Source organism: Phascolarctos cinereus, unplaced genomic scaffold (genome assembly GCF_003287225.1).
Source record: "Phascolarctos cinereus isolate Bilbo 61053 unplaced genomic scaffold, phaCin_HiC Scaffold_1;HRSCAF=81, whole genome shotgun sequence".
NCBI lineage: Eukaryota > Metazoa > Chordata > Mammalia > Diprotodontia > Phascolarctidae > Phascolarctos > Phascolarctos cinereus.
In genome coordinates this window covers 151218654-151507011 of record NW_027555514.1, presented here as the reverse complement: position 1 = coordinate 151507011, position 288358 = coordinate 151218654, and the positions used below count along the sequence as shown (strand labels likewise).

The 288358-nt window shown below is 35.7% G+C and overlaps 1 protein-coding gene across 1 annotated transcript; it reads left to right on the top strand.

Annotated features, from left to right (window-relative positions):
* Window positions 1-125636: 125636 nt before the first annotated feature.
* LOC110206901 (cadherin-related family member 4-like) lies at window positions 125637-251920 on the top strand. The gene is made up of 19 exons (XM_078150012.1): window positions 125637-125670; window positions 126785-126952; window positions 127879-128049; window positions 133667-133761; window positions 136580-136702; window positions 141295-141398; window positions 143420-143565; window positions 158227-158409; window positions 164842-164933; window positions 174544-174656; window positions 175104-175249; window positions 176649-176829; window positions 178703-178856; window positions 182899-183004; window positions 188427-188648; window positions 189359-189504; window positions 227239-227380; window positions 227548-227804; window positions 251786-251920. Exons 1-19 carry the CDS (start codon window positions 125637-125639, stop codon window positions 251918-251920), a joined length of 2718 nt encoding a protein of 905 aa, XP_078006138.1.
* Window positions 251921-288358: the final 36438 nt, after the last annotated feature.

The following is a 288358-nucleotide window of genomic DNA, read 5'->3' as shown; positions in this document are numbered from 1 at the left end:
ATAAGGCATCTAAGATTTGCTATATATACCATTAGAGGCACTACCTATAATGACTCTCATGCATCCTACAAGCCTTTGTTAAACTTCTATTTTGTACAAGAAAAAAAATGAAACAGTTCTTGCCCTCATGGAGTTTACATTCTCTTCATGGAAATATCATTAACACAGATAAATAAGTTCAAAACATATACAAAGTAAACACTCTAGGAAGAAGGGTGAAGGGGGAATTGAACATTAGCAATGGTAGGATCTGGAGGGGTCTCATGTAGGAACTGGCATCTCTGAACTAAGCCTTCAAGAATGCTTGGGATTCCATGAGACAGAAGTGACAGGTGAAAGCATCCCAGTCATGGGTTACAATGTGTCCAAAGGCCCAGAAACAGAACACAGAATGTCATGGCTATGGAACAGCGGCAAATAGACCAGTCTGGCTGTAACATAAAGTTCAGGAAGGAGATTCAGGTGTAATAAACCCATGTCATGCTCTGGGTTCTTCCCTGGACCCTCCACTCATTTCTCTATGCCTAATCTCTCAGTGATCTCATTGGTTCCCATGGACTCAGTTATCATATATCTACCCTAGTTTCTCTCCTGAGCTCCAGGTCCATATCATCAATGGCTTATTGGACATTTCCCACTCCATATCCTCAAGGCACCTGAAACTCAACATATATAAGACAAAAAAATCATTATATTTCTCCCATATTCCATCCCTCTTTCTAATTTCCCTATTTCTTTTGAGGATACCACCATCCTTCCAGTTACCCAGGTTTGCAACCTCAGAGTTATCCTTGAATCTTTCCTTTCCTCATCTCCCCTATCCAAACAGTTTCCAAGTCTTGTAATCTCTACCTCCAAAATATGTCTTTCAGCTGACTCTTTTATCTATTTATATGATCACCATTCTAGTTCAGGCCTTGTTACGTCTTTCCTGGACCATTGCAATAGTCTTCTAATTGTTACCTTTGTCTCACATCTCTCCCTTCTCCACTCCAATATCTATGTAGCTGCCAAAATGTTATTCTTCAAGTATAGGTCTCACTATGTCACTCCTTTGATCAAGAAGCCTGGTAGCTACTTATTGCCTTTAGCATAAAATAAAAGATCTGCTGTTGGGCAATTAAAATCCTTTGTGCTCTGGCTCTAGCCTATCTTTGAAAGCAGATGACACATTTTTCCACAGTATTAAAATTTTGTTCTGGTCCCCCCCTTCTAGTCAGTATAACAAAAAGTTTATGAGTTGTCAGTATAAATGGGCAACAGCAAGAAATAAGGTTGCAAAGGGCAACTGGCAAGTCATATACAAACCATTTAAAAAACAAAGGAATACAATTTACAAATTGTATCATATATTCACCAAAATTCATATTCTGGTAATATGTGCTGAATATGCAGAAGCCATCTAATCACTGCTGTCAGGGTTCTGGTTCTATGATACATAAATTACAGGAAAATTCCAAACATCCACAGTTTCAGACAAGTAGAAGATCAAACAGGTGCTGAAACTTTAGAATTTTACCAATAATTTTACAATGATGTGAATATGTTAATGAACAAATCCCATAGTGGCACAGATAAGAGTTAATTTATTACCCAAAAAGCCTTATAAAAATGAAATCTCAAACTCCTTGCCCCTGAGCACTCTTACATCTGGTCAATGCTGCCTGCTGCTCCCAACTCAAATCCATGGTTGTGAGTGATACTCTCTGCCTGTCCCTCTCACCATTCTCTTCCCCATACTACCTGTTTCCTTTCACGATCTCATTCTCCTGTCTGCTTCTGTACCCCTTTTGCTACTTGTCTTTATACCCTCTATGCCCTATTTACTGGATCCTCCTGTGTTGTCTAGAAATATGCCTAGTTCTCCTCCCAAGTGTGATTGCCACTTCATTTCCCACTGCCAACCATAGTCTTTCCCAGTGAGTATCCAAAGAACCAGGCATGCCTGTCCCCATTTCACACTTTCATAAATTATCAATTTAGCTACCTTATGGATTCTATGTTCCAGTCAAACTCACACACTTGCTGTTGCATAAGTATAATATTCTATCTCTCACCTCCATGTCTTTGCATATGTTGTCCCCCTTGCTTGGAAAGTATTTCTTTTTCAATTCTACCTCTTAGAGCCACTGGTTCATCTTCATAGCTCAGGTCAAAAGGCAGCCAACTCCCGCATGAGCCTGTTTTGGATACTCTTAGATGCCAGTGACCTCCCGAAACTAATATGTATTCATTTTGTATATCTTTATGTTTAATTCTTTGTATATGTATTGGTTTCCATGATGGAAAGTGAAATATTTGAGGGTGGGTAATGTTTTGTTTCATGGTTTTTTTTGTTATTTTTGTTTTTAATATTCATAGCAGATTGTCAGTTTCATGGACAATCTTTTTTATCGTACATTATAGAAACACTAGTTATATTCCATAAATTAAAAATAAAATAAAAATAAATAAATAAATGTTGTAGATTGATTTATAGATTTATCCTAGAGGACATGGGAGGCCATTGCAGCTTCCTGGGCAAGACAATGGCATGATCATACAAGTGTCTTAGGAATATCAATTTGACAACTTTGAAAATGACAAACTATAGAAGGCAGGAGCTAGAAGCAGAAAGATCAGATAGAGTGCTAGTTTAATAGTGCGGGTAAGAGGTGATGAGGGCATGAACATAGGTGATGTGAAAAATGAAAAGTAGACCTATAAGCGAGATGTCAAGGAGGAAGATTGAACAACACTAGGCAAATATCTATATCTTGGTGGGTAAGGGGAAAGGAAAACTCAAGGGTGACTTTAAGGTTATAAGCCTAAGCTACAGGAAGTCTAGTGTTACTTTCAAAAGAAAGAGAGAAGTTAAGAAGAAGGGAGTGTTAGGGAAAAAAAAGATTTTTATTTCTGAGATATTGACTTAGATATGCACAAAGGATATCTAGTTTGAAATGTAGAATTGTCAGTTGGTGATGAAATGGAACTCAGGAGAGAAACTATGACTAGACATACATATACACACACACGTGTGTGTGTGTGTGTGTGTGTGTGTGTGTGTGTGTGTACTTGGCCTTTCAATGCAAACACTGTCAGTCCCAGAATCCACTAGCAACATACATTTTGGTATGATGTGACGCCTAGGAAGTTTTGTGTAAAGGTGTTTGGGATTGTTTACAGAGAGTTCTGGGAGAAATCTGCCAAAAGAGATGGAGTGAGGAGTCAGAATTTAGAAGGCTGAGGGTACATCTTCTATCTTGGGATCATGAGGGATATAAACCCAGGATTACACCACAGTCCCTACTACCCACAAGCTCTTTCCTTCAAAGTGACTAAAATCAATTGTCACACTGTTGCAACAGAGGCTACTGAGGCTTTTACTCCATGCAGTGGATGCCAGGTCGGAAGATAGGGACTAAGTCCACATTGGTCATTGGCTGCTATTACGACAGAAGATGATAAGGCACGACTGTGCTTAATGGTTCAAATTTGGTGAAACTTCTCCTTGGAGACATCTCCCTTCTCTCAGAATGTGTTAATCGACTCTTTCTCTTTTGGTCTTGTCAGGGAAAGTCTTTTATTGTCCTTGTACTCAGAGACATTTAATGGTTTCCTTCCCTCCCCCCTTCTACACTTTCTGCTGTTTCTTGCTCTTTGTTGTCACTGCTAATTTTTATTTTAAAAGATATCAAAGATATTTTTTAAAAAGATATTTAAAGGATATTAGAACAAGCTTGTTCTTGGATGTTTCTCATAGTGGTAAAGAATGGTATTGAGTAGAGAATAGGAAAAGTGCCAGCTGGGGAAAGGGGTACATGTATCCCTTCCCTAATGGAAGATTGAAGAATAGAGTGAAAACTAGGCTTTTCCCTGGGGGGTCATTCATCCATTGGTGCTGTATGGGATATTTTTTTCTTAACCTGTGGTGATTAGCAAGAGAAACAAAAAGCAAGGACAGATTAGGAATACATGAGCGTTAAAAGAATTTCTCATAAGAGAAATTATAAAATAAATAAGAGACTAAATATTTTGAGAGCTACAGGACTGTCATTTTGGAAATCCTTTAGTGGTGCACTCCTGGGTTCCCTCACTTAGCATTTTCCTTCTTTATTGTCTAACCAATCCATAAACATTTATTAAATATTTACCACATGCCAGGCAATGTGTTAAGTGCATATTGCACGTTACAGGTCATGTGTCTATTAATCAACTATACACAAGATGGCTGAGTAGAGATAGCTCTCAGCTGATATTTCCCAACATTCTCCCCTTAAACAACTTTAAAATAATAACTCAAATAAAATTCTGGAGTGGCTGAGTCAAAAAAAAAATGTCAATGTGAGACATTCTTCCAGACCAAGAAAACTCAGTAGATTGTAAGGAGAGATCTGTGACATGAAGGTGGAGGCTGGCCGAGAGCCCACCTAAATAAAATACCAACAGATGAACTAGGTGGTGGCAATACAAGCAGAAGTAGCATCAGGAGCTCTCAAGCAATGGTAAGGGAACCTGGTAACCAGTGAGAAAGAGGTTACGGGAACCCCTGTGGTAGCAGTGGATGCAGTACTGGATACTGTTTGAAAACTCCTATTTCTGGGGCACAGTTCGAGGATGGAGAGGTGAGAAGCAGTATCACTTTCAGTCAAAATGGAGCAGGGACCCTGAGGAGCAGGATCCATTGCAATCCCAAAGGATAAGGGTAAAGATCACAGAGCAGACCAGGAGAGCAGTAACCACACCTCTTCCCAGATTACACCACCTTGGAGTCACGAAAAACCCATGCCACAGAACAGGCTCTGAAAATAGCAGTGAGAAAAACCTGAGGCTTGGGGCAGTACCCATCCCTGCTCTGACACTAAAAACAAGGCCCAACATTAATATCGAAATCAAGAAATAGGGTGGAAAATGAGCAAACAACAACAACAACAAAATGAATCTGAAAATAAAAAGCTACCATGGTGACAAAGATCAAGGGAAAATATCAGCAGAGAATGAAGTCAAAGCAGCTAAAAATAAAAAAAAATCCCTGTGAATTGGACACAAGCCCAAGATTTCCCAGAAAAGCTAAAAATCAAGTAAGAGTGGTGGAGAAAAAAATTAGATAAAGAAATGAAAGTGAAGGAAGAAAATTTTGTAAAGATAATTAAGAGCTTATTTATTTAAAAAGGCACAAAAATATTGAAAAAATAATACCTTACAAAAGAGAGGTGGCCAAAAGTTAGGAGGAAGGAATAACTCTTTAAAAAACAAAATTAGCTAAATACAAAAAGAGGTACAAAAACTCACCAAAGAAAATCATCCATTAAATATTAGAACTGGGCAAATGAAGGCTAATAATTTCATTAAAGAGAATGACAAACATGAGACAACATTCCAAAATTTGTGGGATGCAGCCGTACACGGGTGAAATTTTATATATCTGAATGTGTTCATCAATACAGGAGAGAAAGAACAGATCAATGAAGAGATATAGTTAAAAGAGATATCAAGAAAAATAAAATGAAGGCAAAAGAATGAAAAAATATGAAAAAATATGAAATATATAATCAGAAAAACAACTGACCTGGAAAAGAGAATAAGGACAGATAATTTAGGAATTATTCTACTACCTGAAAACCAAGATCAAAGAGTCTTGACATTATATTTCAAGAAAATATCAACGAAAACTGCCTGAATATGCTAGAACCAAATGATAAAATAGAAATTGAAAGAATCCATGAATCATCATCTGAAAGAGAACCCAAAATGAAAACATCCTGGAATGTTACACCAAGTTCCAGAACTCCCAGGTCAAAGAGAAAATACTTTAAACATCCAGAAAGAAATCATTCAAATATCATGGAACTACAGTGAGGATTACACAAGATTTAGAAGCTGCCACATTAAAGGATCAGTGGGCTTAGAATATGATATTCCTGAAAGCAAAGGAGCTAGGATTACAACCAAGAATAATTGACCCTGCACAACTGAGTATAATCATTCATGGGGGAAAATGTACATTTAATGAAATAGAGGGTAGTCAATTCTTCAACCTCTCTCTTATCTAAATTGATTCAAGGAAGGAATAAAATATCTAACCCAACAGGGAAGTAGAAAGGGAAGGAGATAAGAGAAAGGAGGAGTAATAAAAGGGAGGGTGCATAAAGAAAGGCAGTGGTAAGAAACAGAACACACTTTAGAGGATGGATAGGACAAAAAGAGAGAAAGATTAATAGAAGAAAATAGCACAGAGGGAAATGCAGAGTTAGTTAGTAATCATAACTGTCAATGTAAATGGGATGAACTCACTCATAAAACAGAAATTGATATGAGAATGGATTAGAAACCAGAATCCAACAATATGTTGTTTAAGAAACAAAGTCAAAACAGACACACAGAGAGTTAAAATAAGGAGCTGGCACAGAAATATATTATCCTTTAGGAGATATAAAAAAGGCAGGAGTAGTAATCATGATTTCAGACCAAAGCAAAAGAAAAAGAGATATAGTTAAAAGAGATAAGAATGGAAATTACATCTTGCTAAAGGTTACCATAGATAATGATGTAATATCATCACTAAATATGTATGCACCAAATTACATAGCATGTGAATTCTTAAAGGAAATACTAAATGCATTATAGGAGGAAACACAGTAAAACTATATTAGTGGAGGACTTTCCCCTTTCAGAGGTAGATACATCTAATCATAAAACAAATAAGAAAGAGGTTAAAGAGATGAGTAGACTCTTAGAAAAGTTACATATAGTAGACCTCTGGAAAGAATTGAAAGGGAATAGAAAGGAGTATACTTTTTTTCAGCTCTATGTGTCACCTTCACAAAAATCAACAATGTATCAGAGCATTTAAAACCACATAAACAAATACAGAAAAGCAGAAATATTAAATGTACACTTTTCAGATCATAATGCAAAAAAATCACATTTAATAAAGTTATGTGGAAGCACAGATTAAAAATTAATTAGAAACTAATCTAATGCTAAAAAATAAACCAAAGAACAAATTATAGAAACAATCAATTATTTCATTAAAGAGAATGACAAACATGAGACAACATTCCAAAATTTGTGGGATGCAACCAAAGCAGTACACAGGTGAAATTTTATATATCTTAATGTGTTCATCAATAAAGGAGAGAAAGAGCAGATCAATGAATGGGGCATGCAACTTAAAAAAAAAATCCAAGGCTATTATTCAAAGTGAAAGTGAAATAGGACATTGAGCTAACAAATAGAACTAAGAGCTTGATTTATGATACAACCAATAAAATGAATAAACTACTGGTTAATTTGATTTAAAAAAGAAACAAGAAAACCAAATTATCTGTATCAAAATGAAAATGGTGAATGCATCACCAATGAAGATGAAATTAAAGCAATTATTCAGTATTATTTTGTCAAATTATATGCCAGTAAAACTGACAAGCCATGTGAAATGAATTAATATTTAAAAAATATAAACTATCCAGATTAACAGGAGAGGAAATAGACTATTTAGATAACCCTATCATAGAAAAATAATTGAATAAGCCATAAATGAACTCCCAAAGAAAAAAATTCCCAGGACCAGATGGATTTATAAGTGCATACTGCCAAACATATAAAGAACAATGAATTCCAATACTATATAAATTATTTGGAAAAAATAGTTTATGAACGTCTTACAAATTCCTTTTATGAAACAAACATGTTTTTGATACCTAAAGCAGGAAAAGCAAAAACAGAGAAAGAAAACTATAGATCAATTTCCCTCATGAATATTGATAAAAAATTTAAAATAAAATATGAGCAAGGAGATTACAGCAATATATAACAAAGTTCATATACTATGACCAGGTAGGATTTATACAAGAATGAAGGGCTGATTCAATATTGGAAAAACTATAAGCAAAACTGACCATATCAATATCAAAAACAACAAAAATGATATGATTATAACAACAGATGAAGAAAAAGCTTTTGACCAAATATAACACCTTTACCAATTAAAAAGAAAAACACTAGAAAGCACAGGAATCAATGAAGCTCTCCTTAAATGATAAATAGTGACTATCTAAAACCAAGGGCAAGCATTATGTATAATGGGGATAAATTAAAAGCCTTCTCAATAAGATGAAGAGTGAAGCAAGTTTGTCTATCATCATCTATATTATTCAATATTGTATCAGAAATGTTAGCTATAGCAAAAATTTAGCAGACTAAAAACAGGCAATGAGGAAACAAAGTATTGTTCCTTGCTGATGATAGAGAACCATAGAGAATCAACTCAAAAACTAGTTGAAACAATTAATAATTTGAGGAAAGTTGAAGGATATAATATAAATCCACATAAATCATTGGAATTTCTACATACTACCAACAAAACCCAGCAGAAAGAGATAGAAAGATAAATTCCAATTAAAATAAATGTAAATAATATAAAATATTTTGGTGTCTACCTGCCAAGACAAACCCAGAGACTACACTTTTCACACAAATAAAAATCTAAACAATTGGGAAAATATTCATTGCACATAGAAGATAATATTTTACAAATGACAATTCTACATAAGTTAATTTACTTATTCAGTGCCATACCAATCAAAGTATCTAAGAATTATTTTATAGAGTGAGAAAAAAAACCCCACAAGATTCATCTGAAAGAATAAAAGGTCAAGAATATAAAGGGAATCAATACAAAACGAAGGCAGTCTCACAGTACTAGATGTCAAAACTATATTAAAAAGTGGTAATCATGAAAACAAGACAGCTGGTGGTTCATTGGAAAGAACACTATGCTCAGAATACAGAAGATCTGGGTCCAAATCTGACCTCAGGCACTTCCTAGCTATGTGACCCTAGGTAAGTCACTTAACCTCTGATTGCCTAACAAAAGGATCCACTGAATTCCTTGGAGAAGGAAATAGCAAATCACTCCAGTGTCTTTGTCAAGAAAATTCCACGGACAGTTAGTTCCATGGGGTCACAAAGAGTAAGACATGAGTAAACAACAATAACAACTATAATCATCAAAATAATCTGGTGATTGTTATTCTTCATTCTCAAAGAGGATCAAAATGATGTCACTATGCTAGAGTCAAGTTTCAGTGTGTCTGATTGTGGCTGATCAGACCAATACGAGCTTGGAATGTTCTATCACAGGTACTTGCTAAGAAACAGAGTGGTGGATAGGTAGAATAATTAAGTATACAATACATAATAATAGATGACTACACTAATATAGTGTTTGATAAATTCAGAGGTCTAAGCTATTGGGGTAAAAACTCAACATCTGACAAAAATTGCTAGGAAAATTGTAAAGTGGTTGTGCAGAAACCAGGCATAAACTATCATTTCACAATGTTTACCAAGATAAGGTGAAAGTGGACAAATGATTTAGCCATAAAGGGTGACAGCATAAGTATATTAGGGAAGCATGGACAAAATGGACCTATCATATCTATGGATAAGGGAAGAATTTATGGACAAATGAGAGATAGAGAAGATCACAGGAAGTAAAATGTATAATTTTGATTACATGAAATTAAAAAGTTTTTTCAAACAAACTAATGCAGCCAAAATTAGAAAGAAAACAGGAAACTGAAGGAAAATTATAGAATATTTTTCTGATAAATATTTAGGTAACAAACAAACCTCAAACCATTCCCCAATTGATAAATGGTCAAAGGCTATAAACAGGCAGTTTAATGAAAAACAAAATCAAAGCTATCCAGAGTCACGTGAAAAAATACTCTAAATCACTACTGATTAGAGAAATGTGAATTAAACAACTCTGAGGTACCACCCGGTACCTATCAGATTGGTTAACATGACAGAAAATGAAAACGACAAATGCTAGTAGGTATGTGGAAAAATTGAGACACTAATGTACTGTTGGTGGAGATGTGAACTAACCCAACCATTCTGGAGAATAATTTGTTAATACATCCAAATGGCTATAAAACTGTGCTTACCTCTCAACTCATCAATATCATTCCCATGTCTGTAGGATCAAAGAAAAGTGTCAAAGACCTATTTGTATAAAAATATTTACAGCAGCTATTTTTGCAGTGGCAAAAAATTAAAAATTAAGGGGATGTCCATCAATTGAGGAAAGATTGAACAAGGTGTGGAATATGATTGTTACAGAATATTATTGTGTTATAAGAAATGAGCAGGGTTGGTTTAGAAAAACTTGGGAAGACTTATGTACACTGATGCAAAGTGAAGTGAGCAGAACCAGGAGAACATTATACCAGTAACAGCAATATTGTAAGGATGGCCAGTTGTGAAAGAGTTAGACACTCTGATTAAAGCAATGATTTAAGACAATTCCAAAGGATCCATGATAAAAAATACTATCTACCTCTAAAGAGGGAACTGATGAACTCTTAGTGCAAATTGAAACAGACTTAAACTTTATTTTTCTTGGCTTTTTATTTGTTTTTCTTTTGCAAAATGGTTATTATGAAAATATTTTTTGCATGAAAAAATTACCACAAAGTAAAAGAAAGGCTCAGCTCTAGGGCCAGCTTCTGAAAAATGGTTTCCTGTTCTCAACACCTGCAAATGGCTTCCCCTCAAAAAGAAAAAAAAAAGCCAGCTATACTGCCTATTATTTAAACACGCTAATATATTCATGAATTCATAGATTTAGGACTTCAAAGAACCTCAGACATCTTTTAGTATAAAATCTTTCAGTTTATAGATAAGGAAACTGAGACCCAGAGATGTAATAATTTGTCAGAGATCACACATGTGTTAAGCATAAGAAGTAGGATATAAACCCAGGTTTCTGACTTCAGAGCCTGGGCTCTATCCATTGTACCACACAATATCTGATAATCATTGGCATAAATATGCTAATTGATTACCTGGGAGCTTTTGAGATCAACAGTGAAACAATTAAATTAATTTACTATGTTCTAGCCATTGTCATAGGTGCTGAGTATTCAATTAGAAAAAAAAGAAATAACCCTCGATCAAGGGAAAACATCGTTTACACAGGTAAGTATAACAAAATATGTTTTCCAAGAGTTTTAGAGTATACCAATAGTTATGGCAATATGGAAGATGGTCCATCAAAAAGAATGAAAAGAAAGTCAGATGAGAAGAGAACCACAAGAAAGCACTCTCATGGATTCCAGACAGGAAAGATTATCCAAGAGGAAAGAGTAACAACAAGGTCAAATGCTGCAGCATGGTAAAGAATGATGAGGACTAAATATAGGCCATCAGATATGGAAATTGAAAGATTACTGGTAACCTCAGTTTCTTCACCTATAAAATGAGAGGCTTAGATTAGATACTGTCTAAGGTCCCCATTTAGGACTAATTCTCTGGTTGCATAGTGGGCAGTATTGGGCCTAGATTCAGGAAGACCAAAGCACAAATTCACCTTCAGATACTTCTTTGCTGTGTTAACCCTGGACAAGTCATTTAACTTGTTTGCCTCAGTTCCCCCTTTTGTAAAAAGAGGATACTAATGGCACCTATTTTCCAGGGTAAGGAAACACCTTTTGCCAATGTGGGAGGGCACCTTCTCTGCAACATAAGAGTCTTTGAGAGTTTCCTAGAGCATTAAGAAGTTGCGGCTGGCCTATAATCAACGTGTCAAAAGTCCATGTGTGAAAGGAACTTAAAAAGAGGTCTTATCTTTAAGGCTAACTTTCTATCCACTATGCCATGATGTATCTCTATCAAAGTACACTGCACCATTTTTTTCCTGTAATTCTCATGGTACATTTGTCCTGTTGCCATCTGGAACTGAAAAGAGTATGTTGTGACCTTGTACTAATGCTAGTCAAAGTTAAGAAACCTTTTTCTGATTCTTCAATGTCTCTCCTTTTCCCTTATATGCATTTTTTGGTCATATATGGTTATAATTTAAATTTTTTTTGAAAAGCACTTGTTTACATTTTCATGAAAATCTTTCATAGTTCTGTCCTCCTAATCTTGATTTTTCTAACAGTATAACAGAAATGAAAAGTATTTTGTAAAATTTAAATTTAAAGAATAAAATGTTACCCATTTTAAGTAGTTTAAAATATATAAAGTAAAGGACAAAGAACACAACACTTCACATATTTTGTCTTTCCTTTACACAGCATGAACTCATCTGCAACAAATTTTATAATTAATATTTAAACCTTTAAAAATAAAGTTTTAATCAAGTTGATTTCATAAATTATATTTATCTATATAAACAAAAGTAAAAATATTATTATTATTATGATGGGTTTTTTTTGTTTAGGCAGTGGGGTTAAGTGACTTGCCCAGGGTCACACAGCTAGTGAGTGTTATGTGTCTGAGGTCAGATTTGAACTCAGGTCCTCCTGAATCCAGGGCCGGTACTCTATGCACTGCACCACCCAGCTGCCCCTTATTATTATGTATTGACATTAGTTACAAGAGGTTTAATTCTTAAAACAATTTATACTAACCAATGCTAGAAATGCATGCCTTTGCTAATATATGTTTGGATTTTTGCAAGGACGTAAGTTTTTTTTTCTTTTGTAGAAATATCCATTAGATATTGTATGTTTTTTTAAAGAAATTACAGTCTGAGCTAATTAAAGGCACATTAAATTAATTTCAAGCATCTAGGAACAGGCTTTGTATGAAAAACACAAAGATTAATAATCAATTAACAGATAGAATAAAGAAAAAAGAAAGGGAAAATAAAGAATGAAAGATAAAAAGGGTGGAAGAAGGAAGGAAGGAAAAGGATCGCTAACTTTATGGAGTTCTCTAAGGAAAGCAATATGTACACATATAAGTAGATGTAAATATACAAAAAGTAAATATAAGGTAATTTGAAGTATTGTACATTACCAGCTGGTGGAAAATAACACCTCACGTAGGGAATGTCACTGAGTTGAGTTTTGAAAAGAGCTAGAGCTTCTAAGATATGGAATTGGAGGTATCTTGTAGAGACTGTGCAAAATAAGCAACATATGGTCCCTGTTCTTGAGGAGCTTATAACACAAAAGAGAGTATAAAACATGTATACAGCTAATGTGATAACTCTTGTACATATTGTAAGTGGCAGGTGTCACAATCTGAAAAGATTTTAGAGGTTGAGAATGGCAAGCAAAACTGGAAGGAATTTAAGTATCACTCTTCTAGTTCTCCACCTCATTTAGGAATAGGGGAGTGAAGTAGATTCTTTTCAGCCCAAGGTATCACCTTCCCTTGATATAAGCACAGGAGAAGAAGCTTATCTAGGTCAATCCACTCTGCTTAGAGACTGAAGCTTCGCTGAGTTGTCTGCTTTATAAATTACATCTGAATCTGGTATACTTTAACCAAGAGTACACTAGTCTCAAAGTCAGCTATTTCAGAGCTTAATAAAAGTTAGTAATTAAAAAAAAGACAAAATTTCTCCAAAACAGGAAACAGAAATAGCTTAGAGAAATAGAGAAAACAATATGGAAAGTTGGGGGGAGTTCAACCTTTTACACCTCTCAAATGGATGGTCAAAGCCAGCAGGCTTAGTACATTCTAGACATCCTACAGAAATATTTTCTCATGAATGAAGGCTGGAAACTGAAGTTTAGTGTGAAATATCCATTTTCTACTCACACAATTCACAGATTCCCCAAAAGATTTCTCTACGTTATTACCATCCTTGTTCTACTTACCACTATTCCAAACTCCTCCCTGCTTGGCCACCATTAGTTCCCCTTTTCTTTGTTTCAGTCTCAGTTAAAAAACTCCCAAAGTGCTGGGGAAAAACAATAAAACAGAACAAAACAAACAACAAAAACCAAATAAACTCACAGTGGCCAAAGCTCTTCAAGTTTCAATCCCTTTCTTGGCAGAAAGAAAACACTGTCTGTAGAACCATAATTTTCAGAGTTCACAATTAGGTCTCAGAATATCTTCACCATACTTAGAGAAATCAGTCTAACTGGTCATATGCCAATAGCACATAAACATTTAGCCCAGTGTTATATTCAAAATCGGAACCTTGCTACTGCATATTAACTTAAAAAATCAGAAATTAACATTATCAATATTTTATAGTATTGCTATTTATTTTGTTAAATATTTTTCAGTTACATTTTAATCTAGTTCATGTTACACTGGGGAGTTGTGTATTTGACACCTCTTCTTCAGACAAACCAATATTTGTTATATGGCTAGTATGTGCAATTCACAGTACTGGGAATTGGAGGATACAGAGACAAAAACAAATAAACGTCCCCCAAAACAAAGAAAGACTAGTATCTTTAAGGCGTTTATATTTTCCTGTTAGAGGTGTGGGATACAAGCACAAAAATAAGTAAAGAGAAGATAATATGAGGTGGAAGAGAACATAATATCTAGGGGGAACGGAGCATTTTCCCTTAAGAGACAATATCATTTGAACTGTGGCTAAGAATTCTATGAGAAAGAGTTAGGAAGGAAGGAATTCCTAGCACATGGGTTAATTTTTTTTCAAAGGCAGAGAGATAGGACATAGTGTGCTGATATCAGGGAACAGCAGAAAGACTGATTTGACTGGAACCTAGAATATTCTAAACATAGAGACACAATGCAAAATTTCTTAAAAGGTAGACTACAGCCATGTTATGAAAGATTTTAAATCTTTATCTTATTTTATTCTAGAGGCAACAGGGAGCTATCACAGATTCTTGAAAATGGGAAGAAGGTCCATTTTGTATTTTAAGAAGAATATTTTTTACCTCTTTTACCATTTGGCCAATTCTACTTTTTAAGGAATTATCCACAGTGTCTGACACATAGTAGGCACTTTAAAATGTTTATTGATTTTTAAATTGATTTCTTCAGTATTTTTTGCATCTTTTACCAAGTTAATTCTTTTTTTCATAATTTTCTTGCATTGTTCTCATTCCTTTCCTGATTTTTTTCCTTTACCATTTTTATTTGATTTTTAAAACATTTGCTTGTTCTTTAAAAAATCTCTTTCTTTAGTGCATCTAGGAATTCTTTTTAGGCTTATATCCAATATGCATTTTTCTTTGAGGCTTTGCTTATAGAAGTTTTCAAGCCATTGTCTTCTAAGTTTTTGTCTTATTCTTCATTGTCACTACAGCAGCTTTTTTTATGGTCAGGGTTTTTTTTGTTGTTGTTGTTTGTTTATTTTTTACAGCTTATTTCTTGAACTTGGTCTTTATGTTAGAGTTGGAATCTGCTCACTTCTATGGATATGGGTTAAAAAAGAGTATTTTAGCAGTTGTTTAATGGATGGTTAGAGGAGAGACAGATTGGAAATAAGGAGGTCATTTGAGAGGTTACTGATGTAGTCCAGTGGAGATATAATGAAGGTGTGAATCAGTGTGGTGGCTATGTGAGCCGAGAGAAGTAGATGGATAAGAGCGTTTCACAGGGGTAGAACTGATAAGCCTGTAATTAATTGGATATGGACAATGAAAAATGGATATGGACCATAGGCAAGAGGGAAGATGTAAGTAGGACTCTGAGGATGCAAATCTTAGTGGCTGGAAAGATGATGGTGCTCTAAGTGGGAAAAAAAGAAGTTTGTAGGAGGGATATGGCATATGATAAATTATGTTTTCTTTTGCAGCTTGGCATAGTCACAGTTCATGTTTTGCAGCAAACAGTGCTCTTGATTGTTAGGTAACATGTAGAAAAATACCTTTAGGGATTGTATTCCTCACACAAATTAGGTTGCCAATGGCTGACCCACAAGTTCATCTGCCTGCTAGGGAAGATTATAAAAAGGACTTTGAAACCACTGAGTGCCAGCACACCAGGATCATGGGTCTAGGATTTCAGGGCCTCAGGGAAAATAAGACTGAGCCAGGCAACATGTGCTTTGCTTTCTCTCACTTCCCCAGAACAGAACCAGGGTTATTTTCCTCAGTTCAGGAAAGAAACAGGGCCTACCAAATCTGCTTGCTCATGAAAGGCTGTAATGGTATTAATATAACAGGAGCAGACCTCCCCCTCCAAGGCCAGTAAGAGAGAACTGGACATCAGAGCAGAGAGCTAGATTAGTGCAGGCATCAAAGGAGGTATGGTTAGTTGAATGGTGCCCATTGTTAGAGGCTTGCTTTGGCCTAAGCCTAATTGCCAACATATACTGATGTAGTAGGATTGAAGTAGGGTAACTTTGGAGCTCATTGTAGAGGTCCTTAAAACAGTCTCAGGAACAAGAGAGGACCAAATAGAGTGAGGAAGAAGCAAAGTGGGGTGCAAATGTGCCTCCAACTTCTCTCATCATCAAGATCATATTCACTGGGTCCTAAGGACAGCACAAGGAACCAGAGCATAAAAATCCAGTCTCAGACAAGACACTTGACACTTACTAGCTGTGTGACCTTGGGCAAGTCACTTAATGCCAATTGCCTCACCCCCTTTCCCCCAAATGGACAATGACCTTAGGGGTACACAGAAAACAGCCATTATGATCTAGATTAGGTAATAAATTTTGATGGAATGAACTCCAAAAAAATAAGAAATTACTTTAGTTAGAAAAGATTTGATTTGCCAGGAAGAGAGAAATGGCAGCCAAAGGCAACATCTGTTTAGAATATATGTTCACTTGTAAAAGATGATGGAAGATTATGAGCAGTATCACCACATAAATCAGAAAGAAGCAGTGTAGGGTAAAATCATCTTGAAAAGTGGGCAAGAGATCCAACTGATTAGTGAAATCTCTAGGGCTTTAAGGACAAAAATAAAAGGAGAACAAATAGAAGAAAAATGGGAAAAGATCTGTAAATGTTACTATAAGAGACTATTTTTACCATCAGCAATATTGGAACCCCCCCATTTGTACCCAAACTTTATAGTCTACAGTGTTCTTTTAGGGAGGTAGAAATGACACTAAAGAATACAGAGAGAGAAAAAGCAGTCGGGACTAGAATGGAAGTTTTCCAGAATTGATCTTTTGATTGTGTTCTATTGTATTTGGTTTGAGGTAGAGAGGAACTTCTCAGGAAATTCCTCTTCTTTGTTACACTTACCCTGAAGAGGAGGTTCCTGGTATTGCCTTCTTTTCTCTAGACCAGGAATTCACACCCTTTCGTAACCAGACCCCTCCAACAGTCTGGTGAAGCCTACCGACTTTTGAGAATACTTGGAATATATTTTTTTTAACAATTTATGCTAAATTTCAATAAGAGGCTAGTGAATTAAAGATATCTCTTTATCATTTATCTCTCTATCCATCCATCCATTTATGTTTTTTTTTCCCTTTTCAATTTCAATGGCCCCTTTAACCTCATATCCAGGAGTTTTACAAAAAGTACAATTTCACTTGCCAGTACACTGTGGGGAGTAGCTTCTGCAGTTACGTAAAACATTTCATCTATATCTACCCAGGCTAAATTGTCATTTGTCTGTTGATATCAGTTTAGAATACAGATTATGTTCTCTATACAGCAAATTTCCAAATAGTGATTGCAGCATAAAACTCAAATACTAGAAACTGATATCTTTGGTCTTGACGTGGAAACACCTCCAGTCTTTACTGTATTGCTGCTTTTGTCTAGAACATCCTACGTGACAACTTATTGTGGTTGTAAACATTTAGCAAAATAACTCACATTTCTATTGATTCTTAATTCCACACTTAATCTTTTCCCTATCAAAAATAAAATGTTGCTCTGTTAAAAATTGACCTATTGAAGATGTGTGTTAATTAACAAGAAAAAAGAAAAATAGGGCACAGTCCTTAAGGCCAGATTATGAACCTGTGCTCAAGGCAATCATACTTGGTCTAGAGGCTCACTGTTATCTTTCTTTTTGATGTGATTTATCACTCCCTAGGGTAATGATATTATCCCAGAATGGGGGTGGGGGAGGAGGGAGTGGGGAGTGATGGTAGAACTGAGATAGGCATCTGGAGACAAAAGAAAAATACATTCCTATTTGATGCTGAGTGGCAATGGAAAGATCACTCACTGGGATATAGAGTCAGACAATTTTTTTTGGAATCCAACTCTGCTGACTACCACCTATGTCACCTTGGGCAAGTGTTAACATATGGTGTGCATGCTAATCACACACACACACACACACACACACACACACACCCCAGTGTATACAATCAAACTTTATTCAACAAAGCCTATAAACAATATTCTCACCAGCCTAAATCTTAGAGGTACCAATAAGTTTCTTTCATACCAAACTCAAAGCAAGGTTTCCAATTTGCCCAGCCTGAGACTTTGTGTCTTCCTCTGAGGTAGTCATCTGGAAAGTCTCCATCAATCAGCACTGCCCTCAAGCGAACAAGTGGCTTCTTGAATCTCAGATGTGGGGAACACAAAAGCCAGCCCTAAATCTGTCCTAGGAACAGGATGTTGGATGGGCTCTTGGATGGGTTTTTACTTTTAGCTATGGGTATTCCTACACTGCTTATCACTTAATTTGACTATTAGTTTGCTTATAATATTTTTTCACAGGTGGTCTGTCTTGTCAGATGGTCCATATATGTTTATCAATTGTTTAGGAATAAAAACATATAGTTTACTACATGATATCATACTGATGTTTATCTTATTATTGAAAAATAACTTGCTTAGAACAACTCAATCAAAAATGGAGGCTTAAAACAAAATGGAGTTAGTTATGCTAACTTGACAAACTATCTTATTAAGGTAATAAAATTTATTCTCACTTCTTTATCAGTTATGCTAAACTGATAAATGTATTGCTGCTATCTCATTCATATATTAAAACTTATTCTCACTACCTTAATATGCTAAGCTTATTCTTAACATCTTATTAAGATATTTAAACTTATTCTCAGTACAGCAAGTCACTTAACTTCCATAAGCCATGTTTTCTTTCTCTACAAAATGAGTGGATTAGAGTAGTTGATCTCTGGATCCCTTTTTGCTCTAAATCTACCATCCTATGGTCCTAGTCAAACAATCCTAGAGATGTTGGAGTAGAGAGGCTTTAAGGGCATTGATTAGGGGTGGTAGGATGGTTCCAGTATCTTTACTGATAATGTGGTATTGCAAACTTACATGTTTATAGCTCAGTTCCTGAGGCTGCAATTTCACTCCTCCACCCTGCTTCAGTAGGGTGAGCACTGAGCTTCTTAGTTCAGTGTTTAATGGCACCACTAGGATGAGTTAAACAATATTGGCTAAGGTACATAAAGAATAGAACTTGAGGACTCACCAAAGCTTTATTAAGTCAAAAAGACCTCAACTTAATGTTCCAGTATGAATTCACAGTACCCCTGCTATTTATGCAAGGTCAGGATTTTCTGCACCCAAGAGAAGCTAAATAATACTTTTAAATACAATTTCTGGCACTCATTTCATTTGGAAGCAAACATATTTATATTCTTGTGATAAAGAAGGCAGTCTTTAAGGGAGGAAAATATCCCAAACTAATTCTCCAAGGGACTTTGCCTTTCTTTGATGGATTATACAGGTTTATGGAATGTCAGATTTTCTTTGCAAAGGGCAGATTCTTTTGGTTTAGCATTTGTTCATAGTGGATTCCTGTCTTGCATGACTTCTACCTCTTAGTCATTAGGTAGAATCCACTTTTACATAAATTTTGCAAATAAATTATCTGTTGAGTCATTTACCGATCCTATAAAGTTGAGTTGTTCTATCAAAAATTTAAAGTATATTTGGAATAGCAGCTTCTTTTTAATATAGTGGATGAGAAGGAAACCATTTTAACAAATATTCATATATTATTAATATATGTTCACTAGTTTACTACTTTGTGAAGAATTACTGTAAACAGGCAGCAGATGAGCAAGATGGGGCTACTGGAGAGAATTATGGTAACCATTAGAAGCAGGAAGTCAATGAAAGATAGAATCTTGTGCTGTGAGAAATGTTCTAGATATATTTTTGAGGGTTATACATTTAGATGAACATACAAATGTTATTATATAAGAAATGTTTCATATGAGACCCTAACTTAATCATATTGAGTGAGTAATGAAACAACCACTGTGTGAGAACTATTTCCTGTAGTTTAATGTATAATAGTACATTAATGTTTAATTCACCAATTGTCTCCATTTTTGTCATACCACTGGACTTCAATGATTCTGGAGAGAGTGAAGAATGAGTTTGATGACTTTGTGCAGCTCTGTCTCACTTACATTCAGTTCACGTGCAAGTCAAGACATCACTCTCATGATTGGTCCTCTTTGAGAATGAAAGATGAGCAGCAACAATGTGGTAACCTAAGTGCTCAGAAAAATTAACATGTCTCCAAGAAGTTAATTTTATACTCTACTCAGTTATTGCATCATCTCCAATTTCTCTCAAAACTTGTGGAATTTCTTAAAATGTGTAGTCATGAAAAGTCCATGAATGTTGAGATTTTATTTTACTGCTTTCTCATTTCCCTACTCCCTCCCAGATTTGGCATTATCACGGCATCATCTGGCAGGTATATGGCTCAGTCGATAGAATGCTGGTCCTGGAGTCAAGAAGACCTGAGTTCAAATCCAGCCTCAGATCTATACTAGTTGTGTGACCTTCATTAAGTCGCTTGACTTCTGTTTGCCTTAATCTACTGGAGAAGGAAATGGCAAACCAGTCTACTCTCTTTGCCAAGAAAACCTCATGGACAGTCTTGCTATGCTATGGTTCACCAGGTCATGAAGAGTCAGATTGAACAATGACGACAATAGAACTGAAGATCTTAGAAGTGGAAAGGACTTGCATACCATCTAACCTCTTCATTTCATAGATGAGAAAACTGAATACTAGAAAGTGTTTAAGTGATTTGCACAGCAAGAACAGTAGGACTAGAAGAATACAGGTCTCCTGGCTCCAATTCCAGTGCTTTTTCCATTACATCACATTGCCTCTTAGATGGGAACATGTGTCAACTGGGGAATGGCTGAGCCAAAGTTGTAATATGTGATTGTGATGGAATACTATTGTGCTATAAGAAATGATGAGCTCAACGATCTGAGAAAAACACGGACAGACTTGCACAAAATACTGAAGAGTGAAATAAGCAGAACCAGGAGAACATTCTATATGGTAATAGAAATATTATTTTAAGAAAAACTTTGAGTGACTAAGTCATTTTGACTATTATAAATACCCAAATTAACTACAAAGATCTATGAAAGAAGATGCTATTTGTGTCCAGAAAAAGAACTGATAAACAGATGTATAGAATAATTTTACATATCTATATATATGTGTGTGTGTATATATATACATATATACATATATATACACACACACACATATATACATGTGTGTATATATATATATATATATACTTATTGGTGTTTAATGGTAGCCATCTCTAGGGTGGGTGGGGGAGGGAAGAAAAAAAAGAAAACAAGAGAAAAATTAAGGAACAAAAAAAGTCTCAACAACCAGGCACATACTCATTTTTGCTAAAGGATATAAAGCAGAAAATCAGAGTTCTTTACAGGGAGAAGAAATTGCTTTCCTATTTTTGCATCCAATACTTTTAGCAACACAGAATAAAGTATACTCAATTAGAGCTCATCTCAAACTTTCGAGTACAAATACAACTCAGTTTTGCCATCATAAATTGAAGTAAACTTTTCAAAATCAACTTGAAGCACTGAAAAGCTGTTCTGTGCCATAGTGGACTCCACATGCTGAGTCTGAATTCTCTTCAATTCACCAACTGTGTCAGTGAATCTCTATTCTTCTATCAGCACTAGAGAAGAAAGAGGGATTTATCATTGTTTACTTAGTCTTAAGTATCTCAAACTGTCTCTGACTGTCCAGGGCCAATAGCAGTTTTGATAGTCAATAATACTAACTGACCTGAAGCACACCTCTGAGCATCTCTTCAATTACACTCTTCTGGACTCTTTCAATGTCACCTTTATCTTCATTAAGATGAAATCACCAGCTCCCCTTATGCAGCTGTGGTAATGCACTTTGTCTCTGTTTAAATGGACTTGGTGATTTTGTCCCTTAACAATGTCCTTTGTATTTTATGCCTGCTTAAATGGAGCTCACTAAAAGCCCTATTCTGTTTTGTAATGCTTGCTTGGGAATTTTTTGGAGCCATTTTCCACTCATACTTGAAATTGTTCTAAACTTTGCTTGCAGACCTAGATATCATTGGATGATCAGAAATGTACAAGGCTTTTTGTGCATATGGGTAGATATTGCTTTTATTTTCTTTCTGTTTTTTTGCACAATACTGCCAAAGCTTTTAGGGAAGATAGAATGGCTTTCAAAGTATTTAGCACTGTGCCTGGCACATAGTGAACAGTACATAAATGCTTATGTTATTATTTTTATCCTTATCATCATCATTTTTTTTGTGGCTACAAAGGAAAGAACTGAGGTATTTTTCACATAAACTTATCAATCAATCGATGAATCAAGCAAGCAAGCATTTATTATCATCTATAATGTGTGGTGCATTGTGCTAAGGACAAATAAAAAAGAAAAAAGTTAAACAGTTCCTGCCCCAGAGAGTTTATATTCTAACAATAACAATAACAATAACAACAACAACAACAACAATTATAACCTCACAGCAACCCTGGGAGGTAAGGCGCTATTATTATTCCCATTTTACAGATGAGGAAACTGAGACAAATAGAGGTGTGACTTTCCAAGGTCACAGAGACTAGTATATGAGACTGAATTTGAATTGAGGTCTTCCTGATTTTGGGCCTTTCTCTTACTCCTCTGAATATCCTCAGCTGAGGTCTGTATAACTTGAGTCATTTCTAGCTATGCTGGGAGAGGATTCCTGAAAGTTCTGCCTCTAGTTTTACTCCTCAGTAAATGTCATAGTGCAGCTAGATGGCTCAGTGGATAGAAAGTTGGGCCTAGACTCAAGAATACTCATCTTACTGAGCTCAAATCTGGCCTCAGACACTTACTAGCTGTGTGACCTGGGCAAGTCACTTCACCCTGTCTGTCTCAGTTTCCTCATCTGTAAAATGGACAGGAGAAAGAGATGGCAAACCACTCCAGTATCCTTTGACAAGAAAACCTCAAATGGGGACACAGAGAGTTGGACACAACTGCAAACAACTGAACAACAACAAAACCCTGGGCAAGTCACTTATCCTCTCTCTGTCTCAGTTTCCTCATCTATAAAATGAAAATAATAACATCTATCTCCCACAAAAGTTGTAAGGATCAAATGAGATAATAATAGTAAAGAGTTTAGCACAGTGCCTGGCACGTAGTGAGCACTGCATAAATGCTAGCTATTATTAGTAATTATTATTATTACGCCTAAGGTTCACACCTGTCATTCCTTTCTCCAGGGAGCCAGTTCTCCATCGCCATTTATCCAGAAACACAGAAAAACTTCTTCACAGTTTCTGTCATGTCAAAATATATTAAACATCACTTTAGAGGAGTGGGCATCTCCTCTAGGCCTTCCCTTGCAATATGACTTCCTGAGGCCTATAGCTTCACAAGAGAATTATCTTATTCCTCCTTCCCAACTTCTGTCTTTCTCTCCAATATACTGTTGGGCTGTCATAATTTTAAAAAGGCCCCCATTTCAAGGAGTGTACATTCTAATAAATATATCTAGGGAACCCATCAAATATACACAGAGGTATATGAAGGTAATGTGAAATGGGAAGTCATTATTAGTAGCTGGGGTACCAAAAAAGACCTCCAATACAAGGTGGCATTTGAGTTGAGTTCTGAATTTATGATTGATCATGGAGACTTTTTTTACTAGCTTGACTAATGAATACTGCATAAAATTACATGTTATTTTTGTGATAATAATTTTCGTCTTAAATTACAATACACATTTACCCAAATTTGTGAATTTAAACCCAAATTCATATTTTGCTCCCGATTGCCTCTTAATTTTGTCATATATTCTAAACTTGAGAAAATATAAATTTTTAAAACTTAATATCCTCTAACTATAATGGAACATGAATGAATGTTTCTGGGGGTTTTTTTTATTTGTCTTTTTCCACTAAAGACCTGAAGACAAAAAAACAAAACAAAACAAAAGCAAGCACTTGTAAGTAAACAATCAATAAATGCTACACTTAAGTTCCTTTGGGCACTTCCCCAAAACAATGAAATCACAGGTAAAGTCCAAAAAATATGACAAAACATCTGACTTTATATATCACTTTAAGTTCTGCAAAGAACGTTATACGTATTGTTTCATTTTCTATTCACAATAACCCTACGAGGTAGTCTGAGTTTTATTGTTATTACCATTTTACAGATGAGAAAACTGGAGATCAGGAACTTAATGAGGAGATTAAGTAACTTATCCATGGTCATATAACTAATAAGTACTTGAGCCAGGAATTAAAGTCAGGGCTCATCTGGCTCCAAGTTCAGCCATAATTCTACCAGGTCACATAGACAACCTCCTATCTAGAATGTTAAGAGAAAGAGATAAGAAGTGTATTTATTTATTAATATAATTTCTGTGTACTTGTATTAAAATCCATGCACTTAAAGTACTTTGTATGCATTATTTTATTTAATCATCAACAACTCAATGATATAGGTTGTATATGTATTGTTATCTCTGGTTTACAAATTAGGAAAGTGAGGTTCGTGCTGAATAAGAGATTTGCTCAAATCCACATCCAATCCAATCCAATCCAGTAAGTATCAACTCTATGCATTTAAAACACAACCTTAGCCAGTCAGTGAAGTAGAAACTGACCAATATGAATATTCAATCAATCAACAATTATTTATTAGGTACCTATTATATTCTAGGCAGTGTTCTAGGGGGATACAAGTACAAAGAATGAAACAATTCTTACTCGCAAGGGGCTTACATTCTAACTAATACATGGATAAAGGATAAGAAGGACCAATCTATGGTCATTAAAATCCCTGCCTTGAATTTCTTGTATGTTCTCCATCCTATAAGAAAGTCTCTCCAGTGAAAATGGACATTTTAATAAATATTTTAAATTGACATTAAAGTAATGCACAGCTAAATTTTCCTTTGCCTCCCTTTCCAGTTGAAAGTAAGCTATGTGATATAACCTATAATAACTAGTCTAGTGAACCTAAGCAGGTAGTTAGGTTGACCCTGGAGTGATCTTCTAACATACAGCTAAGAAGATAAAAAATCCACATACCTAATTGCCTAGACTTAAATCAAATTTGGTTGTCCTTAATCCGGCATCTTCTCTTATTCAGGAATCCACTAGTGACTTAGACCTGAGAAGATAAGGACAAGGGGGCAACAATGGGCAAATGATGCTTCTCTCTCTGGAGTAATCCAATTCTGCCCACACATACTATTATGGTTTAACTAGAGTAGTAGTATCTCATGGGCTCTTAAACCTGTTTTTATTGTTGACATCAGGGAGAGAACTTAGGAAAGACTCTTCTGCTGCCATCTAATATATCTTCTTTTTTCTTTTAACTAATAAAGGTATTTGTATTACAATGAAACCCATGCCTTCTGCATCTATAATCTTCTGGGTTTACTGGTAAAATCAACATCGGAATGTAATTCTAGTGTCCTTTTTATAGGATTTTCAGGCACTCAAGCTTTTGGCTCATTTTTTATAAGCACCCTCAAATTTTTCTTTTAGAAATATACTGTATTTCCAGTGGGAGATATAACAAATGCATTTTATATATCTGCCTAAATTTGGGGTTTTCTTCCATGTTATGAGCTACTCTACTAGTTGGATGCATATTTATATTGTCATAAAATTCTTTTCAAATGAGGTATTGATTTCCAAAAACTGAAACTCAATCTTTTTTAAAAACCATATTAAAACTGCATTTAAGTCAGAGTACCCTAAGAAAAATGGTCATTAACTGTATTGTGGTGTTTTAAACTTCCTACCTTAAACTATTCTGTAAGTTACTGGGAAACAGCTGTTGCATTTCAATGTAGAATTGGCCATATTTCAACAATGGATGAAGTGATGCATACATCATGGTAGTGCAGGGTGGCCCTTTTGAAAAAGAAATCCTATGAAAACAATCTGACCTCAACTAGAGTTGCTTGTAAGAAGGCCACTGCCGTCAATTTTCAATTATTCTGGAGTAGATCATCCATTGTGATGTGGAGTCTCATTGGTGCAGACATAAGTCCTTGACAGCCAATAATGAAGCTAAACTAGAAGCTGGTGTCAAAACTGGGCAAAAATGGAATGAATGGATGAATGTGTGAGTGTGTGTGTGCGTGTGCACGCTCATACACATGCAGCTAGTGTATACCTGCCTTCCTAAGAAAAATATCAATGCTTTCCTATCTGATGTTTAAAATCAGATAATTTCTTCTCCTTGTCATGAAATTAGACAAGCGTACATATATGTGTTGTTAGTCAGTGAAAAATTAATGTATATTCTTTATATAGATAATGGTATAATTCCATTTGTCTAAAGCACTTAGGATCTATTATGATGGGAAAAAATACTATTAAAATGCAAGGCAGTCCAATTATACAACCCATAACTTCTAAAATATTCACAATGCCTTCTGTATATCCTTAAAATATATGTTTCATAGCCAAAGTCGAACTCACCAACTTAATCCTTAAAAAGTCCTGGTGTAAATTATTCTCTCCTCTTATACAAAATGGCACTACTATCTTTTGAAATGAAATATCCTAAGCCTCCTCCTTGGACAAATTCAAATGTATTCTCTTTATAAACTCAGATTGAAGCATTTTCACTTTGTTCTGTAAAACAACAAGCTAATGATAAATGAGGAGAGTCTACAGTTACATTTACTCTTATCTCTTTTGAAGCAGAATCTGGCAGCATCTTATCTGGACTTTAACAAGTGGAGATAAACCTTGATAGAAAAATGTCTCTGGGCTGCCATAGCTTTTAGTAACAGTAAACTATTTAAACTAAAAGCAGCTGTTGGATTAAAAAAAGTCAATCTGAAAGTAAGGTTTTCTCTAAAGACAGACACACTATTCAATGTGGGTTTCATTCAACTGAGAAAGCAACAATAAAAGAGAACTATAAACTATATGTTACACATGTAAAGTCATTTAAATGAATTTCTTTTGGCTGGGGTAGGTAGAGGCTGAAATAATGACCAGTCCATGTAATGGGATGTGATTAAGGACAATGCCGCATGCATTGGTACACAACTTAGCTCATCATCATTATCATCATTTTTTTGTTCTAGTTTTGTGACAACTCAGGATGAAGTGACCTGGCATCTCAGTTTCCCCAGAATAACCCTATTTTTCACCTTCACATCTCAGCTGCCTGTGAGTTCTCATAGAAGACCTACAAAGGGTCTTGGCTCCTATCTAAGAGAGCACAATTTAGGAAAGGCCTCCCTCCTCCCAGAAGAATGTGAAAGGAAGGGAAAAAATGAAGTTCACAGGATGTTAGAAAAAAAAGAGGAGGAAACTTTAGAGGCAGAGACAACCAGCAAACAGGTGTTTACTCTATATAAATGTAAATTGACATTTTAAGATTTTAATAGACTTCAGCCAGAGCTGAGATCCACATTTATCAGGTAAACCTGCTTCCGAGCCCTGCTAGCCTTACTTTACAGCAATTGTGTATGAACTTGTGTGTGTCTCTCAGATTGCATCCAAACTCACATCTATCCCCCTGGGTTGTGACACAGTCTACATTATGGTAGAACCAAGAGAATGCTGAGTCTGGAGTGAGATGACCTCACCTTTACTACTTGTTACCCCTGTGTGACCTGGGGAAGTTCATTCATCAGCCTGGGCTGCAGTTTCTTCATCTGTGATACAGGAAGATTGCCTTAGCTGATCTCTAAAGTCATTTCCAGATCTAAAACCTATGATCCCCGAAGGTCTGTCTTGTCTGTGCGTTCCTGGAAAAGCAGAGTGAGGGACTTTGCTGGTCTAGACATAGCCGCAGGTAATGGGAGTGACCATGGAAATATCCTGAGTTGGTCAGATTGCTACGACACACAACTGTTCATGAATCTTACCCCTTAGACCAGGCTATTGAAGCTCTTGTCTGAGCCTGTGTCTCTGAGGATGTCCCATCTTCACATTCAAGGAACAAGATTTGGGGAAGAAAGATAGAGTCTGACAATACTGACCTACTTATGAGGAGAGTAAACTTAGCTAGTTGGACAAAGTTCAAAAATTCCTATTCCTAATTTAATATCAATAGGAAATGGGAAGCACTGTGTAGGAGGAATTTATAACAATTTCATGTTTGTTCACAACGATCCTATTTGCAAAACAGTTTTGTGGTACTGGGATGGGAGGGATAGTTTGAGACACTTGGCAGAACAACAATGTGATTGGTATGCCTGGTTTCTCAGGTGGAGCTGGGAAAATAATTATTTTTGGTGACTTCCTGGGAAGGTAGTCTACTATTGAGGAAAGAACTCTGGATCTAGGATCAGAGGCTCTGGTTTCAAATCCTACCTCTAAGCTTACTCCTTAGGTAGCCCTGGGAACATTACTTAATGTCCTTAGGGTGCACTTTTCTCATCTGTAAAATGAGTAGGTGAGAATAGAGAGCCTTTAAAGTTTCTTCCAATTCTAAATCTATGATCACATTATCATAAGTATTGCCTCCAATATAAAGCACAAGTTTTTCAGCATGGTAATTCCCTCTGTAATTAGGCCTCGATTTACCTTTAGAATTACATTTCCTATTTCTGTACTTTGGGAATGCTATATTCAAGGCAAATGTATCTAATAGCTGTTATCTGAATTCTCTCTATTTCCCATTTCCCTGCCTTTGCACAAGCTAGCTCCTATTCCTGGAATTTACTCCTTCCTCACTGAAGGCTCTTTGAATTCCTAGCTTCCTCAAAGTTTTGCCTAGGTGGTCCTTTCTGTGGGAAACCATTCCTCATACTCCCAGTTGTTAATATTGTCTTATGCTAGAAATTATTTTGTATTTCAATTCAAATCAACAAAGCTTTTCTTTTTTTGCTTAGGCAATCGGGGTTAAGTGACTTGCCCAAGGTCACACAGCTAGTAAGAGTCAACTGTCTGAGGCTGAATTTGAACTCAGGTCCTCCTGATTCCAAGGCCAGAGCTCTATCCACTGTGGCACCTAGCTGCCCTCAACAAAGTTTTTAAGTGCCTACTATGGGTTGGTGCAAAGGCACTGGGGATACAAACACAAAAATGAAACAACCCTTGCCCTCAAGGAGTTTTTATTCTACTGGGAAGTGGGAAGCAATATTTATAAAGATAAGTATATACAAAATACATATGTAACAGTGACTACTCTGGCCCCCACAACCTGAAGCCAGGCATGTTACATTTTATCCTTCTCCCCTAGGTTCACCAGTATTCTTAAGGGTATGAAGGTTTCTAGTCTACGCAATATTGACTCAAGTTCCCACTGTTGTTGGTTCCCTAATTTCAGGGGTCATTTGTACCCAGTTCCACTTAATTGCTTAACAGTCTGAGTAGTTTTAAAAGGTAATATTTATTTCAAAGGTGTAGCAAGAACAAACATGCAAATACCCCTCAGTCTCTGGGGATGAAAGGGATTAGGTTCACAGCTTAACTCAATGCCTATATAGCATAGTTCTTCAAGTTCCAAATCCCAAGCCTCCTTGGGCTCAAGTTTCAGCACCCTGGCTTCTCAGAGCTTCCCTACCAGGCTGTTATCCACAATGAACCTGAATCTTGCCTCCTCTTGCTACTATGGCTGGAACTACCAAGTCTGGTGGGACTTGCACCCAGAACTGAAAAGGACCAACCAACCCAACCAAAACTCCAAACCCAATTGCTGGAACCACTGGGCCTAAAAGGAGGAGGAGAGAAAGACAGCTCTTTCCCTTACCTACTGTAATTGAGGGGAGAGTGGGAAAGAAAAGGAGAGGGGAGACAAGGGGTGGAGAAGAAGAATTGAGTGGGAGGGAGTGGGAAAGAGAAGAGAAGAGATCAGAGGAGAGAAGAGAGGGGAAGAGAGGGAAAAAGAGGGGAAGAGAGAGGAAGATTGACCCACCTCTGACAGTTCACATCCCTTTCAGCTATGCAAGAGTCTGCTCCCCTCCGTGGGCTAGGGGAACACAGGCTATCTTCTTTCAGAACCAGGTCGTTGCGATTTTCCCTATGGGTGCCTCCATCTTTGATGATTTGAGCATGCTCTAGATTTGGGTTACATATATAGTGATTCATTGTTGAGGGAAGAGCTAAAAATTAGGAAGATCAGGAAAGTCTTTGGGCAGAAGGTAATATTTAACTTAATCTTAAAGGGAATTAACCATTCAAAGAAGTAAAGGTGAGGGAGAGATTAGCAGGCATGTGGCACAAGTTGTGCAAAGGCATGGAGTATGAAGGAAAATGTGATGTATGAGGAAATAGCAAGTAATCTTGTTTGACTACAACATAGTGTACAGGGAATGAGGAATGGGGAATGTGAAATAAATATGAAAAGATGGGTTGAAGCCAAATTGTAAAGGGTATTAGATGATAAGTTCATATTTTATCCCAGAAACAATAGGGGACATTTCCTTAATAGAGTATAGTCATCATCAAACTTGAGCTTCAGGAATGCCTATTTGGCTACGTGTGTGGGTAGATTAGACAGAAGAGAGAGTAGAGGCGGAGAGACTAATAAGTAGCCTATTTCAATAGTCTAGGCTATAGGTCAAAGATTTTTGCAGTAGGATGCTGGCTTTGTGAATGGAGAGAAATGGAGGGCTATGAGAGATGGTGTCAAAGTAGACTTGAGGAAATTGGCAACTGATAAAATATGGGTATGAGGGGAAGAAAAGAATGGAGGATGATTAAAAGTACAAATATATGTGACTATAAAGATAGTGGTAGCTTTGATATAAATAATAAGACAGGAAAAGAGGTGAGATAATGAGTTTTGTTTTGAATATGAGTTTAGGATGAGTATGGGACATTTAGGTCAAAGTGAGCATCAGTCAGTAGAGAGGTATGACTGGAACTCAATAGAGAGCTTAGGGCTAGATATGTAGATTTGGGAGTCATGTGCATAGAGATAATAACTGAACCCTTGGGAGATAATGAGATCACTTGGGAGGTATAGGGAAGAAAAGAGGGTCGGAGGTTGAGTCCTGGAGTTTGCCCCCCAAAAAGGGGAGTGGGACATGCCCAATGATAATTTAGGAAAGGAGAATTGGAATGCAAACTCCTTGTAAGTAGAGTTAGTGTCATTCTTTGTACTTGCATCCTCAGTGCCTGGCATATAGCTGGTCCTTAATAAATGCATGTTGATTGACTGACTTAGTGGTCAAATAGGTAGAAGGAGAACTAGGAGAGGGCAATACCAGGAAAACTCGGGGAAGAAAAAATACCCAGGATGGCAGAAACTGTTTGGGATATTGTTTCTCAGAATCTACCCTAGTGCTTAGTACATAGTGGGTACCTAATAAGTATTGAATGATTTGAATTTCATATAAAAATGAAAATAATAGCAAAAACATTGCTGAGAAAACATGTGGTAGTCTCAGATAAACTGCTTCAAACTCTGGGAGATACTTGGACCTGAGCTACAGGGAATCTGTGTTCACAGACCTTTCAAATTCTGAGGAACTCTCCAAAAAATTGATTTCAAAATGCTTGTAGTCTGTTTGAATTCTTCCAATATTGGCTCAATGACAATTCTTCTTTTAGCTTCAATTAACTTCAAAGCTTATTTTTTGAACAAAACATTTGTTTTTTCTGTTGATTTTTAGTTCTGCAGTTTTATGCTTTGTCTATGAAGCAATGAATATGGACTTTCAGGAATTTATTTTGGAACCCTGAAAGAAAGTCAACTCATATGCCAATTCCTTGGATGTGATAGGTTCTATTAATATTCAAATGCTGCCAATTTTCTTTATCTGTGCTCTTTATGAGAGACGGCTGGTTGGCTGGGGGTTTGTCTACTTTCATCAAGTTTGGTTGTACGAGGTGTCATTATAAAATAATGAGTCTGATTTTCCACTGTGGATTGTGGAATGTCTCAGTATTATATAGTCAAAATTCATCTACATGGAACATTAAAAAAAAAGCTTGGGTAAGGTTTTCCACGTTTTTTGCTACTTTTGAATTCTTATAGATTCCTGTTGGCACCATAATTTATTTTATTGCATTGAATCCTTTTTTAGAAAAATGTGTTTTATTGATGCATTTTTATACCAGTGTCTGTTGACAATGATCTAATTCCTACCTCCATATTCTTTTGGGCCAAAGAAGTATAATTAGGCAAAAAACCCCAACATGTTGACCATATCTGACAATGTGTCTCATTCCACACTTACAGTCCAATACCTCTCTGCCAAGAGGAGGTATGCTACACTACCTGTAAAGTTAAGATTGGCCACTGTATTTCTCAGTATTCTGAATATCTTTCTTTAAAATTAAATTTTAAAGATTCATTTTTTTAAAATTTTGAGTTCTGAAATCTCTCCCTCCCTCCAGTCCCTTCCCTACTTATAAAGAAGGCAACAATATGATTTTGTTTTTAATACTGTTTTCCTTACATTATTTCAGTCATTGTGTATGTCTTTTCTGCTCATTTCACTCATATAATAAGCTCCTATAAATAATGAGTTAAATCCTTTTAAAAAAAAACTGTGGTAGCAGCAGTGAAAATCAGGAAGAGGAATCATTAGCCTTCTAAAACAGGAAGACAAGGGCAAAGATCAAAAGGGGCATAAAATATTAAAACTAGAAAGGTCCTTAGAAGGTCTTCAAGTTCAACCCTCTCATTTTACATATGAGGAAAGTAGGACCCACAGAGGATAAGTGACTTGTCTATATGAACACAGATAACAAGTAGTGCTGGTGGAATTCAACCCAGGTTGTCTGACCACAACTGAGCACTCTTTGCGCTGTACTATCCTGCCACTCTGGCAAGGGGTGTGATAAAATGTTCAGGAGACAGAATTTTAGCACTGGAAAAGACTTTCAAGACCATTTAGTCACAGGTTTTAGAATTAGAAGACTTGTGTTTAGAAACATCTAATACAGCACAGGGATTCTTAAACTATAGTATATGGATTCCTAAAGAGAGTAACAAGGGTATCTGTGAACTTGAATGGGGGAATGGTGGGAAGCACAGCTTTTATCCTTTGTAATCTTATGTATTTCATTTTTGTGTTTAAAAACCTGATTCTGTGGAGTGGCCCATAGGCATTAGTGGATTGTCAAAGGGGTTGATCTCCCTCTCTCTCTCTCTCTCTCTCTCTCTCTCTCTCTCACACACACACACACACACACACACACACACACACACACACACAATCCCTCCTCTAATTAAACTCACTTTACAGATGAAGAAACTGAGGCATACATTGGTGAGATGACTTGTTAATCATCATAGCAAAAATACTGTGCTTATTAGTGGTTTCCATAGTTAATGTGACCTAATTAGGGATGGATTCCAAGGACGCTGGCTCAAAATCCAGTGCATTTCCTACCAAACCAAGATCCATAAACTGCGTTACAGCTGCCATTGCTCTCACCGTACACAAAATCAAAGGGATTCTGCTCTTTAAATTGTGGTCTTGAGCAAAAGGCTCAGCCTCAGCAAGTGCTCTGCCTCCATAGTGAGTTTGAACATGTTAAACCAGACATTTCAGGTACAAGAAATTTCTTGACTACAGCATCAAGTATCTTAAGATACAAACTATATAGAGAAGCTGAAATGCAGGTCCAAAAGACAACTACACACAGAGTTAATCTTTGTCCAGCTTAATAGATAAATCACTTCTCCACTTGCTTCTAAATGAAGACCTGCTAGTTTGTAGAGGAAAGAATATTTTACTTGATACCAGATGCCCTGGTTTCATATCCTGGCTCTGAGAAATATTAGCTATGTGTCCACACCAAATCACACTCTATCTCAGCCTCAGTTTCCTCATCTACAAAATGTAAATAATCATATTTGTATAGCTGTATCTTTGGGCTGGGCAGAGATGAGTTTGATCCAGCATACTCTGCTTCTCCATACCCTCTGCATGCTGTATTTTGAGAGAGGCAGCATTATATAGCAGATACAGAGTGAACTTCAAATCAACCAGGTCTGGAATTAAATGCTACCTCAGACACTTGCTATGTGGCCTTGAACAAGTCTTTAAGCCTCTTTTGACCTCCGTTCTTCATCTGCAAAATGAGGAAGTTAGACTTCATGACCTCTTCTGTAACCTATATACTGTGTTTTGGAAATCTTATGGTAAGGTGTGCTATTGTTAGCTCCTAGACTCTTAGTTCTGGATGAAAGAAGTGCCTTTCTAAAAGAGTATCTATACACAAATCCAGGTTCAGACATCTGATATTTTGGAAGCCTCTCCCTCTTCCCCCAACACACTGACCTAGCTTCTTACTCTATCCTCCTTGGGTCTGAAATCTAGAAAATGCTTTTATTAGTTTCCCTGGGCATCCAGTCTACACCAGATCTTCTAAGCATCTCTTTGTGTCCCCTGCTCTTCATTTTCTCAGTTCCTTTTCCTTCTTATTTACAGCTCTTTCCCTTTTTCCTTTTATCTCTTTTTTTAAAAGTCATTTTTCTTTCACACCTATTGCTCAATCATATCAGTACCCAAGGAGTCTATTTAACCTTTGTTCTCTCTCTTTACTTTCAGTCTCTGGGCTAACATCCTGAGCATCACAAGTATCCCTATTTGCATTCATAAAAGTTCTTGTCTACATGAAAAAAGAAGGGGCTACTCATAATGAATACTAAGGCCAGGAAGGGGATTATTCATCTCTGTGGAGAATTTGGCTTTGGACTAGAGAAGTTAGTGGTGTCAGGTGTAAAGACTCATGAGTCTTAATGAGAAACATTAAGAAATCTGAGTACTAGAAAGGGAAATTATGTATTCAACAACCAAAGCCTGGGTCCTAGCTGAATGGCCAGAAGGAACTTCCTACTCACCTCTTCCTTTCTATCTTAATGCCCACCCCTTCCCTTTCCTTTTCTTTCTCTATCTAAATTAATTTACTTACTAAATGCTATACTAATCAACCCACCAAAGGATTAATTTAAAGAGCTAGAAAAAATTATAACCAGATTCATATGGAGGCCCAAAAGGTCAAGAATCACAAGGGAAATCATAAAAAGAAGGGGAACAAAGGAATCCTAGTAGTGCCAGATCTCAAACTATACAACAAAGTTCAATTCTCAAAACAATTTGGTCCTATTTGAAAAAAAAAGATTGATTAATGGAACATTAGCTAAAAAACCAACATAGAAATAAAGGTATCTGTTTTTCCAGTATTTCATAACACAAAGACCCCCAACTAGTAGGATAACTACACAAACGTGCAAGCACACGCGCGTGCACGCGCGCACGCACACACACACACAGAACTGCTGGGAAAATTGTACAGCAGGATGTTAAGAAATTAGATTCAGATGAAAACCTCACATCTTATGCCAAGGTAAACTCCAAATAGATATGTGACCTAGATGCAAAAGGTCACATTTTAGAGAAACAAAGGAAAATCACCTATCAGTTTAATGATTGGGAAAAAAATTCCTCCCTAAACAAGACTTAGAAAGGATCATAGTCAATTACAGGGATAATTTTAATTATATAAAACTTCAAAAAATGTTAGACAATGCTAAGTTTAAATTAACTGGGAAAATAACAATTGGCTGGAAAAAAATCTTTGCAGTAGGTTTTAATAATAAAAGTCTAATTTCTAAGATACATAAGAAACTGATTCAAATTAATAATAATAAAATTTCCCAATTGATAAATGATCTAAGGATACAAACAGGCAGTTTTCAAAGAAAGAAACACAGGCTATCAATAGCCATAAGTAAAAATAAAAAGCTCCAAATTTGAGAAACACATATTAAAGCAATTCTGTGATTCTACCTCATATCTATCCAATTGATAAAGATAGCAAAAAAGGAAAATGGTAATTGTTGGAGTGACTATGGAAAAACAGGCACATCAATTAACTTTTAGTAGATTTATGAAAGGGTATAACCATTCTGGAAAATCATTTGGAATTATCCACAAAAAATTTACTAACCAGTGAGTGCCATTTGATGTATATATACACAGATAGCACTATATCCCAAAAAGATCAAGCAAAAGGGAAAAGGTCCTTCATCTAGCTATATATATATATATATATACACACACACATACATATACATACATATATATATACATACATATACATACATATATATTATGTGTGTGTGTGTGTGTGTGTGTGTGTGGTGTGTACATATACACATATATTCCTCCCCCAAAAGGCTAAAATTAAGCATGGATATCATGCATACCCACGTATACACATATGTACATAAATATCTATAAAATACATACATATACATATGCATTCAAATGCCTATAAATAAGACCGTATTATGCTTATTTCCACTTGTCATCTGTTTCTCTGTAGGTGGACAGCCACCTTCCATCATAAGTCTTAGTCTTTCCATATTTTTTCAAAATCCACCAGCTCATCATTTCCTACACCAAAACAATATTCCAACCCAATCACATTCTATTTGGGAGTTTGTCTATGAGAATTTCCCCCCTAATTTTTGTACACTCCCTCTACTCTTGACTACATAGGTTTTATTTATACAGAAAAATTTTAATTTAAAATAACCCAAATTATCCATTTTATACTTCAATGCTGCTATCAACTTATAATATAGTTTAAAGTCTGATACTACTAAATCCAGTTCCTTCACAATCTTTTCTCCCTGGTTTCCTTGAAGTTCCTGACACTTTGTTTTTCCAAATGAACCCTGTTATTTTTTTTTCTGACTCAGTAAAATAATTTTCTAGTAATTTAATTGGGATGGTATTATGTAAATAGATTAGTTAGGTAAAATTGTCATTCTTTTATTATATTAGCTTTATGTACCCATGCACAATACATATTACTTCAATTATTTAGACCTAACTGTTTATATAAAAGGTATTTCATGTTTATATATATAGTTTCTGTGTCTGTTTTGACAGGTATACTTTCATAGTTTGTATACTGTCTAGTTATTTTATTTGATTCATCTACATATTTTTAAAAAGCAACTCTTTTTTCTTATCAAAAGAAAAAAAACCTGGTAGCTAAAGGAATGACTGAATAAGTTACGGGATATGAATATGATGAAATACTACTGTACTGTAAGAAATGAGAAAATAAATTATTTCAAAAAGACGTGGAAAGCCTTATATGAATTGAGACAGGATAAAGTAAGAGAACCAGAAGAAAAATTCAAACAATAACCAGAATATTGCAAAAACAATCAATTTTGAAAGCTATTAAGAATTATGATCATGACAATGACCATATATAATTTAAAAGGTTAGATGATGAAACATACTACTCATATTCTGGCAGGGAGATGACAGATTTTAGGGTGCAGAATAAGACATAGATATAGACAAAGACAGATATAAACAGTACATATATATATGCATTAAATATATGCAGATATTATACATTTAATGAGGGAATTTGTTTTGTTTGATCATGCATATCTGTTATAAAAATTTGCTTTTCTTTTCTCTTTTTTCCCTAATGAGATAAGTGAGGGAGATAAAGAGAAAAAAAGATTTCTCTTAATTAATATTTTTAAAAATAAAAATGGGTAGGTGGTACAGATTCGAATGCTGCCCTGAAGTTTCAGGTAAGGTCACTATATTTTTAACTTTGCTCAAGCATTTTACTTTGTTACAACTCTCTTAGAGTGGAGGATTCTGTAAATCTTTATAAAGTAAAAATAAAACATCAATAAAACTTAAACATAAATATTTCCTGAATCACTGATTTTGCCTTTCCATTTCTCTGAACTACATCAGCATTAAACTGCTAGGATTCTATCTATTTTTTGTTTTTATAGAACAAGTATTACATAGGTAGTATTTGGTACAATGAAATACCATTTTAACAAGTTTTTATTTGCATTGTAATTCACTGATTTTAAATACATATATAAACATAATCTCATTTCATTCACATAACCTATTTAATTAATTAGACAGAGATTCATAGATGTGAGTAGGGTATAATATAAAATAATATAACATGATGTGATATGATATATTATATCTATCTATATGTGTGTGTATATGTATCTATATGTGTGTATATACATATACACACATACTACATATGAGTATATATACATATTCATTCATGTCAACATTCACATCAAAACAACTTTAAAATAATGCCTCAATTCAAATTCTAGAGTGGCACAGGAAATAAAAGATCAGGGTAAGACATTTTTCCAGACCAAAACAATTTCAGAGATCAGAAGGAGAGATATGTGACACTGGGCTAGGGACTGGCCCAGAGCACACAGAGTGACAATACCAGCTGTGAGCCTTGGAAGCATCTGCAATGGTGACAGCAGCTGCTTTGGGAGTTCTCAGCATAGAGATAACAGTAAGAAGAACATACAACTGGTCAAAAAGAGTTTATAGGAAATGCCTGTGCTAGCACTGGTGCAAAATCTGGTGCTATTTGGCAACTCCCTCGGCCATACCCACTTCAAGGTCTCAAGTCATGGGTGGGGAGAAGCACTAGAGCTTGTAGGCACAGGGCATCAAGGGCTCTGAGAAGCAATAATGCTTGGGGTCACAAAGGAGCACAGGCACTGAGGAACAATTGCCCCTTGGGAAACAGTGCTTGTAGCTATAAGGGAGAAGGGGTCCTTTCCTTGGTAAGGACCAGAGCTCAGACCAGCAGAGCAGTGACCAAACCTTTCCCAAGATAACTCTACCCTGAAACACAAAAAACTTAACACTCCCCAGAACTGGCTGTAAAAATAGCAGATAACCTTTCCTGTCCCAGAGCTAGCTATAAAAATAGCAGAGCTAACCTTCCCTGTCCAGAGATTAAGACAATGCTTTCCTCCCCCTAATGCCCTCCTGCCCCTAAGGTGAGCAGAGCACCACATACAATTCAAAGTCAAGAAATATGCTAGAAAAATGAGCAAAAATAAAAAAAAAGAACCTGACCATAAAAAATATGGTGACAGAGAAGTTCAAGACACAAACTCAGAAGACAACAATGAGAAAATAGCTATAAGTAAAGCATCAAAGAAAAAATGCAAATTGGACACAAACCCAACAAGAATTCCTAAAACAGCTAAAGAAAGAGCAAAAAATAATTTGAAAAATTAAACAAGAGTGAAAGAGGGAAAAAATTTGGAGGTGGTATGAGAACAATGCATGAAAACTATGAAAAGAGAATGAACATCTCTGTAAAAGAGACACAAAAAATACTGAAGAAAATAATACCTCAAAACACAGGATAGGAGAATTGGTTTAAAAAAAGTAAAAAAAAACTTACTGAAGAAAAGAACTTCTTGGTAAAGTGATGGACAAAACTACACTAATGAAAATAATTCCTTAAAACAAAGAAATGGCCAAATGGAAAAACAAATACAAAACCTTATCAAAGAAAATAATTCCTCAAAAATTAGAATTGGGAAGTGAAAGCTAATGACTCCATGAGATATCATGAAACATTAAAACAAAGTCAAAGGAATAACAAATTGAAGAAAATGTGAACTACTTCATCAGAAAAAAAAAAAAAAAAACAACTGACCAGGAAAATAGATCAAAGAAAGATAATTTAGGAATTACTGGACTGACTGAAAGCCATTATCAGAGAAAGAGCCTAGATATCCTATTTCAAGAAATTATTTTTAAAAACCTGCCCAAAAGAACCAGAGGGTAAAGCAAAAATTGAAAGAATATACCAATTGCCTTCTAAAAGAGATTCCAAAATGAAAACTCCCAGAAATACTATTGCTAAACTCTGGAGCTCTCAGGTCAAGGAGAGAATATTGTAAACATCTAAAAAGAAATCATTGAAATACTACAGAGTTAAAGTCAAGATACACAACAGTTAGCAGCCACTATGTTAAAGGAGTGGAGGGCTTGGAATATAATATTCCAGAAAGAAAGGAGCTAGGTTCACAACCGGAATATTATCCTTCAAGGGAAAAAATGGATAGAGAACTTTTAAGCATTCCAGATGAAAAGACCAGAGCTGAACACAAAATTTGACATCAAAACACAAGACTCAAAAGAAACAGAAAAAGATAACCATGAAAGAGAAATCATAAGTGATTCAATAAGTTCAATTGTTTACATAAGATGTATATGTAATTCCTAAGAACTTTTAGGACAATTATAATAAATCTACAAAGGCAGAAGGCAAGGTGCCAGTTGATTTTGTTAAATGATCTCAAAAAATGGCGGATAAGAAATAGGAATGCAGTGGGTGAATGGGTAAGGAAGAAGAGGAATAAGGAAAATTATCTCACATAAAAGAGGTATGGAGGTATGCAAGGAAGAACTTTTACAGTGAAGAAACAAATTTAAAAAATCCACGTTTAAACCTCACTTTCATCTGACTTGATTCATAGAGGAAAGAAAAAACATATATGTGTGTGTGTATATATATATATATATATATATATATATATATATATATATACACACACACACACACATAAACTCAGATGGGTATAGAAATCTATGTTACCCAACAGGGAAGTAGGAAGGGAAGAGAAAGGGAGAGTGGTGATACACAGGAAGGGGCATTAAGGGAGGCAGTGGTCAGAAGCAAAGTAGACATTTGAGGAAGGACAAGTTAAAAAAAAAAAGAAGGATAAATAGAAAAAATAGGATGGAGGAAAACACAATCATAACGGTGAATGTGATGAGATCTATTCCTCTCAGAATAGATCCACAAAATAGAAGCAAATATTGGAATGCATAAGAATCAATACTCATCCCTACTAAAAACATCATAAAGCACAGAAATAAGTGGAGCCTTTATTAAAACAATGAATGGTATGTCTCTAAAACCAGGAGAAAGCATTATCTGTAATGGGGATGAACTAGAAACCATCCCAATAAAATCAAGAGTGAAGTAGTGATGTCCACTAGCATCATGATTATTCAATATTGTGCTAGACATGCTAGCTTATATCAATAAAACAAGAAAAAGAAAGAATAAAAATAGGCAATAAGGAAACAAAACTATCTCTTTTTGCAGAATATGGTGGCATACTTAGAGAAGCCTATAGAGAATCAACTAAAAAACTAGTTGAAACAATTAACTCCAGCAAAGTTGTAGTATATATAATAAATCCTCATAAATCACATGCATTTTATATATACTACCAACAAAACTCAGCAGCAACAGATAGGAGAGATTCCATTCAGAATAACTGCAGTAAAGTACCTGGGAGTCTACCTGCCACAATAAACCCAGGTATCATATGAACACAATTGCAAAATACTTTTCTTACAAATAAAGACAGATCTAAACAAATGGAGAAATATTCATTGGTCATCAGTAGGCCTAGCCAGAATAATAAAAACAAAAATTCTAAGTTAATTTAATTATTCAGTGACATACCAATCAAATTGTCAAGAAGAGGGCTTTGCAATACCAGATTTCAAATTATATCACAAAGTGGTAATCATCAAAACAATCTGGTACTGGCTAAGAAATAGAGTGTTGGATGAGTGGAAGAGATTAGATGCAAAATACATAATTGTAAAAGACCACAGTAATCTAGTGTTTGATAAACCCAAAGATTCAAGCATTGGGGGTAAGAATTTAAAATCTGACAAAAATTGCTGGAAATACTGGAAAGCAGTTTGGCAGAAACTTTATTTGTTGTACAGTCATTCAGTCATATCCAACTCTTTGCGACCCCATGGATCATAGCACACCAGATCCTTCTATTCTCAACTATCTCTCAAAGTCTGTCTAAGTTAATGTTTGTTGTTTCCATGACACTGTCTATCCATCTCATCCTCTACTGTCTCCTTTTCCTTTTGCCTTTGATCTTTCCCAATATCAGGGTCTCTCCCCATGAGTCCTGTCTGGTCATTATGTGGCCAAAGTATTTAAGTTTCAGTGTTAGTATTTGACTTTCCAGTGAATAGCATGAATTAAGTTATTTAAGTATTGACTGATTTGATTTCCTAGCTCTCCAAAGGACTCTCAAAAGTCTTCTCCACCATTACAATTCTAAAGTGTTGAGTCTGTGGCACTTAGATTTCATTATAGTACAACTCTCATGGCCATATAATGCTACTGAAAAATCATAGCTTTCACTCCTTGGACCTTTGTCAGCAAGATGATATTTCAGCTTTGTAATATTCTATCCAGATTTGGAATAGCTTTCCTTCCAAGGAATATTTTTTTTTTATTTTCATGGCCATAGTCACTATCTACAGTGATCTTTGAGCCCAAGAATATAAAATCTGACATTGTCTCCATTTCTTCTCTTTCTGTTTGCCAGGAAGTGATAGGACCAGGAACTAGACACAGACCAACATTTCACATCATACACCAAGATAAAGTCAAAATGGATAAATGATTTGATATAAGTGGTGACATAATAATTAAGGGAGCATGGGAAAAAGCACCCGTCAGATCCATGGATAAAGGAAGAGTTTATAACCTAACAAGAGATAGAGAGGCTCATGGGAAGTAAAATGTCTAATTTTGGTTACATGAAATTAAAAAGCTTTTGCACAAACAAAATTAATGCAGCCAAAATTAGAATGAAAAATGGAAACCAGGAAAAAAATTTACAAGTTTCTCTGATAAAAGTCTCAATTCTCAAATATATAGGGAACTGAGACAAATTTATAAAAAATAAGAGCTAGTCCACAGCTGATAGATGGCCAAAAGATATCAATAGGTAGTTTTCAGAAGAAGAAATCAAATCTGTCAAGAGTCATGTGAAAAAATACTCTAAATCAATACTGATTAGAGATATACAAATCAAAATAAGTCTGAGATGCCACCTCACTCCTATCAGATTGGCTAACATAACAGAAAAGAAAAATGAAAAATTCAATAAGCATTGTGGAAAAATTGGAACAGTAATGCACTGTTGTTAGAGTTATGAACTAGTCCAACCACTCTGGAGAACAATACCCAAAAAGCTACAAAATGTGCATGACCTTTGATACAACAATACCACTAGCAGGTCTGTATCCCAAAGAGATCAAATGAAAAGGAAAAGTATGTACAACAATATTTATTTATTTATGTATTTCAATTATTTTTTGGGTGAGGAAATGGAGTTAAGTGACTTGCCCAGGGTCACACAGCTAGTAAGTGTCAACTTTCTGAGGCCGGATTTGAACTCAGCTCCTCCTGACTCCAAGGCTAGAGCTCCATTCACTGAGCCACCTAGCTGCCCTGAAAATATATTTATAGTACCTCCTTTTGTGGTAGCAAAGTATTGGGAATTGAGGAGGTGCTCAGTAATAGGAGAATGGCTGAAAAAGTTGTGGTATATGATTGTGATGGAATACTATTCTGCTATAAAAATGATGAACAGTATGGTTTTGGAAAAACCTGGGAATACTTACATGAACTAATGCAAAATTAAATGAGCAGAACTAAGAGAAAATTGTACAAAGTAAGAGCAATAATGTAAGGATGAACGACTTAGCTATTCAAATCAGTACAATGAGCCAAAACATTTCCAAAGGACTCACAAAGAAAAATGCTATCTATATCCAGGGAGAGAGAACTGATGAATTCTGATGGCAGACTGAAACATGCTTTTTTCATTTACTTTATTTTCTTGCTTTTTTCATTTTTTTTACAAAGTGGTTAATGGAAATGTTTTGCATGACTTCATATATATATATATATATATATATATATATACACACACACACACACACACATATATATGTGTATATATATGTAACAGATATCATACTGCTTGCCTTATCAATAAGTGGGGGGAGGGACAGGAAGGAGGGAAGGAATTGGGAAGTCAACATACTTTTTTTTTCAGTTAAAGACAAGTTTTATTAAAGATCCGCTGTATTGTCCAGACTCTTAAGAAATCTGAGCATCTATGAGCTCTTGGCTACATTGTAAAAATCTGAGCAGTGGCTAGATTATAAGAATCTGAGCACCTTAATAGAGACAAGATGGATGTTATATACAGAAAGAGGGAGGGATCTAGAAGTGGCCAAATAGTTTGGGGTGACTGGAGGAGGGGTCTAAGGAGGATCTGGATGGGAGTGGCCAGTAAGCTGGGGTGAATAGAACACCTGTGACCTGAACCAGGGCCAAGGGAAAATGGAGCCTAGCTAGGATTAAGGGTAGAAAGAGGCCAGGGGCCGTAGGAAGGTAAAACAGTGGGGGGCTAGTGTAGGTTAAGGGTAACAGAGAAAAGGGAGATTGGGCATAGGGACAATGAAACGCCAATTGATGGGATTATAGCCTCAGGCGAAAACCAGAGATCTGGCCAGGTGGGAAAGTCCAGGGTTTTTCCTTTTTGGGGTCTAGATCCCAACCTCATCATCCCCGCCTCAAACAAATGGAACCTAAATTCTTTTGGGCTGGGGCGAAGGTCTTGGCTTCTGAAACTGCTTCCTGCTGACAAGTAGAGCTGTCCTTATCTCTAGGGATTCCCAAAGAGGAGGTTGACTGGAACTGAGCACAGGCCGCATGCAGGGAATGATCTGGGATATTGGGTGGTACCTGCGGTTTGCTATCAACTGTAAGTGAATGCCTGTAGTCTGGAAGACACAAATCTGACAGAAAAGACTGCAGGGTCCAGATAGGACAGGATAAAACATCCTTAGTTCTGTTTGGATTCAGATAATTCAGTTTTCCAACCATGCAGTATCAAATCCACCTCATAGCCAGACTCAGGAATAGCCAGGTGGGTAGCATTCCTTTTCAAAGGAACATAATAGGGAAAAGGAGCCAGAAGGATCCCATTTTAGACTGAGGCTAAAATTGTCCTCTCAGCTTTTCCCGTTGCTGACTTTCCCACCAGTATCACATCTTCTGAGTAGCTTGTGGCATTTCTCTCAGATGGTGGATTATTGATTATCGATGGATTATTATGACCATCAGACAACTCAAAATAAAATCCTATGAGCTTTTACCTCAAACATCAAGTTTCACTAATCACAGTTTAGGAAAAACTTCTCCAGGATTTACATCTCAAATTTAAATTTGTCCTGGAGTAAAAAGCCAATTGTTAGAGATTGTTTCTATATACTTGCAAATTCTCAGAAAAACCAAACCCAAATAAGCTTTTTTTGGCAAGTTTACACATTAAAACAATAACCAACAATAGCAAAATTATTTTAGCGGTAACCAAGTTATGAAAAGTTGCTTGACATAGCTGATACAAAAAGTTCACCAATTTGAAACTTGAAACAAACCCATTATTAATCAGGTGACTTCAGTTTTGTTAAATGCATTTCCAAATGACTTTACACAGAGAATCAACACCTTACCATTAACAGTTAAAACTACAACTTTATAGCCTATATCAGATTGTGTGCCATCTTGGGGGTGTGGTAGGGGGAGAAAAATGTTAAACTCATAAGCAAATGGAAGTGATTGTTGATAAATCAAAATAAATAAATTAAAACAACAACAACAAAAAAAAACCCTACAACTTTAAAAGAGCGTGCTTACTCAAGTTCAGAGACTAGCTTCTTTACCTTGAGCAAGATATGCTGAACCTGGGTGATGCTTCCAGGCAAAAGTTGCCCTAAGGCCCAAGGCCATTGCCAGTGGGGCCCACGCTGTAGATGCTGCTCCTCCCCCCTCCTTTCTTTCACCAGGTGTGGGGGGGTGATGGAGTGATGGGGTAGGGTAAAACTCTCTTCTCCTATGGGAAGAATTAACAGATACCCTCTTGACTCAAAGGAAGGGAGTGGGAGAAGGAAGTGACCAGGGTTGTAAGGTGTTTAAAATTCCTTAATGATTGATCACAAAACTTCCAGAATCTGCTAAGATGTTTTCAGTTATTCTAACATTTCCCTGTAACCTCCATGAAGGAGTATACAGGGGTTTAGAGGGAAGGGAGTAAGCAAGCCTCAGGCGACCAAAAAGCACCTGTAGTTTTTCCAATTCTCTAGTGCCGAGAGAATTGACAGAATTGGGCATATGCTTCTGGATAGGGTGTCCATCCTAGTTCTCTATGCTGCAGAAGGTATACCCAGGTCCATGGCCTCAAACCAGTGGACTGACAGCCTGAGAGCATCAGGCTGAGTTCGAGATAGCCTCATAACTGTCTTCCTGAAAAGCACCTACAAGTGTTGCTGCTTGGAGAATGGCCCGAACTGCAGGGCAAAAAAGGGATTGGGGAAGAGGGGAGACTAAAGTACCTTCCAGTCTTGGCTGGTGAAGAGCTTGGTATTAGGCAGTTTTTTCTCTGGTGCAGGGAACCATATGATGAGGTTTAGAGGTCTAGGGGTGCTGGAACCCCAAAATCACAACATGTGGGTCCTGTCCGAAGAATTTGACCCAAGCCTTCTTTCAACCAAAGATAAGGTTTATTAAAGATCTGCCATATTGGCCAGACTCAAGGAATCTGAGCACCTCTGAGCTATTGACTAGATTGCAAAATTCTGAGCAGTGGTTACATTATAACAATCTGAGCTGAAGTCAATATTTTTTTAAATGATTGTCAAATAAAGTATTATTATTTTTTAAATTCAACTCAAAATGTTGAAGATAAGAATATTTGGCTAGATAGCAGTTTATCCGAAAAAAGATCTAGGGGTTTTAGATTTATATGAGTTAAAAGGCTATTTTAACCAAAAAATCAAATGCAATCTCAGGCTGCATGACAAAAAAAACCAAACACACACACACACACACACACACACACACATACATACAAACACAAAACTTATGTCTAGTACTAGGAAGAAAATACAACCTACTCCACCCTGATTGGGCAACTACGTAGTGTAGTGGATAGAACACTGGACCTGGCTAGAGTCAGGAAGCCCTGAGTTCAAATCTCGCCTTGGGCATTTACAAGCTATTTGAAACTGAGCAAATCACTTAACCCTGCTTGTGTCAGTTTCTTCATCTGTAAAATGAGCTGGAGAAGGAAATGGCAAACCAATCTATTATCTGCCAAGAAAACCCCAAATGGGATCACAAGGAGTTGGACAAAACTGAAACAACTAAACAATAATCACCATGGTTAGATCATAACTATAGTATGTGGTCATTTGTGTGTGCCACACAAATTGCTTATTGCTAAGCTGGGTATGGTCCAGAAAGGGGTAACCAAGATGGTAAAATGCCTCAAGATAATGCCATAAGAAAACCTGTTGAAGGAACTAACGGTGAGAGAAGAGATTAAGAGGACATGTGATAACTCTTCAGATATTTGAAGTACTGATATACAACAGATTAATTATATACTTGTTCTGCTTGCCTCTAGTGGGGAAAACTAGGAGCAGTGGATAGAAAATGAAAAGAGGGATATGTAGATTTTATGTAAAGAAAAAACTCAGTAATTTAGTATTCTGACACAGTGAAACTGCTTTAGGAGGTATTGGGTTCCTTCTCACTAAAGGTCTCCTAACCAAGATTAGTTGACCACTTAATTATGGATGAGATTGCTTTTTAAATTGGGTTTGAACTAGATAGTTTAATGAAGTCCCTTTCAACTCTGAAATGTTATGATTATGTGATTAACTTTTTGATGGCGATAACATACTGCTTACTCATATCAAGCTTACAATCCATATTGTCCAGCATCTGACAGACTTCTTTATAGAGAGACCTGCTCCACTGTATTTGTGAAGTTGAACCTAAATGTAAGACTTTAAATATATCCCTTGCAAACATTTTCTTATTAATTTGGTCCAATATTCTGGAACCTGATTCTATCATCCCACATATTTTCTGTCATACCCTTGTTTTATCTGCAAATTTGATAACCATACTATCTATGCCTTTATCATTGTAAAAATTTTAAAAAGCACAGACATATTCCTGAATCTTGCTATTAGAGTCCTCTCTCCAAGTTGATATTAGACTATTGATAATTTGCTTTTAGAGCTGGTCATTCAATCAATTCTGAATCCATTTATCTGCCCTTTAGCTAGCCCACAAATCTGCATCTTGGTCTCAAGAACAGCATAAGATTGCTAAAATCAATGTAAACTATTACCTGAGCTTCCAGCCTAGCAATGCTGTAAGATAAGAGAAAAGAAATTAGTCTGGCATGACTTTGTTAAAACCATGTTGGTTCTTCGTAATTACTGTTTCTTTCCATTGATGTTCATAAGGTCTCCCATTAATAGAATCACATAATTATCATAGTTCAGAGATGGAAGGAACCTCAAAAGCTACCTAGTACAACCTATAACAGATAAAGAATCCTGGTATGTTGTAGTTAGTGTACCCTCTACTCAAAGACCTTTAGTGAGGGAACACCTTCCTTTTTCCAAGGCCTCTCATTCCACTTTTGGATAGCTCCTATTGTTAGTGAGTTCTTCCTTATATCAAGCCTAAATTGTCCTCTTTTGTAACTTCTACCCAATGATCCTGGTCCTGACCTCTGGTCCCAAACAAAACGCACACACACACACACACACACACACACACACACACACACACACACATACACACAAACACATACATATGTGTGTATTATATATGTATGTATGTATCAGATGAATTAATATCAATTGATTCCTACCCCATCTTATATTTTGAATTTATTTCTTGCACCCATATTTGAGTTTATTTACATTTATCCTCTTTTAAATTTCATTTTCTTAGATTCTCCACAAATTACTCTCACACATTTGGTAAAAATCTTTTCAGATCTTTAATCTATCACTGAATGTGTTAGTTATCCCTCTCATTTTACAGAGGAAAGAAATGGGGCTTGGTGAGCATGACTTTTATCCATAGGCACATGGCTACTGTTAGAGGTAGAATTTGACACAGGAATTCCTAACTCCAATCAAATAACCTACCCACTAGGCTATGCATTTTCCTATCCCACATGTCTGGTTGGCCAAGATTACTCCTCTACATTGTATCTCAATGTCTAGAGTTAAGTGAACAAATTCTGGTTTCCTGGTTAATGGTAGCAATAAATAAAACCTATTATAAACTCATCCTTCATCATTACTGCTTCAGTATAGTTACCAGTCACAGAGAACTAAGAGGAGCTCATTTCAGCAATCAGAAGGCAACATCAGCAGGCTACTTCTCTCAGGTCTACCATAGCTTCCAAATGGCATCATATAGTTATTGATTAGATCATCCCTTGAAACTATTTTGAAAATACCACTTTCATAATATTTTCCACTGTCTCCTGTAACCACAGATATCAAGTCTTCAAATATTAATGAACTCATGGCATTCTGCTGAGCTTTCAATTTCTTCATGATCTCCAGAGTAAAATCATTCAGAGTATCTACATGAGTCTTGAGTATACAGATGTTGGGAGTGGCTGCTAGCTATAATAGCTGTTTGGCCTTTGTATTATCAGCAGAAAGTCACAAGATGGTCTGTTTCTTTTTGCATAAGCTTGAGGTGTCTTTTTTTCCCCACAAATGAATAGATTCCACACAGCTAGGCATGAACATCAAAGTTAAGTTCTTTGTAAATCTCCTTTGCAGATACAGAACCATCATTTCTCATGAGATACAGAGACATTTTTCCAAATAGATTTATTCACTTTTCCAACCAAGGCTGTGTTTTATTTTATTTTTGCCACCCAAGTACCCACAGAAGAGATAGTGCCATACTTAGAGTCAGGATAACCTGACCAGGGACAGCTAGGTGATGCAGTAGATAGAGCACCAGGCCTGGAGCCAGAAAGACCTGAGTTCAAATATGGCCTCAGACACTTATTAGCTATATGTGACTTTGGGTAATTCACATAATCCCTGTTTACCTCAGTTTTCTCATCTGTAAAATGTGGAAAATAATAGCACCTGTCACACAAGGTTGTTGTTGGGATGAAATAAGATAAAAATTGTAATGCTTAGCACAGTACCTGGCACATAGTAAGTGCTATAAAATGGTAGCTATTATTAATGTTATCTTAACTGTAAATCCTGCCTCTGACACTAGTTGTGTGACCCTGGGCAAGTCACTTATCCTCACAGGCTCAGTTTCCTCATGTGCAAAAAAGGATTTGGACTTGATGGCCTCTAAGGTCTTTTCCAGCTCTTTCTAACCCTATGAATCTCCAAAAACTGTGACAATAAGCAAACTGAATATACCATTGAATACCGTACCTCCACTTTGCCAGATCACAAATACTACAATGCTGCTGAATAGAGAATTTTGAACCTTTCTTTTGTAGGACCTAAACATTAGACTCACCGATAACTACCTCCCCAGTGGTTAAACAGATTTATCTGCCCTAATAGTTCTTTCCACTACAAATCTGGAACAATATTCTTGCTGTCTGAAATATGGCTGAGCCTCGTAACTAAGAAAAAATATAAATCAGAATCACTTTCTGGCCCAAGCCGTAAATCAACAGAACATTTGAACAGTGTGTGTAATTCACTAGCTCATGCTCTCATTGCCCAATTTTTCAATTCAGGCTGATTAATTTCATTTTGGCTGAGAAGACTCTTTCTTCTGTCTTTCTTATCTGTTTCAAGCTAATCTTTACCAGAGTACCACAGAAGCATGACAAATGCTATAACATTTTTTATCAATAATTATTTTGGTCATTTATTGCTCTTATTGTTATTATCAAGCCTGGCTCTCCCAACCTCATAAAAAATTATATAGTGGTAGTCTTGTATTTTGATATGTAAAAGAGTTCCAACAAAGCATTAATTGGTTCATATACCTCATCATCTACCCTTGGAGACCATGACTTTCTTAAACATCACTTTTGTTGTTACTCAGTTGTGTCTAACTCTTCACGACCCCATTTAGGGTTTTCTTCTTAGAAGCATTGGAGTAGTTTGCCATTTCCTTCTCCAGGTCATTTTACAGATGAGGAAACTGAGTCAAACAGGGTTAAGTGACTTGTCCAGGGTCACACACCTAATATGTGTCTGAGGACAGATTTGAACTCACTAAGATGAGTCTTTCTGACTCCAGTCCTGGCTCTTTATCTACTGTGCCATGTAGCTGCCCTCAACACTACTTGTTATTGTAAAGACCAGGCTTTGTTCTCTCTATCACTTACTCCAGGAACAAAATTACTTCTAATAGACTATGGGTGCAGAACTTTTACTTGGCTGCTTGAGAGCAAGCAATGTGATTTAGTCTCTCATGTAACGTAAGCTAAACTTGGACAGGAGCTGGACCTTTAATCATAATAAGCAAAAACAATTTGCCCCTTGCAATAGTACTTCCTGTTTGAGACAAAAATGCAGCAGTGTTTAACAAAGCTTTATAAGAGAAATGTGGGGAGAAATGATGAGGTGGGAAAAGTCCTTCAGAAAATACCTTTTTACCCCATATTTTAAGAGATAGCTGTATTGTAGTGTATTATAATTTTATTATCCTTTTTATGGGGGGGGGACCAGAAAAGATACCAAAAATATGTTTGAAGCAACCAACAGAAAGACATTCTTAGTTTGGGATGGGTGGCAGACACTTCCCTGAGGAATGAGACTGAGACTCTGGATACCCCCTGGCTATTACTGAAGAACACATTCTAAGGTGAGAGGAACAGCGCAGCACATAGCTTTCTAGGCTAACTATTTATTTTTGATACTTAGTATTATCGTCTGTTGTTCCTTCACAGCTGGCATTTAAGAAGTCTGATTTCTGGGAGTGAGGGTTAGAGAGGCAGCCTGTCCTCAAAGCCAGAAAGACATGGTCTCAAGCACTTCTTTGACAATCACTAGCTGTGTGACTCTGGGCAAGTCACTTAAATTCTCAATGAGCTAGGTCACTCTCTAAGAATCATAAGATGCAAAAAAGTTTCCAATTTGCAATGGTAGAAGGAGTTTACTCATCTAGGTAGTTCCCTATACCAATGAAATCACAGGTCCAGTTCCTATGATTATAGTTGCTGGATTCTTCACATTTGGCATCCAAAAAGTCTGATTATTAGTGGAAAAGTTCCTTGAGTCTTCTTCCTGTTGGGCTCTGGGCCCTCAAGCCATTTGGCTTCCCTACGTCATAGGGAAGGTATCAGAGAAGGAAATGTTTGGGGCTTCCCAGGCATCTCCAGTTAAGCCCTCAGAGAATCTATTAAATTATGAAGTTAAATGACTTGCCCAGCGTCACACAGTCAATATGTGTCAGAGGTGAGACTTTAACCCAAGTCTTCCTGACTCTGAGGCCAGTGCTCTAAACTTATAAACCTACCATATTATGTGGTCATTTGTAGCATTACCATTTATTTACATCTTTATAAATTATTGGTAATTTATAAAAAATATAACTGGTAATGCTATAAATTAGTATATTATGTAATATCACATATACTACATATGACTGTACAATATTACAAATCAATATATTATATGTTATATAATATATTGATCTGTAGCATTACCACACACCAATATATAAATAAATGATAATATTATAAATCAATGTATACCATATTATATTAATTATATTATACAGGGTATTCCAAAACTCTTAGTGCAGCTTCAAGCTTTAACAAATTAAAACTGAACTAAGACTTTTTGATACCCTGTATTGTATCATAATATACCACACTGAATTACACTGCATTAGACTTCATTACACTAGACTACAGTTATCCTTTCTACATTGCAGGGGGTTGATCTGGAAAATCCCTGTAAAATTTTTTTGCCCTCCCTTCATACCAGAGAAGAAGTCTGAATTATTATGGTATGAAATGATAAAATATTATTGATAATATATTATATAATACTATGCATATAAAATATAAGAAACTAATACATGTAATATAATATCAATATGTTATTATATTAGCCTTATCATGTGTAATATATTCTATAACTTCTTATAAAAATAAAATGTAAGATACCAATACAGTATTATATATGATAATAAATTATATTACATGGAGCAACAGGATATATTTCTTATAATAAACTATGATATAATTAATAATACAGCATCATAATACCATTAATCAATCATATTGATATATTGTTTTATAATATTATCATTATATATTATATATATAATAAATGCTTATAACACTATAAATCAATACATTAATATGGCATCCTATGAGCACACAATTATTTGTATAGTAATTTGTACAGTAATAAGCTTCTTTATTTTTGTTTCAATGATACCTAAGCCAAGAAGGTTCATAACTTATTCATAAAAGATACTTTATTATGAGGGTTGGTTTGGGAAGCTTATGGTGTCATTGAGATGTCTGAGCTTCCTGGAAGCTTCACCTGAATCATGCCTCATTACCTGTTGAAGAAGTACGTTGATGGGAGGGCCACTGATGTGAGCAAAAGAGCTAGAGCCCTGGGGCTGTCTCCCTGCAATTCTCAGTGTGAGGTTCTCAGACTTTAACTTGGCCTTTCTGCAAGTGATGCTTCTGGAAGAACACAAACTTCAGTGGCCTCAAAGAGCCCCAAGAACAATTCTAGAATTCTCTCTGGAGCATGTGCAATGGCATTAATCTTTCAAGTTGCTTGGCACTGAGTTGATTCATCTTACTACAAACAATTTTTGTCTTTTTTTCAAACTTTAAGAGTAAATAAACTTGCCATTTTAGATCCAGATAGTTCATGATTCTCCTCTGATGGAGGCCAATAATCCTACACATTAAAATGGTTCCTAGGAATCCAGTGGGGTTTCATTAAGCCCAGTGCCAAAGATAACTCAGGAGAGCTGCTTCCTCATAACCAAAGTCATCCTGTCCGTATTTAAAGACATCTGAGAATTAAAAACAGCAATGACCAATTTACGTAATCTCTGGACAGCATCCAACCATTCCAATAAGTGTAATCTGAAGACTGAGAAGGAAGTGAGTCATACCTAAGGAAAGCCCCACCACGCAATTCCTCCTCCAATCAAATTTAAGTTTAAATCTAAAGACCTAAATCTCTATTTAAGGCTCTTTGGGGCCAGGCACAATGAAGGATTTTTCTTAAGTTCCTTACTAGAAGTCCTCTTATACTGGTTTCTTAGTGTCAGTTATTCATTCATTACAAAAACAAAACAAAGCAAAAACCAAAACTATTTAAGCATCTATTACTCCTCAGCTACTCTGTGACAAAGTCAGAAATGAAAGTCTCTGCCACTTATGTAGGATGAAATTGGAGGGGTGGGGTGGGATGGGGAAGGATACACACAAAAGTACATACAGCTATACACACATACACATACACACTCAGAATATTTTTTCACAGGATGGAGGAGAGGACACTAAAACTAATGGGATCAGGGAAGGCCTTCAAAGTTAACATTTGCTTTGGGCCTTGAAGGTTTCTGTGAGATGGAGGGGAAAATGGAGTGTATTCTAGGCATGAGGGAAAGTCTGAGCAAAGACAGAGACCAGAGACCTACTCTTCCCCATGCAGGGAAAAGTAAACAGATATGTCTGGCTGAAATATAGAGTGTCATGTCAACAAGTATTTATTAAGTACCTACTATGTGTCAGGTACCATACCCAGTGCTAGAAAGATAAAAGTAAGCAAAAATAGCTGCTGCCCTCACTGAGGTCAAAGTCTAATGGGAGAGACAACATGCAAACAACCATGTACAAATAAGACATACACAGAACAAATTGAGATAAAATCTTAGGAGGAAGGCACTAGTTTAATTAAAGGGAACAGGGAAATGGGACTGCTTTTTGCAGAAACAGGGGCACTGGCTACCAAAAGTGTGTGAAGGAGAGCAATGCAAAACCTTGGAAAGTTAGGCTGGTGCCAGATAGTGAAGGGCTTCACATATCAGACATGTAAAGGAGTCTGCACTTTCTCTTCAGAGTCTAGAATGAGGCCCTGGACTGTTTTGTGTATAGCAGTGACTTAGACTTGTGCTTTAGGAATATCAATTTGGTAGCAATAGGGAGGATAGATAGCCAAGAGGATGAATTGTAGGTAGGGACACCATTCAGAAGGTTAATGAAATATAGTTTAGACAACAAAGACAAGAACTGAGATAGATAATGGCCGTGTGAGTGGGGGAAAAAAAGGATGATGGGAAAGAGTCTATGAATGTAGAATCAAAAATCTTGTTAACTGTACATATGCCTACAGGTAGAGCAAAAAGACAAGGAGCTAAGGGGAACATATGAACTCAAAGGTTACATAAACTAGTACTGTAAGCAAAACCAGGTTCCATTTAACAGCCCTGTAACCATTACCCAGTTCCAACTTACAGATTCAGCATGGAGAGGAGTGTTTGCAAGTGAGCATCAGGGGCTAACTGATTACAGAGCAGAGAATGAAATCCAGAAACTTAGCTGTGTGGCTGTGAGCTTTTGAGCAAAACAGATACTCAGTTCTAATCTTTAACCCAATATAGACTGCAGTGGAATAACCAGAGCAGGGGACCAAGATTAAAGAGAATTCAGTAGATCAGTCACTCTGAACCTACTGAAGTGCCCAACAGGCTGACACTGACTGAGTTCAGCCACAGTATAAAGAAATTCAACCACACATAAGAATTAACTTTCAGAGCACAGAACAGGAGGGCAGTGAGCATACTTCTCCTTGGATGACACCATTTTAGAACGCATTTTGAACCCTTTTGAAAACTCATAGGCCCCCAGACTAAGTTGTAAAAGAAGCAGAAGGACATAAAAGGACAGCATCTCAGGCCAGAAATCCCATTCCTTCCCTTACCCCACAAAAGATCAAAGCCTGACACTAACATGAAGTAGGCTGGAAGAATGAGCAGACAAAAAAAAGAACCTGAAGAACTCGAATATAAAGAGCTACTCTGGTGATAAAGAAGCTCAAGGCAAACACACAAGAAGACAAAAACTTGAAAACATCTACAAGCAAAGCCTCAAAGAAAAAAAATGCACATTTGACACAAACCCAATAAGAATTCCTAGAAGAGTTCAAGAAAGATCTCAAGAAGGAGCCAAAAATGACTTTAAAACCAGATGTGAGGTATGGAGAAAAGATATGAAAAGATAATTAATAGCTCCTTAAAGAGGTACAAAACTTTATTGAGAACTAAAGAAAAACAAAAGCCATTAAAATATGCATAATTTTTAAAAATTCCACACTGACCACATCCAAATAAATATTTGTTTCATTCTGCACTGAGTCACTTGTCTATCAGAAGATGGGTAGCTTGTTTTATCATTACTTCTCTGGAATTGTGGTTGGTCATTAAGCTAATAAGGCCTAATTCTGTGAAAATATGTTTAATAGGAATGTTTCTGTAGAGCCTGTATCAGATTGCATGCTGTCTTGGGGAGAGAGGTAGGAAGGGAGGGGGAGAAAATTTAAACTTCAAAAGCTTATGGAAGTTAATATTGAAAAGTATGCCACCTGGGTCACTGGAGCCAGCAGGCTCAGACTTTATCCTATTTATATATAATATTGGTCCCACTTAATTCACTTTAAATGGCATGATGACGGATTGGCAGCAAACGTGGCAGTATCTGACTCCTGAAACTCAAGTGACTTAATCTACTGATCTTTCTAAGATCACAGTCTCTGATCTCCATCTCCAGTCTTCTTCACCAAAAGAAAGAAAGAAACAAACAAGCAACCAAGGCAAAGAACTAAGACCCTACTCACTGGGGATATGTCAGCCTCGGCTGGGGAAGGCCCAAGGCCTCTTCCCTTATAACACTATCCCTCTTTCCTCACCAAAATGCCAGTTGCAGGAAGCTTCTCCATGACACTTCCACTTCATGTCACCATGACTTTCCTAGAGATAGGCTCCCCAGCCTCCTCCACATGGGGAAGTCCATCAGAGATAGTCTTCTGCTTATAAGACCTGGGCTCTTTGATCAATCTTTTCTTTGTTTATAGTTATATATTGATAGACATTCAAGTATATTTACATATACCCCCCAGATGCCCTAATTTATAATAGTCCTTACTCCACCCCCTAATTGCTCGCACCTTGCCTGCAAGATTACCTCATATCTGTTTTGTATATGCTTATATAAGCGCAGGTTGTCTCCTCTGTTAGTATAAACACTCTTTGAGAGGCAGTTTTCCTTTCTCCTTTCACAGAGTCTATTGTATCTAATACACAGCTGGTGCTTAATAAATGCTTTTTGATACTTCAGTGACTTAGGGAGAAGGGAAGGGAATACGAATTCATATAGTGCTTATTATATGCCAGACACTGTGCTGAACTGTATACGTTAAGTTTCAAATAGCCTCATTTAACAAGTTACTTCATTGAATTATTTAGGGACTCATTTTTGGAGTTAACTAATTCTGTAAGAATCATCAGTACTTGCTTCTTAAAACTGGATCATCAATAGAAACAAAAAAAAATCAGTTATTAACAAAGTGTTCACATTAAAATTGTCTCTTCCATGTTATCTTGCACAGAACACTGAGGCCCTGATTTAGCTATGTAGCACTTGTAAAAGTACATGAAAAGATAAAAAAGTTCTTTTCCCTACTTGCAGGAAATCATGCTGCTTCTATCGGTACTGTGTTTTGGTGTTATGACTGAGCGAAACTGAAAATTTAAGTCTTATACTTCCATCCATAGTAGAATAGCCATTCCACCTACCCATAATCTGGTATTTAAAGAATCTAAACTACAATAAATAATATCTACACTGAAGCTATCTGTTATAGAAAAGATGTATAAATTGACTGAAATCTAGCAACTTCCAAAACACTACTTCAGATACCTGATATCTTGGTTCACTAATTTTTATTTCTAATAAGTAAAATGATCAGAAAGCAAAGAGAACATATTATTTCAGTGCCCTACAGAAATGTTTTCACTTAGTCATCATTTAATGTTAAACTCTCTGAATTTAAGGGAAGTTGCTTCAAATATTATTGTTCATCTAAATGGATTAATTCCTGTGTTCATTCTTTTTTATTTTGCAAAGAAAAAATTGGTTTTAGTGCATGAATTTGTAAAATCTCTTTTGTAAAAAATGAATACTACTTCATTTCCCTTAGATGTTAAGAAACTCTTAGCTAAATTTGGTGCCCAACTGTAGTAACCAGCTTACCTCAGGTACCTATTCACTTTGGGTCATGTTATTCAGTTATATCTGACTCTTTGTGACCCCATTTGGGGTTTTCTTGGTGAAGATACTACAATGGTTTGCCAGTTCCTTCTCCAGCTCATTTCATAGATGAGGAAACTGAAGCAAATAGGATTAAGTGACTTTCCCACATCATACAGCTACTAAGCATCTGAAGCTGGATTTGAACTCAGGAAGATGAGTCTTCCTGACTCCAGGGCCAGTCTCTATCTACTGCACCATCTAGCTGCCCACAGATGGTCTTAGTTCTGTTTTTACTTATAATGTTTATATTTCACTTAATGTTCAACATGGAAGACATGTAAAATCCTCTTGGAAAATGGTAGAGCAGAATTACCACATGAATGAATAAATAAATTTTGCAATAAAAATTAATATATTGCTACAACAATAAAATATAAGTCAAATAACATATAAGTCAAAGCCTTATAACTTTTAATAATAACTATGATAAAAAAAATTCCCAGGCCTGGGAATCTTTTTTTTTCCAGTGGGGGAAACTTGCTATTTCTTAAAAACTGTTAAGTGAATCCTGGCATATGGAGCATAGTGGATAAAGTCCTGAGCCTAGATTCAGAAAGATTTGGGTTCAGAACTCACTTTTGAGTCTTACAAGTTGTATGACCCTGCATAAACCACTTAGTCTCTATTTGTTTATGGCAACTCCAAAGGATTTATCTACTTAGTCATAGACAAGTTAAAAGCGCTCTCACAGAGCATCCCTGTGCTGATAAAAGCATAGATCCTTACTGCTTATTCACATATATTACAATTGACAAAAGTGGTAAGAGGGCTGCTCTTAGCAGGGCTCTTGATTCAGGCCAGATTGTTTAGAATCAATAATGGTACTCATAATCATGAATTTTTATTTGTTCCAGTCTGAGAAAACTAGGCAATCCTCAATTACTTTAGGGAAACTAAGACTCAGGGACATAGCTTTTGGAGAATGATAATTATGTGTTACTTACGTTAGTCCTTATCAAATATGATAAGTATATTATATACATAATAAACATATACATATATTTAAAAGAAACCCACAATTCCATTTAAATACATATATGTGCATATATGTGTATCTATATCTGCTACTGACAATCTACAACTCATACACACCATCTGCCTGTTTCTTAACATACTGGGTGTCAGAAAAGAATGTGAAAAAAGACACGACAAAGAAAACAAAAATGTAAACTCCTAGCAAACACATTAAAATAACGTATGCATAGCAAAACAATGTATACCCCACAGGAAAAAAAAATCTGGAACACATATGGAATAAGAAATAAGCTGTTAGCTTAGACAGATTTATTAGATCTCCATTTTATTCCTCAAATATTATCAGAGCTTGCTAAGAATGATTAATATGGATGACATAAAAATCATGTGTCTTTATATAAAGAAACAGATTGTGAACATAATGTTTGAATTACTTCCAAAGTGTAAATTTGAAATGTTATTTCAGGCAAAAACAAAAAATGTTTTAAATGATGCCAAAATGCTAGTAGTGAATAAACAGTGGTTCAGGCTAAGCTTGTGATGCTTAAAAAACAAAACAAAAAACTTGTTAATATCTTCTAAGTGAAGCTTTACATTAATTCACTATCAGAATTGGCTAATAAGCATCAGCAAAGTAAAAACTGAATTTAAAAATGGAATAAAGAGCATAAGGATTATAGTTGTAGAGTTAGCAGAACATTAGAGACTAGCTAGCCAAATGGCTTCTATTTAGTAGCAAATGAACCTGTTAGAGGTTCACACTGATGGTTTGAGGGGTTCAGGTTAAAAATTCTTACTGGCACAACAATCAGTAAATATTAGCCCAATGTTGTTACAAATGCTTTTTTCCTCTGTAACAAGTATGTGAATGTTTGAAGCATTAAAGCCTTATTTATACAGTGATTTAAAACCATCATTATTATGTATATAAGTTTACATATGAATAAAAAATTCCAAATTGTAACTTATATAATTAAAAATATTATTTAGACAGACTTGTGGGGGTAAAGCCAAGATGTTGGAGTACAGAAAACACTCAACTGAGCTTTCTCAAAATTTCCTCCACACACAACTTTAATATAACCCCTCACATCAAATTCTGGAATGACAGAACCAATAAAAAGTCAGACATTCTTTCAGCTGATGACAACTTAGAAGATTGGAAGAAGAGATTTGTGACATAGAGGCAGAAGCTGACCAAAGCCCATGTGGATGAAACAGCAATAGTGGGACCAGGTGATGGTGAGAGAAGCAACAGCAGATTTGGGAGCTTTCAAGTCAAAGATGGTAAGAGACCAGGCAATTCATTAGAAAGACACTACAGGACCCCCTTGTGCTAGCATTAGATGCAGGACCAGATGTTACTTGGTACTATATTTACTTCTGGGTCATTGTTCAAGGGCTGAGAGGAGCACTTTCAGTCAAGGAGGAGCAGAAACACTGAGAAGCAGTAAAGCTTTTGGTGACAAGGGATCAGAGACCATGAAGAACAGTATCACTTATAGTACCAAGGAGTAAAGGCTAGAAAAGCAACATCATTTGCAGTCTCAAGGGATCAAGGGCCCTTCCTGGATAAGGACCAGAGTGAAGATCAGGAAAGCATTTCCTCAGACAACACCACCTTGGAAGTACCAAAAACTTCAAAATGCCCAGAACTACCTCTGAAAACAGCAGTGTGAAAAAACCTGAAGTCTGAGACAGCATTGGTATTCCTCCATGCCAGGAAGAGAGCCCACTTTAACATAAAGTACAAAATCAAGAAATAGTGTGAAAAAATGAGCAAACAATAAAAAATGAACCTGACCATAAAAAGCTACTATGTTGACAAGGAAGTTCAAGACACAAACGCAGAAGACAATGAAGTAAAAACTGCTACAAGCAAAGTCTTAAAGAGAAAGCTGTGAATTTGACACAAGCCCAACAAGATTTCCTGAAAGATCTAAAAATGATTTTCAAAATCAAGTAAGACTGGTGGAGGAAAAAAATCAGGGAAAGAAATGAAAGCAAAGGAAGAAAATTATGAAAAGACAATTAACAACCTACTAAAAGAGGCAAATAAACCTGAAAAAAAAATCTTAAAAAACAAAATTGGAAAAATAGAAAAAAGAGGAATAAAAATTCACTGATGAAAAGAACTCCATAAAAAGGAGAATTCATCAGATGGAAAAAGAGGTACAAGAGCTCACTGCAAAAAAATAACTTATTAAAAGTGAGAATTGGGAAAGTGGAAGCTAATGACTCTGTCAGACATCAAAAAACAACAAAGAAGTCAAAAAATGAAAAGACAGAAGAAAATATGAAATATCTCATTAAAAAAACTGATCTGGAAAATAGATTGAGGAAAGATAATTTAAGAATTATTAGACTACCTTAAAGCCATGAATCATAAAATGAACCAAGATATCTTATTATTTCAAGAAATTAATAAGGAAAACTGCCCTGATATCCTAGAGCCAGAGGGTAAAATAAAAATTAAAAGAATTCACCAATCACCACCTGAAAAAGATCCCAAAATGTAAACTCACAGGAATCTTACATGCAAAGTCCAGAGCTCCCAGGTTAAAGGAAAAAATACCTTAAGGAGACAGAAAGAAAACATTCAGATACTATGGAGCTATAGTCAGAATCACACAAGAATTATCAGCTGCCACATTAAAGGATCAGAGGGCTTGGAATATGACATTCTAGAAGGCACAAGAGCTAGGATTATAACCAAGAATAACCTACCCAACAAAACTGAGTATAAACCTTTAGGGGGGAAGTGGATATTTAATGAAATAGAAGACTTTTAAACATTCCTGATGAAAAGACCAGAACTAAATAGAAAATCTGATTTTCAAATACAAAACTTAACAGAAGCATAAAAAGGTAAACATGAAAGAAAAATCATAAGAGATTCAATAAAGTCAAACTATTAACATTCCTATATGGGGAGATGATACCTATAACTCTGAAGAACTTTGTCATTAGGGTAACTAGAAAGAGTATGCATAGAAAGGGCATGAGGGTAAGTTGACTGGATTGATTTCAATTTGGATTGGATGACTGAATGATTTCAATGGGAGGATGGGGAAGGGAGAGGAGAAAGAGGGAAAATTATCTCAAAAGAGATGTTCAATGAGATCTTTTACAATGGAGGAGAAAATGATAGAGGGTGAACAATGCTTGAACCTCACTCACATCTAAATAAGTTCAAAGAAGGAAAATTTGGTTGGATGGTTGTTGTCCTTCATTTTTGAAGAGGATCAAAATGACATCACTATATTGGGGTCAAAGTACAGTGTCTCCAACTGTGGCAGACCAGTATAAGTGCAGATGGCTCTGTCTACCACAGGTTGGGCACAAATAGTCTATATGAACATTTGGAGTAAAGATGTCTCTAAATTTGTGCATCTCATATATCTTTTGAGCTACTGCAATTCTGCTTTGCTCATAAATCACAGACGCTTCTTTGATGTGGGCACTATGCTGTATGGTCTTGTGTCAATGTCTCTCATGTCTCACAAAGTTCTTCAGAGAGACCTTTACAGTGTCCTTGTATTGCTTCTTCTGACCTCCATATGAGTGCTTACCCTCTGTGAGTTCTCTGTAAAATAGTCTTTCAGGCAGATTAACATTTGGCATTTGAACAAGATGGACAGCTCCTGGCAGTTGTGCTCTTCTGCAGTGGAGTTTTTCTGCTCATCAGTTCAGCTTGAAAAAGGACCTCTGTGTCCAGGGTACCTTATCCTGCCATGGGATCTTCAGAATCTTTCTAAGACAATTAAAATGGAAGTGGTTCAGTTTCCTGGTGTGCTACTCTATAGACTGTATAGGTTTCACAAGCACACAACAATAAGGTCAGCACAATTATATCTTCAGTTTAGTAGGCAGTCTAATACCTCTTCTCTCCCACTTTTCTTCAGAGTCTCCCAAAAACTAAGCTAATTTTGTTTGGGTTTTTTTTAACATAAATTTATTTATTTGTAGTTTTCAACATTCATTTCTACAAGTTTTTGAGTTCCAAATTTTCACCCCTCACCCTCCCCCCACCCCAAGATGGCATGCATTCTGAATACCCTTCCCCTAGTCTGTCCTCTTTTCTTTCTCCCCCTTCTCTTATCCCCTTCCCCTTCTATTTTCCTGTAGGGCAGGATAGACTTCTGTACCCATTTCCTGTATTTCTTATTTTCCTGGTAGCATGTGAAAACATTTTTTTAAACATATGTTTTTAAAACTTTAGGTTTCAAATTTTCTCTCTTCCTCCCTCCCCACCCACCCTCATTGAAAAGGCAAGCAACTCAATATAGGTTGTACATGTGCAGTTATGCAAAACACTTCCATAGTAGACATGTTGTGAAAAACTAACTCTATTTCCCTTAATCCTATCCTGCCCTCCCATTTATTCTATTCTTTCTTTTGACCCTGTCCTCCTCAGAAGTATTTACTTCTGATTACCCCTTTCCCAATCTGCCCTCCTATCATCCCCTGCTCTCTTGTCCCCTTCTCCCCCTATTTTCCTGTAGGGTAAGACAGATTTCCATACCCAATTGAATGTGTATGTTATTCCCTCCTTAAGCCAAATCCTATGAGAATAAGATTCACTCATTCCCTCTCACCTTCCCCTGTTCCCCTCCACTGTAAGAGACTTTTCTTTTCTGTTTTTTTTTGTGAGATAATTTACCCCATTCTACCTCTCCCTTTCTTCTTCTCTGAGTATAATCCTCCTCATCCCTTAATTTTATTCTCCAGATATGACCCCTTAATCTTCAACTCACCCTGTGCCCTCTATCTATCTATCTATCTATCTATCTATCTATCTATCTATCTATCTATCTATCTATCATCATATACATACATAATTTTTTTCCTCCAACTACCCTAATACTGACAAAGGTCTCATGAGTTATAAATATCATCTTTCCATGCAGGAATGTAAACAGTTCAATCTTAATAAGTCTCTTATGATTTCTCTTTCCTGTTTACCTCTTCATGTTCCACTTGAGTCTGTATTTGAAAGTCAAATTTTCTATTCAGCTCTGGTCTTTTCATCAGAATGCTTGAAAGTCCTCTATTTCACTGAATGACCATTTTTTCCCCTGAAGGATTATACTCAGTTTTGCTGGGTAGGTGATTCTTGGTTGTAATCCTATCTCCTTTGCCCTCGGAATATTATATTCCATGCCCTGTGGTCCTTTAATGTAGAAGCTGCTAAATCTTGTGTTATCCTGATTGTGTTTCCACAGTACTTGAATTGTTTCCTTCTGGCAGCTTGTAATATTTTCTCCTTGACCTGGGAACTCTGGAATTTGGCTACAATATTCCTAGGAGTTTTCCTTTGGGGATCTCTTTCAGGAGGAGATCTGGATTCTTTCAATTTCTATTTTGCCCTCTGGTTCTACTATATCAGGGCAGTTTTCCTTGATAATTTCTTGAAAGATGATGTCTAGGCTCTTTTTTTGATCATGGCTTTCAGATAGTCCAATAATTTTTAAATTCTCTCTCCTGGATCTATTTTCCAGGTCAGTTGTTTTTCCAATGAGATATTTCACATTGTTTTCTAATTTTTCATTCTTTTGGATTTGTTTTACAGTGTCTTGATTTCTCATAAAGTCACTAGCTTCCAATTGCTCTATTCTAATTTTTAAGGAAGTATTTTCTTCAGTAATCTTTGGGATTTCCTTTTCCATTTGGCCAATTTTTCTTTTTAGGGCATTTTTCTCCTCATTGGCTTTTTGGACCTCTTTTGCCATTTGGGTTAGGCTATTTTTTAAGGTGTTATTTTCTTCAGTATTTTTTTGGGTCTCCTTTAGCAAGCTGTTGACTTGTTTTTCATGATTTTCTTGCATCACTTTCATTTCTCTTCCAGTTTTTCCTCTGATTCCCTTACTTGCTTCTGAAAATCCCTTTTGAGCTCTTCCAAGGCCTGGGACTGATTCATATTTTTCTTGGAGGCTTTGGATGTAGGAGCTTTGACTTTGTTGTCTTCTTCTGGTTGTATATTTTGATCTTCTTTGTCACCAAAGTAAGATAATATAGTCTGACTCTTTTTGCTGCTTGCTCATGATCCTCGCCAATTACTTGAGTTTTAAACTCTTTGTTAAGGTAAGAGTCTGCTTCCAATGTGGAGAATGTACTGTCCCAAGCTTCAGGGGTTTGTACAGCTGTTTTCAGAGATACTTGTAGGGACCTGTAAATTTTCAGTTCTCACAAGGTGGTATGATAAGGGGTGAGGTGTTTACTCCTTTCCTGGCCTGTGCCGTGGTCTATTAGTGATCACAAGCACTCCTTTCTGTCCTGGAACTGTCCTCTCCACAGCCACTACAAGCTCCACCACACCAGCAGTCCTCCTCGCCCCAGGGCCACCACCTAGAACTGTGACCCAGATCCAAGCATGGGCAAAGCAATAGATTCCTGCCTCAGCACTGGCAAATAGATCCCTGCAACCCCCCTGTGATCAGCCACTGGATTCCCCCCTCAGTCTGTGGGCCAGAAGCTCAGGATGCAGCCACTGCCCTGATGCCTGTGCTCTGGAGCTGGCTCTGACCTAGCTACTCTCTCACCAAAGAAACAGACTTTTCAGTTCTCACAAGGTGGTATGATAAGGGGCGAGGTGTCTACTACTTTCCTGGCCTGTGACCACAAGTATTCCTTTCTATCCTGTAACTGTGAGGAGGGGTTTCTCTACACAGCCACAACAAGCTCCACCACGCCAGCATTCCTCCTCACTCCAGTACCACCACCCAGAACTGTGACCCAGATCCACACACAGGCAAAGCAAGAGATTCCTGCCTCAGCACTGGCAAAGAGATTCCTGCAATCCCTCTCTGATCAGCCACTGGATTCCCCCTCAGTCTGTGGGCCGGAAGCTCGGGAAGCATCTGCGCCCCCCCGCCCCCCCACCACGCTCGGGAATGAAGCTGAGACCCCGCCTTCCTTTCTCAGCACCGACAAAAACAGACTTTTCCCACTGACCTTCTAAGTTGTCTTTGGCATTAGTGGGTTGAGGAGTCTGGAAACCTCCACAGCTGCCTGTGATTCACTCCTCTAAGGCCTGCTCCAGGTTTTCTGAGGCCTGCGTGCCCACACCATGCTGCCCTGCACTTCCAGCCCTGTGCGATACAACTTTCTGATCAATCATCCAGGTTGTCTTGGGCTGGAAATTCGTTTCACTCTGTCTTTTTGTGGGTTCTGCTGCTTCAGAATTTGTTTAGAGCCATTTTTATGAGTATTTGGAGGGGTTTGGGGGAGAGCTTAAGGAAGTCACTGCTTTCACTCCGCCATCTTGGCTCTGGCCCTTAAAGTAAGCTAATTTTGGTAATGCATGAGTCAACCTCATCATCTATATGTACATACCTGGAAAGTATACTGTGAAATGAACTTATCCACAGCATTCAAAATTTCTCCATTTGCTGTAACCTATGATTTCACGTATGGATGGTATAGTGCTGGCTGCTAGGGAACCTCTGTCTTCTTGGTGTTGTCAGGCCAAAATTAGCATGAGCAGCAGAAAATTAATTCATATTTTATTGCATCTCAGTTTCAGAGGCTGCATTGTGTGCACAATAATCTGTGAACAAAAAGTTATACACCAACTTTCCTTCCTCTTTAGTCTTGAATTGTAGCTGTTTCAGGATAAATAATTTACCATCATTGAGGAAGCTGAACTTGATGCCATTTTCATCCTTATCGAAGGCATCTGACATTGCTGAAAACATCATAGTAAAAAGTATGGGAGCAAACACATAGCCCTGATTCACTCAATTGGTGATTAGGAAAGTGTAAGAGCATTGTCCATTATCCAGAACCCATGCAAGCATGCCTTCATGAAACTGACATACAATACTGATGAAATTCTCTGAGCAATCAAATTTTGCCATGATTTTCCACAAGCCCTCAAAACCAACAGTATCAAAAGCCTTAGTAAGATCAATGAATGTTGGGTACAGACCTCTGTTGTGGTCCTGGCATTTATCCTGGAGTTATTGGGCGGTAAATACCATATTGACTATTCCTCGGCTCTTTCTGAAGCCACACTAGCTCTCAGGTAGATGACCATCTTCTAGGTGAAGGATCAGCCTGTTAAGGAGGACTCTGTCAAGAATCTTGCCATCAATGACTAAGAGAGAGACTCTTCCACCCACATCCTATGACTACCATAGGACAAAATATTTCCTTCACCTTTACAGAAATGGCTAATGGAGGCATTCTTGAACTCCTGAGGGATAACCTCCTCTTGCCATAAAATCTGGAAAATTTCAATCAGCTTTTGTATGAGCAATATAGGTCCCCAACCCTGTAAATCTCAGCTGGAATACAATCAGCATCAGATGCTTTGCCACAGGAAAGAAGCTTTATGGCATTCAAAACCTCTTTTCAGCTGAAAATTTGGCTAGATAGGGATTTACTTCAACCTTACAGTGCCTTCTTTTGACTTGTGAATATATCTGATTTAAGTAAGGCAAGATTGCGTGAATTGTTGGCCTCAATCTCTCTTCCAAAGTAATCAATCCAGGGGCAAAACAAAAGTCAAGATGATTAGCAATGCCTCAGGATGCAATGGACGATCTTTGTGTTTTCAATGTGTGACCAAGTTCTAAGTGCTCCACAGTGTCTGCTTCCACCACCTTCATGACAATTGGAAGGAATTTTCATCATCTACTCATTCCACTAGGAGAAGTCTACACATGCTTGGGCTAGAAACCCCCCTAATTCAATAACAGGTTGAGGAACCCTTGATTACCCTCAACTTGGCTTAGTACATCTGCTGAAACAGTTTGCTGGGGTGTGGCCACTGTGCATGATATAGCTTCTTGGAGCCACAGGTGAAAGTTGGTTGGCAGGTAGACAGCAAAGGTAGAAAGCAGGCCTAAAAAGTGCTTGTCAGCCCTCACACCAAAGGTACTAGTCTTCATTGAACACTTCAATAAATATTCAATCAGTAACAGAAATCTGTCTTACTCAACAGGAATATAGGTGAGGAAGGGGAAAAAGAAAGGATATGTAATGAAAGAAAGGGTGGATAAAAGAAGGCAGTGGTTAGAAGCAAAACAGACTTTAGAGGATGGACAGGATAAAAAGAGAGAGAGAAGGTTAAAGAGAAGAAAATAACATAAGGGAAATGCACAGTTAGTGATGATAACTGTGAATATGAATGGGATAAAGTCAATCATAAAAGAGAAGTGGACAGCAGAATGGATTAGAAACCAGAATCTAGCAATATGTTGTTTACAAGAAATACACTTGAAACAGAGAGACATCCACAGAGTTAAAATAAGAGTCTAGAGCAGAATCTATTATGCTTCACTTGAAGTAAAAAAGGCAGGGGTAGAAATTATGACCTCAAATAAAGCAAAAGCAAAAATACAGCTCATTTAAAAGGTTAAGCAGAGAAACTGCAGCTTGCTAAAATGCACCATAAACAATAAAGTAGTATCAATACTAGACATATATGCACAAAATGGCAGAGCATCCAAATTCTTAAAGGAAAAGTTAAATGAATTAAAGGAGGAAATAGAGAGTAAAACTATACAAGTGGGGGGACCTCAACTTTCCCCTCTTAGAGCTGGATAAATCAAACCATAAAATAAATAAGAAAGAAGTCAAGGAGAAGAATAGAATCTTGACAAGTTAGAAATGATAAACCCATGGGGAAAAATGAATGGGTATAGAAAGGAGTATGCCTTTTTCTCAGCTGCACATAGCATCTTCACAAAAATAATTTCATCAAAGAAAATGAGAACAATTAGAAAACACTCCAAAATTTGTGGAATGTAGCCAAATCAATATATAGAGGTAAATTTATATAGCTAAATATGTCCATCAATAAGAGAGAAAGAGTAGATCAATGAATGGGGTATGCAACTGGAAAAACTAGAAAAAGAACACATTTTAAAAGCCAATTAAATATCAAAATGGAAATCCTGATAATCAAAGGAGAGATTAATAAAATTGAAAGTAAAAAAAATTGAACTAATAAATAAAGCTATGTCCTGATTGCATGGAAAAAAAATAGATAAACCACTGGTTAATTTGATTTTAAAAAAGCAAGTAGAAAATCAAATTGCCAGTACAAAAAAACTGAAAAGGGTAAATGTACCACCAATAAAGATGAAATCAAAGCAATTTTTAGGAGTTATGTGGCCCAATTATATGCCAGTGAAACTGACAGTCTAAGTAAATTGATGAATATTTACAAAAATATAAACTTCAGATGAATAGAACAGATAATACAATACTTAAATATTGCCATCTTGGAAAAAAATAAATTGAACAAGCTATTAATGATTCCCTAAGATAAATTCCATGGTACCAGAGGGATTTACAAGTGAATTCTACTAACCATTTGAGGAAAAATTAATCCCAATATGATAGACACTATTGAATAAAAAAAGAGAAGTTAAATGATTCATACCAAATTCATACTTATTATGACACAAATATGGTTTTGATTCCTAAATTATGGAGAGGAAAAACAAAGACAGAAAACTATAGGTCAATTTTCTTAATGAATGTCGATAAAAAATTTTTTTAAATAAAATGCTAGCAAGGGGATTAAAGCAATATATAACAAAAATTATACATTATGACAAGGTGAGATTTGTATCACAAATACAGGGATGGTTTAACATTAGGAAATCTATTGACCTAACTTACCATATCAGTAACAAAAACAAGGAAAATCATAAGAGTATAACAACAGATACAGAAAAAGCTTTTGGCAAAATACAGCATTATTATAAACAATAAGAAGTAGAAGAATAAGTGGAACCTTTCTTTTTTATTTTTAAATTTAAAAAATTCAAAAGTATTTTCCCCAATTATATGTTGATAGTTTTATCATTCATTTCTACAAGATTTGAGCTTCAAATTTTTCTTCCTCCCTTCTTTCTTCCCTCCTCTCCTCTCTTCCTAAAATGGTAGGCAGTTTGATATAGGTTATACATGTGATATCATGTAAAACATATTTCCAAATTAGTTACAGTTGTGAAAGAAACAATAGATGAAAAGAAAACAAGAAAAAGAATAAGGTAAGTGAAAAAGTATGCTTCAATCTGTATTCAAAGTTCATCAGTTTTTTCTCTGGATGTGGATAGCATTTTTCTTGTGAGTCTTTGTACTTGCCTTGGATCATTTTGTTGCTGAGAAGAGCTGTCATTCATGGTCATCATACAATGTTGCTGATAGTATGTACAATATTTCCCTGGTTCTGCTCATTTCACTTTGCATCAGTTTGTACAAGTCTTTCCAGATTTTCCTGAAATCTGCCTGCTCATCATTTCTTATTGCACAATAGTATTCCATTGCATTCATATACCACAGCCAATTGATGGGAATCCTCTCAGTTTCCATTATTTCTCCACTACAAAAATGTCTGTTACAAATATTTTTGCATATGCAGGTCCTTTCTCCCTTTTTTATGATCTCTTTGCAATACAGACCTAGTATTGTAGGATCAAATGGTATGGACTATTTGGTTCCCCTTTGGGTATAATTCCAAATTGCTCTCCTGACTGGTTGGATTAGTTCACAATTCCACCAACAGTATTTAGTGTTCCAGTTTTCCCACATCTTCTCCAACACATCATTTTCCTTTTTTTTTTTGTCATATTAGTCAATCTGATAGGTGAGTTGTTTTAATTTGCATTTCTCTAATCAAAAGTGATTTAGAGCACTTCCTCATATCCCTATAGATAGCTTTGATTTCTTTATCTGAAAACTGCCTGTTGATAACCTTTGACCATTTATCAGCTGGGGAAGGGCTTTTATTTTTATAAATTTGACTCAGTTTTCTATATATTTGAGAACTTTATCAGAGCCACTTTCTATAAAGACTGTTTCCCAGATTTCTATTTTCCTTCTAATCTTAGCTGCACTGGTTTTGTTTGTGCAAAAGCTTTTAAATTTAATGTAATCACAATTATCTATTTTACTTTTTGAAAAAATGTTCTCTATTTCTTGTTTGGTCATGAACCTGTAACTCATTAAACTTCTCCTTTAAGAACTTGAATGCCATACCATTTGGTGCATATATATTTAGTATTGATGTTACTTCATTGCCTAAGGTACTTTTTAGCAAGATGTAGTTTCCTTCCTCATCTCTTTTAATTTGGTCTATTGTTGTTTTTGCTTTGTCTGAGATCAGGATTGCTACCCCTACTTTTTTTAACTTCAGCTGAAGCATAACAGATTCTGTTCCACTCTCTGCTTCAACAACACATTGTAGAATTCTGGTTTTTGATCCACTCTATTATCCACTTCTGTTTTATGGGAGAAATTCATCCCATACACATTCACAGTTATGATGACTAACTGTGCTTTTCCCTCCATCCTATTTTTCTTCTACTTTTCCTCTTTCTCCTTTCACCCTTTCCTACCCTGACAGTGTTTTGCTTTTGTGTACTACCTCCCCAGTCTGGCCTCTCTTTATGTCATTCTTCCACACCCCACTTTTACTTAATCTCCTCCCCTCCTACTCTCCTATTGTGTAAGATAGATTTCTATATTCAACTGGTTGTGTACATTATTCCCTCTTTAAGCCAATATTGATGAGAATAAGCTTCAAGTGATGCTCATCACCCGCCCTACCATTTTTCCCTCCACTCTAAGGATTTTTGTACCTCTAAATGTGAAATTATTCACCCCATTCCACCTCTTCCTTCCATCTACACCCAGTATACTCTTCTTTCTCATTCCTTGGTTATTTTTTATGTCATTCCCTCCAATTCACCTGGTGTTGGCATTTGCCTGCCCCACCACACTGGTGCTCAGGATCTCCCACTGATTTGCTGAGGTGGGACTTGCTGCTGGTTTGCTGGGATGCTTCTTGTCCTGGACTGTACTTCTCTTTTACCTGAGTGAGACAGACCTGTCTTGCCAATCTTCCAAGTTTCTTGGGCTAAAGAATTGTTTTGCACAAATTTTTGCTGGTTCTGCTGTTCCAGAATTTGTTTCTGGGGAGCTATTTTATGGTTGTTGGGAGGTGAATATGTGAGGGTTATGGAGATTCACTGCTTATTCTGCCATCTTGGCTGAATGGAGTCTTCCTCATTCTTGTTATTTGTCCTTCATTCTCAAAGAAGATCAGTGATGATCAGTAACAAGGGTTTTGTCTTAACTTGTACGTAAATTGGGTATGAGTGGGGTAGAGCTGCACAAAGTCACCAGCCTCACTTTATCCTCCAGAATCACTTTATTCCAGCAACAAGAAAAAGATCAAGACAATTGGCAATGACCCAGGATGTCAGAGCCTTTCTTAAAATGATAAGTAAGCATTATCGATGATGGAGACAAACTTGAAGCCTTCCCAATAAGATAAGAGGTGAAGTAAGGATGTTGATTATTAGTACTATTATTCAACATTGTACTAGAAATGCTAGCTGTGGCAATAAAACAAGAACCCTAGAGAATCAACTAAAATTGTGGAAACAATTCACAACTTCAGCAAAGTTGCAGGGTATAAAATAAACCCACATAAATTATCAATATTTCTTTATACTACCAACAAAACCTAGCAACAAGAGATAGAAAGAGAAACTGAATTTAAAATAACTGGAGAAAATGTAAAATATTTCAGAGTCTACATTCCAAGACAAACCCATTGATTATATTAATACAATTACAAAATACTTTTCACACAAATAAAGACAAACAATTGGAGAACTATTCCTTGTTCATACATAGACCAAACCAGCATAATAAAAATGACGATTCTACCTAATTTAATGTATTTATTCTGTGAAATACTGACCAAACTATCAAAATTATTTTATAAAGCTGGAAAAATAACAAAAGCCATTTAAAAGAACAAAAGGTCAAGAAGAATCAATCATAAAAAAAAGTGAAGTTACCAAGCAGTTTCATATTTCAAACTATATTCCAAAGCAATCACCAAAATAATCTGCTACTAGCTAAGAAATAAAATAGTTGGTCACTGGAATAGATTAGGTACACAATACACAATATAAATCACCACAGTAATCTAGTATCATATAAACCCAAAGATGTAAACTTTTGGTGGGGTAAGAACTAAACACCTGACAAAAAGTGCTAGGAAAACTGGAAAGCAGTTTGGCAAAAACTATGTCTAGACCAATATCTTACACCACATACCAAGACATGGTCAAAATGAACACACAATTTAGACACAAATGATAATAAGCATAAGTAAATCGGAGGAACATGGAAAAATGTACCTGTCATATCTATGGCTAATTGAAGAATTTATAACCAAACAAAAGATGAAGAGTATCAAGGGGAGTAAAAGAGATAATTTTGATTACTAAATTTAAAACACTTTTGCACAAACAAAACTAATGCAGCCAAAATTAGAAGGAAAACTGGAAACACAGAGGGGGGAATTTACATCAAATATTTCTAATGAAGGCCTCAATTCTCAAATACAGAGGGAAATAAGCCTAGTTTATAAAAATAAGAGCCATTCCCCAGCTGATAAAAAGCCAAATATAATGAACAGGCAGTTTTCAGAAGAAGAAATCAAAACTATCAATAGTCACTTGAAAAAGTGCTCCAAATTATTTTTGATTAGAGAAATGCAAATTAAAAGAAACTCTGAAGTACCACTTCACACCTATCAGACTGGCTAACATAACAGAAAAGGAAAATGACAAATGTTGGAGGGTTTGTTGAAAAATTGAGGCACTAATGCATTGTTGGTGAAGTTGTGAAATAGTTCAATCATTCAGGAGAACAATTTGGTATTATACACAAAGAGCTATAAAACTCTGCATGTCTTTTGACTAGGTCTGCATCCTAAAGAGATTAAAAAAAGAGAAAAGGACTTACACACACAAAAAAATTTACACCAGCTCTTTTTGTGGAGACAAAGAATTGGAAATCAAGAAGATGCCATCAATTGTGGAATGAACTAAATGTCTGAACATGTTGTGGTATTTGATTGTGATGAAATACTATTGTGCTATAAGAAATGATAAGCAGGATTATTTCAGAAAAGCCTAGGATGGCTTACATGAACTCATACAAAGTGGAGAGTGAGAAGAAAACATTGTACACAGTAACAGGAATACTGTAAGGATGATCAACTGTGAAAGACTTAGCTACTGTGATGAAAACAGTGATCCAAGACAATTTCAAAGGACCCATGATGAAAAATGCTATCCACTTCCAGAAAGAACTGATGAACTCTGAATGCAGATTTTAAATTTTTTATTTTTGCTGTTTTTTTTCTTTTGTGTGTGTATTCTTTTACAATACAGCTTGAGTGGAAATATGTTTTGCTTGACTTCACATATATAATCACTATAAAATTGCTTGCTTTCTCAACATGGGGGAGAGGTGCAGGGGGCAGGTAAAGAATTTAAAACTCAAAATTTTTAATAATGATTGCTAAAATTTTGTCCCATGTAGTTGGGAAATACATAATTAAATAAACAAAACATTAAAATGTTATTTATATTTAGCAAAACTTGTAAAATAAAGAAATTTAATATAAAGTTTTACAGATATGAATAACCACATAAAGACTTGGGTTATTTAATATAGAATATCATATAAAATATTAGTAATTATTTCTATAATTTTATATTTTAGATTCTCATAAGTATAGGCAGAATAAAAGTTTATGATTATAATTATATAATATAAATCTTAATTTGAAGTTTCTTTGGCATAATTGACATTGCACTAACTGTTAAGACTTAATAAATGTATAAGAATATTTTGAGTAGCATATTAAATTGCCCTGGAGGTTCACAACATCATTTTTTGTTATTGTGGGAAGGTTTTCCTGAGAGAAAAAAAAAAACTCTTGGGATCAAAACCTCTTCATTTGAAATTTAAGGAACTGTAACCCAGAGAAGTTACATGTCTTTCCCAAATATCATAGGTGGGATTTAAACCCAGACATTCTATAAAATAATGGTACTTTTTAAAAAAAAGTTCTTACTTATACATGTATCAAATATCATTCTACATTTCCAACTGTCTTATTTTCATTTTGAATATTCTGTAGACATTCAAAAAATGAGCACAGATATTCAATAATAGCAACTTAACTCAATAAATACTTAATTAGTGCTTTCTAGATGCAAATCACTATGCTAGGTTGTAAGAATATAAATGTAGATATACAATATAGACCTTGTTCTCAAGGAGCTTACATTACAGTTGCAATTTTGTGCACACACAATTATAATCAGCATACAAATAGGACATCAGGAGAATGTGGTAAATACAAAGGAGAATTTCAGAAAAATTGGTATCAAGCGAATAGGTATGAGATAGTACCTCAGAATTGTTTTAATTTGCATTTCTCCAATCAAGAGTGAGTTAGAGTATTTTTTCATATGGCTATAAAATAGCTTTGATTACTTCATCTGAAAACTTATTTTGATCATTTATCAATTGGGGAAGGGCTCTTATTTTTATAAATTTGACTCCATATGTTTGAGAAATGAGGCCTTTATTAGAGAAATCTGCTTCAAAATTTTTTTCACAGTTACTATTGCTAACTGTATTTCCCTTCATCCTATTCCTCTCCCCCATTTATTCTATTCTCTCTTTCCTTAGACCCTACCCTTCTCAAAAGTGTTGTACTTCTGACTACCACCTTCCCCAATCTGCTGTCCCTTCTATCACCACCCCCCTTCTCTTATTCCTTTTCACTCCTACTTTCCTTTAGGGTTATATAGATTTCTATACACAATTGAGTGTGTATGCTATTCCCTCTTTGAGCCAACTCTGATAACAGTAAGGTTCACTCAATCCCCCTCACATCCCTCCTCTTCCCCTCCACTGTAAAACCATTTCTTGTCTCTTTAATGAGTGATAGTCAACCCCATTCTACCTCTTCCTTTATCCTTCTCCCAGTACATTCCTCTCTCACCCCTTAATTTTATTTTTTTAAATATCATCCCTTCATATTCAACTCACACCTGTAGTTCTCTGTCTATATATACTCCTTCTAACTACCCTAATAATGAGAAAGGGCTTATGAGTTACAAATATCATCTTCCCATATAGGGATGTAAACAGTTTAACCTTATTAAGTCCCTTATGATTTCTATTTTCTGTTTACCTTTTTATGATTTTCTTGGGTCTTGTATTTGAAAATCAAATTTTCTATTCATCTCTGGTTTTTTCATCAAGAATGCTTGAAAGTCCTCTATGTCATTGAATATCCACTTTCCGCCCCCTGCCCCCCCAAAAAAAGGCCTATACTCAGTTCTGCTGGGTAGGTGATTCTTGGTTGTAATCCTAGCTCCATTGCCCTCTGGAATATCCTATTCCAAGCCCTGCGGTCCCTTAAGCAGAAGCTGCTAAATCTTGTGTTATCCTGACTATGGCTCCATGATACTGGAATTATTTCTTTCTGGTTGCTTGCAATATTTTCTCCTTTACCTGGGAACTCTGGAATTTAGCTATATTCCTGGGAGTTTTCATTTTGGAATCTCTTTCAGGATTTATTTGGTGGATTCTTTCAATTTCCATTTTACCCTCTGGTTCTAGAATATCAGGGCAGTTTTCCTTGATAATTCCTTGAAAGATGATGTCTAGGCTTCCATGGCTTTCAGGTAGTCCAATAACTTTTAAATTATCTCTCCTGGATCTTTTTTCCAGTTCAGTTGTTTTTCCAAAGAGATATTTCACATTGTCTTCTATTTTTTTATTTTTGGTTTTGTTTTATTGCTTCTTGATTTCTCATAAAATCATTAGCTTCCATTTATTCCATTCACATTTTTAAGGAGTCATTTACTTTTGTGAGTTTTGGACCTCCTTTTCCATTTGGCCAATTCTGCTTTTTAAAGCATTCTTCTCCTCACTGTTTTTTTTTTTTTGACTTCTTTTACCATTTGGCCTAGTCTGTTTCTTAAGATATTATTTTCTTCAATATTTTTCTGTGTTTCCTTTACCAAGTTGTTGACTTGCTTTTTAATGATTTCTTGCATCTCTTTCATTTCTCTTCCCAATTTTTCCTCTACCTCTCTTACTTGATTTTCAAAATTCTTTTTGAGCTCTTCCATGGACTAAAACCAATTCATATTTTTCTTGGAGGCTTTGGATATAGGAACTTTGGATTTGTTGTCTTCTTCTGAGTGTGCATTTTGATTTTCCTTGTCTTCCTGTGTCTTCCTATAGTCAGGGTTTTTCTTTTTCTGTTGTTTGTTCATTTCCCCACCTATTACTTGACTTTTAACTCTTTGTTAAAGTAGGGCTCTACTTCCAGGCTGGAGGGTGCACTATCCCAAGCTTCAGGGGTTTTATGTAGCTGTTTTCAGAGATACTTCTTGGGACCAGTAAGTTTTCAGTTCTTTCACGTGGTACAATCTAAGGAGAAGTGTTTACTACTCTCCTGGCCTGTGCTCTGGTCTGTGAACAAGCACAAGCACTCTTTTCTGCCCTGGAACTGGGAAGAGGGCTCCCCCCTCCACGGTGGCCACAAGCTCTGTTATACTAGTGTTCATCCTCGCCCTGGGTGCCACCCAGGACTATGACCTAGATCCAAGTACAGGAAAAGCAACAAAGTCCTGCCTTAGTGCTAGCAAAAAGACCTCTGTAATCTCTTTCTGACCAGCTGTTCAACCCCCTTACCATTTGTGGGCTGAGAGCTCCAGAAGCAGTTGCTGCTGTTGCCACTAATGATTCAGTCACTTTCAAGGCCTGTTCCTGGTTTGCTATGGCCAGTGATGTGCTGGCATGGCCTGTGCTAGACTGCACTCCACTCCCACCCAAGTGCAACAGACCTTTCCTGCCCACCTTTTAAGTTTTCTTTGGCATCTGTGGGCTGAGAGGTCTGGAAACTGCCACTGCTGCCACTGACTAAGTCATCCCAAGGCCTGCTCTGGGTTTGCTGGAGCTTGCTCAGCACTGGTGCAGCTTGTCACTCTCACCCTGGTGCAACAGACTTTTCCTGCCAACCTTCCAAGCTCTTTTGGACTGGAAATTTGTTTCACTCCACCTTTTTGTGAGTTCTGCCACTCTAGAATTTGTTTAGAGTCACTTTAAAAGTATTTGGGAAGCTTTAGGGGAGAGATCAGGTGAGTCCCTGCCTTTACTCTGCTATGTTGGCTCCACCTCTACACACAAAAAAAAATTTCTTAAAAATTATAATTGGACAAGGGGAAGTTAATGATTCCATGAGACATCAAGAAACAAAACCAAAAAAACCCCCCAAAATTTAAAGACTGAAAAAATAGAAGAAAATTTGAAATATCTCACTGAAAAACAACTGACCTGGAAGACTGATCAAAGAGAGATATAAATTATTGGATTACCTGAACGCAATAATCATCAAAAGAGCCTAGACATTATCTTGCAAGAAATTATCAATAACGCCGAGACAGAGGTGCTATTATCCCCATTTTGCAGAAAGAAACTGAGGTATACAGAGATTAATCGACTTTCCTTGGGTCACACTTGTCTGTTGTGATATTTGAACTCAGGTCTTCCTGATTCCAGGTCCAATGTTCTACACACTGTACTACCTTGCTGCCCTAAGCTCAAAGTAAAATTTGTTTTAGCAAATAGGTTTGCCAAAAAACCTTAAATTCCTTTAGAAAGCAATGGTCTTATTGGACCTCTGTTTCAGTACTCCTTTAGCCCAGCTAATGGCTATTCTCACCCTTCTGTTCTTTGAGTAAGTATTTTGTCAAGAAAAAGACTGGACTTTTTGTTATGAAAGTTTCCACTGTCATTACTTGAACTTTGTTGACTCACACATTCTAAGATGAGAACTTTTTCATTTATATTAAGGGTTCTTAACCTGCAGATCTTAAACCCTTATCAATAGATTTCTGAGAGTGTGTTAACTTGCATGACAAAAAGATTACATGTGTATTTTTACTGACATTTAACTACAACTTAGCATTTCCTTCAACTATATAAGTAGGCAACGAACATTATTCTAAAAAGGATACACAGACTTTACCAGACTGCCAAAGAGGTCCATGACACAGAAATGGTTAAGAGCTCCTACTCTATTACATATTCTTCTCCTTTCAGTACTGCTGTTCTCTTTGTAATTGTTCCTAGAATATTCTGGAAAGGAAATGAGCCTCTTGGGGACTCACAAAAACAATTAGATTGCCATTACAATGTTTAAAAGTCATTTGGGAAGTGGTTTGATAGATGTCCAAACCATAGTAGAGTCTTCAATACACTAATGCTAATTGTTATATGTTGTTTAATCATGGATTTTCCTTTCCATTTCTTTATTCTGTCTTTCAAAGTTCTTTCATGTGCTGTTTTGTTTTGTTTTTGATTTTAATGTTTTCTACCCATCTGTTTGTAAATGAGGGTGACCAAGCTCTCCAATGTCTAATAAATAAACAATTGGTCTCATTATGTTACTGTTGATAAGTGAATCATATGCAATCATTCATAGCTAAGAGCTGCTATGAAACATTTGGCCAGATACTAAATGAGGCAAGATGAGGTGGGGTAAGAAATAACCTTGAACTCCAAAGTACAATGACAAATATCCAGAAATGTGAAATCTTCTGTTGAAAGTAGTTGTGTTCATGAAATGCACTCAACTTACAGTTTATTTTGTCTGCACATAAAATTGAATCACTCAAAGCAAATTATCTGCCAAATCACACAAAAGATTTTTTTAAAAAACATATTTCGTCTCATATAGACGGTCTCTACTTTTTCCCAAAGTATAGTCAATTATTGACAAATGTTTTTGCTTATTTTTGGTCAGATCTGGTGTACAGAACAGTGATAAGTAAACCCCTCCACCAATGCCATTCAGTAACTCTTTTGCAACTTGGGGCCTAGGAGAGTTTGCCTAGAGGACTGAGAAGTTAAGTGACTTGACTAGGGTCATACAGCCAATACATGAAGGAGTCTAGACTTGAACTGTGAAACTGGATTTGAACCTAGGTCTTCCCTCTAGGAGGCCAGTCCTCAATTAACTATGCTACAATGCCATTTAATATAATTATTATGAATGCTCATTTTGCTTAGAGGAAGCAAGATAGAGACAAGATTGATCTTAGCATCAGGAAAACTCATGTTCAAAACCCTCTCTGTGACATGTTGGTTGTATGAAGACAGGCAAATCTCTTAACCTTTCTGCAGATCTGGATGGAGGTAGGAATTTTCAGGCTGGGAGTTCTCTACATTGCAGAAATCATTGGACCACATTAAAAAAATCAAATAAATAAATATTTTTAAAATTTGGAGAGTAACCAATGGCTTAAAATCAATTGTTCTTTTTTAAGGTTAATTCATTTTTACAAAATAATATGAAAATCACTACCTCTGGGGACCAAATGAGACAGAATTAGGTAATATACTATTACTTAAAACAATTATTGGAAATGTAAAAACAGAGATCTTAAAATAAAGTAAGATCTGTTAGGAAAGGGTAGATATCACTCTAGTGTTTTATAACTTTTTTCCCCTCTACACACTAATAGCTGACTCCACAGTTTCAAGAAAATTTACTTCACTATACTTTCTGATGTTATACATATATACATATATGTAACATAAACACACATACCTAGCATCATACACACATATATGTGTATGAGTATATGTGTTCATATACACACACACAAATGACGTTAGTTTGTTTTTTTTTTTTAAAGCATCAGGGAATAGCTGCATTTTTTTCAGGATGTTGACCTTCATTTTCAATGTATTTTTCCCAGGCTAAAATTGTTGAGATAAATCTTACATTTGTACATCCTTCTGTCATTTTCATAAACAATCATATGTACAACTACAGGATTTTTTGAGGTATCTCATTTATTATAACAGATTTTTTTTTTGTTTTCACATCAAGATTTGATTCTGTGTACTTTTTTTTTAACGAAATAACGAGCATGTGGATTTCAGAAAAAACCTGGAAAGACTTATATGAATGGCTACTGAGTGAAGTGAGCAGAACGAAGAGAACACTGTACATAGGAACAGCAACATTGTATGATGATCAACTATGAAGGACTTAGCTCTTATCAGCAATACAATCAACCAAGACAATTCCAAAAGACTCATAATGAAAAATGCCATCCATAACTATTGATTCTGAATGCAGATTGAAGCATAGTATTTTCACCTTTTTTTTCTTTCTCATGTTTTTTCTCTTTTATTCTGATTGCTCTTTCACAATGTGACTACTATGGAAATATTTTAACATGAATGTACATGTGTAACCTACATCAGACTGCTTGCTGTCTTGGGGAGGAAGGAAGGAAGGGAGAGAAGGTAAAAAAATGGAACTCAATAATCTTAGAAAAAGAAATGTTGAAAATTATATTTACATGCAACTGGAAAAAATAAAATACTACTAAGTGGATTGGATAGCAATCATAATTTCAGACAAAACAGAAGCAAAAATAGATCTAATTAAAGAGGACAAGCAGGGAAACTACATTTTGCTCAAAGGTAACATAGTAAAAGAAACAATATCAAAAATAAATATATATGCACCAAATTGGATAGCATCCAAATTATTATTTTTTATTTATTAATCTATTTATTTTCAGTTTTGAACATTCACTTCTACAAAATTTTGAGTTCCAAATTTTCTCCCTATCTCATCTCTCCCCCCACCCCAAGATGGCGTGCATTGTGAATACCTCTTCCCCTAATCTGCCCTCCCTTCTATCTCTACCCCCCCCTTCTCTTATTCCCTTCCCCTTCTATTTTCATGTAGGGCAGGATAGATTTCTATATCCCATTGCCTGTATATCTTATTTCCCAAGTGCATGTGAAATCAATTTTCAACATTTGTTTTTAAAACTTTGAGTTTCAAATTTTCTTCCTTCCTCCCTCTCCACCCACTCTCATTGAGAAGGCAAGCAACTCGATATAGGTTATACATGTGTAGTCATGCAAAACACTTCCATAGTAGTCATGTTGTGGAAAAACAACTATATTTCCCTTCATGCTATCCTGTTCCCCACCCCCACCCCATTTATTCTATTCTCTCTTTTGACCCTGTCCCTCCTTACAAATGTTTGCTTCTAATTATCCCCTCCCCCAATCTGTCCTCCATTTTATCATCCCCCCCTTATCCTTTTCCCCCCTATTTTCCTGTAGGGTAAGATAGATTTCCATACCTAATTGAGTGTGTATGGTATTCCCTCCTTAAGCCAAATCTGATGAGAATAAGATTCACTCATTCCCTCTAATCTTCCCTCACTTCCCCTCCACTGTAAAAGCCTTTTCTTGTCTGTTTTATGTGAGATAATTCACCCCATTCTACCTCTCCCTTTCTCTGTCTCCCAGTATAATCCTCTCTCACCCCTTAATTTTATTCTCCAGATATCACCCATTCATCTTCAACTCGCCCTGCCCTTGCTCTCTCTCTCTCTCTCTCTCTCTCTCTCTCTCTCTCAGTCTAATTTATTTTTCCCTCCAACTACCCTAATACTGACAAAGGTCTCATGAGTTACAAATATCATCTTTCCATGCAGGAATGTGAACAGTTCAACCTTAATAAGGCTCTTATGATTTCTCTTTCCTGTTTACCTCTTCATGTTTCACTTGAGCCTTGCATTTGAAAGTCAAATTTTCAACTCAGCTCTGGTCTGTTCATCAATAATGCTTGAAAGTCCTCTATTTCACTGAATATCCATTTTCCCCCTGAAGGATTATACTCAGTTTTGCTGGGTACGTGATTCTTGGCTGTAATCCTCTCTCCTTTGACTTTCAGAATATTATATTCCAAGCACTGTGGTCCTGTTAGGGATCTGTGAAAATGTTGAGGGCCACAGGTTGTTCATGATGATCTCACTGATGAACGAAAATCCCTCTCGGGTGTTGGTCCACGAGCAAAGATCACCTGGCTCGGTGCTCCGTTTTCCAGAACTCTCTCACTCCACCCTCAGTGCTTTCTCAGCACTGAAGTCAGCAGTTCAAGTTAGAATTATGACCATAAACAATGTTGCTAGCTCAAGCACAGCTAGCTCTAGTACAAACATGTATTAAGTATTGCTAGCTCATGTATCAAGTATTGGGAACATTCTGGGAACAAGAAGTACATGGTGTTTTCACAGGAACAGCATGGGAGAAGGACACAGACAGGAGAATGTTGCAAAGAGATGTGCTTGTTGATACTTTGATTGGTATTCGTATGAGAAAAATCCTTGGTGTTGCCTATTGGTAAAGATATGTAAACTTTGTTGCTTTGTTCACTGTTACATTGGGGTATGTTCCCATGAGCCAAAGATATAAAAATGCTGTGCTGTGCCTTGAATAAATGGAGTTGCTTCCATCTTGTCTCCTGCCTCTTCAGTGCATTCCGAGATAGAAGATTAAAGCTGAACTTTATTCTTCAAGGTAGTCCATGAACCCTAGGTACTGAGCTAGTCACAACATATTCCCTTAATGTAGAAGCTGCTAAATCTTGTGTTATACTGATTGTGTTTCCACAATACTTGAATTATTTCTTTCTGGCTGCTTGTAATCTTTTCTCCTTGACCTGGGAACTCTGGAATTTGGTTACAATATTCTTGGGAGTTTTTCTTTGGAGATCTCTTTCAGAAGGTGATTGGTGGATTGTTTCCATTTCTATTTTACTTTCTGGTTCTAGAATATCAGGGAAATTATCCTAAATAATTTCTTGAAAGATGATGTCTAGGCTCTTTTTTTGATCATGGCTTTCAGATAGTCCAGTAATTTTTAAATTCTCTCTCCTGAATCTATTTTCCAGGTCAGTTGTTTTTCCAATGAGATATTTTACATTGTTTTCTAGTTTTGCATTCTTTTGGTTTTGTTTTACAGTGTCTTAATTTCTCATAAAGTTACTAACTTCCAACTCCTCCATTTTAATTTTTAAGGAAGTATTTTCTTCCATAAGCTTTTGGACTTCCTTTTCTATTTGACCAATTCTGCTTTTGAAGGCATTCTTCTCCTCATGGGCTTTTTGGACCTCTTTTGCCATCTGGGTTAGGCTATTTTTAAGGTGTTATTTTCTTCGGTAATTTTTTGCGTTTCCTTTAGCAAGCTGTTGACTTGCTTTTCATGATTTTCTTGCATCACTCTGATTTCTCTTCCTATTTTTTCTTCTACTTCTCTTACTTGCTTTGCAACATCTTTTTTAGCTCCTTCATGGCCTGGGACTGATTCATATTTTTCTTGGAGGATCTGAATGTAGGAGCTTTGACTTTGTTGTCTTCTTCTGGTCATATGTTTTGATCTTCTTTGTCACCAAAAAAAGATTCTATGGCGTGACATTTTTGTGCAGTTTGCTCGTGTTCCTTCCCAGCCAATTACTTAAGTTTTAAACTGTTTATTAAGACAGGAGTCTGCTTCCAGTGTGGAGAATGTACTGTCCCAAGCTTCGGGGGTTTTGTGCTGCTGTTTTCAGAGATACTTCTCAGGAACTGTAAATTTTCAGGTCTTCCAACGTGGTATGATCAAGGGCAAGGTGTTTACTCCTTTCCTGTCATAGGCCCTGTTCTATGAGTTACCACATGCACTCTTTTCTGCCTTGGAACTGTGAGGAGGATTTTCTCTGCATCTCCACTATAAACTCCACCACACCAGAGCTCCTCCTCACCCTAGGACTACCACCCAGAACTGCAACCCAGATCCAAGCACAGGCAATGAAGAGAATCTTGCCTCAGCACCAGCAAAGATATCCCTGCAATCCCCCTCTGATTAGCCAGTTGATCCCCCTTTCATCTGTGGGCCAAAAGCTCCAGAAGTAGCCACCACCCCAGGGCTGCACTGGGAGTAGGGATGGGACTGAGGTTTTCTCTCACCACAGTCACAGACCTTTCCTATTGATCTTTCTATGTTGTGTTTGGTGTTTGTGGGTTGAGAAGTCTGGAAACTACCACAGCTGCCTGTAATTCAGTCCTCTGAGGCCTGCTCCAGGTTCACTGAGGCCTGGTCTTTCCCTGCACACCCACGCTAAACTATGCTCCTCTCCCAGCCCACACAATAGACCTTTCCAATCAACCATCCAGGTTGTCTTGGGCTGGAAATTTGTTTCACTTTGTCTTTTTTTGGGTTCTGCTGCTCTAGAATTTGTTCTGGGCCATTTTTATAGGTATTTGAAGCAGTTTGGGGGAGAGCTCAAACAAGTCACTCCTTTCACCCTGTGTACTCTTACTACTGAATTTTAAGAACTAATAAAAAGTCAATCTGGAATTGAACATTTGATATTCTCTGTTCACATTAGAAGAAACAAAAAGTCATTATGTGTCATAAAAAATAGTTGCATTACCCTATGAAACATTCAAATATAAATTCTTTGATGCTTAAGTAAGTTCTACTTCTGACCATTTATTACTCATCCTATTTCCTTTTGGAAAAATTGATTGTCATTAGCAAGGTCTCTGTTGTGTTAATTTGGTGATTGTTTCTTTTCAGTTAAAAGTATTTCTTTTCAGAAAATTTGGCACAAACTACATAAAAAGTCTTAAACTACATAAATGATTATAATGCTATCACCTCAGAGTGAACTTGTTCCAAACTGAAAACATCATATTCTCTCCCCAAACTTGCCCCTCCTAATTTCCTTAAATCTACTGATGTCAAGCAGACTTAAAACTCTCAGGTCTTCTTTGACTTTTACCTTTCTCTTACTCCCTACATCCAATCCTTTGCCAAGGCCTTTCTATGTAATCCACATTTTATGTATCCCTTTGCACTCTTACTGCCATCCTATATCAGAGCCTCATCATTTCTCACATGGACTATTATAAAAGCCTATTAAATAGTCCTCTGCCTCTAGCCTCTCCCACCTCTATCTGTGCTACAAACTGCTGCCTGTTGCCTGCTGAATAAAATATAAATTTCTCACCTTAGCATTCAAAGCCCTCCACAATCTGAAAGCCCAATCTACCTTTCTGGCTGTATTGCATACTACTATCTTTTGTACATTCTGTGTTCCATTGATACTGGGCTATCTGCCATTCCCTGATCTCATTCTGTCCTTGCTTTTTGTGTGTGTAGCTTATGTCTGGAACAGTCTCTTCCCACATCTGAGCCTGTTGAAAGTCTTCCCTTCCTTCACTGTCCAGGTTAAGTGTCACTTCCTCTGTCATTCCCGTGCTTAAAACGCTCCAATGACACCATCTTACCTCTGGGATCAAGTACAAAGTTTTCTTGCTTTTAAAGCCCTTCTAAATCCAGCTCTAGTCGTCTCCAGGTTCACATTATTAACCTTTAAACAGTCTGAATTTAAGCCAAATTGGCTTGCTTACTGTTCCCTCATATGATATTGTCTCCTTTACATAGACTTTTCCCCACATTGAAATGTTCTCCCTTTATCCATCTGCCTCATAGAATTCCTAGCTTCACTAAGTCTCTTTCAAATGCCACTTTCTACATGAACCCTAAGCTCATCTTCCTAGTTGCTAATACTTTACCCACTAGAAATCTCTTCCCATTTTCTTTGTACCTTTAAAAAAATGTAACCATCTACAAATCTGTTTTCTTTTTGCTCCCAAGAGAATGCAAGCTCCTTTGATACTAACAACCATTTATGTTGCACTTAAAGATTTGCAAAGTGTTTTTCATATGTTGTTACCTCAATACTGTGAGATAGGTGCTATTACTAGGCTCATTTTAAATATGAAGAAACTGAGACTGAGAAAGCGAAAGACATTTGCCCAGAGTCACACAAGACAAATTTAAAATAATACTTATGGCATAGATCATTTTCTCTGCTTGCACAAATGTGTCCCTAAAGGGTCTCCTGCTCTCCTGCAAGCACAAAAAATAGCAATATGGGTATCAGGTATAGGAGAACCTTTATTTCAAAGCCTAGAAAATGTAGAAGGTACAAAAAATTCTAGAGCCATAAAGACACAGAAGAAACACATAATACATGCACATAGCTCATTGGATTACAATGGAAGAGAACTGAACTTGGGAGCTGCATTCAGAGGAACCTTTTGAAATTCCAAAGTATCTGAAGCAATGCCTCCAGACTCAGAGTAATAGCCAGTGGATTAGATTTCCCCTGGAATATCAGTGTGTTTTGAGGCCATTATACAGTTCAAATATTTCATTAGTCTTGCCCTCCAAACAAGACATAGCTCAGGAACATCTTCCAGTGCTTTTGTAGAGTAAATTCATCATCATAAAATCTTTTTCAAAAAATCTGATTCTTGAACAAGGTTGAATTCTCAACCTTGACAATTCTCAAATCTGAGATGTTCATGAAACAATTCATCAAGGCTGGGAAAGTTAACTCTCAGGCTATGTGCTTGTCTGTTTTTTCCATGTTTCTACAAGAACTTTACTAATGACCCAGATGCTGACATCTATTCTCTGATCTATATTCAGAAGCTGTCACTTCTATCTCAGACATCTTGATGATGGAGATAAAAATGTGGCTTTCTACCCACTTTCCCATTGCTATTATGCCCCCAAATCAAGTCATTTTTGCTGCATAACTTGTGTCTTCTGAGCAAGGAAGTCCAATTGAATGAGCTGGTCTGTCAAAATATGGAGATTACCAACTATGGAGTGAGTTGCATCTTCTGACAAGAGCTACCCTTTCTGAATACCATTTAGGAAATAACCAAGAGGTTTCTTAATAAGGTACCAGTGAGCTTCCCATACTCCCCACAGGGAGGTGCCCCTTAGCTGTATACAAAAGAGGACTATTGACCTATAATCTCATTAAGCTATGGTAAAACTCATGAAATTGGTCAGGGACTCCCCTATAGAGAAATATTTGCTATTTCAGCAAAGCAAACTAGCCTGGAGATTACATTCACTAATACATATTAGTTATTAACATTCTATAGGCAAACATTGATTTTTCCCCCTAAAGTTTCTGTAGGTTTACTCTTACCTTGATGCTTCTAATGACCCATCCAAAACCCCAAAAGACCTAGGAAAAATTAAAAGTGAACTAAAAAAACTAACAATAGCAAAAGTAGAGAAAATAAAGTAATTCCCTGTGGCGAGTTCCCCTCAGAAACCTTCAAAATAAATAGCCCTGTCATCAAGTTAACAGGAGAACTACTGAAATTGGTCAGGGTATCTCAGAAAAAATACCTTTAAAATCTCTATGCTATTTTTTTTTTTTGAGAAATAAAGAATTAAAGGTACCTTAGAGAACATCTACTCCATTTTTTTTCAGATTGGAAAACTAAGGCTAAGAAATATTTAGTGGCTTGCTAGGATTGGAACCCAAATTGTAGAATAGAATATGGTACAAATGGGAGAATTTTACTGCTAAAAGAAAACAGAGATCATCCAATCAGCCCCCCTCATTTGGCAAATGAGGAAATTGAGGGTCAGAGGGGTTGTGATTTGTTCAAGTTTCCACAGTAAGAACTGAAGTAGCAGTAGAATAAGAACCCAGTTACCTTAACTCTAAGCCCTTTGCTAATGTTACATTATATTGTATATCTTCTTCTAATCCAGTTCTCTATCTACTGTACTATGCTATCTCATTGTTATTATTTCATTATTAATTCACAAAAAAAGTTGTTTTGGAATTTATTTTTTGTTTGTTTGTTTTTGCTAGGTAATGGGTTAAGTGACTTGCCCAGGGTCACACAGCTATTAAGTGTCAAGTGTTTGAGGTCACATTTGAACTCAGATACTCCTGACTGTACTCCACTACGCCACCTAGCTGTCCCCGGAATTTCTAGAAATAGGAGGCCAAAGTAAAACTGGTAGTATGACTGAAAAATACATTATTGTTATAGTAATATACATGCACTGACCTATAAAGAATTAATAGCAGCTCAGCTAGCCAGTTAACAAGTTAAATATCTACTAAGTGCTAGGCACTGTGCTAAAAACTTCTTGCAAAAGATGGGACTTGGCTGAGTCACGAAGGAATGCAGGAGCAGAAGGTAAGGAAGGAGACTATTCCAAGCAAAAGAATGTCAGTGAAAACACATGGAGATAGGTGACAGAGTATCATGTATAAGGAACAGCAAGTAAGCCTAGCAAGTAAGGTAGAATATATAGAGGGGTAAAGTACAAGAACGGAAAGGTAGAAAGGAGTCAGGTTGGGAAGTGCTTTAAAAGCCAGAGGAATGTATATTTGATTTAAGGAACCACTGGATTTTATTGAGTGGGAGGGTGATTGCACTTTAGGGAAATCACTTTGGCTGGTGAATAGAGAATAGACCAGCAAGAAAAGAGACTTGAGATAGAGAAATCAACCAGTTGTCTACTGAAATGGTTCAGGCACACATTGATGAAGGCCTGTACCACAGGCAGCTGTGTCAGAAGAGAAAAGGGAGAGAGAATATGAGAGATGTGGAGGTACAAATGACAAGTGTTGGCAACAGATTGGATATTTGGGGTGAGTGTGAAAAAAGCCTTGAGAAACAACCAAAATTACTGGGTGTTACCTTGAGGAGGATTCAGCAAAAGAGACTGTGGAATCATCAGAGAGCTAGGAGGACAAGCAAAAGATAACAGTCACAAAAACATAAAGAGAAGAAAAGATCAAGGAGAAAAGTATGATCAGCAGTGTTACAGGCTCAGGAGAGGTCAATTAGGATGATAACTGGGTGAAAAGGTCTTTAACTTTGGCAATTAAGAGATGAATAACAACTTTGTAGAAAGTAGTTTCAATTGAATGATGAGGCTGGAAACTAGATTGTAAAGGATTTAAAAGAGGGTAAGAGAACAGGAAGTAGAAGGCTTCCTCAAAGAGTTTAACCACTAAAGGGAGGGAAGATACAGGCAGAAAACTAACAGGGATGGCTGGATCAAGTAAAAGTTTTTTAGAGATGAGAGAGACCTGGAGTATTTGTAAATAGCAGGAAGTCAGATGGTAGATAAGAAGAGACTGAAGATTAATGATCTTCAAGATTACTGAGCATGATAGCAGGGGAAATCTGAGAATATAGAATGGAACTATACTAAGCATGCATGTAGAAAGGTTTGCCTTCGAAAGTCTAAGAACCATCTATTTGTGTGAGATGGGGCAAAGGATAGCTGGTGAAGACAAGTGAGTGACATGAGATGAAGAGAAGAGAAGGAAGAGTTAATGGAAATTGGCTTCAATTTTTTTTTGTCCAAATGTGAGGCGAGGTCTTCAGTTGAGAAGATGAGGGAGTGACATGGCAGGTTTGAGATATGAAAAGGTTTGTAATAGACAGTTGATGGGACAATTAATCAATTAGGGAGATGTGTAAAATGACTGCCTTTTTAATTCACATCAGATTTACATAGTGTTTAAGGTTTTCAGTCTTCATGAAAAGGGAACCTAAATTGTATTATGCCCATTTTTACAAATGGGTTTTACAGGATTTAAGGCTCATTGAGTTTAACTGACTTGTTTTTTGACATGTGCCTGGCACATAGGAAAAGTATATTCACTTGAGTTGGCTACTAAATCACAGACCAGGGATTCACACCAAAGTCTGGTAGCTCTAAATCTACTTTAAATTTGAATATATTATGCATCCTCCCTTTTTTCTAATCCAAGAAATATATAGCAATATTTGAAGCAATTGCCTAAAATATTTCCTCCTTCCAACACAAAACAATTTACTAGATCTAACAAATAGTAGAATGAATTGATTTCCCTTTTCCACTGTCTACTTAAAAAGTAGCCTTCTAATTGGGCAGTAATGCTTTGCTTTCTTTCTTTACATCCCCCTGTGACTAGCAAAATGCCTGGCCCAGAGTAGGTAATTAGGAAATGCTTGTAGATTATAGATCAATTTTAATTTCTCCTTTTTTTTCTTGAAGGTTGTATAATGATTGGTGGTCAAGAGAAGCACAACAGAAAATGCAGAATCCAGTACATCCAAAATAGATATTCAGCTATTGAATTATCAAGAAAATTAATGACAAACAAGTCTGAGGGCTGAACTCTTTGAAAGAGTTGGAAAAAAGAGATTGTGTAAAAAGTCCTAAGAGATCAATGAACTGAATTATATAAATGTTTAAAGTTTTTTTTCCCCTCAATGGTCAGTGAAAAATTTCCCCCTCCCCCCACCATTCTCCTCCAAATGCCTGAAAACTTCCCAAAGACACATCTCATTGAGATGTTGAGATAACTTTAAATTCTTGAAGGCTTTGTCAGTAGAATAGAATTATGCAGTCTATGGAATGTGCAACCAAAATAGAGAAGCTTGGAGGATGGTCTTGAAGATTGATTATGTCTGACATTTGTGGACTAGCTCAATTAAATGCAGAGGAACTTAACCACCACCAAAAAATTGACCATTACTTAACAAAAACATTTTGGCAATGAAAATGAATGAAACTAATAAAAATTTAAATGGCTTTCAGTATGGTGTAGCACCTATCTGCTTCTACAATAATGTGGCAGAGCAGCCAGGGAGGGGGTGGGTGAGGAGAGGGGTGGTAATAGGATGCCTTGCTAAAGATCTTGCAGATTTTATATTATCTGTAATTTTAACTTAATTATTGGTACTTTAAATGTGAAATCCTTTCCCAGTGTTCAATAAACTGATATATTATTAAAGGAACTACACCATATAAATACTGAGATTCTCAATAATATGAAACTATACCATAAAGACTTTCATCTAAATGAAGGATAGATATTTGGACAGGGAAAGAATGTGCTAGGCAGAGGATACAAATAGAAGGAAGGAGGTCCCTTCACTAAAAGACCTTACATTCTACTGGGGGTGGTGACACAGAAAAGAAAGTTGAAAGGAGAGTGTGGTATTATTGTGGTGGCTTGCTTTGGATATGATGGACTGGATCTGGGCAACCTAAAATGAAAGTCATCTAGAAGAGTAGTGTTCCTGGAGCACATTTCAAGGTTCCTATGTGGAAGGTAGCTACATGGCGCAGTGGTTAGGGTGCCAGTCCTGGAGTCAGGAATATTCATCTTCCTCAATTCAAATCTGGCCTCAGACACTTACTAGCTGTGTGATCCTGGGCAAATCATATAACCCTATTTGCCTCAGTTTCCTCATCTGTTAAATGAGCTGGAAAAGGAAATGGCAAAACACTCTGACATCTTTGCCAAGAAAACACCAAATGGAGTCAGAAAGAGTAAGACACAACTGAAAAATGACTGAACAATGACAATAGGAGGAGATGAGGACAATGGCCAAGAGTAGAGGCAGCCTGTTTTAGAAATTTCTTGTAGAGAAAAAAGAGTTGACAGAACTTGTTTGAAAAGAAACACAAAAGAAGCAAAAGTTCATGGTATACTTGGGCATCTGGCCTTATAGTGCTAATTATAAGCACATAGGAAATTACAGATTACCAAAGTGAGATTTGTTTCTAAGTCAGGTATTTCTGTTTGCAAAGATATTGATTAATCACAGAAACAGTAAAAATCATCATAATTTTAGAAGAAAAGACAAACATGAGAAAACGACATGATGTGGGTTTGAGGGCTTTTTTTGCCATTCTTTGCATCCCCAGTGTTTAGTATAGTGACTGACAGATAGTATGAGGTTAATAAATGCTTGCTGACTTGACTTGATTTGTGCAATAACAAGAACTCTAATGAGACAATATAATCTACTGATGCCAAAAATGATTAGTGGATAAAGAAAAAATACAGAGATTCTGATTTGTGCCACTTTCTGCAGAAATTTAACTAATATAAAACAGCTATTCACAGAAAGAGATCCAAAGATCCCATAACCCATTCACCAGCCAACATGATTTCTTTGTCCAGTGCAGACACTTCAGTTTCTTCTCCATGACTTTGCCCATCCTTTCCTGCATCTAAAAAGACTTCCTACTTCACGTTTCTCTGTTCAATTCTACCTGCCTTCAAAATTAAAATCAAATATCACCTTTTATGAAGCCTTATCTGATGCTTCTAATTGGAAGTGATATGTTGTTTCTTAAAATTTGCATGCTTTTTTCCCCCTTTCTTAGAATTATTTTTATTTATCAATTAGCAATCTTATTTTAAGCACCTGCTATGTACCAGGTACTTTGATAGATACTAAGAATACATACACAAAAGAGAAATAGTCCTGCTCTCAAAGATCTTAGTTTTTGAATGGGGCTTATACAAATAAAGACAAAGAATACTACATCAATAGTTAGAGAGATCAGAAAAGGCTTCATGTAGAAGGCAGTGTCTGAACTGAGTCTTTAAAGACATTAGTGAACCAACACTAATTCATTGTTGGTGGAGTTGTGAAATGATCCAACCATTTTTGGAGAACAATTTGGAATGATGCCCAAAGGGCTATAAAAATGTTCATACCCTTTGACCCAGCAATAGCACTTCTTGGGCTATATCTCAGAGAGATCTTACAAATGGGAAAAGGACCCACATGCACAAAAATATTCATAGCAGCTCTTTTTGTAGTGGCAAAGAATTGGAAATTGAGAGGATGCCCATCAATTGGGGAATGGCTGAGAAAGTTGTGGTATATGAATGTAATGGAATACTATTGTGCTATAAGAAATGATGAACAGGCTGACTTCAGAAAAACCTGGAAAGACTTGTATGGTCTAATGCTGAGTGAAGTGAGCAGAACCAGGGGAACATTGTACACAGTAATAGCCACGTTGTGCAATGACTAATGTTGACAGACTTAACCATTCTCAGCAATACAAGGATCTAAGGCATCTCCAAAGGCCTCATGATGGAAAATGCTATCCACATCCAAAGAAAGAACTATGGAGATTGAATGCAGATTGAAGCATACTATTTGCTATTTTTTTTCTTCTGTTGTGTTTTGTTTCCTCTTTCTGATGGTTCCTCCTATTGGTTCTAATTCTTACATCACTAACATGAAAATATGTTTAATAGGAATATATATTTATATCTATATCAGATTGAGCACCATCTTGGGGAGGGAGGTGAGAATGGAGGGGGAGAAAAATATAAAACTCAAAAGCTTATGGAAGTGATTGTTGATAATTCAAAATAAATTAATTTAAAAAAGAAAAAAAGATAAAAATATTAGTGAACCTTAGAGGTAAAAGTGAGGATCAAATACACTGCATTCAAGGAGAGAGTTCCCCCTCCATGTTGGTCTTTGCTGTTTGTCTTTCCTTCTCAAAGAGGACCATGAATGATGTTGGTCTTTAAGCAGAGGCTATATAGTCACTTGTCTATTTTTTGATGATTCTATGATCTGCTAATGGAGGACAGTCAGTGCAAAGGCAAAGAGATTCTATATTACTATGTGTGTGGGTATGTGTCTTATTTGTGTTTGTATCTTTTTGTTTATATCCTGTACTAGACTGTAAACTTCCCTTAAGGATCATTCATTATTCTTATCTCTCCATTACCTAACAAAGTATCTCAAAGCTGTTCAGTATTCAATAAATATTTTTGGAAGAATGAATGTTTTGAGGATACAATGTGTAGATGACATCATTTAAAAAATAAGAAGGCATCCAGTTTTTTTCTTTAGTAGTAAACCCCAGGTACCTTCATCACTTTTATTTCTATACACTGAGCAAAAAGAAGTATTATTTTGAAACCATGTGAAATCTTGGTCAGTAAAAGTTTTATTTGCACTTTCCCAAAGATTCAGAGTTTATGAAGCCAAACTGATCCTGTGGACTTTAGTTAAGTTTTTAACTATTTCTTAGAATGTTGAAGAAGCATTATAGTAGAAGATTCTGACAGACAAAGGGAGAAATATTTATTTTGGAACAGCCACATTGCCAGTCTGTGTTCCAGTCTTGGAGGGTGTATGTGAATGCTTGTTAGTGGCCTAGTGAATTAAGCATGTTGGATGTTTGTTTCCCCAGTGAGGATCACAGATTCTAGCCTTTCCATTCTCCCCAGTTCATGAGTTCAATTTATAGCATTATTTAAGTCCCCACTTCTGCTTTTTTGGATCCATTTTGAAATATTTGTTAGAATTGGAAATGTGTGCATAGGAATGGATGCTGAAAATGTTCAGTATCCACTTGGATTATGACTATTTGTCACATTCTCAACCATAGGCATGCATAGATATTGTTGGAACTATCTATATTCTTGATTCTACAGGCTATATTTAGTACAAAAAAGGCAAAGACTGAAATGTGAATAGCTTTTAAAAAATATTTTTATTGGATTTCTGGGAGCCAAGAAGGAGGAGTAAGCAGTTAGTCGTTTCCACCCTCCTTTACTGACTCTGGAAAACCCAGAAAATATCACCCCAGGAAAAGTCCTGGAACAGTGGAGCCAGCAGAAAGATGAAGTGCGGCAGTCTTTTAGCTTGGGAGTCTTGGAGGATTAACAGGAAAGGCCCCTCTTTCTGTGGTTGAAGGGGACTAGTACAGGACAGGTGTCCTGGCCGAGCCAGCACAAGCCCCATCTCAGCAAACCAGTGGAAGATCCTGAGCCCTAGAGTGGTGGAGCAAGCACCAATAGCAGGGGATGACACCCCGCTACCCCACTCCACCACCACCACCTTGGAACTGTGAGGGGGAACAGGCAGACACCTGCTAAGAGACGCCTGGAGGCTACCAACAACTGAAACATACCCATGTTCTAGTGCAGCCCTGGGTGAGGAGATGACCTCCAGCGGCCAGACCACCCTCACCCCCTCCTACCCCACAAGCTTCAGTGTAGCCCTCAGGAAACACAGAGAAACGCCATCTGGCCTTGGCACACACCAGCCACCACCACCAGCTCCAGCTCAGCACCAAGTAAGCTACCAGATCCCTACAGCATCCAATTGCCAGCACTTGAGGCCCCAATACATACAACCAATAACCAGGCCCCTAGCCCCCAGCACAAGAAGTGTGTGACAGTGCCCCTTGTGCCCTAGAAGCAGAGGTCAACTTTATAAATCAGGAAAAAGGCAAATACCATGAGCAAAAAGAAACAAAGAAAAATACTTACCTTAGAGAATTATTATGGTGACAGCATTGTCAATATACCCACATCTGAAACCTCAAAGGAGCATATGAACTGGTCTCAAGCCTAAAAAGCTTTCTTGGAAGAACTCAAGAAGGATTTTAAAAGTCAATTAAGAGAGGTAGAAGAAAAATTGAGAAAATAAATGAGAGGTATGCAAGAGAGAGTCAACAGGTTAGAACAGGAAGGACAAAAATTGACTGCAGAAAACAATTCCTTTAAAAATACAATTGGCAAAATGGGGGGGGGAAAGTACACTAAAGAAAACAACTCCTTAAAAAGTAGAATTGGCTAAATGGTAAAGGAGGTAAACAGCTAACTGAAGAAAACAATGCATTAAAAATTAGAACTGGGCAAGTGGAATCTAATAACTGTATGAGACATTAAGAATCAGTTAAACAAAATCAAAAGAATGAAAAAGTTGAAGAAAATGTAAAATACCTCATGGGAAATTACTGACCTGGAGAGACAATTTAAGAATTATTGGTCTACCTGAAAGCAATGATCAAAAAAAGAGCCTGTACAGCATCTTTCAAGAAATTATCAAGGAAAACTGCCCCATGAACCTGGAACCAGAAGGCAAAACAGTCATCAAAAGAATCCACTGATCACCTCCTGAAAGAGATCCCATATTGAAAATACTATCTCTATCCAGAGAAAGAACTGAAGATAAAAGTATGTATAGTGTTGTTTTACATATATACATATTTGTGTCTAATGGTAGTCATCTCTATAGCAGGAAGGGGGAGGGGGCAAAGAAAGTTACATGATAACTTTATTATAGATTTAAGAGGAAAAGCAAGTTGTACATGGCAGATTTGTAGTTTCATGTGTAATCCTCTTTTTTTCCTATTCTACTTTGATATGGTAATGCTTGTTTTATTTCTTAAGTTCAGAATAAAAAAAAATTTTTAAACTAATTTTGTTTTACAGATGAATCTTGTTTTTTACATTACCATAGTTTTCCCCAGTATCTCTCCCTCTCCCAGACAGCCATCCCTAACAAAATCCCTTTTAAAGACAAAAAAGTGGAAAATCAGCATAACACTCCTCCATAATAGCTAATAAAGCTAACATTTATATAGTGCTTACTATGTACCTAGCACTGTGCTAAACACTTGGCAATTATCTCATTTGATCCTCACAAGAACCCTAGGAGGTAGGTGCAAGCATTATTTCACAGATGAGAAAACAAAGACCAACAGAAGTTAAGACCTGTCCAGGTCATACAGTTAGTATCTGAAGCAGGATTTGAACTCTAGTCCTGATTCCAAGACTGGCACTCTAGTCACTGTACCACCTACCGAGCTGCCTAATACATCACTGAAAACATGTGCAACATATAACACTTGCAGACCTCCCAGCTTAACCATGGCTCTACTTACTTCACTCTGCACCAATCTTGCAGATCTTTCCACGCTTTTCTTTATTTGTCACATCCATCCTTTCTTATAGCACAACAATATTTTATTACATTCACACACTAGAGTTTGTTTAATTATCCCCAATTAATGAACATCTACTTTTAAAGAGCTTTTTTAAAAAGTATATTCTATTAAAAGAATTGGAGAGTTTAAACATTTGGCTTCTCATTTGTATAGACTTATATAGGGCAAAGTGAACTGAAACAGTAGAACAATTTACATAGTGACCACAATAATACAGGAAGACAACACTGAAAGTCATCAGATATCAGGCACTACAAGCAACCTTGACTTCAGAGAACTAATAATGAAACATGTTTCCCTCTTCCTGGCTGAGAGGTAGTGGTCTGTACACATTAAAATGATACATACAATGCAGACATGGCTAACAGGTTTTTTTTTCTCAGTTGTATTTTTTCATAAGGGAGAGTTCCATGGTAGTTACGGGGTATAAGTCATTGGAACACGACAGCAATGTTTTTGTTTTTGTTTTTTTTTAAAGAGCTTCCAATTCAAAACATATTATAAAAGCTTTGGTTTCTCATACTGGGAGGTCTCAGTTTTTCTCAAAATTAATGCATTTGTACAGAGCCTCATAATAAGCTATACTTTCAAAGAAAAGGGGGGAAATGGAAAGGTTGTACAGAATCTAAACAGATAAAATGTAGATAAAAACAGTACCAAGTTCAGAATGATGTAAGACATGAAGTTTTGCAAATTAGGTCTGCAGAATTAATTCGGGCCCTTTATTTAGAATGAGTAACTAAAGAAAACTAAATTTTTCCTTCCCCTTGGGACAGCTTTTAAGACTCCATTATGTAGACAGTCTCTTCCTGTCTGTCTCCATTTTTACCTGCTTGCATCCCACAAAGGTATTTTTTAAGCGTATCACACCACTCTTTTTCTCCTGCAAAAGAAGGTTTGAAACCACCAGCAGCAACTAGTAGACATGTATTTCTTTGAAGTTGATGGCTTGCCAAGGAAATATGAATTCATGCCAAATCAAACTCTAAACACTAATTCTTTCACACTTAAAACATTTCAGTATTTTCTTTTCAACACATCATGATGTTAAAGGACAAAAAAAAGGCAGACATTTTGATTAAGCTAGTTATCTAATAAGAAATAATTTTTTCACCTACTTAAATATTTACTCTAAAGTTATAAGAGGAAAATAGTTATTTTTCCCCCATGAGAAAAACTATGTGTTGAATCATCAATATATGATGGTTGGAAGTGAAGTACTTTTTAAAACTGTGTTGTTCAAAAATCCGTATATTCAAGAAAGTTCCCTGAAGAACATGTTTTCCAAGTTGAAAATAAACATGGGCCTTGTGGATTTAAAGTCAGCAACATAACTAGGCTTTCTCCAGTCTGTTTTTGTTTAAGGATAAAAAAATAACACCTTGGATTTACACGGTGCTTTTCTTTTGAAGAGTTCAAAGGATAACTGAATGTGCTTTCTCTCTTCTATGATAAAAGTCTTGATGTCTCATAGGCTAAGATAGCTCTTCTGTTAATATGTATTTCTTTAAAAAGATTTTATAAATAAGATAATGAATAATGGAGGCTCTAATCTGGATGAACTTCTTAAAAAATGGATATGTTTTGAATAGTTTAAACTATTGAAGAACTTGTCAAAATGTATTTGGGTTAAAAAAAAATGGAGTGTTGTAAAAGCCAGCATGGAAATCTGGCTGGCAACTATGAAGAAACAAGAAACATTTGGTCTGTACTGAACAAACTCTCCAGAGGGATAACACATCTCTTAAAGTTTGTTAAGATGACCCTATTCATTATAGAATTATAGAATCGCAGAGCTCGAAGAGACCTCAGTACAGACAGTTCTCACTTTACATAAGTGGACTGTTCTGTTTACTTAGAGTGAGTTTTATGTAATATGAATTTGTCACAGACAGAGGAAAGGGAAAGAGGTAGGTAGGAAAAATGCCATCATGAAAGGAGGAGTTTGGCCCATAGTTCAGGGACACTTTGGGACAAGGACAGAGAAGGGAGAGCAGGAGGAACCTGTGGGGGTTGGGGCAGGCCCAGCCCTTTGGGGGCCTAGTCAGAACTGAGAGGAAGAACATGGGGGGACACACTGGGCCTGTGGGTGGGGAAGCAGACACTTGGTACCTAAGGGCAGATTGAGGGAAGACAAACACCCAAGCAAGACACACAGGCAGTTGGCAGAGAGGGGCAAAGGTCTCCTTTCTCACTGCTGGAGGACTCAAGCCAAGTCCTGATCTGCAGATGATGCTCTCTTGTGCATCCATTTCAGCTATTAATTGGAAGTAGTTTTTTAGGGTTTTTATTTTAGGAGTTTTTTTTTTTTGGTGGGGGTTGAGAGGCTACATAATACCCAGCCAAGCAGTAGGAGTAGGGAGAGAGAAAGAGTGAGAGAACAATATTTTACAGTAACGTTAACATTTTAAAAAATTTTTTGGAATGTGGATTTCTTTCAGAATTCTTTAAAGTCAAATTTGCATAATGTAAATTTACATAAAGTGAGAACTGTCTGTACTTGTCTAGTCCAATGTATAAGTGACCAAAAATAATCTTCATAACATGCCAGATAATTGGTCATCTAAACTTCATTTCCTTAAAGATTCCTAGCAAAAGGGGGGCAGAATTCACTACCCCCCTGTCCCCAGGAAGGTCCATTTCACTTTTGGATAGCTCTGATTTTAATAAGTTTTCCTTATATCAAGCTGGAATCTGCTTCTTTACAACTTCTACACAGTGCTCCTAATTTGTCCCTTTGTGTTCATATTGAATACTTTTATCACATGACAGCCTTTTAAATACTTACAAAAATTTACTATGTCTTTAGACTAAGCATCTCAAACAAATATTTTCATAAGGTCTGATTTTGAGGCCCTCTGCCTTCCAGAGGTCACCTTCTACTGAATGCCAATCAGCTCTTAATACAATTCTTAAGATGTGGTATATTGCTGAACATAATATTCCAGGTGTCCAATTATACCACAAAACTATGACCTCTTTTGTTCTAGGCACTAGGACCACTTTCTTTTAAAATTTACTATTTAATTATTTATTTTTAGTATTCAATTTAAAAACAAAATTGAGTTCAAAATTCTATCCCTCCCAGCAGTCCCCTCCCACATACATTAAGAAGGCAAACAATATATCAACAATATATGTGAAATCATGCACGTTTTTCCATATTAGCTATGTTGCCACCCCCCCCCAAAAGGCAAGAAAAATAAAGTGGAAAAAAATGGAAAAAAACCCAACAGCTATACTTCAATTTGTACTCAGAGTTCATTAGTTCTCCCTCTGGAGTTGGATAGCATTTTTCATCATGGGAGCTTTAAAACTGCCTTGGATCATTGTTATTGATCACAGTTGACCATCATTAACAATATTTTTGCTACTGTGTACGATGATCTCCTGCTTCTATTCACTTCACTCTGCATCAATTCATATAGATTTTCCCAGGCTTTTCTGAAGCCATCCTTCTAACCATTTCTTATAGCACAATAGTATTTCATCAAAACCATATATCACAACTTGTACAATTGATAGGCATCCTCTCAGTTTCCAATTCCTTTGCCACCATAAAAAGAATGACTACACATATTTTTGTATGTATTTATGTCCTTTCACTTTTCCTTTGATCTCTTCTCCACAGACATAGTAAGAAGTGGTATTGCTGGGTCAAAATGTATGCACTATTTTGTCGCCCTTTGGGCATGGTTCCAAATTGTTCCAGAATGGCAATTTCCAAATGTTGTCCGGGTCACAACTCCACCAACAGTGTATTAGTGTCCCTGTTTTTCCTTACCTCCTCCAGCATTTGCCATTTTCCTATATCATATATGTTCCTATATCATTTTAGCTAACCTGATAGGTGTGAGGTGGTATCTCATAGCAGTTTTAATTTGCATTTCTCTAATCAATAGTGATTTAGACCAATTTGTCATGTGACTATAGATAGCTTTGATTTCTTCTTCTGAAAGCTGCCTGCCCATACCCTTTGATCATTTATCTATTGAGAAACAATTTTTATTTTATAAATTTGATTCAGTTCCCTATATATTTGAGAAATGAGGCCTTTATTAGAGAAACTGGCTGCAAAAAAAAAATTCCCCACTTTCCTGTTTTCCTTCTAATTTTTGAAAACCTGAATTTAAGACTCAATTTAGGTTTTGTTTGTACAAAAACACTATGACTGTCTTAATTCAGGCTCAGATTGAATTAGTGTAAAAACATACATGTATCTGTGTGTGCTCACATGTGTGTGAATGACTATAGTTATAGGTATATACTTATACACATATAAATACAAAGATGTTCACATAAACATGTACAGGGTGATAGACAGCCTCCACATTCTTCTCTAGCTGTAAATGAATGATAATATCATATTATCCTATGAAGCAGTGCATGCATAATGCTTTACCAGGCTCAAAGTCTTACGGAAATGTGTGCTATTCTCTCCATCATGATTAACAATAAAATTTTAAATATCAAAATCTTAGTAAGCAAATACAAAGAATTCATAAAACATAAGAAGACTTGTATGAACTGATACAGAACAAAGTTCTCTTTTCATCATATATACATACATACATACATACATATATATGTATATATGTATATATATGTATGTGTATGTATATATATATATGAATATATATGTATATATATGTATGTGTATGTATGTATGTATATATATATATATATATATATATATATATATATGATTGAAATTAAGGCAAATTGAGGTACAAAGTCCCCAGCATAACCAATTTATCTGTAAAGCATGAATACTGATAACTAGGATCTTAGCTTCTCCAACAAGCTTAGATACCCTCCTACTTCTGAATGAGGGGGGCAGTTCTCTTCTATAGGCTTTGGGGAATACAGAACAAATAACAGGACTTTGTAGGTGGGGAACAAATTATGATTTGTTTTTATCGATATATTTTGTTTTTATTTTGTCTAAATTTCTTCCTGTATTACTTCCTCTCCCCTTCCAAAGAGCCATCTCATATAATAAATTTCTGAAGAGAAATACCAATAAAATTAAGCAATACTGATTTTCAAAATCTGACTATATTTAGTTCCATATTCACTAGTGCAGGACCTAGGGAGAAAAAAAAGTTAAAGTATAAAAAATAAAACAAAAGAAAAATAAACCTCTGAAACTCTCATGTCTAGTTTTTTTAAATTATTATCCCCTATTTCTTTAAAAGTAGCTATTTCAGCTCTTATAAATTTAAAATTAAAATTTGTTAAATGACTCCTATAAATATATCCAAATCAGGAGACCCAAGTAAAGAGTCACTTAGCTCTACAGGGAATTATTTCATCCAAAGGTTACATTTGCTGAAAACTTGTTAAGTGGAAGTAGACAACATCTTGCCCAGAGAAGTCTATTTAGAACAATTAGACTCAAATACTTTGGTCTACAGACCACTCTGGTGGGGCAAAAGATATTATTATAGATGAACTACTCTACCCATTTATGCTGATTCAAACAAATTCTACTTATCCAAGCTCTTGCAGCAGCAACAAAATGATAAATATACTAATGTTATAAGCTATGGCTATTGAGTTTCCAGCAAAAGGTAATATTTTACTGGGAAGCAATAGCTTTCTAAACCGTCTTTTTTTTTCTTCTGGTAAATAAAGAATAAGACAGACATTGGTATACCCCATCCTGGCATTTTGAACTAGCCCATCCATCACCTGGAAGATAATACTAAACTCATCTAAATAATTGGAAAAACATCAGTTGCTCATGGACAGAACAAGCTAATATAACCAAAAAATGACAATTTTACCTAAGCTAATTTACTCATTCAGTGCCATACCAATCAAACTACCAAAAATTATTTTATAGAGCTAGAAAAAATAATAACAAGATTCCTCTGGAATAACAAAAATCCAGAATATCAAGTGAACTAATGAAAAGAAATGCAGGGTAAGGTGGCCTAGCTGTTCCAGATCTTAAATTGTATTGTAAAGCAGCAATCATCAAAACTACTTGTTACTGGCTAAGAAACAGAGTGGTGGATCAGTGGAATAGGTTAGGTATGCAATACACAGTAGTCAATGACTATAGTAATCTACTATTTGATAAACCCAAAGACCCCAGCTTCTAGGATAAGAAGTCACTAGTCAACATAAACTGCTGGGAAAACTAGAAAAGAGTATTGCAGAAACTAGGCATAGACCAAAATCTCACACCACATACCAAAATAAGGTAAAAATGGGATCATGATTTAGATATAAAGGCTGATACTACAAGCAAACTGGGAGAGCAAGGAATAGTTTACCTGTCAGATTTATGGAGAACAAAATAATTCATGACCAAACAGGAGACAGAGAACATTATGAAATACAAAATGGATAATTTTTATTATATTAAAATGAAAAGTTTTTGTACAAACAAAGCCAATGAAACCAAGATTAGGAGGGAAGTAGAAAGCTGGGAAGGAATTTTTACAACTAGTGTCTCTGATGAGGCCTCATTTCTAAAATACATAGAAAATTAAGTCAAATTTATAAGAATACAAGTCATTCCCCAATTGATAAATGGTCAAAGGATATGAACAGGCAGTTCTCAGATGAAGAAATGAAAGCCATCTATAGTCACACGGAAAAAATGATCTAAACCACTCCTGATTAGAGAAATGCAAATCAAAACAACTCTGAGGTACCATATCACACCTATCAGATTGTCCAACATGACAAAACAGGACAATGATATATGTTGGAAAAGATGTGGGAAAATTGGAACACTAATGCATTGCGGGTGGAGTTGTGAAATGATCCAACCATTTTGGAGAGCAACTTGGAACTATGCCCAAGGGGCTATAAAAATGTGCATACCTGGGGGGAGCCAAGATGGTGGAATAAAAAGCAGTGACTTGAGATTTCCCCCAAACTCCTCCAAATACCTAGAAAAAATGGCTCTAAACAAATTCTAAGGCAGCAGAACCCACAATAAGACAAAGTGAAATAAATTTCCAGCCCAAGACAGTCTGGATGGTTGATTGGAAAAGTATATCGCAATGGGTTGGGAGAGGAATTCAGTTCAGTGTGGAAGCACAGGCCACAGTGAACCTGGAGCAGGCCTCAGCAGACTAAATCACAGGCAGCTGTGGTGGTTTACAGACTTCTCAACCTATGAACGCCAAAGACAACTTAGAAGGTCAGTGGGAAAAGTCTGTTTCCATGATGAGAGAGAAGCATGGGGTCCCAGCCCCTTTCCCCAAGCTCGGCCCCAGGGTGGCAGCTGCCTCCTGAGTTTCCGGCCCACAGACTGAGGGGGAATTGAGTGGCTGATCAGAGGGGGGATTGAAGGGATCTCTCTGCTGGTGCAGGATTCTCTTGCTTTGCCAATGCTTGGATCTGGGTCACAGTTCTGGGTGGCCAGTCCCTGGGGCGAGGAGGAGTGCTGGCGTGGTAGAGCTTGTAGTGGCTGTGAAGAGAAAATCCTCCTCACAGTTCCAAGACAGAAAACAGTTCTTGTGGTCACTCACAGAGCAGAACACAGGCCAGGAAATGAGTAAACACCTTGCCCTTGATCATAGCACCTTGGAAGAACTGAAAATTTACAGGTCCCTAGAAGTCTCTCTGAAAACAGCTGTACAAAATTCCTGAAGCTTGAGACAGTACATTCTCCATGCTGGAAACAGATCCCTACCTTAACAAAGAGTTTATAACTCAAATAATTGGCCGGGATCATGAGCAAGTAGTGCAAAAAGAAGTCAAACTATATTATCTTACTCTGGTGACAAAGAAAATCAAAACATACAACCAAAAGAAGACAATGAAGCCAAAGCTCCTACATACAAAACCTCCAAGAAAAATATGAATTGGTCCCAGGTCACGGAAGAGCTCAAAAAGGATTTTGAGAAGCAAGTAAGAGAAGTAAAGGAAAAACTGAGAGTGATGCTAAAGGAGACCCAAAAAAATACTGAAGAAAATAACACCTTAAAAAATAGCCCAACCCAAATGGCAAAAGAGGTCTAAAAAGCCAATGAGGAGAAGAGTGCCCTAAAAAGAAAAATTGGCCAAATGGAAAAGGAAGTCCAAAAGCTTACTGAAGAAAATACTTCCTTAAAAATTAGAATGGAGCAATTGGAAGCTAGACTATATGAGAAATCAAAGGCACTGTAAACTAATCCAAAAGAATGAAAAAATAAAAAAAGAATGTGAAATATCTCACTGGAAAAACAACTGACCTGGAAAATAGATCCAGGAGAGAGAACTTAAAAATTATTGGACTATCTGAAAGCCATGATCAAAAAGAGCCTAGACATCATCTTTCAAGAAATTATCAAGGAAAACTGCCCTGATATTTTAGAACCAGAGGGCAAAATAGAAATGGAAAGAATCTACCAATCACCTCCTGAAAGAGATCCCCAAAGGAAAATTCCTAGGAATATTGTAGCCAAATTCCAGAATTCCCAGGTCAAGGAAAAATATTGCAGCAGCCAGAAAGAAACAATTCAAGTATTGTGGAAACACAATCAGGATAACACAAGATTTTTGCAGATTCTACATTAATGGACTGGATGACATGGAGTATGATATTCTGGAAGGCAAAGGAGATAGGATTACAACCAAGAATCACCTACCCAGCAAAACTGAGTATAATCCTTCAGGGTAAAAAATGGTCATTCAATGAAATAGGGGACTTTCAAGCATTCCTGAGGAAAAGACCAGAGCTGAATATAAAATCAGACTATCAAATACAAGACTCAAGTGAAACATGGAAGAGGTAAACAGGAAAGAAAAATCATAAGAGACTTATTAAGGTTGAACTGTTTACATTCCTGAATGGAAAGATGATATTTGTAACTCATGAGTCCTTTGTCAGTATTAGGGTAGTGGGAGGGAAAAATTATATGTATGTATAGACAGATAGATAGATAGAGGGCACAGGGTGAGTTGAAAATGAAGTGGTGATATCTGGAAAATAAAATTAAGGGGTGAGAGAGGATTATACTAGGAGAAGGAGAAAGGGAGAAGGAGAATGGGGTAAAATATCTCACATGAAACAAAGGAGAAAATGCTCTTACAGTGGAGGGGAAATGAGTGAATCTTATTCTCATAGGATTTGGCTTAAGGAGGCAATAACATACACAATGGGGTATGGAAATCTATCTTACCCTACAGGAAAATAAAGGGGAAGGGGACAAGAGAGCAGGGGGTTGATAGAGGGGAGGGCAGATTTGGGGAGGGGATAATCAGAAGCAAACACTAGGATGAAGGGAAATATACTTAGTTTTTCACAACATGATTACTATGGAAGTGTTTTGCACAACTACGCATCTATAACCTATATTGAGATGTTTGCCTTTTCAATGAGGATGGATGGGGATGGAGGAAGGGAGAAAATTTGCAACCCAAAGTTTTAAAAACACATGTTAAAAAATAAAAAATAAAAATCAATTTTAAAAAATGTGCATACCCTTTGACCCAGCAATACCACTTCTAGGGCTATATCCCAGAGAGATCATAAAAATGGGAAAAGGACCCACAGGTACAAAAATATTTATAGAAGCCCTTTTTTGGCGTCAAAGAATTGGAAATTGGGGGGATGCCCATCAATTGGGGAATGGCTGAACAAGTTGTGGTATACGAATGTAATGGAATACTATTGTGCTATAAGAAATGATGAGCAGGCAGATTTCAGAAAACCTAGAAAGACTTGTACGGACTAATGCTGAGTGAAGTGAGCAGAACCAGGAGAATATTGTACACAGTAACAACCACATTGTGTAATGACTAACGATGATAGACTTAGCCCTTCTCAGCAATACAAGGATCTAAGACATCTCCAAAGTTCTCATGATGGAAAATGCTATTCATATCCAAAGAAAGAACTATGGTATGTGAATGCTGATCGAAGCATACTATTTGCTGTTTTTTTCTTCTGTTTTATTTTGTTTCCTCTTCCTGGTGGTTCCTCCTATTGGTTCTAATTCTTCCTTACACCATCACTAATGTGAAAATATGTTTAATGGGAATGTATATGTATAGCCTATATCAGATTATGCATTGTCTTGGGGAGAAATGTGGAGCAAATTTTTAAACTCAAAAGCTTATGGAAGTGATTGTTGATCAATCAAAATAAATTAATAAAAGAATTAAACTCTTAAAAATAATACTAATCTCCCTGAGAACTTAAGATCATGACCTACAAACAAGGCATAATGCAATGATGTAAAGGCATCACTGAGGAAATCCATTCTTGGGACTACACAATCACCATATAACATGTTAACAGCAAGAGAGTGTTAGTTAATATGTTGTCTTCAGCATGCAAGAAAGGATCTCTGATAAAATAAGGATAAATGCTCTCGCATCAATTTGACAGCTAATAAAAGGCCTACAGAAGGAGAGAATGAAATCAATGTTCTGAATGTTAAAAATTCCACCTTTTCTCTAAGTAAACAAAGATGGAATATGGTTTGAAAGATGGTCTAAGTCTAGGGTCTCTCCAAAAGAGATTAATCTGATGTCACTTCAAAAAAGGCACTCAATACCAAAAGGAGATGTCATGATAGAATAGCTATGTATTTCCTCCATCACATACATACATACACACACACACACACACACACACATTCTCCTTAAAACACAAAAAGGCCATAAGTGTACATGAACTCAAACATGAAACAACATCATATTGCCCTAAACATTGTATAGGCATTGTATAAGATAGCTGAATGGAAATATCTTGCTCACCTCTGACACACATTATTTTCACAACTTACAAGTTCAGATCTCCTGGTTAACTAGTTTTACATTTCCTTATTACTTTCCCCACAGTATCCCTCTTAGTAGTGGTCATATCATAAAGCAATCTAAGAACAGTAAGTACTTCTGCCTGGACAATCTGCATCAATTCAGGAACTCCCATCCCAACTACTCAAATTCTTAAGATAGCTATGAAGGCTAAAAACCATTAACCTTTCAAGATCGCTATTCAGTCACTTGTGCTCAGGAAAGGAAACAAAGCAGAAGGAGCATGCAAGGACTTAGAGTTCCTTCTAAGGCTTGCCTAGGCAATCATATGCTGATTGCTCAAACTTCTGGTGACCATAGCTATTGTAGATAAGGAAGAGTAATATCCTTTTCTCTTCCTAAGGTGAGAAGATGATAGAAGAGATATATCTCAAAACAAGCAAGGCCTTAAAAGAGAGGGAGGTCAAAATTTTCTTCCAAAATTTTTTCTCCACTTTTCTTATTTGATTTTCAAAGTCCTTTTTTGAGCTCTTCCATGGCCTGAGACTAATTCATATTTTTCTTGGAGGCTTTGGATGTAGGAGCTTTGACTTTGTTGTCTTCTTCGGAGTGTATTTTGTTCTTCCTTGTCACCATAGTAATTTTCAATAGATTTTTTTTCTGTTGTTTGCTCATTTTCTAGCCTATTAGTTGACCTTTAATTCTTTGTTAAAGTAGGGCTCTGCTTCCAGAATGGAAGATGCACTGTCCCAAGGTTTTATGCAGCTGTTTTCAGAGATACTTCTAGAGACCTCTATGTTTTCAGTTCTTCCATTGTGGTATGATCTAAAGAGAAGTGTTTACTACTCTCCTAGCCTGTGCTCTGGTTTGTGAGAAACCACAAGTACTCTTTTCTGCCCTGGAACTGTGAGGAAGGTTCCCCCCTCCACTGCTGCTGCAAGTTCTGCTATGCTAGTGCTCCTCCTCACACTAGGACTGCCACCCAGGACTGCAACCCAGATTTGAGTATGGGCAAAGCAAAAGAGGCCTGCCTCAGTGCCAGCAAAAAGACCCCTGCAATCTCCTTCAGACCAGTTGTTTGATCACCTTACCATCTGTGAGCTGAGAGCTCTCGAAGCAGCACTGCTGCGGCTGCTGCTGCCGAATCAATCACTCCCAAGGCCTGCTCCTAGTTTGCTATGACCAGGGCTGCAATGGCATGGCCTGTGCTGGACTACTCGCTTCTCACTCTGGTGCAACAGACCTTTCCTGCCAACCTTCCAAACTGTCTCAGGTTGTAAATTTTTTTCAGTCTGTCTTTTTGTGATTTCTTCTGCTGTAGAATTTGTTTAGAGTCATTTTTAAAAGGTATTTGGAGGGATTTGGGGGAGAGCTCAGGAGAGTCCCTGCCTTAACTCCACCATCTTATCTCTGCCTCTGTTGAAGAAAAGCTTTTCTATAGTTCATAGAACTTACCTAGGAAGCAACTTTTTCCTAGTTCAATCCCTCATAATCTTTCACATAGCCTGGACTCTTGGGGACAAATCAGTACTAATCAGTTGCTATTGTTCATAAATATCTTTCACATGGCCCACTAGAAGAGGCTGTGTTCACAGTCCCATTACTTATTTTATGTATTTCTGCATCTAAGTTTGTAGCACACATTTGTATTTGACCCAAACCAAGAAAAGCTATAATCAAATAAATTATAGTAGTTTGGGATAATGTAATTTACTCAAAAAATAAGAAAAAGGAAGACATAAAAATACATTTCCCGCATTTTATCCTCTGAGCTTCAATTTCCTTATCAGTCAAATGAGAAAACAATATTGTACTACTAAACATTTTCAAAGGGTTGTCATAAATAAAAAGTACTGAAAATCACAAGTGACATATTCATGTAACTTATTATTACTGCTCCCCTGGAGCCTATTCTAAGGCTTCATCATAGAATTGAGGTGATAATGAATTCTTAGAAGTGATCCCAAGAGAGCATAAGCTTGGGGAAATCTTGTCAGGCAACTATATGGCTTCTGGGAAATCTGAAGAGTCTGGGATCAAGAGTACATTTCAAAGCATTGGCCTTAGCATGAAGAAGGCCCACATTTTGTCAAGAGACTGAAAGGAAAAGAGAGTGGATGATGATGACAAAGGGGTTTGAGATAAAGAAGAAAGAAGAATGAATTTCTGTAGGATGGTCTAAATTTTTTCAGTAAAGTAAGAAATAGGTTCTTCATATGAGAGAGAGAGAGAGAGAGAGAGAGAGAGAGAGAGAGAGAGAGAGAGAGAGAGAGAGAGAGAGGGAGAGGAGCAATTATGGAGACCTTTAGGAAGGAAGAGAAGGTTTAGAATAGCTTTTGAGGGTATCTTAGGTATATGGAATCAATTAGGGTAAATTACCTCATTTTTTTTTCAAAAGTCTGAAGGGAATTTCATAGCACAAAGGATGGGGGAAGGTGATGCTATGGGAGACTGTAGGAGAGATTCTGTTTGGAATAGTTACTGTGACTCAAGCAGAGGTTCCCAAAGTGGGCAACACCACCCCCAGGGGGTGCTAGAATGATGGGGGAGCAGCAGTAGCCTCGGGTGAAATTGGGGGTTTTGATTAAAAATAAGAGCGTGGTAGAAGCATAACAAAAGAAGAGAAGGGAAGCAAACTTTGAAAAATCATTCATACATGTTTAATCTGTTATATAACAGATTATATATGTTTTATATATATATGTTATACAACATAGTGATTACATTATTTTCCAAATAAACACACAAAATGCAAGTTACAACCAATAAGTGGTCAAGTCTGCCAACAGGTCTTAACAAGCAAGTGTTGGCAGATGGCATGGGGAAGTCCAGGATGCATCAAGAGGAATATGTGAATGTAATGACTTATTTACAATACAGTTACATGACAAATACTGTGTCATCAAAATTTCAATGCAGGAAAACCTCCCAGATTTACAATAAATTATTAATTTAAGATGTGTCATTTAAAAATATTTTTTGAAATGATGCAAACTAAAAAAAAAAAATTAAAGGCTTAAAAAAGTAGATTGAGGGGGCATAAAGTAATTTTCTTTTTGAAAAGGGGGCAGTAGGCCAAATAAGTTTGGGAACCTTTGCTATAGAGGGTGAGAGTGAATTCATTAGGGAGTAGAATAATTGTCTTGCTAAAAAGTGAGTACCTAATTGCATTTATATGTTAAAATGATAAATTTTGTGATTTATTATTAGAAATACAATTAAATGCTTTCATTAAAAAATCAGATGCCAGATATTATTTATGAAATATGGTATTCTGTGGGAGAGGAAAGGAGAGAAATACTAGGGAAATGTTGGTGATATGAAAAAAAAGACATTAACAAAAATGTATTTAAAAAACCTAGAAATTATAGTCTTTTTTCTAAAAATGATACAAATTCTGTTTTAAAATTAAAAGTATTTTATATCTTTTTGGATGAATATATATGTATATATGAGAATAAGAAATTCAGTTATATATCTGTAATCTATTAAATTCATTCAGGTTACTATTTGAAGGTTTTTATTCCTTCCTTAACCCCAATAAATCTGTAATGTCTTTTTAGGTCTTCACTTATCCACTTGCTTTGTGGTAGAGGAAGAATTATTTTTTTTTATTAATTGGTTTGGATAATACTTATTTATCTCTGACTCATACTGGCTGTATGACCCCCGGCAAGTCATATACCCTCTCAAGATTCTAAGCAACTCTCTAAGACTATAAGTTGCATTGAAGGTGCTGGATTTCTTAGTAAATTTCACCTGGGAGTTATCTGTATCAATGAAATCACAGGTCTGGTCCATACATGTGCTTATCAATTACTGCAAAGTGACTTAAATTATGTAAAAATTATTGTTGTTGCTGTTATCATCTAGTTACATAATGTTTTCATGTGATTCATTTTTCTAAGTGACATGGAATCTTTCACTTTCCCCAGATTTTGCTTAATTATTTCAAAGCTTCTCCAGTTCGCTTCCAAAGATTGATGTTATTATGGTCTCATACTATGCTGTGCATTGACTGGGATGTACATTATATTTGAAGGTTTAATTTTGTTATGATTGCTAGAATCTACTGGATTAAGGCTTTCTAATCTGATTGTTTAGTATTAGTCACCATGTACCAGATGTAGAGTCTAGTAATTCCCAGTAGGTTCATGAGGTCATGTATGAAAGGAAGCCTTTGTTTACTGCATTAATCATTTCTCTCTTTATTACACTATGTAGTCCAACAATGGCTTCTAAATATAGAGGGGGGAAAAAGAAAATTACACCACAAAATTCATTGATTTGAAATCCATAAAATTTAGTTATTTTCATTTTCACATAGCATAAAATACTAATTTTCAACATCTGTACCTTTTTAAGATTTTGTACTAAAACATATCATTTATATACCATTGAGGCTAGCACATTTCCTACCAGTGAATTTTAACTAATAAACATCTTCAGGTTGTAGGAAATTAATTTTATTAATTTATCCCCATAAACTTCTACCTACAGGGCTGTATATATGTATATGTGTGTGTGGGGGGTGTGTGCGCGTATATATATATATATATATATATATATATATACATATATATATATACGTATATATATACATATATATATACATATATATATATATACATATATATATTCAAGTTAGACTAGTAAGAATTAGAAAAAAATAAACCTAAAATCTCCAAATTCATCACATTTTTAGCCTCCAAAATGTTGCGAAACATGGAAAGCATAAATTTAAGAATACCCACAGAAAATGTTCATTTGCATGACTGCCACTTACATGGTCAATCACTGTCAATCTTACTGACTCTGGCACACTGTTCAATGTAAATGAACTATATTCCTAAAGATTTTAATGTATTGAGCAAAAAAAAAAGGTTTCAACATAATTCAATAATTGACTGAACTATAAGTTGAATTAGTATTCTTCTACGGACCATTTTCTTTAAGATTATATACATATCCAACACAGATGCACACTGAAGTTATTCCCTTAGCAGAGGAGTAACTTTTTAAAAGTTTATTTTAATTATGATGATGTTCAGAAAATAATTTTAAAGCACTGATTGAAACTTTTTTTTATCATCAGCACCGTATAAATTAACTTTTTTTCTCAGAATTGGTTAATTAAATGCAAGTCATTACTCTGGTGATTATTGTTCTTTTAAATAGCTATCATTATCTATACAGTCTTTCAAAAGCAGGCATAAAGTTACTTGTAGCTGAGGCAGGTAGGTGGCACAGTGGATAGAGAGCCAGGCTTGGAATCAGGAAAACTCATCTTCTTGAATTCAAATCTGGCCTCAGATATTTACTATCTGTGTGACCCTGGGCAAGTCGCTTACTCCTGTCTGCCTCAGTTTCCTCATCTGTAAAATGAGCTGGAGAAGGCGATGGCAAACCACTCCAGTATCTTTGCCAGGATAACTCCAAATGGGTCATAAAGAGTTGGACATGACTGAAAAACAACTGGACCACAAAAAAGTACAATATTGCCACAAGACCAAAAATATCTTCAGACCTCATAGTTTTCATAGGGAATTAAATAAAATTGTTAGGAATTAATATACTTTATAGGGCAGCTAAGTGTCTCAGTGGATAGAGGGCTGGGCCTGGAGTCAGGCAGACCTAGGTTCAAATCTAGCCTTCGACACTTACCAGCTGCATTACCCTGGATAAGTCATTTAACCTGTTTGCCTCAGTTTCCTCATTTGTTATATGAGCCAGAGGAAGAAATGGCAAACCACTCCAATATCTTTGCCAAGAAAACCCCCAAAAGGGTCAGACATAGAGTCAGACATGGCTAAAAAAACTACTGACTGAAATTCAGACAAGGAATTTTTAAAAAAATATTCTCTAAATGGTAATTCAAAACAGATGAAAATATTTTATTGAAGCCTTACAAAATGATCCTTTGATATAAAATATAGGCGTTTTCATCAGGACAAAAGGAATGTTGTCATTTATGATGCCAAAGAATATTCAGTATCCTCTTTATATCAAAATAACTTCCTTTAAAGTTTTTTTTACACATTGTTATTAACACAACGGAGCTAATTTTTTTGACTTCTCTTTTGCAAAAGGGCACAATGTCTTCTACCCAAAAAAATGGTACCTATCAAGTAGTAACACATATGGGATAGTTTCCAGATCGTGTATTTACATGAGATAGGACAAGCATAAATAACTTCCTTCTTTCATTCAATGATTCAACCTTACATCTACATTAGAGTACAGGTGCATTGACTACATGAACATATAAAGTGAAGATCTGAGATGATCACAATGATAATTTGAGAATAAAACAATCAGCCATTAGTTTAAGGGAATAGTGCCTATTTGGCCCATAAATGTAGTTGTTTCCATTACTCAATTTCACCAGATAATTGTTAAGATATTAATTTCACTTCATCAGTTTAATAGATTATTTAGAAAGGCTATACCTTTTTCCTTTCAATTCCAAACCATCACTTTAATAATTTATTATATTTTCAAATTTTCAGGGAGCTTTCCAGCTCTGCAGTCTGGCAATAAATAGTCTTCCCAGTGATTTCAAAATGGTAGAGCCACTGTGGGGTGGGAATTGGAATTTCAGGCTCTCAATTGTAACCCAGGTTTCTCATAGCTTTTGAGCATCCTTCTTGGGAGAACAATAACTTATAAAGACATAGTGATCATATCCATTTTAATAACCATCCTTGAGGAGTGTTCATATTATGAAAGTAATCACAGATACAGTAGATGAAATAAGTTTCCTTTGTTAGTAAATACTGAAAATACAATAGAAAATACTGGTGGGGGAAAATAATTCAAGGGACATCAATAGATTTAGAAGTAGGTAGGACTAACGTAGAAAGTGGCACTGAATGAGATAAAATGGGAAATTCATCACAAAGTATGACTCAAATGAAAATGTTTAAAAGTAGGCAGAAATGATAATAAAAATAAGGGTGATAAGTCTTCATATTTTATCATTTAAAGTAGAAACTTATATTGTCTTTTAAAAATAAGCTCATTTTTCAATCTTATCAGTTATAATTTACATAAACATAAAATGCTACTTGTGCCACAACCAGAGGCATAATCAAACCCTAGGAGACTTAAACCTTTCATCCCTGGAACTCCTGCCCTGAACCATGACTTTATTGATGCTAGCCTTAATCCATACATATAGTTGAGGCTCCATTCATTCTTCACTTTACCCTCTAGCTGTCTTCTTGCTAGCTGTTACCATTTCTTCCCCTTTCCCCTGTCTAGTTCTGGAAATATAATCAACTCCATCATCACTCTGAGAAACTGATGAGTCTATATAACTTCCTATGCCTGTACTCATCACACCTATAACTTTCCAAGCAAAAATAGACTTCCCTGGTGACCATTCCTTGCATCTATTATCTCCTCCATGTTCCTTGAAGGTTAGAACTGTCTTCTCTTTTGTTTTTCAATCATTCATTCCACCCAAATATTTTATCATTTTATTGAGATCACTATTTTAAAGGGAAGGTGGTGAAATGATATTCTTTACAAATATAAAAAGTATAATAGATCTAATTATCTCCTTAAAAGTTATAAAGAGCAGGGGCAGCTAGGTGGCACAGTGGATAAAGCTCTGGCCTTGGAGTCAAGAAGACCTGAGTTCAAATCCGACCTCACACACTTGACACTTACTAGCTGTGTGACCCTGGGCAAGTCACTTAATCCCAACTGCCTCACCAAAAAAAAAATTATAAAGAACAAATACCTTGACTCTCTCATTTCTAGGATAAAATATCAACTCCTGTTTGACATTTAAACATTTGAAAAGCCAACTCCAGCTTACCTTTTCAGGGTGATTATGCTTCCCAGCCAAACTGGATCAATGGATGGTCTTTGTACATATTCTATTTCCCATATCTGTGCCTTTGAACAAGCTGCCTACCACACCTGGAATGTTCTTTCTTTTCATCTCTGTCTTCTTTAACAGAATCCCCAAATCCCATCAAAGCTCAGCTCAGGTACTACCTCTAAATGACATCTTTACTGATGTCCTCACATGCTCTTACTCCCATCCAATTACTTTGTATAAATATTGTATTTATACACACATACATATAAATACACACATATACATATACATATATACATAAACATAATTTATATATATATATACATATATATATATACATGTGTGTATATATGTATACAAATACAACCTGTATTTGTATATGTGTACATACAAATGCCTGTGTATATATGTGTGCATGTATACACACTCAAATATACCCATATGCTATTTCCCCCAATAGAATCCCCTATTTCCCCCAGTAGAGTAGCTCCTTGCATTATGGGCTGTGAACTTTTGTCTTTTTCACCAGTGCCTAATAATGTCTGACACACTGTGGGGATTTAATAAATACTTGTTGATTAACTAGTAGAAAATAATTAAATTTTGTTCTCACTTAAAATAACTAGGATGCAGGAAAGAATCTGTATTTATATCATGGTACCTGCTATTTTAAAACACTCTACACAATTCCTGGAGTTTAGCTTAAATCACAAATATTACCCATAATTGGTTATAAAGAAAATCATCAATAACCAGAGTCTCTGATAAAGGCCTCATTTCTTATTTTGTTTTTCCTTTTGGTGAGGCAACTGGGGTTAAGTTACTTGCCCAGGGTCACACAGCTAGTAAGTGTAAAGTGTTTGGTCTGAGGCCGGATCTGAACTCAGGTCTTCCTGACTGCAGGGCCAGTACACTATCCACTGCGCCCACCTAGCTGCCCCTCTCATTTCTTAAATATATAGAGAACTGAGTCAAATTTATAAGAATACAAGTCATTCCCCAATTGATAAATGGTCAAAGGATATGAACAGGCAGTTTTCAGAGAAAGAAACTAAAGTTATCTATAGTTACATGAAAAAAATGTTCTAAATCACTATTAATTAGAGAAATGCAAATCAAAACGACTCTGAGGTACCACATCACACTATCAGATTGGCTAACATGACAAAACAGGGCAATGATAAATGATGCAGAAGATGTGGGAAAATTAGAACGCTAATACATTGTTGGCACAGTTGTGAAAGGATCCATCCATTTTGGAGAGCAATTTGGAATGATGCCCAAAGGGCAATAAAACTCTGCATACCTTTTGACCCAGCAATAGCACTTCTAGAACTATTTCCAAAAGAAATCATAAAAACAGAAAAGGACCCACATGTACAAATATTTATAGCAACTCTTTTTGTGGTAGCCAAGAACTGGAAATTGAGGGTATGCCCATCAATTAAGGAAAGGCTGAACAAGTTGTGGTATATGAATGTAATGGAGTACTACTGTGCTATAAGAAATGATGAGCAGGCAGACTTCAAAAAACCTGGAAAGACTTATATGAACTGATGCTGAGTGAAATGAGAAGAACCAGTAGAAGATTGTACACAGTAATAGCCACATTGTGGGATGACTGACTTTGGCTCTCCACAGCAGTGCAAGAATCTAAGAGAACTCCAAAAGACTCATGATGGAAATTGCTATCCACACCCAGAGAAAGAAATATGGAGTCTGAATGCAGATGGAAGCATTCGAGCTGCTCTCCCTTTCCTTTGTCGTTTTGTTTTATTGCTTCATTCTTGTGGTTCCTCCAATTAGTTCTAATTGTTCTTTACATCATGACTAATAGGAAAATATGCTTAACATGAATACATATATAGAGAGCCTATATCAGATTGAATGCCATCTTGGGGAGGAGGGGGGAGAAGTGGGATGGCAAGAAACTTTAAAACTCAAAATCTTATGGAAACGAATGTTGAAAACCAAAAATAAATAAATTATCCAAAAAAAGAGAAGAAAGCCATTAGATTTTATGTAATGAACTATATAGACTCTCCTTTTTATTTTTAATTTCAGAACACCCAAAAAAAGGTGGCTCCTTGCCAAAAGCTTCTGTTGTCTCTCATATATATGCTATTTTGTTTTTTAGAAAAACAATACTTAACTGTCCTTTACAATGTCATATATATTTCTTGTATTTCTCAAATACTCATCTTGCTATATGGGAGAGGGCAGATCTGTAGCTTTGCAAAGTTTCTTTAATAATACAAATTTTGATAAGGATATAAAATGTTCTGAACCATAAGAATGTGAGAGATATAGGTAGCACATTCAGAAATGATGCTGTTACTCTAAATTATTCCATCTGGTATAATTATTAAAGAAAGGTAGCTTCCTACAACCAAAGATCATATAGCTGTTTAAGGTAAAAAGTTTGGGTCAAATTTGGAATACTTATGGTACACATTATAATGACAAACATTTCTTGCAATAAACAACTGCTTTAAAGCATTAATGCAACCCCCCCAAAAAAAAACACTCTTAAAAATGTTTCTTACAGAATTACAGCTTTCACTGTAGCTATGTCTACACTGGTAATCCTTCTGACCAGAGTTTTGCCAACATTTGTCATCCATTCCCACTGTAAAAAAAGAAAATGGATGTTTTCCATCTGCAACAACATACAGTCAAAACAAATGTATTTCAATTGGAAACACTTGCTGGTAAAAGGTCTGCTCTCCATTAAAACATCTGGTTCTATTTTAAGGTCATTGCCAAATAAACGGATGCTGGAACATCCATTTTATGTGGCACATGGTTGCTAGTATAGATGCAGCTTAAACCTGTGTCAGTATGAGGGCAACACCCTATTTTAGGGAGGAAAATACACATTTGTTTGTGCATAGGCAGTGGTTTCTTAACAGGAGAACTGGAATGTAAATGTATTTTCTGAACCTATGTACTCTCATATAAGAAGAGGAAATAATGGACATTCCTTTTGAACTCACAGCTAGACAATACAAAGACTGTGAAGAGGGAATTGAAATAGCTGCTACTTGCTAGTAAAGGCTTCCTGTGCTTAGCAAGCCTGCCTAGCTCCATTAGTAAGTAGTCCCTAAATGACTGGAGACTCAAATGAGTCTGTTTTCTATCCCTTGTTGGCTTATGGTGTATCCCCGTTCCCTCCAGCCTGAAGGTGAGGTCTCTTCTGCTAAGATAACAGCACCTTCCACCAAACCATGAGGTTTGGAGGGGGCACACCTAGTCTCTCTCCATTTGTCTTTTTGCCTTCCTTCTTCCTCCAGGACAGCTAGGTCAAGTTATGTGAATCACCTCAGGCTGCTTCTTTTCCCAAAGGCAGGGAGGAAGTGACAGAGTCACTTGCAGCAAGGTGCTGAGAATAAATCTGCTTCTACAGTGGAAATTTGCAGGTTATATTGTATTGGTAAAGATCATGTGGCTTTACTGTGTTTAGCTATATAATCATTCTTAGATATATTTCCAAGGATTTATTGTTGCATGACATACCTATCTTTAAGAGTCAGTCAACAGTCAATAAGTATTTATTAGGAGCCTAATATATATGCATGGCACTGTGCTAACCACTTTCAAAGGCAAAAAATGGTCCCTGATCTCAAAGAGCTCACAGTCGAATGAGAGGCACACATGTAAGCAACTATGTAAACAAGATATATATGTATGTGATAAAGTGGAGATGATCATCAGAGGGAAGGCATAAACTCTAAGGGGGACAAACAAAGGTTTCTTATAGAAGCCTGGATTTTGCAGGGGTTCTTAACCTGGGGTCTCTGAATATTTTTTAAAAATATTTTGATAACTGTTTTTAACATAACTGGTTTCCTTTATAATCATATATATAATCATATCATATAATCATATTCCTTTATGCATTTAAAAACATTATTCTGAGAAGGGACCCATAGACTCCACCAGATTGTCCAAAGGGTCCCTAAAATAAAAAGGTTAAAACATCAGCCTCTAACCCGTGGACAGCCAGAATGGAACAGAGCAGGCTAGAGACAGGAGAGTCAGGAATCAAACAGAAGTTTAATTTCAAAGAGAGGGAATGGCTTTGCAAGCAAGGGCAGAGATTAGACACATGTGGTGGGACCCTGCCCTTAGCGGGGGGACTTGCTCTAGTATGGCTAAACCTCAGTACTTATACCAATGAGTATGCAGTGAACTGTAGCCATGACAACAAGGGGTATCAGCAACAATAGGACAAGTTTGATCAGAACATGGGGACTTATCCGAGCTTGTCCAGTCCTTGTCTGAGCTCAGAGAACACCAGGTGGTGGGTCAAAGCTATACAATAATTATGTGATTTTGCCAGAGGGTGAGATCATCCAGAGGGTGAATGCAAAGGATTGTTGTTATGCCAAGCTCAAGGCACAGCTTGCTTATTGAGCCTTAGCTCTGGAAGACAGGGTGTCTCCTAATATGTTGACACATCCTAGTACAATGCAAAGAGTACTGGTGCTTAGAATCTACAGACTTGGATTTCAGGTTCTAATTCTGATGATAATATGATTCTGGAGAAGTTTGCAAAATGGGGATAAGACAGCTATTCCCTATGTCATCTGTAAATACTTTGTAAACTATAAATTGTGGTGTAATCATGAGCTATCATTTTGACTGAAATCTTAATCATAAGGATATACGAATTAGAGCATAGATAAGCTTGTATATAAGATGATGTCAAAATAACTGATCAAAAATTTTAAAAATCTACAACATCAACCTGATTCACGTGAGCCAATTAGTGTAATTCATTATTTTTTACAGAATTGACATATATTTTTATGTATTACAGATATATCCTCATAATAGAAGAATTATTTTGTACTTCATTTGGTGAGTACCAAATCACATACATTCCTCCTAAAAGAACTTTAAAATAATAAAGTACTGAGGAACTTCATACTTTATGTAGACAGCAGGGATTTCAAATACAAATTTATAAATGATCAGAAGGAATAAAAATCCTCCCTTCCCCCCCATTAAGTTTTCCTTTCTTTCTCTTTTCCCTAACCACAACTTATACGTGTACTTTTCAAAAGAAGACTAAGTGATGACTGCCTATCGGTTGCATTGCTTTTCTTCCAGAGGTTGATCAGTCTTAAGATTTTCAGTTTATACTTTCTGAAATGTTCTGGGAACTTTCATTTTGAAAGGTGCAAACTAAATGCAGAATGTCAGTCCCACTAGAATAAAATGGATAGTCCAGAATAACTTATAAATAAGTGCCAGTGTCTATACTAATACCAAAACCTTTAAGAGTTCCTGATTTGGATTAGGTTCACTATGTCACTGAATTCTCCACAGTTATGTGGGCTGTGTAATAAATGCTGAAACAGATTGAGAATTGTTCTATTTCCTCCAAGGGCTACTTAAGGCACCAGTTCAAAAGATTTTCAGTTACTCACGAACGATCTGTATATTTTCAGTCAAGCAACCAGAATGACTCACAGTGTGAGTAATAGAGCAACCCCTTTCCTTTTTCCTCCCCCATCTTTGTCTCTATTGTCCATAACCCAGACAGAAAGAATACCCTATCTACCTCCTTTTTCCCCCTCCTATATTTCAGTTAAATCCAGTCTGCTTCTTCAAAGCTTACTTTGATACTTACACTATCTGGGGTTGCCTAACATTACAACAATTATTTTGAGAGAGAGAGAGAGAGAGAGAGAGAGAGAGAGAGAGAGAGAGAGAGAGAGAGAGAGAATGTTAAGTTAACAAAGTGTGGATAAAGAGGGCTTATTTAACTGAATGAATGTCCTACCAACTGACTGGGTTACCTCATTCTCCTTACATGTCATTATTCAAAGACAAAAGCTATCATCACTACCTAATGTAACCTATATCCCACTGCTGAAATTTTGGGCACCAACAGATCTAGTTGACCTAGAAGAGCCCTCTCAGTAAATTTCTCTTGGGTCTACATCCTTTCCTCAGTGACCTTCAGCTCTAATAAAAACAAAAACAAACAAGGAAAATGGCTTTCATTCCCAGCCCTCAACATACAAACACTCAGGTATACAAAAACATCAGTTATAAGAAAGGCTAGTGTTTTTTAACATACCGCCCCTCAAAAATACTCTCAAAGAACTGTCCTATAAGCTAGTTCTACTCCCCAGTACTCATTACTTAGTTTTGTTAAAGAATCAAGAAACTCTCCCCTTTGGCGAGCCTTACCTTTCAAATGACCTAAACAGTTTTCCAGACTTACAATTCTGCCATGTGTCACTGGCTCTGGATCTCTACATGCCTTGTGAAAACACTGCAGGGCTTGCCTGGTCCAGGTTTGTTCTTTCTCATTTTGGCTCAATGATTCATGAGCCTCAGTTATGGCTCCTACAGCTCCATGTACCCCTGCATCACTCCACCATTTAGTCCATCCACCTTCATCCATGGAACTGCGTAGTTAGTTACCTGGATGGGCCACATGGTTTCCTATACTTGTTTCCAGGAAATTGTCTGTTTGTCTGTGTAGGTTTCCTCTATCTCATGTCTGACTATTCTGTCTGTAGTTCTCAAGTCTTCTAGAGTACATGCATAACGCCATGTTATTAAAGGCTATGCTTAAGTCCAAGTACAATGTGTATGAAGTAGCCATGAACTTAAAGGCTGTGTCAATGAGGGAACAAATACCCGGGACACACCTTTTCAAAGAACTAACCTTGTCCAGAGAATTTTACACCCTGTGCAGAGAAATGTGGGGCTCGTCATGGGACATAAATTGGATACATTCCCTACTTAAAAAAATAATCAGATAATTTGTGCCAAACATACAAGTCCTTTCTTGTATCCCATTATTACAGTATTTTGAGCTCAGAAAGAATCTGATATCATAGGATCATAGATTTAAAGGTGGAAGGGACTTAGTTCAATGTTCTCGTTTGAGAAATGAAAGGATTTAACACAAAGAGGTTAAATTTGCCCAAAGTGCAATAAGTAGTATTCAGAATAAGTGGTATTTCTACTGTACCACACCATCTCATAGTATCAGAAGTGCTATTCCTAATTACAAAAATTTGAATTTCATTAGTAACCTCTGGAAGTCTGAAATAAAAGACTTAAATGAAAACATCTCCAATGATAAAGTTTGAGGCAGAGTAATAGTAAAGGACATGTCTGCTGAAGAAGGCCTTTTTGTTGTGTGTTTAAAAGCACAGCACAGGAGCAGACACATACTCTGCCAACTCAAAAAGTCAATCTCTAATTTTATGTGAAGAACCATGGACTATTAGATTTTGAAGGGGCTTCTAAGTCCATGTAGACCAACATCCACTCCTATAAGGCATGGCTGATAGTCATCTAGACCCGCGTGGAATATCTCTAGCCATACAATACTCCCTCTCTAAATGACTAATTTTCAAAGATTTGATTGTTCTTTTTTACATTCCATTGAAATGTACCTTCTTGTAACTTACACTGTACTCATCGATCTTTTCTCTTTGAAAGAGAAAACTATGCAATAAATAAGCCTAATACCTTTTCTATATGGCAGCCTTATGATATTTGAAGACAACTATCATTTACAAGATGTCTAGCATATTAGTATATAAGCTCCACAAGTATCATTTTTGTGCCTTTGTCATTTTTTTTTGCACTCCCAGCCCTTAGCAAAGTGCCGCTTACATAGCACAAGCTTAACAAATATATGCTGATTCATTTGATTAATACTCCTAATTCTGCTCTCATTCATGCTAAACATTACCAGTTTCTTCAATGTATCTTCATTAGGCTTGGTTTATAGTCCTCTTCCCATTCTGCTTACCTGCCTCTGGATGTATTTTAGTTTGCCAACATGCCTCTTACAATGTGGTACCTGAAACTAAATAAAATACTCCAGATGTCTCTCTTTTTCTAGAAATAGAATTGTACTAATAACATGCAACGTCATATGAGCTTTCTTTTTGGCATGGGAATAACATTGGCAACTTGTTGAGTGTGCAGATAGATATTAGTAACCAATGGCAGACATAATTTTGCTTACAGGGTTTTTATATTTTATATAATATATTTTTATATTTGCCTGAAGCTAACTGCCTTGCAGACCAAATGGCCAGAAATCAATTTTAATGTAATCTGTGTGATCAAATTCATGACCTAGACTTATTTGCATTGTGTTTAAACAACTCTGATATATGATACAGATTTTCTTACTATATATTTGTATGAATTTGTTCATTGTAAAACCCCAAACCTTACACTAAAAGGTAAATCCTTTTCCAAAAAAAAATTGTTTGGTTGTTTTTGTTTTTTTCCATTTTCATCACCACCACTTAGGTCCTTATTGTTTCTTACTTTTATCATTCAATAACCTCTTAACTAGTCTTCCAGACAAGGACTTCTGTCCAAGATGGTTGCCTGAATGGAGACAAGCTGCCCAGTTCCCTCACAATATTCCTGCCAAAACCTGAAATTTGCATTAGAAGAAACCCAACAATAAATTACAGTAAATGACCTCACCTCTTCCACCCCAGAAATATACAAAATGCCAGTCAGCCATTTGCCAATAGCCAGACAATAATACCACCCTTAAGCCCTGGCGGGGGTCAGGTACTCCTGGCTTTGGAAGACAACTGCAATAGCTGCTTCTCAGAGCCCCAAGTGCTCCCCCCAGCCTGAGGCAAAGACATCCCCAACAACGCTCATTTTAGAGTTGGCTGTTCCCTAGACCTTAGTCTGGTGCCCCTGATACCTATGGGGTTGCTGAGAGAGAAAGATCCCTAGATACCCTCGCTGCCCTGGAGCTTTTGGCTTGGGTCCGGGGGCATGGCCACAATAGCTGCCTCCAGGGCCCTCATTGGCTTCCACCATGACCTTTGCGGGACTTTGAGGGGAAGGTGGGGGATGGGGCTGTCTAGCTGCACCCTCCCACTCCGTGATTGGCGGTGGGAGAGGGGTTTTTTGGGGGCGGGGTGGGGAATTCAGCCCTTGTTAACAGTGCCCACCAGTAGTAACAGAGGCCTGTACCTGAGCCCCTCAAAGAACGGCCTACCTGCTGATACCAACCCTGGGAAATGGACTAACCACTGAGTCAGACTGGAGGCACAGCCACACTCAATCCTTCCATCAGCTCCTGCTGAAACGCACCTGTGCTTCTCAGAGTAGCTTGAAGCCCCGCCCACCGTGCCTGGACACTAGGAACAATCTTCACGAGCTTCACTGGTCAATGAGCGAATTACGAAATACCTCTTTCCACCCCTCATTCTAGATCTAGATAAAGAAAGCTATCTCATAAGGGCCCATAAATTTTGCAATACCTATACAATAAAAATTTAAATATACATATATGTATGTATGTGTGTATATATATATATATATATATATATATATATAAATGTATACACACACACATATATATACACACACAGCAACCCTCTACCACTTTGCAAAAAAAAAAAAATGCCTAGAGCCCTCACACCCCAGTGGCAGCCCTGCTTCTAGCAAAACCTGGTGCTGAGCCAACAAATAAAACATCATCCAAACAAAACAAGACACAAGTGTGACCTGTAAGGTCCTGTTTCTAGAGACTGCAAGAACTGAAGGCCTTCAAGAAAGCTCCAGGGAGCGGCAAGGGCCAGTGCAATATGGTGGCCTTCAAACATTTGACCTTAGCTGTGTGACCCTGGGCAAGTCACTTAACCCCGATTGCCTCACCCCTCTCTAAAAAAAATGAATCTTTTTTTTTTTAACAGTTGAAAGGTCATGGGATTTGGAGTCAGAAAATCTGGATTCAAAATTCGGCTACTTACTGTCTATGTGAATTTGGATAAGTTATTTAACCTCTTTGGTCTCAGTTTTCTCACCTAAAAAGTTAGAGAGTTGTATTCAATGATTCTATTTCTAAATATGAGTCTATAAATCTGAGTTAAAAAAACAACAACCACAACAACAACAAACAGCTTGGTGCTAGTTAAAAGAAAAAGCATCTGGTTCCCCCTCTGTTATTTCCTCCTCCCATTAATTACAAAAGTTTTACATTTTAAAACTCAACTCTAAAATCCTCATTCATTAAATTGCAGCTATATAATAATCTTGGCATTGTTGAAAACCATCTTCACCACCTATGACTGGGAAAAAAAAACCTAGCAACAGAAATATGACCCATGTGTATAGTTCTTTGGGGGGAAAAAATGACTGGATTTACTATTGTGTAAAAATATGTTGACTTGTTTGCTTAATTTGAATACAGATTAAATAGGCAAAATAAAGTGGAAAAATCTGTTAGGGCAACATTGTCTTTCTGAGCAGTAGTTGAAGAAAGTCTGAATATGAGCATCTTCAGGACCCTTTTATTATGCTCAGGTAGGTTTAGGTTTAGCCTTCAGAAAATTAAAATTTGTAATTTGTAATATGGTCATAAAATTTTAAAGGAAACAAATGATGACCTTGCATTTAAAAAGAAAGCCATGTTTATTTTTTCATGTGGTCATATTAATATGTTTGAATATTTTAAGTCATTTTCTAATAGATATGAATGAATTCCTTAATTTATTTTAAATGAATTACAATGCTTTTAAAACAAAAGATTAGTAATCAGTACTTAATGGAATTGTGAGCAGGCTGTTTTCTATGATACTTAAGAATCCTTTCATGTAAGAATATTTCATAGATTTAAATCACTACTTTTTAAAAATTTATAGGAATTGAGAATTTACTAAATGGCTATAAACATAGGCTAATGTTATGGTTCAGTTCCTTAGCATCTGGTCATGTTGGGTTGCTCTTTTTTGGATTTTTGTGCTACCTAATAAATTGAGTAGTCCTAGAAGTCAGATGCAAATATGACCATTTCTTTTCTTTAGCATGTACATGGAATATTGTAAGGGAAAAAAAATCACTGATGATGATTATATACTAGAGTGCCTATAAGTGGTCATTAGAAAAATCTAATGAGAATAATTTAATGGATTTGAATATAAAAGATTGATATTTGTGTGATTTTATGCATTGGATTGTAGACTTACAGCTGAAAGTAATTTGCAGATAAAAAAGTTGTTAATTATATTTAATTATATGTAATAATTACAAAGTACTAATTTTATTCTTGAAAAAAATAAAATCTTATCCTATGTTGGCATTCAAATTCTTTACCACCTTGCATTAAATCATTTATAAAAACGAACACTATTATCTTCTATTACTAAGTTCACTGACTCCCTTTGTCTTTAAAGGCATTGTTAATTTGGGCTATTGAACCTAATACCTATCATCTGGTCTGCTCTGATACCTACTCTAGTACTAAAACAGTACTGAAAACTTACTTTAATACTGAGTAGAATAGAATAATTAACTTTTACACTGTTTGGGGGAAAGCTGATTTTAGTAAAAAAAAATCCAGTTTTCTTTGAGGCAAACAATAGAAATATTTTACAATATTTTTGACAAGTATTCAGAAGACCTTTCTTCTTATGTTCAGTGTTTTCCAAGGTTACAACAGAAATCCAGATTTTAACTAACCTTGTGAATTTCCCTGAAAATATGCCTCCTGGTACACAACTAAGCCGAGCTTATGATAAAGCTGTGGTTGGAAAACCAGACGCTTATCATTTTTTGAATAAAACAGATGAATTTATAATTAATTCAGGTATTAATTTTAAATACTTTAATTTTCATTTAAATATACTTGTTGGTCTGTCTACCTCCTGTATATGTATACTTCCTAAGGTCTTCTGTCGTATTTAAATTTTCTTATCACAACTCATTTGTATGATAATTGCAAAAATACAGCACCACATTTCTGGCTTTCTTGAAATGCAATTATGAGAAATATTCCAAAGTTTCAACAGAAGAAGGGGACAAGCATCGGGCAAAATGATACTCCGGGATTGCACACTTTGGTCAATTAAATGACATAGAACAAAGCAGGAAATTATGGGTTTTTTTCCTCTAAAGAAAGAGATGAAAGATTCCCAAAATGTCTTAACATCTAACATGATAAATATTTATTAAAGAATTATGTTCTTTAAATAAAGAATTAAAAAAATTTTTCCTTTATATATCGGGTTACAAGTTTGGGCAGCCATGCATCAGTGTTGTTCTTCAGTTGTTATAGTCATGTCTAACTTTTGTGACCCCATTTGGGGTTTTCTTGGCAAAGATACTGGAGTGGTTTACCTTTTCCTTCTCTAGGTCATTTGACAGATGAGGAAACTGAAGCAAACAGGGTTAAGTGACTTGTCCAGGGTCATCCCAATATGTTAGAACTAGTTTTGGAGGGGATACTCTGAAAAATATTAAAGATCCAATGGAGTATTTTAAATGAATGTTTTCCTTGAGAACTTTGTGGATTCATGCATCTGCTTTTATTTTGTTTGTTTTCTCATGTAAAATATCACTAGCTAATCTGTATTTATGGACAAATCATGTAACCTCTTTGAACCTGAGTTTACCCATCTTTAAAATGATGTAGTTTAATTATTCGCTATTTGTGGTCCCTCTCAGGACCACTAAAAATACAAGATGCTCTCTGTATTCAGTACATAAAAAAAGGCCTTTTTCTGTATTACTTAGCTTCTGGTGTGATCACAAGTACCAAAATTTTTAATTTTGAAACGGATCCAAGAAGATTCCTGTTGATAGTTGATACAGGAGGACTTATGAGGCATGTTTTGATAATCAATATTATTGATTTACCTGAACCACCAGATTGTTCTGCTGATCCTCAGTTTTCTTCAGGAACAGGTAAAAAAAAAACAACATCGTTTTAATTCAATAGCTTTCTGGAGTAGGGAATCTCAGAGATGATGTAAAACAAAAATTCTGGAGCGTAGTGAGAAATTTCTAATATATAAGCTTAAAATGTGTCTGTATAATTAGAATGACCAATCTATATCCCTTGGTTTAGGGAATAGAAGCATGGAAAATAACAGTGGGAATCTTTCTGTAGAATATAGAGAAGAGGAGGACATGTGAAGTTGAAATATAAAAATCCTGTTGATGTCTAAATTCAATTTATATTAGTAGTTGCTAAATGAAACATTGTGAATGTGAGTTGTAGTATCAATACCCTTTTTCAGAAATTTAAGGGAAAAGATTTCTTACACCTTTCATTTGGAATGTGGGGATAAATGGCAAATATTTTCTACAATTAAAATTAGGACTTTTCCCATTTCAATCTATAGGTGTGTGTGTGTGTGTGTGTGTGTGTGTGTGTTTCCCTGACAATATCAGAATCAAGGCTATTTTTGCAATAAACAAATGAGGGCTTATGTTCATATGGTAAAATATGTGTTGAGTTCAATGTTGTAAAGTTCTGTTTATATGTACAATATTAAAGAAGCGCTAATTGGCATATAGTGATTGAATGTCGGATTCACAGGGGCTAGGGTACTGTGCCCAGTCCCTTCTTGACTAAGGGGGCCCCTACTTGGGACCCAGGCTTGCAGTCTGACCAAGATGAGCCCTGAAGGATCTTAGCTTCTAATAAGAAGAGAACTAAGCCACCTTTTCTCCAACTTTCCTTCACATTAAAGCCCTGCTCCACTGCCCCTAGGGTAAACTGCTAAAAACTTAGGTTTAGGCTGATATCTAGAGTTTCCTTGAAGATATTCAATGAAGAAACTAATCAAAATTTGGGAAAGATATTTCCTACACAAAAATAAATGTTAATGGAAATTCGAGACTCATAATACGTATTGAAATAACAATTTAAAATAAGATTGAGCAAGTTAACTTATGATTACGATTACATTCTCTTGGGAGGCTGAAAATTAAAACTAGTTTTTAGGACTGGCATTTTCTATTACCTCAGCTTTGCAACTTCCAAACAACTCCTTGCATGTGTATTTTGGTAAAATGGGCCAGGCTTGTGCTGATCCTTATTTATTGGGGGGGGGTGGGGACAGGAATACTCATCTGCCTAAGATTAGGAAAGTATAAACAGAAACCAAACAAACAAAAAACCCATGCCAAACCCAGCCTCAGGCTTGCCTAGACGAGACATATGCTGAGGTGCCATGTACACATGTTTGCATAGCAATCCAGGTGAAAGAGCAGGAATAGTCATCTTCTCCCCTACTCCATTTTCAAGAGGGTCTTAAGGAAGCCATGATATAATTTACAGCCAAAAGGGAAGAGAAAGCTGAATGTGAAGTCACTCCATTTGAAGCATCTATTGAGCCAACATCTTTTCTTGCTTAGCAGTCAAGAAGGGGGCTTATTCATCACTTCAAAGCACAGACCTCTTTGCTGTGTCACACATGGCCAGGAACAAACCTCAAAGTTCGCATGTGGTGGAGTAAAACCAGAAAGGACAAATCTAAGCGTGCTCTATGGGACACCTTTATTACATTTGTTTTAAAAGCATTTTTTTCTCTTAAGTTTCTTTCTTTCTTTCTTTTTCTTTCTCACTTGAGACCATATTTCTATTGAGACTACATAGAAGATAAGAATAGTCTTTGTTGAATTACTTTAATTTGGTTTCTCACTTTTCTGTAAAATAGTATATAGCTTGACTGTGAATAGATTGCTGAACTTGGAATAAAATTGGGTTTGATTCCTTCACTAGGCACATAACAGCTGTGAGACTCTGAGCAAGTCACTTAACCTCTCTCAACCTCAATTTCCTCATCTGAAAATGGGAATAATAAAACCTACTTCACAGGGTTATTGTGAGGCTCAAATTACACACATGCATACACACACAAAGTACACGTATATCTTTCTATTTATCTCTCTCTATCTTTGCAAGGCTTAAAACTATAATATAAATTTTAATATTGATCCAGAGGCTATCTGAGAAGTTTTGAAATTTCATCCTTTTTGGACCTTATGACTATAATTAGCAATATAAAGTATTTCAAAATTATTTCTGAAACTTTAGGTCTTTTGTATTGGTTTCTTCAATTACTGACTGCAGCAATTATTCTTGAAAAAAAGGGGAAGAGGCAGTTAGGTGGTGAAGCGGATAGAGTACCGGCACTGAAGTTCAAATCTAGCCTCAGACCACACACTTGACACTTACTAACTGTGTAACCATGGGCAAGTCACTTAACCCCAATTGCCTAAAAAAAGGGGGGGAGGGAGTTGTTTACCTGAAGTGTCTACTGCCTTAATTACAGTACAGATAGTTTCAAATCAAGCTTGCTTCTCCCACCTACCAAAGGCTAGGGGAAATGTGTGTACACATACTCAATACTCCTAATGAAGTGATTTCACACTGCCAGTCACAGAGTCCTCTCTTGTCTTATACTTTGAGGCCAGGAAGAAGAAGACAACTGAGAGGTCCCCTCTATCATGTCTATGCAAGGGTTTTTTTTACATTTGTAATAAAATTTAAAAGGATACTGTTCTTAGTTGAGTTCAAACAAAATGCTACTCTTTTCCACATTAAATTCCTCTTGTGAATGCTGGGTTGGAAAGACATTCCTGTAGGACAATATGAATTCTACTCAAACCTCTGACACCAACCCCTCACAAGTTTTGCCTTTTAAATCTTTGAAGTCAAGGAAGACAAATCAATATTTCAAGTCCTAAAATGCAGCTCTACATATTGCCTCCTTAAAGAGAAACCAGTCCAGTCAATAGAAAATAGGTGCCATTCCTCCTACCATGGTTGTTTTGAGCTAGATTGTGAAGAGACATGAATATGAGGCAATGGTGTATAAACTTTGCTTAGTAGGCAAAAGGGAATTGTTTTGAACAGGGATGTGACGTGTTCAAATCTACGATAAGGAAACTATGTCAGTTAGTCATGAGAAGGATGGGTTGGAGGAGGAGGAGGATAGATATGGGAAGGTCTATTTGGAGGCTATTGCAACGATCCAGGCAAGAGGTAAAGAAGGCCTTTCCCATGGTGGTGACTGAGGGAACACAAAGAGACAGTGGAGTCCTGTGACATTGGATTTAGAGTCAGATAAATTGATTTTGGGGAGGCCACTAGACCTTTGCTTCCTTTTCTATAAACTGAGAGGATTGGATTAGATTATCTTTAAGGTCTCTTTCAACTCTAAGTCTATGATCCTATGAAAGGAGATATTATATGTGTGTGTATATTGTATATATGTATGTATGTTTTTATATATAGATAGATATAGATATATATATATATATATCTATATATATATCTCTCTCTGTGTGTGTGTGTGTGTATACAGAGAGAGAGAGAGAGGAGGGGGTGGGTAAAAAAGATTTTTGTAGAAAAATCTGATTTGTTGAGGAAATCAGGAGTGTTAAGTGTCACTGAGAAACCAGATGTTAGGTAGCACCATTGCTGGTAATAGTGAAAAAAGGAGGGGCAGATTTTGCAGAAAAAGAGCAACAACAACATTAGCTTAACTTTGGATGTGTTGTTTGTGGTGGTATTTGGACAACTAGGTAGCTATGTCCTGTAGACAGAGATATAGGTCTGGAAAGCAAGGTCAATGGTCAGGACTTGAGATATAGATTTAGTTTATTTTATGTAGCAACAATAGTTGAAGCCATGAGAGTAAAAGTAGTTGCTATGAAAGAAGGTTCATGAAAAGAGCTGAGGACAGAGTCTTGGGGAAGACTTAATGAGTTTGGAGGAACAGATATCTATGAAGGTCCAGCTCTGGCCCTTCTCTTCAATAGTTGTGATTCTCTGCAGATCTTTTTTTTTTCCTTCTTTCAGGTCTTCTCTTCTAAAGAAGCCTTTATTGATTCCCCAGCTGCTAGTGTTCTCCCCCTGCCCCCAAATAATAACCTTGTATTTTTTTGTATATACATATTTATATACACATCCCCTGCCATATTCTTTGAAAGAAGGGATTATTTCACATTTGTTTTGGTGTTTCCTGTGCTTAGCACAGTGCCAGGCACCCAGCAGGCATTTAACAATGTTGATTGGATGATTTCTTACAATGCATGGTGTTAGGGTTGAAGTTCACTATGGCCTTTCCCTTTTCCTCCTATACTTCAATAATTATTTATACTCCCCTACTTCCCATATTTTTAAATTAAATTTTAATTTATTTTCAGATATATGCTTTCTTCCTCCTACCCTTCTCCCATTTTTCCAACTAAGAAAACAGAAAACAAACACACAAAACAAAAGAAAAAAAACATTGTAAACATGTATAATCAAGCAAAACAAATTACTACATTGATTGGCCAGGTCAAAAAAACAAACACAAAAACAGCTCAATCCATACTCTGAGTCCATCACCACTTTATCAGGAATTGATAGAATGTTTCATCTTAATTCCTTATCATTGTGATTGGTCATTGTGTTGTTCAGATTTCCTAAGTCTTTTAAGTTATTTGCTGCCACGCTCTTTCTACCAATCAAAAAATCCTTAAACATCTTCAGATTAAAGTTTAAATATCTGTGAATTTCAGGTAAATACAAGTGGAATCTGATTTGTCTCTCTAATTTTCTCAGGTTTACATTTAATTTTATTATTATTATAGATTGCTTTTAAAATATTTCAGTCCCTGTCCTCAAAGAATTCATAAGCTCATGGAGGAGATAATATGCAAACCATTATGTGCAAATTGTAAATGAGATAAACAGGAATTAATGAACAGAGGGAAGGCACTAGAATTTAAGAGATTGAGGAAGGACTCCTATCAAAGTTGGGTTTTAGCTGGGATTTGAAGGAAGTCAGGAAAACCAGAAAGTCAAGATAAGGAGGCAGACCAAGACTGAAAAACATGGTGGGAGAGGAGTGCAGTAAGAATACTGAAGGTAGAGAGGGATCTTGAATGCCAGAGGATTTTTATTTGATCCTGGATAGAGAACCACTAGAGTTTATTGAATGGACATAATCAATAGGTGACTTGTTGGGACCTGTGCTTAAGGAAGATCTCTTTGGGAGCTGAATGAATGGAAGATGTATTGGAATGGTGGGAGATTTGAGGAAGGGAGATGAACCAGCAGGTTATTGTAATAGTCCAGGCATATGGAGATGAGGACCTGCTCTAAGGTGGTGACACTATTAAGGCAGAGGAGGGGGCATTTCAGACAAATTTTGCAAAAGTGAAATCAACAGGTCTTGGTAACAGATTGGATATGGGAAGTGAGATATAGGATGATATCTAGGTTGTTAGCCTGGGGGAATGGGAGAATAGTAGTATTGAAGAAACTATTTATGAAATATTATTTTTATACCTCTTCTAGAAATTTCTAAAGACAGTAATCTGAAAATGTAAATGTAATCAATTAAACTGAATATCTAAGAAATTTTAACAATGTCTTTAAAAATCTGTTTAAAAAGTTCTTTTTAAAAAAGTTTAAAAATTAAGTAAAATCAAAATTTGAATTAAAAAATATTGTTTCAGTGCTACCAACTGTACAATGTTAAAAATGTAATAACAGCTATTGATTTTTGCTTTACAGCTACTGTGGAAATTGATGAGACTTATCCATTATTTCAGTCCATCTATAGAGTTATGGTGACTGATGAAGACTCTGCAGATAATGGTAGATTAAAGGTACCATATGTATGAGTCATATTATGAGAACTAGATTATGCAGCTCAAATATAGCACTGTGCCTCAATGGTATTTTAAAAGATGAATTGCAAAGCTCCAGTTATTCTTTAAGTATGAAGTCCTTAGTCAGCATTTCTGGTCAGCACCATTCAATTTGAAAAGATTTAGTTCATGAAAGTGATAAACCGATGAAGTGCATAGTTTATGAATTTGCTGAGGTTGTAAAAGGAGAGCAGATTGTGATTCTTTTTCCACTTTCCGTGTTAACTTGGAAAGAAGCAATATTAGGAGATGACATTTCCTTGATGTTTTGAAGGAAGTAGCACAACTGTCTTTGCAATTAGAAAAAAGAAATACAGTTTAATGCTGAGGCAAGACAGGGACCTTGCCTTTCCCATTTCATTTCCAGAGGTTTAATTGTCTCATTTATTTTATCATTAATTTATTTTTTTTATTATGACCACAGACATATTATCAGTGATGATTCCATTTCATATTTAGTAAAGTCTCACATTTATGTCCTTGAGTATCTCATAATTTATCATTGTAAAATTTTTTAGTGGCTTGGGAAATAAAACTCCCCTATTAGTGTAATATCAAATATTGGTCTTAGTGCTATATCAGATTAGGAAATATTACATACTCTCTCACATCTATTCATTTTCATCATCCATAGAAATAATAAGATACTAGTATTTTTATAGCTTCCATAGTGTGAAGTAAAGACATATTCATTGGGCATTACAAAGATACAAAAAGACCGTTTTCAGAGTTGTGAAACTTAAGCTCTAATAATGGCCTTGTCACTAACTAGCTATGTGACTTAAAGCTGGTCATTGATAGTCAATCACTGATAGCAAGAGTATCCTATCTGGACCATTCCATGACAGGTTCTTAACAATCCTTGTAGTTTCCTTTACACATATCTAAATATGGACCCATTTTCTGACTTGAAAAGAAATATTAAAAGTTCTTAGTCATGCATAAACTCTACTAAATTTTCAAATATTTAAGACCTGTTTGACAATAATTTTCCCAAGATAAGGTAAGAGTTGGATTTGTTGTTTAATTGGTCTAGGGAACTCCTGGATGAGGAAACATACAAACTTGTTGGCATCTCCTCTGCAAGTTAATAGTCATAGAACATTTCATGGGTCACTGATATGCTAGATGACTTGCCCAGGTGAGAAGTGGGACATGAACCTAGATCATTCTGATTCTGGGGCCATCTTTCTATTCATTATTCCATACTGCTTTTAGATTCAGCAGCATACTTCATTAAAAAAAATCAATCCTTTAACTTCTTGGAGAAGGATGGTATCCTGGAAATTAGCTCCCATCTTGAAGGACATCATTTTTGTCAAATAAATAAAATTGAGAGATTAAACAAAATTAAATTACTTTATAGCAAAAATAGCTTTAAGGTAATAATAAATATATTGCTTAAAGTTGGCAAAGTGCTTTACATATACCATCTAAACTGATTCTCATACTAGTCCAATTCCTGTGCTTTTAAAAAACAAGCAAAAAGCTTATTCTTAGGATCATTGACCTAGAATTGTAAGGGATCTCAGAGGCCACCTAGTTCACCTCCTCATTTACTGCAGAGAAAACTGAGGCTCCACGAGGTTAAATGATTCACCTAAGTCAACATCAGAAAAGTGATCTGAATAGAAGTTATCAGTTTAATAGAGCAGCATGAATTGATTGACTATTTAGCATTTTAGGAGGTGGGAGCTAAGCAGTGAGGAAATGTCTTAGAAAGAAGGGTGAAGAGTTATAATATGTAAGTCTATATGTTAGAGTGCGGGTAGAGTTTATGGAGATCTTGATCTGGGATTTTTTTTTTTTTTTTTGGTGGAGAGCAGTCCCGGTGAGAAAACTTCTCCTACCAATGCAGGTTTTCATTGTTTTCAATTCAACCTTTAATCTTAGAGACTTACCTGGGGAACAGAGATATTAATTGGCTTGTTCAGTGTCACTTAAACAAGAAGTGACAACGATGAAACTTAAAACTGGGTCTTTTTGACTCTGAAGGTGGCTCAGCTTGTGCTATCTTCTTGTCGTGCATTTATGAAAACCCATACATTTTTAAATTGAGTTATATTCCTATTCTCATTGTCATGTTACCATTTTAATTCCTGAAACATGTTGATACTTTCACTTAAGCTATTTGAAAACAGCCCAAGTATTTGTACTTCGTCATATCTTTTGGCATTAGTTTGTAGCACTGTTGTATGGAAGAAGGATTAAATTTATCCTGTGTGGCTTCAAGGGGTAGAATTAGGATTTCACTTCAATGTAAGGAAGGAAGAACTTCCCAACAATTTGAGGCATCCAAAAATGGAATGGTTTGTTTTCTAAGGTAGTTAAGTAACCTGACATTGTAAGTATTCATTCAGAAGCTAAATGGCCATTTATCTAGGATGTTGTAAAGTGGATTCACAAATCAGTAGGAAATTGGACTTAAACCCCAAATCCCCTCCCACTCTGAATTTCTTTTATACTAATTCAAAATGTTTTTGGACAGAGTCTTAGACAAAAGTAATAATAACTTGTTCCAGACATTATCTCAATTTCTAAACACTTGAAAGCATTTTACTTGTGTTGAAAAGGTTTGCAACTCTATTATGGACTATGCCTCTCAAAATAATATAAGCCTGTAGCTCTAGTAACTAATTAACCAAACTAACTAAAGACTGAAGTTAATCAGTTTGAAATTGATAATAATCCTCAATTACTTGAGCAACATATGATTCAATGCTTTTGCATTCCTTTGATTGTGAGCAATATACTTTTTACCCCTTTTCTTTTACAGTATTCAGTTGAAACACAATCTTCTGGACCCAAGAATGGAGCAAACTGCTTTGGTGTGGATTCTGTAACTGGTATTGTTAGCCTGAGATCTGAAGAATCCCTGGACTTTGATGCAGGATATCATGTAATTAAAAAATAACATTGTTTGATTTCTTTTTCTTTTAACAAAAATATCCTTCTGACATGAAGCTTTAAAAATAATTTTGATCTGTTCCTTTTTTTAAAAGTGAACTTCAAAGAAGAAACACTTGTTTAAAAAATAAGATAATATATACAAAAATGACTAATATAATTTTTCATCTATGTAATGTCCAAGGCTTATAAAGGGGAGTAGTAACATACAGTGAAAAGAGTTCTGGCTGTGGAGTCAGGGGTTCAGAGTCAGAGAATTTTAAAGACAAAGAATTTGGAGTCAGAGAATTTTAAAGCTTAATAATCATCTATTTCAAGCCCTTCATTGTATAGATGAGGAAACAGGGGCCAAGAAGTCTTGCAACCTGCTCAAAGATATATATTACTGGTAAACAGGACTAATACTCAAGTCTTCTGATACACATTCCACTATATTATGGCCTAAGAATATAATCTGGCAGTAGTATGGAGGATGTCCATGGGAAAGGACATGGACTGAAGGAAAAGAGGTTAGAGGGATGGCTTTTGGATTAACTATTGTATCTGCAAAAGTCTCATGGATCCCTTATATATTTGCATCAAATTTACCATCAAATAGGAGAAGGTAAAAGTAATAAGCATTTATTAAGGACCTACTATGTTTCAGGCACTGTGCTAAGTGCTTTTCACATATTATCTCATTTAATCCTTAAAACAATCTTGTGAGGTAGGTACTATTATTATATCCACTTTGCAGCTGAGAAAACTGAAGCAGAGTTTAAGTGACTTGTCAAGGATCCCCCAGCTAATATATATATCTGAAGTGAATTTGAACCCAACTCTTCTTGATATAGGGCCTAGCACTGTATCCACTGAACCACCTAGCTACATTTATTTAAATATTTCATAATTGTTGACTATAGTATGCATCAGACATTGTGCTAGATACTGGGTTTACAAAAAAACAAAAATGAAATAATTTTGCTCTCAATGAGCTTACATTGTATCAGGAAACACATTATATGCTTCTTGTATAAGTATATGCAGAATGTATTCAAATTAAGTGCTAGGTGTTTTGGGAGAGAGGCAAACAGCAGCACCAAGAATAGGAAAGGCTTGAGGAAAAAGGTGATATATGAGCTGAATTTCAGAGAAAAAAAATAATTCCAAGATATGCATATTGATCCCTTTCACAAAGTATCATGTACATATTTGAATGGACTATTGATGGATCATGGAGTATTTTTTTACATTTTGAAAGTATTAATATGAGTTCCCTAAGATATCATACAAAATGATCACTCTGTTTTTAAGATTGTTTTACTTTTAGCAAGGATTTCCTCAGGATTTAGAGACTTTGATCCAGCTGCTCTTCCTAATTTAATTTTCTGAAGTGCCATTCATTTTGACTTGCACATATCATAGTACACCAGGGACTAAGAAGTTAAAGTCCAAAAGTGGTTATACTTGTGAGAGAAATAGTGACAAGTCTGTTTCATTTTGTATCTACCTTTTGTCCAGTTTCGTCTATCCTTATAGGATGTAGTTTAGATGGGTCTCTCAAACTCGGTTTTGCTTCCATTAATTTTCACTGTTTTATGAGGTGATACTGCTTATAATCTTCTACCAACTTCTACTATAGTGTTTTATCAATTAATTTGTCTTTGAAATTACCCTTGGTTTCATCTCTCTATACTTGGCAAGGAAATCAAGTGTTTGCTGGTTGATCTTGTTTATGGGCTTTTTTGCAGAAAAAAAGTAATAAAACATATTATTAAAGCACAGCCTCATTGTAAATAATCAATAAATGTTTTTCCACTTACACATTCTTTTCATTTCTCATTTTATCATATTGATGACTCATTTTGAATGGGTCAGGTTAAAGCTGTTATACTTTTATGAAGTATATTCATTTCACCTTTATCGCTTTTAATTACATTTGAATTTAAATTTTTTGCTCTAACTAGTAGATGATTTACTTGCTCAGAGACAACTGATTCTGATGCTGCTCCCATATCAGTAGTTATTGTCTTTTTTCTCTTCAAAAAATAATCAGTTTTATTCATTGTGATGATATTTACTGCTTGTCGCTTTCTTCCACAAAAACAATCTTGATGCAAAGATATGCTTCCATAATGTTTACAAGATGTTACTTTGTTTCATAAATTTGACCTTTATTTTTCAACATTTTTTATAGCTGTCCTCCCCACAGCCCATCATTTCATTAATATCAATATGGAAGATCTCAAGTTCTTTGTCTAATTTTTCTACCGTTCATCCTTTGCAGTTAACTTGATATGGAGACTGTGATTATTTTTGCTGTTAATTGTTTATTTCATTATTTGATTAAGTTTTTGGCTTATGCTCACTATTACTGCAAGATGAAATGGTCAAGGGTCTTATGAAATGATGCACGCCTTGAGGGCATGTTGTAGTCCAATCTGCAGGTCATTTATTTCCTTCTTCAAAGAGGAACCTGTGGGCCATATTTCCTTTCCATTGCAACCTATATTGTCTTTGTTCTAACCATAAAAAATACCAATATTGTATGATTGAGTTCTTTCAATAGCATGTCAATGCATTGGTTCATGCTCAAAAAAAGTTCATGCTTAGACTATCAACAGTTAATGTTTGTAGATTATCTCAGGACTGTGTACTTCTTATAACTTTCTGCCTTCTTTTCCATTATTCTATCACTGTGGAATGATAGTATTGAGGGCCATTATTTTTTCCCCTTAAATCTTGAGTTGCCATGGCCCAAAATTTCATCATCTAGTAGCTATATTACTGGTGATGAACTATTGTATTCATTAAACAAGTCCTCAAACAGAAGATTCGTTAGTTGTCAGGACCATATTATAAAAAAAAAATTTAAGTAAGAGAGTGTAAGGCCAATAAGCATTTGATAGAGGAAGAGCAAGGAACACATAGGGAGTAAACCTAGAGCTTGTTTTCCCCAGTTGTTGTCCTTTAGCCTATAAGAACAAACTCCATGAGTCTAATGCTGGTGATTGTATCTAGCCATATTTTGAAATGGTGATATTGATTATCATGATTTTCAGAATCCCTCTAGTTAAAGGGGTTATTGTAGAGTAGGAACCCTGATCCTTTGCTGCCTGGATGTTTGTGGAAGAGATTGCAAAACTGGTATTTTCCTTTTCATTGATTTTGATCTTCTTATCCCACCTTATACTTATATAAACACTTAACCCACTATACTTATCCTGTTTTTTGAGTTTCTGTACCATCCCATGTAATATTGGGACAAAGGAGATGTCTCATTACTGTATTCCTTAAATGGTACATATCTCTGGAGGCCTCTAGACTGTGGCTGTCTTGTAAATGACAAGAAACTGGGTGTTAGTTCAGATTGCCACAGGTGATATTCACTGTATAAAACTGAATTTATCTAAGTCTATCTCCCATTCTTCCTGTGTCTTAAAGGATGAGACATTCAGAGGAAAACTCAGAGAATTGCTTTTGTAGATACTGGACTCAGTTCATTCATGTTAATTTTGGGATTATGGCAAGACATCTAAAGACCTAAAAAGTCATATTATGGGCAATTGGAAATATGGGACTTGAGTGCTGGTGAAAGGGCAACATTGAAAATAGATATTTGGGAGGTATCTACACAGTAGTGCTGTGTACAGCCCTCATGATAGATGAGCTCACTAATGAAACAATTATATTCAGAGAAGTTCATTTAGTTAGGGCCCTTATCATTTTGCTTCAGAGCCCATTGAATTTGGCCAATAACATCATTGGTAACATTTAAGAAAGCAATTGCGTTAGTGTTCTGAAGCTAGAGCACACTAGATTAAGAGAATGAATGGACAAAAAAAAATGGAAGTGACTGGTTTAGATTTCTTGATCAAGGAGTCAGAGATTTTGGCAATGAAAGGAAGGGAAGCTGCGTTTTGTTTTGTGAGAAGAAAACAATGATTTTGGTTTTATTCTTAAGAGGAAAAAATACCTGATAAAGTAATTGATATTAAGGTGAGAATATCTTAATGTGCCATTCTTGCTGAATCTGCACTTCAAAAAAGAACACACTGAAAAGAATCCTGTCCAATGATCCCACAATTCTTAGAATTTTGAGGATTGTAATAGGCTAATGGTGAAGATATTATTGGGGGAGTGGGGAACTTCTTAGAACTTCTCAAATCATATCACATAGGTGACCACCTGTTCTGTCTCCTCATAAAGCTGGCCTCTTTGTGGCAGTTGACATCAACTATTCTGCTTTGCCAATCGTTTGAACACAGACTAGTTTGAGTTTATGACTGAATCTGGAATTCATTCCCTTTCCTGTCCAGTTTCATCTCTTTTCAGGGCATACTGCCAAGGCATACAGATCTTTGAGTGAAATTTAATGGTGTATCAAATTAGGTGAGTCTGAAATTTATAACTAACCAAGTTAACTATATTTAGAAGAGAATGTTGTATTTCTTTCAACTGTCCAAAAATGCAAAAGGGCAGAGCTGACTGAAAAGGCAGCTGCAAAAATTGTGACACAACTGATTCCTGATAGATGAAAAGCCCCGAATAAATTCATACATTACCAGTTTTTCCTAAAGAGTTTTCATTTTTCTTAAAAAACAGGTATTCCAACTTTCACTGAGGGCAACAGACACAACAGGTCTATTCTGCCAAGGAACACTAAACATCATGATCAGAAACATAAATGATGAGAAGCCTCATTTTGAGTGAGAATGTCTACTTCCTTTTAATTCTTACAACATTAAGTAATTATCATATTTCAACACTATTAACTGATTATTAAGATAGCTATTATTATATGCTATTGTGTTATAAATGTGTGCATGGGAAAGAAGGAATTTCTCATCAATGGTCATTGGGTCACATCTCCATTGTCCAATGAAATGCAAAGTTTTTGAAGGAAGCAACTGCTTTTATTTTTGTCTGTATATCTTCTGCACCAAAAGGAACATAGTAGGCATGTAATGATTGTTTCTTAAAAGGAATTGAAAGCAAATGAAAGATTTTTTTGATTGAGGATAATAAAAGGAAAATTTAGAAAATTTAAATAATTTGCCTCAGGTAACCCAGACCATACTCCTAAGTTCCAGAAGAAAGAAAAGATTGAATCAATTAAGCAATTATTATCTCAAGACAATACTTCACTTTAGCTATGGAGTTGTGAACTAGTATGCCTTTATGGTGGTTTTAGTAATATTAGAAGGATCAAGAAATAGTGAAGAGAGTTCTGGACTTGGAGTAAGAAAGGCTTGCATTCAGATACTACCTATCCTCTATACCTTAGTTTTCTTATTTGTTAAAAGAAGGTACTGGTCTCATTGATGTCCAAGGACCCTTCTAGTTATAAATCTATGATTCTGTGAACTCTTCAGTGTAAATGTCTGTATTAATTCAATATATATTTTTGAACACTTATATTGTGCTGAATACTTTGGGGAATAAAAAAAATAACACAATATAACTATAACTTATTCTCTACTCAAGAATAGCAGCTATACCCACACAAAAAGTTAAATAAAAATGAGTTAAATTATATATGTATGTATACACATTATACATGTTATCTATGTATATGTATATGTATGTATGTCTATATACATATATCTAAATACACACACACCGTGCTTATATAATCTCCAAGTTTGTGGTATCATCAGACTTTGTGAAAATTCCTTTCACCATTGCATAATGACAGTTTAGTAGTAGCTTGGTCTTTGAGCAGAGACCTGATAACTTTTTTTATATTTAAATGTAAAAACCATTCTTAGCTCTCAGTTATACAAAATATTTAAAAGGCTAAACAAGCTGTAGTTTGATGAATTCTGTGTGAACTTCGCAAGGCAATGAAAATGTAAGTGATGGCCAAGATCCCAGAATCAGTATGTTTTAGAAACAGGACTAGAACTAAGGTCTTCTTGACTCAGAGGTTAATCCTCTATTCACGAAACTACTTTGCTTCTCCAAATGTTATGCAAGTCAACACTACATGAGTTGTAGCTGCATGTTATTAAATGGCCAGTTAGTGGTACCTACAATGAAAGTTATAAGTTTGTAGCATGATCATTGTGGGTGATAGTAGTGAAAGAGGCTGCTTTGAAGAGGCTAACCTTGATCAGAGCCTTGAAGAATGAGAAGGATTTGCATAGGTGGAGAGGATAGACAGGGAGTTTTAAGAGGGAAACATTATGCTGACAATTTGCTCTAGTAAGTTGTTAATTTGGACATGTCTATATGATGCCAGAAATCGAGATGAAAATTAAGTCACTGATTGAATTGTTGACTGTTCCAAATATTAGATGTATGTTGTTTTGTAATAATGATAACACATTTATATAGTGCTTTAAGACTTGCAAAACTCTACATATTTTATATGTGCATACACACACACACACACAAATATATCTCATATTCAGACAAACTATTTGAACATTTCATTGGCATTTTACATTTTCAGCTTGTTATTTGATGTCATGTTAACATAGCCAGAGACTAAATGGTTTGGAAGAGTTAATGCACCTACAAAAATAAAGTAACCTTGCATCACAGATGGATTTTCTCAAGCACTTGACTAGTTTTTGAAGAAGTTTAAATATCAGAAAAAAGGAGAATGGTATCATCGCAAATCTCAATGAGGTTTTGCAGACCTCTATAACTTGGCAAATGTGTGTGCCTGAACTTGCATCCTCAACATTTTTCATTCACCAGCAAATGATTTTCTTTGGTTTAGATCATTTCCTTTCAATTCCATTAATGTGACTGAGAAAAAATCTGTTGGAGATGTTATAGCAAGGGCAAAAGCTACAGATCGAGATGAAGATAGCAACATCACCTATTCTTTTAAAACTCAACAGACTGTGTTTGGTTTGGACCCTGGTAAGTTTATTATATACTTTTAAACTATTACAGTTAAATATTCAGAATCTAAAAATAACAAAGATGACTAACTTATTTGTATTTCCCCTTTAGAGAGAATGTTGGTAAAGTCCCCCACCCTTTCAAAATGAAACTGACTGTAAAAAAGGGAAGAAATAAAGGCTGCTACTAGCCAAGTTGGATAAAAATGGCAGACTAGTGAATGTGTTGGTCACATATCCATTAGTGGGCTGGACATACACTTCCTCCTCATGTCTATCTTTCACAATCTTTATATTCCTTTTTAAAAATAATTTTTAAAATGTTTACTTATTTTCTCCCAACAACACTAATTATAGAATAAACAGAAGAAACAAGAACACACACAAATCTGGTCTCCATGCACAATTAAGAACAATATTTTAAAATGTTTCAATTTAAATTCAATTCAAAACGAACCAAGTAACCACATACACCCATTTACCTTTCTGTTATTTGACATCGAATTGTTTTTAAAAAAATACATCCTTTAATAAGGTATTATCATAGTAGTGCATTGCATTTACCCCTTGTTTTGTAGCTGTTTGGCGCAGATTCCTTTTTAAATAGCTGAACTCATTGTGCATACTGTTATTTTGATTATGATTTTTATCACTCTGTATCATCTCATATCATTTGTCTTTATATATTTCTTCATATTGCTTATATTTGTCATTCCTTACAGGGAGGATAAACATTAAAGGCACTATATTTATATCACATAAGATTCATTGAAGGGACTAAATGTATTTATCCTGGAAAAAAAGAATACTTAGCTCCCCTCCCCCTCTCCTCAAGATATGTAAAACCTCTTGAACTATTTGAAGGTTGTTATATGGAAGAGGAATTAGGCTTGTTCTGCTTGTAAGCCAAAGGGCAGAACATAGAAGCTACAAAGAGCAAAATTTGCTCCAAGGAAACACTTCCTAATTAGAGATATCCCCAAGTGGAATTAGCTGCTTTGGATATAGTTAGATTCACCTCAGGAGAAGTATTTAAACATTAGCTTCATACCTGACTTTTGGAAATATTTTAGTAATTCTTGTTTACTATATGGGGGATTACATGGAATTTGAGATCCCTTTCAATTATGTTATATTCATGTAGTAGAGTTTGTTAATTTATTCCTCAACTGTTGGGTAACAGAGTTTGTTTTTGATATTTTTGCTATTACTAACAGCCACTAGAAATATTTTTTGTAGAGAACAATCCTTTCATCCCATTACTACCCTGCTCAGTATGTAAGCCTAAACTGTGATGTCTGAGTCAAAGAATATACATTTTTGGTAGCATTTATTGTACATCCCACTACTGCTTCACAAAATGTTAAAAGCAATTTCAACTACAGTGAACTGTATAGCTGTTTGCCTAAATTTTCAACAGCATTGACTTGTGTCATCTTTTATCATATTTGCCATTTTTCTGAGTGCAACGTGTTACCTAATAGTTGTTTTAAGTTGAATTTATCTGATTATTACTGATTTTGGATACTTTCAAGGTAGGTGTTGATAATTTGTGCCTATTCTCTTGAAAATTGCCTGTTTATATTCCTGGACAGATTCTCTTTTGGAGAATGACACTTGTTCTTATAAATTTGTAGCAATTCTACTTAAATTACTTTGTTTAGTAATTTTACCTAATCTTTCCTATATACTTTACATTTATTTACTTATATGCATGTTAGATCACACCAACAGAATGTAAACTCATTGAGGGCAAAATTTTAATTATCTTTATAAATCTAGCACCAAACGTAGTGTATTGTACATAGTATTTCTTATATGTTTGTCCATATTGGATGACTTTTTTTCTTAAGAACAAAATAAAACAGGAAAGAACTTTGGTCTAAAGTGGTTGTATGAAAGCTAATAGAGGAGCCCAGCTCTCTGACATATGTTCTAGCAATGATCTAAGAAGAAAAAAACCACGCCAAATAGAATTATGATCAGGAAATCTGAAGAGCAACGTCAATATATTACTTCATCCAGGCTAGAACTTCACAAAAGGCAGACAAAAGCACTGAGCATTGCAAGGTTTTGGAAAGTCCAAATAAGTGCAGGTGAAGGATTCTGAAATCCTTCACATAATTCAGGGATACCCTGGTGGGATAGAAACTCACAAAAACACCTGGATCAGGAAGGTCCTTTTGGGACAATGCCTTGACTAGGGATGCCCCAGGAGGGACAAAAGCCTATGGCAACAACCAAACTAGGAAGCTCTATGTGGTAAGACAGAATCTTGCCCATACAACCTTTAATAAAGAGGCCACAATGGAGCATGAAAGCCTAACATGTATCCCTGAATGGAGACGACTAACTACAGAACACTGAGCAGGGATACTAAAGCCCCACAGTGCTCTGAATGCAGACATATTTAGAGAAGTGGAAGTCAATTGCAAGAAGCTTTGGAATTGAGATTAGGAATAAGTAGAGACTGAATACTCTGTTCAAAAATGCAAGAGGGTTGGAAAGTGACCTTGGTACAAAAATTCAAATCAGAAGAAAAGGGATACATGGGTAAACAGAAGAAGACAAATGGTATAAAGAAATACTCTGGATAAAGAATTGACTAGTGGGAAACCTAGAAGAAATGAGCAAGTTCAGAACTGCAAGTAGAGTTTAAGAAGAAGAACTGCAAGTAGAGCTTATGACTTGGCCATAAGAATTTCAAAAATATCAGAAAGATTTGAAGCAATAGGAAAAAAGGGAAATATAAATAAAAGATCTTGGGATTAGTGAACTATAAGTCTAATAATTGGCTTAGGACAGAAGGTGGAAAGCTTCCCCCAAATAATGAATTCTGTGAAAATTAAAATAGTGGAAACAGAACTCCTAAAGGTTCTGCATGAATACCTATGAGAAATGAAGCAAAAGATTAAAGACAAAATAAAAGTTCTGGAGGAAAGAAAAGAAAGAAGAAAAATGGCATGGAAAAGAACATAGGAAACCTGAGAATTAAAATAGACCAAACAGAAATCAGTGACTCTAAGAAAGAGCAATAAGTATCAGAACAAAAGCATTTGAAATGATGGAAGAAAATACAAGATATCTACTTTCATAAACAACTGACTTGGAAAATGGTTCAAAGGGATATGCTTTAAGAATTATCAGACTCAACTGTGGTCCATGACCAAAAATTAAAAAAAAAACCCAGGATACCAAATTTCAAGAAATGATAATTTAAAACTTAATATTTTGCTAGAACCAGCGGCAAAGGTAAAACATAGAACTCACTGATAACCTCCTGAAAGAAGCTCCCAAATGAAAATTCCCAGGAGCATTGTGGCCATAATCCAGAGCTTTCATGTCAAAGAGAAATATTTCAAGCACCCAGAAGAAAGAATTAAAAAAAAATCCAAGGCTTCATATTCAGTATGCCACAAGGTCTGGTAGTTACTACTATAATTAGAGAAAAATCTTAGAATGTGATATTGTAAAAGGAAAAAAGATAAAGACTTACAAACAAAAATGACAAATTTTAAGACACAGCCTACAGTAGAAAAATGGACCTTTAAAAATATGTTGTTCAGTCATGTCCAACTATTCATAATCCCATGGACTATAGCACACTAAGCCCATCTGTCCTCCACTATCTCCTGAAATCTGTCCAACCTCATATTCATTACTTCCATGACACTATTTATCCATCTCCTCATCTGTCATCCCCTTTTTTCTTTTGCTTTCAATCTTTCCCAGCATCAGAATCTTTTCCAATGAGTCCTGTCTTCTCATTATATGGCCAAAATATTTAAGCTTCAGCTTTAGTATTTATCCTTCCAATGAATAGTCAGAGTTAATTTAAGTATTGATTGATTTGATCTCATTGCTGTCCAAAGTATGACTAATGAAGGGAATAGAGATGAAACTTTGAATTGCAAACTTAGAGTCAAGAGAAATGTAGAAATGTAAATGTACTTGATCGATGTGATGAAGCTAAATAACATGAAGTACATATATCCTTAAAGGGGGAGAAGAAGCAAGTGTCCCTTCAAAACCCCAATGTGTTTAGGAGTCAAAGAAGGAATTCAATAAGACAAATAGAAGAACTAGGGATGGTTTTTTATTTGTTTATTTTGATGGTCTTAAGAGAGGAAAGTGGCAGAGTCATAATTTGAACCCATATTCTCTAACTCCAAAAGGAATGGAAAAAGGAATAACCTTGGGAAGAAATGAGGAAGAAGGTGGTGTAATTTGCTGTGCTCCAAAATTGGAGTGTGTGAGAAAAGTAGGCACAAGTGGAGGAAGAATTCTAGAGAGGGGATATGACATGAACCCTATTCTTATCTGAATTGGACAGATACATAAAAAATACACACAAAAAGTTTGGTGAAAGCATTACACTAAATAGGCAGAGATACAGAGAGAAAATGGGACTTAAAATGAGTGGTAGAATCAGAGAGGACATAGTTTCAAGAAAACTAAACTTCAACTTCAGAGAATAGGATATGAAGAGGGTAAGAAGAGAAAACTACAGGTACTACCTGTGACCTGGTTCTGGGCAAAGATAAGAAAGAAGGGGCAGCCTAGTGGAAACAAAAGTCTCTTCAATTACATATTACTAGTGTTAAGAAAACTCCTTTGTTTTCATCATCCTTTTCCTTTCAAATGGGGAGTAAAGAAGGGGAGGGGGAATGTATGACTATTAGCATGAATAATGAGTTCCCCAAAGTGGTCACATTATTTGAATTTAACACTGCATATTTTCAATGAGCTGGAGCAATTTACCGTATTTTACATAATTATAACTTTGAATAGTGTGAATTTGAATACATGTGACTGCTTCATAGTATTCATTATTCACACTAATCAGGACTGACTATGTAAGATATGATGGAGAGAACTATGCAATTCATATGAATATGAATGAGATGAACTCACCCATAAAGTGAAGGGTAATGGAAGAATGGACTGGAAACCCAAATCCAAAAAACTAAATAGGTTATTTATATGAAATACACTAGAAAAATAAAACTTACACACAAATAAAATTTGTTAGACTCCAAGAGAATTTATTATGATCCAGGTAATTTTTCTAAAAGCAAGGATAATAATCATGTTTTCAAGCAAAGGGACAGTAGAAGCAGACATATTGAAACAAGAGAAAGAGAGAGTTTACATTAAACTCAAAGCCCTCGTAAACAGTGAAATAATATCATTACTTAATATATATGGACCAAAGTGCATAGCATCTATGTATGTAAAGGAAGGATTAATTGCATTGGGGGTTAATTGAGAACATATTTAGGCACTTCAATATATCACTCTTGGACTCAGATAAATCTAATAAAAAAGATAATCAAAGAAGCTAAGGACTTGAACACAATTTTAGAAAAGTTAGATATACTAGAACTCTGGCAATTTTTGAATGCAAATATGAAAAAAAAGTATGTGTGTGTGCATGTATGTATGTGTGTGCATGTGCATGCATGTGTACATAGGTTCATATTTCTCAGTTGCTCATGGTATCTTTATAAAAAATTATGGTGTACTAGGACAAAAAAAATTCACCTAAATGGAAAAAAGGAGGAGCACCTTGCTAACCCTTTACTGACCATAATGCACTAAAATTTATAATCAGTAAATTGCCTTTGAAAAAAAGGATTCAAATTTAAATGTAGATTAATTTATTCTTAAATATTTAATGGGTCTAAGAATAAATAATAGAAACACTACATAATTTCATCAAATAAAATGACAACAGTGGGACAATATGCCAAAACTTTTGGGATGTAGCAAAAGCAGTCCTTAGGGAAAAAAAAAATATCACTATATACTTTCATTAGTAAAAGGGAGAAAGGACCAATCAATGAACTGGTCACATGTTTAAAAAAATAGCCTAGAAAAGCAACAAATAAAACAACAACAATCCCCCCTCCATTACACATAAAACCTGACATTAAAATAATTTTCAAAAATAAGACCTTTAAAAAACCCTTTAAAAATAGAAATTGCTAGTTATTCTAATTTAAAAAAAGAATGAGGACAACCAAGTTACCAATGTCAAAAATGGAAAAAAAAAGCATTCACAATAAATAAACAAAATAAAAGAAATTACTAAGGATTATCAATATTAAAAAGTTGATTATTTAAATGGAATAGAGGCATTTTAAATGTATGTATATAGCATATATATATATATATATATAGTACACAGAATAACTAAACAAGAAATAGAGAATTTAAATAACCTAAATTTAGAAAAACAAATTGAACAAGCTATAAATGAACTCCCTTTCACCTTCTCCAAAATCTCCAGGAACAGATGGATCTACAACTGAACTTTATGAGCCATTGATAGAATAATTCTAATATTACAAAAATTGTTTAAAAACAAGATATCCTAAAAAATTTCTTCTATGATTCAGACACATTATTGATAACTAACCCTTTGAGAAACAAAGCAAAGAAAGAAAATTATAGACCAAAATCCTTAATATCAACACAAAAATATTGAATACCATATTAGGTACAAGGCTGTAGCAATATATCAAAATGACTATATATTGTGGTCAGGTTGGATTTATATGAGAAATGCAAGGATAGATCAATATTAGGGAAAATATAGACATTCTAGACAATATTAACAACAAAAACAGCAAAAATTAGATGATTTTATGAAGAAATAGAGAAAAAAATTTTTGACAAAACACCATGCCAATTCCTGCTACACTAAAAAGCACTGGGATAGCTAGTATCTATCTAAAACCAAAAGTTAGCATTATCTACAATGTAGAAATGCTAGAGGCTCCAAGAATCAAGGATAAGACAAACTGGTTAATTTTTATCACTATTATTCGCTATAGTTTTTTAAACCTAGCTCTTGCAATAATAAAAGAAAATAATTAATCAATCAATCAATAAAATCATTTAAGTGCCTACTATGTGTCAGGCATTGTGCTAAAAGCTTGGGTTATATATAGAGATGAAAGACTCTGTGTTCAAGTAATTTACAATCTAATGGGAGAAATGACATGTAAACAAATACATACAAAGAAAGTTATACGCAGGATAAAAAGGAGATAACAGAAGAAAGGAAAAATATTGAAAAAATAAATCAAGAGAATGAACACAGTTAATGAGGAAATCAATTTATTGCTTTTTATAGATAATTTATTACTTAAAGAATCCTAGGGTCAGCTGAAATTGGATTGAAATCATAAGTTAATTCAATAGTAGTATATAAAATAAATAATATCAATTATAAGCCTTTCTTTTATTATCAATACAATCCAGCAAGAAGACATCAGAATCTAGGAAGAGTCAAAATAAACCAGATTTCTAATGAACATTGAAAAAATAATTAAATAAAAGTTTATCAAGGAGACTACAGTAACATATCACAGAGATTACAGAGCAATTTTTGTAGCAAAGAATCAGAAATTAATATGATGCTCATTTAATGGAATATTATTGTACTCTAAAAATGACAAAGAGGTTAATTTCAGAGACCCCCCCTGGAAATTTTTATGAACTAGTGCACAGTTAGGTGAGCAGAAGAAGAGACTAAAGCATTGTAAAGAAAAACAACTTTGAAAGACTGAAGAACTCTAATCAAAGCAAGTATGACCATAGAAAACTGATAGCTGTTGTACTAGAGGTGCAGAATTAGATATATGTCTTTGGGAATCGCCAATGTATGAATTTCTTTTGCTTGACTGTGCTAACTTGTTACATGAAAAATTTTTTGGTATGAGTTGGAGAATTGGGGGTAATGGGAAGGCTCATGAGAGTGATTTCCTCCAAATAAATAAAGAGGCATCAATTAAGCATCTAAAGCAAATGCACAGAAGATTCCAAATGATAAATGGCCAAAACATACAGACCATTCTCAAGGGATGAAATCCAAGCTATCTGTAGCTATATATAAAAAAGTTCAGAATAACAAATAATTAGTGAAATGAAAATTAAAGCATCTCTGAGATTCCAACTCATACCCCTAAATGTAGCCAAGTTGACAAAAAAAAAGAAATTATGGATATTGGAGGGGCATTGTCACAGGAAAACAGGCACATTGATACACTGTTGGTAGAGCTGTGAATTGATACAGACATTCTAGAAAGCAATTTGGTACTAAACTCAATGCTACTAAACTACATATGCCCTTAGAGGCAATGATACCATCCATTAGGCCAGACCTCTACAGATATTAAAGAAAAAAAGGAAAAGGTCTTATGTGTACAAAAACGTTTGTAGCAGCTCTTTTTGTGTTGTCAAAGAACTGGAAACTAAGGTAGTGTACATTATTTGGTGAGTGGTACATGAATGTAATGGAATACTATTTTTGTAAAAAATGATGAAAGAAATTTTAGAGAGACCTGAAAAGACTTATTGACCTAGTATAGAATGGAGAAGAGAATCAGGAGAAAATTTAGACTACACTAAAAATATTGTGAGCTCTGAGAGTTAAGAACTCTGATTAATACAAAGTTCAACCTTAATTCTGTAGAACCAGTGATGAAGAATGATACCCACCTTCTGAGATAGAGATAATGGACTAAATGAGAAGAATGAAAAAAACAAACAACCCTCAATTTTAGACATAGCCAAAAAATAAAAAGTAAAAAGTAAAGAACAGAAGAGATCAGAACCAGGGTTCAGAGGATGACAAAGACAAATGAAATAGCTTTGTAAACTGATGTTCTATTCTGAGTAAATATGTACTGGGAAAACATAATTTGTAGGTAATAAAAATTTGTGGCCTCACAAGAAATTCTGTTTTTTTTCTATGTGTATGAAAATATTCATGTTTGGTTTTGCTTGTCAAGTTTAGAAAAAAAAATATATATATATAAGAAAAACAAACATATTAAAAAGACTAGAGGAGACCTTGGATATCTCTAGCATAACCAATTCAGTCAATTTATTTATTATAATAATTACAAATTTTGGTATTTTAATATAATTGTCACTTCTCAATGCTTTTCCCCTAACATACAACCCTCTGTTACAACAAAGAAATATAGTTAAACAAAACAAATTAAAACATTGACCATGTCTGCCAATTAATGCCTCATTCTTCAAATTTACTCCACCATCTTCCTGCCAAGAGAAGGGAGGCATATTTTACTGCCAGTCCTCTGAAGGAAGATTGGTCACGGCATTGATCAGAATTGTGATGTCTTTCAATGTTATTTTCCTTTATATTAATGCAGTCACTATGCAAATTGTTTTCTTGGTTCAGGATACCATGCTCCACATTAGTTCAAACAAATCTTTCCAAGTTACTCTGAATTCTTCATTTTTTTTCATTTCTTATGGCAAATAGCATTCTATTACATGCAAGCATCACAATTTGTTCAGCAACTTCAGAATCAATGACAACCATTTTCTTTCAAGTTTGTGTGTATGTGTTTGCTACCATGAAAAGTGCTACAATTATTTTTATATATATATATGTCTTAAGATCTGTCTTTTAACTCCTCTGGACATATGCCCTTGGGATGAATTTGAATTATCTTTACCAATATGGATCAATACTTCCTCTGCAATTTATCACTTTAAAGAGTTCTCCGGGGCACAACACAGTAACGTTGAGTGGCTTGCCTGGGGCCACACAGTAAGTGTTAGAAACCAGACTAGAACAGATGTCTTCTTGACTTCACTACAGCATGCTATGTTTCCTACCTTAGTTATAAGAACTTTACCAGAAATATTTGATGTAAAGACCCCCCCCAGTTGATTGCTTCCTTTATTATAGTTCCATTAAGATTTTGTGCACAAGCTTTTAAATTTAATTTATGTATTTTCTCTTTTATGCTCTTGTATCCCTTGTTTTCTCCCAGAAGTCATAATTGCATAAAGTACCTCCTTCCATTCACCTCTAAAATTTTTCAAGGAATGTAACCTTTTATATTTAGATTACATGTCCATTTAGAAATTATTATAGTATGTGGTTGAAAGTATTGATCTAAATATAATTTCTCACAAACTGCCAAATTTCTTTAGCATTTTCCTAGCTGTTTTTGCTAAATAAGGTGTCATATCCAGTAGGTTTTGTTCTTGGTTTTAACAAATACTAAATCAAAATGTTCAATTGATTCTCGGTCTTACTTTCCTAGTCTGTCCCAGATATCAGCATTTCTATTTTTTAAGCAGTACTAATAGATTTTGACGATTATTACCTTTTGATGTAGTTTATGATACAATAATGCTAGACCCCTTTAATGTCTGCTTTTTTCATTATTGCTTTTTGTATTCTGATCATTTGTTCCACTAAAACATTTTTTATTATATAGTTCATTTTTTAATAATTTCATTGGTATGGCAGTAAATCTAGAAATTAAATTAGGTAGTATTGCCATATACATTATATTGGATTGGCTCAACCATGAATTAAGGTCTCTATTTATTTAAAGCATTCTTTACTTCTATGAAGTGCTGTCTTGTAGTTCAATCTGTTAGCAAGGGTTGATTAAGCAATTATTATGTGTAAGGCACTGGGAAAACAAAGACAAAAAAAGAAAAAATCGTTGCTCTAGATGCATTTTCATTATTTCAAGGGAGATAGCATGTACATGTTTATACAGAATAAATATAAACATACACAATAAATGGTGCAGCAAGGTAGCACAGAGGATAGAGTGCAGGGCCTGGAGTCAGGAAGTCCTTAATTCAAATTCAGCTCAGACACTTACTAAGCTGTGTGAACCTGGGCAAATCCCTTAATCCCATTTGTCTCAGTTTTTCATCTGTGAAATGAGCTAGAAAGCAAATGGCAAACCACTTCAGTATCTTTGCCAAGAAAACCCCCAAAAGTGTTCACAAAGAGTTGGATAGAATTGAAAAAGATTAAACAACAATATAATAAATACAAAATGAATTCAAAAGTATTTAAATATAATGTAGTCAGATATTTAGGGAACTAGTAGTTGAAGGGATTAATGAAGGTTTTATTTATGCTTGATCAGCATTTCAAAAGAAGTGAGGGATTGGATTCTCTGAGACAGAGGTGAGGTGGAGGTACATTCCAGTAACTGGGAATAACTAGTGTAGAGGCATGTGGATGGAAGACAGGGGGCCATATATGAGTCACAGAGAGGTCAGTTTGGCTAGTCTGACTTTAGAATGCATAAAAGAAAGTAATCTATACAGAGACCAGAAAGATAGGTTGGAATTAAGTTATAAAGAGCTTTAAACCTATACAAATCTTTCAGAATTGTTGGTTTTTATAATGCTGTTGCTATAGTGTTATACAACTGGAACTTTTCTTTCCAAAGTTATAATGATCTGTTCATCACAAACCTAATGACCTCAATCCTCATTCTTTTTTATCTCTATGAAGCCTTTGACACTGTAAATCCCCTTCCTCTCCTTAATGCTCTCTTTTCCAGTTGTCCTCTTACCTGTCTGCCACCTCCTTCTTAGACTACTTTCTTGAGTTGTCATACAGGTCACACCCAATAATCCCAAAATTTACCTCAAGCCTGAGCCTCTTCTCTTTTCCCTCTATACTGTTTCATTTGGTGACCTCATCAACTTCCATGAATTCAATTCATTCAATTTATCTCTATGGTGATGGTTTTCAGATCTACTTATCCAGCTGTTAACTTCTATCCTGACATCTAGCCTCTCATTAACTTTGCCTCTAAGGTGTCCAACTTTCTAGTTTTCTTATTTATGTTGAGAGCACCATCATCCTCCTGGTCACACAGGAATGCAACAAAGGTGTCATCCTCAACTCCTCACTCTCTTTCACATCCAATTTGTTGCTGAGTTATGTCAATTCTGCCTTTGTAACATCTCTAGAATATGATCTCTTCTTCCCTGTGGCACTGATACCATTCTGGTATAGGTTCTCACCACCTCATAGCTGGACTACTGCAAAATGGCCTACTGGTTGGTCTCTCCCCACTCCAGTCCATCTTCCATTCATCTGTCAAATGTATCTTCCTAAAGTGCAAGCCTTGGGGCAGCTATGTGGTATAGTGGATAGAGCACTGGCCCTGGAGTCAGGAGGACCTGAATTTAAATCTGGCCTCAGACACATAACACTCACTAGCTGTGTGACAATGGGCAAGTCACTCAACCCCATTGTCTAGCCAAAAATAAAAACAAAACAAAACCAAAAAAATAAAGTGCAAACCTGACCATGTTACATCCATATCCAATAAACTCTGGTGGCTTCCTATTGTTTTTAGGATTAAATGTCCACTCTCCACAGATGCTGTGATCCAATGACATTGACCTTGCTATTTCTTAAACAGTATACTCCATCTCCTGACTCTGCACATTTTCTCTTACTATCACCTATATTTGGAATTTTCTCTCTCCTTTTCTTTGTCTCCTGGCTTCCTTCAAATCCCAGTTCAAATTCTACTCTCTATATGAAACCTCTCTTATTTCCCCCCTTAATTCCAATGTCTTCCTTCTCTTGATTACTTTCAATTTATCATATATGTGTACATATAGATGTATGTATTAGATATATATCTTGTTTAATTTTTTTATGTTGTTCCAATCAGGACTGAATTCTTTGAAAGTAAGAACTTTGTTTTATTTCTTGCCTTTGTATACTCAGAGGTTAGCATGTGTTTTTTTTGGGGGGGCACATAGTAGGTGTTTGTTAAAAGCTTGTTAGATTGATTTGACCACTGATATAAATTTTTCTTCTGGTTCTCTTTGCTTCACTGAATGATTTTGTTCAATTCTTCCCAAATTTATCTGAAATTGCCCACTTTAATTCTTTTAGTAAATAATATTTCATTGTATTCATATTTTATATTTTGTTCTATAATTTGTTTAGCCATTCCCCAATTGATGAGCACCATCTTAGTTTCCAATTCTTTTAGAATGAAAAAAGTACTATAAATATTTTTGTATGTATAGGAACTTTCCCCTCTTTCTTTGATTTCTTTTGGGTAAAGATCTAGTAATGATGTCATTGGGTCAAAAAGTATACACTATCTAGGAACTTTGGGGGGGGTATGGAACCAAATCACTTTCCATAATGGTTGTATCAATTCATAGATACACCAACTGTGCATCAATTTAACTGTTTTCCTATTGCCCCTGCAATATTTGTAAATTTCCTTTTTTGCCACCTTTTTCAATCCAATAATTATAAGATGGAAACTCAAAGTTGTTTTACTTTGATTTATCTAATTATTAGTTATTTGATTTTTTTTTAGCTTTAGAACTGCTTATTCATATTATTTGGCCATTTGCCAATTTAGGGAATGGCTGTCAGTACTTTAAATTTGAATCAACTTTTAGAAGTGAGACTTTTATCAGAGAAACAAACTTCAAAGATTAGTTTTTCTGCCAGTTAACTGTTTCCTTTCTAATCTTAGTTGCATTAGGTTTGTTTGAATAAAAACTTTAAAAATTTTATGTGATTATCAGTATCCATTTTATCTTTTGTGGCCTCCCTATTCTTTGTTTGGTCATAAATTCTTCTGTTGGTGATGCAAAAACTAATTTCTTTTTTGCTCTCAAAATTTATTAATGATGTGACCTTTTATGTCTAGATAATATATCTGTTTGTTGTTTATCTTGGTGAGTGGATATGTAAGTGTATATATTATATACATGTGATATATTAATGTGCTAATTATATAGAATTCATAAATAATATATTCATTATAAAATACATATATAGTCTTTCAAACTATATTTTTACAGTTTTTTGTTACATAGTAGTGGTGGTCAATATTCTTGTTTTACCTTAGAATGTTTGGGGAAGACTTCTAGTGTTTTTACATTAAAAATATTGTTAGCTCTTGGTTTTAAATATGTGTATTGTTTATAATATTAACTAAAAAGCCATTTATTCTTATGCTTTAGGGTTATTTTTTTTGTTTGAATGATTTTGTTGAAGGCCTTTTCTGTATCTATTTATATAATCCTGTGATTTTATATAATTTGTATCAATATATTTAATAGTGGTATTAATAGCTAACATATATAGTGCTTTAAGGTTTACAAGGTGATTTTACATATACATAAAATCTTATTTGATTCTCACAATAATCCTTTGATGCAGGTGCTATTATTATTCTCATTTTACAGAAGAGAAATCTGAGACTATGAGAGGATACATGATGTTCCCAGAGTGACATAGCTAGTGAATAGATGAGGTAGGATTCAAATGCAGGTCTTCTTGACCTCAAATTTGGCACTCTATCCACCATACCGCCCAAGTTACCTTACAGGCTTAATCTTCTAATCTTAAAGTTAGATGCGTAGTTGGTTTTTTACAATTTGTCATTTGTGGCATGATGTGAGAACACTAGGTAATATTCTCTGCCTAAAAATATGTCTCTTGTGGCCTCTCAGATTTCCTAAGATTCTATCATCAGAAATTATTTTCCTATGTTCTGCAAGCCTTGATGATTTTTAAGAGTCTTTTACTGAAATAAAAATGGTCATTCGAATAGCCATTAGTATATTGAATACTAAATTTATCTGGACAATAAATGAACATAAAAAGAACATGAAAATATGGAAGCCTGAAGAAAATAGAGACAAAAAGTCACTTTCAATATTCATTTTTTAAAATTTAAGCAATGACTATTCGAATATAAAAAAAATCAGAGCATGAATAATTAATAAACATTAGCTTCCTTTATGAAGATAAAGGTACATTCTTCAAGTTAGTTAAAAGAGGCCCTATTATTTCAGTTTCATAATGTCTTTTTTTCATTAGTAACAGGCATAGTAACTCTACTTCAGCCTTTGACTCTTGACAACTCAAATCGTCCTAATACTTATCCTTTGGAAATCGAGGCCAAAGATAATGGAAATAATACAAGCTCGTACTTATTTACAATTTTCGTACAGAATGTAGACGACCCTGTTATCTGTGATCCTGGCTTTTCTACTGGAGGAGGTATGTTAGCCTTCAATGTCCACAACAAAGATTAATGTTCTGAGACAACTTTTTGAAAGGAAACAACCAAAATGAATATTGAAACAGTGATGCTAAAGAGGGTAAGGATTTCACTTTTTGAAAATAGCACATATAGTTATGGATTAAAAGCCTCAGCTTCTTGAATGAGAATGAGGAAGGTGCCAGATATTACATAATTACTTCACCTTCTTTCTTCAGTTTTTTTTTCAAATAGTGGATTCTTTTTACATTTCTGGGATGGACTAAAGCAGCATTAAAGGGAAACATGTGAACCTGGGAGAAGCGACTCCAACTCCAGGGTGGAGCAGAATGTATTGCTCTGATTAAATTAAGATAAAGCTGACTGTTTTATGTCCCATGTGAAACTGACTGTTCAAAGTGTCTGTAGTCCATAAAACAATGCAGGCCAATAATAGTAGCTATAGAGACATAGCACCCTAATCATTGTGACCAATACAACATCTTTGGATCTTTCTCTAAGGTCATTGCTCCTCATTTCAGCTGGGACACTGGAGCTATTTTTTATTTAACATGTTTTTTTCTGAATTACACATAAATACAATTTTAACATTTTTTAAATAAATGTATTTATTTTCAGTTTTCAATATTTACTTCCACAAGATTTTGAGTTCCAAATTTTCACCCCATCTCACCCTTCCCCCACCCCAAGATGGCATGCATTCTGAATATCTCGTCCCCTAGTCTGCCCTCTCTTCTATCTCTTCCCCCTTTCTCTTGTCCCCTTCCCCTTCTATTTTCCTGTAGGGCAGGATAGACTTCTGTACTCCATTTCCTGTATTTTCTATTTCCTAACAGCATGTGAAAACATTTTTTTAAACATATGTTTTTTAAAACTTTGGGTTTCAAATTTTCTCCCTTCCTCCCTCCCCACCCACCCTCATTGAAAAGGCAAGCAATGCAATATAAGTTATACATGTGCAGTTACGAAAAACACTTCCATAGTAGACATGTTGTGAAAAACTAACTCTATTTCCCTTAATCCTATCCTGCCCTCCCATTTATTCTATTCTTTCTTTTGACCCTGTCCCTCTTCAGAAGTATTCGCTTCTGATTACCCCCTTTCCCAATCTGCTCTCCTCTCTATCATCCCCCTGTTCTCTTGTCCCCTTCTCCCCCTATTTTCCCATAGGGTAAGACAGATTTCCTTACCCAATTGAATGTGTATGTTATTCCCTCCTTAAGCCAAATCCTATGAGAATAAGATTCTCTCATTCCCCCTCGCTTTCCCCCATTTCCCCTCCACTGTAAGAGCATTTTCTATTCTGTTTCTTTTTGTGAGATAATTTACCCCATTCTACCTCTCCCTTTCTTCTTCTCCAAATGTAACCCTCTCTCATCCCTTAATTTTATTCTCTGGATATGACCCCTTAATCTTCAACTCACCCTGTGCCCTCTATCTATCTATCTATCTATCTATCTATCTATCTATCTATCTATCTACCTATACATACATAGAATTTTTTTCCTCCAACTACCCTAATACTGACAAAGGTCTCATGAGTTATAAATATCATCTTTCCATGCAGGAATGTAAATAGTTCTACCTTAATAAGTCTCTTATGATTTCTCTTTCCTGTTTACCTCTTCATGTTCCACTTGAGTCTTATATTTGAAAGTCAAATTTTCTATTCAGTTCTGGTCTTTTCATCAAGAATGCTTGAAAGTCTTCTATTTCACTGATTGACCATTTTTTCCCCTGAAGGATTATACTCAGTTTTGCTGGGTAGGTGATTCTTGGTTGTAATCCTATCTCCTTTGCCCTCGGAATATTATATTCCATGCCCTGTGGTCCTTTAATGTAGAAGCTGCTAAATCTTGTGTTATCCTGATTGTGTTTCCACAGTACTTGAATTGTTTCTTTCTGGCAGCTTGTAATATTTTCTCCTTGACCTGGGAACTCTGGAATTTGGCTACAATATTCCTAGGAGTTTTCCTTTGGGGATCTCTTTCAGGAGGAGATTGTGGATTCTTTCAATTTCTATTTTGCCCTCTGGTTCTACTATATCAGGGCAGTTTTCCTTGATAATTTCTTGAAAGATGATGTCTAGGCTTTTTTTTTGATCATGGCTTTCAGATAGTCCAATAATTTTTAAATTCTCTCTCCTGGATCTTATTTTCCAGGTCAGTTGTTTTTCCAATGAGATATTTCACATTCTCTTCTATTTTTTCATTCTTTTGGATTTGTTTTACAGTGTCTTGATTTCTCATAAAGTCACTAGCTTCCAATTGCTCTATTCTAATTTTTAAGGAAGTATTTTCTTCAGTAATCTTTTGGACTTCCTTTTCCATTTGGCCAATTTTTCTTTTTAGGGCATTCTTCTCCTCATTGGCTTTTTGGACCTCTTTTGCCATTTGGGTTAGGCTATTTTTTAAGGTGTTATTTTCTTCAGTATTTTTTTGGGTCTCCTTTAGCAAACTTTTGACTTGTTTTTTGTGATTTTCTTGTATCACTCTCATTTCTCTTCCCAGTTTTTCCTCTACTTCTCTTACTTGCTTCTCAAAATCCCTTTTGAGCTCTTCCAAGGCCTGGGACTGATTCATATTTTTCTTGGAGGCTTTGGATGTTTGTTGTCTTCTTCTGGTTGTATATTTTGATCTTCTTTTTCACTAAAGTAAGATAATATAGTCTGACTCTTTTTGCACTGCTTGCTCATGATCCCTGCCAATTACTTGAGTTTTAAACTCTTTGTTAAAGTAAGAGTCTTCTTCCAATGTGGAGAATGTACTGTCCCAAGCTTCGGGGGTTTATATAGCTGTTTTCTGAGATACTTGTAGGGACTCATAAATTTTCAGTTCTTCCAAGTTGGTATGATAAGGGGTGAGGTGTTTACTCCTTTCCTGGCCTGTGCTCTGGTCTATTTGTGACCACAAGCACTCCTTTCTCCCTGGAACTGTGAGGAAGGTTTCCTGTCCACAGCCACTACAAGCTCCACCATGCCAGTGCTCCTCCTCACCCTAGCACTGCCGCCCAGAACTGTGACCCAGATCCAAGTACGGGCAAAGCAAGAGATTCCTGCCTCAGCACAAGCAGAGAGATCCCTGCAATCCCCCTCTGATCAGCCATTCTATTCCCCCTCAGTCTGTGGGCCAGAACCTTGGGAAGCAGCTACCCACCTCAGGGCCATACTCTTGAGGAATGGAACTGAGACTCCACATTCGTCTCTCAGCATCACAGAAACAGACTTTTCCCACTGACCTTCTAATCTTTGGCATTCGTGGATTGAAGAGTCTGGAAACTGCCACAGCTGCCAGAGATTCAGTCCTCTGAGGCCTGCTCCAGGTTTGCTGGGGCCTGCACTCCCGCTCTGCACTGTGCTGTGCTCCCAGCCGATGAAACATACCTTTCTGATCAATCATCCAGGTTGTCTTGGACTGGAAATTTGTTCCACTCTGTCTTCCTTAGAATTTGTTTAGAGCCATTTTTATAGGTATTTGGAGAGGTTGGGGGAGAGCTCAAGCAAGTTGCTGCTTTCACTCTGCCATCTTGGCACTGCTCTTCAATTTTAACATTTTTTTACAATTTTTTGAATTCCAAATTCTCTCTCTCCCCTTCTCCCCTCCTCTCCAAATTTGATATATTTATACTTCAGTCGTGCAAACAAATTTCCACATTAGTCACATTGTAAAAATAAAGACAGACCAAAGGAAAAATAAAACCAAGAAAATGAAGAAAGAAAATAAAAAGTTTGCTTCTATCTGTATTTACACTATATCAGTTCTTTCTCTGGAGATGGATAGCATTCTTATAACTCCTTCAGAATTGCCTTGGATCACTGTATTACTGCGAATAGCTAAGTCATTCACAGTTGATCATCATACAACATTGTTGCTAGTGTATGCAGTGTTTTCCTGGTTCTGCTCATTTTACTTTTTCTCACTTTATTTAAGTCTTTCTAGGTTTTCTGAGAGCATACTGCTCATCATTTCTTATGGCACAATAGTATTCCATCACAATCATATACAACAACTTGTTCAGCCATTCCCCAATTGAGGAGCATCCCCTTAATTTCCAATTCTTTGCTACCATGAAAAAAGCTGCTATAAATGTATTTGTACATGAAGGTCTTTTTCCTTTTTTATCTCTTTGCAATATAGATCAAGTAGTGATATTGCTTTGTCAAGCAGTATATACATAGTTTTATAGCCTTTTGGGCATAGTTCCAAATTGCTCTACAGAATGGTTGAATCAGTACACTAACGTTTAAGGAATTATTTTCTTCAGTCAGCTTTTGTACCTTCTTTCACGTTTGACCAATTCTACTTTTTAAGGAGTTCTTTTCTTCAGTGATTTTTTTGTACCACTTTTTCCTTTTGGCCAATTTTGCTTTCTACAGAGTTCTCTTCAGTGTATATGTTTTTCTATTTGGCTAATTCTGCTTTTCAAGGAATTCTTCTCAGTGAATTTTTGTACCTCTTTTACCGTTTGGCCTATTCTGTTCTTTTCAGTGTTATTTTCTTCATTATTTATTGTGCCTCCTTTACCAAGCTATTAACTCTTTTTTCCCATTATTTTCTTGCTTCACTCTCATTTCTCTTCCAAATTTTTCCTCCACCGCTCTTAAAATGATTTTTTAAAAAAATCCTTTCTGAGCTCTTCCATGGCCAGAGACCAATTTATATATTTTTCTTTTTGGCTTTGGATGTCACAGTTTTAACTTTGTGGTCTTCTTCTGATTTTATATTTTGATATTCCTTGTCACCATAGTAACTTTTTATAGTTAGGCTAGTTTTCTTCTGTTTGTTCATTTTTTAAGCCTATTTCTTGACTTTTAACTCAATGCTAAAGTGGGACTCTTCTTCCAAAGTGGAGGGGGCATTGTACCAACATTCATGTTTTTTGTAGTTGTTTTCAGAGATAATTCTGGGGACCTATAAGATTTTGGTTCTTCCAAGGTAGTATGATCTAGGGAGAGACGTGTTTACCACTCTCCTGGCCTGTTTTCTACCCTGTAACTCCCCTGTGGACTCAAGCTCTGGTGTGGCAATGCTCCTGCTCACCCTGGGACTGTGACCCAGGATTGTGGCTGAGATCCAAGTGTGGGCAACGTAACAGAGTCCTGCCTCTGGTGTCAGCAAAGGGACTTCCCTAATCTCCTTTTGACCAGTTATCTCCGCACCTCCTTGTCATCTGTGGGCTGAGAAATCTGGAAACCACTACTGCCACCACTGATTCAGTTGTCTCCAAGGCCTACTGCTAGTTGCTGGGGTGTGGCCTGTACTGGACTGTGTTCCAATCTCATCCTGGTGCAACACACATTTTCTGCCAACCTTCTTAGTTTCTTAGGCTGGAAAATTTTTTCACCCAGTCCTTTTGTGGGTTCTGCTCCTCCAGAATTTGTTTTGGAGCATTATTTATAATTGTTTGGAGGAGTTTTGGGGAGAGTTCAGGCAGATTCCTGCCTTTTCTCTGCCATCTTGTCTCTGCCCCAGTCCCTACTGTAGCTAGTTTTAAGAGCCATGGATGGGTGATTTTTACATCTTCATCCATAGAAATTCATTGTACAAATGTGGCCATTCTGTCTGTCTCAATTCAAACAAAATGCACATCATTAAATTGGCATATCTGCTTCTAAATGGTATCACATATACTCCAAGGTCAAAACAGGTCAAATGACTAAGCCCGACAGATGCACTAAGAAATTCTTTAAAAAGTCACAATACATGATTCAGACTTGGTGGCTCAACTATTATGATAATGATCCTTTAATTCAATGGATTTGTTCCTTATCAATGTATATGTCCCCTGATTTCTGTTTCTTTGATTTCTGGCATAGCATTAAACAAGACTTCTCTCATTTTAAAAAAATTCATTTGTTGAAACCTCACTGAATAAAAGAGATCATATCACTCTACATTGGGATATAGTGTACAGAATTTTTTGGTTTCTCTCAGGCAACTTTCCAAGACAGGTGAAGAGGCTGTGGTAATGCAACAGGACATGTGTGTGTGTGTGTGTGTGTGTGTGTGTGTGTGTGTGTCCATATGTGTTCTATTGCCTTCTGGGTGGTGGGAGGGAAGATATGGAGGAAAGAGTAGGCTATCCAAGAGTTTGACATGAATGAATAAAGCAATTAAATTCAATTCTGCAGCTGTTTTGAGGGTGGATCATGTCTCAGTGACCACCCACATTCTGCTTAGCATGACTGGCCATTTAAACACCCCCTCAATTTACACTTGGCCAAATCTGGAAGTGTGTAAAAGAAGGGACTCAAGAATACTGAGACATGTTGGCTAGCCTGAAAAGCAAGGAGTCACCAAAACAGCTGTGATGTTTCTCATTTAAGAGCCTGCAGTGGAGGAATAAATGTTAGCAGCAAGAACAGTCTCAAGTAAGAAATAGAAGTTGTATAATCTACTTTATTAGTCATAATGGTTTCTGTAATGGTTTAGGTATCTCTGTAGTTATTCCTGAAAACATTCCAGCATCTGCTTTCATATACATGATTCTTGCAAGAGATCCAGACCCAGGTCAAGAGGTTGAAGTAAGTTCATATACTCTTTTAAAATAATCATTCTTATTGATTTATTTTTCCCTAACTTCCATGTTGAGTATAAAATGTTTTTTAGTAATGAGCATGAAATCATTTCAGTTGGTATTTGTTATTTCAAATTTTAGAAATTTTATGTTTCCATAGAATAAGTACAATGTTTTGAAAAGAAAAGGCAATAAATTGTCATAGATGAACTGAGAACACTATGTAAAAATTGTGCTCACATTTATTTTCATCCATTTTATTACATTTACACAAACTGATTGAATATCCTTTCATGTTTCATTTCCTTTTATACATCCCATTTCAGACATATTTTCTTTATTACACACACAATTCACATAAAGGATATCCTGGATCTTTATGTGCTTTCTGGTTTCAATGTTCTGTAGGATTAATCAAGAAGAGATGACAACATAGTTACAGATTAGCAAGGGTTAGAGGAATAAAATAGAGAACAATTTAATCACTTTAGATTTTCCCATGATTTTATAAAGTAAGAATGGTCTATATTCTGATTATGGCAATAAAAGTTATCTAATCTCTTAGATTATATATTGCATGAAAAATCATATTACTACACTGAAACATAGTATAACAGATTTCATATTCTTTCATGTGAAGTCTCCATAGAATTGAAAATCAAGTCCCTAGCCTTTTTCAGTTATTCTGAGCTTCTATTACAAGCAATCAATTGGTAATTATTTGTCACTGGATTCCTGATGATGGACTCATATTTGCTATCTGAGGAGTGGTTCAGTGAAGTGTGGATTAGATCATCACCAGGAAGTTGACCCATGGGTGTTGTTTTTGAATGGGTATCTCTGATCTCATCAATGTATATTTTCCCCTTTAACTATCCAAATTGTGACCCATCCATCCCATTCTTTCTCACTCTTGTACATTTCCCCTCATAATTTTCACTACAAAGATTTCTCCCAACGTGATAGGACCTTTCACTATTATCTTGAAATTGCAAGGATATCAGTGTAGCCCATGGACTATTCACTGGCTATTACTTGCTTTCACCATGTGACTAGTTCACCTTCATTTTTGCTCATGCATTTCTTTGATGACATCTTTTCTTCTACTACTCTTTTGTAACTATTTTGACAATGTGTTAACAGACTGTTCACATCAGCTATTCACTTTTCCATTCCCTCTGAATGATACTTCTATGTGTCTATCTTTCTGCATGCTTATAATTACACATAATTTCTTCCTTCTTAGTATTTACAAATTATTTTAGACAGATATCACACACACACACACACACACACACACACACATATATATATATATATATATATATATATATATATATATATATATGTAACATACATATACATACACATACAAATGAGCAGGAAGAGAGCTTATCTTTGGGAAACTGCAGAGTTCTTTTAATGACTCCAAACTTCTCCATGAAAGAAGCCCCATTTTTTTTTTTTTTTTTTTGGTGAGGCAGTAGGGGTTAAGTGACTTGCCTAGGGTCACACAGTTAGTAAGTGTCAAGAGTCTGAGGTCGGATTTGAACTCAGGCCCTCTTGACTCCAAGGCCAGAGCTCTATCCACTGGGCCACCTAGCTGCCCCAGTCTCATCTTTTTAATACTAATATTCTTATTCTTGTATGACTACAAGACATGAAACTATATTGTCTTTGATGGATGCCTTGCTGTATGTGGTTACTGGTGATGATGATCACTGAATAATATCACAGCAAAAATGGAAACAAAGACTACATTTTATAAGCAGAAAATTAGTGGTAACTGACTTAGAAATAATTTGAGAATGAGCTTTTCATGTGGAGTCAGATCATCCACTGGTTAAAGAAACACTGAAATCGATATTACAGTAAATGGAAGGGTGATAAGAAGACATTGTGTGCAGTTGTAGCTGCTCTAACTCAGCCTGTTTAAATCATCTGTTAATCCTGAAAAGTAAGACATGAACAAAAGAAAAAAAATGTTAACATATATTATAACTATTTTTTGTTAAGTTTAAATAATGAAAAACAACTGTCATACTGATGAGAACAGGAAATGCTAGAAACTGTTGAACCAAATATGCCATCTCCTTATCCAGTAGGGATTTATTGTAAGCAAGTACCTACATTTGGAGAACAAGTTCATTTGCAATCCATTATGGAGAAAGCTAACAGAAGATAGTGACTCATATCATCTCACAATAATATAAACAAGAAAGGAAGGAAGGAAAGAAGGAAGGAAGGAAGGAAGGGAAGGAAGGAAGGAAGGAAGGAAGGAAGGAAGGAAGGGAGGAAGGGAGGAAGGAAGGGAGGAAGGAAGGAAGGAATACTTGTCTCTGAGGAAGAAAAAAAAGAAAATTCACTACTCTTTCCATGTTGCAAAGATTGGGAACTACAGCTGTGGAACATTTTATATACTACAGTTTTGATGATTTTCTTTTCTTTTCTTTTTTTCTAGTTAGTTTTTTTAGTTAGTTTGTTTTAATAAGGGATATCTTAGAGGGTAGGATGGGGAAGGCATATATTCAGGAATGAAGGTAATTTAAAATAAGATATCAATAAAAATTGAAAAATAAAATAAAAATAAAAAATTCAAGAAAATATCAAATAGAGGAAAATTCCAAAAGAATCTAATGTATAGTAGTGCTTCAATCTCTGTCGTTTGTACTTCCCTCCCCTGGCACTTGAGATGACATCAACAACTACAGATCATTTTCTTTTGTATTGTTTTATATTCTAATAATGCAGATTTTCATAAGAATGATTTATGCAGGTATTATGAGTATCCAATAAAAACATGAGAAGGAAAAAGCAGGCTTTTATAGGTGATTTTCTAGTCAGCTGCATCTTCAGAGATATACAGATATACAGAAGAGATATACAGAATACCTTTGAGATTATTCTCCCTTTTTCATTGGTTTTCAAAGAATTTGATATAGTAAAGCAAAATACTGCCTAAAAACTCTTCTCAGAGTTTACAAATTGTTAAGAACACAAATGATTCTATGACAATGCCAACTATAGAAATCTTTTTTTTACTGATAACTATGTGATTTTAGCATCAAGCAAATTATAAAATAAAAAGATAGATTCACTTGTCATTTATAAGTAACATGGAAGATATGTTCTATATAATCAAAATAGAAATATTCTCTATTAATGACAAAGTTTTCCATATACATCTCTTAATGGATATCCTTGTGTTATTTGTATCAAGTGCTACAATGCCTCAGGTCCTCCTGAATAAAATCCTCTGTTATTTAAGAAATGTTTAGTAATTCACACAGTAAGAAAGAAATTATGTTAAAATGCATGTTGCCAGGCAGCTGCGTGGCACAGTGGGTAGAGTACCAGTCCCGGATTCAGGAGGATCTGAATTCGAATCCAGCCCCAGACACAGAACACTTACTATCTGTGTGACCCTGGGCTAGTCACTTAATCCCTATTGCCTAACAAAAAAGTAAAAAAACCAAACAAATAAAATGAGTGTTGCCAAATTTATCATGTTCTGTTGAAATTGTAGCTCTTTGAATTAGTGTATCAAGACATATTCATTGGAGTAGTACTGCAATTGGACAATGAGTTGGGCCCAGAACTGAATAGAAAGAGCAAATCAAGGTAGATCACTTTAAGGAAACTGCTAAATGTTTTCTAGGATTTCAAGTTTCTTGCTATTTCTTGAAATGCTCATTTTTTTTGACACCAATATCATCCTAGAGGTACTTTATGGCCATGAATCATGGGCAAATAATTTAAAATACAACTGACCCAAAGGAATGATGAATAGTGGTACCAAGAAGTCTATGGCATATTACCAACTGTATAATGTGTAGAAAAATAATATTGGACATTTATATAGTATTTCAAGATTTATAAAGTGATTTATGTGCATTGCCTAAATTGATCCTTTCTATAAGCCTGTGAGGTATTATTATTCCCATTTTACAGGTGGGGAGAACATGGAAATATTAAGTAGTGAAATGACCGTGGTCACAGAGGTATCAAGTGCCACAAGACACATTTAAACCCAAGTCTTACCTGATTCTGAGTACAACCTTCCCCTGACCGTGTTGCCATTTACATTCTAGTGAACATCATCAAGGCAGGTATATATGGAAAGGGTGTTAGAGCATATGAGGAGAAAGTAAGGATAATAGATAAATAGCATATATGTAGCACTGATATTCATAAAATATGAAAAAGTACCCAAGAACCTCAAAAGCATTGGCTAGATCCTTTGTGGAAGATTTAAAGAAAAACATGAATATACAAGAGGCAGGCTTAATGAGTAGGAATGGAGAGATTGCACTCTGGCCTGGAGGAGGCAGTACCCATACCGATGAAATCATAAATCTATTTGAGTATTTTAGTTTGTCTCTTTCTAAGTCCCTGAGTGATGATGTTAAAGCTGAAGTTTAAAGTACGGCTCTCTAGAGAATTGAGTCTATAAGTAGAGCATTTGCACATGGCAAATTGATTATAATGAAGCATTCATTGCTCTGAATATCCAGCTATCCTTTCCTCATACATACCCTTTCCCCCTGTGAAATCTGTCTTGGCAGTGAGGATATTCAGATACTTCCTTAGCTTGCCTACTTTGGAAGACTCATCTAGTTTAATCCACCAGGGATCCCCACACCCCCTCTCCCCAAATCATACACAAAGGAAGAAAAAACAACAAAACCTTGACAACAGGGAAAGAAAGAGGAAAGCCAGTCTTTTTTTTTAAATAATCTCTAATTAAATTTTATTGTAAAGTAACCAATTTAGCTGCCCAATGAAAGACAGCCCAACATAAGCCAATTTGTTCTCAAAAAGTTGGGAAATAAATTGAAAGCAATTATTTTATTATTCATGTCATTAGGAGCTTTGCTAAAAAAAAGTTTTAATATGAGAATAATTCTTATTTTAGACATATTAAAAGCACATAAGTACTAAAAATGAGTGGTCTAGATAATAAAATGTATTATTATTATTTCATTTGATTTTCTTTAGTCAGGCAGGCCTTTTTAGTAAGTTTGCAACTGCACTTTTAAAAAAGTTAGCTATAATCATAGAATGACAGCTATGGGTGGAAGGATGCTGATGCCCACAAAAACAGTGTTTATCCAAAGCTGTAGTTTCTTTTGGATGTGCAGACAACTGACATGGAGCTAAAATCAGGTATTTTCTTCCAAATAATACAGTGCTTTTCCCTTGTGTGGTGATTACTTGAGTAGAGAAGTAGGAAATGGTTTTCCTTATTATCAAAGTTAAAAATTCATCATTACAATTCCAATTAATAATTCAACAAACAATAAATATTTATCAAAAATCTGTAATGCTGAGACTTAGAGATATTGGGAAACATACAACTAAGGGTTTGAAAGAATGTATCGATTGTTTTTGAAGTTTGGAACTGGATGAAGGCTCTGCTTTGCTTTGTGGAAACTGTCTTCACAAAATTAATTTCTGTTTAAGTCTTGCCAAATAAGATTCTTTCAACAATGCCAGGACTCAAAACATGACTTTTGCTGAAATATTAACCATTTGTTTTTCTAGTTTTCAATATTAAGTTCTGCAGTTAATGCCACTGATTACTTTGCTTTGGATTCAACAAATGGCATTCTTTCCAAAACTGTTGAACCTCATCTGGACTGTGAAACAAATCTTAGGTGAGAATTGAAGAAAAAAATCTCCCGAAGGAAATCTGAAAACTTCACTCATTTTTTTAGTGCTGATGTGCTTTTTGAGAACAGTTTTTCCCACTACTATAATTCAACATAATTTTCTTTATGGTAGTTTTCTCTCCAACAATTATAAAGCAGTGTTTCAACTGAAAATAAGAATAAACATTTTAAATGTTCATAGGGTTCATGCAATATACATATCAAATGCACTTGCACACATGTATTTTGTGTATGTATATATGTGCATATGTTTAGATATCTATATGTGTTTTATATGTGTATATGTACAGTATGTATGTATATGTATATATGCCTTTGTGTGTGTGTAGAGACCAGATTTGCAATTTTATTAGTTTGGAGAAGCCCCCGTATGCAACTCATTCTAACATTCTTAATGTTTATTTTGTAAATTTCGTTAACATATTATTTTAGGGGTTTTTGTGTCCCCATAGTCATGAAAAAATAGAACTAAGGTGACATTTAAAGTAATTAAATGGAATTATATACATTATTTTATTGAATTATCAGGAAAAGTAATTCAACCCTTGGCTTTGATTTACTAGAGAAATCTGGCCTACATTTTTAAATCTCTGATTAAATTTAAATTAGTGAATGTTTGGAAGGAAGAATGAGGCACAAAAAATCAGAAAAAAATTGTAAATCATAACATTAATTCATTGCCTCATGGTACATTTTAATTTCAAATATCTAAATATTAAAGATGCTTTCCTTCTTTAGTGGGATCATTTAATAATCAAATATTTTGAACTTTTCCCAATATCCCTCTTTTCACAAAATAATTATATGCAACTATGTTCTACTATGTAACTTTCTCCTCTTCCTTTTCCTCCTCCTCCTCCTCCTTTTTCTTCTTCTTCATATGTATATCACATGGTTTAGAGGAAAGTGCTCTTGATTGGAACTTAGAAGATGTGGACTGAAATCCTAGATCCCCTTTTTGGGGGATTGTGACTTTGGATACATTATGAAACCTCTTTGGCCCTCATTTTCCCTATCTGTAAAATGAGGATCATAGGCTCATAGATTTAGAACTAGAGCAACTTTAAGAGATTATTTTTGGGGCAGCTAAGTGGTGCAGTGGATAGAGCTCTGGCCCTGGAGCCAGGAGGACCTGAGTTCAAACCCGGTCTCAGACCAAACACTTGACACTTACTAGCTGTGTGACCCTGGGCAAGTCACTTAACCCCAATTGCCAAAAAGAAAAAAAAAAGAGAGAGACATTATTTTGTCCAAACTGCTCATTTTATAGATGAGAAAAATGAGATCCATAGAGTTTGAGTGTCTTGCCCAATGTCAGAGTTAATAAGTGGCGTAGACCAGATTCAAACTTGATTCTCCTATCAAGTCCAACCTTTTTTAAATTTAAAATTTTTTTTTTGTTTTACTATTGCATAAGCTTGGTTTGAGAATCAAGTGCAATAACTTGTCTTTGTAATGTTAAGTATCATTACTTTATATTTAAGCTAAAATGTTTGAGTTTCAAAAGAGGGGGAAAATGAAGAATTCTGACTATCAGAATTATTTGGTGCCAGTTCTCAAAATTTCCCATAGTATTTAGGGTTTGAGGATGGATGGTTTTGTTATTATTTTCTTCACAGAGTCTGCACCGCTATTCCCTTATGGTTTCTAGATTAGATTTTGGTACTATTGGGGACCAGGGGAAGATTGGTCACCATTGCTGAGCCCAAGATGTCTCTTAAGTGCACATGTTCCCTCATTCCTCCCCCCCCAAAAAAAGGCCTGAACTGATGGTTATGTTTTCCTAGAACTTGAACTCTTAGATTTTTAAGCAAGAGGTAAACTGTTCCCCATAGTGAATTACTTTGTTTAGATATAGTAGTTCTTAGATCAATATACATACTTCAAAATTTATTTTTATCTAGTAAGATTGAAGTGAGAGAGGACAGTTAGGAAAATTATTTTTTAAAATTGGTTGTTAAATTTTAACTTCCAATACCTTTGTAAATCATCTTCTAGGCCAGAGTTTCTCAAACAAATTTGGCCATAGAATTCCCTGAGGCTTGAAAAATGTTGATGGAACTTATAAATGCATGACTTGCAGTCAGGTTATGGGACAATTCTAACTAGAGGGGCGAAATTAGTGACAATTCAAGCAAAATAAAGTTGTTTCACTTCATACATATTTTCACATAACATTTGATATCTTAAAGAAGAATATTATTAACATCAATATTTTTCATGGAATGCCTTTTCATATAACACAGATGTGTTCAGTGTTCCATTGATCACACTTTGGGAGACTGCTTTCTTTCTCTGATATAATGTCTAGGCCATTTGTATCTGTCTCTGAACTGCTTAGAACTTATATTTACCAGTAGTATGTTGGTCAAATCATATTTCTGTTAAGCTTTCCAAATTATGCCTCACCGCATTTTGTCTTCTCTTGTTTGTTTGATGTACTCCATGCTTGCAGAATAGTTTCATACAGGCTTGAAGGAGTAAATAAGCCTTGTAAAAGTTTGTCTTTATGTACACAGCTTATTGAATTATTTGTCAGGCAAGTTAGTAAAGAAAAAAAAGTTAAACAAGAGGAAAACATCCAGCTTCATTTATTTTTTAAACAGATTTAAAGTTTTTTTCTTTATTCAGACCAGTATTCATCTTATTTTTCATTTTCACAAATAACATGAATTATAAATCAGCATGTAATAGAGACTCAGTATTGGTTAAATGAATAAATGCATTTTTTCAAAATTTATTCACTAAATAGTTCATACTTATATCATAATCAGTGTATATACGACCTATAAGAATGTTCTTTAGCCCTCCTTTTATCAATATCATAATAGCCATGTATCTAACAAAAATGTCAGTAAGCTAAGCACATTTCTTAGGTTAGACATACTGGGTTTTCAGTGCAGATATGTTTAATATATTAGGATTTTTTTCCAGTTTTTTTTCTTACCTGAATCATTAGATTTAAATGTATATATTCTAAACAAAACAATCAAAAATGGGCAATGTTGGTATATATTAGATTGTCAAGTCTTTTACTATGATCATAGATTCCATGAGGGCAGAGCTCTTGTATTTTTTTCTGTGCCTATCTTCTAATGCCAAGTTTAGTGCATTTATCATATGGCATTTAAAAAAAAAGTTTGTTGGTTCAATATAAGCCTCATCTCCCTTGTTCCACCATATACTCCATGATAAAAAAAAAAGCCTTTGGATTTTATGAATCTTCCCTAGTGTAGTGTAGCACACGATAGGTACCTAATATAAGATTGTTGAATGAATCGAAGGTATTCAATAAATGTTTGCTGTTGAAAGAATGTACAATTAATATTCGTCATTCCAATATTGTTACCTGAGATTAACTTTCAGTTGTAAAATCAGTTCAATTCACCATCAAATTCAATTCTACAAATGTTTATTGTATCCTAGTACCTCTAATTATTAAGCTCACTTTTCAAGCCTACTTGCATCAATCTTGATAAAATACTGCTCTTTATTTGTATTTGGCATCAGGGACTCAAACATTTTTTCTAAATTTAAAAATACCATCCTTTGGTTCAAAATTTCCCCCAAGCAATGAGAGAATTGTTATGATTTAGACTTTCCTCCCTAAAAACTGAAATGTAATTGACCTTTCATTCCTAAAAAAAGTAAGTCTAAATGGCACCTTAATATGTTGCTTTAAATGTAAGATGCCAAACACTAAAGTTTTTATATTTTTATCACATTTTTGAAGCAGCAAAACCAAGAGAACATGGGGCCATGAGGAATCTCGATTTTCCATTCTCCATGAAAGGATTAAAAAAAAAATAAGTAGTTACTCTGGACTATGCTGTTGTCTCAAACTATCTTCAAATTAGGTTTCTAAACATTCTTTTCGATGTGAAGTAAATTTAATTTGCACATTTGGGGGAGTAAAAATGTACTGTCTTCTTTTATTTGTTTTAGCGTTTCCAGATAGTGATTGCTGCCAGAACCAGAGGAAACGTGTCTCTGGAGTCATGCACTGGCACCATCACAGTAAACATCCAGAATGTTAATGATGAGATTCCAGTCTTTGTGTAAGCTTTGGAAGAAACTAAGTATTGAAATTCTAACATTTCTAATCACCATGCCCACTAGGATGGAGTAATGTAAATAGAAGTGTACTGCATTGATTCATATTATCATTATTTTTAAAATGTTAAAGGTAATGTATAAAACAAAGTATCTCTATGAGTAAATAGTATTCTCCATTTTTTATCCATAAGTGAACTCAGCTCAAGTTACTTAACAAGTTTTAGTCTGCACAGCTGGTCATTTTCAGAGGTAAAATTAGAACGTAGATCCTTTTTGCTTTTCTCTTGTATTTTTTTAAAGAAGAAAAATGACTAAATGAGAATGAGAATGTAAAAGAAGGAAGAATTATGAAATTTAACTGAATAATTTAAATGTTAAAATTTAAAATATGTTGTCCAATAAATAAAACTTTTTTGTTTACTTCAAAAGATAAAAAATTTCCCCCATAGATATCTACCAGATGCACCTATAAATATTTATGAAAATCTACCCCTTGGAAGAGAAGTGATCAAATTAACTGCAACTGTTAGAGACATAGGAGACTCTGTCCATTATGAATTTGTGGGAACTTTTAAAGGGTTTTCCATAAATGATGGTAAGCCACAAATATTTATTTTATTCACATTTTATCACATGCAATATGAAAGGTATTGGTCATTATTCCACACAAAATTAGTTAGAGTCTCTCCATGGGATTTGGGAAACAGGTTCCTAAAAACATACAATTAACATGAGTTTATGAGGTGGAAGACCATTGTCCCAGAATCTCTGCTTCCTTTTCATTCTTGAATCCACATAGCAGCTGCCTTGAATTTTCATATGTTAAACTCTGTGTAAAAAGAGTGTTGACTGACCAACACATGTAGGCGGAAGCAAAAATCTAGTAGCTGCCATGGCTCACCTTGGCAAAGAGAGAAGTAGAAACAATTATTAATGGTTATATGATTCCAAAGATGAAGGACAGACTCAGGCACTCTCTCTGTCTCTCATGCCCTCCTTTTCCCTTCCTTCCCCCTTTCCCTCCCTCTCTTTCTCCCTCTCCTTCCTTCCCTCCCTCTTCCCTCTTCCACTTCCTCCTTCCCACCTCCTCTTCTCCTTCACATCAACAAAAATGTAAATTAAAACATATTAGCATAGCAAATATATGAACAGTATTTCCAAACAATGTTGTGCTTTCAATTTATTCAAATTAATGGCATCTCTATGGTTTGTTTGAATTATCTAGGAAGTGCTAAGAATTGTCAGGAAATAAGAGAGACACAGAGACAAAGACATAGGGGTGTAAGGCAGCTTTTGAGGCTTAGAAAGCAGCTAAAGAGAAGAGAGGATAACCATACAGGGAGGCCTTGTGGTGCAGTGGGAAGCCCACTTTAAATTGGAATCAGTGGGCTCCAGTGAGTCCCAGCTTGGCCCTTTTCTACTTGTGTGCCCTTGGACAGGTTACTTAAACTCTTTGTGCCACTTTCCTCATTTTTAAAATGCAAACCTTTGTGTGGCCTAATTAGCTTCTTAGGCCCGAAGAGGCACTGAATCTATGACTCTATGATTTCTAGATTTATGAGAAGGGATCATATTTTAAGATGAATCTCAGTCTAGTCCTGTTTATGAGTAGGTAATGGACTCTAAGTTATATAAACTTTATGTTCTGTAGAAAACAAAGCGTCACTTTTATTTAAGACTTTGCTAGTCTAAAAAAGGAAATAAAAATGTTATCCTGGTAAACTTTCTCCAAAATACCCAGAAGAGAGTTGGATCATAATATTTATCCAGATAGCTTTTGACAGTTCATTTAAGAAAAATGATAAAATATGCAAATGCATTAAAATATTATAGTTCATGTTTCATCATTGTATTAAAGGAAAATATCTATAAAATAAAAATATCATGTATTTTAGATGGGCTATTGCATCAATCCTTGAATCCAAAGGTCAATGGAATCATAAAGTACTCTTAGATATTTTTGTATTTCTTGATCTTTTTTGTCTTCCTTTTAGATTCTGGAGTGATTACAATTTCACAACCATTGGATTATGATGATCCTGCCATTCCACATTTTTGGATATTAAAAATCAGAGCTTATGACAATGATCGGGTGCATTCTACCACTGGAACACTAACTGTCATTTTACAGGATGTAAATGATAACCCACCACAGTGTACTCAGGACCGTTATGTGTAAGTTGGAATAAAAACAATGATCTTCCCTAATGTTTAAGGATCCAATCAGGGTTGGGGGAAAGCAAAACAAAGGGCAAAGAACATATTTTCCCAGTCATGGAAAGAAAATCCTACCTCTGCCTTCCTTTTATACTCCCACAACACCTTTGTTTCCCTGCTACTTAGAGCCCAGTAGTCTTTCATGTAGACTCATGGAATCCCAAACTTTAGAATTGGAATGGATCTTAACAAAGTATCTTTTCTAGGATGATTGTTCAGCTGTGGGAGCAGTGAGGTAGAATTACTGTAAAACAGTTACAAAATTTAAAAAAATGTGCTACTGTTTCAATTCAACACAACTTCAAATTTTAACTATGAGACTTTTAGCATAAGAAAGTTTATACCCAAACTATTGAAGATTATACGTATGTATATAAAACACATATGTACATATATATGTATGCATGCATGCATGTATTTTTTATGTATGTATGTGTGTGTGTGTGTGTGTGTGTATATGAGATTTGAGATGCTTCCCAGGAAATTTAGGGCAGGAATGGGTTTTTAAGATTGTTTGGTTCAACCCTCTCATTTTTCAGGTGAGGAAACTGGTGCCATGTGTTAGAAAGCAACTTGCCCAAGGTCATACAGGCAATACGTGACAAAGCCAAAATTTGAACCCGAGTCCTTTGCCTCCAAAGACAGTGATTGTTCTTTTATACTGTTGGATCAGAAGAAATAGCTCAATGATAGATAGTGAATTCATGTTAATTCGGAGTAATTGGCATGTCATTTTAACATTTCATTCTGTTCAACATTGCTTATCAGTAACATGGATCTGATACAACTGTTATTTATTACACACCTACTGTGTGCATAGCACTGTTAGATGATAGGGAAGGTATAAAGTAGATATAGTACAATGCCTTTTCCTGAAGCTTACAGAAAATACATACACATAACAAGGATTCACAATATTACCTGATAAAGGTATCAGACAGTAACAAAGCCAAGTACTATGTGACCTTTGAAGGAAAGACCACAACCAACCAGGGGATGAGGGAGGGAAAGTATCCTAGAAGAGCTGGTTTTTTAATTGGATTTTAAAGAGTTCAATAGTCAGTGGGAGAAATAGGGTATACTAATTATAGAGATCAATGACAAATTATAAATATTCAAGAATGCAGTTTGTACTTTGGAAGCAGAAAGTAGTATGATGTGTCTGTAGTGTGTGGTGAGTAGTAAAACAACAATTAGAATGGGAAAGTAGAGAAGCATCATACTATAGAGTGCCTTGAATGTCAGACAGAAAGACAGACAGACAAACAGCTAGAGAAAGATAGTGTGAGATAGGACACTTTCCTTACATTTCATTGCTCTTTCTTTCCTTTAAAAAGTAGGACATTTTTGAAATTATACATTTATAGAACTAGCCAATGACTACTTTTAGAAAAAAATCCCGGTGAATACTGAACTTCCATGGGTCACCAAGTTTTATTTGTAATCTGCTTCCTAGCTAATTAATACATCACTTAATATTACAAACTACTAATGATGAGAAGAATATCCACATTCAGCATACTGTTTCTTGACTATCGGATATGGTTAATTCTTACATCTATACTCAAAGTTTTTGCATTTTGCTAGAATCTGCCAGAGACTGTGCTTTGCTGGTATAACCTTTGAGAGAACAGGGTCATAGCAATGTCATGAAGATGTATCAGCACAAGGCTTTTTAAAAGGAAAATTCCTTAGTGTAAGGGGAGGGAGAAAACATTTCCTATTTGAATATATTGTTTCAAATAATATTTATGAATTTAATTTTTCCCCTGAAGGAATGTAGGCTGTTATGCTAATAGCATATTTCTTTTTTTTTTTTTGCCATATGTAGAATTGAACTTCCTGAAAATCCACTTGAAACTCGTTTAGTGTCTTTAATTTGTACTGATAAGGATGGAACGGATCCCAATAATAACATCACTTATCACTTGATCGTGGACAAATTTTCAAATGAAATATTTACCCTCACCAACAATGAAATAAAAGTAAGTATTTTAAAGTTGCTTCCTAATAATGGTACAGAGATTTTCCTTAGATTAAAAAGAAGTTGTATTTTTATTATTGTAAAAATTTTAATGAAGTTCAGTAGTTTAAATAGCTAATAGCAGAATATGTTCTCATGTTTTCAAATTAACCTTAAATTGCCAACAGATAATCCAGTATTAATGCTGGAATGCATTTTTAAGTCATTGGAACAAAATTAGAACAAATTGTTTTCTAATGAAGAACTTTTTTTATTTGAAAAAAGTCACAAAATGTTATTACAATGATCATCAGCAATGAATGTTAAAAAATTTTGCAGTGAGAATTTAGGGTAATATAACTAACTCATTTATAAACCTATTAGAGGATTGTATATGGGGTATATGCTATTACAGGCAGTGTATGAGGTACTCAGGAAGGACTAGCACCCCTGGTAAGAGGGCTTGCCCAAGGCTTTTCAGAGCTATTCACACACCTTTGGGGTCCACTTGTCACTCAGCTCTCACTTGTGGCTCTCAGGAGCTGTAGCATGTATAGTGACCACAATCCAGTAAAACCATCTCAGCAGACAGACTAGAACAGGTTGAAGGTAGCCAACAAGTTTTAAACTCATTGATGATCTAGGGGGATACCTACTGGAAGCATTGTGAAGACTTCCCCTTACAGAATAGGTGGACAAGAATAATTTGTTCCAACATCCATGAAGGCAGCTGAAAGAAACACTGTGAAACCTTTAGAGCTTGTTTGGACATCGAAGACGCCTAGGTCATCCACCTCATACCAGGCCTTTGGCAGTCATCCTGACTTTTGTCTTTCCATAGGACTTCAATGACTCCAGAAGAAAGAGAGAAGCTAATGATTTTGTATAACTCTGGTTCACTTAAATCCCATTCTCATTTAAGTGAAAATATTTCTAATTCTCACCATTGTGATATCATTGGTCTTCAAAAACAAAGTATGACAAACAACATAGGATTGTATTAAATAATATAATAAACAGAAAGTACCATGGTTTAGGGAAGATGATCCATTTAAATGTATTAAATTCTACTCAGAACATTCTCTGCCTTCTCTCACTCCCTCGATCCCTTCATTAGGAAGGCCTATCTATTCCACTTTCACAATATCTTTCACATCCCTGCCCTTTTTCACTCATACTGAAACCATTGAAGTTCAGGTTTTCCTTATGTCTCCCCTTGGCTCCCAATTTGTCTCCTTCCTCCATTTTCTCCTATTTCTACTCCTTCCTCAACCCTTCCTAAAGAAATCTTCCTGATGAATTCAAATTGATAAAACCTTGAAAAAAAAAAGCAACATTCAATAGAGCACTAAGCATTATATTTCAGTAAATACTGTTTTTCATTTAGGTTATTGAATTTTTTAAAATTTAAAGTGCTACAACTGAAGATTTATTTTAGAATGAATTGCTATGTACATAGAAGTTATTTAATCTCTGAGCTTCAGTTCCATATCTACAAAATGTGAGGCTCAATGTGGATGATATCTAAGGAACCTTGTGGCTATAAATATATTCTCTTCTGATATTTTGCTTGAGAGAGTCAGCATAGCAGAGTGGAGAGTGAACCAACCAGTCGTAGTCAGGAAGCTTACCTCACCAGCTTTGTGACTACATCAATTAAGTGATAATGTGCTTATCAATAAAAAAATAATATGGATACTTGAACCACTTGCTTCATAAGGCTGTATCTTTAGGTAGAATTAAGAGTAGGATCATAGGCTTGTATATTCTGAACTGGAACAGATCTCAAAGTCCAACCCTCTCTTTTTACAGATGAAGAAACTGAGACCCAGTAAGGAGAAATGACTTGCACAAGGTCACATCACACTTACAGTAAATAGAAGATCTAGAATTCAATCCTACATCCTCTGACTCTAATTTATTGTTTTTTCCACTGTGTCATGCTATCACAAGAGACCAAATGTGTGACAAGACTCTGGGATAGAAGGTCACTTGTCTGCCTTTTACACAAAAGTGACCACAAACAAAATTCTGAAATTGTCTAAACAGTTAGAAGCATTCAATTAATTCAGAGTCACTGTGAAAATTTCTAGTTTCCTTGCAATTTGAAAATATTCTAGAGCTAGAGCTCAGAATGGTTGAAAATGTGAAGGGAATCATAAAGATATTAGCACATCATTACTTATTTCCAGGTTCTGAATTATCTTTGGTGCCTCTCTGTTGTCATTTTCCCAAAAAATTCCCCAGAGTTTGGAGGCTCCTCAGATACTACGCCTCTGATAATAGCTTTTATACCAAAGACCAAGTTTAAAGGTTATTGATTAGACTATATTGTGACTTCATTATTTATAATGCTTCCATAGCTGTGAAATAGAGTTGAGTTCCTGGGAGCTCAGGGAAATATCTATATGAATGACCCTTTCTTGTGCTGAGGTAGAGATATAGTGTGGTTCAACAGAATGAGTGTGAAACATGACTCAAGAAGATCCAGGCTCCAGATCAGCTCCTAACGTGTTGCATGATCACTTTCCTAGGCTCCAGTCTTCAAATTTAACATCAGAAGGTTTGAATAGATCATTTCTAATGTCCCTTAGATATTTCCAACTCCATGATTCATTATTTCTCGGGGATCCCTAGGTGTTTGTTAATTGTCTTATAAAAAATAAAATAATACACAGTCTTGTGATAGTGCCTTACTTAAAAACAAATTTAGCCTTTGGTTATTTTGTCAATTAGCTTTAGTGTGAAGACAAGGAAAGGAAAAGCAAAAAAATATTGAGAGGGATTTTGTAAAGTGTCAAGGTCAACAGCGTGTAGAAACCCTAGAGAAAGGCTCGTCACCAACAGGCATTGTAAGTTTCCACGTCTCTATTTAGGTTCAGTTTATAATATTTCATTCTTGGGCACTTGGTTCTTTCTTAATTTCCTTTTTTCCCCAGAAATTCCTCTTATATTTTATCTGGAAAAATAGTTGAGGTGCGTTCTTATAAGTGCAAAGTGAGTAAAAAAGGGATCTTTTCCCTGGGAAATTTAAAAATAGAAATATCTTATTAGAATAACATTGAACATAAATATAAATAACTAAGCTTGATTAATAAGTTTAAATTTAATCAGTTGATTTTGATACATAAAGCATCATAACACTTTTATGAGATGCTTGAAGTTCCAATCAGTATTCAGTCCTTTTATTCTCATTTACATTTCCTCACATAGTCATAGTTTGGATCCACTCCATTCTACTCTTTCACCTTCTTTCATTAGACATTATTTTATAAAAGTCTGTCTAGAGTTCTTTGTATTCCTCATATTTGTCCAGAACATTGATTGAGGAAAAAATCCAAATGACAGATTAAGTGATAAGAGGAGAAGAACCTGCATGCAGTTAAAACACCTTTCACCTTACTTATTTAAAAAGTCACTGACCCTAAGAATGGGAACTAAAAAAAAAGTAAAAGCAATGATTATTATTATCACCAATTTTTAGGAAACTTTAAAAGTTGTAGAAGAGTTCCCAAGAGCTCCTTCTCATAACTCATCCTGTCTTCTTTTTGGTTTTCAGCCGTGTGATCCTCTCTCCTGTCAGCTCTCTGTCACTCTGGCAACCATCATATGTTCTTATCATGTGTCCTAGTGCTTCTCCAGCTTCTCTGGACTGTTTGTCCAGAAGGAAAATAATATTTCCATCTGCTCCAAGTCTCTCATCTCCTGTTGCTATATCTATGTTGCACTATTTCTATTCAAGACCTTTCTCTCAATTTTCCCAACTTTCCACTGCCAGCTATGACATCTCTCCAGTTTTCTTTTACCCTGTGTTACTTTTTCAACTCTCCAGAACATGTGATACAGGTGGACTAAACGAGAGATTAGCTTCCCTAGCATATCCACCCTCTAGGCTTCTCACAAAAATCCTTGAAGCTGAGGGAATTTGAGTTACATTATATTTTAGACATTTCTTTAAAAAATGGATTCCTCAAGTTGTATCAATGACTATTTTTGCAATCATAATAGAGCTTACTTCAATGAAGAAAGAAAGTAATTGTAGATATGATTTTTCCTACCTACAGATTGGGCCTAAACAACTGAATTATGATAATTTTGTTCTTGCTGGGATGCAATTTAAATATACTCTTTTTGTAAGAGTATCTGATGGAGGCACTCCAGAATTATCAAGTAAGTGATTTCTTATTTATTTTATTTAAACATTTCAGTGGTTCTGGTGTCTTATTGATGTTGGCACTTCCTCCAGTGGTACAAACCCCAAACCAGACAAGCCTTTTCATGCTATGAAAATCTTATTTGTATCATCTCATGAGTACTCCACAGAAAATTGATACAATTACTAAGGGCCTTCCTATAGATTTTTTTTGTTTGTTTTTTCTCATTATAGCAACATGTTTTTTATTTCTTGTTTGTCATTCTCATTATAATATCTGAAAAAGCTCCATTTCCAGTCACATATCTCCTTCGAGTAGGTATTTCCCAACATTGCTTTCATGCCAGTAATCTCTATACTGCAGTTTATTTATGCCTCATATGTTTTCATTGTCTCTTGGGTGGCCCCAAATTTTGATTCTTTGGAGGCTGTGATGTTCTTTGACTTGCAGGCACATAGAAGAACTAGAAGACTGTTGGTATTTAAAAGATGGGTTTTTGTTTAAGGTGGCACCCTGGCCTAATTGGAAGCACTGCATAATTTTCCAAATGTAATCTGTCTCAATTTGCTTCTTGTTCAGTTCAGAGCTCAACTCACTGTTCATCTGCAGTTTCTCCTTAAGATACATGGACTGATATTGATCAACCCAATGGGCTTTCAATTCAATTGCATCTCATAGTCTAGATGATTTACGTTCTTTTAAATTTGTGTGTAGTATTGGGCCAAACCTAATAATACCTACCTAAGTATAGTTATCTTGTTTAGGGTGTTGTAGTTTCCTCAGGTTTGATGAAATAAGCATGATGCCATCTGTAAACAAGAGCACTTGGAGAAATTTAACAACTTTAGAGAAATGTGTTTCTCTGACAGTCACAAGTACTTTGATAATCTCCTTCTGTTGCTCACTTAACATTAATAATGAGAAGTTATCTCGATTATTTTATCTTTAAGATTTACTTGGGAAATACCTAGTTGAAAGAGAGGCTTTAAGGCTGCATTTTACTCTATTGAATTAAACGCTTTTTAATTGCCAACAAGCAATAAACTAAGTAGAATCATATTTTTTTTTGCAGTTTTCAGGTACATAAATGTGAAGATATCTGTTGCAGGATATAATTGGAAAACCTTTTCTTCTCTTATTTTCTTTATCTTCATTATATTTGGTGTATCACTGTCACAAACTTTTTTGGAAATGAGAAAGGATGCATGTCAGTCTGCCGTTATAGATGTCCTCTCAATCACTTTTTTGTTTATAAAACTATCTCATTCTAGTACTTTAGTGCTTTCTCTCCTTTGAGATATCTTGATTATTAACCACTCAGGTTTTTCAAAATTGAGTCACTTCAAAGACAGACTTTGTCAGTTAGCTTCAGCTATTTTTTTTCCCATAAGTGCCATGTTCACTTTCTTGAGCAACACATTGAGGAGTGAGATGATAGAGTTTAAGTGTGTTGGCTCCACTGTCATATATGTGTGTGTGGATATGTATGAATTCATTGTATTCCTTCCAGTTTCATCTCTAAATATTTTTAGAATTGTATGACATAAATGTGTTTTATGATCAGCTTTTTGCAGAGCCATTTTCTCTCTACCATTTACTATTTTATGTGCTGATACTTTTAATACACTTCCACCATTCATCTCCATTTTAAAATGTACTCATATTTCAAGCAATTGTTTTTCATTTTTCTGCTATGTGTCTTCAACTGATATGAGATTAAGATTAAACTTGCTTAGGTTTACAGGTTCTTTTGACTTCCTCATTATGACAATTGTTTAACTCTCTTAAAATTGCATGGGAAATAGTGATAGTCCAGATTACCTTATGATGATGTATTGAAATTGGACTGTTGTAGGGTCTTATTTAAAGCATTATACAGTTGCCAAATATTGAGAGGCCATAAATGATTGTTGAAGAATTCATACTAGATGAAGAGTTGAAGTGACATTGAGTTGTACGGTATTTTCCTTTGCAAATATTGCCTTTAATAAGAGCTTCGTTGTTTATTTATTTATTGGATATAGTGCATGAGCATCTTTTTTTTTTTTTAACAAGGCAGAAGCTCCAAAATATTTAGAAGCTGATAGTTGCTTTAAATCTATTAAACAGAAAACATGAAATATACTAGAAGTTAGGGGCAGCTAGGTGGCACAGTGGAGTCAGGAGTCAGGTGGCCTGGAGTCAGGAAGACTCATCTTCCCAAGTTCAAATCTGGCCGCAGATACTTGATTAGCTATGTGACCTTGGGCAAGTCTTTCACTTTACCCTGTTTTCCTCTAGAGAAGAACTGGAGAAGAAAATGGCAAACTATTCCAGTATCTTTGCCAAGAAAACCTCAAATGGGGTCATGGAGAGTTGGATGTGATTGAAAATAACTGAACAACAAGTAGAAGTTTGGCATTTAATGGAATTATATATTACCGTGTGTTAACCTTAAAAACAAAACAAAATAAAACAAAACAAAACAAAAAACCTCTGCCTTAATGTCTAAGTTCAAGGGAAGACAAGAATACCCAATGGAAAAATCTGTACTGTCCTGAATTAAGGAGGGTAAATATCAAACAAGATTAAATGTGATAGTTGCCAAATAAAGCCCTGAGTAAATATAACCTAATAACCCCTAGAAATGAAATTTACACACTCCAATGGCAATCTGGATCTTGAACTGGCGAATAATTCCCAATTTGTTGAAACAGAGCATTGCAGTCATTTAAAGGTAAAGCCAAAATCAGGCATTTCTTAATTCGGGGTATGAAGGAGGGCTTTCTCAGGAAAAGAATACAATTGGATAAGATGGATTCTGAACTGGAGAGTATATAAGCATATAATGAAGGAAGTTGCTAAATAGTTTTACAGAACTAGGGTATTTCAGGGTACGGTTATTTATATAGCAACAATATTATAAATAGAAAAATGAATGATATTATAAAAGCTTTAATAAACTTTAGTGTTTGCATTGATGTGATTTTAGTGTTGATCTGGGCAATACAACTGGTTGAACCAAGGTATTAGAGGAGCAGATATGCCGGCTTATCTGACAGGCACAAGAATCCTGAAGTGGGGATGGGGTGGGAGAGGCATTATGGGAGGTAAGAGTATGTCTAGAAGATAAGAAATAATTCAGTGCTTTCCATCCCGGATCATGAAACTGCATTTCAGACTTTTCAAACTGCATTCCAATAGAAATCATAAACTCAAATGATCAAATCTATATTCATTTTCTTTACCCTAAACCTTCCCACAAATCTGAACTTTTTTCCTACTGTTCAGGGCACCACTATCCTCCCAGTTCACATAGGTGTCATCCTCAGTTCCTCGCTATCTTTCAACCTCTGCCTCCCCACCCCTACCCCCCATATCCAATCTGTGGCCAATATCTGTCGATTTCACCTTTGCAACATCTCTTGAATAAGCCTCCTTCTTTTTTCTGAAACTGCTACCACCCTGAAGCAGGACCTCATTACTTCGTGCTTGGACCAGTGCAATATCCGGCTGGTGGGTCTGCCTGCCTCAAGTGTCTTCCCATTCTAATCCATCCTTCATTCAGCCACCAAAGCAATTTTCCTAAAGCATAGGTCTAACCATGTCACTCCTCTTCTCAACAAATTCCAATGATTCTGTATCATCTCTAGAATCATAACTTTCATAACCAAACCCAACATCCCCTTTCCAGTCTTCTTACACCTTTTTTTTTTGCCACCATTTATACTTCTATCCAGCCTCCTTGCTAGTCCACAAATGAAGTCATCCATATCTTGTCTCTGGGCATTTCCTCTCTCTGTTTGCCATTCTTGGAAAGTTTCTCATTTCTGCCTCCTGACTTCACTGGCTTCCTTTAAATCCCAACTAAAAGCCCATCTTCTGCAAGAAGCCTTTCCCAATCCCTCTTAATTCTACTGTCTTTCCTCTTTTAATTATTTTTTTAGTGGATAGAACAGTGCCAGATTTGGAGTTTCCTCTCAAGGAGCTTAAATTATAATTGAAAAAGATAACACATAACATGGACTGGAAAGGTGGGGCGGGGGGAAGGTTGTTGGGGATGAAGTAGAAAAGTTCAGAGAATCCAGAGAGTAGCTGGAAGTGAAATAACAATGGTCTGCATACCTCATAAAGTATATGTTAGGGCCAGGAACTAAAAAGAAAAGAAAGAAATTCATTAGTTGCTTCAAAATTTTTTGAAATCTGGCTTGAGACTGATTTAACATCATTCCTCCTCACTCATTTTATACTCCATTCACAATAGATTACACGTATTCTTGAACTCAACTTTCTATTCATCTCATAAGCCATCTCCTTATGTGGAACATACTTCTTTTTCAAATTATCCTGTTAAAATCTTCCTTCTTCAAGTGCCATATCCTCCAGCAAGCTTTTCCTGAATGTCTTAGCTGAAAATATTCTCTCTTCCTTCACATTTTCCTAAATGTTTATTGAGATGAATTGAATTAAATCAGAGAAGTACGAAGAAAAACTGTTCAGGGTCTGATGGGAGGAAGTTGTTACTGAGAGAGGGATCAGGTTTCATGAAGAAAATTGGCATTTGTATTGGTTTTTGAGGTGTGAATGGGACTGTTTATTAGTGAGTGTCTCATGGAAAGCACCCAACATATCACTATGGTATTTAACAATGCAAGTGATGAACAAGGTCTCAAACTGGACACCAGAGCAGGATTTGTCTGGTCTACTGGAATTTACTGAAGAATAATATATAAGGAATAGATTTTTAGGGTGTGGCTTATTCATACTTTATTGACAAAATAACAGTTGATGGAACAACACTATGAGGTATATAAATGTACTTGGTATATAAAAGTGTCTAAAAATGAACTTAGATATAATTTGTTCTCTGTTTCAAATTAAATTCAACTTGTTTGAATCAGTTAAATCAGAGTCAAGAAAATATGGTTTTATATATGGACATTATTTTTTTTATTTCTTTATTAGACTTTCAGTGCTAAGTTAAAAAACTAGGTAGGAGGGGGCAGCTAGGTGGCACAGAGGTTACAGCACCGGCCCTGAAGTCAGGAGTACCTGAGTTCAAATCCAGCCTCTGACCAAACACTTGACACTTACTAGCTGTGTGACCCTGGGCAAGTCATAACCCCAATTGCCTAAAAAAAAAAAACTAGGTAGGAGAGAAGGGAAGCTTGGAACTCATACTCAGCACAATAACTGTAGGTCATGTACATAGATATATGAGTTTAGAAACAAAATTTTATTGGTCGTTAACATGAAATTCTTAATTTGAATAAAAATTTGAGTAAACAATAAAAGGAAACTCATATGGTACAGTTATATAAATAAGAAGTTAAAATCTACTTTAAAAATTTAAGAAAAGCCATTTTTAGGATTTTTTAAATTAAGAAAATGCAAAACCTGAATGACATGGATTGATGTTTTAGCTACATGAGGAAGTAAAAATGTTTCTTTTTCCACAGCTACTATTACAATTATTATATGGGTGACACATAGAAATGAATTAAATCCAATTAGTAACATGTCAGCTTTTACCTTCAGTGTACCTGAAAACAGTGCAATGGATACTCTTATTGGGAGAATTGTATTTACAGATGCAGACTGGCCATTCAATAACATAAGATATACAATTGATGGAGGTAATCTGGGGACAACTTCCAAATTTTACATCGAACCAAACACAGGTGATATCAGAATATCATTTTGAAATATGCATTTGAAAAATATTTTTGTTTCTATTAATAAGAATGTAACCTAGAACTATGGCAACTTGCATAAAGTTCTCCTTATTGGTAGATAGAATGACAATTTGATTATTCTAAGTCTTCTAGGTTCTGGCTTCAAGGGAAGATTTGGGAAGATCTAGACTCTTTATAATTCTGTCTGCATGAGATACAGACATGTAAAATCAAGTAATCATTCAGTTTACCAATAAGGAAACATTGATGCAAATGGGTATGAGCCCTAGGTTATAAAAACAGAAAGATAGCTTTGTGTAATAGCTCAAAAAACTGTCATTGCAGTAAGAAAGACCTTGTTTCAAATTTTTGTTGATACAATCTGGTTGTAAATTCCATCACTTAACTTCTCGGTATCACAGGCAACTCTCTAAAACCATAAATTGCAGAACAGGTGCTAATATACATTGGTAGAAAGAGTTTGGTATTTCAGTGAAATCATAGATCTAGTTCCAAATCCCAGTATTAACCTATATTTTTTATTATGTTTTATAGTTTGCAAAGCATTTTAAATAAATTATATCATTTGATTCCTCATAACATAAAGTTGTACTCATTTTCATCTTATATTTTTCTCATTTCTTTGACTTAATATCAGGTGAATATTGGAATTTCTCGATAACCATATAACAGACTTCTTTGTACTTTTGTTTCAGGAATAATAAAATTGTTGGATTCATTAGACAGAGAAATTCAAGCCCAATACAAATTAGTAGTAAGAGCAACAGATACAGACAATGACATTGAACCCGATCCACTCAGACAGAGAAGTAGTTCTGTTGTTGTGACCATCAATATCTGGTAAATATAAGACTTTTAAAAATTAATTAATTTACTTTTAGTTTTCAACATTCACTTCCATAAGATTTTGAGTTTTAACGTAATCTGATATAGGTTCTACTTATGCATTCATATAAACATATTTTCACATTAGTCATGATGTAAAGAAGAATTAGAACTAATGGGAGAACTATGAGAAAGAAGAAACAAAACAAAACAACAAAAGAAAAGGAGAGCAAATAGTATGCTTCCATCTGCATTTGGACTCCAAAGTGCTTTCTCTGGATGTGGATAACATTTTCCATCATGAATCTTTTGGAGATGTCTTAGATCCTTGCATTGCTGAGAAGAGCTAAGTCTATCAAAGTCAGTCAACTCAGTGTAGTTGTTACTGTGTACAATGTTCTCCTGGTTCAACTTATCTCACTTAGCATTGAGTTCAAATAAGTCTTTCCAGGTTTTTCTGAAGTCCACTTGCTCATCATTTACTTTTTTTTTGCCTCTCTTGATCTTGTATTTAAAGATCAAATTTTCTGTTGAACTCTCATCTTTTCATCACAAAGGAATGAAAGTCTTCTATTTCAGTGGGAATATCAGGGGATCCTGATGCTGCTTGCCTGCTCCACCACCTTGGGGCTCAAGATCTCCTGCTGGTTTGCTGAGATGGGGCTTGCTGCTGGCTTGCTGGGGCACCTCCTGTGCTTTATTGATCCCCCTCCCCCAGAGAGAGAGGTGCCTTTCCCGTTAATCCCCTGAGCTTTCTGGGCTACAAGACTGCTACACCCTGTCTTTCTGCTGGCTCAGCTGTTCTAGGGTTTTTCCTGGTGTGATATTTTCTTGGATTTCAGAGGTCAATAAGAGAGGGTGAGAATGACTTACTTCTTACTCTGCCATCTTGGCTCCAAGACTGTTTTCAACGGGAGTGTCTCTTAGGCTGTCTGAGCATTTGAAGGGAGAGAATGACGTTGCCTTGTTTAAGAAGTATTGAAAATTTAGTGGCCCAAGCTTAGAACTAAATTTAAACAATCATGAATCTTTCAACTTGTGTTCAAATTTTATTTGTTGTATCAATTAAAACAGAGTCTCAGAGTGGGCAGCGACCTTATATATCATCTAGTGAAACTGTTATCTGACCATGCTTCATACAGTAGAGGTTCCTTGAACATCCTAATCATCCTCTGAAGATACTCCCTAGTTTAGCAATATTCCTCCTGAAATGTGGTTTCCAGAAATGCCAGCTGTCTTACTAAGTGAATTATGTGACCTGATCCTGAACACTCTCTCTCTCTCTCTCTCTCTCTCTCTCTCTCTCTCTCTCTCTCTCTCTCTCTCTCTCCCCTGACTCATTCTCTTTTGATGGTAGGTATAATATCTAATGACTGGATTGCTAAGCTACCTCAGCCTCTTCCATGTTGAGGAATTTACTTTTCGCCAGCCATGAACCCTTCCTGTGTACTTTCTGTGGAGTCAGAGCTGGTTATTGCTGGCTTTCAGTACCCTTTTCTTTAGGCCCTGTGAAGGAATTCAAGTTGCCCTCTTTTTGATTCACTGACTCTGGTTATTTCTTTCTGTGGCTTGACTGGATTAGTGTTTGCCATCTTTTTCAGAGATGGAGGAGAGTGGGTAATATGGGAAGAGTCTTCACAATCTTGGGTTTCCCTCATCTCAGGGTCACTTCAACTATAAAGAAGTTTGATTGCTCCCTCTCTTTGATTCTCATCCCTTTCCCATTTATGTGGCTAAGTAAAGTCACTTTTCATTGAAAAGGAGTGAAGTCTGGGCATTCAGTGAAGTTCTCCTTCAGAATCTCTGAAGCAAGAAGGGAACGCTTGTATAAGTCCTAAAGCATAAGCTCATGGGTGCATGGAGGGTGGCAGCAAAATTTTGCTGACTGATCAGGTTAAAGATTTGCAGATCAAAGATTTCTCCAGTGTTAATTCATTAGGCTATTATTGGGCATATTTCCTTGTCCTATGGATTAATTTTTAGTCGCACTGTCTTGAGAACACAATTATTCATTTAGACAGTATTATAAGTTAATGGAGATTGGAGAAAATGGCTAGGCCTCTATCTTGTTGGTCAATATAACCTAGAAAATACCATGCCGCTCTTAAAACAACCCAATGTTACATCAGATATTTTGGCAAACATATCATACTACTGATACATGTCGGATTTGCTTTGTTACTTCAGCAGGACTGTGATCTCACCGATGACACTTCCTCCATTGATTCAGATCAAAACCCTTCAAATTGTTCTCATGTTGTGCAATGTTTGCCTATGTCTCCCCATAAATGTGGAACAGGTGATCTTACTAATGCCTTAAGAAGTTTAGTCTTACCCTCTTGACAAATTTATGGGTACCAATGGTGCTCACAGGCTGCCCATCAGTTACATCTCGCTTTCACTACAAATTTTTTTCAACTTTTCCAGAGATGCATTTCTTTGATTATACTTTTGTAGTACTTTGTCAGCATGGTTTTTCACTGGTAACATATTGAAACCATACAACTCTCCATTGCCCTATGACTGAACGTCAGTATTTTTGGAAATCGTGGTCGTCTTTGCTTGCAGTCTGATAAAATCTGCATGTATTTTCTGGATGAATGGCTATTTAGTCACACTTCCTCCATCTTGCACTTGTGAAGTCAATGTTTTTGAAATTAAGTGAAGTTCTCACATATGTCCCATTAAATTTCATTTTATTGGATTCAACCCAATTGTTATAGGTTATTGAGTTCTTTTTGGATCCCTGTCATCCAACACATTAGCTTTGCCATTGATTACTTATCCAAGTCACTGATGATAATTTTAAAAAGCAAAGAGCATAGATTCCTTGAAGCATAGTACTACAGACTTCCTTCCAAGTTGACTTCACACTGTTAACCACTATTTTTCGGGTTTGTCATTCACTTCAGAATCAATGTATTCTTGATTAGGCCATGTGTCTTCTTGTCCAAAAGATTAGCATGAGGGACCTTGGCAAATATTTTGCCAAAATCTAAATAATTTCAATAATTGTCCTAATCTACAAGTTAGGACCCTGTCAATTGAATGAGGTTACCTATAGATCATAAATTTGGAGCTAAAAGGGAGTTATGAAACTCTGTAATCCAACACCTTTATTTCATATTTGAGTAGGAGAAGCTAAAGAACTTGCCCAGAGCCATAGATGTGCAAGAGGTGGAACTTGAACTCAGACCCTCTGACTCCAGATTCTGTGCCCTTGTCACGCCTTTTAATGATCTATTTTTGTGTGTGTGATTTTTTGATTTATTTTTAATGAAGCCTTTTGTAATCGCTTTTTCTTTTCTAGACGTTCATTAATTCCTTAACAGTATGTTTAAGTGTCTTGCTATGAAGCAAAGTAAAGTTCACTGACTTAGAGTTTCCACTATCTTTTTTCTTTTTAAAAATCTAAATGTCTTGTACCCTTCACCAACGTTTCAGCCAGAGCAATAATTACCAATTTCTGTGCCTGGGGCGAACAATACAAAAGATTCATGGCCAAGTAATATAAAATTTATCCTCAAATCACTTTTTAAAGAAAAATTCATCTGTGTGTGTGTGTGTGTGTGTGTGTGTGTGTGTGTGTGTGTGTGCAAGGCCTTTTAATTCCATCCTGTGGAGAGGAGAGACCTTAGAACACCCTATAGGAGGCCACATATATTTTCCCATTTTTTTTCTGTCTTGTGATTTAATTGTCCTTTTCCAAGCTCAGTGAATAACACTAGGCAAATAATGGCTTCTGTTAACAGAAACATAAAACCACAGAAGATGTTCATTGCCAGTGCATACTTCTATATGGTGAACACTTGCATATGTGTCCTTTGTGAACTGAAGTCCTCATCAGTCCACATAATGACTCAGTATTACAACCCCCCACTACAGCCTAATCATGTCTGGAAAAACACAGGGAACCAGTCCAACAAAACTCTGCAGAAAGAAATTGAATAAGGTATCCTGAGTGATTTAGACAGTGACTCAGAGTATGTCTTATTGTCGAAGCTCATGAGCCTGCTGTCCTTACACAACAATTTTTAAAAATACACTCAAAGGGGAATTTAAGTTACTTTCACAGAAACAAAAGCTAAGTAATGGTTACATTGTAAGTATAAGTATGTGCCTCCTAATCCACTTAAATATATTTATACCCTTTCACTTAAATGTTTAGGTATTGGGTGAAATGCTTTAACAGAGGAAACAAAAAAGAAACCCTCCCCCCTTCAGTTACACAATGTATTCATGGACTATTTGCTTTTTTGTTTTGCTTTGTTTTAAACAATGGTTTATATTTTGTGTTTTCCTGTGGGCCAAGAGCAAAAATATGCCCTTTGCTCCCATGAACTCTGTGTAGTATTTTGATTTACTCTCAAGAAAACTAGTTTAGAGACTTCTCTTTTCCAGCAACTTAGTTAGTTGCTGTAAACTAGTCTTGTTACTGTTCCACATACTGTAGTATCAGTCACCCAATCTGAACATGTGTTTGCAAGCATTTTTGAACTGAAGTTCGTATTTTGACAAATGTATGTTTTTTGAAGAGATTTATAAAATGTGTTTGTTTCACAGGTAGAGGCTGCTAAAGAAGAGCATATACTTCACTATCTGGAGTAAAATGAATGTTTCTTTGAGGGCAGTCAAAATCAAAATCAGATTGCAAATATTTGGACAGAACATGTCCATTATGTATTTTACATTGTAACCTCTTAGCTTTAGAGAACTTAGCCCCTCAAGGGACTTCTGTAGCCTCTTTATACAAATTATTCTACCAAAATTAAAGGCTACTATGAAGATATTTTCTAAAATAATAAGTGAGAACAGCATTTTAAATTTAGATTGCATTCCTGAAATTTATTTTTTGCTTCTTGTGCTGTGTGGAACCCTCATTCTATTACTCCTTTTTATTCTTGCAATCTTTCCTTTATACTCTTATCTCCTGAAAACTGGCTTATCCTGCTCCCAGAGACACCTCATTCATGCTCCTTTGTCTAATGGTGACCCATTGGTTTCAGAAACAGGAGAAAGAACTGTCATACTTCTTGTTCCCTCGGTAAATATCAGATCCTCACTCTGGTGCCATCACTCAGCATCTTCATTGAAATTCACACTCTTTGTTCATAAAACCCATTTGAGGTTATTATTGATGTCATCTACTGACCCTCAAATCATACTCTCACTTTCTTTAATGATGTTTAGCCCTTAGATAACAATCTTATTTTGTACTCCAATCAGTATTAGCAACCCCACTAATTTAAATATTTATATTAATGACAACTGAACTCCCTGGACTCCAAGTTCAACCTCTTCAATTTTGTAATCTACCTTGGCATTAGCATGACACATTAGCATGAGAGACTATGGGATTTGTATCATTGGATCATATATTTAGAACTTGAGGAAGACATAGAGAGCATTGAGTCTCAACCACCTCATTTTCCAATTGAGATTGTAAGGTTAGTTGACTTGCCCAGAGTCACAAAGCTAGTAAATGTCTGAGGCATGATTTGACCTCAGATTTTCCTGACTTCAAGCCCAGTGATCTGTCTACTGTGTTGCTTACCTGCTTTTGGAGACAGAAGATGAGGTTTCAAATACTAGCCCTTCCACTTATTAGCTATATGACTATGGGTAAGCCATTTAGATCAAATGATCTTTATGGTGCTTTCCAGCTCTAAATCCTATGATTATAAGACATGTCCAAGGGTGGTTACAATTTAGACCTCACAATTGTTCCAAATTACTTCACTTCTAAGAACTTTAATTCTGAGAATCACTTGCATGATCTTTATCTTTTAATCTTTTCCTTCTCTTAAAGCCACATTTCTTCTGAACCTGTTCTTTATCTTCACCAAGATCAACATTTCTTTGATCACTCTCTATTTCCCAGGCCATCACCTTTACATTGGTTTTATTTCACTCCTTTCAGAAATTTGAACCTATATTTAGTTAGTAGTAACTATAGGCACTTGACTCTAGATACTTACAGTATTCTTTCCCTGATAGGCTTCAACCTAGGACTATCCTGCTATTTAGCTCCTCTTCCTAAGTTGTAGAATCTATTCACAGGAAATCATAAAACCATTTTATGGGTCCAATAGAAGTGCAGATAAAATAAAAAAACCCTGCCAGTATTACTAGGGTGGAGTCACCACAGTTTTGGCATAGTATACTGAAAGTTAGAGGTCACATTTCCTTTTCTAGAAGTCCTCCATCCTACCAATTCCATACCACATATTCTTCCAGTGATCATCAATCATACCCATTTCTCTCTCCTCCTAACCTACAACATCACTGTCCAAGATTCTTATCCAGATCTGGACCACTAACATCTTCTATGACCCATGAGCCCACCACTACTTCTCCCATATACTTTTAACTCATCCTAGATGAGTTAAACAGCAACTATTTCTACCACATCTTCCACCAACAAGCCTCACTGCCTCCTCTACCTTCATCTCTTTCAGAGATTTGATAGGTTAGTTTGTGGGCTTCCTTACAACAAATAAACACACTTGACTCCCTTCTGGATGGCCCACTTCTCTTCGAGTATAGATACCCTAATCATGAATGAGAAATAATGAAAAGCTTCCATGAAACAACAAAAATAATGGCAGTCATGGGTTAGAATTGTGATCTTAATGTATCCCAAGTGAAATCCTCTCTCGACCACCAGCACCCTATTTCTCATCTGACAGGGACTTTTCTGGAACAGCATACTGATCTTTATGCCATGTTTATCTCTCCAGTGAGCTCTCAATACTTAATACTCTTCTCTGATTTATTCTATCCATACCGTGGTTTTTTTAAATCTCCTCTTTCCTGAAGTCATCTCAATTCCACATGTATTTTCCATCTTCCAACAAATACCCTTGACTTCTGCCTTACCAAGAAGATTAAAATCATCTATTTTGAGCTCTTTCATTTATCCTCAGTATCTCCAAATCTCTCTTTTATCTGCCGTTCCTCTTCTCCTTTCCTCCAATTTTAAGAAGCGATGGTTCTTTCTCCTTGATAAATCTAACTCTTCACTGAAACTCTTGAGTCTCTCCCTAAGTACTTTTTTCATTGCTATTTCTCTTTATGTTTTTCATCTTGAATCTCTCCTTCTAAAGGCGCTTTCCCTTCTGCCATCAAGCACACTTAATTCTGCAATATCCCAAAATTTCAAAATAGCTCTCAAAAAACCATTTCCCTTTATTTGCCACCCACTAAAGTTACCATTCAAATTATCCTGTCTCCCTTCCTCTTTATTTCTAAGTTTCTAGAAGAAAATAGTCTATACAAAACCATTTTAAAATAAAGCCAGGACTAGTGGGTTCTTACAGAGTCAAAAAATTTCTAGAGATACTTCTGCTGAAATTTAAAAACTCTGACTCAATAGGCAGAATTTCAAGCCACTAATGGTAACTATGTCCAGGGCTATAGGTCCCCACCTAGATTTTGTGAATTGGAAAAATAAAAGAAGGAAATTATGTCTCACAAGTGAAAACCCAGGTGGATGTGATATTTGCTAGATGTATTCTTGCGTCTTCTGTTCCCCAGACTACTGCAAAGTGACTATCTTTGGAGAACAACTAGTGGATTGTGCTTAGGATTTCAACAACCATGATTACAGTGATGTTTCCCCCAAGCCAAACTTTTGAGTGTATCCTGCATAATGAAAAAATCATGGGCAAAGGCACATATCCTACTCAAGCAAAAAAAAAGGCACATGCAGATTCCAATGAGACACAGACATTACTTTTGTCAGCGATGTGTCCAGGATAACATTTCTTGCTAGAGGTTCTGACATACTCTCATCCTGTTTGCTTTACTTTTGAAGTGATAATTGACTTTCTGAGCTAATAAAAAAGAAAATATTCAAAATTTAATTGTGATAAAAGTCTAGGCAAAATGAACTTTATCAGTGCTTTCTAACGAGTACAGAAAAGAAAATGGAACACATTGTATTGTGAAAAGCTCCCAGAATATATCCTAATGGATGGATACATCCTTTCTTACAAGTGTGAAAATATGTGTGGTCTTACTGACTTTGCATTTTATTCATCCAATTGATGTGACTTGGAATCCAAAGAGAGTGTGAAGGATAAAATAAAAATTGAAGGAAAAGAAAAATATCACATGCTTAAGTACAAAATACTATAAAATCTATGGGCATCTGCCTAAGAAGACTCAATATTAGTTGGTAGCTGTGCAGACAATAATAAGACCTTCCCATAAATAGCTGTTGAGGAAGTCATTTTTGAGGTTCAATAAATAAGATTCATAGTTGCACATTCCTATTTCTGCCACTTTAAAATAATGTCAATCTAGGAATTTAGCCAAGACAAATTCTTCCCTTTTCTTCTTATATAATTGACAGCCCCAATAACAAGCAAACAGAAAAACTAACTAACAAAAAAAGGTGTCAATTTGTATTCCTGGTTTTCTAGCAGTAGAGATTATAACCAAATATATACTGGGATGGCTTTAGGCCAATCAAGACATAATAGAAGCATCACTTCTATTAAAAAAAATAAACAAACTATGACACATCCTTACAGCCATTTTTTTTAGTATTTTTTTTTACTAAAGCTTGACAGCAAAATTTTACTTTAAAAGAAAACACACATTTTAAAATTTTGAAAAGAAAACATATATATCTGTACGTATGTATTGAAACATATCCATATGTATAAATTTCAATTTTAGTTAGTTTTATTTTTACAGTATGTCATTGATATCATTTGCTTTATAACACCTATATTTTCTAATCTTCCCCTTTCCATTTCCAAGAGAAACATCCTTTATAAAAAGAATAAAAAAGAGGGGTTTAGGGGGTAAGTACAGCAAAACAAGCTGCTATGTAGAAAATATCTGATGTTAAATACAGTTTAGATATTATTCTAAAAGATTTTTAATAAATCCTTTTCAGCAAATTGGATATACTTTCAGTTTAAGATAATTTTGTTTTAAATGCCATGTGGTTTAGGGGAAAAATTTACTTGGATTAAATTTAGGCAACTTGGCTCCTGCATCATTGAATCTTTGAGCAAGGTATATAACATTTCACTGTCTGTTTTCCCATTTGCATAAAGGAGATGATAACTGAGGCAAATTTAAACAGTATATGAAAATTTTTAAATTCTGACTATTATTTATATCCTTTAATATTCCTCACAGAAATAACAATTGGGCATTCAAAGCTAGAATGACATTTTATTCATTACTTTGATGCTCTTGCATATAGGTGAACTGAGTAAAGTCACTTTATAATTTAGAAAGTATTAGTTTCTACCAATTTCCTCAATACTCACTCACCTCGTATTCTAATTTCTGATCCAAACTGAAGCTGCTCTCTCTAGATCACTATCTTTTTCATTTTAAATTTTGATGGCCGAATCTCAGTCGTCCTTCTGCTTGACCTTTCTGTAACATTTAAGATTAGTCATCTAGGGGCAGCTAGGTGGCTCAGTGAATAGAGCTCTGGCATAGGACTCAGGAGGACCTGAGTTCAGATCCAGCCTCAGACACTTAACACTTACTAGCTGTGTGACCCTGGGCAAGTCACTTAACCCTGATCGTCTCACCAAAAAGCAAGGAAAAAAAAAAGGATGCCCATCTAGTTCACATTTTGAAGATGCTGTCCTCCTCTGATGTATCTAACATTATTTTTTTTCCTGATTCTTTTCCTATGCATCATCTAACCTTTCCTTTCTAGTCTCTTATACTCATTGTTCCTCTGTCTCCCACCCATCCCTATGAGGGATTTACCAATACCCTGTTTTACTCATTCTTGTATTTTCTTTCTATACTCTCTCCCTTGGTGATCTCATTCTAACCTATGATTTAAGTCTGAGTATCAGGCATCTGTGCTACATTAGTTAGTTCTTTCCCTAATGCCTTCATCTTCTTTCTTTTTTTATCCAGGTAGTCCAATGACAATCTACCTCAGTTGATCTTTGGACATTTCTTTTCCTTGGATGGCTCCTACATTTCTTCACATGAGGATGTCTTTTAAGTGTAGAGTTCCACTACTACCCACCACCCACCCCATCCTAGTTTTTCTACTCTGTTTGTTTTGAATAAAATATGTCTTTCCAGAGACAGGTTCTAGTCATTATTCTTATCTCACTATGTCTTAGTGTTTCCTTCCTTTAGGATTTGTAGTTCACCTTGACTGGAACTCATAATCTGTCCTTTTGTGTATAGATGTCTGAAGTCATAGGTTTGAAGTGCTATCCCCTTTATCAGATTTTACCCATTTTGAATTTATGGTTATCACTACTGCTATTCCTAGACAATAAGCTTCTTATTAGACAGACTGTAGGCTCCTTGAAAGCAGTGACTATTCTTTGCCTTAGATCCCCAGAATGCCTGGCACTTAATAAATTCTGCCTGGCCCATATTATGTACTTGATAAATTCTTGTTGACTTGACTATTCTTCCTATATTATAGCTAATTTCTATGGTATCTAGCTTGATAGAGAAATGTAGCTATTTTTCTCCCTTCTCTTCCCTTTCTAGTGTAGGTTTGGAGGTATTTGGACTAGCAGAAAACTAGCTATTCCCTCTTGGATGGCCCCTGCCTTTATGTGGGCATTTTCTTAACGACTAACTTCAACAGGGAACAAGATTTACCCTTACTCAAGCATTTTATTCTGCCTCTCACGGAGGGTCAGGTGGAGCTAGCACTTTGGCTAGGAGAGAACAAAGGAGGAGGTAGGGGAAGTAATTAACTTGAATGAACAGCCACGTCCCTGAAATATTTTCCTGTTCTTTAGTTAGCATAAATCTATTTAAACAAGCCTCAGGTATTGGCTACATTAACTGCTCTGAATTTCTCTAGCTTGTTTCCTTGATTAGGATATGTAGAAGATATAACAATCATTTATCAGTACGATATTTTTTTCATTTGCATCAAACCAAATTGAATCAATTTAAACAGAAGACTTGGACCTGTTTTCTTTTTATCTCTATATACTACAGGCCATTCACTGATGCCCATCTCCTGGTTTTCCCTTTCAACAAATAATGAAGCATACAATAAGGAAGAGTTAAGATCAATCACTTGTCTAGCTGGCTTTGAAACTAATGAAAACAACAAGTTAGCAACTTTCAAGTGGATTAGACTCTTCTCAGATGGAAATGGGAGAGGAAACAGGCAGTTCACTATCAGCATGAATTGTTGGTTTCGGAAACCACCCAACTTATTGGACCCTCCCTGCACTCGGCTGTCCCATCTGGCATATTGCAGTACATTTTCAGCAGCTATAGTGGAACATAGTTATTATGTTCAGCACCAGCTACTGCCAGGAGTAAATTTTTACTCTGACCTTTGATCTCTTCCTAACTTTCATTCAGCCAACTCCATTTGAAACCCTTGATTAGCCTTTCTCCTCCCAAGCCAGTGTCCAAAGCACACAGAGTTGCATGACTGAAGTACAACATTGGCCAAGACAATCTGACCCCTCTGACTCCTGGAAAAATCTCTCCCAATGGAGTTCCCTCCAACTTCTCCCCATCTTATATGACTCAGTTCCTATCCTCTTTCAACCCTAAGTCCATCCTCATCTGGTCTCTCAGTCTTTCGATGATGGAAAGAAACAGTGTTATCTGGGTCTACGTTTCCCAGAAACTCATGTAGCTAGGTTCTGTGAAGCTTCTCCCTCTGCACTGAGGAAATGGTATATCTAAAACTTCACCACAGTCAGGTTTGCAAAATTCCAGATAAATGCATATTTATCATATCTTATTGGGTAAACTTCCTCCCTGGCCAAGAGCCCATTATTCCTATTTTAAATTATGGTACAGCAATTCAGAACACTCTCAGATACTACCTGTTAATCTATGCATCCACTTCTCCTTCAAGCCCCCATTGCAAAATCTTGTCATGTCAAAATCTTTCTGAGAGTCTGTATTTTCAATAGGATGAAGTATAAAGTCCTTAGCTGAACATTTCAAATTCTCCACAATCTAGACTTCACTTTCCTCTCCAACTTTGTTTCTCATTATACAAAATGCCTCCTAAGGTTATTTCATTTCATTATGCATTCTAGTCATACTAGACAGGTAGCTGTTTTTCCATTTTGTCCTTTCCTTTCCTGCCTCTGGGTACTTGTGTAGGGTGTTCATAAAGTTCTAGAAGAATACTAAGTGGTGATTCCTTTCTGAACTGAATTTACCATTTCAGTTGGGAAGAAACAAGTGAACTGTATAAGACTAAAATGCTTTCAATTGTGCTGTGCAAAGAATAGGCAGATCAAAAAGGGGTCAAGTAGGGAAGAATAAAACGTCTCCTTGGGAATGAAAATGCTCTTTGAACATCATTGTAACAAGTACCACAGACAAATATATGAGAATCTTCTGATTTTACAGCCTTCACTTCTTGAATGCAGTTGATTTGGGGAAAAAAGTCAAGATTCTTCTAATAGCAGTCGTGGGTAACCTTTCCTGACCTTGAGGCATAGTCCTCCAGGGTTATCTTATTGTTTACAACAGCAAACAAACAAAAATGTGAAGGAAGTGTACATAGCATAGCATAGCAGAGTACACCAATTTGAAATGTTTCACTAAAAGGAATTCATCTATGGTCATATGCAATTGTAAATTTTGTGAGAGAATTAGGTGTGGTTTTTCTTGCTGTGTAAGTTTTCTGTTATCAACCACTGATAACAAATTTAGAACATGGAGGCCTTTTGGTCAATTTTAATAATTAGGGGCTTTTGGTGAAAAATGCATAAAAATGCCAATGACCATAAATAGTATAATGTGACTGCAAAATTACATAAACTTGGGATTTCTTTGTAATTAATTGTTATTTTTAAAGGGATATTTTGTTTTAGTATTAAATTATTTAGGGAGTAAACTTTTTTGGGATTAATGCGTCTTATTTGTCCTTGTCTCCTGTTTTTATTGGAACTTTGTTGTCTGATGGGTGATGAGGAAATGTTCAACAACAGTGCTAAGTATGATTTTAGTGTACTCATATATTTTAGTTGCCTCTGAGAACATATAAAATAAGATATATGGAATTCCATGTGCATTTTTTTACTACATTAAGAGCATAAAAAGCATTTAAATGATATTTACTTCTTTAGCAATTTCAAATTCACTTTATTATCTCTTTGGAACATGAATCCATGAATTATGCTGTAAGGCATACAATTCAGGGATAGGGAACCTGTTTTTTGAGTCCATATGTGGTCTTCTAGGTTCTCAGGTATGGTCTTTGGACTCAGTCCTAGTTTTATAGAACAAATACTTTCATTAAAGGGATTTGTTCTGTGAAGGTTGGATTTCAGTGAAAGGGCCACACTTGAGGACCTAAAGGGGACCACATGTGACCTAGAGGCAGCAGGTTCCCCACCCATGGATAAGATCTGGCTTCTTTCCAATAGTTAAAAATAATTGAACTTCAGATCTTCATTTATTCAGCAAGCATTTTTTAATGTTATATTTTAGGTACTACACATTCTAGGCACTAAATATATGTTCTAAATGTTCTAGGCACTAAATATAAAAAGATTAAAACAAAAAAAGCCCTGCCATCAAGAAACTTTCATTTTATAAGGGAAGGAGAAAACAACAGAAATACAGTTAAGTAAATACAAAATATATTCAATGTAATTACAAAGTTATTTCCTAAGGGGAGAGAACTAGGAACAGAGATGAGGTTGGAGAGAGGCGAGATAAGGAGAAAGTAAAGATTGGCCTGGTATCTCTGAGCCTATGAATATCAGCAAAAGAGAACGGCAGGACCATTCCAGCAACTGCTTCAGCAGTCAAATGTGGCAACATTTTGAAGACCCAGTAATCAATCACTGCATCATTCTATATATTTAAATAGCTTCTCATTAGGTAAACCATCATGTCTGACCTACTCCTTCTTGGTCTTCTTGGCTGAATATTCATCCAGGTTACACTCACTAGTCACTATCTCCCAAAGCTCTGTCTTATGCTCTCCTTCTACACTATCTCTCACCAGATCCCATGGATTAAATTACTGTCTTTATGCAAATGATTCTCAGATCTATTTGTCTGTCTGCACTCTCTCCTGTCCTTCTTGTCCTCAAAATGCCTGTTACACATTTCAAACTGGATGTCCTATAGATATCTTAAACTCAAAACATCCAAAATTGAATTCATTATCTTTTTTCTGATCCCTTTCTCTCTTTCTAACTTTCCTATTACTGTCAAGAGTACCACCATCCTCCCAGTTACTCAGGCTCACAACCTAGTTGCCATCCTTGGCTCCTCATTCTGTCATATCCCCTATTCCCACTCTATTGTCAAGGTCCATTAATTGTACCTTTGTAACATCTCGTATATATTCCTTTCTCCCCTCTGATATTGCCACCCCTTGGTATTGCAACTAGATGCTCTCCCTACTTCAAGTCTCTTCTCATCCTAGTCTGTCTTCATCTCAGTTTTCTAATTGATCTTCCTTAAGTGCCAGTGACTATATCATTCCCTGACCCCCATTCAATAAACTCCAGTGGCCCCTATTACTTTCAGTATCAACTATAAAATACTGTTTGATTTTTAAAGCTCTTCCTAACCTGCTCTCTTCCTACCTTTCTGGTCTTCTTATACATTATTCTCCTCCGTACACTCTATAAATCAGTGAAACTGGCCTCCTTACTATTCTTTATATGAGATCTTCCAACTCTATACTCTGAGCCTGTTCACTGGTTGTCCACCCTGCCTGGAATGCTATCTTTTCTCTTCTCCAGCACCTGGATTCTCAGGCTCCTGTGAAATCTAAGACACAGCCCTACCTTGTGAAAGAAGCCTTTTCAGTGCCAGTGCCCAAGACATAATCTCCAATTTATCCTATATGTGTATATATCATCTATATCTACATATATATCTTGTTTTTTCATAGTTGTTAGCATGTTGTCTCTCTCCTTTATTTAAGGAGGAGCTCTTCAAGGGCTTTAAAAAAAAAACAATAGCTCCCTGATAGGGTTATAGGAGGGAGAGACTAAAAATGTTAGTGGGAAGAAGGGAACAATAAAAAGTATATATATATATATATATATATATATATATATATTTTTTTTTTTTTTTTAAAGAATGAATGGTGTGAGGCCAGGCAGAGGCTTTTGAGTGGTACAAGTACATTGATGACAGAGTAGGATCCTCAGACTTCCTTCCCTTGTGTCTATGGTTGTCAAACTTCCTGTTGCTGCATGTCCCATGAGAGAGGGCTAGAATTACAGGAATAGGTGAGGATGTTGAAGATGTGCTTCTGTTCTAGCTAGAGCTGTCTATCTGAATAACGAGGTTTAGATTACTCTTGATTCCCCATCCCTGTGAAAGGGCTGTCCAGTGTCACTCATTAGCTATAACAAATGAGATTTAAAGGTTGGGTAGGATTTCAGTAAGTAGAGATGATGGAAGAAAATTACATGAACAAAAACATAAAGGTGGAAAGTATTAGGCCAATTTGGGAAAGAATAAACATTAAACATGTACTATACGCCAGGCACTATGTTGACCACAAAAAAAAAATCAAAATAACCACCACCAAGACCATCAGGAAAATGTTTTATATGCACATAAATAATATATTTTAAATGCATATAAATAAATAAAACATGTAATATAGAGAAAGTAAATCCAAGGCATTAGGAGAGAGCACTACTAATAGCTTCCAGAGTAAGGAAAGACTTCATGTAGGAGGTGGTACTTGAGCTAGGCTTTGGATGGTGGTAGAGATTCTAAAATAAAGTGGTAAAGAGACAGTGTAGTTCTCTTGTGGGGAACAGCCTGTACCAAGGCATGAAGGCAGAGGATGGAATGTTGTGCACACACACAGAAAAAAACAGTTGGTCACTTTAGCTCAAACATGAAGTGTGTGAAGAGTAGTGATGAGTGATCAACCTGGAAAGCAAGGCTGGACCCAGACTGTGCCAGACTTTAATGCCAAACAGAAGAGTTTGCATTTTATTCTAGAGGCAATAGGAAGCCAATAGTATTTTTTGAGAAAGGAACAAAATGGTTAAGTCTTAGGCAGATATATAGAAGATGGATTGGAGGGGAGATAGTTGAGACAATTAGGATTCTATTACAAGAGTCCAATCAAGATATGATAAAGGGTTGTACCAATGTGGTTGTTAAAAGTAGAGAGAAGGAAAAGGATACAAGAATTGTCAGGGAGGTAGAATTAAGAAGACTTGGAAATTGACTGAGCAGGTGGGATAAAGAACAGTGAAGAAGCAAGGTTGACTACAAGGTTGTGAATCTGGGTAAGCTGGGTGGATATTGGTGCCCTTGACAGTAATTGGAAATTTGGGAAGAAGGGTGGGTTTAGGATAAAAGATAATGATTTCAAATTTTGCCATGTTGAGTTTGAGATATCTACGTAACATCCAATTGGAAATGTGCAACAGACAGGTGCTGATGTGATATTGGAGCTCAGGAGAAGCTTAGGGCTAGATATATATATATATATATATATATATATATATATATATAGATAGATAGATAGATAGATAGATAGATAGATAGATAGATAGATAGATAGATCTTGGAGTCACCTCCACAGAAATGATAATGAAACCCAGGAATGACAGAGGCCAAGAGAGGTCCCATGTAAGAACCTTGTAACACACCCACAGTTGGGGACGAGACATGGATCATGACCCTGATTGATGGTATTAGAATGAGATTCAGAAAGAGCAGCCAGAGAGATAGCAGAAGTAAGGGAGAAAAATGCCACAAATACCCAGATAAAGGGCAATATCTAGGGAGGAGGTGGTATTAACAATGATAAATATTACAAAGAAGTATGTAGATATAAAAGGGCACTACATCTGGCAATTCATTCATTGGTAAAGAAGTATTGTGAAGAAAAAAAATCATTTAGAGAAAGCAGTTTCAATTTAATGATGCTGGTGCTTCCTGCTGCCACATGTGCTCTGGACTGACTCCCACTCTGGTGTAACAGACTTCTCCTGCCAACCTGCTAAGTTGTCTTAGGCTTGGAAAATCTATCACCTTGATATTTTGTTGGCTCTGCCACTCCTTAATTTGATCTGAAGCATTATTTTAAAGTTGTTTGGAGGGGAATGTTGGGATAATTTGGCTGGGTTGCTGCCTCTAATCTGCCATCTTGGGTTCACCCCCTCCATCGCTTTATTTCTAATCAATGACTGCTACCCTCATTTCAGGCTCTCATAACCTCTTGCCTGGACTATTGTAACAGTCTCCCTGTTGTTACCCCTGCCTCAAACCCTATCCTGCTCCAACTCCTACTTTACTCATCTGGTAAAGTGGTTTTCCTAAAGTGCAGATCTTGCTATGCAACTTCCCTACTCAGTAAACTCACATGGCTCCTGGTGCCTTTAGGATAAACTATAAATTTCTCTGTTTGGCTCTTCAATCCCTTTGTAACCAGGTGCCAGCTTGCCTTTCCAACCTTGTTACAGAATACTCCCTTTCACAAAATATGTAATCTAGCCAGAGTTGCTATTCTTTCTGTTCCCAACACTTTCTTCTTCATTTCCTATCCCCATTTCTTTGCACTGACTTTCTTCCACTCTGGAATGCATAACCTCTTACCTCTCTACCTCTTAATATCTCTTGTTTCATTAAACAGTTTCAACACTACTTTCTACATGAAGCTCTTTCTAATCCTCCAGATTTTAGAGTATTTACTATCCCTATCCCTTAAATTACCTTAGATTTATTTTGTAGGTACTCATATATTCATGTGTTGTTTCTATTAGTATTTGTGCTCCTTGAGAGTATGGATTATTTGATTTTTGTTTTTGCATTCCTGGTGCCTGTAAAATAGTGTACTCCTTTAAAATGCTTGTTGATCAGCTTATTGAACTAGGATGTGGCAGTGGCTGGGGATGGATCAAAGAGATGTAGAGAAACCACAGGTAAGTGACTAGATGTGTATATGAAGGACAGACAGGAGTTATGTATGACTGGGGTTGTGAAACAGGGTGAGTGAAGGATTCATGGTAATGTTTATCAGAAATAGATGAATCAGAAAGAGAAGCTGACTTGGAGTGAAGAGGATTTCAATTTTGGACATGTTGAATATGAAGTACTAGCTTAGAGCAGCCACCGCAGGATGTGCTCCACTAGTTTTTGTAAATTCATTCCTTTTTAATTATAGAATGCTGGCCACAAGCTGACAAAGGGAGCTCCAGATTTTGCTTTACCAGGCACCGTCAAACTGGCCCCAGTGACATTTTCTTTCTACAAACTACCTTATATTAGTACAATGTATCAGACATACAATAATATGAGCTATGGAAACCAAGATTTCTCATGAGATTGATGGTACATTAGAGTTCCAGCAGCATTGGAAATACCACAAGAAAAGCTTTTCTTGATGGATTTTGGTACTTTTACATCTCTTTTAGCCAAAACAAGGATATTCAAAAGTAAAGCCTGAATATTTTTAGAAATCTCAATAAAAGTTTGAGCTATTTAATTAAAAAAAACCTAAACTACTTTTCTTTTCATTCTTAAAATTAAGCAATGTTAATATTAATTAGAAAGCCAAAATTAGGAAGCATTGTAATTAACTCTTTTATTTTTATTTTTTTTTTGCATGTGTACAAAAGGGAGAGCATTTAAGAAAAGAGATTAGGGGAAAATTACAACTATGCCCACCCACAAGTGGGGAGTCCTTTTGGGTTAAAATAATTAAAATCCAGCCTCAAGCTATGGCCAGTATATATCTAAATCCCAGGGCTGATATAAAAACAACTTTTCAGGAGTCCTTTGAGACATATGATGTTCAATCAACTTCCAAGAACTCCGGAACATGTGTTTTACAAGAGACAAAGCCAAAATACAAACTTTCCAGTAAGTACTGCAAATACCATATGGAAAACTGATCCCACAAAGTACAAAAATATTGTAAAGGAATTTTTTTTTAAAGAGAAAATAAATAAATAAATAATCCCAATAGGCTAGCAAAGAACATGCTTTCTAGTCCATTTTCCTAGTTATCAAAAATGAAGAAAAAATGCATAGGAGTTAGTGGTTTAAACTTAAATTCCAGGTCCTTTATACTTTGTTTAGCGTCGAACTAGCAGATATCCAGGTGAGAGGTTCTTGTATTCACTGTGTTCCTCTGTAATATAGTGCCTTGCATGTAGTAGGCAGTGAATTTTGAACAAATAAATGAATGTATAGAGTAACAAATGAATAAGTGAATGGTATGAATGATACATAGACTGATTTGTACCTGAAAGAATGTAACTTCTTCAAAGACAGGGACTCTTTCTCATTTTATATTTGTAGCTCTGGCACCTAGTATAATTCCTTGCACACAGGAGATGTCCAATCAAATCTTGTTGAAATGGTTCAGAAAAAATATACTTCTTATGGTTATTTGAAAAGTGGTCACCAGAATGCACATCTGAAGGAAGGTGGGCACAATCTGGCCCTTTCCTTGCCCATGCTTCTTTCTTTAGATAGTCTCACTGTATAGGGAAAAAAAAATCTCTTTTTCTTGATTTTGGTAGTTGGGAAGCCTAGGAGAATCATCATGTGGTAATTACTTTAGTGCTTTAAAAAAATCCATGATTTCATTGGTGTGGGTACTCCTTCTGCCAATGCATATCACAACCCTTCCACACCTTAACAAATGATGTTCATGAATTGCCATAGCCAAAAAAATTTGTCATCTGTTAGCCAACTTTCTGATAATGAGCCTTTCTGAACTTAATTACAGACAGAATTGTGTTATTAGCCTTTTACTTGAAGTCTTTTTAGCTTAGCAGGGCTTGCCAGAGCTTATGTTACACTGGTATAATTTTTGAGTAAACTACGTTATTTCTCACCATGATACAACCTCAGCGATGGATAGAAAGCCAGGCTCAAAATCAGGAAGATTTGCTTTCAAGTCCCATCTCAGATATATACTGCTTGTGTGACCCTGAACCAGTCACTTAGCATATCAGTGCTACAGGCAACTCTCTAAGACTCTATGTTGCAGAAAAGTTGCTGAGCTGCATTGGTGGAGAAGTTTCCCATAGCAATGAAATTACAGGTCTAATAACTATCTATATATATTATTAAAGCCATACCTCCCAAATTAATTGGAATTGAATTACTTTGTGCATATTTGTACTTATTCCCTTTATATTTATACTGTGTATATTAATTTATCTATTTCTTGTCTCTCTTATTAGAATGTAAGTTTTTTTTTCATTCTTTGCATGGAGAAAAGGAGATAGCTCTGAACACTCATGGGCATACATATATGTGTATGTGTGTGTATGTGTATGATTATAAGTTGCAGAGCAGGTGATGATTTGTATTAGTAAAAAATGTTTCCTTCTGGAGAGTTCTGGATGCCAAATTGTTATATTAGTACTGAACTGGTTATGTGATATTTATGTATATATTATATGTGTGTATATAAATATAGACACACATATATACATGTACACATTTAGATATTTGTATGTATATACACATATCTATACTTGATTCTCATCATAGTTACCTTCTATAGAGTAGTAATATTCTGTAAAATAACCACAAACATTGAATTAAAGAATACTTATTCACTGCTCCTAAGGGAAATATAGGATCAGGCTCCTATGAGAGTCTGGTCACGACATTTACTTTAGAACTTTCCAGAATGGCCACAAGTGCAGATAAAAGAATTACCTCTTCTTCTTCTTCTTCTTCTTCTTCTTCTTCTTCTTCTTCTTCTTCTTCTTCTTCTTCTTCTTCTTCTTCTTCTTCTTCTTTCTTTTTCTGATGTCCCACATTGTTGATTCGTCAGCTTTGAGCTCATGACCAACAGCACTATAAGTCATGCCTTAACAAAGCTTCTCTAACACACACTCTTTTTTTCCCATAAGGCCCCTCACAGTCTTCCTGTGCTTAGAAACACTAGAAAGCACTTCAGCAATGTGCTTGGGGACCTCTTAAAACAGTGAAACCTCCAACAAAAAGCACAAAAATGTGAAAAACATAGCCCTAAATAGATTGTGAAAAGGACCCTCATTTACGATATTTGAGCTAAAACAAGAGGGCAGTTTCTCCTTGTGCAGCCTCAGCTGAGAATACCTGTGAGAGGCAACTAGAGTTTTTGCTGCTCTGCACATGTCCATGAATGACTGCAAAAGCACCACAAGTATTTATTTGGGGGTTACAAATACATTTTAGTGAGTAGGTAAATTCAGAAATACAAAATTCATGAATAATGGGGATCAAATATGTACGTGTGTTTACAAATGTATGTTTGAATAGAATGTCCTGGGCCATCTTCTTTTCTCTGTACAAAGAAGGAAACACCTACTTCCAAGCAGTTGACATTCTAATAGGGGAGGAAAGGAGTAAATATATAGAAATATATTTATACTTATATAAATATATTGATTCATCAGCATAAAGTGAATGAGTACAAATATGCACAAGTAGTTAAATTCCAATTAGTTTATGAGGTAGGACACCAGCAATACACACACACACACACACACACACACACACACACACGTACACACAGTCATCCATATGTGTAACCTGGCAGAAATCTTTGACTCAATAACATCTTTCACATGTTTCCTTTTCTTCACTCATGGCTACCAACCTAATACACATCCTCACTACCTCTCACTTGGACTTTTGTAACAACCTCTTAATTGTATTCCTTACCTCTAGTCTTTCCTTTTTCCAAATGTATTCTCCATAAAGCTGCCAACATTTTGTAGCTAAAACACAAGTTAAATTATGCCACTCCCCTGTTCAAGAAAATTTAGTTCATTCCTCTTACCACTAGGATGAAATATTCACTGTTCAGGATGGCATTTAGATACATTCACATTCTGGCTCCAACTTTCATTCACCAGATTATTACCCTTTCTTCCATTTGCTCCAAGTACTCAATATTCCAGCCAAATTGTTTGTTCTTTGTTCTTCTCCATATATAACACACCATCTCTTACCTCTTTACCTTTGCACAGGCCATCCTTCAAGCTGGGAGTGGGTTCCTTCTTTACCTCCATCTCTTAGAATACTCAGTGGCTTCAAGGCACGTGTACCATCTTCAAAGTGAAGCCTTTCTTCTTCTCTTTGGCACTCCCTCCTCAAATTATGATGTCCATACTTGTATTTTGACATGTGATGCTCTCCAAGAGGAAAGTAAGATCCTTGTGTGTAGATGCAATCTTAGTATCTCCAGTATACTTTGCATATTCTGGTGACTAATAAAATTTTTGTTGGATTGGATGCATGACAGTACTTCTGTCCCACTTCTTCTAGGAAATCTTCCCTAAATAATGTAATCCATACTGATTTGAGAAGGCAACTAGGTGGCTCAGTGGATAGAGTACTGGACCTGGAGTCAGGATAGATCTAAGTTCAAATCCAGCCTCAGACACTTAGTAACTATGTGACCCTGGGCAAGCCACTTAACCTCTATTTGCCTTAATACACTGGAGAAAGAATTGGTAAACCATTTTAGTATCTTTGCCAAGAAAAGCCCATGGATGGTATTGGTGTGCTATGGTCCATGGGGTCATAAAGAGTTGGACGTGATTGAATGACTGGAAAACAACAATAAATACTGATTTCTACAATTTCCCAACTCATGACAATATCACATTACCATTAAAATGTTATAATTTTTTCATGTGTGTTAGTTTTGTTCACTAGTTATATATAAAACTGGTTGAGATTATTGACCATGTATTTTCATTTTCTACTTCAAAAGATGGTTTATGAAGAAAATCAATACTTGATTAATTGGCTATATTTAAATAAACAAATTGGTATGGCCACATTATAAATAGCTGATTAATAATGAACCAGAAAACTATGCAATTTCTTCATCATAAGCTCCAACTTTGCCCTGCTGATCAATCCCTTATTGCTCCTTTTGTACCCCAGCACTGTTCAGGATCCGTGTTACCTTACTGACAGACTCTTTGTTTTGACCAATGATTATGTCTCTTTAATGAAAAGGAAAATATTTTGATAGTGTTGACTCTTTGGTAAGGTGTGGACTCTCCTTATTTTGGGTTCTGACCTCATTTTGCTTCTTTGACCACAATGAATTATGATTCATGATTAATGATGAATTCATTGTTCATACAACTAAGTTCCACTTTGGGGGTTTTGCCTTTGAAATAGAAATCTAGAGAGAAAAATGCAGAGAGAAAACCAGCCAAATGTAGCCATGGATTTGCTTTCCTGAAGAGGGACCTGTTCATTCAGTAGCCTTTCTGTAGAACCATATGCATTAAAGATGGCGCCAGATGAAGAGATCTAAGCAGAGTACTTGTTAGAAGATGAAAGAGTACCTGGACAAATCAGAGCAGAATGTTTGGACTAAACAAGGGACCTTGAGAAACAAGAGCCAGAAACAGAGAAACTATGTGAAGGAGTAATTCAAGTTCTTTCCCTCCAGTGGTAGTAGGAATTCTATCAACTATTCAGGTATGCCAGTATGCATGTGTGCATGCTCTTAGAGAGTCATTGCTTTTTCACCCCAACTGCTTTTTGCGTGGGGCCCACCTGAAATATAAGACTGGGAAGATGGAAGTTCATAAGAAGGGAGAGGTTTTTCTGTTTTTTTTTCCTGCTGCTCTATCAACTGGGCAGCCAGGTGGCACAGTGGATAGAGGGCTGGGCCTGGAGTCAGGATGACTTATCTTCCTGAGTTCAAGTAGTTGTGTAATCCTGGGCATGTCACTGATCCCTGTTTGCCTCAGTTTCCTCATCTGTAAAATGAGCTGGAGAAGGCAAGGGCAAACCACTCCATTATCTTTTTTAAGGACACCCAAATGGGGTCAGAGAGTCTGGAAAAAAAAACCAACAACAAAAAACAACTGCACAGCAACATTCTAACTTTAAGTGTCTTTTCCTTGAGGAGTTAAGGTGGCTAGGGTAGTACTGTAAGTACAGTCCTGTGGAAAGCCAATGACCCACCAGCAGGAAGGGGAAGTATTTGGCTAATTTATGAGCTAAGCTATGAATCCTTTTGTGGTATGGTTTTTGGTTTTGAGTTTGGCTTTTTTTTTTTTGGTCTGGTTAAATAAAACTTGGCCTCTATTTGATGTTTTGTTGGCCTGAGTATTTGCAGGGAAGATGTAGTTCCTTCTTTTTCTTTTGTTGCAGAGAACTAGACATAAGTCAAATTTGATGTTCCCAGGGAAAGGAGTGGGGGGAGGAGGAGGAGGAGGAATGAGACAAAGAATGTGACTTTTGAGAAGTCTGGGCAGTATGTAGAAGCTCTGGATTTTAAGTCAGCCATAGGAATCTAGACTCAGACCACAGAAGTAATCAAATACAAACCCATCATTTTACAGATGAGGAAACTGAGGTTTGTGAAAGGTTAAATGACTTGCCCCACATCGCATAGATAGGCTAACAGAGATGAGATTGGAACCCAGGGCATTTGACACCAAAGTCAGTACTCTTTCCACTGTATCATGCTGATTTCTTTTCTTTGGAGGCAATTTGGATTAAGTAACTTGCCCAGGGTCACAAAGCTCAGAAAAGTCTGAGGCTGGATTTGAATTCAGATCCTCCTACCTCCAGGACCAGTGTTCAATTCACTGCACCAACTAGCTGCCTCTATGCTGGTTTCTTTTGAAACTCATTTCTGCTACTTACTAATTATATGGCCTTGGGCAGATCACTTGAACTTTCTGATATTCAGTTTCCTCATTTGTAAAATAAAAGTGTTCTATTAGATTGTTTCTAAAGCCCTTTCCAGCTCTAAATTTATGGTCCTAATAATTGAGTTTGTGTGAGGACAGAGCTTTAGTAATCACAGATTATACGTGCGGTATTCAGATTTAAGGACCACTAAAAGGCTGCCTGTCTCTTTCTCTTCCTGCCATATTGTCTGAAATTCTATTGACATTCATATGGGTGAGTATTTTCTTTGGGTCTATGTTAAAATGGAAAAAATAATATTCTTGACTGAGGATTAGTAGATTATGTTGTTAATACCATGAGATTGGTTTTCCTTCTGGACAAGAAGGTTAGATCAAGGCAATAAGAGAATAGAAAATCTGATAAGTTAGAGAGGTGAGGGATAATTCTAAAGTATAAGTCTTTGTACCTGGGGATAATAAGGTTGGTTGGATGGCTCTGGGCATCGTTTAGGCAAAATGAAATTATTGCACGTCTAGAGGGAAGGTGTCAAGAGAAAGAAAAGGGTGAAAGAAAAAGTTCATGATACAATAATAAAGCAAACCAAATTTGAAAAAAATAGAAATAAATTCTTATTGCTACTGCTACTACTACTACTAACAATAATAATAATAGTTTATGTATCATATTTCAGAATATGGCTTTGTAGAGAATTGTCAGCCATATCTACTTGGAGTTTAACTGAATGTAGTACATATGATTTTGTATACAATTATTGGATGCATATAGCAGCTCCCAGTGGTTATACCCTGTGCCATCCTAGAATAAGTGAGTGACATAGACAGCTTCAAAGTAACTTAATGATAGGCACTTCAACTCTCTGGGTCACTGTGACATCCTGCATATGCCACTTATTCAAGTTTCCTATTATGCAAGACATTCATTCAATCAGTCAACATTCAATTCAAATAATTCAATTAAAAATGCTTTCATGTGTTTTGCTAGGCAAAAATAACTAGAGATTATTACTGTCAACAAAGAAAAACAAGCTGAGTAAGTGCAAATTTCAACAACTTCAAGCAAGCCTGTTAATAAAACCTTGAAAGAAACAGTTTATCTTAATTAATCCTCTTGCATGTATCAAAAGTCAGATGTCTTTGTCATTGTTTGACGAACAAAACTAGGCACAGAGCCACCTTGCCCATGGAATAAATATCTCTCAACTCATCAAATCTTTGAACTGAAAGGGAATTGTCAGATAATCTAATGCAATCTCTGCCCTAGTTCTTGTAGAGTCTAGAATTGAGACTCATGAAGATTAAATTTTGTGTATTTATGTAAGTCAAATCTTATATTACATATAGTAAAGAAGCTTCCTCGTTCAGGCAATACTGTAGAAATTCTGTTTTGAAGGTAAACAATTATTTGCAATACAAATAACCATATTCCTCCTTTGAAAAATTCAAAATTACTGATATCAGTTTTGCCTAAAACCAAAAAACTTGAAGACCAAATAAAGGGACTGTGTCACACATCTCAACTGTTGGAAATGGGGAAAGAAAGACTTCAAGCAGGCAGTAGGCAGACAGAGTTAAGAGTTAAGATGGCAAAAAGAGTAACAAGAGAATCTCTCCTTGTCTGACTTTCTCTAACTATATTTAAGTTATAAAACACATTCACACCTAATATTTTCTAATCTATTGAATTTGAAAAATAATGGATTTGCCAGCACCTTATTTTCATTTTATTCTGGCAATTTTTGACACAGAGGATTTAAAATTTAACTTGAAAAAACTTTGATTTCAGTTCTGAAATTCTTTGACTATACATAAATCCTATGCAGACAGAATTAGTTCATATAAACCATTCAAATGGTCATTTTGTTGCATGGAATAAATGTATATAACCCTAAGAATAATCTTTTATATAACTTTATGTAATTAAAAATGTAAAATTTATACCATAATTTAGAAGTAAAAATATACCTCTTATATTCATCAGAGAACTGCTTCATTCCTAGATAACTATGAGTTTCTCATGCTAAGTAATTTCTTAACACCACTGTATAGTGAATAACTCAATATTGTATATCTTAGGATTTGATGTAATTACCTAAATATTACACTGTATTATAATCTATTAGAGAAGGGATCTTGCCTCCATTATGTTTTTACAATTTTAGTAGAATTTTTGATTGAGTAAATTAGTCTGCAATGAACCATTTATAGATGTCTACATAGTTGAAGCTATGGATGGTTTTTGTTATCACAGTATTATTAATATCAATCCACCTACAGAAGAACAAAAATGTCTTTTCCTAAGATACAAAAGGAAAATTTCTGGAGAGATGTAGGCAGTTGTATAAGCTTTAACATAATTCTTAATTAAGCATTGAAGAAGATAAACATTTGAACTGTTTTTCATATATTATCTAAAGTTAATCCAGACTCAATACATTTCTCTCAAATTGGGAACAGGTTTAAAAAACCAGTAGATTTCCAAACACTTTGGCTACCTCTGCTATTCAACATTTGTTCTAATGCACTTAATGGACATCTGCTCTAAGGCATACAGCTATTGCTAACATCTCTCCTTTAGCCTGCAGCACTTATATTTTGCTTATGAAAAAGGGGGGTGGGGGAGTATTTTTTGAAAAGTATAGACAATGAATAGGACTTCTTTGACCATAAAGATGAGTAGTTTAGCTTTGAAAATGTGTGAATACTTAAAAGTTTGGCATATCTATCTCTTATGGCCTTTGGAAAGACCAAATTTTTGTAAACCAATAGTTATCCTTCTAATGTTATTTATTAGGAACATTGAGAGAAATGAATGTGCTGCATTACCCAGTAATTAAAGATTCAGTGAACCAGGGTAATAATAGTCCTTTGCCAAAATTCACCTGGCATGAGGCCCTGGAATATTATATTAAATCCCAGGCAACAGAAACAACACCACGGAAATAAGGAACTGATGATTCAAGGTTGGCAGGATCACCTTGTACTCAGTGTCAAGATACAGCTTTGATAGACTGTTCAATAAGAATGCTGTACAATGGAGCATTTTTATCCCTCCAGACTGCACCTGGAGTTCAATAGCTATAATGAAGATGTCAAAAGGGAAGGTGACAAGGTACAACTTTGAAAATGAATGGAAAGAGACAAATGGGAAAGTTTTATGGTGCTTGATAGCTATGAAGGATTTTACATGTATCATCTAACTTGCTTACAAGTACCCTGTCAGGTAGGTTTGAGAGGCAGCATGGTGCACCGAAAAGGGTGTTGAACTTGGAGTTTCAGTACTTGAGTTCAAATTCTTCTGCTGCTATTTTACTACTTACATGACCTTGGACAACTCACTTAATCATTTGGATCCTTCTTCTGATCATCCCTTAGTTCATCTATAAAATTAGGGGGTTGGGATAAATGATTCCTCAGGTTCCTTCTGGCTTTAGACCCATGATGTTAAGCTCTGCATTGGGTTTTCTGAAACTCACTAACTACATAAGCAAGATTAAGTCACTTAAAATCTCTGAATCTCATTTTGGTCATTTCTATTGAAGTAGAGAGAAGGATAAATATCTATGCCCTTCTATCCACTGAAGTTCAGTACTTTATGTTGGCCACATCCATAAAGTCAAAAAACTTGAAGACCAATTGAAGGGATGGTGTCACACATCTCAACCATTGGAAATGGGAAAAGAAAGACTTCAACCAGGCAGTAGGCAGACAGAAGAGTTAAGAGGGCAAAAAGAGTAACAAGAGAATCTCTCTTTGTCTGACTTTCTCTAACTTATACTTCCCCAGAAAAACAGCTGAGATGAGAATCAGTTCATGGTCCATGACAGTGACAAGACCATAAACCACCAACCTTCAGGATTTTAGATTTTTGATTCTTTACTTGATGACAAAACAACCTCAATCCATGACTTGAAAATCAGATTTGAACTGTGTTGCATTGTTTATGCTTTTGAGCAAACTGAACTGTGTATTTCCTAGAAGTCCTGGGCTTCAAGAAATGTATGTCTTTCTTGGCAATTTTGTCTCATTGAGGCTGTGGAGACACAGAAAAATGTCAGTATTTTATTGGATGTTGCTTTTATTAATTCTATGCCAAGAGTAAAACTTAGTATACAGTATCCAAGCATGCCAGGACATTTTTTTGTGAGAAACCAATACCCTTATGCCAAAGTCATATGGCTGAAAATACAGCAAATTAAAGAAAAAGTTGGGTTCCATGATTGGAGTATAAAAACAGATTCTGGCTGGTTAAGTGTATTATTCACATCCCTTAGATGGTGAGTCTGAAAAGATAAGTTAAGAATTGGTTTTCCAATCTCTCAGACCATCGTGAGCTAGCTACCTCTTTAGAACTTCCAGTAGGTATGCCTACCAGCTCCTGTTCTTTCCTACTTAATAGGATCAGCAAAGTGGCACTCCATGCCACCTAGTGGTGAAATGTAAAATTGTGATCATAAAGCCTGTTTTTCTTCTTCATAGTGATCTTGTAGGGAATTAAATGACACAATATAGGTAGAGCACTTGACAAACCTCAAAGAAATCTATATGAATGTCAATTATTATCATTTAGAGGATTGAAAACTAATATACCTTTAGAATACTTGATAGTTATGAAGTTATGTATGTGTATGTATATATATATACATATATATATACTTGCATATATAATATGTATTGGTATATGTTGACATATATCAATATCGATACATATTATGTATATACGCATATATGTCAACATGTATCAATACCGATATATATCTATGTATACATGTTCCCTACTCTAGTCCATCCTCCATTTAGCCACTAAAGTGATTTTCCTAAAGCGCTGATCAGACCATGTCATCTCTCTACTCAATAAACTCCAATGGCTCTCTATTATCTGTAAGATGAAATATAAAATCCTATATGTGACATTCAAAACCCTTCATATTGTAACCCCACACTCCCCTTCCCAGTTTTCTTAAATCTTACTCCTCATCATCTACTCTTTGATCCAGCGACAATGGTTTCCTTGTTGTCTCATAAACAAGATACTCCACCTCTAGGCTCCCAGAATTTTTCTGGCTGTCTCCCATGCCTGAGGTGCTCTGCCTTCTGATCTCTGCCTACTGCCCTTCTTGGCTTCCTTAAGTCTCAACTAAAATCTCTCTTCTATAGGAAGACTTTCCCAACTTCTCTAAATTCTAATGCCTTCCCTCTCTTAATTATTTCCTATTTATACTGTATATAATTTATTTGTATGTATTTGTTTGCTTGTTGTCTCTCACATTATGTTTTAGCTCCTTGAAGACAGAGACTATATTTTGCCTCTTTTTGTATCCCTGGTGCTTAGCACAGTGCCTGGTACATAGGAGGTGTTTAATAAATTTTTATTGGGGGCAGCTAGGTGGCACAGGGAATAGAGTACTGGGCCTGGAGTCAGGAAGACTCATCTTCCCGAGTTCGAATTTGGCCTCAGACACTTATTTGTATGAGCATGGGCAAGTCATTCAGCCCTATTTGCCTCAGTTTCCTTATCTATAAAATGAGTTGGAGAAGGAAATCACTCCACTATCTTTGCAAAGAAAACCTGAAATGGAGTCAAAAAGAGTTGTTGGATATGGCTGAAAATATTTATTGACTTGCTTATTTAAAGAAAGCTGGCCTAAGAGTACAGAATACCTGAAGTCTAAATCTCAACTTTAGATAACTTTATCTTTCAGTGGTCTAAGATAACTCTCTGACTATAAATTGCAGAGCAGGTAAAAAGCTGCATTAGAAGCTAGAGTTTCCTCACTGGGAATCTGACTGGATAAAATCACAGACATAGTTAAAAAAAGTTAAATTACTTAAGACAGATCGCAAAGTTAGTAAGTTGCAGAGCTAGAAATAGAATCCAGTCACTGCTCCCAAATTCAGTATACTTTGAAATAAAACATCAATTCTCTCTTTATAATGGTTTAATGTACATTAATTATTGTCACATTGTATGAAGTGGTTGTTTTGATCCCATTGTTTCTGCAAAATTAATAATTAGGATCTTTGAACTATTTTTTTAAATATAGCAATAGTTAACTTTTAAAAATAAAATATCCTATGAATCTTTTTTAAAAACTTCTTTCATTTAAGTCATGTCATTATTTTATTCTTGTTTCTGATAACTTCATCATAATGTCTTTTTAAAAAATGATTCAATATAAAAAAAGGACAATATTATCTGGAGTCACTTTTTCTATGTGATGTTGACTTATATGAGCATATTTTACTTATTCTTTCTCTAGTACTTCAAGAGATCTATGATCTCATCAGTGTGTATATTCCTACTGGCAGAAACATTGAAACCCATCTAGGCGTTCACTTCTATGATTTGTCCCTATCCTTCCACAGATCTTTAAGCAGAGAAGCCATTCAATATGCTAAAGGCTTTCCTTTAGGTATTCTTATTGTCTTGGTCATCAGTGGAACATCCTGACCATTCATTTTTTCCATATTTTCACTATATGTCTAGCTCATTTCCCTATTTGATTACATTTTTCTTCATTAATATTCCTTGTTGCACTTGAATGTGAGTCAGAATTGGAAATATTCCACCATTTTCTTGTTTCATTTCCATTTACTTTCCATTGGTATTTAAGTAAATAAATTTTTTATATGGGGTCATAAATGGATTCAAAATATAGTGAATTTTGCTCTGTAGCAAGCTTTTTATGAAAGGCCAAATTGATTTTTTTCTAAAAAAGGAGGAATTAAATTAGACAAATGAATATAGATCTAAAGTAAATTCTCATTGTTCATGATCATTGTTCATAATTATTTGAAGTGGGGGAATTCTGACTGATTTTGACTTTAAGCATCTGTCCATTTTGGACTACCCCAGTCATCAGAGGATATTAAATACTCTTTATTTTGGGTCACTTAATTCTTGAAGCTCTCAGGTTAACCCATCAGCCACAGCTAATATATATTGTACCTGTAATTTATTCCAATTCATTGCTAATATTATTCAGTTGGCTCATAAGAGATTGAAATCATATGAAATTTAGCACAATTTTAATGATTTTAGGGGAGAAATATCTATTGTTAATATGAAACATAAAGGATTATGAATTTTTTTCTATTTACAATTTGTTGATTCAGTCAATCAGTACTTTGTTATCTGTTTTCAAAACTTCTGAGTAGTTTTATTACACTTTTCCTACACTATGGTATTCAGGCTTTTTAATATTTCATTGATTTTTTTTTGAGATGGGGAATACCTATCATCGCTTAATTATCTTTGTACTTTTTGTCTTTAAGGTACATCTCTTTGACCTTTTCAGAATTCATAAGTTCTTCCAAATTTGTTGTCTTTCGATTCTCTTCTGCCAATTGTTCTTCTACTTCTTTATGTTTTTAGTTCCAAATCCATCATTTTTTTAGAACTTCTCCATCATATACTCTATTTACTTTATTGTTCTATTTTTTATCTAGAAACCTCTGATATCCAACCTAATTGTCTTACAAATATTTTATTTTAAAAGTTTGAAAAATCTCTCCTGTTGGTATTATTGCTGTACTCCAAACCAGGCCACCAGAACCCATGCTTAGGAAGAGCTAAGACACTTGGATCTACAATCCCTGGTACCGTACTGCCTCATCTTTAGTCTGGCCATTTTCCTATTTTCCCTTTAACATACTATCCTTATCCTTCTGACTTAGAGAATGGTAATAAAATTGTAATTACCATTTTCTCTGGAAAAAAGAGTGTGTCAGTGGAACTCACTATTGTTTTATTCAGTACTTCAGGTATTTCCCATAGCATAACTCCCTTCTCTAGTCATCATACCCCTATATATGTGTTGTCTCTCATTTAGAATGTAAGTTTCTTGAGGTCAGGGACTGTCTTTCTTTTGCATTTGCAACCCTATGCTTAATACAGTACTTAATACAGTACACAATTAGTGTTTAATATCCTTTTCTTCCTTCCTTCCTTCCTTCCTTCCTTCCTTCCTTCCTTCTTCCTTCCTTCCTTCTTCCTTCCTTCCTTCCTTCTTTCCTTCTCTTCCCATTTCTCTCTCCAGCTATCTCCCCATATTTCTCTAGAATTGTGATTTCATTAGTTCAGGGATCTTAGAACATGAAAAGTCTCTCTACTAATGCAAATGGGCCCTTTTTAAAATTCTGTTCATTTCAAAAGGCTTATGCATATTGTCTACTAGGTGCAAGGTGGTATATTATGATTTGGGGATACACATACAGAAAAGAAAGTATTCTATCGATGCTTACATTCCACTAACATATACTAAAATAAGTAAATAGAAACTATATAAAGAGTAAATACAGTAGTGGGGGGATGAGGGGGTGAGAGGTAGGGGATGGGGGGGAAGGATGAGAGAGAGGAAGGGAGGGAAGCACTAACACCTGGAAGATTAAGAAAGGGATCTTTCAGGAAATGGTACTTAAGAGTTTCCCAGAGGAGGAGGTGAGGAAGGAGAGCATCAACAGGCAGGAAAAATAGACTGTGTCTAAGCCCAAAGGCTTCAGCTGTAATGTTACACAGTGGGAGGAATAAGTAAGTCAGCTTGGCTGGAACTTTGACTGAATGAGGGGGAGTAAGGTGAAATCAGTCTAGAGGTGTTGTAACCAGATTGTGAAGGATTTTAAATGCCAAGGATGATGTATGATGTGGGTTAAGCACACTCTGTGAATGGATACCCAGACACTGGGTGTCATTGAGTGAGGTTCATTCTACACCTACATCACTGAGATGCTGGACCATTCCATTAGTCACTTGGCCATAGGCTGGGGGAGTATTAGATCCCACAATGAAGTCACCCCTCAATTAGGGAAAAAATGAGATTCTCTCTTTCTTGGGATTCAGCTATTAGAGTATGGCTTTCATAAAAATAGTCAGAGAATAGTTCTGTTAGTAAATATTACCTAATAGAGATAGAGAGCTTAATTATTACTAGCAAAGTTAGCAGAGAAACAACTGAACCTAAAAAAAAAAAGCTGTGAGCTTTAAATTGCCTTCTGAAAGTCTTTCACCTTTGATAAAGTGAATCACTGTATGTGATAAGATAATTACAATTGGAAGAAAGTAGAAAAAAATGTGTTGAATTTGTTGCTTAATGCACCCAGACAGTTCTGTTGTTCAAAGCCATAACCAGGTACTACTTCCTCTACAAAGATTCTCCTTCCTGCACGTCTCATTCCTCATCCTTTGACTTCTTGTGCTCAGTTGTTCTCTTCTTTCATAGTTAAGTGTATAACTAAATACCGTAATTATATTTTGGCAACAAGTTTAATTTTTTGAAGCAAAATATTTTATTTTTTGTGGGTTCTCTGTATCCTAAATATTGGAAGAAAAATAGACTGCAAATCTTTTTTGGTATGTCAAAGATTTCAACATCTATGTTGTTGCTGAAACTCCCTCTAACCTCACAGGATTAGGCCTTATTTCCATTTTCTAAAACTTAGCTTAGGGACAGCTAGATGGTGCAGCAGATACCCTAGAGTCAGGAGGACCTGTGTTCAAATCCGGCCTCAGACACATGATACTCACTAGCTGTGTTACTCTGGGCAAGTCTCTTAACCCCAATTGCCTCACCAAAAGCAAACGACAAAAAAAACCCCTTAGTTTAAAAGAATTTATTAAATACTTATTATGTTAGAGTATTTCCCTAATTATTCAGGTTAAAAAAATTCTGCTCTGAAGAAACTTTCAATCATCAAGGGAATAAGTTGCACAAACAGATATAATACAAGTTCAAATGCAGTGAATGAACAAGAGAGATCAAAGTGAGACATGGAGGCAGGAGTATCTTTATAGAGGAAGTAGTACCTGGTTGTGGCTTTGAATTTCAGTAGGTTATAATGTGAAAGGTAAAGTGAGAGTTATCTATGTCAGGTATGAGAGAAGGCCTGCACAAATCCATGAAGTCCATAGAAGCAAGAGAGGCAGTTCCAAGATCAGAGAGTTGCTAGGAGGTCTCATTTGGCTGTAATACAAGATACTTGTAGTTTAGTTCTGTGAAAACAGGTTGTATTTAGATTGTAGAATGCCTTGAATTCTTGGCCAAGGAATTTTTATATGACATTTTAGGTAACTGAAGCCAAGGAAGGTTTTTAAGCAGATGTATGACCTGGTCAGATCTTTGTATTATGAAGAGTATTTTGGAAGCTCTGTCAATGTTGAATTATAGATGAGAGTGATAGGAAACAAAGGAGATCAATTAAGAGGCTAACCCAATTGTCTAAATGTGAAGTGATACAGTCCTCAATTAAGAGAGTTCTCCGTGTGCGTGGAGGGGAGAGTACGGATGGGAAAATGGTGGTAATTGGGGAGTGCTATTGGGGGTTTAAGAAAAGAGAAGACAGCATTTAGTAGCTGCTGTGTGGACTATGAGAAAGAGCTAGTCAGAGGTGAATAATAGGATCACTATGTATCTGAAAGGCCATGTGGTAATTAATACATGGCTAGGCATGAACCTGTTACAAGGAAGGAGTAGTAGGCATATCTAAAATTTCAAGCTGGATGTGATACTGTTGATGTAGGCCCTGTCTTGTAAGAAACAGAAGCACAGAAATTTCTTTGTTTCAGAAGGATTTGCATAGCTGATATGATACCTGGTAATCCCAAGGTCAAGTAAAGGCCCCTAGTGTGGGAGACTTTTTACTTCCTTAGGTCTGGTAGGTTCCTCACCCCACAGGGACTGCATCAGTCATCATTATGTGTGTATCTCCATGGGGAAGAAAGAGAGAAAATAAAGTTTTGACACACACCAAAATTATCAGCATGTATCCTTAATATGTGTTTGAGAATATATCCTATTTTGGCTTAGATACGTGTTTGAGAGCGTATCCTATTTTGGATTTAGGATGACTTCCATAATCTCTGACCACAGCTCAGTAGAAGGTAGATAAGAATAATTTGTAGGGAAGCTAGTAGCACAGTTGTTTAATTTCCTTTAGTCACTTCAAGACTTGGCAGGTGGAAGAGAAGTTAAGTACATCAGAAAAAACTCTGGAGTTTAAAACTGAGGACTTGGCCTATTGATGTACTACTTACTATCTTATGACATTGGATAGATCATTGTATCTGTGCAGGTCTCAATTTCCTTATCTGTAAAAAAGAGAGCGTTGGGTGAGATGACCTTCCAGGTTGAAATTTATGATTAGATTATACATTTGATGGTGTGGATTGCCAAGGGCTGGGGAATAACAGGGTTGAATTATGAAAAGACAATGAGTGTTAGACTGGTAGTGTAAAAGGACAAAAGGTTGTGATTAGATAAGGAATTTCAGCATCTTAGATTTAAAAGAGTTTCATTTAATGATTAGATAGTTTGACAATGCCTATGAATGGCCTAGGTACAGGGGAGATTAAAGTCTTAGGAATTCAGCATTTGAGAGAGCTCAGTGTACCCAATGTTTCATCAATATAGATTCCATTGATATGGATATGACATATCTGCCATTCCTGGAATGATGGCAAAGGTGGGAAAGCATAGAAGATTCTGAGGAAGGTGATGAAGAGTCACTGAGGAAGGTATGAAAGTATTCTGAGAGTCAGTAAATGGCAAGTGCAAGGATTTGGAGAGATTATTGAATGATAGTGGCAGGTCAAAGGTTAGGAAATGGTGGAAGGTGGACAGGAAGGAAGGTGTAAGCAGTCTATTTCTGTACTGGAGATCTTGAGATTAGTAGTGGCCGGTATTGAAAAAATAATAAAGAATATGGTAGCCTCAGAGAAGAGTCATCAAGTTGATGTTAGAGATGGAAACAATCTAAAAGGAAGAGATAAAAGCTGAATAAAAGGGGTTGCAAAAGGTTTTAAGGCAGCTAGAGACTGTGGAGGGGTAGGTAAGATCTGATAAGAGGTCTATGTAAAAAGAGAAGTAACAAACATGGTTTGAAGAGCAGCACTTTGGGAGATAAGCTTAAATGATTTGATAGGCAAATGGTTGTTGAATTAATCAGCCTTAAGTTTATCTAAATGGTAATATAATGGAGACTTCAAAATTGTTTTCTTCATGATTTAAATAGACTTAATTGTAGCAAGCAATGGCCCTAGGCTTTGGTGGGATACTGTATCAGTTTTGACTGCAAATGAAGACCTGTTCTCCCTTTGTTAGTATAAAAGTCATAATTTAGAATATAATGACCTTTTTTTTTTAAATTGCAGGACAAATTTATTCAGATTAATATGCATTGGTTAACAAATTTTATTTTATTATGAAAAGAGCATGACATTTAACCTCTATGAACTTCAATTGTCTCACATGTGAAAAAGTAGTAGTTGGATAATGCCACCTCCTCATGGAATCTCTAGCTCCCCTGAATGTTCAGCTCAAGTGTTCCTTCCACAAAGGGCCTTTCCTTTTCCCCTCACCCAGTTTCTACTGGACTCCTCTTGACCTTCAAATTACTTTGTATTTACCTATTTATATACATATTGCTGCCCCTCAGTAGGATGTAAAACTCTTTGAGGTTGAAAACTCATTTATTTCCTTTGTATCCTGAATACCTAGCACATATTAGGCACTTAATAAAAAATGTATTTCCTCAAATTGAATATTCACTTGCTGCAAAAATAGACTACCTAACTTACAGGTACGATATGCAGATCAAAATGGAAAATTCATGTAAAGCAAGAGTTCTTAACCTTTTTTGCAGTATGGATCTGTTGGTCAGTCTGGTGAAGCCTGTAGATTCTTTCTTATGATAAAATTCTTTCTCAAATAGTTTTAAAATAAATAAAATAAAATAAATAGGATAACAAAGAAAATAAATTGTATTGAAATAAAGATGAATAGTTGTTCCCATACAATTTTATGGACCCCCTAAAATCTATCTATAAACTTCAAGGGGTCTGGGAATCACAGATTAAGAACTCCTGGGGGCAGCTAGATGGTGCAGTGGATAGAGCACTGGTCCTGGATTCAGGAAAACCTGAGTTCAAATCTGGTCTCAGACATGTGACAGTTCCTAGCTGTGTGACCCTGGGCAAATCACTTTACCCCATTGCTTTGCCAAAAAAAACCAAACAAAAACCAAACAAACAAAAAGCCTCCTATGTATAATACTTTTAAAGAATGGAAAACTATGTAAATAATGTATTAGAATATAGAGCCTAATTCATGTCTATCCAACAAACATATTCAGAAGACTGGGCCTCAGTAATGAAGTATTTGCTCATGTTATAAAATGTAAATGATGAACCTCCTATCTGCAATCCACCACATTTGGAAAAGATTATTTATGCTCCAACTAAGATACCCTTCCTTCAGCTGAATTGTTCTGACAAAGATTCTTCTCATAAAGAGCTCAGCTATTCAATTATAAGAGGTGAGAGCAATAAGTTAAAATTGGTTTTTCTATGAAAAGAAAATATTTTGTGACTATTGGAAACATACCATTAGGATTCTTTTTGAAACACAGTCTTGCCCAGATGAGACAATAGTAGCTGCTTTCTATGTGAAATCATTTTCAATTCTAATTTTATTACTTCCCAGGAAACACAAACAACTGGTTCACGCTAGAGAGACCAGGTGTTGATCCTCCTTCTTTGGCCACCACTGAGAATTTCCAGTATGATGTGTTTCAAGGGATTCAAGATCCCACTACTTTCCAGCTACTTATTGAAGTTACTGATGAATTAGGTGGGCATAAAGCTAGTCAGCTGTCAACCACTACAACCGTAATAATTCATATGTTGCCCTGGACTACCACTCAGCCAACTATAGCCACAAAAACAACAATTACAACAACAGTAAGTACTTAGTGATGAAACAGGATTCCAGAGTAGTTTGAATTAGTCTATGGGAAGCATAAACAAAGTGTTGGCAAAGTCCAACAGGATTTATTCCTTTTTTTGGCACTAAAAAACATCAATGAAGCAATTATTTCAATCTACTTGGATTTTCTTCAACAACAAGGGAAAACTATGGTAGCTATCAGCCATTAATTGGGTCTCAAGATAAATGCCCTGGTAATGTTACCCTGAATCATTCTCTACCATATGCCTTCACTATGAATTCATGTAATAAGTCTTAGAGTGTTTTTTGAGTCCTGATTACACAGTGGAATTTTTATGACAAAAAATGCTGTAATGTGCCCTATTCTGCTTGTGAATGGGGCTTTCTTTTATGTGAAAATAAAAGCAAAGTGATTTTAGTATATTCTTCTGGTTCCCAGAATAGATTATATTCTAATGTAAATGGTATTTAATAATATTTACTAAATAAATTAATTCACTTAATAAATTTAATAAATAATATTACTGCATATACTTATATGTATTAGTTTAGAGAGATCTGACCCTCTTCAAAATGAATTTTATATAATTGAACAGTATTTTTTTTTTAGTATTGTCTGCTGTTCATTGGCCATTGTGACCAAAAGAATTTATTACCAGGACCTTGAAGGATGGATAGAAAATGTGAGAAAAAAATCATTGGATGTTTAGTGAGAGGACCTGCATTCCAATTTTACCTCTGAATAGGCTATTTGTATGACCTTGGACAAGTCACTTAAACTCCCTGGGCCTCAATTTTCTGTAGAAATAGGGGTTTTGGACTAGATGCCTTCTGAAGATCTCAATCCCACATGTTTTTATCGTAAGGGTGAAACATTCAGGTACTGTGAATAACATAAACAAGGGCACCAAAATGGGGAAAAATGTCATGCTTAGGGAACAGTATGAAGAATGGATTTCTGTTGGTGAATAGTAGAATTTTTACCTTGAATGCTGTACTTAGGAATTTTTACTTTTCCCCTAGGCTACAAGAAACTATTAAACATTTCTGAAAGGGCAGATGATAAAAAAGATTGGAGAATGAAGGGGGCATTGAGAGAAAAAGAAATTAAATGAAAATGCCAGATTGTCAGGGAACATGATCTTGGCTTAGAGGTTAAGGTAGTAACAAAAAAAAATAGGGAACAACTTTTAAAAACTTGTTGCACTGAACTGGAATAATACAGCACTTTTTATTTTGTCTAGTGCAAGAATTTATTCATCAGCTGATCACACTGTTTACATAAGAAATTAATTTACCTACTGAGTAAATGAGACAGGAATGGGTTAGAGAAATAACTGAGAACTTTTATTTCTCCAAGGAAGATGATATGCAAAGGCTGTTTTGCATCACTTTGAAAAAATCCTTAGTTTTCTCTTTCTTTAACACAAATCAGCAGCTCCCCTACCTCTCCTTAGTTATCCATCATGCTCTAGACACTTGTAGAAAGTTTGACTTTTCAACTTCTTGTTCCTATGAAAATTGATCATTGAAAGGAGCGCATAATACTTTGACTGTTTTCCTCCCAAAAACTTAAACACAAAGGGAGGCTTTGGGACTATAAATTATTCTTTTTTTTTTAAATATTTATTTTTAGTTTTCAATATTCACTTCCACAAGATTTTGAGTTCCAAATTTTCTCCTCATCTCATCCCTCCCCCGCTTTCTAAATACTCCATTCCCCTAATCTGTCCTCCCTTCTATCACCCCCCCCAACACTTCTCTCATCCCTTTCCCCTTCTATTTTCCTATAGGGCAGGATAGATTTCTATACCCCATTGCCTAATATAGCACTTTCTACATGAGTGTTCAGATCTCTTCAGTACCCCTTGAGATTTAATGTAGACATGAAGATGTTCCTTTTACTCCCTAATACCAATTAGAACCTGCTTATGGCCTTAAAAAGTGAAAAAAGAATAAATGAGAAAATGAGTAGATTTATCTTTGTATAAGCATACTAGGTAAATTATATGAATATAATTTTAACATTTATTTTAAAGGTGGCTATATTAAGAATATTATCTAGATTTATCTTTGTATAAGCATGCTACGTATAATTATATGGATATAATTTTAACATATTTATTTTAAAGGTGGTAATGTTAGGAATCCTATATTATGGCAGCTAAGTGGTACAGTGGATAGAGTTCTGGGCCTGGAGACAGGAAGATTTATCTTCCTGATTTCAAATGCAGCCTCAGACACTTACTAGCAGTGTGACCCTGGGCAAGTCACTTGTTTGCCCTGTTTACCTCTGTTTCCTCTTCAGTCAAATGAGTTGGAGAAGGAAATTGCAAACTACTCAAGTATCTTTGCCAGGAAAACCCCAAATGGGGTCATAGAGAGTCGAACACAATTGAAGAACAACACCAATATTAAGAATTCTGTTTTGACGGTCAATTATGAATATATGCTCTTGGATAAGATGTGTTATTCATACTTACACTACATGCAGTACTTGATTGGCTCATTTCAGCAGTCCAAAGACACTTTTGCAATACTAATCAATTTGACAAAAACCTTTAATTGGACAGTATTTCTATAGGTGCGACTTCTAGATGTTGGCTTTGAAATAATTAGCATATCACATATAATTTGCTTAAGCCCAGCCCTGACAACCTAACTTTTTTTTTTAGGTGAATGAATAGGTTCCTCCTTCACTCCACAGTTCTTCTAATACTCTTTTACTTTTCTGACTACATTTGTATTTCCTTTCACTGCTGGCATGTTCATAATAATAAATCATAGCTTTGCTTCATGTTTGGGAGTTAGCAGGAGTCTTAGAAGCCTTGTACTCCCAAGTCTTCATTATATAGATGAGAAAACAAAAGGATGGAGAACTCCAATGGTTTGCCTAAAGTCACCCAGGCAGAAAATAGTGAACCAGGATTCAAATTTAGGTCACCTCACTTGAAATCTAGACTCTGTTCTCTCTGACTCTCTCGGACATTTAAGCTAATCTAATAGGCCTCTCTGGAAGTTACTGTCTTTATGAAATTTCTGTTCTTGCAAGTGTAAGACCTATAGTTAGCAAAGTTCAAAAGAAAACTAAACTGAGATACTTATTTCACTGTATGATGAACAAACATTTTTGATGTAAATATTTTAGTACATTTAATAAAAATTATTTCATTAAATTTTAGTAAAATTATTTTAGTATTTTAGCAAAATTTATTTTAGTAAATTTTTAGTAAATAATTACTGTAAATCAGTAAGACAGTTTTGAAATCATTTTTCAAGGTTTTATATCTTGCCTTCAATGTTTTTGTTTAATTTTTTATGACCAAGTAGAAAAGTATTTTTATAAATCAGTGATAGCACAATGTAATGGATAGAGAATTAGCCTTGGAGCCAGGGAGACTTAAGTTCAAGTGTTACCAGTGATACATATTGGCTGTGTGACCCTAGGCAACTCACTAACCTATGAGTGCTCTGAGATTATGAGCTGAAGAGAAGATGCCAATATGCGCTAATAGAGGATGTTTCTTCATCTGAGAGTTCCCCTAGATCAGTGAATTAGCAGGTGCAGTTCCTGTCCCTATACTTATAAGTATGACATTTTCTCAGGTATTTCAGACACTTTATTCCTTAGGTGGCGCAGTGGATAGATCAGTTTGCCAGGAAACTAGCTTCAGATCGTAACTGAGCTATCACTGTCCACAGACTGCTGACCAATATTTTTGATATTTAGCAGTAACCTTGAGTTATTGGTAATTAATAACATCATTAATAATTAATACCATGCTATTAGTATATATATATATATGCATACATTCATATATATTCATATGTGTTAATAAGTTAATCAGGGCTAAATGTTCAATCTGAAAGGGATATTAAAGATCATTGAGGTCAAGCCTTTCATTTTTCACAAATGAGAAAACTGTAATCCAGAGAGATTAAATTGTTTATGTATCTATCTGGATATATACATATATGTGTGTGCACATACATACATACACACACACACACACACACACACACACATATATATATATATAAACACATTCACATATATAAAAACACACATATCCTCTGGAATATTGAGGCCAAAGGGGAAGCCCAACATACATCAGTCAACTGACCATTTATTAAATATATGCACTGCACCAGACACCATGGTAGGTACTAAGGATACAAGGAAAAAATATTACTGAAGGTATATATTTAGTAAGAGATGGCTCGGTGGAACAGTGGATAGAGTGCCAGGCCTGGAGTCAGGAAGACCTACATTCATATCTGGACTCAGATACTTGCTAGCTGTGTGACCCTGAGCAAATCACTTAACTGTGTTTGCTTCAGTTTCTTCATCTGTAAAATGAGCTGGAGAAGGAAAAGGCAAACCACTCCAGTGTCTCTGCCAAGAAAACTCCAAAAGGGGTAAGGAAGAGTTGGACGTGACTGAAAACTATTAAACAACAAGTATTTAGTAAAGTAAATGCTATCATTCCCATATATTTGTGAATTGCTTGTTTTTTTGAGGGCCATAAATTGGCACTTATTATTTAAGTTCAAGAACAAGTTGTGAAGGGGTTGGGGGACACATCAGAACAAAAGTCAAAGGTAGAGCCCTAGGGGAGGAGGAAGAGGGAGGAGACAAGGAGACCACAGTCTCTCATCTGTGTCTGCTTTAGCTGGGGTCCATCCTGATTTCTGAACCTTGGTCCAGAGCACACAATAACATCATGTTCCAGGGGATACAGTTTTAGGAAAACATCGAAGGGTGGCCAAAGTTACACATCCAACCAAAGTGGGGGCTGGGATTCTCCTTGGATCAGCAGCACTGCCTCCTTTTACAGAATTGAAGTGTATAGGTTTGATAGGTTCCATCCCATGCATTTTAGCTCTTATGAAACATTCTTGTAGTTAAAGTCTTTGTGCTAAAGAATTCTTTCATCATCTCTCTGACATCTTGTACTTTGCTTCTAGTTTCTTTGAATATGCATCCAACTGATAGGCTGCCTGCTGAAGAGCGGCTGCTTGCCCCTCAGTTAAAGTGGTCTGATCCAGATAAGGCTAAAGTGCTGCAGATTTCTGGTTTAAGTCCTTTAGGTTTCTACTTATGTTTACTGTGACATCTTTCACTCCTAGAGTTCGTTCACATTTTCCATAAGTTTATAGTCTTCACTGGTGGCTTTCAGCTCACCTGTCAAGTACGTGGCCATTTTGGAGAATGATTTGGATGATTCATTGATTACTCAGAGCTTCTGCACAGCCCTGTGATGGCTGCCTTGGTGGACTCTGTGGCCCCCTTGGCTATCTCCATCACTGCATTGTCTAGGCTGGGGAAAAGTGGCAGGAGAAAGGATGGAGGGAAGAATGGGTCTGGGAGAGGAGGACTTCTACCAATACAAGTTGCCAATAATTTTGCAACTTCTAGTCTTAGACAGCTGACTGGGTCACTGAGAGGGTAAATAACCTGCCTCTCGCCACTTGTCCATTATCATGATGGAATGTAAACCCAGGTCTTTCTGGCTGTGGGGCCAATTCTTTGCTTACTACTCTGTGCTCTTTCTGTTCATGAACTGCTTATACATCATTAATCTTCTGAGCATCAGCCTGATCTTTCCCTCTTCATTATTGTATCTTCCTCCATCTGTAATAGCACTCTTGAAAACATTGCACTAATATATGTTAGTAAAATGGCTATTAATTTTCTGTCTTTTACAGAACTAGGTAGAGCAGAAGATAAAACCAAAGGCCAAGTTGGAGGTTAGTAGGAAGTGTCAGTCGCTACCTTACTGATCTTTTACCATCTGTTTTGTCCAGGGGAAAATATTTCCACCATAACAAAAATAATGTAGTATTAAAATGAAAGGCACAAATAAAGCTAAGCCATTAACCAGGAACTTTGTATAATGTAACTAAATACATTCCTTAGATGTGTTAGTGCTTGAAAAAAGGCTTAAAAAACAATAGAGGAAACCATCTCTTCAAACATACATCTTTTAACTTATGGCCAAAAACTCTTAGCTAAATAAAGTGCCAGTAAATAAGCCCAGGTAATAAACACTAATATGTAATAATACTCCAGGTAAAACAAAAGTACTATCAGTTCACCATTAACCCAGATATAGTGTTTAATCAGAGATGTTTGATATAAGCTGATGGAAGGGGAGAAGATAGCCTAAACACATTATATGAATCAACTTTAAATCTTACCCCCTTTAAGTTTGGATTTGATATAAAGTCAGTAATCTAATTAGGTACATGCTACTTCCTTCTGAATTTTATGGTCCTCAAGGAAATCTGGAATTTTAATTCCTTAAGTAAGTGAACCCTATGTCGTAAATACAACCCATCCTAAAGAAGAGAGTTCAGAAAATTCATTTTAGCAGCACAGAAGGTGATAAAATGTTCTCTCATCTGTATTCCTAGCTATAGGTTTGTCTTGTAATCAATGGTAAAAAGTAAATTTAGTCCCTAAGTATAATATAAAGTAGAATCAGAAAAAACAGTGTGCCTGCGTGTTTGTGTGTAATAGAGAAGTGGGGAAGGAGGGAGGGATGATTCATTGATTACTCAGAGCTTCTGGTTACAGAAATAGTTTTTTCATTTCATGAAGTCATCATGAAGTTTCCTTTAGGTATACCTTTCTGCTAGGTTGGGAAACTAGATGTTCTTGTAGGGACCTAAAGCTACGCTTACCTTCTTGGGTCTTTCCTCAGTGTTTTTCTTAGCTATGCAGACATTGCTATTAACCACTGATACTATTCCAGGTTTACCTATCCCAAACTTCCCAACATTTTGAAGTTAACAAGGTTGTTTTCTTAGTCACTGGAAGAAGGGGAGAAGAGAGAACTGATTCCCTGTACCCTCACTTCCTTAAGTATCACTACCCTGCCTTGTTGCATTATCTCCCATAGGAGCTGTTTACAAATTGGCTTGCCATAGCATACATAGGCCCAGAGGTGTGGATGATTCTTGTAACCAATCCCAATACATTGCCTATTTGTATTCATATGTTTTAATTCACTGATCAAAGTACTTCACTCCTCCAAAACTTATTAAGAACTTGGTCACACCAAGTTTACAGGTGATTGATTGATTGATTCAGTAGATTTTCCAGGACTCATTCTCAACTAATTTACATTTGATTAATTGACTGACTAAATAGATGTATCTAAGCCTCTTGTAATTGCATTAATGTAGATTCCATTTAGCTCTTGTGAAAGAGTATAAAAAGGAGAGAGAGGGGAAGGATAGGAAGAAAACTTGGGAGTGATTTGCACCTGTGTAGTAGTAAGAAAGCAGAGCTAAAATTGTTAAGAGGAACCAGGGCAAAAACGTACCTCCCCTCAACTGCAGGAGTAAGATTTCAATGATACCTTCTTTCTCATAAGAGTCAAGTTACTCATGGAAGGTCAACCAACTTTTTTTTTTCCTGGTAGACAACATACAATCTAAACTTTCTATATCTACACCTAATCTAAACATCTATACCTCGATGGAAACTCTATCCAATATCCTAGTTTGAATAATTTAAATCTTTTAGAGAGTGCTAATCTGATTTCCCTCGCCTGTAAGTAGATATCAGTTTTGCATTTCTCCAATCATGCATCATCTCCCATAAAGTTCTTGGTACCTCTGCATGAAGGGTTCCTAACATAGGGCCCACAAACTTAATTTTTTTTTCTTTCATTAGCTTCATTTAAACTTAATTGGCTCTCTTGGTGATTGTATGTATTATATTTTAGGCAGTTTAAAAATATTATTCTGAGAAGGGATCTATAGGTTTCATAAGACTGCCAAAGGCCTCTGTGACTATGACTGAAAAAATTAAGAAGACTGATTTGTATTGTTTCTCTAAACTTTTTTAATGAAGGGGCCAAAGTGGGGGAGTTCTGAAGCTATTTTTCATATGTCATGACTAATTGTCAGTTTTAGTCATTTTCTCAAATTGTTTAAAAATGAATAAAATAACTTAAAATGATTTCATAATATAAGTTCCAAGCATTATGGGTTGAAGATAATATCCCAAGTTTTCAAGGAATATATGAGAACATCTTGGACTTTCTTCCATGCTCTAAAACACTGAAGAAGATAGGTTACATGTTGTTGTGTATGTTGCTGTGCCTAGTATGAAAGGATTATCTCTTGGAAGCTCTCATAGAATTTCACCCTCTTTTACGACAGAGACAAAAGCAATACAATGTTTGGGCATGAAAAGAGAGTATTTTATTTCACTTGTATATCATCTTTATACACTTTATAAAGAAATATTCTGTGAACACAGTTTGCATGAGTAAGATTTTTTTCAATTTATTCTTTTTTCTTCCTTATTTCTAGGACAGATGGTCAATAATCATTTATTAATTGACTGCTGTGTGCAAGGCACTGTGCTAAGTCCTGGGAATACAAAAAGAAGCAAAAAATAGTTCCTCCCCCCACGAAGCTCATAATTTAATGGGGTAGATAACAAGCAAAGAAATATGTTCAAAGAAGCTATATACAGGAAAAATAATTAAAGGCTTCACTTTCTCTTCCAGAGTCATTAGGGTCCAGTGGCAAGATAAAGTCAAAACAGCTGGTGATGGCTTAGGATTCAATGGGTGACCTTGGGGTCTTCAATGTCTAACCAAGCTGTAAATCTATGGCCCTGGCTTCCACTGCTTTCATGGCTGTTCAGACAAATTGTTCACATCTGCCTACTCTACCTGGGAAGTCATCATATGCTTGGAGTAGATACCCCGCTAACTCACCAAAGGGTCTGAAACCTTTTGGGTACCCTCAACCTGGTTTAGCCTGACTGTGGAAACGGTTTTACCAGGGTGAGTCACATGTGAGAGTTGGGTGGCAGGTAGACATCAGAGTCAGCAAACAGCCCTGAAAATGGCTCTGTAACCCTCACACCAGAGGTACTAGTCTTCCCTTAACACTCTGTATATCCCAGAGTGGTGGCTGTGTCAGAAAAGAGAAGAGGATGTATTTGGGAGATACTGCAAAGATGACACCTTTAGGCCTTAGCAACAGATTGGATATAGGGATAAAGAGATAGGAGTTGAGAATGACTCCTAGATTGTGAGGATGGTGCCCTCTATAATAAAAGGAAGTTGGTGGTGGGATGTGGGGGTGGAGAAAAGATAATGAGTCAGTTGTGGACGTGTTGAGTTTAAGAGTCCACTTGAAATGTGTGAAAGGAGCTGGAGAAAGAAGTTGCTGATCTCTAAGACTAGAGGTCAGCAGAGAAGTTGGGGCAGGATAGGCAGATTTGAAAATTGTTATCATAGAGGTGGCAATTAAATCCATGGATGCTGATGAGGTTACAAAGTGAAGTAGTATAGAGGGAGGACCAGGAGGAAACCTGTGGGACATCTACAGTTAGAGGACATGACCTGAATGAGGAAGCTAGGTGGCGCAATGGAAATACTTGGCCTAGAGCAGCAGTAAGAAACCTTCAGCCTTGAGGTCACACAGCCTTCTAGGTCCTTGGGTACAACCTTTTAACTGAGTCCAAGTTTTACAGAACAAAGCCTTTTATTAAGGGGACTTGTTATGTTAAATTTGGATTCAGTCAAAGGGCCGCACTTGAGGACCTAGAGACCACATGTGGCCTGGACACAGATTCCCCACCTCGATTCTAGAGTTAGGCAAATCTGCTTTAAATTGAGCCTCAGATACTTATTAGCTGTGTGACCCTGAACAAGTAATTAAACCTCTGTCTGCCTCAGTTTCTTCAACTGTAAAATGGGGTCCAGGGTTGTTGTGAGAATCAAATGAGATATTTGCAAAACACTGAATAAAGTATCTGGCAAATACTAGGTGTGTAATAAAAGCTTCGTCCCTTTTCCTTCCCTTTTTTAACTTTTTATTTCACTATTTTTATTTTCAAAGTATCGCATAGAATTACTTTTTTAAAAAAAATATGCTTTTTTTCTCTTTTAATTCAAATTGAATTACATCTGTGATGTACCTGTGTGAGCAAGTCACTTAACTGCCCTGTGCCTGAATTTCTTCTCTGTAAAGGAAGGGATCAGACTATCTGGCTTTCTGGCTCCCTTTCAGCTCTAGATGTATGAACTTAGGATCTTAAGTACCTAATTAAGGTTTGCTGTGCTTTCCTGTAGACTAGGGGAAACATCATAAAGTAGTGTAATTTATCTTCTGGGGGCAAAAAAAAAGAGAACACAAAAGCTTCCCCTAGTGTCTTGGTTTACGCTGTGGAAACTAAGTACTCTTATAAATGAATATAGAAGTACGCCTTGTAAAAATTAAGGAAGTGTGTTTAGTCACATATACTAGTTTTCCTACGAATTAAGTCCAAAAGCATTTGGCAAGTGTCTCTAGCCTAAAATTTTATAGTCTTCTACCATATATGAGCTCCATATGCTGGGAGTGCACTGAACAGCTTTATTTAGAAAGAAGCTCAATCCAGTACAGAAGAAAACAATAAAATTCAGTTATATCACAGGGAGCTAATAGACTCGATTCATTCGTCATGGAATTACTATTGTCCACACAGGCGCATGAGCATTAAACTCAGTTGTGTTTTGTTGGGACTTGGAGTATGAACAGTCTCTTTCTTTCTTTGGAAAAGTTGTTTTATTAATATTATTTTTGAAGAATGGGCAGTATTTTCAGTGTGTTCAGAAATATAAAGAAAGACATATGTTCTTCACAGATTAAGTATACAAAGTAAATAAAGTATAAAGCACCATTTCCAAAAGGTTAAATGCTAATATGCTTTAAGTGCTTTTGCTATCACCTCCAATTCTCTCTTCTTGGTGACTTTTGCCAAATTTTTCTCACTGTAGAAGTGAGAAATGATGGAAATATCTGTTAGAGTCTGGGATCTTTGGTAAAGGGGGCACATCTATGTGTCTAAGGCAGGAGGGGTCTGTACCTGCCTGCAGCAGCTATTTAGGCTCACATGTATTTAGGAAGTTTCAGGATATTTGTTGGTGTTGGAGGTATGGTATATAAGGAGTTTGGATGTTTGGTGGTTAAGGGAGACACTGGGCAAATGAGAATGTACGTGAACAGTAGGGTTGAGTTCTAGTGCCCTTCCCATAAAGCAATGCTGTATCACAGAACCATGACAAGAAAGGCCTATCAGAATGGGTAAGCAAATGGAAACCTTCTGATGTACCTATGGTGTCTGTAAAGGAGAAGAGTGTACCCCTAGTGCACCTGGGAATCCAAAGCATCCAAATGTGAGTCAAGAATTCCTCAAGAGTTCATTAATTCTCTTTCCTACAACTTAATAGGCCTGAGGAAAAGGAGGGTACACTACTGCCTCTCCCCTTTCCACCTCCCCTACCTCTTGTTGCTATTTTAATTTGGAACCAGAAAGCATTCACCTACTTAATTTCTCCCCGTTTATTTACTTTTTAAAAAAAAAAGTTATTTATTTTTAATATTCATTTAAAAATAAAAGTTGAATTCCAAATTTGGTCCCTCCTTCCAGTCCCTCCCTCACCCACTGAGAAGACAATGTGATATCAATTATACATGTGAAATCATGCAAAACAAATTTCATATTAGCCGTGTTGCAAAAAAGAAAAGGCAAGGAAAAACAAAAGAAAGTGAAAAAAAAATTATACTTCAATTTGTACTCAGAGCTCATCAGTGCTCTCTCTGGATATACATCATGATTTTTATCATGGATCCTTTGGAATTGTCTTGGATCTCTGTATTGCTGAGAATAGCTGTCATTCATGGCTAATCATTGTTAAAATATTGTCGCAACTACATATACTACTCTGGTTTTTCTCACTTCATTTTGCATAAGTTCATATATGTCTCCCAGGTTTTCCTGAAACTATCCTGCTCCTCATTTTTTTTTTGGCAATTGGGGGTAAGTGACTTGCCCAGGATCACACAACTAGTAAGTGTCAAGTGTTTGGTCTGAGGCCACATTTGAACTCAGGTCCTCATGAATTCAGGGCTGGTGCTCTATCCACTGCACTACCTAGCTGCCCTATGCTCCTCATTTCTTATAGCACAATAGTATTCCATAACAATCATATACCATAACTTGTTCAGCCATTCCTCAATTGATGGGCATTCCCTCAATGTCCAATTCTTTGCAACCAAACTGCTATAAATATGTTCATACATATAGGTCTTTTCCCTTTTTCTTTGATCTCTTTGAAATACAAACTCAGTAATGTTATTGATGGATCAAAAGGTATGTACAGTTTTATAGCTCTTTGGGTATAGTTCCAAATTGTTTTCCAGAAGAGTTGGACCAATTTGCAACTCCACCCTATTGATTTTGGACAGCACAGACTTCAAATTTCAGTAATTTTTAGCGAAATTCTACTTGGACAATATCACTATATGCAGTGCAAAATGTGGAATTCAGAGAGTAACAACAAATGTTCTTTATCTCAGTTTTCTGAGTATTTGAAATAAAACTTTTTTCATGAGATGATTGCTAAAATTTCCATTTCTATACGCTGCTAGGTTGACCTTTAGGTAGTATTGAGGCCGTCATGTGAAAAATTGAGAAACAATATATTAGACAGCATGGAATAGTAGAAAGAACACTGAATGAAGCATCAAAATAACCCATGTTCTGGTCCTGACTGCCACTTCCTCACTATTGGACTTTTGTCAAAACTTTCCTTCCTTATCCATCAAGGAGGGGTCTGTTGGATCATATTTTCTAAAAAGTTAGTTCTAGATCTAACATTCTTTGTTCTCCTATTTGCTTTCATCTAAAGTTTTTGGTTAATTCAGGCAAAAATATGTATTTTGCCACAATACTTTAGCTCAAACTATAGAAATACTCATTATTTTTTTAGATCCATCAACATTGTGTATCATATTACCATTTGACTAAGATGAATGGGAATTTGTTACTGATGTGGAAAGAGTTAAAAGAAAAACAAAACTACTAAAATGAGAATTGATTGTAAGTTTAAAATGTCAGTAGATATCCTTTAGTGCCATGTACATTTATCCCATGATATCCACTGATGAAAGATATGATGAGGCAGAGTACTGTCACTGTCATTTTTTTGACAATGAAACAAGTTAAGCAATTAAGATTATGAATCAAATCAAATTAACTGGATACAGCTGTATGACACTGAATGCATGACCAAATGGCAGATGGTAACTTCTATTTTTTTAATGGTCACTTCCCTAAAAGTTAGTTGAATGCCTGATGACATATAAACTTGGATTTCTGTACATCATTAGTCATTTATTTCAACACTTTTTCATGTTTGTGATAGAGAACTACTCAGTTGATAAGTAAAAAGATTTTTTCCATGCCTTTTAAAAGTATGTTCATAAGTTAAAAAAGAAAAAAAGAAAGCTTTCTTAACATGATAAAAACATGATTGTATTAAAATGTCCTCCTATGAAAGATAAAATCTTTTTAAGAATGATTTTTGGAATGCATTCATGTACAATTGTCTGATGCATGCGCAGAATCATAGTGCATATGCAATTGAACTTTAAAGAAAAATGCTCTTCTGTCAACAGTATATTTTGTTAAAAAGGTATGATTTCAATTAATATGAAGTTTTTTTATGTATAACAAATTATCTTTATTGAAGTGCTTGAATTAAGATCCTATTTTTATGCCTCTTCCAGAAATAGAGGTGACCATAAGTGATAAAAATAAAGAGAGTAAATTCTAGAGAGCTCTACCAACTTGGAAAAGCTTTGAGTACATGCCTAGTCATAGACTCTGTCCCTGACATTCAAGGATCTAAGCTCAGAAAAGATCATCACCAGAATGTTAACTACTTAATGAGTAACTTTTTGGGTCACTGTATCTCAAAAACAGTCTGCTAAGCTATTAAAGAGATTGCAATATGAAGTAATGGAAGAAGTGCCCATAATGATAAAATTCATAGATCTTTGAAGAATCTATGTTTGAAGATCTTTGTTTCATGGTAATGTTCTAAGGCTAGATTTGAACTCATTTTCCTGACTCAAGGCTCAGTGCTCTATCCACTGCACCAACTAACTGACTCTAAGATCTGTATTTTACAAAAATAACTTTGGCAGCCATGTGGAAGATGGATTGGAATGAGGAGAGATTTGAGAGATTTATGTTTGCAAAAAAAAAGATTTTATAGGATTACAGAGTTAGAGGTGGAAGGGACCTGAGATGCCATCTAGTTCTGCCTCCTCTTTTTACAGATAAAAAAACTAAGGCAATTAGGGTTAGGGTTAGGGTTAGACGGGGGGCAGAATGGAGATTCCAACCTCGATCCTCTAACTCCAAATTTACTGCTTTTTCTATTGTAACACCCTACTTGCTCAAATCTTAAAAGTCCTGAAAGGCCACAGAAAGTGAAAGTTAGAAATTTAAGAAACTTGAACATTCATTTTGTCTCCTAGTGGAGGAATGGAGTTTCATTTAGTGTTTCTCCTAGGTTTTAGAGTCAATGGAACTTCCAGATTGTCCTTTGATAAGAGGCCCTGAAGTCCAGTGGAAATGCATCTGTGGTTTTATATCAAGACTTATTTAGAAACATGATTTGGATAGGAGAGCCTAATCATTTGAACAAAAGGGGCTTACTAATTTTAGAGGAGTAAAATAGGCAGCTACTTAACCTTGGCTCCATCACTGGTTAAATGCTCATTTATACATCTAGCACATACAATAGATCAATGAGCAAAATTCATTTTAAACTGCATGTAGTCTTATTGTCAAAGTTTCTATCTATAAAATATAGATTATCAAATTACTTCGCATTTAAAATAGCAAACAACAAGCTATTGGGAAGCATAAAGAAGGATACATGGAGAGATCAATCAGAAAGCATTTATTAAGTACTTAACCATGTGACTGTGTTCTAAATGCTAGTGACACAAAGAAAAGGAGATTACATTCTAATGGAGGATACAACTTGTAAATAACTGAGTACATACACAATAAATATGGAAGAGATGGAAGGTCATCTCAGAGAGGAAGTCATCAGCAACTGAGGAGACTGGGATAGATCTTCTGCATATGGCAGAATTTAATCTGATTTTGAAGGAAGCCAGAGCAACTAAGGAACGAAGAAGACAGCGGGTATTTCAGTCACAGGGAAAGGCCAGTACAACTGCAGAGTATATAAAATCGAGTGTCATGCTAGAGGACTAGTAAGTAGGCTAGTGTATATGGTTCATAGAGTTTTGGAAGGAGAGTTAAGTGCAAAAAGACTGGAAAAGTAGGAAAGGGTCAGGTTAAAAAGAGCTTTAAATGCCAGATACAGGAATTTGTATTTCATCCTGGAGATAATAAGTATCTGTTGGAGTTTATTGAGAACTAACAATAATAACAGATAGAATGTGTGTGTGTGTATGTATGTATATATGTATATATACACACACATATACACACCTATATATGTATATATAGATATGTGTATGTATATGTACATATGTATGTATATGTGTATATAGTCACAATACATACACGTATATACATAAACACACACATACATACACATTCATACACACGCATGTGTGTGTGTGTGTGTGTGTGTGTGTGTGTGTGTGTATTTACATGGGGCAGCTAGGTGGTGCAGCGGATAAAGTGCTGGGCCTGCAGCCAGGAAGACTCATCTTCCTGAGTTTAAATTTGGCCTCAGACACTTACTAACTGTGTGACCCTGGGCAAGTCATTTAACACTATTTGCCTCATTTTCCTCATTGGTAAAATGAGCTGGAGAAGGAAATGACAAGGCACTCCAGTATCTTTGCCAAGAAAAGCCCAAATGAGGTCACAGAGAATCAGACACAACTGAAAACAATGGAACAATAACAATAACAAAACATTTATATGGCAAGCCTGCTATGACAATCTACTAAGGTGCTAAGCACTTTATAGATATTATCTGATTTGATCCTCACAACAACCCTGGGAGGTAGATGCTATTATTATTATTACCATTTTATTGATGAGAAAATCGAGGCAAATGGAGGTTAATTGAATTGCCCAAGGTCACAACAGCTAGAGTTTAAAGCCAAATTTAAACTCAGATTTTCCCCACTCATGGCTCAGTGCTCTATCCACTGTACCAGGTAGCTGACTCCAACATCTGTATTAAAAAACAAAATAAAACAAAACAAAAACAAACAAAGAAAAAAAACCTTTTGGCAGCCGTGTGGAAGATAGATTGGAATGAGGAGAGATTTGAGTCAGGGAGACCAGCTTGAAGACTTTAGTGATATCACAGAGCAGTGTATAGAGCAGTGAGAAAGGCCTAAACTAAGGGGGTACTTCTGTGAGTGAGTGGAGAGAAAGGAACAGAACCTAAAAGAATGTTAAGGAAGGTAGCATATTTGGCAGTAGATTGAATTGGACAAGCAATGGTGTCTATTATTATGATGGATTCAACTGTAAAAATATTGCTTTCTCCACTTTGTCTCATTTCCAGAATCTACAATAGTATGATTTGGGTCCAGGCCTTAAGAGTGGAGTGGGTCTGAAGAATCTTCTAAAATCTAGAATAGCCTCAGAAAACCTGTCCTAGTCAAATGTTATCCCTAGATGGAAGAACTAAATGCCAACCTAGAGAAAGACAATATAACCAAAAGAGCCAGGCCTGTAATTAAATACATATTTAAATATTTACTATAGGTACAGGCTTTAAGGGAGGAGATTAGATTACTTGTCCTTCCTGCTTCACAAGGATGTTGTTAGGATCAACTGAAACTAACAGATGTAAAAGTTATTTGGAGAGAACATGTCATATAAATTCAAAGTATTATTATCATTAATCCCTGTAGAAAGATTTTTCTCTATTTATGCTTCCTTCTTTTTAAAAATTCAAACTTTCAAATTTCCTTTGATAAGAACTCCCTAAAAGTAATAGATATATTTTATGAACAGATGGCATAGTTATATATGTCTATATTTTATAGATGTACATACATATGTATTTACATAAACATGTATGTATTTGTGTGTGTACACACATATACACACATATTGGAAGGGTAAGTTGTTGATGTTGTCTAGATAAAAGTGTGAAGAGGATCGGAAAGTTGCCCTTTACAAATTATTTTTATTGTTGTTGTCCAGTCATTTCAGTAATGTCCAACTCTTTGTGACCTCATTTGGGTTTTTCTTGCTAAAGATACTTGAGTGGTTTGTCATTTCCTTCTCCAGTTCATTTTACAGATAAGGGAATGGAGACGAACAGGGTTAAGTGACTTGCCCAGGGCCACACAACTACTAAGTGTCTAATATTGGATTTGAACTCAGAAACATGAGACTTTCGATGCCAGACCTGGCCCTCTATTCACCCACCTAGCTGCCCCCCTAAAGATTATATCTGGAATCATAAAGATTATTCAGTTGTGTAAATTCTCATTACCAATGCTTGGAGAGTTATGTAGAGGTGCTGAGAGATTAAATGATTTGACCATAGGCATATTATTGGTATTGGAGGGAGAATTTGAACTCAGGTCTTTCTTATTACAAAGCCAGCTTTTATCCAATATACTATGTGGTCATTTTTGGCAAGCTCATAATTGTTCCTAAATTAAAACAGTAGTGACTTCACTATACACATCTACCCCACATGTACACTTGATATACATGTGTATATATGTATGTATGTATAATATATATATGTACAATGCACAAAAATAATGTATATATGTAATGATATCTACATATGTGTTTTATATTTATATTTCTATTAATATAGTTGCTGTACTACTTGACTTTATTTACATGTGATTTGTAGCTACCACCTTGCTGCAGGGGCAAGATTTGGTTTCTCAAGAATGTTAAAAACTATACTTCTGAGCACATTACCAGATCCTTCTTAGGGTGGCCCCCTTCTTTAGTGTGTTGAAATAGATTATTAACTCTTAAAATCACATGCAGCTTCACTTTTCCATTTGTAATCCCAACACCTCACAAAATGTCTAGCACATAATAGATAATTAATAATATAAATGCTTGTTGGTTGTTCTCCCTGCTTCTTTATCAGAGCTAAAGTCCAGGGCCACTGGCTATACATTGGTGGTATTATTTCCATATGACTTTGTTTTGGGTAGAGGTATCATTTCCAGATGAGCTGAGAAGGAATTTGGCTGATTTAATGGCTGAACCATATTGTCACCAGCTCAGTCTATTAAGCACTTGCGATTGCAGGGCACTGCTTAGTTTAAAAGGGAGTGACAAATGAGTGGTTGATCTGTTGTGTACCATGAAACAATTGGCACTGTCAGTATTTATTCTCATCTCTTGGTCTTCCTTTGTCCAGACATGCCCAGTTCTTACATTGTAAACTATAATGTAGAGTCATACAATGCTTTATTCTCTACCAGAAATTTCCAGTAATCAGAATTGTTTTGCTTCATTAAAACTTAAAAAAAAAAAAGTAGTTTGATCTCCTGCCCTTAAAACAATCATCTTTTTGGCTTATTTCATCTGTAAAGTTTCATGTCAACTTTTCCTTTTCAGTTGTGAAAATCCGGCTTTGTATCTTATATTGCCTTAGAAAATGTCAACAAAGTTTGACAAAAACTTATGATATGCTATGCTGCCATCTCCTGGTAAAAGTGGGAATTGTTTAGTCATAGACATTGGAAAACCTTGTTTAGAATTTTTTGCAACTGTCCATGTACCTGACCACTTCAGAGGGTAATTGGGTATTTTTACCTCTGACCTGTCCTGTCCTATAACATATATTTTGTGCATGTTTCCTGAAGAAGGAGAGAACAAGAGTAGAACTTTTGCACTTGTAAACTTAACATCATCGCCTTGAATCATGAGAATGTTTTATTTGCCTTGAAGTTCAACTCTTACCCCCCAAAAGGTCATGATTATATAGTCTAATATGAAAATTTTTAACTTAACATTCACAAGTCCATGGATAAATTTCTGAGGGTGGGTAACTTTCATGGGGGGGAACCCTAAATCTTTATTTTTGCTATTTTGATTTCCATTGTAATCCTACGTATTTTCTGTATTTAAAAACTTCATTCTTAGAAGTCCATAGGACTCTCACTAGCCTGTCAAAGAGGTCCATGACTAAATAAATAAATTGATTGATTGATTGATTGATTGATTAAGAACCTCTGATCTAATTGGATAAACTGAGTTAGAATGTAAATTTAATAAATTATGCCTTACATCTCAAATTTTATTCTTATTTACAATTTATAAAAAGTTATTCCATTACAGCTCAAGCTCTGGCATGTTCTACCATTTTGGGAAAGTTTTGAGTATGGTCTCACAGAGTATGTTGGTTGCCTGAAGACCAGCTCAGCTAGATATGGAGAGGCTTATTACTAGTAGGTTGTCTCCTGGGAGGTGATGAATTCTCTGGCAGTAGAAGCCATGAAACAAGGAAAAATACAAAACTGTTCTCAGTTTTCTGTGGATCCGTTTTGCTTCTGCAGTACAGGTGTTGGAATGGCAGAAAAGGGAACATAGAATGTATGGAATCAGAATTTTTAAACAATCTTTAAACATTGATGCAACTGTTGCTCATCTTAATCCTTATGCTTTTCCAATGACCTCCAGTGGGCACTGAAGGGCCTAAACCATCTCACTGTTGATATCCTTTTTATAGCTATTATAAATGAAACCAGAACCCACATGGACGTTGTGACTAAATAGAGGGATGGCTCACAGATTCTTACTGGAAAGGCAAACAAAGGAGTTGGGGGAATTAGTTTGATTTGAGCCCAAAGGCAACAAGAAACATTACCATCACTTGATCATCTTGTCTGAAGGTCATCAGACCACACCATGAAGATAATTCTATCTTTCGCAGAGGATGAAGTGATGGAAAAATTCTATGAAGAATTCAATGAGTTCCTCTAAATCAAATTAGCATTTACATGATATGAAGACTCCAATGTGAAGGTGGACATAACCATTTTTAAGAACACAATTTTTCTCTATAATGGTTCATAATTAGGAAAGGAAACAGGCTAAAGATTATATATAACATTAACTATTATAAATATCTGAGGCATGATGTAAACCCAGGTCTTCCTGACTCCAATTCTTGCACTTGTTTCTCTTGATTCATTCTTAGTATAATACTTTGGTGGGATTCATTAATTCATTCATTCCTTGTTCATTCTTTCATCCATCTGTGCAGCCATTCATCTATCAATTCATTCAGAACATATGTCTGAACACCTTTATTTTGCCCATCACTGGGATAAGGGCTAAAGGAGATGGGGTGAGGGATTAGTTAGAGTCATAGATGAATCTGAGGTTTGGGGAGTGGGTACCTAGGATAATAATGTTATTATGAACAAAGGGAAAAAAAAGCAAAAAGGAATTTTTTTTTGAGAAGAGGGGAAGGTTTTAGAAAGGAAGATAATTCAATTTCATTGTTAGCAAAGTTGAATATCTAGGTGATCATATTCAGCAGATAATTGTGTAAGGCTGTGGATCAAAGTCCCTTTGAAATTTTCAGTGGCAATACCTAAGAATGAAGAGGCCAGGAATGGGGCTGAGAATATACTAGAGAGAATGTCCTTGCTCCTTGGATTTAGATTCTGTCTGGGGAATAAGGAATGAATAGATGGTGAGGAAGAAAAAGTAACAAATTTAAACTACTTTTTCTAGCTATTTATTAGTGAAGAGGAGGAGAAAGTGAGGTTAATAGTTGGAAAGAAAGGCAGATGTTTTTAGGCAGAGAAGGAGGAGCCAGTAGAGATTACTTTGATATCTGCTATTACTTTTTTACCTTGGGAACAATGCTCATTGTTGTGGTTTTAATATTTATTTTCTCCTCTTGAAACTCAAATTCTAGACTTGAGATATTTTAAAGAATCTCACATATGACAATTTTGAAAATTCCTAAGTTAATGTCACTTCTACTTTCTGGTTATTTGGGAAGCATTTCTTCCTGCCATGATTTTCACTTAAAAATTAAATTTTATTGATATCTTTTTTTTTTCCACTATAGTTTCTCTAAGACTCCTTTCCTGTTACCAGGGAGGCATCCTGTATTACAAATAATACTTAGAAGGAAAAAAAAATCCTTTCCTCATTCTATTTGTTTTGTTAGATTTTTTTTTTCATTTAGAGAGGGAGGAGTGGCTATCAGAGTGTGGCTCAAAGGAAGGCTATAAGTATCTGAAATGACGGATTCTTCTTAAAGAAGATTTGAATCTTGGAAGGCCCCAAGGTACTCGCACTTGTAGAGTACAGAAGAGGGGCTGGATGAAAAATGAAGCTCTCTGGTCTCTTGCCAGGTCCACCTTGCAGCTCACACAGGGCTGGCATTTGTCTACACTAATAACGAGAAAGTACAATACTAATGGGCTTTAGGACAGGTTTTTATCCATAACTTGTCCTAAAAAGTATTTCATTCCCTCATTCTCCTCATTATATATCTTCTCTTTCTATCTATTCTAAACTTCCATTCTTTGATTAATGGCCTTTGCATGTATCCCTTATTTATTTTCTGTATCTCTCATCAAATTAAATTATCTAAGTTACCTGTTTTAGTTTTCTTTTATGACTTTGTAGATTTTTATAACTCCCCACCCCTCATTTTCCTGTTGTGTCTCACGCTTAGAAATATAGATTCCTAAAAGAGGAGGTAGGGGTATTTCTCTATGGTAGAAATGTTCCTGTGTCCATGATTGTTCAGTGCATTACTATCTTTTGTTTTACCCATAATACATTTTTCCTGTTTGTCATGAAATGTCCTTTATGGTCCATGTCTTCTCACTCTTCTGCATATTATTTATCCTCCAAGAACTCTGATTCCCCTTCTCCTGATGCTGTCTATGGAGGCACAACGCTCTCTCAAGCCTCTATAAAAACCAAATCATTGCAGATTATGCCCATTGTAAAGTCCCCATCTGCTTACAGAAAGACTCCCTCCCATAACTGAATTTCTTTTCTCTTTTTTCCCAATGTCTCCCTTTGCTACCTCACCCATTTTTCTATAGGCCCTCCATCTTCATCCAGGGAATAGGAGTAACTCAAGCATGATGATTATGAATACAGTCTGCTAGAGGACATTGGAGGGGACGTGATCATTGGCCTTGGCAAGGAGATGAACTACCATTTCCTTAGAGACTGGAGTAAAGGAGGAGGGGTTGGGGAATTATGTCAAGGTGTTTTAAGATGTAGAGCAGGGGAAGAGAGGGAGATCAAGTTGAATGACATGTTTTTTCCAGTGAAGTATGGGGAAAGGTCTCTCTGACAGAAGGGAAGGGACTGTTGTTGAAAGTTTGAGAAGAGAAGAGAATATTAGGAGTAACCTTCTTGGAGAATGCAATAGATAGTCAAATAGGAAATTGTGAAAAAGATTTTCTCGTGAAGGTCCAGTTGAGATTAGGTAATCTAAATTTGTTAGATGACTTCTATAAGTTGGGTTATGTAGCTTCCTCCAGTACTATTTAGCCATTCGGTAGTACAAGAATAGAACCAGAGAGAGTAGATGGTGGGAATGATGCAAGGTTGGAGTTTGGCGAGGCATGAGCAACAATAGTTACAAGGAGGCAAGTGATTCAATAGTACAGAATGATTTAAAGTTGAAAAAGTAACACTAGGCTCAAGATTGGTAAAGGACGAGCGTGAAATGAGCAGTGACAATGGCCTGGAATAGTATTGAGAAGTAGAGAGGTTAGAGATTATGGTTGGAATAAATAACAGATTTCAAAGGAATAACACAGGGAAAGATAGATTGGTAGAAAGTTTTGGCTTTTAGAGGAATTTCTTAATTTTTTATCATGTAATGGGAACAGCTGTCAGAAATAGGGAACACAAGGGTGTCACTGTCTCTGTGTGTGGTTAAGTTGGAATAAAGGTTTATAGGTCATGAGAGCTGAAGAGATTGATATACTGAGAGGCTAAACTGTTTAACAAAACATCGGTATGTACTTTGAAATCCCCTAGTATAAGTGGATTGAAAAGCAAGATTATTAGCCAGGTATTAAAAACCATAGGAAGTGTGAAGAATGTCCAAGGAACAAATAGATAACTTCCAGGAGAATTTGAATGGGGTCATATACTTATCCAGCCAAACTCAAAAGAGGAGTGGATATTAAGTCATAGTAGCAGAGCGAAAGTCTGAATGACTGAAGAGCAAGAAATAAGCTTATTCTTCCTCTTGGACCAGTGTGTCAGAGTAATGTCCTTTTTAGCTTGAACATTGTGTGATTCTGTAAAACATCTGATTGACTGAAAATTCATTTAGTGTTTGGGCATTAAATAATTATTATATAAATAGAAGGAAAATTGCTTATGATATTTTTTGAAGTTTATTTGATATTATTTGAAGTTTAAAGTTATTAAAATATAGGAAATTTAAGTATGCATGATGTCATGATAATTGCACACTTACAGTAATTTGGTTCTCAAATAAGTCTTTAAATGATCCTGGACGTGTTGATGAGACAAGACTAGTTAGGAGACAGCAAAAAGTACAGTAGTACTGTTGATTGACCACTTCCAACTTATCTTGTTTTTGCCTACGGACCTAAATAATGATTTTCCCCTAATTATATTAACTCTGATCTCCTAGTTCTTGGCCTTGATTTCTTGAGTTTGTACTATGTGAATCATAACTCTTGGTCTTTGTGTTTTTGATTCAAGTCTTCTAGGTTGACTTTAATTCCTTAATCCTTCCTTCTTATCATTTTAGCTTTGGAATTATTGGGCACAGTACAAACTTCAGTTTTAATCAACCTAGCCATAGTGATTTAGCAGAAAGTAATTAATTCCTTCCCTTGATAATTTTCTTGTTATATTACCAACCAATAACTTGTTTCCACATCAGAATTAAAACTATCCAGCACAATGTCATATTTACCAAAACTACTCAGGAGAACAGCCAAATTTTTTTTCCTGTAGGCAAAAAATTAAGTATTTAAACTTGGAAATGTCTTATTTTAACTATGGTAACAATAATAGTCAAAGCCCCATTTTATTAAAAAAAGAAAGCTGACATACATGAATGGAATGCTTAGCAGCTATCCCCAGCAGAGAAAAACTTCAAGACATGCTATATTTACAAGGCATCTTGTTATTAATGTTTAATAAATGTTTCCTTATTTTCAGGTTACTACATCTATATTAATGAGAATTTCACATTATTGGAGCCCTGATAATTGGATTTCTGCAGTGATAACTATAACAGGTGTCCTTTTTTTGATGTGTGTCTATGCTGTTGCATGGTGTCTCTTCAAAGAGTAAGATTTGAATTATTACTTCTTTTTAAACATTTTAATTTCCAGTAAAAGCAATCAAGATTGGCTGAAAGAGGGTGTCTAAGCTAAGGACCAAAGAAATTATCAAATATTTCAAGATTAAAAAAAAAAACCTTTGCCTGAAATATAGTTAACTAAAGAACGTTGTGGCCAGCACATTTACGTCTAAGTAGACAGACTCTCTCATTTTCCACATTACTTTGTTAATAGAGACTTGGGCTGATATGTTAAGAAAATTATGTTTGCTTAGTTCTCAGAAGGAGGTATAGAGCAAAATAGCTGTATTACAGCAGTGAGGCATTTTCCCTTGAAAACTTTACCTGATTATTCCAAGAACCATTCATTTCGCCTATTACCTGTAGCTTCCTACAAATGTGTGTCAGATTCATTGGAAATATTACCAGGAAATAAGGAATGAGATTTTCTTATGTAAATGATTTATTAAAATAGGGACTTTGTGGTAGTGGTACCTCTAACTCATATATAGCAAAGACATATTCATTCATTAGTCCTAAATTATTATAATTAACAGAAAAGGTAGATTTTCAAATGAGATAAGGGAATTTGAGTAGGATAAATTTATTCACAAAGTAAAATACAAGTAATCTGATTACTAGAGTAGTAATTTTTTTAAAAAACAGGATTATGATATTAGACAATCAGGAATATGCTGTATATCTTGTGTAGCTGTATTTCAGTGAGACATTTTGCAAAAGTTCTCATGATACCCCTGTGGACAAAACAAAAGCCAGTATAATCAGATACATTCAGAATTGGTTAGATGACTGGATATGACCCACAGAGAGTTGATTGATGGATCAATGTAAACCTAAAGAGAAATATACAGTGCTTTGCTGTAGGGTTTGACAGTTCGCTCTATCTTCAGTATCTTTATCAATTTGACAGTTAAATACTTAGCAAATTGTAGATGATATGGAACTAGAAGGGATAGTTAAAAATTTTATGTACACAATTAAAATCCAAAAAGATCAATAGGCTAAAATAATGAGTAAAATCTATTAATGTCTCTTATATACATATAATCAGAATAAATGGAAATCTACACTTAAGTTAAAAAATCTACAGGATACATAAAGCATAGGAGAGAGCTCACTAGATAGCCATTCAAGTGAAAAAGAGATTTTTTTCGTTTCTTTTAATAATTTGAATCAGTATTTCATAACACTATCTTGTCTTTGGTCTGACCATTCCTTCTAATTATCCTTGACTGGAATCTCATCTTTGTCCCTCTATTACTTATATTCTGCTGGACATGTCTACTGGAATGTGTCATAGGCAACTCAAATTCAGTTAAGTCACAAACCAAAACCATTATTTCCCCCCTCTAAACCCATCCTTCTTAAATTTCTTATTTCTTTCAAATGCATGAACATTTTTCTAATCAACCAGATCTGCAAGTTTAGATTCAAAATTGACTTTTTATTCTCTCTCAGCCACCCTTTATCCAACAAGCTGCCAAAGAGTCTTCATTTTACCTTTCTTGCATCCATTCCTTCTTTCTTCTCACATAACCACTATCCTACATCACTCTCACCTGAACTGTTGAGACAATCTCCTAATGTTTCTCCCTGCTTCAGTTCTTGTCCCTTTCTAATCCATCTGCCAAATCTAGTCATGCCACACATACCCCACCTCAAAAACCTTTGATAGCATCTACAACCTGACTCTTACCAGTTCAGTTGTTTTTCAGTCATGTCCGACTCTTCATTACCCTATTCGGGGTTTTCTTAACAAAGATTTTGGAGTGGTTTGCTATTGCCCCTCTCCAGCTCATTTTACAGATGAGGAAACTGGGGCAAACTGGGTTAAGTGACTTGCCCACGATCACACAGCTAGTGTATGAGGTCAGATTTGAACTCAGGTCTTCCTTACTCCAGGCTTGCTATATTGACTCTGCCACCTGTCTGCCCCTGGCTCTTGCCTACCTGCTTGAAAAGAGGATAATGAGAAATGAGAAGGAACATTAGGTTTTGAAGGGCTTTAAATAACCAGCTCAGGAGTTTGTGTTTCATCCCGCAGGCAATAAGGAGCCAAGAAGATTCTCAAAGAGAATAATATAGTAGACTTGAATTTTGGAAAGTTATTTCATTAATTTTGTAGACAATGGTTTGGAGAGGAGTGAGTTTCTATAGACACAATGTGACTTGTGTGCCTATTGATTAGCAAATATTTCATTACTATTAATATTAACCACTTATATCTTGGGTGCCTGTATCTCTCATGTTAACATATATCATTTCCTTAACATTAGTGCTCCACGCTGTTCAAGATTCTTTCCCAGTTGTGACCAGCATCAAATGAGCCAGCCAAGTGTTACGGCTAAGGAAATCATCCAGATGCCAAGGTAGAAGAAAAGTTCATATTTATTTGATAATCTCAACTATCTTTAGGCTTTTAACAATTATTTCAATACATTTTAAAGATGACATGGTTAAAATTCCTTCTTTCATTATTAGGTATGTATTATTTTTAATTAAAAAGATCAAATTCAATTTTATAACTTTTGAAAAAAATTGGCTTAATTTTAGGACTAATTTTTTCCTGCTTAGCAACTATAACATAAATGTTTGCACAGGTCATATCTCATTTACCTGTGAGCATTATTGTAGGTTCTGACCCCTAAAGCTCATTCTTCACCACCTTCTTCCTCTATATAAAGGAGGCCCATTGAAAGTTTAAATATTACAATTCTTCCTACAGAAAAATTGTTATCCTTCTATGTTGCAAAGAAAGATAGAAAGATATTTGAACTTCAGACTCTTGGCCAGAACTTATTTGTTTTTGCTTCTGATTAAGTTTGGTTCCTTTGCCATTACAATAAACATTTAACTGAAAAATAATAAAACTCATACAGATGCCCCCTACCCTATAACCCAAGACAAAGAGTTTGGAGGCTGGGTCTATTTCTCTCTCTCTTTTTATTGTAAGTTCATTCAGAAAACTTCAAAAGTCAACTCCCTCTGTTAATGCGGAACAACATTTGCACTGCAGTGTAGGTTAGAGCTTTGCTTGTGTCAGGGGTGAAACTTGGACCCAGCTTCCTAATTTGTAATGATTTTTCTACCATATGGTTTCTGTCTGTGTGTCTGTATGTCAGAGAGGGAGGGAGAGAGAGAGAGAGAGAGAGAGAGAGAGAGAGAGAGAGAGAGAGAGAGAGAGAGAGAGAGAGAGAGAGAGAGAGAGAGAGAGAGAGAATATGAACTTGGATTCAGTTTTCACCTCTGACAACTTTATTAGATATGAAATCATATGTAATCTGGGCAAATCACTTAACTGATATACATTGTGTCATTTTATATTAGTAGAAAGACATGTCATACTAGAAGCTCCATATGAAGATAAAATCACAGAGCCTATATGTAGGGAGTGTGTGTTCTGTTAGTGCCTGACTCTGTGCTGACTAATGATTTGTGACACAAAGATGTTCATATGTCATTTTCCCCCAACAATATGTGGTTTGATTAAATTTGAGGATAAAATATCAGAAAAAATGCCCAGGTAAAAATCCCAAATATCTCTTTTTTTGGTATTGTTTAGGAACATGGACTCATTTAATAGTCAACAAAAGTCAAATCCAAAGCCAACATTACTGCCTGGAAATGAAAATGTAAGTATAAAGAAGAAAGTTAAACCAAGCACTTCTGAACCTTCAAGACTGAAGTAGACTAGAATGCATCTGCTAATAACAGTTTAGAACAGAAATAATGAAATTCATAAATCAAATAGGAGGCAAGCATGATACAAAACTGAGGTAAAAGAGGAGTAGAAATTAAAAAAGGCAGCCACTAAAATCCCTTAACAAATGACTGACAGCTGGAAACCAAGGGTAAGGAAATTAAACTACCTAAATGAAGAAGACTAGTGAACTTTTACAATTCTAATGGACTAAGTATTTTAGTGTAGAAAATTCATACTTATTTTGCCTTTGAAATGTTCAAAACCATGAGGTAAATTGTATCAATTTGGGAATTCCTGGAAAATATGGTAAAGGCTGAGGGGTATGAAAAAGACAACTGGCTAAGAGATTCATTAAGTATAAAATGACCACTCATTCTTTACCTTTTGGGGAACCAAAGTTTAATGATAGATGCTACTGTCATAGATAGATAGACATACAAACATATATTTATTGTATATATTATGTACATATATTTGTAGTATGTATATATATACATAAATAATGAGATAGATACATATACACACAATAGGCTTTAGCTTTGAATGATATAATTTTAGAACTAATATAAATTATTCCAAACTCTTAATTTTACTATTGAGGCTCATAGAAGTGAGGTAACTGGTCAAATTTTCTAGAGCAAATTCGCAGAACCAGGACAAGAAGCCAGGCCTCTTGATTCACACTCTACAGTATCTTGGTGCCTCAAATGATTACTCAGGTTTCTTAGTTATTGTGATTCCATGTTATATTTGTGATTCTAAAATAGCGTGATTAATGAACAGAAAACTTAAGATTGTGTTTAAGTAGTAGAAAAAGCATTGAGTGTGTCAACATCTAGGAATAGGAAGACACATTTGGGATAGAGTAGTTATTGGACTTTATTTTTCCTTTTCTAATAGGCAGCAACAGTTTATGATGGATGTTCAATTGATCCTGGTAAGAAGCAGATGAGTTAAACACACACACACACACACACACACACACACACACACACATTCTTATTGTTTATAGTTTAAAAAAAGCTGTGGATGAAGAGGTGGGCTTAAATGTCAATTAAGATAAAGTTATCAGTGATACTGATTTCATGAAGTGTTCTTCTAAATATAAAATGAATCATATCCATTCATCTAGTTTTGTACCATTCCTGAAACTGCTGTTTCAAAGGTCCAAAGTGCTAAATCTGATCACGTTTTCAAATAATTCTCAGCTCCCATCGAGCTTTTGGCAGCATTTGACACTGTTGGTAAGCCTCACCTCCTGGATATTCTCTCATTCTTTGACTTTCATGATTTTACTTCCCTATGCTTCTCCTCCTGCCTCTCTGATGGCTTTTCTTCAGCTTCTTCCATTGCTACAATTCTCTTCTTATACCTTTTGTGTAGATGCCCCTGAAGGATTTGTCTTGGGCCTTCTTTTGGGCCTTTTCTACCCTCTCTACCTCGGAAATACTTCTTGTTGCTGTTGTTTCCACTTTTTTTTTTTTGGTTGTTGTTTGTGTGCTTTTTCAATTGTACCTGACTCTTCATGATCCCATTTTCAGTTTTCTTGTCAAAGATATTGAAGTGGTTTGCCATTTCCTTCTCCAGTTCATTTTACAGATGGGGGAAATGGTGTTAAGTGATTTGTCCAGGGTCACATAGCTAGTAAGCATTTGAGGCTGGATTTGAACTTAGATCTTCCTGACTTCAGGCCCAGTGCTCTATCCACTGCACCACCTAGCTGGCTCTTCATAACACTATTTAGGGTTTTCTTGGGCAATACTGAAGTAGTTTGCCATCTTCTTCATCTCATTTCACAGATGAAGAAACTGAGGCAAACATGGTTAAGTGACTTGCTCAGGGTCACTAGTAAGTGTCTGTAAGCTCATGTCAGGAAGACAAGTCTTCCTGAAACCAGCCCAACGCTCTATCCACTGTACCACCTTGCTACCCTGGAAATACTTAAAGAGTTTCAAACATTCCCTCTACGTGGATGATTTCCAAATCGCTTATCTTCAGGCCTAACCTACCTCCTGAGCAATAATAATGTATTTCCAACTGCCTTCTGGATATTTCTTCTTGTATATACTAGCATTATTGCAAACTCAATAGGTAAGACCATCCTTCCCTTCTTCACCTCTTCCCCTTCCCCTGGTGTCCTTTCTCTGAATTTCAATGTCCAGGTTGTTGAAACTACTATCCTCTCAGGCACCTATGTTCAAAACCTTCATCTCTGACTTCATATAGCCTTTTTCTTGACTTTCCATTCTTTCTTCCCCTCCCTCTTTTAAAGAGTCTTATAGAAAGATAGAAGAAAGAGGCAAACGTCACTTAAATACAAAAAAAATTTATAGCAACTTTTTTGTTTGTGTTGGCAAAAAATAAACAAGAAACTAAAGGGACTTTCTTTTCTTTCAGACATCTATCATAGGTGTCCCTTTCTCTTTGTTTGTATTGTCACAGCTCTTTTTCAGGCTGTGATTATGTTTTAAAGCTCAGTGCCTTCTGTAGATTGATTTATCTCCAATTGTGTACATAATTCTAACTTGAATTTGAAGTTTGCATACGATCAAGTAATGATCTTGATCTATTTCAGCTTCCTTTTACTGTGATGTCTTTCTCCATTAGAATGTAAACTCTTTGAGGGTAGGGACTGTCTTTTTGCTTGTATTTCTATTCCTAGAGCTCAGTACAGTGCCTGGCAGATAGTAAGAGCTTAATAAATGATTGTTTATGGATTGATTGACTTTATTTACTTGAATTGATCAGATTAGTAAGTTGTTTTGGCATGCCATTTAAAGACTTCAGTGTTTCAGCTTTAAAACAAAGACCTCCAATTAAGTGTGTATGTGTATTTAGCACTAAACTTCTACGAAAATTTGGCATTGTAACCCATCACAGTTCACTGATGATAGGAAACATATGTAGACATTCAGACAATGAAGGGAAAATGAAAGAATAGAATAAAATGGATTGAGTTCCAGGCAAATTTATAAAATTAAGAGTTGAAAACACAACTTCTGGTAAGTCAATAATAAAAATCAGTAATATCAAGAGAGGAAACTAATGAAACTTAATTATACTTAAAGGTACCACAATAATATATATGATAATATATAATAATATAATATATAATATATAATAACATAATATATATAATATATACAATAATATAATATAATAATGATAACAACCACCATTTCTCTGTTGCCTACTAAATGCCAGGTACTGTGTTAAGTACTTTATAAATATTATCAAATAATTTACAAATATTTATAAATATTACAAATATTTGCATATATATATATATTCATTGCTTTAAACTTTGCAAAACACTTTACAAATATCTAATTTTATTCTTACAATAACACTGGGAGATTGGTGCCATGATTATCTGCATTTTGCAAAGGAGGAGATTGAGGGAGATAGAGTAAAGTGACTTGCCCAGGGTCACACAGCTTGTAGATAATTGAGGGAAAATTCGAACTTATATCTTTCTGGCTCCAGATCCATAAATCTATCTACTGTACCATGAAGCTGACTCTTTCAAATATAATGAAAGACAACCTTATTAAATATGAATGCATTCCATGTTTATGTTAACTGTCATAAAAAAAAAAACTAGCATGATTTTGATAAAGGAATCCTTTTTATCCACTACAATCCTAATTTCAAACAATGACCAGTGATAAGACAAAAGTTTCAAGACTAGAGGATAGTTCATTGAATTAATTCACTAAGGGTTTAGAGCTAGTGAGAGTGTGAAAAGGGAAACCAGACTCAGATTCACGGCTTTTTGCCTTAAGAAATGTGAGAAAGGGGCAGAATTCTTGGTTCAAGAGCAAGAGAAAAGGAAGGAGGGGAGAGAGAGATGGAGACAGGACTCAATGGCTCTGTTAATCAGATAAGAATTTGGACTGATGTGACAACTTTACAGGGGAGCAAGAGGTGATTGAGGAATATCTATATGGGTTTGTCTTTCCTTCCTGCTACATTACCTCTTCTCATACACCACCACTTACAACAAAACTTGACTCTGGGCTGGAGGCTAAGAAGGTGACAAACTAAAATAGGAACAAACTAAAATAACAACCAGCCCAGAGGAAAGAGGAGAGAGGCAGAAGGAAAAGTCCAAGTGTGGATAGCAGAGAGGAGAATTTTTATAGATACTGGCTTTCCCCAGGTAGGCATCCACAAAGAAAAGATAGACAAAAAAAAAAAGATGATTTCTGGAAACATCACAGGCCCTGAGCAAAGGAATCATACTATAATGATGAGAGATTACAATTCTGGGGAAAACTGCTGGAGCTCTAGGTCTCTGCTAAAAGCAGAGAAGCTAATAACTTCTTTCCTACTGTTAATGATAATGCCTTATTTCGTATGGTAGAGGGAGCAAAAATAGGAAATTGCATTCTTGATCTGATTCTATATTTTGGGAGGATGTAACCACCGTATCTTAGCTAACAGAGAATTGGCTGCATTAAGAGAGAACTATCTTTCATGAATAAGGAGGAGGTAATCCTGCTCTATTCTGTCCATTTCACATTCTGAGAACTGCTTTTTAGGAAATGCATTGATGTATACAAGAGTATCTCAGAGAGTACCCAGAGCACCCAGTTGACAGAGAATTGGTTACAAAGAAAGAGAAAACTTTCAGGCAGGTAGGATAGCTCTTTTCAGATTATTTCACATCGAAGAGGGATTGATCTTGTGCTGTTTTGCCCTACAGAGAAGTAGAAGTAAAGGGTGAAAGGTGCTTAAGCAAATTTAGCTTGATATATGAAGAAACTTCATAAAAAAAATGTCTAATGAAAGGGAGAATCAGCTAGGTCAGGAGATAGTGGACCCACCCTTTATCGGAGGTTTTCAATCAAAGTCTGGATGACCTCTGGTTGTGTATGTTGTAGAAGGGATTCTTCTTTTGCAGCATGGGTGGTCATAAGTGGCCCCTGAGGTATCTTCAAGTTTTGAGACTCTGTGACTGTGATTCAGTATGTAGGTCAGCAACTCTCTCTAATTATAAGTGAATTAAATGTTTGACAGATCATTCAATGCTTATGTTTCCTAGCATGGGAAATAGCATAATTTTGGTAAAGAGTTCCTCTTTTGATCCCCTAGAGTCCTAGTTTCAAAACTTTAGGATTTAATCCAATGCATACTGGTTTTATTGTCTGGCTTTGAGCCTGATCGAAGTTTATTTTGGAGAGTGTCTGTTTATGCACGTGTGTCCGTGTTAGGTCAATGGGATCGTTTGTAATTAGTACAGGATTGATTTTCAGCTGAATCTTTTGGCTCCATATACTTACTGGGTTGTTTTTTTTTCAATTCATAGTTATTTTCAGAATATTCATAATAAATTACATATGTATGCTACATGTACCCTAAAGCAGATATACATAATGTTCAATAGAATGCAGTGTTCATTTACATTTCTAGTGTGTTCTCAAATGAAACAAGAATGTTTATAACCATGCTTCTGACAAATAATTACAATTGCAATGTTTAAGCAAAAATTTACTGAAGAGTAACCAAGGAGCAAATAACCAATGCTCTGGAATATATAGAATATGCTAGTTACTACCCAAATATACCACATGATGTCAGCACTACGCCACCAAAATGGAATAGCTACTAAAAAGAAATCTGTAGGTTTTTAAAAAATGAAATACAGTATATACAGTAACAATTTTTTTCCCCTCTGTGACAAGAAGTATCACAGAATTCTGGAAATTCAAATGTGTTTAACTCAATGATTTTGATATTAAATATTAGTATTCACTTTTGAGAAAGCTTTGACTACATTATTTTAATCTTACATAAATTGAATTATGAATATAAAAAATTAAATTCAATTAAGCAAGCACATGATATTGTTTTAGTTTTTTGGGGATACAGTTAGAAAAGTAACATTTCCTGACCTCAAGGAGTTAACATTATAATGAGCTTCATACTTATATAATATATCTATCTCCTTATATATGCATGCATATATGAATGTATCATATATATAGATAAGTAATACCAAATAATAGGTAGAGAGAATCAAGACCTAAAGGAAGGGAATAGAACGGGGAAGTTTTCACAGAGGTAGCAACTGAGCTGAGTCCTAAAGGAAGAATGAAATTTCTAAGAGCAGAGATGAAGAAGCAATGATTCCAGGCATTTTGGTTAATTTGGACAATTGTATTGTTTCTGTCAGGTAACATGTCTGCTCCTAATAATGTAGAAAAATGAACCAAGCAATTAATTATTCAGACTATTTAATGTGTTCAAATTACCTACTAACAATTCACTTGGTGGACTTTCAGAGGTGGAGCCAAGATGGTGGAGCAGAGAAAGCACACAGCTGAGCTCTCCCAACATTCCCCCCCAAACAATTTAAAAATAATGCTTTAAATTGAATTCTGTTTAGCAGAGCCCACAAAAGGCTAGAATGAGATATTCTTCCAGCTCAAGACAACTTAGGAGGTTGGAAAGAGAGATCTGTGAAATAGGGAAGGAGGCTGGCCTGGAGTCCACATGGATAAAACACTAGTGGTGGGACTAGGTGGTGGTGACAGGAGCATCAGTAGTTTTTGGAGCTTTCAAGCCAGAGACAGTAAGGGGGCCTCACAAACGGTCAGAAAGTGATTACAGGGTACTCATGTCCTAGCACCAGCAGACCAGATGCTGTTTGGCAACTCCATTGCCTATACCCATTTCTAGGTAATAATTTAAGGACTAAGAGGAGCACTTTCAATCAAGAAGCAGTAGAAGTCCTGAGGGATAGTATAAATTGCAATACCAAGGGATCATGGGCCCTTCCTGGGTAAGGAACAGAGTGTAGGCAAGAGAGCAGTGACCATACCTCTCCCCAGATCACACCCCCTTGGAAGGACTGAAAACTTCCATACCCCCAGAATTAGCTCTGAAAACAGCTAGAAAATATACAGATCTGAAGTCATTTATGTATAAATGATAATTAAAACCACGAGAGCTGATGAGATTACTACGAACTATTATATAAAATGGAAGATCCAGGACAAACTCTATTAGAACACTCATGGTAAGTCTGCATGGAATACATGAAAGCCCAGCAAGGGACACATTTGGACAGAGAGAAGGATTACAGGAGAGAGCCATGTCAAGGAAACTTAAAGAGGAGAGAATATTCAAGAGGGTGATCCATCCTGTCAAATGCTGCAGATAGGTCAGGAATGATGAGGATTGATAAAAGGCCACATTGTTACAGTGGTGCATACTAAATAAGGAAATCTGTTGGTAATGAGATGAGAAATTGTAGGTAGCTGCTGTAATTGATGCACAAGAATAATCAAATAAGTAAGTACTAAAGTTTATGGTCACAGTTTTTATGCTGTTGACTTTCTTACAATTGCTGTAAGAAAACCTTACAGGACATAAAGAGAATGTGCCCCATATAGAGGAGCCCAAGTAATGGATTTATTTTTGAATTCAAATGATTTTTACAACTGAAAAGCCTTGCTGGCTTCTACTGTATGAAAGCTTTTGTATGGATAAGGATAAAGGTACCCAATCTGGAAAATCATCAGAAATGTTATAGTGATAATATCCTTGTTGAATTTGTTGAATTTCATTGAAATTCTATCACAGAATGTGAAATAATTATTTCAATTTTGATTTCATTTGAAATAAATGTTTGCAACTAAAATCAATATTTAAGTCCAATAAATCAATAAAAAATTAAAATCTGACACTTTTTTAAAAATTAAACTTGAGCTAACAAAGACTAAGAAAAGCAAAATGATTATATTAAGGGATCTTTTTTATGAGTATAGACATGCCATCTCCTGGTTTAAAAAAAAGAATGTTTCTATGGTACCTCACTCTGCAATTCTTGTCCATATTTTTCAAAATATCTTCAACAGAGTGAACAATACAAGATTCTAGAGACCTTCCATTATAAAACACCAACAGATACACAGACACATACATATATATACACACACATACTCATATATGTAAAATTAAACAAATTATTTCTTCATTATAAATTAAAGTGATAAAATTTATTAAATTTTAGAATCTGTAAAATACTATAAAATGTTAACATATCTATAATACCCTTTTGATTATATTTCCTATTTAAAACATTCAAAATTGATCTTATTAGTGATGAGATTGAGAGGTGGAATAGAATAGTGGAAAGAGTGAGTGCTGAATGTAGGGTCAGGAAGAAATGTTTGAATCATGCTTCATTAACTTAGTATTTGTGTGACCCTGGGAAATATCATTCTCTCTCCCCCCTTCTGTTTCCTTGTCTATAAAAAGGGGATAACACTAGCATATATTTAAGAGAATCGAAAGGATCAAATTAAATAATATATATAAAGTTCTTTGTAAACCCTTAACTGCTGTATAAATGCAAGCTCTCAGATGGACATTAACAACGGGACATTCACAGTAATTGATTTTTTTTTTTCAGCAACCGGAAAGCAGTATCTCTTCAATAGTTACACAGGTGAAATCAAGATGCTGAACTAGTGAGAAAAAGAAAAAACTACAGACTCTAGTAGAACATATTTGATTTGACAAGCATAAAGGTCATTATATTTCTATGTCTTCATGTATTTTTAGATGTGTTTGACAATGGCTTTTTAAAAAATGGAACTTTTGACAAGAAAAAAAGATATCTAACTGCTTACATTTTCATGCTTTTGTGTAAAAACATGCTCATGTTTTTATCAGTCTGATTAATTCTTTGCTGCAATTGTATTAATGTTCATGTAGTATGGAGGTGACTATTGCCTGTTAAATATTTGATTATAGGCAAAATACCAGTGGAAAATAAAACAAAAATTTCAGCTGTTTGCAGATGTGATTTTTCTCTCATTCTTAGATTATGTTAATGCATTATGAATTCAAGTGTAGACAAAGCAAAGAAATAAAAACAAAATACCACAAAACTTTTCTGCCAAATTCCTCAGAAACTCAAAAGTAATTAGATTTATATGGTGTCTTCCAACTCTAAAATTGTATAATTCTGTGGTTTATGATAGAATCAATCAGAAAGTTATTTTTATTTTCTTCTTAAGATGAAGGCAAAATCATTTGATTTAGGTGATTAAAACTACTGCTCACAGTTCTTACCTTAGTTTACTCTCAACTGATGCTAAAGTGCTATGACTATTAGACACTTTGAAAGCTAAGGCATATCCGTTATTTGTTCCTTGACTTGAAATAGGGAAGTTACGCCTTTTGGAAATTCTTTAAAAGGTGAGTTTATCTCAATTTGGATTAAGACGGTAACAGTTGTTATTATTCCCATTACAACCATAAACAATAGGCAGTTGAGTACAGTCCCAAAGTCAGACACTGACTGCACCCTCTGATATTATCCCTTTCATTCTTCCTGTGATTCAGACAAAATAGTCTTTTCTCTGCCATTCCTGATCCCCAAAGGCACACTCTAAGCCTTTGGTCATACTAATATAGATGCACAGAATGTCTTCCTTGATCCCTTTTCCTTGTTGAATTCTAAACTATTTTTAAAAGTTCAGCTCAAATGCCTCTTCTCCATTTGGGGTAGGCTGGGAGAAGAAGAGAAAGAACTCCTGCATGAGGTAGATGGGTTGATGATAACTAAGCTACATAGAGAAAGCAGAACTGTTCAACTTTAATTTTGCTTCTGTCTTCTTTGAAAAACAAAAAGACTTTTGAACTGGAAAGAACACAACAAAATTGGCAAGTAGACAGTTGATATCCATGATAGATAGGAAGATTATAGGGGACAACCTACCTTTCCTTGATGAGGTCAAGCCACCAGGACCAAAGAACTACATGACAGGGTACTGTAAGAACTGGTACGTGTAATAGGGAACCAATTTCAGTGATTCTAGAAGAGGAGGGAGGACCAACATTTATTTAGTACTTATGTGCCAGCTCAATTTGATCTTTAAAATAGAAACAGGGAAATACAGGTACTCTTATGATCCCATTATACAGTTGAAGAAATTGAAGGAGGCAGAAGTTGCCCAAGATCATTTAGCTAATTAAATATGGTAGCCAGAAATTTGAACTCAGGGCTTTGTCACTTCAGGCCCAGAGCTGTATCCACTGTTCCACCTATCTATCTCACAGAGAATGTGAAGAATTAGAACAGTTTAAATGTTGTCCTGAATTTCAAAATTGAAAAAAGAATTGAGTATGCCAAGTATAGGCTGGAGAGTTTGATTTCAATTCCTGGCAAAAAAGATATTATTAAAAGTATAATTAATATACCTTTTGATTGTGATGATAAAAGAGTTAGATAACATTTTTATCAATAATTCAGATATAAAGGTATAGATGTTGTAATTTATTGGTGTTTTATCTTTTCTAATATCTAGCTTAGTAGTCTGTTCAAAGTAATTCCTTAACCAATATTTATTATATTTAAGTTGGTATTTATAGCATATGAATAAATTTTCAAAAATTCCTCCTATGACTTTCTTAGCTTATTACATATTCAGAGAATTTCTTATAGGGCAGCATGTAGGTGATGCCGTGGATAGACTGCTGGTCCTGGAGTTAGGAGGACCTGCATTCAAATTCTTTCTAACTAGCTGTGTGAACCTGGGCAAATCATTCATTCTCTGTTCGTCTTAATCTATTAAAGAAGAAAACGTCAGCACTCCAGTATATTTGCCAAGAAACCCTAAATGAGGTAACAGAGCCAAACACAACTAATCAACTAAAACAGTAATGAAGATCTTATAATAAGATTTCAAGGAGTTGAAATTTATCTTTGATGTCCCTTCTCTTCTGATGTACTTTCATACCATCCCTTAGCTGACCAGGAACTGCACAGCTGAGCTCTATCCAGCCCTGTTCTACAAGGGCAATGCCAAATATATGAACTTTGTCCCCTATATTCTTAGTAAAATCTTACATGTCTCCTGTCTCATTCCCTCATGACCCTGGACTCTGCTATGAGACAGCTAGCTAATGTGATAAATGAATGCTTGATAATTTTTGATATTCATTATTAATGACAGATGGCTCTTAGATGATGTACATTTTAACAGTGTCCTTCTGAAGATAATGTCTTTAACCAAAGGAAGAAACTATAGATAATTAATGCCAATATTATCCCCATGATTTGGCCTCACTTAGGACATCCTTCATGTATCAAATTCCCCTAACATGGCATTCCATCTCCTGTCTGTAAGACTCACATAAGTTGTTGACCAAATCTGCAGTATACTCCCTCTTCATCTACTTTCTTAGAAACCCTAATTGTGTCTGTGTTTACACACACACACACACACACACACCCCACTCTTGATGGCAAGAACTTTTGTATCCTCAACACATGTTCAGTACCTGGTACAAGGATACTTACAAATATTCAGATAGAATTGACTCATTCTTCTACCTCACTCTGTTAATATAGACCTAATCTGTATCTCACTGTACTTTCTCTGTACCTTAAAGGATTTGGGGGGGGGGGAGGGATTAGCCTAAATGATAAAGTCAACAGTGTCACATTTTTTTCTGAAAGAACAAAAATTATATACTTTCTTCCTACTGGTTATGCAACCTAGAAATATAATACACCTTTGCATTACATTGATTTAATTAAAAAAAACCCTAACATTAAAATTTACCAATTCTGATGATATTAACAAGGGAGAACAAAAAAGGTTTATAATATTAGTGTCATCCTCTCACCTGCAACATCACTTGCTTCAAATACCTGATCATTTGAAAAAATTGCTGTTTCTATCAACACAACATCTCTTACTCTATTTCCTCACATGCTATGACTCTAGATCAGTCTATTACCAACTCTTACCTGGACCATTACAACAGCCTCTTTATTGGCCCTTCTACCTCAAGTCTGTCTTCAATTAATAGAAACTTTGTATTAAGGGGCAAAGACTGGGTGTGTATGAAGGCTACTGATTAATTAAGAAGAGACTGCAAGATGCCAGTTAAATGTTCCCTGTTAATTGTTTTAATAAATCTGTTATTTTTTTTTATTCTTAGCTAACATGCGCCATCTACTGGTTTTGTAAGGAGTTACTTCTTACTGTTTTATAAGCCATGAGGTTTATTCATTGCCCAATTTCGTTTAATACTATTTCCTTAAAATAAAAAATGATAGGAATTTTTGCTAGAAAAAATTAAGAGATATTAAAATGGAAATGTGTAGAATAATATATGACATATATACATATATATATATATATATATATATATATACACACACACACACACACACACACACACACACACACATAAATATATATAGGAAATGGATAACCATTACATCTATTCAATAAATTAGCTTAAACAGTTAAAATCTAATAAGCCAAAAACTCTTTAATATAGAAAAACTGCTGAAAAAGATAGCTTTCTTCTACTTAGTTTTTAGCTAAGAAAGGTAGAACATTTAGCTATTTAATTAAATTCTTAGAAAGATAAAATCCTTGAATTGTCTTATATCTTTTACAAAGCCTAATTTTATAGATTTTAAGTCAACTTTTTCTAATTTCCCATGCATCTCCTGATCAAACTTGCCACTGTATTAAATAAAATGAATGGATAATAAAACGTTATTAACCCCTTACTGTGTTCTAGGCATTTTTCTTAAGCTTTGGAGATCCTTGACTTCTGGGAGCTTTGGTGAATAATTATTAATAACAAGTGGTTTTGTTTTAGATATGGTAAACAACTATTAATGATGTATTTGTCTTCCAAATCAAAAAGCAATTTATATATATACTAGCTAATGATACTAGCTTTTGTTGATAGTTTCCCTTCATCATAAGCTTAGGTCACTATTCAGAACTTAGATAGAATTTATAAACACCCTTAGCCAGGATGATAAAAACTTACCAGAAGCTCTGCTTAACAACTTGCTCCTGGTATACTTGCTTCTAGGCCTCAACTAGGAAAGCTTCCTGAACTCCTCCCATTTGGAAATACGAGCATCCTGTGTTCACTGAGAGCATAGTTGATTGACAGAGGTTTGACAAAATGCCTCCTAGGGCAGGAGGAGGGTGGCTGGGGGTGGGGTGAGGGGACACATGGGTTCCAACTGGGCAAAGAGGGAACCTTAATCATGAGCGCTGATATGGGACATGTTTACCAGGTTTTTTTCATTTTTTCCTAGAGGGTTCAATTTTTGGGTTACTAAATTGTTAATAAAGTTGAATTACAGGTGTTGATAAGTGTTAAGTCTTATTAGTGCATTGTCAGCTCTACCAAGTATATGAAACAGAAAATGTCATATTTTTTTCCTGCTTTATGGATATACCATGTATCATACTTTCATGCTTAGAAAGCACTCTTCTCCCATTTCTAACTTCTATCATCTCTGGTTTTCTTGATGACTCAGTTCAAACATCCCCTTTTGCTAGAGGTCTTTCCTTATATCCTCACTTTCAGTGTCTCTACATTTTATATATCTCATGTCTGTCTCTTTTTCATGCCTATATCAAGGAACTCACATTTTAATGGGGGAAACAACATATATATATGTTGTCGTCTTAAGGAAAGGGATTGTTTTAGCTTTTTCTTTATATATATGCTATATCTTTAGCACTTTAGCACAGTGTCTGACAAATCTTACTCCCTTATTTAGTGGCACAATCGTAATACATGGCATGGTAATGTTTATGAATATATTGGACTCTCATTCCTGGAGTTTGGATCCATTTTCTTTCTTTCTTTCTTTTTTTGGCTAGGCAATGGGGTTAAGTGACTTGCCCAGGGTCACACAGCTAGTAAGTGTTATGTGTCTGAGGCCAGATTTGAACTCAGGTCCTCCTGAATCCAGGGCCAGTGTTCTATCCACTGTGCCACCTACCTGCCCCTTTATTGATTTTTTCTTTTCTTTTTTTTTTTTTGTTTGGATCCATTTTCGAAGAGGATGTCATGGATGGTGTCTTGACTCATGGGTGAATTGGATTTAAGTGAGGCAGAGTTGCACAGTCATCAGCCTCACTCTCTCTTCCAGAGTCATCAAAGTCCAGGGGCAAGACAAAAGTGAAGATAACTGGCTATGGCCTGGGATACAGTGGATGACCTTAGTGTCTTTGATGTCTGACAAAGCTCTAAGCACACCACAGTGCCAGCTTCAACTGCCTTCATGGCCACTGGAACAAATTGTTCTCATCTGCCCATTCCACCAAGGGAAGGTTTCACATGGTTGGGCTAGACACCTCTCCCCTCCCCAACTCACTGATGGGTTTGAGGCCTGTGGGTTACCCTCAACCTGATTTAGCTCATTTGCTGAGATGGATTACTGGGGTGTGGCTGCTGTGCATGCTATAGCTTCTTGGAGCCACAGGTGAGAGTTGAGTGCCGGGTAGACAAAGGTGGAGGAACAGCCCTGAAAAGAGGTTGGCAAGCCCTTGAGTCCCATATCAATGCTCATGATGAGGTTCCCTCTTTGCCCAGTTGGAACCCATATGTCCTCCCCACCCCACCCCCAGCCACCCTCCTCCTGCCCTAGGAGGCATTCTGTCAAACCTCTGTCAATCAACTCTGCTCTCAGTGAATACAGGATGCTCATATTTCCAAATAGGGGGAGTGCAGGAGGCCGTCCTAGTTGAGGCCTAGAAGCGAGTTTACCAGGAACAAGTTGTTAAGTGGAGCTTCTGGAAAGTTTTTATTGTCCTGACTAGTCCTCCTGAACACATCATATACCCTGGACCATTAGTAGAGTAATGGAGGAGTAGTATGGAGGTGAAACTTATAGCCATTCTTCTCTATGGAGAATTTAAATAAAAGAGAAGCATATTTGTAGTACTAAAAAAAGTAGTAAATTAGGAATCCAAAGAACTGGCTTCACATACTGCTCTGGTACCTAGTACTTATTTGGGTAAATACATTTAACCTCTCTCAGCTCTCTCCCCTATAAAAAGAGAGAGATGGAATATCCCTCTGCCTCCTTCTTTAAATTCCTGAGCAGTAAGGACAGAGTGGAAGGAGAGGAGTTGTCACATCCCTGCCATTTCTCCACACTATCTGCTCATTTTCTTCACTTATCTACCTTTGTCAATGGTCCCACTAGGTTAGTGGTGCCTAGAGTCTTGGACTCATCCAAACAGTTACCAATTTCTTCTTTCTAGAACATCTCTATCAAAGTGTCCTCATAGAATCATAGACTTTCTGCTGAAGTGACTTTAGAGGCTTTGTGTTCTATTAAATTAAATTTAATAGAATTGTCAATTCTATTAAATTAATTAAACATGAATCCCTTACTAGGTCAGGCTCATAATTCTTTGTGTCCCCAGCATTCACCACTATTCCTTCTTGGTACATGATATTTATGTAATAATGCTGGGTGATTGATTCCTAAAATCTTGCAGCAGCCTCCTAACTAGTTTTTATTTCTGCATCCTCTCTTCTCCTCCAATATATTACACAAATCTGCATGAAATCAATGTAATTACAATATCACTGTACTGCTTAAAAGACTCCAATGGCTTCCCTTCATCCAGCAAATAAAGGTCAGAATCCTTAGCTAGGCCTTCAAAACCCTATAAATTCTAGCAGCACCATTATTCTCCAGTCTCATGCAATTTACATTCAAGTGCTTTTGCCCTGCTCAGTGTCAAAGTGGATTACTAATTATCCACTAGTTACATCTCACAGTCTATTTCTATGCTTTCTGAAATTTTACCCCTTCTTCAAGACCTACCTCCTGCTCCTGGGAATTTTATCGCGGTTAGCCAAATGGAAATGCTCTATTCTTCATAAATTGTATGTGTGACTTAAAGCCATTTTTGGACCTGAAGGCAGGGAGCATGCATTTTAAAAAACCCAAAAACTTTATACCCCTTACTGGGTCTAAAAAACAGTGGATTTTGAATCTTAGTTGTTTAATAAATGCTTAGTGAACTAATAGATAAACATCACATTGATATGTTAATCATTTAGTGACCAATTCTCATTCCAAACCTGTGAGGAAATTTACAACAATAAACTGGTCATTTTCCTCATCTATACATTGTTAATGTTAAAGTTTACATACTTTATGGATCTAAGTGAAAGTATTATTTCTTTTAACTATAATAAAAGAGGAATATTTTGAAATAACTAAATTGATATCTTTTTTTTTAACTATGTTAAAGTATTTAACACATGTCTTCAACCCACAGGCAGTAGTAAAGAATGGATAAGAGATATAAATTCTCTTCATGCATAAGGGAATCTTAAACACCAGACCAAAATTTTTCATAGAGAAATAAATTTATCAAATGATATGATTTACAGGTCAGTTCTACTATAACATTCCTACTGCTTGCTTGCCAGTGCTTGGATCATATTAAAACCATCTGTTATCCTGCTGGTGTTAAGTAGTGCTCAAGCAATTTTTACAAATTCAAACTATGGGACCACTAAAATATTGCAGAAGCTGTAGAAAGCAAAGGGGAACAGAGAACTCATATAAAGTAAAATTGTGTCTACTTCTTAATGAAAAATATTGGCCTCTTTCCATATGTATTAATGCATACAAAAACAAAATAGTTTTCTATGAGATCAGTTCATATGGCATATTTTGGCTAACATTTTAAATAAAATAGCACATATAGACAGTATGCTGATTTTTTAAAAGTTTTTTTTCTACTACATATAAAATGTTGTGTTTCGAAGATAATAGTTGAAAAAACTTCCAAATTTTGTGAAAATATTAGTATTTTTTTCAATGATCACTGAATACATGAAAGTATAAATAAAAGTTGGATTAATATCATAAATATCATGAAACATTTATTCATAGGTATTAGCTTTATATAATTTTGTAATTTTTCAGTACTATAACATATCCATCTGAGGAATAGGTGCAAAATTAAGAACGAGAGTTTTTATATTATATCTTACATAACATAAATGTAATACAAATGTAAATGGTCATATAAACCACCAAGTGCCTCAACTATTAATTATCTTTTCAATTTTTTTTATTCTTTCAACATACATTTGCCATGTAACTACTGAGAGATCACTGTGTCAGTTTTAGCCATTGTGGGAGGCATAAATATGAGTAAAACATGTTCCCTGCACACAAAAAATTTACAGTCTGGTAGATCAGGTGATATGTAAAAATAATTATAATACAAGACAATTTGTAATCAATAGAGGGAGGATTCAGAAGAATATTATGAGGGGAGTGTAATACAGACCATCTGAACAGAAGGAAGAAATAGATGCAGAGTTCAGGAAACAAATCATGAAACTCAAAGGAAAGTACCATATAGTAGTGATAGAGGACTTTAATTATCAACATCTGGAGCTCTGTTTTCTGCAAAAAACAAAGTGACTGAAATTCTGGACTTTCATTAATTCTAATTTCACTCCTTGGAATTAAAAAGAAGGAATTGTCCTTTAGGGACTAATTCTGACCAACTTGTTGCTGAAATAGAAATAACAGAAACCTTTTCTGAGGGATGGGGTGGGAGTCAACTTCAACCTCAACCAGAACATAAAAGAATTTGTGAAAGAGAAGAGGAAAGACAGAAAGTACTTGAAATATACCATAGATATGGGGAATGTAGTTTTCAGAATGTTTACAAAAATAGAGGTGTCTTCATTGAATTTGATGGCCTAAAATTCTATATCCTAATAGAGCATATATCAGCAGGCCTGAACAACCTACATGTGAGGGTACTGAAAGAGCTATAATTGCTGAGTCCATTTTGAAAGATCATGGAGAATGGAAGAAATATAGTAGCTCTGGGAAAGAGCTAAGATGTTAACTTTTAGAAAAGGGGACAAGTTCACAAAGTCTATAAACTATTGGCCGGTGAGGTTGGCTTCAATTCCTAGCAAAATTATAGAAGTCTTATTCAAGCGGTAATTTGTGTACATTTCAAAAAGCAAAGGAGTCATCATGGCTTTCTGAAGAACAGGTCATGCCAAACAAACCTCATTTGGTTTTATGACAGAGCAAACAGACTTTTATGTACAAGAAATACCATAGACACAGTATACACAAATTTTAGCTAAGCATGAAGCCAAGTCTTTCAAAAACCTTGTAGATATAATACAAAGAAGTGGGCTAGATTACAGTGCAGTTATAGTAGGGAAATTAAGACCAGTCAGTCATACATCGATTAAGCATTTACTATGTGTCAGACACTGCACTGAGGCCTAGGGATACAAAAATATGACAAAAAAACCATGGTTTCTGACCTCACATGGGGAAGACAACATGCAAATAATTATGCAAACAAGACAACATGCAAACAAGATATGTTTGTCCTTCATTTTGAAGAGGACCAATGACATCACAGGATGATGTTTTGACTTGGGTGTGAATTGGATTCAAGTGAGGTAGAGCTGCACAGTTCTCAGGTTCACTCTCTTTTCCAGAGACATTGAAGTCCAGTTGTATATGGTCTAAATGGAAGCTAATCTGAGAAAGAAAAGAACTCTAGCATAAATGTAATAATTCCGGTAGCTGTGGGCAGGATGTATTGAGGAGGTAAGAGAGTGGAAGCAAGGAAATCATTTAATAGTAATAGTGCAACATACTGGAGAGTGGAATTAGTATGGTAGCAAGGCGATGGAAGTGAAAGTATAGATGTGGAAGGCATTGTAAAAGAAGGCTGAAAGAAACTTGACTACAGATTATCTGGTAGGGAGACAAAAAAAGAAGTCCAAAATCACTCTGACAGTTTGAGCCTTGTGTACTGGGACCACAGTGGAATCTCTGAGAAATAGATAAGTCAAGAATTAGTTCAACTTTTTTTTCTCTTTTAGAGAGAGAGACAGATGAATGATGAGCTCATGTTGATTTTGAGGTGTCTACTGATAGGTTAAACATACATATGTTTAGATGAAGAATTAGCTTTTCTATAAATTCTATGCTGACCTTTATGTAACCCCACATGATATTAAAGTTTACTTTCATATGTTTTTATTTGAAGAGTAATGACAGTGTTAGAGGTCAAAAATACTTTATTTTCAGTGTTTCCTTTAATAGCATTTGTCTAAATTTGGCTTTTACTCTCTTTCTCTTTTTTAGCTTTGGCTAATCCTGACCATCCTTTTTTGTCATCTTTCCAAATGTCAGTAATGAATAATTTTGTCTCTAGAACACCTTTGTTTTCAACTGAACACAACATTTAAAAAAATATTGCCTTTTTAACATTGCTAATTTATTCCAGATTTCAATTGGGCAGATTTCTATGGAATTTAAGAACCATTTCAGTTAACAAATAAAGAAAAGTAATATTTAGTTGCACTCTGCTATTAAGAATAAAGAACTCATTTTAATTACCTTCTTCTGATATTTTTCTGCATTAATTCTTTTTGTTAGATAAATGGATAAATTTAAAAAGATGATTAAATTGGCTTATCCCAAGTCCTAGCTATAGCTCTAAAATAAAAAAAAAGAGTCAAGAAAAGACCCAATTCAGTAAAGCTGACATAAGCAGCTCACCCATGCAATCAAAAGAGACCACAATAAGTTGGCAATGGAATGAACCATGAAATCAGAAAATAGGATAGTGGCAAACTGTGTCACCTTGTCTTATATTCTGTTCTGGCTTACTTGCTTGGCTTCATTTTAAAAAATGGCCTGTGATTTGATATGGGAATTATTCAAATCATTCAAATTCTCAAAAATACTGAAAAAAAACTGAGTAGTAGTAAAAGATAGAAAAGGAAACTATAGCAGCATTTCATAGAGGCCATTGAATTCATAAATAGATATTCTGCTATAGGGTTCTGATTTTCTAGACAAGATTACTGGGAATAGTTGACTCCCATTAAATAATTAACATTCCTAAATTGCCAGAGAGGGGCATAATCATCCACATCTACCTTTCTTAGATAAAGCCAACTGGGCACTACTAGGAGGTGCAGTGAATAGATGTACATATATGTGTCCATATGTTTGTCCATATATTTGTTTGCTGTTTAGCCATCTAAACGAATCTTCATGAGCTGATATGAGCTGGTTCCAGAACATTCCTGTAATATGAAAACACATACCTCATAGAAGCAGGGGTGTGTGTGTGTGTGTGTGTGTGTGTGTGTGTGTGTGTGTGTGTGTGTTCATATTACAGGGTGCTGGAGCCAGTTCAAGCTGATTTAAAAAATTTCAGTGTAAATACTTACACCTTGGGAAATGGCAAACACTCCAAATTGGGGTTTGATTTATTCTTTTGATGATTGTCTGAGACTCAAGAAAGAGATGGAGCAAATGTTACAACTGCAGATTAAATTTTAAAATGTGTCATATTTTGTGAGAGCCAGTTGTTAAACATTTACCAGCATACCCTCATGTATGCCCATACCCCCTCACCCCAATGCGGGCCAGCATTTTCATTTGGTAAGAGAACTCTCAGTAGGTAAATACCCTTTACCAATACAGATCAGCATCTGCTCTACAATTTATAAACTCAGAGTTGCCTAGAGCCTTGAAAGGTTAAGTGACTTGCCTGTGGTCACACAAACAATATGTGTCAGGGGCGGGATTTGAACCAAGGTCTTTATAATGTTGAGGCCGACTATCCACTATGATGTGTTGTCTCTCTTGTTACCATAAAATTTCAAAATGCTTTTAAAAAGTGAATGAACTATAAATGAAACAACCTAGTCCTTTACAGTAGTTGTTAAATGTTTAAGGCAAACTTTTATCAATAGGAATAAAGAGGAATGTTTTGGTAGGATTCTCTTTAGTTGGCAATCCAATGATTTTCTGCATTGATACTTTTCATTAAATAAATGAGGCTTTTTATTATATTGCCTGCTTATATGTGCAGGCTCCATTTATGATGAACACATCATTTAAGAATGGCTATAAAATATTAATAATACTTATGAGTATGACAATTTCTTAAAATTAGTAGACACAGTCTTTGGCTCTCTTATAACCTACAGCTTCCTAAGTTTGCCAGCTGCTACATAATTTGATTTAGTATAGAACTGGAGGAATGAATGATTTGGGGGATAGTCTAGTGAATTCATCAGCACCTCTGTCCATGGATAAAATGACAATTGCAAGATTTAACCCTGGTATATATGGATAACGCAATATTTTAATGCATCTCACATTTTCACCTTTCCTCCAATATATCTGTGTATGAATGAATATTTGAAATATGGCAATTGCCAGAAGAAAGTACTACTATCACTACTGGTGAAAATAATATCTTATACTTTTCCTTCAAAAGAGGAAATATCACTATTCTGAATGCCTACGTAAAAGATGCCTAAGGGAGAAATTATTCTGAAATTATTCTGTGTCTTTCATCTGAATCAATGAGAGACTTCAAAAGTCAGCATGGAGAATGATTCTTTCTATTCTTTTGTCATAAAGAAAAACATAGAAAATTGGAAGGTTGAAAATATGTGACAGTAAAATATCAAGAATTAAAAGAAGTTTAAATACAGTTTTACTTCATCAACATGATTTGAAAGGATAACAAACATGAAAATAAAAGTCAAGACAATCGGGCTGTCAGGGTTCATAGACCCAGCTTGAAGATTTCTGTGATTAACTGCCTACACTTCAAGAGGCCAGCACTTTTTCTGTTGAAAGTGACATTATCCCTGACTTGTTAAGCTTAGGGGAAATGTCTTGTAATCATGCAACACTGGGTTTAAAATCACCAAACTGGAAGGAAAATAAACCAATGGGAATACAAAATGCAAACCCATAAGGAAAAGAAGAAAGATCTCTGTCCTGAAATACTCCAATATTTGCTCAATTATTCAATGTTTATTAAGCTCCTACTATCGGCTAAACACTGTGCTATGAGCTAGAGATACAAAAAATGGCAAAAGACAATGCCCTCAAGGAGCTTACAATCTATTGGGGGACACAATGTGCAAACACACACACACACATACACACATACATACATACATATATATGTGTGTGTGTGTGTGTGTGTGTGTGTATATATACATATATATACATATATATATGTATATATATATATACACATACACACAAGATAAATAGGAGATAATTAACACAGAGGAGGCACTGGTATTAATTAAGAGATAGGGAAGTCTTTCTGTGGAAATTGGGATTTTAGCTGCCACTTAAAGGAAGGCAAGGAGGTCAGTAGTCCAAGTTGAGGATGGAGGGCATTCCAGACTTGGGGGACAGCCAGAGAAAAAGCCATGAGGGGAGAGGTAGAATGCAATATTCATAAACAGTGATTTAGCACACTGCCTGACACATACCAGCATACTAGGTGCTTGGAAAATGCTTGTTCCTTCCCAATCTCCCTTGTAACTGCTAATGGCTCCCCACAAAAATGACCTATTTATTTTGCATGTATGTGTATGCAGTGTCTCCCCTGAGAGAATAGAAATTCCTTGAGGGCAGGGACCATTTTAGTTTTGGTTTTTGCATCCCTAGTATTGTGCTTGACACATAGTGGGTGTTTAACTAAATGTTTGTTGATTAATTGATTGAAAGATTTTGCCTTAAGTCATGAATAAAATCCCTATGAGCCAAATCAAACTTGATCAACTTCTTTTGATGTAAAACAAGAAAAGATAAAATAACACTGGAGTTATGTCTTCCCAGATGGCTTTTTGACTCTCATGAGGGCTAGAGAAAACTAAGGAATTCCATATAATTCCATTTGTTGATTTTGGTCTATCAGAAATCTTAATTAGAAAAAAAATATTTTATAAGAAAATATAAACTGACATCGCACAGCAATATTTTACAGGGTGTTCTAATCCATCAACAGTGTTCGGCTTTCTTAATTTTATTTTCAGAAATATTAAAAAAATCAGCCTTCAAAGATAAGTAAGCTTTACATGGTAAAGTTTAGGGTATAGTACAAATCCAGAAGATGGAATGCTATGAGCCCAGAATTTCATAGAGCCTATTGTAAAGGTTCAGAAGGAAGCCCTCAATGGGTTTTCTAGATTCCGTGGCTTTGGGGGGGGGGGATTTGTTGTTCCCTGCAGAGCCAGGAAAGAATCAAGCTAACTGCTTTCATACTTAAAGTTAGAAATGTTACCATCTGGGTGAATGACTGTGGAAAAGGTTGTGATGCATTGCTTGAAAAGACTTCTATGTTGACTGCAGAGATCATCTTTCTTGGTAAATCTTGCTAGCATTTTTTAAAAAGACTCTACTGCTTTATTTAAATCTCTGCTCCCTGGACAGCAGGTATGTATGTATGTATGTATGCATATTGTGTATGTGTGTGTTGTGTATGTGTATATGTTGTATGTATAAATGTTAAAGGTGTTACTTTTTAAGGATATATTCACTTTTTAAAAGGATTGCACCAATTGTTTTCACTTAATTTTTTAAAGATGAAATGGAAAAGAACAATTCATCACAATTGACTTTTTTGAATACAAACAAAGTAGCTTTTATCTCTTTTTCATAAATGGAAAATAACAAATAAAAATGCTTTTTCAACTCTATTTTACTCAATGAAAAATACCATTCACATAACAAACCTTTATTGTCACCTTCTATGTGCAATGCAGTGCTCTAGATTTTGGGGTGGGTGGGTTGAGCCAAAGACAACTAAGATTTGGTCCTTCTCAAGGAAGTTACAATATTATTGGGGCAATTGCATGTGTTCTTACATATTTTAATTATAATGCTAGTTAGAATATGAGAATACAATAAATGCTGAAGAGAAGCTCAAGCAAAATTCTCTGAGATCAGATGGGGGAAAGAATATTACCGAATATGGAGATCAGGGAAGATTCCATTAAAGTGGGAGCTTTTAAGCTAAGCCTTGAAGCATGAGTAGCTTTTTAAAGAGAATTGGGAAGGGAGAGCATTCCAAGCATCAGGAATGACAGGGGCAAATTTTTGCTTTTTTATACATTTTTGGATCATTAAAATTTTTTCTTCTGATTTTTTCTCAACAAATTCCCTCCAAAATATTTTATATGGGAATGAAAATTTCTAAGTATCTAATTGAAGGGAATGAGAAAAAAAAACAATTCAAAGCATATGATAAAATAAGAGGAAAAGGCAGGAAAAGCTCCACCAAAGTTGTGAATTGTATATCAAGTAGAGTGTGAGATTGGTCAAAGTCAAAACTTTGTCAGGTCTTCAGTTTAATTTTCTGACTAATAATATCCTGATCATCAGTTTCATTAGTTTAATTGTAGAGAAAAACAATCTCTGTTTTGGTGGCTTGGTTTTTGTGTTATATTAATATAAGCTAACTTGTATTTACAAAATTCCAAGTTTTTCTTTTTACTTCCCCAAAATTAGCTGGTGATTTAGTGTATAAAATATTTTGAACTGAAATATATAAATAACTGAAAGAAGAATGATTATTTTAATGATTTGGTTGGCAATGTTTTGATAATCACCTCATTCCCCCCACTTCATTTTGCAAGCATAAACAGCCCAAGTATCATGCATTATTTCTTCCCAGAATTGGCATATACAAGATTCATTAGACTCAAATTAATCTGGACAAAAAGGGTACAGTTTTAATTGACCTTCTTTTTCAAGACATTTGGATATTTTGCAGAATACATTAATTTCTTTCCAAAACTAATTTAAGTTTTTCACATCTTTTAGAAGGGGGAGGAGGGAGTCATTTGACATTAAGGGTAATTGGAGATTATTCTGAATTAGGTATGTAAAAATTGGAAATTAATTAATGAAGCACAACATCTCTAAACTTTCACAAATATGGTCCTGTGTTTGGGATAGAAGAATGGTTTCAGATGAAAAACAGATGGAAAGGATCTAATTTCTAAGAAATAGAAAGCTTACACGTGGGCAAAAACACCCATTCTTCAAGCCTAAAGGGAAAAGAAAAATGGATTTGTAATTAAAGCATTGTTTTTGAACTGACTTAATCACTAGAGAAAAATACAGGTTCTCACTTTTATCTTCACACACACAAAAAATCAAACATTCCAATAACTTCTATTAAAATAACAGCATGTAAATGGTATCTATATTGGGTAGAAAGACAACAGAGTATCATTGCAAACTGTTCTGAGTAAATCACCATGATACCAGCTCCTTAGCTGATTGTAAAGAGCTTTCTTGCACCTTGTAGGCTCCCAGTCAAAACTGAGACTTGCATTTAATGAAGAGTCAGTGTAGTTGTAGAGATAGCACTGTCCTGGGAGGACCCGAGTTCTACTCCTCATTGTGCCATAAAATTAACAATGTATTTTTTAGTTACTCACTTGAATCCTCTAGGCCTCAGTTTCTACTGATCTCTAAAGCCTGTTAAAGATCTAATCTTTTTAAAAAATACTATTCTGAAATTGATTTTTAACAAGATAATAAAAATAATGTTTGCAAGACATTTAAAAAACATCTTATTTGATCTTCTCAATACTCCCATGAGCTATATGGTCTTGTTATTCTCATTTGACAGATGAAGAAACTCAGGTAGAGAGAGGTTAATTGACTAGCTCATTGTCATATAAGTGTTCAAGCAGAATTTGAATGGAGTTTTTAAGTTTACCACTCAATCTGCTTTGTCTTCCCTCTGCCAAAGTATTGTGAGATCTTGAGATCTCAGATAGACATAAGGAAAAATATTGATCAGCAAGGTGGTAAAAAGACTGGAATGGGCTACTTAGGGAAGTTCTGTATTCTCTCTTGCTTGAGGTATTGTTAAAAAGAATAGGAAGCATTTCTCTCTAAATGGACTGGCTAGTCTATTATCTAAAGGCAAGCTAGACCAAATGTTATTCCTCTATAATTTTATGAAATGAAGCAGTCCTTCAGTCTATACAATCTGTGTAAATCATGACTATTGTAGTAGCAGCAATAGCTTACATTCATGGAATGCTTTTATCTGCAGTGAAGAAATGTATGATTTTTCAGTTCATTTTTGGACTATGTACCTAAAATCTAAAAGAAACTCACAGGTGGCTTATATACAATGAAAGCTTAATAAACCTTTTAATAGATGCATAGTTTATTGGCATTATGATATTATTATTAATGATGAGATATGATCACTGTATTTCTGATTTGAAACCAAATTGAATCAAAAAATGATTGATCCTATGGACATGGATTGACCTTAATCTTCACTTGCAGGCTGAAAGCAATAAGGAGCTTATTGCTGTTTCAATTCAGGAAAAGCCAAAGGGTACTTCTCACATTTTGAAACTACACACATACTGTTGGCAGTGAGGCAAAAGTGGTTACTACCTTCACAGCTGCAGCTAATTAAGGGAGCCACCTCCTCATCCTCTGCAGAAATGGCTGCAGGGCTTCTATAAAAGATAGTCAGGAGCACAAGGCTACTGCTCCTCATTTTGACACTGGCCCCCTCTTCCAAAGTTCACTGAAAGGTTTCTCAGGGAGGATTCTGGGAGCTCATTTCTGGAGCTGAACTCTGGGGCTGCTTAGTGTTATTTAATGATTGGTCTGTCACACCACTCTGTGCGTGTGTGTGTGTGTGTGTGTGTGTGTGTGTGAGAGAGAGAGAGAGAGAGAGAGAGAGAGAGAGAGAGAGAGAGAGAGAGAGAGAGAGAGGGAGGGAGGGAGGGAGGGAGGGAGACAGACAGAAAGGGGCAGAGAGAGGAGAGAGAGAAAGAGAGACATAGAGATAGATACACTGAGAGAAGAGGGATAGAGATGATGGGCAGGGACCAAGAAAAAAGACAGAGAGACATATAGGTACAGAGACATATAGAGACAGAAACAGAGGCAGAGAGATATAGGCAGATACAGAGATAGGTAGAGACAGAAATAAAGATATAGAGACAGAGGAGAGAGAGAGAAGAGAAAAGATAAAGAGGAGGGGAGAGGAGGTGAGCAGAAGGGATGGGAAGAGAAAGGAAGTGGGAGAGGGAAAGAGAGTATTCGTGTTCCTCCATCAGAGAGTCATTTATCTTGTCTTTTCTTGGGAGATAAACTTGTTTCATGAAAGTCCATTTGTCTGTATCTTTACGTATTAAGCTAGTCAATATCCAAAAGAAGAGGGGCCAGTAAGAGTATTCATCTCTACTACACACAAGCCTCTATCTAGAATCAAGCCTGACCTATGTTCCTTATTAGAGGAAGCAGGCCAAGAAAATACAGACTATGTCTCAGAGGCAAAGAATAAGGCAGCTACATTGCTAAATCTCGCACAGTCATTCATCAAGCATACAAACTATTATTGAACTTAGTCTTCTTCTTAGATTAAAATTATCCTGATGGGAGGAATAAACATGTAGCTAAAGAAATAAAACAAACAAGTGATTAGCTATACTAGGTCACCGGCTTTAAAACATACACTATCAAGTCAAATATCACACGAAATGTGGTACAATTCCGTTTGTTCTCTGATGGGAATGTGAATATAGTTTTATAAAAAAAAAAAAGAAAGCAATCAAATTAGGGCTACTATCGGGACTGAGTTTTGCCTTGCTACATTATTCCAGTGAGAGATTCCAAGCTTTCAAACAAACATGAAGTTTTAACCACTTTTGATATAGATCAGCTGTTGAAAGAATTTCCTGTTTCTCCAAAATTTCAGATCAGAACATTGCCCAATTCTGATTTAACTCACTTTGAAAATATGTTGAAGTACCACGTGCTCATTCCTGCCTTAAACAGGGCAATATAGGAAATAATTGAAAGTTATTTTGTTTTAAGAACCTAACTCAATGCAGTGTTCAGCCTGAAGGTTTCCACAGACCCATTCCCTTTTGCGTGATGTGATAGGAGATAACTATTTTTTATTTATTGGTCAGATTTCCTGCAAGTGGACATAAAAGTGAAAAATAGTCCAGATCAAAGCATAGCCCAAACAGATGCTACCTGCACTTCCCAAGCAACTCTGCCAAACCGTATTAGCTCTGACCTGAAACATGCCCTGCTGTTCTAGTACATGTCCAAGGAGGCAAATTCACTTCAAATTATATAGAAGTTCTTGCTCTTAACAAATTGTTCACAAAGGACTTAGGAGCCTGCCAAGTTCATGTGTAAACTTAGACAGACTTTAACATGTCTTGAGAACAAAAAAAAAAATAAGGCTGTCCAAAAGGTTTAAAATGGATTTTTCTAAAGAAGGAACTGCCAAATTATCCAAATGTGTATATGGACATTTAGAGTCAGAAAATTTCTAACTCTATTTAAATACACTAAGAATATGGCTAATTCCATACACCCTCAGCCTGGTATTTTAGAATTAAAATGGTAATAATATATCTTTGTCTTACCAAAGCACACCAGGAACTCTATTCATGCTCATCTATCTTCTTTCTTTACGTGATGATGACATGAGTACTATTGCGATGGCCATGGAGAGAAAAGTAGATTGCAGGTCAAGAAAAATGGGTTTTAATCCTGATTCTCTTGCTAATGATTTGCCCTGATCTTGGGCAAATCAAATAAATGTGTCAGTTTCCCTATTTCTTTTGGAGGGGAAGGAGGTTGAATTTGTAATTTTATTGGTATCTGGAATTCTTGCTAAGGAAATTCTCTCTATCTGTTCAGACAGTGAACTACACTGTAACTTACAAAGAGTTTACCTAGGGTATTGAGAGTTTAGGAGACTTGTCCAAGGTGACAAAGACAGTAAGTATTAAAAAGCAAGACTTGAACCTAGGTTTTCCACACTTGGAGGCCAGCTGTCTTTCCCTTATGTCATTTTGGCTTCTCTTATAAAACAGAGATAACTGGCACTACTTTTCCACAAAACCATTTCAAGAATCAAATGAAATGTTATGAAGTACTTTGAAAAGTTAGAGAGGCAGCAGTGGATAGGATGCACTAAGGAATGAGAAGATCTGGGTTCATGTCGTGTCTCTGACACATACTGGATTTGCGACTCTGGACAAGTCACTTAAGCTCTCATTGCCCCAGAAAGCTCTTGAAGACTAGATGTCACAGATCTCCACTGGCCAAGTTTTCTCACCAGAAGTTCTCTAGACCAGTGAAATTTCAAGGCTGGTACAAAAACAAGAAAAGAAGCCCCAAAGTTGTATAGTTTTATACAAATGTAAGCAATGTAAAAATACCTTATATTTTCTTTTGTTTAATGTTTTATATCCCTGTCTAATGAATACAAATATGGGATGTGGATGTAATGTAATGAGACAAATTGTATGTGGCTTGGGGAAATGGTCTCTTTAACTTAGGGTAGCATATCCAACTTGGGAATGAACAACCTCCCCTCATGTTCCACACTCCCTCCCAACCAAAAAAACAAAACAAAACAAAACCTTACAGAGGGGATATAATAATTCTGAAGTCATGCCTTATATAGGTTTTTCAGCCTTTTGACCTAGTTAACATTCCATACTAAGAATGGATTGCATTACTTCTCCAGCTGAGGAAAAGAACCAGACTAAAATGGAGTTGGATTCTTCTAATAAACTTTAATAGTCAATGGATCTAATATCTCTTCAGTGTGACTGTTCTGCTTAATGCAAGGATGCTGAACCTTTCTGTGTCATGTATTCCTTTGGCAGTCAGATGAAAACTGGGGAACCACTTCTCACAATGTTATTTTTAAATGTATAAAATAAAATAAATAACATTACAAACAAAATCAAGTATATTGAAATGGAGTTATAAAAATATATTTTTAAGACAGTTCATAAATTCTGGGTCAAGAACCATTTAATCTAATGGGATAGATCGCAACCTTGTCATTCTGCATGATTCATGTTTAGGTGGTTTTTTTTTTTTCATAAATCTTCCATAATGGCTCTCCCCAATATGCTAGAGATTTTTTAACATTCTATGAGTTAACTCATTGGCCACTTGACAAGAATTTCAGTTTGAGAAAACCAACATTTAAAGTGTTGCATATAGATCGTCTAAAAACCAGTTTGATTCTTTGTGTTGTTTGACCCTTTTTCTGTTCTTGTAGATCAGGGGAGAGCCAAGTGTCTGAGGAACACTGTGTATTTTTCTTTGTTTTATGGGTTGCCATGGGCAAATAATTCATCATCTATGAGTGATAAGGCTCTCTTTGCTTAGCTAGCCTGGTCCTTGAACAGCAGGCCAAAACTGTCATCAGAATCATATTTAAAGCATTTCTAGCTTTAAAGGATTTGCCAGAGCTTATGTTCAACTGGCATAGCCTTCAAGAAACCTATATGCCACAATAAGGCATCCATCAGATTATGACTTTTATACAGGTAATTCCTAGAAGGAGTAGGTAATTGTTTTGTTTTAATAGCTTTTTGCAATTCTTGCTGAAATGAGAAAACTTCAAGTCCACATATTTCTAGAGGGGGAAAATAGCATTTTAAGAAAGGTACCTTTATTTAAAAATAGCTTAAATTAATTAATTTTCAATTAACCATTTTCCTCTCCTTCTCACATGGTCCCTCCTGAACAAAACAAAACAAAACAAAACAAAACAAAGCCCTTGAAAAATATATATAGTGAAAAAAAGTGTTATGGCCCCATAATACTATATATTCTGTGCATTAATGTTAAATAAATTTTTTTATTTCATTTTATTATCATAGGGATCATAGACTTAGAAACTGAAGGAAACTTAGAAGATACATAGTCCAAGCCCTTGATTTTACAGATGAGGAAACTAAGGTCCAACGTTTTCAGAGAGTAAGTGGAAAAGCCCAAATTTGAGATCAGGTGATCTAACTCCAACTTCAGCATCCTTTCCATCAGAGCATGCTAGCTCCTCAATCAAATACTTAATTAAGTAGAAGAGAGGACAATGTCAGTAATAATTTAAAAACAAGGTATAGTGCAGATTATTTATAATACAATTAATCAGTTTAATGTTTATGTGTGTGTTTAAACATTTTCTGTCCATTTGGTCATTGGAAATGACTGCTAGTCATTTTCTAGTTGTAAGAGTGGCCATTTGTCTGCCCTTCTCAAACCTACCTCTTAGTTCACTCCTGTTCCACCATTAGCATTTCTTGTGTTTCTGGAGTCATCCCACTTTCCTGAGCCAGGGAGCAAAAGCTGACACTATATAACAGAGCCAGATGCTCTGACTACACAGAACAAATTATTTCCCATTCTGGCAATAAGGCAGACATTAGCAGCATTTCTTTCCCAGATAATTCAGACAAAGTGCATGTTTTATGGTTGTAGGCAAGCTGTGCCTAGACTAATAGCAAAAAAAAAAAGGGGGAAAAAAAACACCCTTCCAACTGTAAGTTTTGGTTAGAGCAGTGCTGGCTGCTGTTCTGTAGACAGTGGCAGGATCTGAAGTATCAATTATATTGGTCCCCTGGTCCTGCCACCAATAAAAGGTAATTCTTAGACAAATTATTGCTTTGATGCAGGTTGACACACCCTACAATCTATGGATCATTTTGCACTTATAGTGCCTGAATTGCAGGTGTCCATACTGAAAACACCTCCAACTATTTCAACTGGAAACCATTAATGTTTATTCAAAATCAGGTTTATTACTTAGTGTTCAGATATATACATTTTTTTTTACTTTGGCTTCACCCTTTCTAAGAAGTTTCTGATCATCAGCAGGAAACACAGTCTCTACACAGAGTATGGACAGAAGACAAAAACAATTAAAATATATTTATTTATGTTTAGAATAGCAACAATAGTCTATGGAGACTTTTGTACAGTGCTGGAAAAGACTCATGAAAGATGTAGTCCACTTCTTGCTACTGCAAGTTCTTTCCCCTTCTCTACACATGAAAAAAAAATTACAATGAGAAGACAGAAATGTTAAGGAAAGTATTGGTACCGTGAAAAATGAATATATAAAAATAAACAAAAAAATCAATCAGTTTATATGATTGAATAATCAAGTTAGTATAAAGTACTTGATTATTACTATTAATAGCTAATGTGTATTTAGTGCTTGAAAGCTTGCAAAGCACTCTACAAATATTATCTTACTTTTTTCTCATAACCACCCTCAGAGACAAGTCCTATTTTTATTCCCCATTTTACACATGAGGAAACTGAAGTGAAATTAAGTGCCTTGCCCTGGGTAATACATAGTATCTGATCTGAATTTTAACCCAGGTCTTCTTGACTCCAGGCCCAATAGTCAATATACTTTGCCACCTACCTGCCATTATCAAGGTGCAGAATTATGTTTAGCATTGGGAAAGATGCAATAACATATATAATTCTGTTCAATACCATTCAACAAATTTACTTAATTACCTATCATATGTAAGGCGCTTTTGTAAGTGTTAGAGGTATAGAGAAGAACCCTAATATCATCACTGCACTAAATCAGCTTAATAAAACTTGTACTACTTTCTTCACAGGATTTTTGTAAGGAAAGTGCTTTGTAAACAACATGATTTAGATGTGTGTTATTATTCATTAATTTTTATTACAATTTAGAAAGCAAATAAATTAGAAAGCAATTAGCTCTTGAACTAGATCTTCAGTACTTAGACTTCAATGGATCTTTGTTTTTTAATCCATGAAAGTATTTCTTCCATTAATGCAGATCACAACCCATTTTTACATCTGCTTTTTGATTATGTTTTCTTTTAGATGCTCTCAAGAGGATCTACTTCCTCTAGGTCTTGTTTTCCCTTTGCATGGGTACCAGTGAAGCACTCTGGTAGGGACAGATGAGGCCAAAGGGCAGAAGAATGTGAGCTTGGGCTGGACCTTGAGGAAGACCATGAGAAAGAGGACATTTCAGGTAGAAGGAGCAGTTAGAGGAGCATGTCATGGTGGTGACAGCTGGGATTTCAAAGGATGCAGTGAGTAGAACAACTGGAAAGGAGGTAGTGTGTATTTATGATACTAGAGATATTAGATAGCCAAGGTCACAGACAACCTCAAAACCTATGCAGAAGAATTTGGACTTGTGGAAGACTGATTAGACACGTTCTATTTGGTCCCTAAGGGAAGAGCCAGAAGCTAGGAATGGAAGTTGTG

What these genes read in the sequence shown, in the direction of transcription:
- LOC110206901 (XM_078150012.1), top strand. Translation starts at nt 125,637, where the DNA reads ATGAGCATCTTCAGGACCCTTTTATTATGCTCAG. An exon ending in ACCCAGGTCAAGAGGTTGAA is followed by an intron (nt 164,934 to 174,543) that starts GTAAGTTCATAT and finishes TATTTGTTTTAG; the next exon opens with CGTTTCCAGATAGTGATTGC. An exon ending in AAACAACAATTACAACAACA is followed by an intron (nt 227,805 to 251,785) that starts GTAAGTACTTAG and finishes CCTTATTTTCAG; the next exon opens with GTTACTACATCTATATTAAT.